At 37.5% G+C, this 288,358-nt stretch overlaps 2 protein-coding genes and 1 pseudogene across 5 annotated transcripts in view; all 3 read right to left on the reverse strand.

Annotated features, from left to right (window-relative positions):
• The window catches only part of PACRGL (parkin coregulated like), a 56,246-nt gene extending 14,372 nt beyond the window's left edge, over positions 1-41,874 (reverse strand). For 2 of the 4 annotated variants that reach the window (XM_029234903.1, XM_029234904.1), the window contains exons 1-3: positions 41,845-41,874; positions 1,341-1,408; positions 1,070-1,224 (exon numbers count right to left, since the gene is read on the reverse strand). In XM_029234903.1, coding sequence (XP_029090736.1) covers positions 1,070-1,224; positions 1,341-1,408; positions 41,845-41,858 — 237 coding nt within the window. In that variant the 5' untranslated portion in view covers positions 41,859-41,874. Of the gene's footprint in view, positions 1-1,069; positions 1,225-1,340; positions 1,409-4,368; positions 5,275-41,844 lie in introns of those variants that run through there. The other 2 variants (XM_029234906.1, XM_029234905.1) reach the window with 2 other exon arrangements.
• A 15,318-nt stretch (positions 41,875-57,192) lies between these two features.
• On the reverse strand, positions 57,193-200,428 carry SLIT2 (slit guidance ligand 2). Its single transcript, XM_029234935.1, has 33 exons — positions 200,367-200,428; positions 188,427-188,498; positions 182,774-182,845; positions 180,096-180,259; positions 177,957-178,095; positions 159,518-159,589; positions 158,949-159,020; positions 151,129-151,200; positions 147,187-147,330; positions 146,911-147,074; positions 145,925-145,948; positions 142,257-142,407; positions 139,382-139,456; positions 137,657-137,800; positions 133,589-133,732; positions 131,868-132,034; positions 130,831-130,963; positions 127,622-127,690; positions 124,900-124,971; positions 124,133-124,204; positions 122,254-122,325; positions 119,357-119,520; positions 101,790-101,914; positions 101,558-101,655; positions 100,082-100,221; positions 83,921-84,014; positions 79,051-79,188; positions 78,701-78,941; positions 77,009-77,139; positions 65,888-66,042; positions 60,454-60,745; positions 60,032-60,243; positions 57,193-58,942 (listed from the first exon to the last, which is right to left on the reverse strand). Exons 3-33 carry the CDS (start codon positions 182,791-182,793, stop codon positions 58,701-58,703), a joined length of 4,002 nt encoding a protein of 1,333 aa, XP_029090768.1. The 5' UTR covers positions 182,794-182,845; positions 188,427-188,498; positions 200,367-200,428; the 3' UTR covers positions 57,193-58,700.
• Positions 200,429-278,971: 78,543 nt separating this feature from the next.
• Positions 278,972-281,731, reverse strand: LOC114902598 (annotated as a pseudogene).
• Between the last annotated feature and the right edge of the window lie 6,627 nt (positions 281,732-288,358).

Below are 288,358 nucleotides of genomic sequence, written 5' to 3' on the forward strand. Positions count from 1 at the left end.
ACTGATTTGCTTTGGATCAGGAGTTTTTACATATCTTAGACATGGTCTTTTCTAATATACCCTATTCTCAAGTCAAATCGTTAAATTATTTCCCAAAGCTTTTCTTAATTTTTAATAAAATTTAGACTAGGGCCACTAAATATTACTAAAGTTTTTCTTTAAAGAAAGGGAGAAAATTGAAGTGTCACCATAAACTCCCTCAACGAAATATGAGAAAAGGAAGCAAGAGCACAGAGATATCAGGGCATTTTTCACGTGTTTGATTTCCTTGACACTGCAAATTACAGAAAGAAGTGAAGGAACATAGAAGCTTAAACTATTTTCCATTTTCCTTTTATAAAGTCAGAAAATCTCCCTCTGCCCTTGGATAGTTCATTGTATCCTTACTTAAGTATCTGCCATATTTTACCTGCCATCAAAGTCCATGTCTCAGCCACTCTCATAATCCCCTTTAAAGGCTGAAACCATTATCATCTTACCCTATGTAAGGCTGGGCCAGACACCATCTGGTGTTGGAGCACAAATGTGTTCACTTTTTGGATAAACTGATCTAGAAACTTACAATTACCCACGTTTATGTACATGAATCTCATGTTTGCTAAATGTGATTAAATTGCTGTGAGAAGGCAAAAGAAAACTAGGGCTGTAGTTAAGAATTCTAGTGGAGCTCATTTACAGATGATAGACAAATGGTCAGAGACTTTATGCAACTATAGAAGCATGTAATTCATCCTATGGCAATTGAATACAAGTTTACTCATTGATATTAGGAAGTACAATAACCATAGTAAACTAAAAAAAAAGAAAACTGATAATGCAATTTATTTTGTACTCTACAATACTCATCCATGAATGTGATAGGATATACCAAAGCTGGTTTTTACTTTACACCGTCTCACTTCCACACTCACATCATTATCTCCATTCTTCATCATGATTACCATATGCCTTCCTTCACCACTAGCTTAAAACTAACAAACAAAAGAACTTGGGATGGCATTCAGAATGGCTCAATAAAATGTCTACTACTTTGGAAATCTACTGAGTCAGGAATCTCTTTGGTACCTACAGGGTTAACTGTTTTAGGGTTAAGTTTATCACTTGGTCGAGGATGAAGTTTTCTTGCAGATTCTGGAGAACTGGTTGATGAGGAGGATTTCCTTTGTTGAACTATAGTCCTTTGTTTTATTTGTGCACTTGATGATGTCCTTTGATCACAGTTATCTGGAAGAAACAGAATGTCAACAAGGAAGAGGTGAAAGCTCATCCTGCATCCATCAGTATAACAGAATGTGTCATTAACAAAATTTACCTCTTCATTTAAAAGCAACATTCTGTACCTGTCACTCTGTTTCTTAACTGTACGTCTCTATGGCACTCGGATTTCTGCATTGCTTCTCTTTTGCTCCTGCAGTCAAATGAAACTTGATTTCAACTTTTTTGGGGAGAAGGATTCATTAACAATATAAAGACCAAACAGAACAGAGTAGGAAATACAGTAAAAGAACCACAAAATAGATATGGTATGGAACAAAATACCTGAAAGACCAATAAGAAAATATGAAATTATATCAACTTCAATATCGATAACAGTAAACTAAAAACCATCTGTAAGAAAGTAAGATGTATAAAAATATGCATTTTTCCATTCAAACAGTCAAAATATACGTTTAGAAACTCAATTGTAATCCTCTGGCTATATTCAGAAAATGCAGACCAGATTTCTGGAAAAAGTGGTTGGCATGTCCCATATTGTCTTCACCTTCTCTGGCCTCCATATTTCCAAAGTTCCAAATGTTAACATCTGTATAACAAGTCCTACTCTTCCAGTGACAAAATGAACTCTCCTACTAAATGTACCATAAGTTCCCTAAATTGAACGTAACCAAAACTGAAGTTATCACACTGAAGTTATGAACCTCTTGTTAATTCAAGGTACAACCAGTTTTCTGGTCCCTCAGGCTGAAAAATTTAGGATCACTGTTGTCTCCTTTTCTTCCGTTTCCTACACTCAACCCTACAGATGTGATCAGTGTGGTGTGACAAGGTAGGAGCTTTGGGCTCAGATCTGGGTCTGCATCTCATCTCTACAAATTATATGTTTAAGAATTTAAGCAGATTATTTAATCTCTCTGAGCCTTGACTTCTTGACCTATGAAAATGGGGGAAATAATACAAACCTATCAAGGCTGCTATTGAAGGTTAAATAAGGTAATATATAAAGTTGCTTATCCAGTGAATGGTGGTTCACTTCTCCCTCTTTCACAATTCCCTCTTTTCTGCTAATGGGAGAGCTCTCATTCATAGCCCTTGATTCCCTGCCTAATCAAATTATTTCAAGGAATCTTCCACCACAACACTCAGACTCATACACTCAACTGCCTGCTGGTAATTCTAGGTCTAGCTCCAATCCCGAGTGCCATGCAGCCTTTCCTGATCTTCTGTTTCTCAAATGTCCACATACATAGCACTCTGATTTACGCACTGCTTCCTTCTTCTTATTTCTATCTGATTACTCCATTCCCTCACTTATACGACACTGCAATTATTCTTCCATTAGAGCACTTCCCACTTTAAGTCTTTAATTATTTTTCTAAAAGATCTGTAAGATCTTCTCTTAAGGCAACACAGGTGAAGTCTTCTTCCACTTCCAAATGACAGCTTTTCAAATATTTGAAGACATGGGTCATAACTCCTTAGTTTTCTCTTCTTCAGGATAAATGCTGATGCCTTCTTAAATGAGTACTAACATGAGATTATTTTAATTCACTTGACAAATTAGAAATCTTCACAAGGACAAAGCTCCATGTAATAACATTCAGCCCCCAAATATTTCAAATATGATGTGACCAAAGTACCTTGTAAAAATAAACTAAATGTTAAGATTATTTCTGTACACAGAATAATTTTAAATTTCAACGTTCTTGATTTAATACACTGATCTAATTTTCTCATCCTACTACCAGCAGATGAGTTACTTCCCAATATTACACTTCACATTCATCCCCAAGGCATTTTCTAGAAATATGGTAATTAGCTCATTAAATTTGTCAGATAATATTCTAAGATAAGCTAAGGCAGGCTTTAATTACGTCAACCTAATACTGCACTTCAGTGATTATTCAACAAGTATTTACTGTTGCACCTGGTCTCTGTTTTGAGAACTCCTGATGGGGAACTATATGATCTAAGTTTCTGTTTAATAAAAAAAAAAAATCTGTGTCAAGGAAACTCGAGTTTCCTCAAGTCTATAACGGGATAATTACAGTAACTAGCTACTCTAAAAGTAGATGAAGACTTTAGAAAAGTGGTTGGCACATAGTAAGTACTATATGAGTTTAGCTATTGTCATTTTCTTTATAATGGTACAAAATGTTTTTAGTATTACTAATAATAGTGGGGGTCAATGTAACTAAATTATGTCTTCTCCTTTTTGAAAAATTTGGCTTAATACTTGTGCTATCAATTTGAAGACCTGATTTAAATTCAGTTTTTTTTTTTTCTGGTTGTAAATTGTAATAGCTGTCATATCTGAAAAAGATGCATCACAAAGATACCTACTTACAAACAGAAAAATAGCATTGTTCACCACATCAAATCATGATGCACATTTTTCAATATTACCTTCCAATTCTGCAAAAGTTGTTGTTAGAATGACTCAATTTCTATCTATCTCCTTTTATGTCACATAGCTGTTTCTGTAAGGCACTAACACGAAAGTGCTACGTTATATTTTGAATACGTTCAAAAAGCCACTGAAACTCTTCACTTGAAAAACATGTTAGAAAGTTGAGCTTCCAAAGGCTTTAAGTATACAGGACAGTTTTTATGTGTAATACAATTATGTAATTTTCAGCAACAATATCAAAATATACACACACACAATGATGCAAACATTTCTCTGTCCACTTCCAAAACACCCTGTTAGTTTCTTTCCAAAACAATTAGTTTTTCAGTTACTGTTAAAAGTATCACCCTTTACTTTACAGACAAATGAAGTGTACTCAATTTTTAAAAATAATATCCACCTCGCAGCATACCACTGACAGCAAACCCAGAGCGTAAGTTGTTTGTAAAGGGAAAAAAGCTTAGTTCATCTTACACTAAATTCTTTTGAGTGCTTTTTGGTTAAATAACATGTGGGAGGTGATGTAAAGGGTTAATGGTGGGAGGAAGTGAAAAAGTAAGAACTATTTTGTGTTCTAAATATTGCAACAGACACCCCTCAGTCTTTTACAAAACAATATATAAATCCTAAATAGACACTAAAATCCATAAATCCACTTAACCCCATCACCTAAACTATGTCACAGTATCAGAGAGCAAACAAACCAAGGAGGGCCCCCACTGTGGACCCCTCATTTTTACCTTAGGTTTCCTTAGATGCTGCAGGTCATCTACAAGGGATTACAGGGATCTGGGTCAATGCCAGGAAAGCGTACTCTTTTTTCATTGTTTTGGACAGTTCATATATCCTACTTCTTTTCCCACATGCATTTTCTTCCCGCACTTGGCTTTGAGACCACTGCACTAAACAGACCACTGCACTAAACAGACCACTGCAAATTCTCAGAGGCAGAGGCCACTTTTTTTTCCCTACTCTCTAATCTGGTGTTTGGGAAGTTCCAAAAGTGTAATAGGAGCCCCACAAAAGAAGATGAGCTCCATCTCTAAAACTCCTTCAAATTCCAAAGAACAGCGACACAGCCCAATATTCACCTATCCCAATCCTTTTCACCACAAAGTACTGTAAATCCAAAGAGCCAGTATTAAGGGTCTTAATATCTTTCCATTTTCCTAGCCTCTCCGCCTCCAACACCACACATTTCCAAATACCTAAGACCAGTTCAGAGCCGGGATGTTGTCAAAGTTAGAAAATGAGAAGGACATGGAGAGAAAAAAATGGAGAGAAAGCTGTTTTTTTTTGTTTTTTTAAGAAGGTCGGGGAGAGGGAGAAAGGCGGCCAGTTTCAAATAAGGCCGACAAGGCAACTCTCGGTCAAAGCCCGACCAGGAAGGGCGAGCTCTTGCCGCTCAACATCTCCAGGCTCCTTAGCAACGTGGTCCGGCGGCCATAGCAACAGGCCAGAGAGGAAGTCTCCTGCTCCGAGAGAATGCGGGCGGCACCACGGATTCCCGCACCTGCGCCAGTCACGGCTCCAAAGACCCGTTCCTACCGCGCCTCTCTCCCGCCGCGGTCTGTACACCAGCCGCCACCCCACGTGGGGCTTTTGCCCAGCGCCCGCTGAGCCAACAGCCACAGGTCCCGCCACCGGCCGCTGGGGACCCGGAAATGAGGTTTCGCAGCATTCCCGGATCTCGCGGCGCCGTGCAGTGACATCAGACGCACGCCGCGTCCGCTAAGCCAATAGCAGGGAGATCGCAGAGGCTCGCCAGGCGGGAAAGGGTTGTCCTGGCAACGAGGCGCTGGGTGTTGAAAGGGAAGCTCGGGAGCTAGGAGCTCTGTCTCCGGGGACAAAGGGGCTCCTGGTGGAGGGTATTTTAGGAGCAATAGAGCCAAGGAGCGGAGGAGAGCACAGGTTCCTTGTACCTGCGCCGCACCCTCTCCGCAGTCCGTGTATTTAACTCGTACGTTTTTCTCGCACTCTTAACTCGATGCTCCAAGTATCTTGCCCTAAACCCTCTGAGAGCTGAGGACCACCGTGAACTCCCACCCCAGACTCTTCTGCGGAGAGAGCCATCTGCCTGCCCATCTGTGGAATTTCCTTCCTGTCATATCTTACTATATGCTGTTGCAGTCAACTACATAATACATCCATATATTTTTTTAAAGTGTGTTTTTGTACTCCAGATTATTTTAATAAAACGGATACTGCAGGAAAATGCGTGTACCCTGGCAATTGCAACCAAAAGCAGTTTGGGTTGTCACAGTAAAAAAGCCAAGCCCTTTCAGACCTGTCCACTGTGTTCCTTTCTAGTGTCCTCTTCTGTTGTCAAGGCATGGTCTTAACTTTTCGCTCAGGTAATAGCTAACTAGACAGTTGGCATTGTCTGAACACTGCAGGCAGTGTAATCCTTCCCTGCCCTTGTAGCGCCATTCTTTGTACCTGAATTGCTGCCTCAGAAGCATCTTCACTAGGCTGTGAGTTTCTTCAGGACAAGGACTTCCATTTCGTTTCTCCAGCTTCTAGCACAGAGTGGGGACTCAGGAAATACTCTTTAAATAAATGCAATGAACGAATGAATTCCACGTGTATCTAATTTCTCTAATGTTCTGTGAACCTTGCATACAAGTCTATCTTAACTTCTAAATTTCATTATATTGTATTTACCTATCTTCTCCACTAGACTGAAATTGTTTCCATTACTTTTCTATCTCCAATATCTAGCCCAGTGCATGTTTAAGTAATTTTTTAAGAAAAAAAAATCCTATTTCTTAGCTATTATCACCTTATAATCTCTCTTCTCCAGTTTCTCCAAGACTTATTGTATCACCTTCTCCCCTTCTTCACTCCTAGCCTCTACAATGGCAGACTTGGCAGCACCTAGCTCATGACCTTTTAGCCCCTCTGCCTGGGGAGTAAGAATAATCCGTGTTCAATACTGCAGAGAAGTGAAGAACACATGTTCTGAAGTTAGGCTGTGTAGGTTGGAAACCCAGCTCCTTTGCTTCTCAGCTGTGAGGTCTTCTGCAAGTCGTTTAACCCCTCTTAGCCTTAATTTCCTCATCATAACAGGGTTCTTGTAAGACTTTCTACTTCATTTTAGAAAAATTAAAAAACAACAACAGAAAAAACAGGTCCACTGGCTTTGTGACTTGGTCTGGATATTATGCAGTAAATGGTGGATACTTTCTTGGACATAGTAATTTGAGAAGGCTGTGAGACATCCAGGTGTAGTTGCCCAGAAGGCAAATATGCCCATCTAGAGTGGAGGGGCAAGAGCTGGGTGAGCTGTGGATTTTAAAGTCATCAGCACATATGTTACCGACCAGGGTTCTTGGCCTCCTTAATCAATAGAAATTGATAAGAGGCCAGACAAGAAATTCACACAAGTCTTTGCTGGGGTTCCTGCTGCAGCAGGAGGGAGGGAGAACAAGTAACAGTTTCCCTTGCTCACTCCCTGAGGGGAGTGAACTTGTGCCTTACACAGGATGAGGGTAAGGGGTGGGTCTGTTAGGGGCAGGGGTGGTTTAGATGGCCTGCCCATCCCCCCGCTTGGTGCTGTGTGGGTTTTTGGTCTTTTTGTATCCTGTTGTCCATAATTTGCCCCAACTGTGCACATGTGCAGTTATTTTTAGTCCCTTACAGTTTCTTTGTATTTTGTTGCTGGAGGAGATGTTTGTCCAGGTGCAAGCACTGCAGCAAAGGGTCCCAGGCACCAGGTCCCAGCCTATCTCATATACACAGTAAGTGAGGATATAGGAGTAGATGAGGTGCTCCAGGGAGAGCGTGCAGTGTGTGAGAAACAGAGAGCTGGTAGTGAACTTCTGTCTCCTAATTCTGTCCTGGTTCCAAGGTTTAATTTTTCAAGTTTCTTTTTTTGAAAAGAGAGAGGGAGAAGGGGAGGAAGGCTGACCTATGTGTTCAGCAATATGACAAATAATATAAAAAGACAGAATGTGCCATATATATCTCCCCTGTGTCCCTACAGATTTACTCTATACCTTTCTCCACCCTGCTGTATACTCTGGAAAGCCGATCTGTGTGGCCTGGCATCAGCAAAGCCCCCATGCCCTGTGGGTTGCATTTGGGACCGTATGGAGGGTGGGGAGGGCAAGTAATGATTGGGGATGATTAGTTGGTCTGTAATTTGTACAAAAATGAACAGAGTTTCTTTAAAGTAATTCAGACAAGCCAATAATACCTCTGATATTTTCTTTAAAATGCTTGGTGACTAAATACATGTAGTTAAGAAAAATTCACAGGCGAAATATGAATCAAAAGACACTGTCTCTTTGCACTCAGATCTGGACCTTGACTCTGAATTATGACTTATTCTTCCAAATCTTCCAAATAATGACTGATCACTGAACTTGGTTTTGGAAACTTCAAAGCCAAAAATTTGACTTTTGTCAGTTTCTTTTTATGATGACATCCCCCTTCCTGAGGCAATAAGCATAAAATACTATAGCTGAAGATATTACTTTTGCAGAAACATTTTTTATTATATTAGTTTATAACCCATTTTGGGATCTTTTATAGGATATTTTTTGTTCCAAGGTGCAAGTCAGGATAATATACCATGTAAAGAGTTTTTCATCCCACTTAGTTCAAATATAGCCTATTAAATTGAAGGCTAGAGATAGACAGGAAACAAATGGGTTTCTCATACGTCTATTAGAAAGTAGAAAATTAACCACAATTAAATCAGTTCATTAAGTCCTAGGTAATTAATTCTTGTTCTACTGATCTTGGGTTAATGATTCTTCTTTCATAAAATCATTTGCAACAGGGCTAAAAGAAATGGAAAGCCTCAGCTTTCTCTACCCTCTGACAGGTGTCTGTGGTGATGATGTCAGGTTATAATGGAAAACCTGTTCACACCACTTCATTCTCTATAACGTCAATGGTTAAGACTATCTGGTACAGTCTTTTGCTGAGGCAATTGTTTTGTTTGTTTGTTTTGGACTTTTGACTTAATTTCTGATCCGTGGCTTGTGGAGGTATCTTTATGTTCTTGCTACTCATGGTGTGGTTCTCAGATCATCATCACCACCATCATCGTCATCATCACCAACATCATCTAGGCGCTTGTTAGAAATAAAGAATCTCAGGCCCCACCCCAGGTCTGCTGAATCAGACTTTGCATTTCACCAAGATTCCCCAGATGAGGAAATGTACTTTACAGCTGAAACAGCATTGATTTAGGCACGGGTGAGGGAGAAGCAGAAACTGCCTCTTGATGCTTAAAAGTGTTTCCTCTTAAAGTATTATAAAACCCACAACACTGGAGTGAAGGAGAATGGAAATCTTCACTGAGGTACAATGCATAATAATTTTATAGTGATTTAGTCAAATATTACACTGAGGGTAAGAACATCTTATGAACATTCAGGCTGTTATGGGTTGAATTTTATCCCGTCAAAATTTATATGTTGAAATACTAACCCCCAGTACCTCAGAATGTGATCATATTTGGAAATAGGGTTGTTGAAGATGTAATTATTTAAGAGGGGGTCAGACTGGAGTAAGGTGGGCCCCTAATCCAATATGTCTGGTGTCCTTATAAAAAGAGGAAATTTGGACACAGATATACACACAAGGAGAACACCACGTGAAGATGAAGGTAGAGACTGGGTGGTTCAGCAGAAGCCAAGAAACACCAAAGATTTCTAGCAAACTACTAGAAGCTAGGAGAGAGGCATGGAACAGATTCTCCCTCAAGGCCTCAGAAAGACCCACCCTGCTGACACCTTGATTTCACACTTAGAGCCTCCAGAGCCATGAGACAATAAATTCCTATTGCTTTGAGCTAGCGAGTTTGTTATGGCAGTCCTACCAAGCTAATACAAGAGCATAGAAGAATCCTCAGAGCCCTCTAATTCATCCTGTAATGTGTGTATGATTGTCTTCTGCCAAAGAGTTATATTAAACCCGGAAACAAAATATTTCTTTTGGAAAAAATAAATCAATTTGTTGACAAGTATGCCAGTCTTTGCACATATGAACCTAAGTTGGCTTCTATGCAGACTGAGAGTAACACAATTGCTGAAAGATGTTTATATTGACAACATTTTGGAATTATATGTGTATAATTAACCCAGAAGGAGTTGAGACTCTCTTTTTGTTTTGTTAATTTTTTTTTGTACTCTGGTGTTGACCTAATTAAAAATCTGGAGATGCTAACTTTTTTCTTGTATCTTCCTTACTAACATGAGAAAGCAAACACTTGGTGTTGCCCAAAGCTGTCAAGAAAACCCCCAAATAGTTTAGGTATAGAAGACATACTAAGAGTTATATTTTGTCTGTGGGACCTGAATTCAGCAAAGATTTTTTTGTTTGTTTGTTTTTGCGGTGCACGGGCCTCTCACTGTTGTGGCCTCTCCCATTGCGGAGCACAGGCTCCGGACACGCAGGCTCAGCAGCCATGGCTCACGGGCCCAGCCGCTCCGCGGCATGTGGGATCTTCCCGGACCGGGGCACGAACCCGTGTCCCCTGCATCGGCAGCAGGACTCTCAACCACTGCGCCACCAGGGAAGCCAGAGCAAAGGAGATTTTTAAAAGAATTGTCAAAAGAGGCAAGATGCGAATAAAATTTATAAGAATGTAAATATAAAAAGTGACTGTAGGCTTGGATCAGAGTGATAACATTTAAAATCAACACAGCAGCAAATAATAATTAAGAAGTCTAAACTTTTCAAAAGTAAACCTTTACTGAAATAGATTACAGATCATGAAAAAAAAATGCATGAAAGACAACAGGCTCTTGAGTGAAAATATTATGTGATATAAAAATGTTATTATCCAGACAAAACACACAGAAAGCACAGAATAAATTTTGCTGTTTCTTCCTAAAAGCAGACTGTATGATCAAAGTGCACATTTATCTACCCAATAAATAATTGTTGGATTAAGTAACTAATAGTTTCATTGGGAAAGAAAATAAAAACACTGCTCACTTAACTGTAGGGCTGTTTCTTGAATCTGGTTGTAGTTTGAGAAAGGCTCTATTTGGTTGGTTGGTTGAAACATGCACCAAAAAGTGGCCTACAGTAGATGCAGTTGAAATGCCAGAACAGCCTTGTTATACTGCAGCAGAAAGTATCCAAAGGCTTAGGGATATTGGAACATTAGAGTGAATTTACCATGGGAGACCTGCTCACCTGGCCTTAAGAGGGTGGTGGAAGCCACTAGGCCAAGTGGAAGGTAGTTTTCACCATAACTTAGAGAAATAAATTTGTGAGGAGAGCCCAGCATCCTTGAAGAGTTCTGTGGTCACTCTTTGTAGGTCAGAAATTAGAGTGGAAACTGCTGCCACTAAAGTTGGGTCCCTAAATATAATGGGGATAAAATGGATGTCAGGGTGGCAGAGACTATGTGTCTACATTTAATCACCAAAGATAAGGTGGGTGTGGTTGCCATGTGGACATTCGAGTCAAAGCAGTAATGAGAATAGTCTGACTCACAGAGACCTATGGCACTGGCTGTTGACGATGGTGTCCCTAGCAGAACATATTCTTACAGCTCTGTACAAGTGGAAGTGTCTATAGGTCAAGTGAACAGAAACTTAACTTGAATCACCAGTACCGAGAGAGTAACAGCCCCTCAACAAATTCCCAAGCTTGAGGAAGTTTACAGACGCAGAACCCCTCGGATGAAAGGGTGGATGAATCCTCTTGCAAAAATCTAAACTGTTAGTCTCTCTCCAAGGCTTCTCCCAAACAGACCTGTGGCCTTTTACCAGGGTGACTGTAAAAGTCACTGGGGAAAAAGAAATAGTCATACTTCTCAAAGACTACTGGATGCTGGCTCTGAACTGAATTGATTCCAGGAGAGCCAAATGTCACTGTGTTCCACCAGGTCAGAATAAGGGCTTATAGAGGTCAGGTGATCAATGCAGTTTTAGCTCGGATCTGCCCACTGTGGCCCCAATGAATCTCCCAAACCATTATTGGTTATTTCTCCAATACGGGAATGCATGATTAGAATAGACATACTCAGACACTGCCAGAATTTTCACACTCATTCTCTGACCTATGGAGAGAGGGCTATTATAGTAGAAAAGGCCAAGTAGAAGCCACTAGAACAGCCTCTACCCAGGAAAATAGTAAAGCACAATCAGTACCACATTCCTGGAGGAATGACAGAGACTAATGCCACCATCGAGGACTTAAATTATGTAGCGGTGATGGTTCTCACCACATCCTCATTCAATTCACCTATGTGGCCTGTGCGGAAAACAGATGGATCTTGGAGAAACTGGGTTATCATATACTTAACCAGGTGGTGATTCCTATTGTCCTATTGTAGTTGCTAGACCAGAAATAGTTTCATTGCTTGAGGACATGAACACATCCCGGGGTTTGCAGCTTTTGATCTGGCAAATGCTCTTTTCTCCACATCTGTCCATAGGCCTGCCAGAAGCAGTTTGCTTTTAGCTGGCCAAGTCAGCAATACACCTTCACTGTCGTATACCAGGGATATATCAACTCTCCAGCCCTCTGTCATAATTTAGTCTACAAGAACCTTGATCACCTTTCCCTTCCACAAGGTATCACACTGATCTATTACATTGATATTATTATACTGATTGGACCTAATGAACAAAATGTAGCAACTACTTTAAGCTTATTGGGAAGGCATTTGCTTGTCAGAGTGCAGGAAATTAACCTAAATAAAATGCACGGGACTCCACGTCTGTGAAATTTCTAGGGATTCAGTAGCATGGGACATGTCGAGATATTCCTTCTAAGGTAAAGGGTAAGTTGTATCTAACCCCTCTTACAACCCCCAAATAGGCACAATGCCCACTGGGCCTCTTTGCATTTTGAAGGCAACTTATTTGTCATTTGCATGTATTACTCTAAACCATTTACTGAGTGAACTGAAAAGCTGCAAGTTTTGAGTGGGGCCCAGAACAAGAGAAGGCTCTGCAACTGGTCCAGCCTGCCTTGTAGGCCATTCTGCTACTTGGGCCACATGATCTCACAGATCCAATGTGCTTGAAGTTTTGGTGCCAAATAAAGATGCTGTTTAGAACCTCTGACCTAAAGCAATCATTTGATTGATGTGAATAATAAGCAGGTTTTAAAACTTTTCCAAATTCTCCCTTATTCTTTATTTTTCCCTCTGCACACTTCACCTGATGCGATGGTTCATCTTGTCTCTCCACTTGGCTGGGCCACAATATCTATGTGTATGGTCAACCAGTATTCTGGGTGTTTCTGTAAAGATGATTTTGGATGAGATTAACATTTATATTAGTGGACTTTGAGTAAAGCAGATTGCTCTCTATAATGTGGGTGGGCCTCGTCCAATCAGTTGAAGGCCCCAGTAGAATAGAAGAATGACCTCCCCTGAGCAAGAGGAAATTCTGTGGTCAACAGTCTTTGGACTTGAACTGCAACATGGATCTCTCCAGCCTGCTAGTCCATCCAGCAGATTTTAATCTTGCTAGTCTCCAAAACTGCGTCAGCCAAGTTCTTAAAATAAATATTTCTATATATTAACACATCCTGTGCGTTCTGTCTCTTTGGAGAATAATACAGTAGATTTCTCCATGCTGCAGAGTAATTTCTAGTTGCCCAACAGAGCAGCTTTGAAAAGCATTACCAAAGATCTGTAAAATAGTTACTCTGTGATCCAAATCTCTAGCTCTCAACTCCACAAACTCAAAAATACTTGCTGTGTGTTGAGAGGCACTGGTTGAATTTCGTCCCTAGATCCCACATTGGTTTAAAGAAAGAGATCAGTGCTGGAATAAACTGAGTAAGTTCAAAGAACAGAGTGAAGACAAATAACCAAGTTAGCTTCATCAGTGATGTCTATATATTTTCTAATTAACATCAAATACATTTAGGATGAAACTTTCTTGAATAGCTGTCTTGGCTGAGAAGATAACCAGATAATTGATAATTCTTGGGTTTACTGTTTGCTCCACATAATCTTACCTGACTTGCTATGGTTGAGCTATGAATAGTGGAGTTAAAATAAATTTAAATTTAATGTGTTTATTATACATTAGAACTTTTATTCAAATTTTTTAAAGAATCAAAATATTTTAAAATACTAGATGGGGGTGGTGGTGGGATGAATTGGGAGATTGGGATTGACATATATACACTAATATGTATAAAATGGATAACTAATAAGAACCTGCTGTATAAAAAGTAAATAAAATTTTAAAAATTTTAAATTTAAAAAATAAAATAAAGTACTAGATAAAATACCACCAGCATTTATTCATTTCTCTAGTATGCTGCAGGGAAAGGAAGATCCAAAAACTCTGATTAAATTTTAACTTTTAGACACTAGATGGTGCTGACTAACCATCTCTCTCTTTCTCTCTCTCATTTTTTTGCCTTCATAACCTTCAACCCCAGTTAATGTTTTCTATTGTCAGCTGGCAAACTGAAGAGAGGAAGAAATATAAAGGCTATTTACTGAAAATGTTGAACAAGATAGAGGTTTATTAATGGAGAACCAAACACATATTGTAATTTAGTTGCCAGCAAAATTATTTTCTTTATTGTCATATATCTGTATGGTTAAAAGCAGGAAATAAGACCAGCACTGAAAGGTGGACAAAAAATATGGTCTGGCTAAGTGCAATCAGCATTGACTGGGAGTGCTTATCTTGACCAAATAATGTGGAGGGAAATGACTGTAACATAATACATCTGCGGAGCAGCTTTGAAAAACTGTTTTTGACCACACATAATAGACCATTTGCCTTTTCATCATTCCTGCACCCAAGAACACTAGTAGGGCTTGCAAATGTTAGAAAAGATTCTTTCTCTGGAGAACTTAACCTGAAAGTAAAGAGAAAAGGTGCCTGTAAGAAATTTTCTTGGAGGCCTAGTATTTGACTTGTATCACTGCTTGGCCCTTTGGATTCTATTTACCACTAGACTTGTCTAGCCTGTATAAATCATTCAGTGTGGTTTATAATGTTCTTTCAGTGATGGTCTGATTGCAAAGTAGAGCTAAGATTAGAAATCAAGTGAGACATAAATAATACTACCTACTAGTTTTAAAAACATTTTCAGAGGCAAAATTCTGAATTTAAAATGCTCCAAGATCTTTGATAAGATAAATGGTGAAGATTTGGAGAATATCAATAATGAAGCAATCCAAAGAACATTGTAGGCCTTTCTCCCTGAAAGCCTAGACTAGGGAATATTAAAAATCACAAATGTTGAGCAAGGTATTTTTGGGCCTTAAAAACATGTTGAAGCAACAAGGGAAGAAAGTATTAACGTTCAATAGAGTGCTTCTCCAAAGGGAAAGAGGCAATAAACAAGGTTAAATTTAACAGCATCTGAAGTATTTATCAGTAATTTTAGAGACAGGCTAAGGAAGATCACCTTTAACAACCAAAGTTAGCATAATGGCCCTAATCAGGGCAGCCCCCAGCCCTTCAGCCTTCTTCCTGCTTCCTTTCAGTGCTGGAGTCAATCTATTACCAAGGTTGTTGCTCCAGAATCAAACCCATGTGCCTCCCTCAAATAGAAACCAACTACTCTTAGCAAAGTTTTGGGAGGAAGCTGCAAAGAGAAAAAAACAAGAACATGTTAGAACCAGCTGGGCCCAAGATGGCAGGAGATTCCACTTCCAGTAGATCTTGAGCCTCACTATACACTCATTGTAATACATTAGCATATGCTAAATGACACACCCACCAGCACCAGGACAGTTGACAATTGCCATGACAACAACCGGTACAGCCCATACTAGGACTGAAAAAGAGAGCTGCAACTATTCCAGGTCCAAACCACGCCCCAGTACTCAGATAACTCATGAATATTCTTCCCATTCTTTCCAAATCCCTCCCTTTTACTTCTACCCTCCTATATATTTGCTGTCTCCTCTCATATTGGGTTGAGAAGTTGATTTGCAAACTAGGTTCCAGCTCCTCCATTCTTTGGCCATTGAATAAAGCTCATGCTGTTCCAGTCTCAGTATTGGTTTCCTTATTGGCTGTGTAAGTTGGAAAAAGAACCTCCCTGGCCGAGACAGGGGGTATTGGGTCGGGCTAGGACCCTGGCACAGGTCTGGTCGACCAGTTTGGTAACAAATATTCAGGTTATCTGGGGAGCCAAACTTTCAAAATATGTTAGGGGACTATAATCCTCCAGGGCACAGCCCCATCCTATTTTTATTTATGAATAAGCATTTCGGAGGCTTCCTTCTCTTCAGAGTGATAAACTCATGGCCCTCTTTGAGGTCACGATGAAGGATATAAGTATATACGATGAAGGATATAAGTATATACACATTGGGTGCTGTTCTCCAGATGCCATGTCTCTCTCCAGGTAGTAATTAGGAGGGAGTTTGACAGAACAGTTAGTAATGGTGCCCTGGGAGTCTGAAAGAGTTAATTTCTCTCTTTAGACAAGTACTACCAAAGGGTTACTTCTGGGAGGAAATCTATTTTATTCTGTTCATAAAAGAGACGGAGCTGCAAGCTGAAGTGCGGTGGGGGCAGACGTGCATTGTTAATATCTTTAAAAACAGAAAAGAAGAGGATTCAAGGGACCTCAATAAATCAAAGAAAAGACCTTTTAAAAATAGTGATAAGCGCCAGATGGCACACATAGAGATCAATACTCTGAGTCCTTTAGGGACTGGTTTAATTGTTTCAGGTCCCATGTAGCATCTGACACAGAGATTTGCACTTAGTGGGTGCCTAGTTAATATTTTCTGAATTAGATTGAATTGGGCACAAGTACACACACACACACACACACACACACACACACAGGGCTGGTAATCAGAAGAACACAAGCTGAAAAGGCTGCTAATGCTACAATCTTATCTGGTGTGGACAAGTAATATTTCAGCTATAGTTGCTTAATTTCCAGGACATTTGTATTCAATTTTAAACGTAACAATTTAAAACTTGAGTCTGAGGTTAAATGAAGTAATTCAGAAAAATAACAATAGCATTATGTTAAAGGCATCATTGTATTCATTCATTCATTCACTTCATAAACATTTTGTGTTGAGATAGGTAACAGGCTGCCTCTGACTTGGAGAAGTTTACATTAGCACAGTGAATGATTCTTCTGAAGCACATCCATGTACAAGGCATTCTCTGAAGTGGGGTGGAGTAGGCTCCAAGGACCTCCTATGTAAAATAATAGCCTTCCTATGCAGGTTCCGTGGCTCTGACTCAACTTCAAACTTCCCTTCCACACCCTCCTGTGTAATGCTGGAGCTGGGCCTCTGTGGACTACATTTTCCCTGCGCCCCCTGGCTCCCTGTTAAAGTCTGCCAATAGAGGATGCTAGAGAGCAGCAGAAGTAAAGAGGAGACTCGCCCCTTTTGGTTGGTTTGCTGTTCATGTCAGTGTCAGGCCAGCTCAGCAGCTGGTTTCAGTGAACAGACTGCTTCCATATTTTCAGAAGCAGCCTCACCACATCCCTCAGAGACACTGTCCCCAGTGAGCCAGTCACCCCCAGCTGCCCCCAGACTTAATCCCAGCCCCTTAGGCACCAACAGCAGCCAGCGGTCCACCTCCTCAGTGGCCTGGATCCCACCTCCACTGGCATCTTTTCTAAGTTTCCAGGTTCTAGTCACTCCATCCTGTTCCCTTTGCTCCCCCAGCCCTGGGGGTAGCAGCAGCTTCCTAAAGTTCCATCTCTATGTGACCTCAGTATCCTCTCTTCATTTTTATAGCCTTTGTTGTTCTCCTACACTCTGTCAACCCATTCTCTGTATGACATTTTCCCTGTTAAAATTGCTGGTGTGTTTTCTGTTTTCCTAACCAGACCCAGACTAACATCCTCTTCTGATCATTTGTTAACACCTGATACATTAGTGATCTTCTTATTCATTGTCCCCTACATTCCATTTGAATATAAGTTCCTTCAGAGCAGAGAATTTGTATTTGCTTTCATACCGGATCCCCAGCTCTTCCACTTAGTAAGCCCTCAATACACATTTGTTGAATTAACAAATAAATGGATGAAGAATGCTGAATCCATGAATGCATGCGTGAATGAATGAAACAGCGATGGCTATTACCAGTCTACTGCTTACATCCCCCTACTCTCCACTACCTTATCCCATTCCCATCCCTGTCACTCTGTTACCTTTCCTAGACTAAATTCAGCTTTTACTGCCACCCCCCATGCTAGTTGGTCCAGAATAAAACTATCAATATTGGATAATTTAGGTCAGTGTTTCTCAACTGACCTCCCCAAGGGACATTTGGCAGTGTCTGGAGAGGTTTTAGGTCGTCATGACTGGGAGATGAGGGCCTTTTGGCATCTAATGGGTAGAGGCCAGGGATGCTGCTACACATTGAACAAGACAGCCCTCCCCCCAACAAAGAATTATCTGGGCCAAAATCTCATGGATACTGCTATTTAGAAACCCTGGTTTAGCATTAACCTGTTTAGAAGCAAGGGATTCTTCAGATAATCTTTTTAGGCACCTTTTGGTATTGTGAATTTATTTCTTCATCTATACAAGGCCAAGTGTTCTCAATGAAAAAAGATACAACTGGCTTGATCATGGTCAAAGACCCAGATTGTTTGTTTGTTTTTAATGACATCTGGAATTCTGTAGACAGAATATCCAGGTGACTGGCTCTTTGGCTGGGCTCTTTTTAGAGCTATAGAGACTGAACCTATGATTAAAAGGGGGTAATGATGTGATAACTGCGGAGGGGGGCAGCAGGTTGTTTATGAAAGTGCATAAGAAATGTTTAAAAGAATAGAGTGTCAGGCTTCCCTGGTGGCGCAGTGGTTGAGAGTCCGCCTGCCGGTGCAGGGGACATGGGTTCGTGCCCCGGTCCGGGAAGATCCCACATGCCACGGAGCAGCTAGGCCTGTGAGCCATGGCCGCTGAGCCTACGCGTCCGGAGCCTGTGCTCCGCAACGGGAGAGGCCACAACAGTGAGAGGCCCGCGTACCGCAAAGAAAAAAAAAAAAAAAAAAGAATAGAGTGTCTTATTTACATTAATTCAAATCCCATAATGATAATAATTATAAAAACCAGCTGTTTTTTCCCAAATGATCCAGAGAGTAGCCATTAACTGGAGACACAGAGTTTAAAAGTGACATAAATCACTTGGGTATTTGCATTTTGAAGGTCATTTTGGATAAACCAGGTGGTTTCCTCCTGGACTTCAATTATCAAAATCTATTTTCTTAAAAAAAAATTGACCCACTTGGGTAATTGCTATTCTGATGAACTCCAACCCTAAGCTTCTTCCTCGACTCCCACAGTTCCCTGAGCAATTTCACTCTATCATCTTAGCTACCAAAATATCCAAGAGGCATATTTCTCTTCTCCATGTATGGCAGTAATCCCATCTAATACATCAAATGGAATACAAAGTACTATGTGACTATCATAAATTTTTCCAGCACAATTCCCAGAGTCATTACTTAGTGTCATCCTCTTTCCAAACTAGACTTACTAACTTTTTAGTAAACACATTTGAGACTTCATCCTTATTTAACATCTTTAAATTATAACTCCACTAATCAGATAATTAAATATGGTCATTAAAAGGACATTTAGTTGGGTTCACATACATGCTGCTACAATTGCAGTTGTTTAAAGCCATTAAAGATAGCATATGCCAGAGAGTACCTGTGAAGCCTGCCAGATAAAATAGAGCTGTCCGGTTAAATATCAGATAAACAACACTTTTTTCCAATATAAGTATGTCCCACGCAATACGTGAGACTTACTTGTACTAAAAATTTTGTGGTTTATATGAAATGCAAGTTTAACTGGGTGTCCTCTATTTTAGTTTGCTAATCTGACAATCCTAGTGCTTGTTTGCCAAGGGCTTACATCTCTGTAAGTGCCTGTAATACAGAATTCATTCTAAGTGATATTAGTAAGAATACTTTCTTCTTTTTATGTGATTCATGGGCACTTCTTCTAATGAGGGGATACTCATAAATCCATAGGAATGTTTATGTCACTGAAAAGAATGCAGTCATAAATTCTACTTTCAAATTATGGAACCACAATATCCTGAAAACAGGATCTGTGATACCAAGAATTTGCAAAGAACATATTTGCTGTTTCCTTTATGCTTGACTGCAACTAAACTCAGTCCTCCTCTCCCTCCTTAATCACAATTCCGTGGAGAAAACCCAGTGATTCCCCTTTTGGTTGATGATCAGTGGACATGGCATGTGAAGAAAATAACTCCTTAGCCATGTCACATATGGTCATCGAACAGGACTCAGGCTCAGCTGACCTGATTACCTGAGTTTTCTCCTGATTAATTCTGAATGACATAGAGAAATCAATCATGAAGACAGCCAAAATAATCATCAAGTCAGTTGATTCAGTTATATAAACTTGACCTTAACCTCCTCCTCTCAACCTATGCTCATTTTCAAGAGATTTCAACAGATATGAGAAAAAAATAAAAGTTATGGAGGTAATGTTTTTCTCAGAACCTGCCATCTGACAAACGATAATTTTAACTGATTCCATTAAACACAATTTACTAGCTTTAGGAATCCTTTTGTTTTACCTTTTCCTTTCCTTTACACTAAGTGAGAACACACACTATAAAATCTTAATCATATAAGACGTCTGCTCTGAATTGAATACTATACACTAGGTAATGCAGCCCCAACTTTCCAACCCAAAATAAAAAGAATTACTTCTGACAATATACTGGTGATTTGTATTAGTGAAAAAAATATATCATTAAAAAAATAAAGTTAAATGGTTTGCCTTCCTATATCTCAGGGCATGCTGATAATAGAAGGTTCTTCTCTCCTAGGTGAAAATTCTGCCAGTCCTTCCTAATATAGACGTAAATATCTTCTTACTTTAAAATTTCAAAGGTTAAATTCCTAACTACCACATATTCATTAACTACTACATAATGATTGAAAGCCTTTTGTGTAAAAGATATTGTTACAGGACATGAGTTGTCGACACTAAAATGAGGGGAAAGAAAAGGAAGAAGCCAAGTTTTACTGTGAAAACCAAATGCATCAATAACCATAGTAAGGAAGTTTAAAAGAAAAGCCAAAGGGAAGATTTAAATACTTATATCTAAGAGTCAAAGAACTCTCCTGAAAGTACTGTATAATGTAAGTTTTGAAGGACAAATATCAGCTTGTCACCTGAACCAAGCGAACAAGTATATACCCATGACAAAGAAAAAAAAAAACAGAAAATGAAGACAAAACAAGAAACAGCATCTGCATCATAGAGGACGTGATACATTGGGAAAGTCCAGGTATTTTAAGAGGTTTGAGCACCAAGGTGAAGAAAAGAGTAGGAATGAAGCTATAGAAGTGAGAAAGGTGGTGACACTTCCTTTTGAAATGATGGATCATCTAAGAGAATCCAGGGACTGAGCTGTCAAAGGGAGCAGATTGGCTCATTGGAGTCCATGGAATGGTCCCCAACTGTTGTGAAAGTGAAAGGAGAACTAGAAGCATCTACAGAGAGGAACAAAGAACCCAGAGCATTCCAGGGGGATCAGAAACTTTGAAAGATAGGACGTTTGCTTTGTGACATTGGGACATCATTCATTCATTCACCCACCATTTATTAAGTAGCTGCTATGTGCCAGCACTGGGCTGAGTGTTCAAAGTGGAAGACAATTAAAATGCTTCTCCTATTATTTGTTTCCTATTGATGCTTTAACAAATTACCACGAACGTTGACTTAAAGCAACATAAATACATTAACTCACAGTTCTGGAGGTTGGAAGTCCATATGTGTCCCATAGGACTATAATCAAGGTGTTGGCAGGCTGCATTTCTCTCTGAAGTCTTGAAGGAAAAATACTTTCTTGCTTTTTCCATCTTCTAGAGGCCAACTGCTTTCCTTGGCTTCTGGTTTCCATATTCATCTTCAAAGCCAACAATGGCCAGTCAGATTTCTCTCATGTTACATCACTTTAAACAGAGAATCCTGCCTCCTTCTTTCATTTTTAAGGACCCCTGTAATTTCACTGGGCCCACCTGGATAATCCAGAATCCTCTTCCCATTTCAATGTCAGCTGATTAGCAAATTTAATTTTATCTGCAACCTTAATGCCCCCTTGCAATAAAACATAACATATTCACAGATCCCAGGAATTAGGACGTGAACATCTTTGAACGGGGAGGCATTATTCTGCTTACCACGCTCATCTTGGAAGTTTATGGTCTAGCACCAAAAGACTGTGGTGAGATGTACCACCAACAGAAGCCACAAGGCAGGCTTGGGGAAAGGAAAACACATTTTCCATCACCTGGTCTGTGATCAGGGCAGAATGCAAAGCCCAATCAACTCAAGGTCAAATGAGGTCAAAGCCAAGCACTGACACCTTGTAGATTTACTGGAATTGAGAAGCAGACATTTTGCTTATTTAGGATATCCCCTGTTAGAGATGGAATAGCCTGGTAAAACTACAGGAGAATATTCATCATTAAATAGAATAGGAATAAAAGACCAAGCAAGTGTGATGATCTTTTCCAGGTGGTATAAACAGTGAACTCTCAGTGGACAATGTTTTCCTATTGCTAGGCCGACTAGCTGTGGTGGCCGAGTTGTTTATCTTTAAGAAAACATACCTATATCTTTTTTCTTGACAACTACAATATAATCTGTCTGGGAGTTGTTCATCATTTAAGAAAGGGTAAAAAAAGTCCTCTCCCAGAAAGTGTTCGAATCCATGAGCCGAAATGATGATAACATCATGAGAGGCATCATAATTTATCTGGAGCATGTAAATCACCAGGGGCCCCCTCTGAGTATACTCACTAAAATGATGAATAGCTCTGTGAGCTGTAAGATCAACCCTGAGGAATTCACCAGCCAGCATTTGACAGGAGAGCTGCCTCCCAGTCTCTCCCTGTTGGGAAGAAGAAATGACTTAACAGATTCGAAAATCCAGTTTCTTAACCACTTGTTAAAATGTTCAATTTAAGATTTTACCCACAAAGGCAAAGTCTGGAAAGGGGTGAACAATTATCCCAGGAAACTGACCAAAATTTAAGATGGTATGGGTATTCCTGGCTTGCCAAACTTTTTTTTCAACTGATATTATTCTGATATGTCTCAGCTGGCTCTCACTTTGCCAGTGTAACTAGTCTTATAGCCAAAAGATCCTGTATTTTCCAAAACAGGAGGCTTCTAATGTGTTTTCTACTGCCGTTGCTGCCTCTGCTGCAAAGTAGAAGTGAAAATGTTGGAAAAAGGGAAATATCGTTTTGTGTGTTAGAAAACCTAACATTTATAGTAAAACATCAGTAGATAATAGTATATTGAAGTTTTCACTGTGTTACTCTGTATACATGTAGATGATATAATTCTTTTTAGTTTTGGTAGCTCTTATGGGCTGCATGTTTGTGTCTCTCTAAATTCCTATGTTGAAGCTCTAACCCCCAATGTGATGATATTTGCAGTAGAACCCTTGGGCTATAATTAGGATTAGATGAGGTCATGAGGATGGGGCCCTCATGATGGGATTAGTGCCCTTATAAAAACAGAAAGAAAGAGAACTATCTGTCTCTTTCTCTTAACACAAATGCACAGAGGAATGGCCATGTGAACACACAGCAAGAAGGTGGCTGTCTACAAGCCAGAAAATGAGCCCTCACCATGAACCAGATCTTCTGACACTTTGATCTTGGACTTTCTCAGTTCCAGAACAGTGAGAAATAAATGTCTGTTGTTTAAGCCACCCAGTCTATGGTATTTTTGTTATAGTAGTCCAAGCTGACCAAGACAGTAATTTAAGAGTAAGAAATATTAATTTTCACATTGCATGTATCATCTGTCAGAGTTCTTTGAATATTGAGAGCACTGAGTATTATTAAAAATAATGAATGATAATGGTGATCATAAGATACATGGTCTGGGTGCTTATTCTGTGTCAGGTACCAGGTTAAATACATTACATATTTTATCTCATTTAATTCTTACAGAAACCATGTGTGGTAGGTATTATTATCTATCCACATTATAGCTAAGGAATTAAAGTTTGAAGAATTAAAATTGACTTGTTCAAAGTCTCTCAGCTAGGAAACTGCAGACCTGGGATGTGAACCCTCATGTGCTTGACTCCACAGTGAGAATCTTAATCTGTGCTAACCTAACTGTATTAGTTTCCTAGGGTTTCCATAACAAATTATCTCAAACTGGTAGCTTAAAACAAGAGAAAGTTATTTTGCCACAGTTCTGGAGACTAGAATCAGGATGTCAGGAGGGCCACACTCCCTCTGAATGCTCTAAGGAAGAATATCTCCTTGCCTCTTTTTACCTTCTGGTGGGTCCCATCAATCCTCGGCTCTCCTTTCCTTGTAGACTGATGAGTCAATCTATGCCTCCATCTTCACATCGCCTACTTCCCTGCATCTTTCTGTTTGTCCCCTCCTGTTTACATAAGGACACCACTCATTGGATTAAAGGCCCACCCTAGTCTAGTATGATCTTATCTTAACTAATTAAGTCTGCAAAGACTCTATTTCTTAATAAGGTTACATTCTGAGGTCTGGGTGGACATGAATTTGGGGGAGAATATTATTCAATCTGCCACACTATTTTTTTCATCTCATCTTCTTCCACTCCCTGACCTGAGCATCCTCCTTTCTTGACAGGACTGTTAATGATCTTCCTTACTCACTATGCACATTTCTCTTCTTACCCTTTATTCACACTATTATCCCTGCTAAAATTGTGCCTTCTGCCCATTCATACAGACATACCTTCAAGCAGCGGCTTTAAATCTAACCCTATCATGAGATGCTTTTTTCTTATCTTATCTATGTCACTTAGTTGGTCCAAATCCTAAGTTGCTTCTAGAGATTTATGTATCTGATATTTTATTGCTGTTGAAGCCTCACATTGCTATTTAGAATTTCAAGTCTCCACCATGGGCTTGTTTGCTTCTTGGGATCTATGCCTGTTGGACATCACTCCTTGGTGTTTACCCTGTTCCTTAGCATGGTACCCAATTGAGCCAATAGTACATGTACAATGAACATTTGTTGGATGGCTAGATAGAGGGATGGGTGGATGGTTCTTGTGACCTCTCATCAATAGTACACCATCTCCAAGTTGCCTTTCTATTAACAAAGAAGAGTGAGTCACATGCATTAGGTTGGGCCCAGCATGTAAGAGGCATTGCAGACATGTGCATTCCCTTCCTTGGTAGGTTCTGGGACTATAAAGAAGAAAACAGCCTGCCAGGATGGAGTGCAAAATTCAAATGTTCTGGTTTGGGTGACCAAGGAAAGAGAGCTGAGTGAGAAAGAACAGTGTCTGAAGAGCCATGCCATGACCTCACTCATATATTTACTGACCGTATATCTAATGACAGCCCTTAGTTAGCTGACACCTTGCTCTCTCCTAAGACAACTCTTCAGAGCTTGTAACTCCTATCTTTAAGAGTCACACAAAAGAACAGGGTCACCTTTATTAAGACAAAACACAAGACTCTATAGCTTTTAGAAAAGTGGGACAAGTTAGGTTATGGTTGTTGAAAAAGCAAGCCCAGGATGTATGCTTTTGTGGGGGGACTCCTTATAGTCACCCTCCATAAGGAGGACCCTGGTCCTTGTATAGAACTCTGGATGTGACATCAGCACAGCTCCTGGACACGGTTTATCTTTGCAAAAGTAAAGGAGGCTGGCGTTTTCAACACTGTGTTCACTAAATTCTAAGGGATATAAGCAAGACAGAAATTTAAGGGAAAGGGGGAGGGATGAAGAAAGTAGAAAGAAGGTGGGGCAATGAGGAAAAGGAAAGGAAAGGGAAGAAGAGGAAAAGGAAAGGAAAGGGAAGAAGAAGGGATAAGCTGCTTAAAAGTTTCTACAACTGCAGCGCACAGCAGGTAGGGCCGCGTGGTAGGTGCCCCACAGGCTTTTGGGATGGGTCTGCCAGAATGCTGGGCTCTGCCATCCCCTCTACCTAGGCTCTGTCCACTGGACCAGGTCTTTTGCAGCCACCTTGCCTTATTTCTCCCTCAAGCTCCCTTTCTGCCCACATCCTGTGCATATCATCTTTGTTTCTACTCCCTGGGAGTCAAGTACCTGCATCAGCTCAAAATTCCTTCCAACAAGTTCAAAAGGCCACAGGCTCTTTAATTTTTGAACGTGGGTTGCTCCTTTCTGTTTCTGTTCCTAACTCCAGGAATCTCACCTGGAGCTTACTGACAGCACCATGGTACCTGTCAAGGTAATTGTGGTGGAGGGTGACCTCATTCAGGTGTGTCTGGCCTCATTCAGGTGTGAATGAATCAGTGGCTTCACTGATTCATTCAAATATCCTGAATAAAGCCTTTTTCTTGTTCTTGACAACATAAAGTCAAATAAGACAAATTTGGGATCTCAAGGTATTTACAGTGTAGGACGGAGAGTTAAGTTAGTAATTATAGAGAAGAGTGTAAATGTTGAGAAGAAGGCATGCACTAGGCGTTCAAGTACCAAAAAAGGGATTGATCTAAATTATTTTGGAGACATGGGGTTATGGAACACTTCTCAAAGGATGTAAACTCCTTATCCAGAGCCTTCCATACTATGATCAGAACTTCCCTATATAAGAACCAATATTCTGGGGTGGAGGACCTTCAAGATGGCGGAGGAGTAAGACGTGGAGATCACCTTCCTCCCCATAAATACATTCGAAATACATCTACATGTGGAACAACTCCTACAGAACACCTACTGAACTCTGGCAGAAGACCTCCAACTTCCCAGAGGCAAGAAACTCCCCATGTACTTGGGTAGGGCAAAAGAAAAAGGAAAAAACAGAGACAAAAGAATAGGGATGGGACCTGCACCAGTGGGAGGGAGCTGTGGAGGAGGAAATGTTTCCACACAGTAGAAAGCCCCTTCACTGGTGGAGACGGGGGGTGGGCAGGGGGAAAGTTTCAGGGACACGGAGGAGAGCGCAGCAATAGGGGTGCAGAGGGCAAAGCGGAGAGATTCCCGCACAAAGGATCGGTGCCAACCAGCACTCACCAGCCTGAGAGGCTTGTCTGCTCACCCACCAGGGTGGGTGGGGGCTGGGAGCTGAGGCTTGGGCTTCTGAGGTCAGATCCCAGGGAGAGGACTGGGGTTGGCTGCATGAACACAGCCTGAAGGGGGCTAGTGTGCCACAGCTAGCCGGAGAGAGTCCGGGAGAAAGTCTGGAACTGCCTAAGAGGCAAGAGACCATTGTTTCGGGATGCGCAAGCAGAGGGGATTCAGAGCACCACCTAAATGAGCTCCAGAGATGGGCGCAAGCCGTGGCTATCAGTGCGGGCACGAGAGATGGTCATGAAATGCTAAGGCTGCTGCTGCAGCCACCAAGAAGCCTGTGTGCAAGCACAGGTCACTATCCACACCTCCCCTCCCGGGAGCCTTGCAGCCAGCCACTGCCAGGGTCCCGTGATCTAGGGACAACTTCCCTGGGAAAACACACGGCACACCTCAGGCTGTTGCAATGTCACAACAGCCTCTGCCACCACAGGCTCGCCCCGCATTCCATACCTTTACCTCTCCTCTGGCCTGAGTGAGCCAGAGCCCCCTAATCAGTCACTCCTTTAACCCCCTCCTGTCTGGGTGATGAAAAGACACCAGAGGGCAACCTACAAGCAGAGGTGGGGCCACATCCAAAGCTGAACCCCAGGAGCTGTGTGAACACAGAAGAGAAAGGGAAATTTCTCCCAGAAGCCTCAGGAGCAGCAGATTAAATTCCACAATCAACTCGATGTACCCTGAATCTGTGGAATAATTGAATAGACAACAAATCATCCCAAAATTGAGGCGGTGGGCTTTGGGAGCAACTGTAGACTTAGGGTTTGCTTTCTGCATCTTATTTATTTATGGTGTTATGTTTATCTCAGTTTAGTATTTAGAGCTTATTATCATTGGTAGATTTGTTTATTGATTTGGTTGCTCTCTTCCTTTTATATATATATATATATTTTTTTTTCCTTTTTCTCTTTTTGTGAGTGAATATGTGTATGTTTCTTTGTGTGATTTTTGTCTGTATAGGTTTGCTTTTACCATTTACTCAAGGGTTCTGTCTGTCTGTTTTTTGTTTTGTTTTGTTTTTTAGCACAGTTTTTAGTTCTGGTTATCATTGGTGGATTTGTTTTTTGGTTTGCTTTCTCTCTTCTTTCTTTTTCTTTATTACTTTTAAATTTTAATAATTTTTTATTTTAATAACATACTTTTCTTTTCTTTCTTTCTTTCTTTTTTAAAAAATTTCTCCCTTCTATTCTGAGCCACATGGCTGACAGGACCTTGATGCTCTGGCCAGGTGTCAGGCCTGAGCCTCTGAGGTGGGAGAGCCAAATTCAGGACATTGGTCCACCAGAGACCTCCCGGCCCCACGTAATATCAATAGGCAAGAGCTCTCCCAGAGATCTCCGTCTCAATGCTAAAACCCAGCTCCACTCAATGACCAGCAAGCTCCAGTGCTGGAACCCCATGCCAAATAACTAGCAAGACAGGAACACATGCCACCCATTAGCAGAGAGGCTGCCTAAAATCATAATGAGTTCACAGATACCCCAAAACATACCAATGGACATGGTCCTGCCCAGCAGAAAGACAAGATCCAGCCTTGTCCACCAGAACACAGGCATCAGTCCCCTCTACCAGGAAGCTTACACAACACATTGAACCAACATTACCCACTGGGGGCAGACACCAAAAACAATGGGAATTATGAACCTGCAGCCTGTGAAAAGGAGAACCCAAAAACAGCAAGTTAAGCAAAATGAGAAGACAGAGAAATACACAACAGATGAAGGAGCAAGGTAAAAACCCAAGAGATCAAACAAATGAAGAGGAAATAGGCAGTCTACCTGAAAAAGAATTCAGAGTAATGATAGTAAAGATGATTCAAAATCTTGGAAATAGAATGGAGAAAATACAAGAAACATTTAACAAGGAACTAGAAGAACTAAAGAGAAAACAAACAATCATGAACAGCACAATAAATAAAATTAAAACTTATCTAGAAGGAATCAGTAGCAGGATAACTGTGGCACAAGAACGGATAAGTGACCTGGAAGATAAAATAATGGAAATAACTATTGCAGAGCAGAATAAAGAAAATAGAATGAAAAGAATTGAGGACAGCATCAGAGACCTCTGGGACAACATTAAATACACAACATTCGAATTATAGGGGTCACAGGAAAATAAGAGAAAAAGAAAGGGACTGAGAAAATATTTGAAGAGATTATAGTTGAAAATCTCCCTAATATGGGAAAGGAAATAGTCAATCAAGGCCAGGAAACACAGAGAGTCCCATACAGGATAAATCCAAGAGAAACACGCCAAGACACATATTAATCAAACTATCAAAAATTAAATACAAAGAAAAAATATTAAAAGCAGCAAGGGAAAAGCAACACATAGCATACAAGGGAATCCCCATAAGGTTAACAGCTGACCTTTCAGCAGAAACTCTGCAAGCCAGAAGGCTATGGCAGGACATATTTAGAGTGATGAAAAGGAAAAACCTACAACCATGATTACTCTACCCAGCAAGAATCTCATTCAGATTCGACACAGAAATTAAAACCTTTACAGACAAACAAAAGCTAAGAGAATTCAGCACCACGAAACCAGCTTTACAACAAATGCTAAAGGAACTTCTCTAGGCAGGAAACACAAGAGAAGGAAAAGCTGGTACAATAAAAAACCCCAAACAATTAAGAAAATGGTAATAGGAACATACATATCAATAACTACCTTAAATGTAAATGGATTAAATGCTCCAACCAAAAGACAGAGACTGGCTCAATGGATACAAAAACAAGACCTGTATATATGCTATCTACAAGAGACCCACTTCAGACCTAGGGACACATACAGTCTGAAAGTGAGGGGATAGGAAAAGATATTCCATGCAAATGGAAATCAAAAGAAAGCTGGAGTAGCAACCCTCATATCAGACAAAATAGACTTTAAAAGAAAGACTATTACAAGAGACAATGAAGGACACTACATAATGATCAAGGGATCAATCCAAGAAGAAGATATAACAATTGTAAATATTTATGCACCCAACAGAGGAGCACCTCAATACACAAGGCAAATACTAACAGCCATAAAAGGGGAAATCGACAGTAACAGATTCATAGTAGGGGACTTTAACACCCCACTTTCACCAATGGACAGATCATCTAAAATGAAAATAAATAAGGAAACACAAACTTTAAATATTACAATAAACAATATGGGCTTAATTGATATTTATAGGACATTCCATCCACAAAGAACAGAATACACATTCTTCTCAAGTGCTCATGGAACATTCTCCAGGATAGATCATATCTTGGGTCACAAATCAAGCTTTGGTAAATTTAAGAAAATTGAAATCATATCAAGTATCTTTTCTAACCACAACACTATGAGATTAGATATCAATTACAGGAAAAAATCTGTAAAAAATACAAACACATAGAGGCTAAACAATACACTACTAAATAACCAAGAGATCACTGAAGAAATCAAAGAGGAAATCAAAAAATACCTAGAAACAAATGACAATTAAAACAGGACGACGCAAAAACTTTGGGATGCAGCAAAAGTGGTTCTAAGAGGGAAGTTTACAGCAATAGACTCCTACCTCAAGAAACAAGAAAAATCTCAAATAAATAACCAAACCTTAAACCTAAAGCTATTAGAGAAAGAAGAACAAACCCCCCCCCAAACTTAGCAGAAGGAAAGAAATCATAAAGATCAGATCAGAAATAAATGAAAAAGAAATGAAGGAGGGGCTTCCCTGGTGGCGCAGTGGTTGGGAGTCCGCCTGCTGATGCAGGGGACACGGGTTCGTGCCCCAGTCCGGGAGGATCCCATGTGCTGCGGAGCAGCTGGGCCCGTGAGCCATGGCTGCTGAGCCTATGCGTCCGGAGCCTGTGCTCCGCAGTGGGAGAGGCCGCAGTGGTGAGAGGCCCATGTACCGCAAAAAGAAAAAAAAAAGAGAGAAACTGAGCTGGAGGAATCAGGGTCCCTGACTTCAGACTATACGACAAAGCTACATTAATCAAGACAGTATGGTACTGACACAAAAACAGACATATAAATCAATGGAACAGGATAGAAATACCAGAGATAAACCCACACATATATGGTCACCTTATCCTTGGTAAAGGAGGCAAGAATATACAATGGAGAAAAGACAGCCTCCTCAATAAGTGGTGCTGGGAAAACGGGACAGCTACATGTAAAAGAATGAAATTAGAACACTCCCTAACACCATACACAAAAAGAAACTCAAAATGGATTAAACACCCAAATGTAAGTCCAGACACTGTAAAATTCTTAGAGGAAAACATAGGCAGAACACTCTATGACATAAATCACAGCAAGGTCCTTATTGACCCGTTTCCTAGAGAAATGGAAATACAAACAAAAATAAACAAATGGGACCTAATGAAACTTAAAAGCTTTTGCACAGCAAAGGAAACATAAACAAGACGAAAAGACAACCTTCAGAATGGGAGAAAATATTTGCAAACGAAGCAACTGACAAAGGATTAATCTCCAAAATATACAAGCAGGTCATGCAGCTCAATATCTAAAAAACAAACAACTCAATCCAAATCGACATTTCTCCGAAGAAGATATAAAGATTTCCAACAAACACATGAAAGGATGTTCAACATCAGTAATCATTAGAGAAATGAAAATGAAAACTACAATGAGGTATGACCTCACATCAGTCAGAATAGCTATCATCAAAAATTCTACAAACAGGGCTTCCCTGGTGGCGCAGTGGTCGAGGGTCCGCCTGCCGATGCAGGGGACGCGGGTTCGTGCCCCAGTCCGGGAGGATCCCACGTGCCATGGAGCGGCTGGGCCTGTGAGCCATGGCCGCTGGGCCTGCGTGTCCGGAGCCTGTGCTCCGCAACAGGAGAGGCCACAACAGTGAGAGGCCCACGTACCGCAATAAATAAATAAATAAATAAATAAATTCTACAAACAATAAATGCTGGAGAGAGTGTGGAGAAAAAGGTACCCTCTTACACTGTTGGTGGGAATCTAAATTGATACAGCCACTATGGAGAACAGTATGGATGTTCCTTAAAAAATTAAAAATAGAACTACCATACCACCCAGCAATCTCTCTACTGGGCATATACTCTGAGAAAACCATAATTCAAAAAAGTCATGTACCACAATGTTCATTGCAGCTCTATTTACAATAGCCAGGACGTGGAAGCAACCTAAATGTCCTCGACAGATGAATGGATAAAGAAGATATGGCGCATATATACAATGGAGTATTACTCAGCCATGAAAGAAATGAAATTGAGTTATTTGTAGTGAGGTGGATGGACCTAGTGTTTGTCATACAGAGTGAAGTAAGTCAGAAAGAGAAAAACAAATACCATATGCTAACACATATATATGGAATGTAAAAAAAAAAAAGTGGTTCTGAAGAACCTAGGGCAGGACAGGAATAAAGACGCAGACGTAGAGAATGAACTTGAGGACACGGGGAGGAGGAAGGGTAAGCTGGGACGAAGTGAGAGAGTGGCATGGACATATATACACTACCAAAGGTAAAACAGATAGCTAGTGGGAAGCAGCCACATAGCACAGGGAGATCAGCTCGGTGCTCTGTGACCACCTAGAGGGGTGGGAGGGAGACGCCAAAGGGAGGGGATATGAGGATATGTATATGTATCACTGATTCACTTTGTTATACAGCAGAAACTAACACACCATTGTAAAGCAATTATACTCCAATAAAGAGTTAAAAAAAAAGAACCAATATTCTTTCAGCAGAAATTATACTCAAGTACCTTAAAAAGCAACTTTTTGATAAGTTCATTGTATGTGTCTCACACAGAGTAAGTTAGAGGGATGTGTCTCTAGTACCTGCGTCCCTGGGTTGTTCCTTTGGGAAATCAGACAAACTCTAGGAATACCTATTAATTTACCAGACTGCCATAACAAAGTATCTCAGACTGGGTGGCTTAACCAACAGCAATGTATTTTTTCACAGTTCTACAGGAGGCTGAAAATCCAAGATCAAGGGGTCAACAGGGTCAGTTTCTTCTGAGGCCTCTCTCCTTGGCTTGAAGATGGCCATCTTCTCCTGGTGTCTTCACATGGTCTTCCCTCTGTAACAGTCTGTGTCCAAATTTCCCCTTTATATAAGGAAACCAGCCATATTCGTTTAGGTCCCACCCAAATGAATTCATGTTGACTTATTGACCCCTTTAAAGGCCCTATCCCTTAGGACAGTCACATTCTGAGGCTAGGACTTCACCATGTGAATATCACGTGGTGGACACAATTCACCCCAACACAGGGGGATTGAGGAGGTGTGGACTTCAGAGTCAGATCAACGTGGGTTCAAATCTCAGCTCAAACTGTGTGATCTCAGGGAGTCACCTCCACACTCTGGCCTCCACAATGTCCATTAGGAAGGAGGATGAAAGACTTTGCAAGGGGTGAGTTGCACTTTGAGCTGGTGCCTGGCAAAGAGCAGCTCCTTGATAAATGGTAGCTATTCCATTGTTAAGGCTCCATGTCACCCAAGATAGTTGATGATGCTTCTCTGGACAGCAGATCCTTCTTCCTCCCCTGCCAAGTTTCCTGTAACTGGAGGACCTTGAGAAAAACGTCTGCCCAGCAGATTCCCGCCCCTCCTACCAGGACAGTTGGGACAATGGGAAATTTTCTGGTTTCTCTTTTGTCTTAGGTCCAGAGACTGACCCTGGACTTTGTGAACCTCTCCTTGACTCTCACTGGAAATAAGAAAAAAAGCGAGAGAAGACTGTGGTCTTTTCCTTCCCGTAATATAATGGAGTCTGTTTCCTTGGGGTTTGGCAGAAAGAAGTGCTGGTGGCAACATGACAGGGTCATGCCCTCTTGCCTATGGTTGCTGTTCCAATGAAAGCCCCCCTTAAACACAGACTGGGGCCGTGGGGAGCCCACAATACAACCTGTCACCAGGCAGCCCTGGGAAACACAAATCACGTTTTGGAATAAAACAAACAAACACCAGCCTTTGAATACTTTCACGCCCAAGGTCATCTGTGTCACCCACATGGCCTGCGGGACCCCAGAGAAATATAAAACCAGACATCAGCCCTTTGATCTTGCACCTTCTATGGAACGTTTTAATCATTTAACCATGAAGTCCCTCCACTTCACTTATGCAGGCCTATATATAAAATGACTTTGGTCTGGCTGACACTTTACTGCATCCGAGATCAAAGATTGAAGCAAATACCAAATTCAGCCAGGATAATTCTGAGGCTTTTCCCCAGCACATTCCTCCTCCACCTCTTAGAAGCACTTTTCTCTCAAGGACAGAAAGGGGAGAATTGGGATGCTGGTGGACACAAAAAAGGCTTCATGAGGCTTTAAGGAGCCCATTAGGATGAGAGGCAAAGTGGTGGCCAATGGAGGATGCCGGGATCGACATCTAGAACAGAATCCAATTTAAAAGTTAAAAATGTGGGTGGGAGGAAAAAAGAAAGAAATATGTTTTCAAAGGAATTTTGAGAGAGGCCTCCTGTTTAAGAAATCAGGACATAGCTGTGAGATTAATTAGATCTATGGGAGCCAGCACTGAACCTCCTAGACTCAGGCTTGCTGTCTAACCTAGTCACCTGCTACTCGTATGATATACGAGGCTGTCATTCTCATGAATAAATGCACACATTCCCAAGCATGTGTGCATTGGTGAGTGGATACGGGGATAAAACGGTGGTTCCCACTGTTTTACCATAAAGGAAGAGTTGAAAATGATCATTTGTGGGGAGTCTACTGTGTCTCGGGCCAGTGCTAGGCATTTTACATATTATCTCAATTTTCATCATCACTAACCCTGGGGAAGGCACAGTATATTATGAGCATTCTCAGAGGATGAACCCAAACTTCAGAGCCATTCAAAAGCTTGCTTATGGTCAGACAGAGACTCCAAAACCCCAGCTCTTTAATAGCACCCACTTGCCATGGCTCACTTGTGTAATTTTTCACCCTTGGGCTTCATTGTGTGAGAGATTTGCTCCACTCTACACCCACAAATAATTTATTTTCCTGATTTCAAATACAGACGTTTATAACTGCTGATCATAGCTTTTGGTCAGCATGAGCTAACCAGTGTCAGGACACTGAGCTCATAAATTCCCAATCAAAAGGGAAGAAAGTGCAGACTCATTGCCAGAAAATAAATTGTACTGTCCTGAAAGATTGAAAATAATCATAACTCTTTATTAAATACTTTTTATATGCCAGTCGTGGTGCTGGGCATCTTATTTATCTTATCATTAATTTTTTCCAGGTCCTGTGACATAGACATTTTTATCTCCGTTCTGCAGATTCAGAACCAAAGACTCAAAAAGGGGAAAAAAAACTTCCTCAGTCTTCCTCAGCTGGTAACTTGGATTTGAATCTCAAATCCCTTTCACACAGTTTCTGGATCTTTATTAATTATCTTGTTAGGATATTGGTGTTTGAGAATCCAGACTGGGAAGAGTTTGATGTAGGAAATACTATTAGAGCATTAAAGGAAAAGTCATATTTTTAAAAGGTCTTCCAAAATTTGCCAGATAAAGAGGCCTCTCTGAATACTGTGGTCTTGACCTGAATGTGTACGTCCAGTGGATTTCCGACTTGGGAGGCTCTAATGAAGCCAGCAGCAACACACTTAAAGCGCTGTTAGGTTTAATTCTTATTTCATCTTGAAAGTATTTCCTAATGCTGGTCCCAATAGAAAAAGACAATCGGTTACTTAGAAGCTTTTAAAAATAACTGGCTCTAAATACTGTCAAACTAAGCAAAAGAAAAATTACAAAAGAGCAAAGTAAAATAGGCTTTCAATCCAATTCTGAGATGAGTCGAGAAGCTGAGGATACACGTAGGGTCCAAATGGGCAGAGTTGAGCCACCATCATCATGTGAAGCAAAGTGGAAAGTTTGAGGTGAGGTCTGGAAAGGCAGAGACCGTGTCTGTGTGGCTTGGGGATTGTGGTCCAAAGAGCTGGAGAGAGGAAGAACACCCCCTGCACCATGTCATCCTTGATAGCACACATGTGGCTGGCACTAGGATTAAAAATACTGAATGGACTAAAAGATGATGTCTGTGCGGTCAGTGGGACAACTTATTTGACCAGGAATTCTGAAAAATAGGATGATGGTTTAGGGTTATGATTCAGGAGGAAACCAGTGAGCAGAGGTGGTTCCAGTACAGTAACCAAAGCATTAGGTGAGGATGCTCTCACATGTTCCGATTGGGTTTGGAATCTCCCTTCTGAGTAGCTATCTCCAAAAACATATCCGCTTTCAGCATAAACACCCCACAAGGGGAATGAGAGAGAATCACTGATAATAATAGTTAATATTTATTGAATGTTTAATAAGTGCTTACTTTAAGTACTCCATACAGTGTAAGTCATTTTACCCTTAAAACAATGCTTAAAGGTGGGTGCTATTCACAAGTGAGGCACTAGGGGTTGATTTGACTTGCCCAAGGTCGCACAGTGGATGTATGCAGGAGCTGGGGTTTTGAAAACCAGACACTGGACATCAGAGGTTACCCACCAACTGCCATATTACAATGGCTCCCACTGCATATTAAAGCAGGGATGCATTCAGATTGCTTCTGTTCAATTGCATTCCCTCCAACAGATGAGGGAATTTCACTCCAGGGTGAGGAAGGGAATTAAATATTCCCTTATCATAATGTTTAATTTTTCCCTGGTGTGGAGTCTCTTTTCTAAAACAAGAACTTCAGAGATATTAGCATAGTCCCGATATCATGACTACGTGATTGCCTTAAAGGAATAATGTTAGCTAAATTTGAGCAAACATTTGATCTCTCTGGCGAGAAGCTGCCCCAGGGATAAATAAACTGGAGGCCCAGCAGCCGGGACAAAGCAGTTGAGCCTTTAAGGAGAACCCTTAAGGAGAGGCAAGTAACCTTCTGAGAGCACCTACTGTGCATCAAGCACTCAGATTGGGGTACTACCCACATTAATAGAGATGCCATCTACTCCATCCATCCACCCCCTGAGGAAAACAGAACTGGGATGGCATCATCGTTCCCTATAACTCAGCTGTATTTGACCTTGGTGGTATTTGAACATGAACACTGTAATTTACTCAAGTATTGGCATCCTTTCCACTTATCATAGTGCCTCCCAAAGGCAAGGGAAACTTGGAAAATGAAAACCTTACAGGCTTTGGTCAGAGTACATAACCTTGGTAGCCTGCCCTGCAATTCTCATCAAAAGACGAACTGTGACAAAAAATAAATTCAGTATTCATGGATGATCAACTAAAACAGAGGATTTTTTATCATTTAAGTTAAAAAACATTTTGAGCCTATTTGACCAATATAGGTATATTCATTTATTAATAGATGATATGCATGTAGTACTAGGAAAATATATACTTTGTGAAACAAATAAAAACAGAATAGGATGGGTAAAAATAAATGTAGATGAAAGTTGCAATATTTTCTTCCCTTTGCCCCTTAGATTGTTTTTGCACACATCCTGGGGTGTTTGTACCCCCTTTGGGTGAACAAAGACATTAAGGATGTGTTCACTCATCCTGTGGATCTTTGACTGTTGTTCCCGGGTCAAGTTAAATAATTAGAATACTGCTTACTTGGATTTTATTTTGTTGATCCTGATAGAATTGGGTATTTTGGCTTTTTTTCCCCCAAATTTGGTTTTGGTAGTATGCCGCTGAGGGAAATTATGTCAATAAGAGATGGTTCTAGAATATTTGTTATTCATTTGAGGTCTTTGGTTGAGAATGTGACCCACTTCCTAAACCATTGTCCTTTCCCTAAAATTTCTCTCCAACTTCAGTGTCAGGAAATTCTGGGTTTCTCCAGACAGCTGATTCGTGTTCTGCACATGGGCTGTTATTATATTTCCCACTGTTTTGGCCACTAATTTTCTCAGAATTTAATGTGCCAGCCTCTAATTACCATTTTTCAAAGCTTTAAGACAGTCACGTATTAAATACTTTGACTTTCTCTTGCTAGCCAAACCTCATTTCACTGTACTCTCCTTTATTTTTCTTATTAGGAAAATCACATCAGACGAGCTACTATTCATTGAGCTTGTACTATTTACCAGGCATATTTGGGGGGGGAGGAGGGTGCTTTATGTGCATTATGTATCTGTAATAATTACACAGTAAAGTAAATACTATTCTACACAGTTTACAGATAAGGAAAACCAGATTTATTTGCTCCAAAACTAGTATTCTCTTCCCACTTTTGTCATAGGTATAATTAGGTAAACTACCTCGAGTCCATTTTTGAAACTGAGGCTTATAAGCCAACAAATCAATGAGGATAAGCTGAACAACTGCCAAATTCTAAACATATGTGTATAAACAGTCGTGTGGGATCTAGATAAACAAAAAAAATCTCTTTTCAAATCCCTCTTCTGATATTCTTAGATCAACTGCAATGACAATTGCCTGATGTTGGAGAGACTGGCAACCTGTTTCACAAACTCATTTCTTCTTTTTTTTCAGGAAACAGCGAGTCCTGTTCCCAGACCCACTGAAGTCAGGTGTGGCCACGATCTGTGTTCTGGCCAGTGGGATGCCATCAGAAGTGACAGGCAGTGCTTCCAAAGCAGGCACTTAAAACTCTCCCTGACAATGTTCGCTTCCCTCCTCCCAGGGAGATACAGATTATCACCACAGTCTCGTTGACCATGGCAGAGCCACAGGGTGGAAGGGATCTGGGTCCTTGACTGTCACTTGGAGGAGAACTCCATGCCCACGAAGAACACCTTTTTTCATTTTATTTGAGTGAGAAATTAACTTCTATTTTTGAAAGCTTTTGAGATTTGGGGTTATTTGTTATAGTTGCCAATTTCCTTTTCTATAAATCGGGGTATCGATAATATTTATTCCGCAAGCTTATTGTGGAGACTAAATGAGACAATGCATGTAAACATGATATCTGGGATATAGCAGGTGTTCCATTAGTTACTGTAATTATTGGGATGATTATCATGTAACCCAAGTGATGTCAAGTTATGGAGCCTTCTGAATAGCCCTCCACTTTTCAAGAATTCTAGCCTCCTCTCAAGATTGCTAAGTGTCCCTAGGAGAAATACAGTTTCCTGATAATTGTCTGTCCTAGATTTCTTCCTGATTACTTCTGGCCACACCCTTACTTCACTCTCTGGTGCCTTAGCCTCCTTAGTTTGCCTTGTTCCACATTTATTCAGAAATCAGTGCTAACACGGAGTTGATGGGTACTGCTGGAAACCTGAGGATAGAGTAAGTAAAGGGACCACAACACAAGAAAGCAAATTTAAGTCGGCTGCTGGACTTCATTTCTCTGAAAGTTTCTCAGCCAGGTTCCATCTCACAGGTTTCCTTTGGGCCATTTCTATCTCTAGAACCCTGTGAGCAGCCCACTCAAATCAGAGTCACCTCTCCTTCCAGTTCCTTCCCAGACCTCCACAGCAAAGTCTAGAAATATCTTAATAATCATCACAAATCTCTCAGAACAGAAAAGTCCACAACAACCAGAACCACTACTTCCCTGGTCCACCCTCCCAGCCTTTCAGATGATTCAATAATTAACACTGTCATTTGTAGTATTTGCATAACAGTTTATCATCAAAGTGCAGGGTTACGATTAAGTGAGACACTAGACCCCTGATGTACATGAGCATGACAGAAGGATTTGCCAAACTGACCCCTTCTAGGAAAAAAGGAAAGAAAAACTTGGCTTCTACTCTTAGAGTCATAAGCAAATTCCATGTACCTTCAGAATCTTCCTTTTGTCCTTCTGTCCAGCCTTCCTTGCATTCCTCCAGCTCTTCTGTTCTGCTTGACTCAGAGCTTTGGCGCAAACTACCAGCCTAAACAGTTCATCAGATTTTAACAGAACTCTTTGTCTTTCAAACCAAAGGCTGCTTCCTCCCTTAAGAAACCCAAAACAGCTTTCTCAATCTGTCCAGGTTCTGGGAATCCTCTATAGTTACCAGCCTGTTATTCACAGAATTTACCATTACCTAGAGCAGTGCTCTCCTATAGGATTTTCCCTAATGGGGGGGATGTTCTTCATCTGCACTGCCCAATGGCAGCCACAAGTCACATGTGGCTGTGAAGCACTTGAAACATGCAGTTTTTAATATCCTATATATTCCCTCATTAACTAATATGTTAAGTAAAATCTTTGTCTCATGTTCATTTTATATTTATAAGAAAGATTTGCATTTACCTTTTTGAAAATTATACTGTAGCTGTAATGAACGGTCTACAGTGAATTCATCAAAAATGCTCCTCCTTGGAAACTCATGTCACCCTTAAATCTGGACCATTGTAATAAATGCTTATAACATTCTGAAGTCAACAGAGACAGCAATGGAGACTTGAAGTGAATCCCAGGTATCACATTATCTAATTGAGCCAGCACTTGAATAGACATGGAGTGATAATTATCATTCTTTCTTTTTTCTTTTTAAGCAAAAGACTTCTATATGTATATGAAGCCCCAATAAAGGGATATAGATGGAAACAAGAGTGAGACTTCCCTCACTAAAGTTTCAAGGGTGGGGTGGTGTGTTGGAGGCCTACTTTTTCAGCCTCTTTCACGTTCCACCTCCACCCCCTTTGCCACCTTAAAGATTCTAACAGCCAATTCCATTGTGTGGGTATGGGCAGGGGCTGGGACAAAGAAGGGGGATGGTGGGGGGGAGAAGGATACCATACCACCAAGCAATTCTGCAACCTCAGCTGGGTGTCCAACAATTCAACTCAATTCTGACACTATCTTCGTAGAAATAGCATCAGACCCCACGGGCTAAGGGCTCAGTCTCACAAGACTGCCCCCACCCACCCACCCTGCTTCAGATTCCAGTTGCAAGTCCAGATTGTCACCAGTGCCTCTGATCAAATGGCTGTGAATCAGAGGTTCCCATGAGCCCCTCCTTGAGTTTGATTAACTTGCTAGAATGGCTCACAGAACCCAGGAAACCTATTTATTCACCAGATTACTGGTTTACTACAAAGGATATTAAAGGATGCAATCAACAGTCAGATGAAGAGAAGCAAAAGAGAAGGTATGGGGAAAGGGCACGTGTCTTCTACTCCCTCTCCCAGCTTGCCATTCTCTCCAGTCTCCACATATTCACCAACCCAGAAATTCTCCAAATGCCACCCCTGTGGGTTTTATGGAGGCTGCATTACATAAGCACGATTGATTCAATCACTGGCCTTGGCAATTGATTCAACCTCCAGCCCCTCTCCCCTCCCTGGATATCAGGGGGTGGGATTGAAAGTTGGACCTTCAGATCACATGGTTGGTTTTCCTGGGAACCAGCCTCCATCCTTAGGTGGGGTTCTAAAATGACATCATTAACATAACAAAAGACACATTTATGGCTCTCACCACTTAGGAAATTCCAAGGGTTTTAGGAGCTCTATGCTAGGAACAAATATGTATACATATTCACAATCACAGGCTCACACACTGCCATAGCCACAGTTTAAAAACTACTGACCTGTATCAACCTGTGGGTCCCTACTCAGTATCTCCTACCTACACTCCTAAACTTCTTTTACCTTTCCTTGTGTTCTCAAATCAGCCCAGATATTGTTATTGCCGCTTCCTTCATTTATCACACACCTTTGAAAGTCTACCATACGTAAAGCACTGAGCTAAATATTTTTGGCAATATAAATAGAAATCAGATGTAAAACCTGGCTTCACTACATTGATCCTCTAGAATGGGGGATGACGTTGTACATTAATAAGAGCACGGGAAAGAAGAAAGTGGTTGAAGCTGCTGGGAAATGACATATTATCCTTGTATTTCCCTTCTATATTTTTGGTTTCTGTGGAAGCTTTCTAGGCTAGGAACAGAAGAGTGATGGCAAGGGCATGTCGGAGGCTCTGTGTCTCTGATCTGGGAAAGTACAAGCATCTTAAATATAATCATAAAATAAAAGCCAACACTTGAAGAAAACTTACTTGGGTGCCAGGAACTGTTCTAAGCACTTCAGGTGTTTTAATCAATAATCTCACAATGACCCGCCGGGATGGCAGCTGATCTTTTTCTTCAGTTTACAAATGAGAAAACTGAAGCGCAGAGAGCTTGACACATGCCCAAGGTCACAATTTCAGCATGGGAAGGCCTGGGATTTGAACCCTGGCTGGGTAGCTTTTGACTTGCTTCACAGTTCCATTTCTTACTATGGAAATGATCCTCTGATTAAATTTCTATTTTTTATCAGATATGTTGATTATCACAATTGACAAATATTTTTATCACTTACCCCATGCCAGACATTGAGCATATCACAGAGAGAAAAATACCCTTGGCTCTCACAGAACTGGTCTGAAAAGGAGAAAGACAAACTTTCAGCTCTAATTAACTAATGCAGTATTACAAGTACTACAGTAAGAGTACATGAGAATTATGAGAAATAGCTAATTTTTATATCCATAGTGATTAAGTAGTTTGCAAAGTTCTTTCACATGCTAGATCCCTTTCAATATTTATATGGAAGAAAACAGCAATGAGGTAGGAAGGGCATGGATTAATATACCTATATAATGAGATGAAGAATCATTTATTCAACAGAATTCATCTTTTGAAGGACATTGGATTTTGGGAAGGAAAGAGGCTGATTTAGAAGATGAGTCAATGAAAGGGCCTGGATATGGGGGAAACAGTTTTGCTTCAAAGAAGCATTTGCATTCTCTTCTGGGGATGGAGCAAGAGAGGGAGAGGGAGGTAGGGAGGAAGAAGAGAAAATGGGTGGGAAATGCTGGGGGGAGTGGGGAGGGAGATCACTAAAGGCCAGTTCTGTAATGTAACCTTCTCTTTCGAGCCCTGGTATCCATGGCAAAGTGTCCTTCAAACAGAGTTTCCAACTACAGACTCCAGTTCATGTACTATTAACCCTTGTTTTGAATTATAAAACTATAAACAGTCAGTGAACAAAATATGGAAAATGCATGCTGGTATAAAATGGGCCCATTAGTCAAATGATCACTTTTTACATTTTACTGTTTTTTTCTTCCTATGTTTATCTTCTCATGTTATAGTTCAAAATTAGGGTATTACTGCTTATGTTATTCTGTTGCCTGATTTTTTCACTTAAGATGTTGTGAACTTTTCCCTAAATGTCTCAATATCATCTGAATATTTGTTTCCCTCCATAGTAAATCTTCCCTTTGTATACCTTGGCCTTTCACAAAGCATCCTCACTTCGTTTCCTCACTGAGCTTCAGGACAACCTCTTTGACTTGGGGGGGGCAGCTATTCTTCCCTAGCCTAAATGATGAAGACATCTAGACTGTGGCTGAGAGTTTAGCTCAGTACTCCATGGTATTTCTGTCTGGCCAAGCCAGCTTTGGGGGGCCTTAAGCTGACACTAGCCACCCCACGCAAGTGCATGCCCTAGATAGCAGCCCAGAGAGTCACAAGCAAATCAAAGTTCCTGATGTGACTTCTCCAACAGCCCTTGTGAGCAACAGTCTTCCCTTTGTCCATCCCTTAGATGGAACCCCCCCTGTGGAGTTTACCAAAATCTGCTCTTTTTGGTTTGAATCAACCAATCTGGCCTTAGCCCTGGAACCCCAGTGCACTTTACCCATGGACCCTAATAAAGGTATGTGCCCCAGGTCCTGCCCCTCTCTGCCTGCACCCTGCTTTGGCCACGTACCTTGTGGACACTTGTAGCATGCTGTATACTTCCTCCTGGACCTGTGAGTAATAAATTTCTCTCTTTCAGTTTCTCTTGTGATCTGTTGTTGAATGCTGAAAACATCTGCCACCCTGTGCCCCACTTAGCAAATATTAATTTAACAAAGTCATTACAACTATTCCGGTTGAACACTTGCCTAAGGGTAATAGAAGGTCAATAAGAGAAAACAAGCAAGCTGGGGTATCTCCTCAAGTTGTTTGAAAACTTGTGTATGAGTGTGTCCATCTAGGATACATATCTAGATAGTTTATACAGAATCCACAGCTCAGTATGGTGGCACACAGCACACAGAAATTTCCAGCCCTACTTGCTGGAAAAGGCTGTAAAAGAAAAGTTTTGCCTGGGCATTTGTTAAAAATGGCAAGGAAGACATTATTCAAGACTATTGCAATAGGGGAGAGAGATAGAATGCAACTCCAGATATAATAGGAGCAAGTGGGGATTTATACCCAATGGACAGAGTGAGGAATTGAATGGAAAATTACCAAGAGGAAATTTGTTAGTATTAGTGGAGGTGATGGTGGTGGTAAGAGTGACCTAATTAGAGATCAAGGATTTGGGAGGAGGAACTTAACTGACTATTAAGGGTGGGGGATTCTTTTTTTTTAGGATTTACCTTGGAATTTATTTAATATGTTAATATTTTATTTTTTATAATTTCTATTGGAGTGTAGTTGATTTACAATGCTGTGTTAGTTTCAGAAAAGTGAATCAGTTATATGTATACATATATCAACTCTTTTTAAGATTCTTTTTGCATATAGGCCATTACAGAGTATTGAGTAGAGTTCCCTTTGCTATACAGTAGGTCCTTATTCATTATCTATTTTATATATAGTAGTGTGTATATGTCAATCCCAATCTCCCAATTTATCCCTCCGCCATCCTTTTCCCACCTGGTGACCATAAGTTTGTTTTCTACATCTGTGATTCTATTTCTGTTTTGTGAATAAGTTCATTTGTACCATTTTTTAGATTCCACATATAAGCGATATCATATGATATTTGTCTTTCTCTGTCTGACTTACTTCACTGAGTATGACAATCTCTAGGCCCATCCGTGTTGCTGCAAATGGCATTATTTCGTTCTTTTTTGTGGCCGAGTAATATTCCATTGTATATATATACCACATCTTCTTTTTCTTTTCTTCTGTCGATGGACATTTAGGTTGCTTCCATGTGTTGGCTAGTGTAAATAGTGCTTCAATGAACATTGGGGTGCATGTATTTTTTTGAATTATGGTTTTTTTCCAGATATTTGCCCAGGAGTGGGATTGCTGGTAGCTCTATTTTTAGTTTTTTAAAGAACCTCCACAGTGTTCTCCATAGTGGCTGTACCAATTTACATTCCCACCAACAGTGTAGGAGGGTTCCCTTTTCTCCACGCCCTCTCCAGCATTTATTGTTTGTAGATTTTTTGATAATGGCCATTCTGACCAAGGGGTGTGTGTGGGGGGGGGACTCTTGATAAACTGGCTTTGCAGGATTCTTTGCTAAAACTGAGATCAGCTCAAAAAGGAAGCTAAGAAGAAGACTCAGAGGAGCCTGACTGAAGGTTGGTCAAAGAAGGAGTCTTTGTTATGGCCATTGCCATGAGGTCCTAATGGCTCCTGGACTCTCCTTGCTTTTCTCCACCTGAGATTGTGGCTTTTCTCCTTTTTCACATCCCTTTCTCTTGGAAACAGAGAAGTCTGCAACCTGGAATGATCACTTCCTTGCTAGCTCTTCCATTTGTCCTGGGCTGGTTGAAGGCCAGAGAAAAGAGGATTAGCAGAAGGAGAGAAGGGCTGGAGATGGTTGATGGTGGTCAGAGAGGGGAAGATTAACTGGAAATTTACTCATATGGTATAAATTTTTTCTGAGAAAATACTTCCTGAGTTCTAAATATCAGGGAATTTACTCCACAGAGTTCAGAGCTGCCTTCCTGCTCCCAGGATATCTCCTTAGTGAAAATGCAGAGTCTGTGCAGTGATTCTGTGAACCTTTTTCTATGCAAAGTCCTATTATGTTTGCATGAATATTTATACAAAGTCATAGCCCAGGAGAGAAAACTGTTAATGTCCTGTAGGTCTAGACACTTTGTGTAGGTAATGGTAAAAATCAGTATTCTGGTCTCATTTGGGGACCATTACCATGACTTTAAAATTCAAGATATATCACTTTCCCAGCAGCCTGAGTGTAGACATAAAGTCTTTGGGTGATTAATGATTAGGATCCCTTAAGAGTGAGCCGTGAAGGCGCCAGACAAAATAGAATTAAAATGTTGTATGTTACCTAACCTTCCCTCAGGTGGCTCAGAAACTCCCTGAACACTTGTCATTTGTTGCATCCTCTTAGAAGTCCGTTGCATTTTCAAATATCTGAAGGCTTAGTGAGAATCTTGATTGAGGTAGAGTTTGTTTTATTTCTTTTTCCCAAATGATGATTGCCTTTTAGATGATGCTCCATTATTTCCATGGGTTTTTGTTTCCCAACAGGAAAATATGGGTACGAATACTTATACCATAAAAATGCTGTAAGAATGAATAAAATTATATGAACCTCCTAGTAAAGAGCCTAGCGTATAGTAGGCCCTCCATAATGGTAGACGTTGTAATCATTATTATGTGTGAGGGACATTTATTTTGGTCTATCCAGAATCTAGTTCCTATAATTGGATCCAGTTCCTGTAGTTCTTACAACATCTCTAATTTTCTTTGGGGTTCCGTTCCTCCCCAACTTTAAGTGGTTCAGATCATGCCGAGAAGATCATACCTTAGCAAACAGAAATGATAATGACTATTCATTATTCACAAGAACTCTACTAGGTGCCAGTCACTGTTCTAAGCACTGTCATGGATTGTCTCATTTATTATCTGCAACCATCGCACGAAGGAATGCATGATGAAGACAAGGTGCTATTACCTAGGACCCCAGAATATTGTGGCTCAAAAGACACAGAAGCTGATTTTTCTCTCTCCTGTAATAGTTCTGATTAATGGGTCCAGGCTGGCTGGGTCAGCTCTGCTCTATGTGACCATTCAGAGACCCAGTTCCTTCCATCTGTATTTCTCAGTCATTCTCAGTGCACTCTTCTCATCTGCGTGGTCAAAGCTGGATCTCTGCCATGTTTGTATTTCAGCTGTCTAGATGGAAATAAAGAGCATGGAGAAGATATGCCCAATACCTTAATTCCCAGGTCTGAAAGAGGCTCACATCCTCTCACTACGTTCTGTTAGTCAGAACTTCTTCACATGGACACAGTTAAAACCAAGGGAAGCTGGGAAATGCAGTCTAGCTGGGAGCAAGTCTCTTCCATGAGTGAATAAAAGAGTTGACTTCAACAGGCACTAGGTATTATAAGCATTAGAGGAAATATAGATAATACAGGTAAATGGTTATTCACTCAGTTTTATGGAGTGGGACAGGCTAAGAGATATTAAATCACCACAGGGCATTCTGTCTGTATATCCATAGACATAAATCTACTCGACAGTTCCTGTACCACTTTCCTGGAATCTCTGAGAGAGATTTCCAGCCATGGGAATAGAGTTGGATAGCTCGTAGAGTCAAAGGTCCCAGAGTGAGCATCAATCAATTAGGGGCAAGGGTTAGTGGTTACCCAATACTCTCTATCCCTCCATGGCACTGTTCTGAGATGTGGTCCACAGAGTCAGAGGGGCTCCAGTGTGACTTTCAATTGTCCACAGCAGTAACCTGTGATGAACACATCCTTTATTATCTTTCTGGCATTCTTTCTCTCACTCCTCTCTTTTCTCATATGCTTCATGGGATTACCTCCTAAATAAACTGCTTGCATCTAAGTCTCTTCTCAACTTCTATGTTTGGGCACTGAAACTAAGAAATTCACACAGTTAATAAATGGGGAACCAGATGTGAACTTGGCTGGTTCTATCCAGACCTGCCCTCTTAACGACCTCTCAAAACTTTCCCAAAATCCTGAGCAGGAGACCTGTGTCTCACTCATCGTTTTATCTCCTGACAGTGGGTACAATGCCTGATACATACAGGGGCAGGGAAAGGAAGACAGATGGTTCAGCCAGGAATGTGAGCTTTCTGTGTGACAGGCATGGTGCTAGTTACTTTACCCACCTTATTTCATTTAATTTTTAAAATTATTTTATTATTTAATTTTTTTTTTATTATTATTATTTCATTTCATCTTGCTTTGTATCCACAGGTACATCTTTGGATCTCCAGAACTCAGCATAGTGCTTGGCCCAAAGTATATGCTCAGCAAATGAGCAGTGAAGGACTACATTGAATGGATTAATTAATTACTCCTAATGAAAAAAGTGCTATTATTACCTCAATTTTTTCAGATAAAGAAACTTACATTTAAAAAAATTAATAGCATTTCAAGATGACACCTAGAAAGGAGCACGTGGAGGAACAAATTGTGATGCTTTTTGTGTATTTGTTGTAACCTTGACTCTATGTTAAGATCTTCACTTACACTAACTTAGTTAATCCTCACACTGATTCTATGATGGAGGATGTAAGTATATTTTCCAGATGAGGAATTGCGGGTCAGAGAGCCTAAACAACAAACACAAGATCACTCAGCTAATAAGAGATAAAGCTTCAATTTGAAGCCAGATCTGTTCATCTCCAACTTCTCTGTCTTTTCCACTATAATAATCATAAGTAATAACTGCAAACATTTAATTACTTACTAATTGAATAATTATTTCACTGTGCTAAGTCCCTTCTTTTTTTTTCTCATACTCCTCCTAGTGGTCATGTGTTAAACCTCTAATGATTGTTAACTTTTTTTTTTTTTAACATCTTCATTGGAGTATAATTGCTTTACAATTGTGTGTTAGTTTCTGCTTTGTAAAAAAGTGAATCGGTTATACATATACATATGTTCCCATATGCCTTCCCTCTTGCGTCTCCCTCCCTCCCACCCTCCCTATCCCACCCTTCTAGGTGGTCACAAAGCACCGAGCTGGTCTCCCTGTGCTATGCGGCTGCTTCCCACTAGCTAACTATTTTACGTTTGGTAGTGTATATATGTCCATGCCTCTCACTTTGTCCCAGCTTGCCCTTCCCCCTCCCCGTATCCTCAAGTCCATTCTCTAGTAGGTCTGTGTCTTTATTCCTGTCTTACCCCTAGGTTTTCATGACTTTTTTTTTTTTTCTTAGATTCCATATATATGTGTTAGCATACGGTATTTGTTTTTCTCTTTCTGACTTACTTCACTCTGTATGACAGACTCTAGGTCCATCCACCTCACTACAAGTAACTCAATTTCGTTTCTTTCTATGGCTGAGTAATATTCCATTGTATATATGTGCCACATCTTCTTTATCCATTCATCTGTTGATGGACACTTAGGTTGCTTCCATGTCCTGGCTATTGTAAATAGAGCTGCAATGAACATTTTGGTACATGACTCTTTTTGAATTATGGTTTTCTCAGGGTATATGCCCAGTAGTGATATCATTGGGATGCTATCTCATTGTAGTTTTGATTTGTATTTCTCTAATGATTAATGATGTTGAGCATTCTTTCATGTGTTTGTTGGCAATCTGTATATCTTCTTTGGAGAAATGTCTATTTAGGTGTTCTGCCCATTTTTGGATTGGGTTGTTTGTTTTTTTGTTATTGAGCTGCATGAGCTGCTTGTAAATTTTGGAGATTAATCCTTTGTCAGTTGCTTCATTTGCAAATATTTTCTCCCATTCTGAGGGTTGTCTTTTCGTCTTGTATATGTTTTCCTTTGCTGTGCAAAAGCTTTTAAGTTTCATTAAGTCCCATTTGTTTATTTTTGTTTTTATTTCCATTTCTCTAGGAGGTGGGTCAGAAAGGATCTTGCTGTGATTTATGTCATAGAGTGTTCTGCCTATGTTTTCCTCTAGGAGTTTGATAGTGTCTGGCCTTACATTTAGGTCTTTAATCCATTTTTAGTTTATTTTTGTGTATGGTGTTAGGGAGTGTTCTAATTTCATACTTGTACATGTACCTGTCCAGTTTTCCCAGCACCAGCTACGTGCCCTTTTCATGCCTAACTCATTCAGTCCTTGTAACAATCCTACGAGGTAGGTACTATAATTACCCCCAATTTTCCATTGAGCCAACACACTACCTCTAGTTTACTAACATTGAACTGAACAATCTCACCCCTTGGACGATTCATTGCCACTGTCTTCTAACTTCCACTGCTGTCAATGAGAAGTATGCTTTCAATAAAATTGTGAATAATTAAGTACCTTGTAGATAACCTGTTTTCCTCTGGCTCACTGCTTTTAGGATCTTATTATCTTTGGTGTTCTGCAGTTTGGTTGTAATTATTAAGTTAATTTCTGCTTATTTATCTTGCCTCAGCTTTGCTGCATTTCCTGAATCAAAGGAATCATATTTTTGATCCATTCTGGAAAATCCTTAAACATTATCTCTTTTAATATTTGCTCTCATCAATTCATTCTATTTTATTTTTCCTGAAAACTTGAGTAGATATGTTAAACTTTCTCATACTATCATCATTTTATCATTACCTCCCCCCCTTCCCCATATTTCCATCTCTTTGTCCCTTTATATTGCATTATAGGAATTTTCTTCAAATCTATTTTCTGGTTCATCAATTCTCTTTTCAATTGTATCTGTTATGTTGTTTAATTCATATTGGTGCTTAATTTCAACAGCTATATTTTTCATACTTCTTTGGTTCTTTCTAAAACCTACCTTGTCTTATTCCTGGCACATATTTTAATTTTTGATTATTTCTTTAAATATTTTAGATATGCTTTTCCTATATTTTATATATGATAATTCAAGTATATGAATGCTAAGTGGATTTAATTCTCCTGATTCTTGTTCCTGTTAATCCTATCTATGGTGGCTTACTTCCTCTAGTGTTTTATATTCTATCACTTCGGGTTTTCAGCTAATGTTTAAGTTGTTGGTATTCATCTTATTATCAGTGGTCTGATAGCTAAAGGCTGTCCAAAAGCAGTGAGTCCAGCAGCTGGCAGGGTAAGTTCTTTGGTCCTGAAGTGTTTCTGGCAGATATGTCATGGTGTCCACATGAGATGGACTAAGGCATGCTGGTATATCCCGACAACAAGGGTTGGATACACACTTCCATTAACCTGGAATGTGAAAGGAGGAAGATCCAAGCTGAGGTGAGGAAAAGGAACTTGCAAAAGTAACCCCTTGATATTCTTAGGGCAAGGATGTCTTTCCAGATGTGCTTTTCTTACTATGAGCTCACCGGTCAGTTTCATATTGTACCATGACAGCCACAACTGAAATTGCTTCTTTGTGTATGGAGATTCTGCTCTTAAAAAGAATAGGATTCAGGTAAAGAAAATGTGAGTATGCAAAGCTGCAACTATTATTCTTTTAGATCTGGAGCTCAGGCAATTCTGTGAGTAACTTAATTTTTTCCCATGTGAGGGAAGATTAGATTTCTAGAATCCTGTTTTTCTCTCTCTCAGCTGATGAGCTCACACGGTCTCTGAGTTGGGCGCTCCAAAATTTCTGCAAATGTAGGTCCTTTAGCTGGGGCTAAAAGCTCAGGTGACCAGATATCATGGGGTTTTCCTTAATTTATTCTGACTTTGGAATTAGTGAGTTTATAGGTGAAATTTTGTTCTAGGAAACCACATGGTGTGTGTGCATGTGTGTGTGTGTGTGTGTGTGAGCATGTGTGCCCACGTATCAGGGCCAAGAAGGAGCCACTCTAGGTCTGACCAAATTGAACTGCCAGGGCCTCTTCCCTCTTTGTACGCTTGGCCTTTCAGTGTGCAGGGTTGTGATCACAGCTGTGATGAGATGTACACTCCCACTCTTCATTCTCAGACTATCCTTCCTAATGGTAAAGTCCTGTGTTAATGTTCTAAAATATGAAACCATTTAGAAGAAAGAGGGAAAAAGGAAAATCAGATTATATGAGACAGAATAGGGACTTCCACTTCATTCTCTGAGCTGTAAGACCACCATGCTTTTTTTGCCAAATGATAAGAGATTTATTTCCTAATCAAATGGAGTATTGTGCATGTCATTCAGAAATGTGTTCCTGCTCATTTCACAGCTCCAAAAAGGAGAGGACAGGCATCAGAAGGGAAGAATTGTAGCTAACGTAGGAATAATAGGAATGAAAAAATCAATGTAGAGATGTAATTGAAAGTAAGAACTGGTGGTCGAGGCAATTGAAAGGTGATATTGTGAGCAGAAACCAAGCAGCATCAAGTAACTGCAAGATCAGGCAATTCACAGATGTGCATCTTTCTCCTTTCTGGGATAATGCAGGCCTTTGAAATTGTGAACAGGGATGTTATCAGACATGCCTATTCAAAGAGAAGTTTCTCTCTAGTTCTTTTTCATGTCTTTTTTTTTCTTTTCTTACAGAGAATGCCTGAGACCTGGAATGAGTCCAAGCCTGCAACTTTGTGGCTGATATAACTGGACTAGGGCATGTCCCATTCTGTCCTTGAGACTATCTTAGCAACAGAATTCAATTGCTCCCGGCTGGCTCCCTCAGTCAAGGCACACCTGAGTGGAAGGATGACCAGGAATCCTTCAGCAGCCACATAAAACTCATTCCATCTCTCTGGGCTCAGTTTCTGAAAGAAAATTCCTGTAAAAAAGCACTATTTATTTTTCTTTACCAAATGAGAGATATAAAGAAGATTTTAATGTGTTTTTATTGGGCAAGCGAGTGCTATTCCTGGACATTTTTTAACAAAAAAAACAAGATAATTCCCCTTGAGAAATACTCATTTCTCTGGTATTACCTTATGAGGACATTCACAGACTTTGACCATCAATTCCAATAAAATCAATATCGCATTATGGTTGGAGTCAGGAAATCTGGACTGTGTGACCTTGGGCAAGTTACTTAATCTCTCTGCCACAATCTTATGAACAAACTGAAAATAATTCTAGCCACTTCAAGGAGGGAGAGTAAGATTAATGACAGCAAGTATTTTGGATGATTGTCTCTGTGGCTCTCTCTCCCACTCTCTCATTTTGTGTGTGTGCTTTTTTTACATTTGATTTTCTTTGGAATCCAAATTCAGCCACCTACATACTGACACAAAGGCAAAGGTAGTTTCAAATGCAAGATGGCAACGCCTCCACTGGGCTGAATTTTGTGTCTCTGGACACAGTTAGCACTTGCAATGTCCTCTATTTCCCTTCTGTGGGAGGAAGAGGCAACTGAGAAGTCCATTTGGAAAAGAACTGTTGCATATATATATATATATATATATATATATATATATATATATATATGCAATATATATATATATTACTCTCTCGACTCTGTTTCAATAATTTTGTGGCTTCTTGCTTTCAGGAATCCTGTTTCTTCAGCCCCAGTAAAACCTTCCAATGTTCAACTCGCTCATGTAAGAGATGAGCTGGTGTGGTCTTGCTCCTTCAGCTTAGACCTCTGTATTCCCTCCAGTATCTACCTCAAGTGTTTGCCCCACACCTTCACAAGCTGTCACTGCAGGGGATAAACCAGTCCTTACTGACCCACTGAATGAGTGCCATGTGACCTCACCAACTCTTCCAGCTGTCATCCCGACTCACCTCTTCTTTTGCTATCAGACTTATTGAGAGGGAAGTCTATTACTCATAACTTCTGTTCCTCTCCATGGCTATCCAGCTACTACTCCATCATTCTGTTAAAACTGCTCTTTCTTCACCTCCATTCTGGGACCACTTCATTCTAGAAATGTGAGCATTATCTAAAGTTGGGTCCTATTCTTCTGGTCAAGTTCATTCTATTGAGCATCTAAATTAGCTCATCCATTTTCTTGGCTTCAGCGACCACTTCTATGTGGATGAATCTTATACCTATGGTTTTAGACATCTCAGCTCATAATTTGTTTTAAAACATCCTTTCCTACAATTTGGCAATCTAAGAGCATAAGTTACAGGCTTGGGGAGGTCACTTTGTGACAAATCTGGAATACCACACTAAAGAGTTTGGATGTTATCCTACAAAGGAGTTCAGTAAAGGCATTTAATTAAAGATAGTAAAGACATGATATAGAAAAATGCATTATTTTCATTCAGTGGAGTGGAAGTCGGGTTGAGAGCATAAGGGTGGGGCTTCCCAGGTCAGCAACTCTGATCCTCAAGTTCTTTCCAGCCCTGTGCAGTCACTATGCTGCAGCGAAACCCACATTTCAATTCTTGTGCTTTAAGGAAAAGCAGAAACAAACAGACAAGCTCAAAAGAAGTCATACCTGATTTCCCCTTCTTCCCTGCCAAACACCCAATTCATCATGAATTATTAATTCTCCCACTGTAACAATACACTCTGTAGAGTCTCTTCTAATTCATTTGCCATTTCCCCCCCTTTTTAATTCCTGGTTCTTACCTTTTTATACACTTAAGAAATAGCTACCTGATCAGTTGATTTTACATTCTGCTACCCATCTAAAATTCCCATATTTCAGGTCTTGACAAATCATTCTCTTACTCAGACAATCTCAATAAACTTCTATTGCCAACAAGAATTCTGAACTTCTTAGCTCTCACCCCCAAATATGGCCTGTAATTTCCACCACCATGCTTTTGCTCAAACCATATTACTTTGCTTAATAGTGAGCCATCTAATGCAATTGTTCTCTGAATTGATGAAGTACTTCTCTCTCCCATCATTCTAAGCAAGCATTGCTACCATGGCTCTTCTAGGCTCAATCCATATCTACAATGGTTTATTATAGAGACATCTCTCAAGATTCAGTGTAACACTGTATAGTATTTTTTGCACTGTTTTGGTTTCTTTAATGAGAATTGGAGCATCCTAGCAGATGAAGAACAATTTTACCTCACTGGTTGGAGGAACAGCCCTTGGCATCCTCACAAAACGGTGCCCTTAATGCACAGGTATTTTTGTTTTTTCAGTTGACCCCTTTCCTGAGTCTCTGCCTTGGTGTCCAGAGCAAAGAATGCTCATGAGTTTCAAAGCATGGGTTGGCCAGCAGTTGTTTCTTTTAATCCAGCCTCATCAGCTTCTGAGTTCATGAAAACGCCTTTGAGATTCCAGAAATACTATTCTTAATCTTCAGTGCTATTGGAAGTGCTGATATTTTCTGTGTCTTCAGAGATATTTCATTTGGAACTGCGTTAAACACTACTAGCTAGTTGCTATTTTACAATGAAAATCCATTTTTGTTGGCACTTTAAAAGCTTACCGTAAACAGACGCTCAAAAAAATAGATGAATTGAGTTAATAAAGCCAGAAAATAGTCATTGTTGTATTACACACATGAAATAAATATATGCCTCACTCTGACCACACTGACTTCTTTTGTTCCCTTGACTACGCAAGAGTCTTTCCCTCCTCAGGCCTATACACAGGCTGTTCCCTCTGCACGGACTCCACCCCACTTGACCCTCACATACATTTCCCTCTGTTTCCATTGCACATCCTACTTTATCCTTCACAGCTTAGCTTCAGCGTCACTTCCTCACAGAGGCATTCCCTAACTCCCAATATGTATTTGATTGGATCCCTCTGCTCTACGTTTTTCTAGTACCTCATAATTTCTTTCAGGGAGATTATCACAATCTGAAATTATATATTAGTTCAGTCATTTGTATATTATCTATCAGCCATTTTAACCTCAACTCCAAAGGCATGGAGTGTGTGCTCTAAAACGGCAGAAGGAATATCTGTTTCGTTTGAAACTACATATCAGAAGTTTGGCATAACTCCTTGCACATAACAGGAGATAGGAAATAAAAATTTAAGTCACTTTTGAGTACCCAAGAGAGGATTAAGAATGAAAAATAGCTTATGTATTTTATATAGCTTTATATACTTTATATAAAGCTTCATATACTTTTATAGCTTATATACTTTTACAGCTTATATACCTTTACAAACATGACTTTTGAAATAATGGTCACTCTATGAGGCAGATGACACCATGACACTCAGGATCTTTAAGTCCTGAATCGATTTCCACAGTCTTTCAATCATTTCTCCAGAAAGAATTGCTGCTGACAAAGCAAGCCATCCAAAAAGAAAATGCTCAGAGCAATTCTAAACCCAGGGTTAGTCTATTAGTGCTTAGAAATAATTTCAGGAAATCTGTGGTGAACACAAATTCTGAAGATTGAGAGAGTTATTGTTCAATGAACACATCTTAAATTGAACACATGTCAAATCTCCATGGCATGTCCTTGACGGTACCGCCTCACTCATGTGAGACTTTATACACATTAGGGATGTTTAATTACTTTATCTTTTCCTATTAAAACTATACATTACTGGGCTTCCCTGGTGGCACAGTGGTTGAGAGTCCGCCTGCCGATGCAGGGGACACGGGTTCATGCCCTGGTCCGGGAGGATCCCACATGCCGCGGAGCGGCTGGGCCTGTGAGCCATGGCCGCTGAGCCTGTGCATCCGGAGCCTGTGCTCCGCAATGGGAGAGGCCACAACAGTGAGAGGCCCGCATACTGCAAAAAAAAAAAATCCAAAACTGTACATTACTCTGTGAAGCAGCCTTGACTCTGAGATATGCAAAATGCTTTTTGTTTTAATATATTGAATCTGTTGGAAATACTCCAAAATAGTTTCCTATTAAAGAAATCCTATGGTCTAGGCTTTGTAAGTAGGCAGCCTTTTGTAACATGAATAATGTCCTTGTCTCATTTACTAGTAATTATTTGACTATTGAATTTTCTCAAAGAAGGACTCTTGCAGAATGTAGCCCCATTACGAAGCAAATAATCCCCTAGGAAACTTGCTAAATCAGCCCAAATTCCAGGCAAACATAATTCTATTTTGTGTCTTTATAAGCAGGAAGGAGAAAGAATAACATTCTGTAAACTACTATATTTCACTTTTTTCCCCTTAAAAAACAAAAACAAAATAAAGTCTCTAATGTAGATAACTTAAATTGACATGATCAATAGAGAATAATTGTGCTGTGGAAATGAGTGCCAAGGCTTAAAAGTCCCTTAGTAGAGGGTAGTAATTACTGAGCTTCGGCCTTTACCTCTTGAACATAGACCATGTGATCTGAAGGGCCTGAGCTGGAATTCAGCTCCTCTGTTTTCGAGCTGTTTATGCCTGTGGAAAACAAGCAGCATAAAAATCCCACAGGTTTGTAGAGGGAGATGAATATTTCATATAAAGCCCATGGCATAGCACCTGCCATATAATAAGCCCTCGAAAAGCAATGACTATTAAGATAATGCAAACCCTTGAAGAAAAGAAGCAATCAATGGGAATAAATAAATGGTTTACAATGACTGCATAATATTTATATTATTAAAATGTAGACATTTTAAACAAGAGTGAATAAATGATTGGACATTTGTGTCTGTGAAACAGCAGTATATGTGTGTGTGTGTGTGCGCGTGCGCGTGCGCTTGCGCGGGTGTGCATGTGCACACGCGTGTCCACGTGAGTTCACGCACACATGATTTTCTTACAGGGAAATAAATGAAAAACTCTTAGCTGGTGGGTGAGGATTAATATCCCACCCAGTCAGTGTTATTTTCCTGTTCTGGATAGTATATCTAGATATTACCAACCCTTGCCTGGCAGTACCTTTGGAGAAAAGTTCTCTTTTTCTTGTGTTATTTTCCATCTGGATCTAATTGAGGGGAAAAGAACAGCATAAAGGAAAATACCATTTTGGTTGAGTTAGATTTCATCTTATAATATTTTTTGGGGAAAAATTAATTGAATATGCACTGTTTTTCTTAGCCAAGAATATGTTCTTTTCTCCATCTCTTTCATGTGGCCATCCCAAAGTACCCAGATGTGACAGTATGCTGATCTCAAACCAATTTCTGGCAACAAAAAGGTATAGGTTTCCTTCCCTGTTCTTTTGGTATCACCTTGATTAAGAAATTCTTAAGGAGGAGACTCTAAATACTGTGCAGTTTCTAAGAAAACCAACAAGCTGTTAATGAAGTAAATATCTGTTTAATTTACAAACATCAGTAGTGTAACTGATATTAGTCTGGAGAAAGACAAAGCACACTGAATTATACATGTACGTCTAGTTTTCTTTGTAAAAATGTTTTTGGAAAGAAACATCTGCATCTTTACAGGGTACCCTGGGATTTTAATGAGGGAAGAGCACAGTCCACTATAAATCCTTATCAATTCTACATTGTAATTTAGCAGCAAACATGTTAACATGGGAACATTAAGGTAATAAAGGAGCTTTATTGTTTGGGAAAAAAAAAAATCACAGTTCTTGACATTACAGCCTTTTCTCTCCCCGCCCCACCCTCGGTAAAAGGGCAAAAAAAGTCGAGGAAATAATTAACTTGTAAAAGATCTACTTTTCTAGTGTCGATTGCTACACACCATTTCTGTTCTGTGAGGACACGCTGCACAGGGGCGCTTCTTTCTGTACAATGACCGTCTCACGCATAGACTTTACATACCCTCTGCAGGTGTCCTGAATGAGGCCAGTAGGTCAGTGACACCAGTGGTCAGATGTCAAGGTAAACAAACAGATCAACACATATTTATCCCAAGATAACACCCTATGTTAGTACTATTGCCAAAAAAACCCACAAAAGAATCCTGATTTTTAAGTTTGAAAATGTACAAAAATATCAGGACAATTATAAATTAATATATATTAAAGCATTGAGAAACAGCAAAAGGATGGCCTAGAATGTTAAGTACAATGTACTTTGATACAATAAATATTTCATTGAAACCGAATACTGTATAGGGCTGTTTAGAACTCATAGAAACAAAAATTCATATTATTACTAATTTATTTATCAATAATCTATTGGTTCTTTATCATCTCCTTTGTCATTTATATTACAAAAAATTAATACTGGAAAACGGTAGATAAACACTTTTGTGTGCTTCTCCTGCTAACATGCTGACGTTTAAAAAGAAGATAAAATTTGTTTTAGCACTCTCATCTCCTCTGATGAATGGAACCCAGGTCTTCAGGATACTTTATGTTTTGCACAAAATATTTCTCATCCATTCATTCTGGCTGTGAATGCTGGAGTTCCATTCATCTGCCTTGCACCCTCACTCACACACATGTGCTTGGTCTGTCCTCATGAACTGCGTAGATGCAAACCAGGGCACAGGAGATTATGCTCTGGGCAACTTCACATCAGCAGAGAGAACCTCGTCTCTCCCCTGGGTATGTGCTTCTGCTGGTCTCCAGCAAGTTACGAAGATGAATCCAAGTTACCATGGTTTCCATCATTGCTCTAATGCCTTCAGGTGTATCATTCTTTATACTTCTCCAGTGTTGGGGAAGCTTTAGTTCAAGCATTTCTTTTTTTTTTCTAAATGCAGAAAAAAAGTCTTCATTCTCATAATAAAAATAAGTCTGTTCTGTATTTTACAATATATTTCAATTATTTCCAGTATGAAGCATTCGTGAGTCCAACAGGGTCAAGAAGTATACAACATTTTCCAAAGACCAAAGCTGCCAGGGACGTGGTTTAGGAGGCGCAGTGGGTACAGCCACACTTCACCACCTTCTCAACCTCGTCTACAAACGATGACCCATCAGTGCATTCGAAAGTGTATTTCCGTCGCTTGCTCCTCAGAGGTCCGCAGCACTGCCCGCCTGCACACCCCCCTCTGCATTCCAACCGGGAGACCTTCTTAGTTGTTTGGCAAGCGGCATAGCCCTGCTGCTTTTGGTAATAATCTCTTATCCGTTCCCCTCGACAAGAGATTTCTAGAAAAGAACAAAAAGCACAAGCAGTATAAGGGCAGTCGCTGTAAGTCGTGCGAAGTGGCCGTGAATCTACAACTCAGTTCAGGAGACACTGCTTTCGCTTCCTGTTTGTAACGGCTATTTTCAGTGTTATGCTGTTCCATATTACGGCCTGGTGGCACAGCCTTCAGTTCTTTGAAAAACACTTCTTTTCGGCCTTTATTTTGAGCAAAGTGAATACTTTATATGTGGACTGTAAATACTATGCTTTCGGGCTGACAAGAAAATTGGATTCCTAAATCTTTTCTTTTATAGCAAAAATATACATCTTCTGTTTTTACACTACTAACAGCTGGTTTTGTTTACCGAGGGCGCCGTTTCAGAGAGTACGCAATTTAATTTATTAGACCTGGAGTTTAATATCGTTCAATCTGTTACTTAATACAAGTAACATTCCACTAACTTCATAAATTACCCAAGTATGAACTAGTTCAAAAAGAGACATCTGCTAAAAGCCTCCATGGGCACGTTCCTCTCGTCTCATCCCTCCGATACACACAACAAAATCCCTGCCAGCTGGAGGCAAAGCACATTCTGATCACGCAGACACAGGAGAAGGAAATAGGTGGGCTGAAATGTCAGCCTGTTTCCATCCCTCTCACCTGCATAATTTACTGTGATAAATCAGTTGATTCTAAGGTCAAAGGCGATTTTATCCTAAAACTAGAGCAGAATTATTAGTGCCGTCTTCTCTGTGCCAGAAGATGAATCAGTAATCTGTACAGATGAGAACAGCAGGTAAAGGTAAGAAAGAAGGAAAGTAAATGTGCTCCCGCCTAAGGGAAAAGTAGTATTTCATAGCAAATCAAGTGTGAGAAGACTTGTGAAGGGTGTATAATATCTTGCAACGGAGGTTTAGGACATTTCACATCTGTGCCTTCCTGTAACACTGTTAAGTAAATCAACAACAGCAACTACAAATAGTGCAAAGACCTGGCGTTCCTCATATCACTCCCCCCGTGTGTCTTCCTTTCTCTTTCTCTCTGTTCAAAATGGGGGCCCCTCTTGCTTTGCCAAGATAGAGGTCGGTGCCCAGCTGGGTTGGCTTACCGCGATCACAGCTGTCCCCAGTGTATCCACTGCTGCACTCACAGTAGGGCTGTCCCAGTCCTGAGAGCCTGCATTTCCCATGCTTACACTTGATCGCCTGGCAGGGGTTAAACAGATCCTCCTCTTCATCACAGAGGACGCCCCCATGGCCCTCCAGGCACTTGCAGCTGTAGGAGAACGCGTTGATGGGCAGACAGGTGCCGTGGACGCATCTACAGTGGAGGACCGCAGAGATGGAAATGGGTCAGGCAGAGAGGATAAGAATGGAGGAGGGAGGATGATGGATGGAATATAAGGGAGACAATGCTAATGAACTGACTTCTTTCTCTCCCTTCCCCCTCCCCCTTTCCTTCTTTCCTCTCTGGGGTTTTGCTTTGAAGGTTGGAGTGTGTGGGTTTAACTACCAAGCAGCCCAGACTCACTTATTTCCAAGACAGGGGTCATTGGTCCTCTGGTCACAGAGGGGCCCCGTCCATCCTTCCTGGCACTCGCAGGTGAAGCCGGACTGGGTGCTAGGCTGGCACGTGCCGTGGGCACACACCTTCTTGTGGCACGGCTCACAGCCGGGCAGGATGCCGGTCTGCATGGGCACCTTCCGGAAGTCCTGCAGCTCGCTGTTGATGTAAAGGTTCCGGATGCAGCCGTGGAAGCTTGTGCCGTTCTGCCCGGGGGCCTGGCGCAGAGCTGCAGCCACGTTGTTCTTCCCGGGCATGCCTGCGGGGGAGCACCAAGTCAGAGGTCACGCCCTTCCGCGGCTCCCCAGCCAGTGGCCACCCGGACCCTCTTAGCTCTTCCAGCGGGGCAGGAGTCTGCGTGACTCTTATTCGGGAGAACCAGGCAGCACAAGCATCCCGTCCTGCGCTTCTCAACGGGGCTGCACATCAGAATCACATTGGATCTTTGAAGAAATACTGATGCTTGGGACCTCAGCCCAGACGGATTTGATCAGATTAACTGGGTGGAGTGGGGGAGGGAGAAGGGATGTGTGTTTCTTTGTTTTTGTTTTTTTGGAAGATGCTCCAGGCAATTCTAATGCACAACTAGAATAAAGAACCTAGTTCATTGGCGGTCAATCTTTAGTTTCTAACATCTGTTTTGTTTTTGGTTTTTGTTTTTTTAAATAAAAAAACCCTTATATGGAGGCGTGAATCTATAAAACCTAAAATCAGGGCCACTGTATTTAAAAGCAAGGTTGGGAATGGGGGAGGGATTCGTACTCCCTTCTACCTCCACACCCACCCCCTAACCTGGACACACAGCCCAGAAGCCTAGAGCCAGACTGATTCCCTGACCAATCCTGCCCTTTAAAGATGAAGGGGGCCCAGGGCCCAGAGAGCTCGGCGACATGCTCGGTGTCACCAGTAAGACTGGGTTAGAATTAAGACGATGACACAAACTTCCCCAATCTCAGGTCACGGTTCAGTCCCCTGATTTTCAGAGAGTGAGAGCAGAGCTGGGGTTCACAGGGACCATTCACCCCAGTCCTGCCAAATTCTAAGCTGGCAGCTAGTCCAGCTCACCACTGGCAATGTCCCAAACTCAGCCGTGGATGTCAGTGTCTGAAAAACTCACCCTGCTTCCAATCAGGACACCCTGCTTCATTCACATCCTTTTTATTCCCCTGCTAATTGAGAGTGAAACCTTCATATTCCAAGAAATCAGGACTATAAAAGAAATTCCTCCAAAACCAGAATTTGCAATCTTTGTGCATATATATATATATATATATATATATATATATATATACACATATATATATATATTCCACCAGTGACGGTCATCTGGTAACCCTTATCTGGCAAAACTGAGGAATCTTTCCATGGCCTAAGCCAGACCCTGAAATAGTTCCTGGATGGGATCCTACACGAGGCAACCATCCAGGTTGCTGCGGGGGAGGGGAGGGAACCAAGGCCTTTAGAGCAAATGACCTTCCCCCCAGTGCTCACACCATCCCTACACCTGGACTCTGAGCTACTGGTTGGACGGTCGAGGCTGGAAAAGGCCAGGGCTGTCACTCTCTAGAGGGTTTGTTGGTTATAAAGACCACGAGCCACAGTACTCTACTCTCTGGGTGCTGCCTTGTGGCAGCATCTCCTTTCCCATTTGAAGGAGCTCCATTCGAGGTCTAGCAGGCACCAAAGTCAGATAGCCGCTTATACAAAACCACTAGGCTAGAGGTCAAAGTCTGTATTTTTGGCCTGTGTGCACTTGGGCCAGTCATTTCCCGTCTCTGGTGCTTAGTTTTCTCATCTGTAACATGAGTGGATGGACCAGATCAGTTGTTTCCAAGCCCGTCATACACAAGAGCCACCAGAGGGGCGCTGTTGAGAAGGCAGCTTCCCAGGCCCCCATCTCTCCTCACCTGAGATTCTAACCCAGAATGAAGGTGTGGGCATAGAAATTGCAATGTTAACATGCAAGCTCAGGTGACTCTGGTGCAGGTGGTCCTGGTCACATTTTGACAGGTACTGAATTAGTGTCTAGGATTTGAAGGTCATGAGTTCAAGTTTTTAGTCTGTGTGTGTCTGGCCTTGGGAACTGGGTTGCTTTGTGGAGTGGGGTCAAAAGGATGGAATGTTCCATTTCCAGGAGAGGACTAGTACTGGGAATTCCTTGTTTGGGGGTAAGTTCTTCTACATAGTCATATGCATCCATCCAAAACATGTGGACTTTTTTTTTTGTGGCCTCTCCCGTTGTGGAGCACAGGCTCCGGATGCGCAAACTCGGCGGCCATGGCCCACGGGCCCAGCCGCTCCACGGCATGTGGGATCTTCCCAGACCGGGGCACGAACCCATGTCCCCTGCATCGGCAGGCGGACTCTCAACCACTGCACCACCAGGGAAGCCCAAACATGTGGACTTTAATGTCCACACATTTATGGTCCTTTCTTCAGAGGTTAAAAAAGAACTTCTTCCAAGACTATTTTCAATTAGTCACGCAACACACATATGTGCACATGTCAAGACTAACTACAGACCCATGAAGTTCCACAGCAGGGAGAAGCAATTAGTAAATGTGTTCCTTCTATTCCCAAACGAACAATGATAAAGGTCTAGCTTTGACTGTAGTAATTTTTAAATGAAAATGTTGATACATCACACATATAGTTACTTTCAGTAGGATATCATGAAGCCAAGAACTATCTTAACTCAACCTTTTCAGGTGCTTGGTAGACTTCTGACCAGGGAACTAAGTCTTAACTGAAAAACAGAAGTAGATCCATGTTTGTTTTCCTTTAGCCTTTCCTCTATGCCATGGACCATAGCTGGAATTCAATCTATCAAACAATAGGTAACTTAGTGGACAGTTTTTAGCCTTAACAAGCTCTACATATTTCAAAATGACAATAAGTGGACCAAGTGTCAACACTGATGTCTTCTGTACAATGGGGGCATTAGGAGAAGATTTGTGATGCACGGAGGGGTCTCTATGTGCAGGTCTTTACTTTTTTAAAAAAAAAAACCCTTTAAGTAATGTATGTTCTGGTTGGACAATTATACAGAAAAACATAAAGATTACATTGCTTTGCATTAAGTAAAGCCTATATCATGGGTAGTTGAAAACCCAAAGGTAGGGAAACCTGCCTCCCTGTTTTGCTAGAAAATACTCCTGCAAGGGCCTAAGGCATGGAATGTATCACCTTTGGGCCATCTTCCTTGGGGAGTGTTCCTGTTTGCAGACTTTGAGAAAAAGGAGAGCTTGTTTACCTTGCTCTCCTTTGCTAATTCAAGTTCTCCTGCTTTTACCATAAAGAATTCAGGGCTGCAGTCTTAGGACTGCATTGTATTTTTAAAATCCGAATTACCCTTGAGACTGTCCTCTGAGTGGGAAGGAAATGAGCCCAGTGTGTTCTCTGGCAGTGAGGCTGGTTGGAAGTGGAAAGAGGCACCATCTGGATTCTTCCAGGCCCTCTACCCTTAGAAGGATTAGCACTTCTCAGTACTAATTTAAAACATTTTTTTCCCCTTTTTGTAAAAATGTTCTGGCCCAAGCACTCCCATTCTGTACTTATTATTTTCTCCACATTCTAAAGGGGTCTTAAAAGATTTAATGAAATGATGTCTAATAAAACATAATAAAATCAAGTGAAGGACAAGTCCAGAAATAAATGAAAAGCCACAGAACTTAGACTGCTTCCTTTTCTGCTCCATGTTAAGAAGGTGAGTGGCAATGCAGGTGGCTTTGGGGTTAGACAGACCTGAACTCAAACGAGGTCTCTATCAACTTGGACATATTCCATGAAGTCCCTTAGGGATTATAAAACAAAAAATCATACCTACTTCCTAAAGTCTCTGAGGGTTAAGACTGTAAAAGCAGCATTGCATTGAGCACACAGCATGTGCTTAGTAAATATGATTTATTTTCTCTCCAACCACAGGTAACATCTGTGACTTCACCCATACCAAAGCAACTGCCGTTCATGGTAATGCAGGCAAGAATGGACGGCCTTTGCCTGTTAATGAATCCCACAGTGTGATTCCCATGAAGCAAATAGATCAGTCAACTTGCTGCATGGACTTAATATGAGATACTTTTATTACAAATGTATTATGGTTTCATGAAGATGTGACTGCCTTCCCCACTCCCCTGGCACAGAAGGGATATTTCTTTTTGTTTTGTATTCTTCATGCACCTATTAATTTAGTTCTCAGCTTATGGGAGGTGCTCAATAAATATTTACAGAAATGAACCAAAGACTTTCAACTGCTTTAAAAAAAATCAAAAGTCTATCAGTGTTCAGATTTTCTACTGCTGAAATTATTAAAAACAGAAGTGCTCTGGAATTTCAGGAAATTTCCCAAAATGCTTTTAGGGAAGGCTTTGAGGGGTTAAGAAACTTATGCAGCATCCCAAGGTCGTTACTGTGAAAATAATGATGTGAAGTTCATGAAAATACCTGTCATGGTGAAGAAACTGGTTACATTGACCTGTTCAGAAACTTTAGCTTATTTATCTGTAAAATGAGTTAATTTTATCAGTCAATTCAATGTAATTTAATTCAGTGCAACTCAATTCAAAATCATATGCTTTCTTGGTCCTTTGCCTGAAATTTGAAATTGTGTCTCCAGTATATATTTATTCCTCCAGATAGAGGTAAAAGTACAAGCTCTCTCCATCACAGGTCTTCTCCTCTGAGCTCCTTCAGAAGTTTGTTCAGACTCTATCCCTCATCTATTTACTCATCTGCCTTCATGCAGCTTAAAGATGAAGTCGAGTCTTCACTCTGTCATTCCAGGCCCTAATCCACCTTTCTGACCGTCTCCCTTGTCCATTCACCATAAGGTCTTAGCTAAAGAGAAGTACTTCCTGCTGCCCCAATACAAGTTGTACGTTTAATTTGTTCATTCATTCATTTGATTTTAGTAATAATTATCCTATCCTGTACATGAGTTCGCAGCTGACAGTAGAGGCATTCCAGCATAGCGACATTTAACTGAAGCTGGTAGTGTTCGCCTCCTTAATAGTGCTGGGGTGGGTAATGCGCTCCTCAGTTTGCATCACACTTGACTCCCCATCTTCTTCATTGTCTGTATTTGACCTCTAACCAGCTTTCTTTTTCCTATACACCAGAACAGTAAGATTAGATTATATGATGTTTAAATCACCTAGTATGTGACAGACACAAAAGAAACATTAATGTCCTTCTCCACTCCAACCACACATTTTGTTAGACCCAGAGCCAGGGTTACAACATGGTCTCTTATCACCCATTTAGGGCTCTTTCTTTTCTATCCTTGCTGTCCATCTTTCAATGACTGATCAATGACCATGGCACCAGCATCAACAACTTCAGGATCAGTCTGTGATGAGCATCACAGGGTTTGGGAATCCACGGAATTTGGAAAAGCGCTTACCTCCGACATAGAGTGGGGAGTCAAAATTCAAAGTGGACTGCTTTGACAAGTTGGTGATGATTTTGGGGCTCCCTCCATCCACAGAGAGGGAGAGACTTTGATCCAGGGCGAGTAGTTCCACAATGTGAAAATTTCCATCATTGATCGTCTCCACGCTATTAAAAAAAAAAGATAACTGATCCTCCAATTTTATATTTATTAAAGAAAAGGAGTTACAATTCAAACTCCAATAAGCTCTTTTTGGGAAAAGATACTCCTATTTAACATTAATAAAGATAAAGGCCAGTAGTTGATTTTAAAATAAAAGATATTTTCAAGGAGATATAATCATTTTTTATTTCTTGGGTAATACAAAATACAAGTTTGTTCTCCCATTGGGAGAAGTGGAAATGAATATATTTTATCATTATCCAATCACATTCTCCCAGTATGTAGAAATTCCAAAGCATAATTTATGCATTTGATTTTAAATGTCACTAAAGTTTCATTTGTTCAGATACTGTTACTCCAAATTGCATTCATAAGACAACTAACTGATACCTGTGCCAAATATACTTTTTAGACATTGATCTTAGGGGATCATGGGTCTCTGCACTCTGAAGCACTACACAGTAATACTTATTAGAACCAAACATACATAAAAATGCAGGAAGAACCAACTTGGCAGGATCACTGCACTTTTTGAAATTTGTTAATTGATAATATACTCTCATTTTCTTTGCATTTTTCAGAAGGATGTCCATCAAATGATATTACTGTGAAGGTGATTATGCTCAGTGGAGAGGTGGGAATAATGGATTAAATAGAATGCTTAACATAGTCATGTCTAGGGAGTCTAGTGATGACAATGGTTCTTCAATTTCTCTTCTATAACTTTAAAGGGACAGGTCCAACAATCATTACATCCGCCTTCTTAACAATTTGAGAGGGCTTATGGAAATTCATAAAATGGACAAAAACAAAGAGATTAAGAAACAGGTAAACGGAAAACGACAATTGAAAATGAAGTTGGGTGCAATTAGCAGGTAGGTGCTATAAGGTTTTAAAGGGTGTCTGTCAACCTAACACAAGTGTTACATCAGGCAAAGATGCAAACAGGACAAATTGAAACAGGAGCAACAAAGAAAATAGGATCAATAGTGAATATTAAAGAACTAATATACTGAGATGTTGACTTGAAAGACTGGAAAAAGGGCTCAAAAGGGGAAATATGGGAACATACTATAAGGAAGATCGTGAATACCTAATAGTCCCTATGCAAGAAGATTGCTTACATTTCCAGGCACTGATATTTAAATTTGCAAATACGTCAAGCCTGGAAAATAATAGAAAAATGTATAGATATTTCTTCATGGTTCTCACCACAGGAGTCTAATCTTATTCCATTGTTTGCCGACATGGAATAAAATGTTTTTGTGATTTGACAACAATATAAACCATTCTGCAGAGCTGTGAAAACACCTGAAGTTCTCTGGTGTTAAGTAGTTAAAAGTGTCCACGTGTGCAGGAATTTTTAATAACCTGTTTCAGATATCATCTTTAAAAAAATAAATGTTAGATGTGCCAATCAATATTTTTGCATTTTACACATTTAATTATCCCAACACTTGATACCACTAAAATCAACAGAGGAAACAATATACAAGGAAAATACTTTCTAAATAAAGTTGCATACCAGATGTTAGTGGTCTTAAATAATACCAACTACTGGTTAAACATACATATTTTAGAATCAGATAAGCCTGGATTTGAATGCTGGTCTTGCATTTATTAAATGTTTGACCTTAGATAAGTAACTTAATTGCTAATAAACTTCAATCTTCTCTTCAGTAAATGCTAACAAATATTCCCCCCTCCTATGGTTAATTTGAGGTCTATCCCTATGAAATGATTTTTTTAAATGCAGAACAAAACATATAGCCTATAGAAAGTGCAAAATTAAACACTAGATATTAGTATCATCACCGTCATCATTATTACCACCACCACCACTGTCATCATATAAATAATCCAATACTACTTCAGAATCTTCTTCAAGAAGAAATTAGTCAGGCTTTACTTTTAATATTAATTGTAAGATAATGCTAAAGACCGGCAGAAATATAATAACTTCTTTGGGGACATATCCAAATTATTAGAAGTTTTAAGTAAAACATTAATATAAAGATATACATAGAGAAGGTGGTAGTCAATTGCTTTTTCCTGTCATCATATACAACTCTTTAAGCGGTTTTATATGAATGCTCTGTGAACAATGATCTTATTTAATTTACAAATATTAATAATGGGCCCCCCTTTTCCCTTTACAGTTGCAAAGAAAAGGACTCATTTGTACTAGGGAACTGGTTCTTGGTCACACATCAGTCTTAGGCAATTGATCTAGGTATGTCATTGTTGATGATGATGTTTGGTGCAGTGTAACTGAAAGGTTTAATACCTTTAAAGTTCTGCACACTCTAAAGCAGTGTTTCAGCTGGGAAGCTGGAGGTAGGTAGCTTCATTATTAACTCATTTTACTTCCTACTCCTTTATTCCTTTCTTTCCTTTCTTTCTTCCTTTTTTTTTTTTTTTTGTTTCCTGAGTACATGTCTTTAACTCTCACTAATTGTAAGCTCCTTTAAATCAGGGGCCCTGTATTATTTATTTCTTCCTTAATGTATCCAGTAGTGTCTGATAAATAGTAGATGCTCAATAAATGTATGTTAAGTAAATTAAAGATAGGGGAGTTGTATTAAGAATAACATATAGGGCTTCCCTGGTGGCGCAGTGGTTGAGAGTCCGCCTGCCGATGCAGGGGACACAGGTTCGTGCCCCAGTCTGGGAAGATCCCACGTGCCACAGAGCGGCTGGGCCCGTGAGCCATGGCCGTGTACCGCAAGAAAAAAAAAAAAAAAAAAAAAGAATAACATATAGAGTTTATTTAGTAATACTAGTTGGATTACAGTTATAGATAGTCAAGATCCTCCAGGCATACTTAGGACAGGACATCCAAAAGATGCATTTTATTAAAAAATTTGGAATTTTCAGTGGTGATATCCTGAAAGATAATGTTGGGAGGTAAGTCTTGCTCAGCTTATCCTAGCTCCTGTCAGATGTGTGACACTGAGTTACTGTGACTTCAGGTAATTTTTCTCTGCTTTCTTTTCCTCACTAGGGAAATGCAAGTAATAAGATCAAAGAATTGCACAGCACCTACTATGGGGCAACTTCACATGCATTAACTCATTTAAGACTCACAACTCTAAATTTGGGCACTTAGGGTACCCAAGATGGCACAGCCAGTGGCTAAACAGATTTGAAGCCAGGTTGTCTGGTTCTAGAGTACGTGCTTTTAACTATTACCCATCACTTTTTTTTTTTTTTTTTTTTTTGCGGTACACTGGCCTCTCACTGTTGTGGCCTCTCCTGTTACGGAGCACAGGCTCCGGACGCGCAGGCTCAGCGGCCATGGCTCACGGGCCCAGCCGCTCCGCAGCATGTGGGATCTTCCCGGACCGGGGCACGAACCCGTGTCTCCTGCGTCGGCAGGTGGACTCTCAACCACTGCGCCACCAGGGAAGCCCTATCCATCACTTTTAAAATAAAAAACCTGAAGAGTATCTAGTACTGTACAAATGGCATGTGTTTGTTCTCACCAGTAGCCAGCCTTTAATAGATGATTTCTCTCCCAAACAGGCCAGGAATAAAGTTCTATGGAAAAACATCTTATATGATGGTTGCACAACTTGGTACATTTACTAAAAATCATTGAATGCATATGAGATATACAGATTTGAAACTTGTTTTTGGCTTCTCTTTTCCCAATTATAAGTGAAGTTCAGACTGACTACACTTTTCTCCTCCCAAAAGCTTTCAATGTCTAATCTGATGATTCCAGAACTTGGTAAGAGTTACCACTGAGCTTAATTCGGTTTATATTTCTCAGAATTAAGTGAGGCTTTGCCCAGGCTTTTAACAGATAAGTATTGTGAAATTAATATTTTTAGATTCTTTGGTTTTAAGATGGTATTGTGTGTATGGGGCCTGAAGAGAATATGGCAGAGCTAAGAGTATTCTAAATTGGTGTTTCATGCTGTCTCCTAAAGCCAGAGATCTGGGGGATGCCCAGGAGTCCTTTGTTTATATACCCTTTCAAAATAAAAGCAGTGGTTGACACACCAGTTGTTGCAGAATAAAACTAAGACATCATCGATTTTACAGTCTATCACGGTCATCTCCTACCTATCCACCTGCAATGTGTAACATCCTTCTGGGTCCTGACTAGTACTGACAAACACTCACTACTCCCTAGGGAACTATATACTCCATGACTCACAAAAGTCGCAAGTGAACCACTTAACAGTGAGCCTTTCCACTAGGAAGATAAATTGCATTTACTACCTTTATTATGTAATTCAGTTTTACTACACTCATCTATTACCTGAGATTTTGTTTTCTTGGATTTCTAAATGGATGTGTGAAAACAAAGCCGTTACTCAATTGTCTCTTGGTTTGCTATAGAAAAAGTTTAAAAACTTGGGGCTTAAAAGAAGAGTGGCTCTAAATTGTCTTTGATTGTCTTTATGTCTTCAGGACTCATTAACAATGATATTGTTATATTTCTATCTCAATTGTAAATCTTAGGTATTTCAGTGGAGTAAAGATAAATAGTTCACTTTGCTTATGTGAACTCCTGCTTTTTCGCCAAGTATTTGTTGGCATATTCTGTGCAATAGAATAGGAATAAAAAACTAGACAAATTCAACTGGCCACCTCATTTTGATATATCTGGTCTAAAGATGCTTCATTTGTGAGGTGTGGATGCTAATAAAAAATTTCCCTGCCCACTTCTTTGAGTGGAAGGAATGGGAAGCCAAGTGGGATTAAAGGTATTTATGTATTAGCATAAGAGTTTTCAGAAGAAGGTTTTATAAAATAATTTGTCAAGTAAAGTTGTATTTTGAAGCAAATTACAGATCTTCCTGAACTTACGATGGGCTTAAGTTCCAATTAACCCATTGTAAATTGAAAATATGGTAAGTCAAAAATGCACTTAAAAGAAATGCACTTAATACACTTAATCTACTGAACATAATAGCTTAGCCTAGCCTGCCTTAAGCATGCTCAGAACACTTACACTGGCTTACAGTTTGCCAAAATCATCTAACACAAAGCCTATTCTATAACAAAGTGTTGACTAGCTCATGTAATTTATTGAATACTGGACGGAAAGTGAAAAGCAGAATGGTTGTCTGGGTGCAAAACGGTTGTAAGTGTATGGGGTGCTTACCCTTGTGATCGTGTGGCTGACTGGGACCTGAGGCTACTACTGCCCAGCATCATGAGAGAGCATCCTACTGCATATAGTTAGCCCGGGAAAAAAATCAAAATTCAAAATTCTAAGTATAGTTTCTACTGAATGCATATTGCTTTTGTATCATCATAACGTTGAAAAATCGTAAGTGGAAACATCGTAAGTTGGGGACCTTATGTATGTAATTTAAATAAAAATGCACTAAAATAGACTTCACATTTGAACATATGGTAAGAGTCACATGTAGGGCAACAGTATTTGCACTTGGGTATTTATTCTTCAGTATCTGGGTATCCAAGCATGAAGAGTATCCTTAAACCCCAGCATTACCAATTATTATACTCTGTGCCTAGTACTCGACTAGGCACTTTACATTAGTTGCTTCCAAGTCTCCCCATGAAATGGAAGCATAAAGGGTGAGGTAAATTGCTCAAAGTTGTGAAGCTGATAAAAAGTGGTGCCTTCTCATACAGCATAGTCAAGAATGGCTGAGCGTTTATCATGGAAATGGTCTGTCTTTCCAATGAGACTAATTCTTTTTTTTTTCCTAACATAAGCTTGTAAGTTGCATAACCCAGACACTGTGTAGCCAACCAACCTAACAGTCTGCGGGGGAAAGTCCCCTGAAGTTGTGCAGGTTTCCTGAATACTGAAACTGAGGAAGGCATGGTACAGTACTGTACCTTTGTAACGTGTGCACCTGATTTCTTAATTTTTAAATAGTAGTCGACTATGTTTCCAAAGAAACTATCTGGTTTGGAAAATGACATTAAGTTGAACCTAAAGAAAGAAGCATACAATTGTCATTAACGATTTTTAAAAAAGTTTCTGCCCATCTAGATGAAAAGAAAGTCATTTTGAAGGGCAATCAGTGAACAGTTTAATTGAGAAAATAATGTGTTACTCTATGCCTGTCTGAGGGACTATCGCTGATGTTGGCTTCAAGTTTGGGCTGTCATTCATTCATTCATGGCACTACTACCACGTCCCTCTTTATGCTATTCTCCAAGCACTGTAACAATTAGGCATGTGTGCCCTATTCTACATTCGTATTCTAGATAGCTAGTGGGAAGCAGCCGCATAGCACAGGGAGATCAGCTCGGTGCTTTGTGACCACCTGGAGGGGTGGGATAGGGAGGGTGGGAGGGAGGGAGATGCAAGAGGGAAGAGATATGGGAACATATGTATATGTATAACTGATTCACTTTGTTATAAAGCAGAAACTAACACACCATTGTAAAGCAATTATACTCCAATAAAGATGTAAAAAAAAAACAAACCAAAAAACCCCACAAAATCCATTTCCATCAGTGTTGAAAATTAACCAGGCAATTGAAACGAGGCACCTGATATATGACATTACTCCCATATGTGATGCTCCAATAGCACATTAGATACTGCATAATTTGGGAAACAAAGTTTTACCAAGGTAAATCTTATATAACATAAAATCATGCAATTAACTGAACTCAAATTCTCTGATGTAAGGATATGTAAAAATATCCCCTTTTAAAAACATCAGTGTGATTTTTTCTGGCCACATCATGTGGCTTGTGGGATCTTAGTTCCCTGACCAGGGATTGAACCCAGGCCCTCAGCAGTGAAAGCACTGAGTCCTAACCACTGGACAACCAGGGAATTCCCTAGTGTGATGCGTTTTTAATAAAGTTATATAAAGTGGAAACACATCAAGATTTGAAAATTTAATTCAACCAAACAAAATATTTATTAAGCTACTTATGGGAAATCTGATGGCAACAATATTATTGATGGATTTTGTTGTAATGATGGAGAAGTAGTACTTTTCATTAGAGTACGTATTCTAATAAGGCCTGAGCAAGGATAGAGGCATTTAGATGAATGCCAGAAAATTAGTAAGAGCAGAATTAAGACTTGGACAAACTTCAAATTGAAGGTGAAAGAAAAAGGTTAAGAGTAACTTCATTTCACCTAAGATGACCAAGAAGATGGTGATACCTCTCAATGATATTAGGAATGCACCAGGGTGAAGCAAAGGAAATGAACTTAGTTTTGGACATTCTGAATTTATGATCCCAACAGCTAGTAGTACTGCTTACTATTTAGTATGCCTTATTCTAAATACTCCACAGGTATCAAATCATAACATTCTTACCACGATCCTGCAAAGATGGAACTATGATTTATTATTTCCATTTACCAGGTGAGGACCAGAGAGCTTATGCAATCTGCCCAAGACACACAGTTAATAGATGGCAGAGCTGGGACTTGAATCAAGGCAGACTGTCTTTAGAGCACCTGCTCTTTTCTATTACTTCAATTTTAGTGTTGAGTTGTAATGACATTCAAATGGTTCAAAAATCAGAATGATATAAAATGGTATTTATACACAAGTTGTGACTCAGCCCCACTCTTTCCTCTCTATCCCAAGTTTTTTCCTTATGCAAGTACATGGAAATAAAAACACATATACTTATTTACCCACCTTGGACACTGTTCTGCCTTACTTTTTTTTTTATATACTGAGCAATACACCTTGGAAATCTTTCAATATCATCGATAGAGAACTTTCTTGTTCCCTCTTTCCCTCTCTCACTCCCTCTTTCTTTTTAACACCACATTCCATTGTGTGGCTGCCCCGGAGTTATTTAGTTAGAAACTTGGGTTGTTTCCTAACTTTTGTTTTTACAACCTCTGCCACAGTGAATTACCTTGTGCATATGTCATTTCTATGTCACAGGTATAACTTTAGGGTAAATTCCCAGTAGTGGGAAAGATGTTTCCAAATTGCTCTCCATAGAAATTGTAAACAACATGTACTTCCAGTGTCAATGTATGAGAAGAGAGGATTCACTTTCAACTCTTGCTACACTCCAGAAAAAGACACCAAAAAGATTTTCCTCTCTTGCTAGAAGGGAGACAGGAATGAAGACAAAGTGAGTGAGGAGTGAGGACAGAGCTGAATGTAGAATTAAATCCTTGTAGTGAATTGATGGGGCAGGTGTTACATTATTATTTACAGATATGGATTCTGAAACACATAAAAATTAAAGACCTTGCTAAAGTTTATATATAGTAATTGCTAAGCCTAGATTTGCACATACATCTCAGCCACTATGATTATTACTTGTTAAAAACTAGATTCACCTGGTGTGTTGAAATAATTTAATGTTCTCAGTAGCCTCTATTTCACAAAAGCATTTAAAAATGTCAACTGGAATACTACTATATTCATATATTATATATATACATATATATATATAGTATCCATATATTATATCCACATCAATCAATTAATCAATTATCTCTCTATCTGAATTCTTGGTGATTGTTGCTTCTTTTCTTTAACTTAAAAATAATGCACTGGGACTTCCCTGGTGGCACGGTGGTTAAGAATCTGCCTGCCAATGCAGGGGACACGGGTTTGATCCCTGCTCTGGGAAGATCCCTCATGCCGCGGAGCAACTAAGCCCATGAGCCACAACTACTGAGCCTGCGAACCACAACTACTGAGCCCACATGCCACGACTACTGAAGCCCACGTGCCTAGAGCCCGTGCTCCGCAACAAGAGAAGCCACTACAATGAGAAGCCTGCGCACCGCAACGAAGAGTAGCCCCCACTCACCGCAACTAGAGAAAGCCCACGTGCAGTAACGACCCAACGCAGCCAAAAATAAATAAATTTCTTTAAAAAAATAAAAATAATGCACTAACTTTTGTTGATTGTTGGCCATAAACTAAAAAGCAATAAATAAATAAAAGTTATGTTTGCTCTGGACCTTATAACAGATGTCTCCATTAGATGGTCTGCAAGCAGAAACATCTACTTCTGGTTCATAACAAAAACTGTGTGATGTGATATTATCCTTTTTTATAGACGTTACAGGGTTTACTCTATTGTTAGGCAAAAATGGTAATGAACATAAACTCAAAATAAGCTCTTTAGAGTAAATCCTCATTTGGATATAATCACTTGGGTTTTTACAACTTATCTAGAAATATTTTAAGTACATTTTATGTGAACACTAGCTTTAGTAAGTCAACTCCAAGAACTTTCACTATGGTTCCTGACAGTTCTATGCTGTTTCATTGCATAAAACAAAACAAACACACAAAATACCAAAAATGAACCATAAGATCAATATTCTGAAATCTTTTCATGAGCTGAAACAAACTGAGGCTATAACATTTAAGGCCTAGCAACATTTAAAATATTGGCACTAATTCATCACCATTTAGAGATGAAGTAACTATTGTATTCTGCTTGGAAACCAATAATTATGTGTTTGTTTCCATGCTCTAAATATTCCCAAGTGGGTTAGCTTACCACCAAAAGGACTTACTGAATTCCATTCATGGCTACAATGGGCATCCAATTTCCCAGAACCGTTATGAAAGATTAAATAACATGTGAAGCACACTGAAAATATATAAGTATAATATCAAGATCATAAAGGTCAGTATCTCCATTTTATGTCTCCATCAATGGCCACAAACTTTTACCCAGCATGTTTGGGCTACAAACGTGTTTTGTTTGCCACATATGGTATTTTAAAAAAATGTGAATCCATACTGAAGAAGGGAAAACTTTATATTTAAAAAAGCCAAATTTCTGTCTTTTCTTGAAAAATCACAAGTTCTGGCAAAACCTGGGCCCACATTTTCACATGGCAGCATTCAGGGAGACCTGAGCAGATGTAGTCTAGTCCTGTTTTGACGAAGATTTGCTTTTAGTTCACTCCGGTCATAACCACTCCTATTATATTGCCAACACCAAGGCTATCTGTAACAGGGGAGTGCTTCTCTAAAAGCTTAAAATCTTTTCAAGAATAAAAGGATGAGAGAATATTCTTTTCTTGCAATTAGCCAGTTCAGTTCATTTAAGATATCTGCCTGGTAAAACAGACTGCCTATGACTTTGTGACCTTTCTCTAAATGGTAGCAGTTATTCCTACATGTGAAGAAATCAACTAGGTAACGTCTGCAGGGCGACTGGTGTTGAGATGCAACAGAGGGGCTCTGAAGGTTAGTCTTATGCAAAAAGCACACTTTCAGGAAAATCCCACCCCGTGAATCCCACCCCATTCACGTCTTCAATATATCATCAATACCATAATATTATTATAAAACTTCCAACAGAATGATCAGATAATACACATCTTGTAGCTGCCCATTGGCTTATTACATGTAAGCTTCCTAAGGGCAGGAGCTCTGTTGCTGAAAGCTTAGAACAGTGCCTGGCGCATAGTAGGTGCTCGATAAATACGTGTTGCATGAATAGTAACTTTAAATTTGTCCCTGTGCTGGGTATCCTGCAGCTGTTTCTCTAGGGCTACTCTCCACCTGTCTTCAGCCTGTTCTGAGCCCTGGGAGGCTCATGTGTGAGCTATATTACTGAGATCAGTGGGTTCCTTGTTTTCTGGCATCTGATTTGGCCAGAGGGAAGCAGGGGTACATGAGATTTTTAGGATCAGGTATTTAAAACCCTGGTTCCTTCCCTGAGCTCCTGTCATGCAGTCCTCTCCACAATTCCTTTTCTGAGCATCGATTTCCATAACTGCTGCCTCCCCTCTCTCTTTCAAGCCCATGGACACTAGCAGTATACCTAGTTACTAGCTCCAGATTACTATACTGTCCCAACCAATCTTTGTACAGTCCTCTTATAAATCTCTCCTTAATTATCCAACTTGAGTATGCTGTCCGTTACTGCCAGGCCTCTAACACACCTATCATAAAGTCTGCTGTAGCCAAATTATTCCCTCCCCTCCCCATGACACAATAAGAGAGGAGAAGCAGTTCTGCATTAAGCAATTATTTTCACCTTTACCAGTAACTGACAGATCTTCACCTGTAAATGGCAGAAGCTGGGTGGGAGCCGGTGTCATAGCTGGCACGAACACGTCCCCGGTAGAGCTCTACGGCGATATGGTCTTTGTCACCCTTATACAAGAGGATTCCACTATCTTCATCTGTGGCAATCTAGTGGGAAGTAACCTTGACATTAGTAGGACAAACAGTCATCCAGACATACTTCATTAAGAAGAAACAAGACTTCTTAGTAATGAGTTTTTTACTATGGTTTATTTCTTCTTTATGGCTCTGATAAAATACTAATGCACATTGAAATGATTACTTGAAAGATGACCTATTCCTGGATTACTCTGTTGCAAATAAATTCATAAAGAACTTCAAAAAGCTCTTTTTACATTCATGAACTTATATATTTATTCTCTTTCTGCATATTGGCAACGATAAAGCTTAAAGATTCATGTCCTATGAAATATGCAAAAACAAGGACATCACATAATTTATACTTCAGCAAATTAAAATTGAAAGATATTTTCCATATCATTAGAGTCCACAGTGTTTAAAGTAAATCAAGCTTTCCCCCTTAGATATCAAACTATATTGTCTAAGCAGAGAATGATAAAATCTAATCAGGAACAAAATGATCACATTTCCGTTCTGTTAAAAAGAACAATAAGAAGTACTTAAGTTAACATCACTGAGCGTGCTTAGAATTTCCTTTGCTGGAGATTTTCACTTACCTGCTTTTTGCTCCTGTTATGGGCTTTATTTATGGCATATGTGAAATGTGACTGCATTGAGCAAGATGGATTTTCATATTACATGTTAAATTATGGTGTGACCAGGGAAAAATCTCTGTTTTTATCCTTCTTTCTGACTTTTCCGGGCTTCTGAAGGACCAGCTCAGTAAAAGTTAGGACTTAAGCCCGAACACCACTGGGTAACAAGACAGGTGGCAAATGCTGGAAGTTAGGGGCCAGGCTTTTTTAAGGAAGGCTGGTCTGCCTTCCAGGGTCCCATTCCTCACGACTTCTCAAGAAGCCCCTGCCCCTCACTGAGGTGCCAGGGTAAACCAAATATGAAATGGGTTTTATAGGAAATTGGTTACACTTCTTTGAATTCAAAACAAAACAAACATGCAGCCCCAATTTGCCCCAGGTACCCTAAACTTATCACACTAATCTAGCCTAATCTTGTCTATAGGGGTTTGAATGGTTTGCTCAAAGGTACACGGTGACTTGGTGGAAAGACTTATGATAATACTTGAGTTTGTTAATTTCACGTCGAAGTTAAAAGACACCTGCTGACACTTCTGCCAAGGTGTGTTCTGTCTCACCTGTGCTGTTCTCAGCTGTAGGTTTCCTAACGAAAGCTTCCCCAGCGCCCGCCCCCCGCTACGGTGCAGAACCTGAACTGCAGAGCCATAAAGTAAATGAATAAAATGCCATTACATGAGCGCAAAACAAAGAGAGAGATTTTGTTGCTTTTTCTCTGTGTGTGTGTTTTATATGATCAAGTAATGAATAAAGATACCTAGTGCCCATTTAGTTTTGAAAGACACAAATGTTAGAGAGAAGAATAGAAGTTTTCATACAAGTAGCATTTTCTGTACATTGTGTATGTAACTGTCTATTTAAGAAATAATATCACTCACAAACCACCACGTACGTTTATATTTGGCAGCTGAATTGGTTTAAAATGAGATTAGCTCTTGGTAGTGGGGGAATCTTACCTGAAGAGTGATGTTTGTTTGAGGCCGAACCTTGGCAGAAGGGATCTGAAGATAAGACTCTTTGTTTACAAAGTTCACACTGACCAATTTTTCACACTTCTCTCCCTGGTAGCCAGGCAAACACTGGCATATTGGCTCATTTATCCTGATGATGCACTGAGCTCCATTCTGACAATCAAAATTATCACAGGGGCTGGTACGAGGGAGAACCATGGGTGGAGAAAACTCACAAAACAAGCCACTGAAGAGTAAACAGAGAAAATACTTAATTAGACGTTACTTAATTGCCAATATGAATTAAGCCCTGTTAGCACCTAGCTCTAAATACAGATGTGTACTTGCACTTTTACCTGTAACCTTCGGGGCAGATGCATGTATAACTGTTCACTGCATCAGTGCAGTGGGCTCCGTTTTTACACTTGTTATCTTGGCAGTCATCAAAGTCAATGTCACAGTGTTCGCCTATGTATCCTGGCGTGCAGTCACATCTGTTTGAACAAGCAGGTACATAGTTTCAAACCCAACTGAGCCAAAATAAGTAAAAGAGCTGCATTTCATCTAGGGAACAACTGGTGCTGTCTTTGCAAAAACATATTTAGAACAGGCTCATAAAGTTTAAAAATTAACAGATGCCTAGAAAATAGTACTGATCTGCAAAGCATGCCATGGTTTCTCACTGTGATCTCTCAGAGGAACAGCAATTTCCCCTCTCTGATGACAGTGGGCATCCACAATCCAAATAAGAATAGATTAATCACACCAGGGTTTGTCCCTCCCTTTTTCCCCCACTTTATCTGCCCGTGGTGTCCTCTATTTTCAGCTGTCTAATTCATTTGAGCTGCTGACACGGTAAAAGTGCTGTGTCGTAAAATTTATTAAGAATATTAAGCATATTTTAAGAACAATTAACATTTTAAATTTTCCAACAGAGACTGGGTGCATTACAGTAAAGTATAATTTTATGAAAAGCAAATATGTTAGCACTGGATACCCTAATTCACCATGAATCCAGATTATCGTTATGGCAGAATGGGGGCTGACCTAACTGGGTGGGGCAGGGGAACTGATACAAAATTCCTGGGGCCCATCCCCGGACAGCTTTTCAGCCTGTTCACTCTGGTGGTGTGGGACAGAAGGGGTCTCGGCTGCACTGATGGTGAAGAACCAGGGATAATAATACAGCTGATGTTCTTTGAGCACTTTGTTTCAGGCCCTGTTCTAATCATTTTGCATCATGGACTCATTGAATTCTCTCCACAGCCCTGTGACATCAGTGATACCATGACTCCACTCTACAGGTGAGGAAACAAGGCACAAATTGGTTAAATGTCTTGCCCAAGGACATCTAGCTTGTACACAGCCAGGAACTGAACCCAAGCAATCTGACAAAGTCTGAATATCTAACCACTGCTCTGTACCGTTAGATAATTGATTACTCAGGGTTCCCTTTAAAATCTCTCTCACCAGTGCTGACCATTGGAATGTCTAGCTATGACACCAAGGATGCGGGATTTTAAGGGTGCCCAAGGAAAAGCAATATGGCACATGCAGTGGTTATTAAACTCTGCTTTGTGGAGCAATAGGGGACCATGGAACCCCCAAAGATATGGCCATAGATGGGGAGGGGGCCTCTGTCAGCTTCCCTCTGCACTGCCCCCCCCAAACAATACTCTCATGCTGTGATTCATTAGTTTTACACATTGGGCTTCCATAAGTGTTTCTGTTTGAGGTTTAAGAAAGGGTTCACTGACTTCAAAAAAAAAACAAATAAACCAGGAAATTATGTTTTAGCCTTATAGAATTTGCACTTTGCAATTAGGCAGAAGAACTGTGTTCATATTCTGGTTTCATCCTTAAGTGTATGTAATCTTGACTACATTACTTCATCTCTCTAAGTGTTCCTTTCCTCATCTATAATATGTATATAATAATTTCCATCTCACAGGTTTGTTAAAAGATTAAATAAAAACACTATCTGTAAAATAATTACTATAGTAGTCAATATATAATGCATGATCAATAAATGGTAGGTTTAAAAAATAATTCTATGTAAGTTTTTATAATTCTAAAAAAGTATTTATGGTTTAGACTGTACTAATTATTCAGTTTTCTATTTCAAAGCCATTAGGATTTAAGTGAATGAGGATAATTAAAAACACCCTAGTGAATGTGGATATTATTGAATGCCAAGGGTTTTGCCTAAAAATGCAAAATCAGGATTTAAGAGTTACTGGAGAAACGATGAATTAATAAGATAAATGGGAGTATATACCCTCTAAGGGTAACACAGACTTTTAGCTCTGTGTGTATGAATTAAGAAATAAAATGAGCTCACTGCATCAGCATGCTTGCTCTAGAGCCAGTGGTTTTCATGCTAAATCGTAACAAAGCAAACAAGTCTGAAGTTAAATGGATTCTAAGCGGCCACAGACATTCTCAAAGAGATGGACAGGGCCTGAGAAAAGGGCTTCCATCAATGTTAATTTGACCAGAGCTGCTCAAGTACAGAGCATTAAAAGAAAGAAGAAATGCTTTGAAACACTCTGAATTATTTACCTGAGAAAAGAAATCAAAGTAAAAGATAAGAGAACCACGTATTCACCATAGTGGCTGTTTAAGAGCTATTTTATATTTTTTTCTCTACAGATACTGTTTTCCGAGCCCATTAGGACTTGGAGTCACATTATGAGACCAACATTTTTGTCTTTCTTTGGCTCCTTAGACCGAGTTTCAAAACAGGAAGAAAATATTTAATTAAGAATTCCTTAAAGCTTGTATTATCAGTAAAAGGTATCACATTCCCTGAACTCTGGCAAGGAGTGAGGAAGAAAGCAAAGAATATAAAATATACTGTTTAGAAGCCCCAAAGCTGACTAAGTAAGATGCATGCTTGAAAATACTGCTTATGGCATATCATGGTCTAAAAATATCTCAAAACAATTTAGGAGATTGATGAGGTATATAATAAAGCAAGAAAAGTAAAACCAGCTCTGTTAGCTTAGTAGTAAGAAAATGTAGCTGAAGTTAACAGTACATCTTGTCCAAACAATATTTGTCAGTAGAAATTTTCTTTAGCAGCTTCATATACTCCTGGTTTTTAAGTCCATTTATTTTTTGCAACTCCCTTTGTCACAGTGTGTGATTATTTATAATATGGGAGTAATAGCAAATGCTATGACTTAACCTGTTTCCTGCTAAACTACATAAAACTCACAAATTACTGCTGAAAACAATGGGTTCCCAAATCAGCTAATCCATAATCCAGTAAGATGCACTATAAAAAGTGTGCAATTTAACTGATAGTAATAGAAGATACTGAATTAATCGTTAGTCTTTTTGAAGATGAACTACTCAGTTTTTAATGGTTTCCGGTAAGTGTTACTAATACTTTATCTTGTAATTACAATGCACAAAGCTTATCCAGCAGATAGGCAGTTCTGGAAAACCATCTGCTTTACTGGCCAGTTTCTCTAAGAAATGATAACAGTTGTTACCTAAATGACTGACGTTCAATTTGCCAAATTCATTGTGTGCAGATCAAAGACAATATGAATTAAAATAATTTACATACAGTATTTGGATGAACAAAATGCAATATAGGATTTTGTATAAAATAAAGATTTCAATAAGACTTTTGTTTTTTCCACAGAGGGTTGTAAACTAAAATATAATGAAAAATAGAATCAAATATATTCTTTTCTTTCCCAAAAAGGCATCAAATGGTGCTGCAACTGAATCTGTATATTCTAAAATAATGAATTTTAAATCAAATTGAATCAAAAACTGTTCTCTAAATAAAACTTGAGAATAAATGTTTTATTCTGATTGGTCTTTGAAATCCAGGTGTGGTCAGGTGATACTGACCCCACCTCCCATTCAAGTAAGAATGTCTGATAATCTGTTGACAAGTATTAATATGTTAGAGTCCCATGGGAAAAGAATTTGAAAAAGAATAGATACAGGTATATGTATAACTGAATCACTTTGCTGTACACCTGAAACTAACACAACATTGGAAATCAACTACACTCCAATATAAAATAAAATTTAAAAAAATGTTAGAGTCCCAACTCTAATCCCATCTACTCTTATAAAACTGTTCCTGACTGGAGTAATTTTTAATTCTCTGAATCCTATGGCAACTAAGCCTGAGTCATTTCACTGAGAAGATAAAGAATGGGAGAGTGAGTAGCTATAAAGTGCCACAAAAACAGAAGATGGTAACATTACTCGTGCCCTGACCCATGGCAGGTGCTCAATAAATATTGGGTAAAGAAACCAGTAATGCTATTTGCTAGTTGTCTCTTGTAGGCACAACTCAACCTGAACACTACAGTGTCATTTCTGAGAACCCAGCTCACCTTCTGTAACAAACCAACAGTAATGGTCATAAAGTATAAAGCTTCTTAGAGATAACCTGCACTAGAACAGTCACCCAACTGGGAAGTATAAAACCCAGCTCCAGCTCTGCCAGTGAATAACACTGAGACCTCTGGACAGCCACCGATCTCTCTTGGTTGTGGTTTCCTCATGTTTAAAGTGAAGAATTTGGACCAGATGATTTCTAATCTACGGCCTAAGAAGAGAAGTTGCTGTTGATAGACGCTTAAAATATTTCAGAATTGTGGCAAAGGAATAATTTCATTTGATACCAAACGTACTTCAGGAAGATTGCTACCTGGTGTGACTGTGTGTTTTATCATCCCACACAACACACACGTGTGTGAAGGAGACACTATTAATAGTTACACTGAGACAACAGGCATAAACGGATATTGTACTGAGGCAACCTGGGACATATGGTCACTCTGTCTTCCTCCTCTTGGGTAAAGTATTGTTGCATAAGAAAACATTTTCAGTTACATTAAATGAAACTCCCTATTTTACCACAGACTTCAATTCAGATAATAAAGTTCCTAGTAGATATTATGAATTTATTTGGCCTCCAAATAACTTTAATTAAAAATAGCCAAAGGCTATTTTATTTCATACATGACTTCCCAGGAAAAGTCACAAAACAAAAGGAAACATTTTCTTTTCTTTGGTGTACTAAAAAAGGCCCATGCTGTAGATAAACATTTATAAAAATTCTATTGACACTGGAGAGTATGTCCTCTAAGTCCTGAGCAAAGGTGTGAAGCTAGGTCCTGAAAGAAGAGGGTTCCTTAAAGAAAGGCCCTCCTCCCCCGTTTGTGAGCCCCAAAGCAGCCTCAGACTTACTTGAATCCCTTTGGCGTCAGGATGCACTTGGAGTCGTGTTGGCAGGGGTTCAGGTCCTGCGCACAGAAGTCCAGCTTCTCCTCACACAACTCACCTGTTAACATGGCAAACGATGTTAGGTCATAGACAAAGGTTAACAGGTTTCCTGCCAGCAGGCTGTGTCATGGGTTTGAGAGGTAAGCATAGCTTGTGATTGGAAAAAATAAAAAATCACAAGACATGGAAGCAGAAGATCTGAAATGCTGGTTCTGCTGCTAAATATCTTATGATTTGGGAAAACACAGCTATTGTTATCTGTAACTAACAGGAGTCCCTTTAGAATGTACTATTGGAGAAGGAAATCTGAATGCTTTTCGTTTTTATTCTTTTATTATTATTATTTTAAAATTTTGGACTTTTTATTGAGGTATAACATATATCCATAAGATAAATGAATAGCTAATAAATAGTCACAAACTGAACTCACTCAGGTAACCAGCATCCATATCCAAAAACACACCATTGACCATCACTCCGGAGGCCCAACCTCAAGGGTAAGTAACCACTACCCTGACAGGACCACAGATTATTTGCACCTGTTTTTGAACTTGACATAAATAGAATCATTTGGTATGTACACCTTTATGTCTGGCTTATTCTGTTGTTTTATGTTTGAAAAGATAATCCTCAAATCTTCACAGTCTCCAAGGTTCTACAAGTCTAGAGGAAAAAGACTTTGTTTCCCTTTTATGACTTATTGCAACAGCTCAAAAGTATACCCCTCAGCTACATCCGTCACGACAGAAAAAAGCAAAAGGAGAATCAATCTAGATAAAGAGTGTACACTTCTTTCTATCAGCTAGCTTATAAAGAATAATTGTCATCCATAAATGAGAGCTACAAGCATAACCATGAAGATTCTAGACACACTTTGTTGAATTGCATGTCCAATTATCTGTTAGGAAATTTCTTCATTTATAAATAACATGGTTATATTTTATTTTCAGGTACATTAGGCCAAATATGATTTTCGGTGAGAACACTTTCCCAATCATTGTGTGAGATTTTAAGGTGACTGGAAAGATGTAAAATTAAAAAGTTCTCTCCTTTTCTACCTTACCTTTAAATTAGTTTTTAATTATTTTATATGTAATAAATGAATGAATAAAGTGATACATCTATATGCAGCTGTTGTTCATTTCCAAGAAACTATTAGAACTTTGTTCAAAGTGTGTGGATTTAAAGCAACAGAGGTTAAAACATCAGGAGTCTGCAGCAAATCTCTTTGTTATAAGACTGTCCTTTTAAGGTAATACTTTGCTAACTGGTAGAAATAGTTGCTTAACAACTAAATGTGACAAATCATTTACACTTCAAGGATCTTTTTCAGTGACTTAAATATATAAATGTACTAAGCTAGGTATTACATCAATATAGTGTATGATAAGTTAGGGTTTTTTCTGTCTCTTAAAGAGAGCTAATTGTACTAAAAGTCTCATATATTTCTTTTATAAGAAGCATTTCTGTGTCTGTAAATCTGTGATATAAAAAGTTTTTATCAAGATATACCTATACCTAATGAGCTATTTTTAAACAGGGTTTACTTAAAGCATCTTACATTCAATTATTATTACTTTAAGTAATACATCTTGATAGAATGTATTCGTTATAATTTCTCAGCCTATCATGATGAAATCACTTTCAGTTTTCTAATCAAATCTACCTGGTTGGATAAAGGCTGTTTATAGTAGTCTATATGCAAGGCAGTTTAAATATCATTCTATGTATTCTTCACTTTATACCCAAATAAGAAATCATTTTAAAAATGATATGAAAGGGGGGGATGCTTTACTTCTTATTCATTTTGATCTAATCCAATCCAATCCAATTAAGACAATCTAAACCATAGTTCATAAGGATTTACTATATGATGAGAGCAGTATGCTTAGAATATTTGTCTTTATATCTCTGTAGAGTATGGTATGGTGACATACTAAAATAATAGTTACTGAAAGAAAAATTTATGCTTTTTAAGGCAAGAACTCCATCTTGTTGACCTATATTCAACTTGTTTCATATTTGCCTCCTGAAATGATAAAGCGTGTGATGTGACAGGATGGACGGAAAGATGGAAATGTTCTTTATTCTATTACACATAGTGCTGTACTCTATTACCTTATAAGCAGGTATTTATATTTTTCATATGGCATCAGGAAAGGTAAGTCAGCCCATTGGAGTGGTTAAGGGCAATGTGGTTGAACACAGGTTAAACTTCAGTGCCCAAGAGCCCCTCAAGAGATGGGAGTCTAGACAAACATTGGCTTCATAATTTGGCTCCAACCCACTCCACAAAATCACAGGAAATCCTACTCATTGCTTTCAGCCTGGACCCTTAAAAGTCCCCAGTGATAAAGCAATAGCTTGGAACACAATGTTTGCCTGGCATTTGAGATTTCACTTTTGATCAGACAAGCAAATTAATTTTCCTTGTGCTTCAGTTTTCAGCTTTTTTTGTTGATGAGAAGTTAAATGTGTGTGTGTGTGTGTGTGTGTGTGTGTGTGTGTGTTGGTTGTTTCTGTTTTGGAGAAGAATTAGAGGGGTCAGCCAGGGAGCATACTGTTACCTCTTTAGGATAACAAGTTAGTGAATGATCGACTACAACTTGTGAAGAAAAAACACATGTCCTAAACAGAGGCATCTTTTTTTTTTTTTTTGTAAGGAAGTGATGTTTAGTTTTTAGATCACCTCTTCCTGATTGTGTCTGTCAGGTAAGTATGGCAGAGAGTGGGATGGAAATGGACAAGTTCTACAGTTACACTAGTAACAGCTGTGAGGGAGTAAGGCAGGAGTGATGCCCTCTTCCCTAAAAGGGCATGATTCCTCGGAGTCCAGAAGATGTAATCCATTGCTTACTGAACATCTGTAAATGTGGTCTTTCTGAAGAATCTGATGTAGTGGTAATATGACCATACATCCTGGCTTGCTCAGGTTTATACGTGCCATCCCAGGGTAATTTTCAATAGTGTCCCCACACACTCACACAGATGCCCTGATTTGGATGACAAATGCTACGGTCACCTTGTGGGTGGGGCAGTAAAAGCTGGATCAACAGAGTTAATGCTCTCTTTGGAGTGAACCAGCATAAAGAGATCCTAGGGAGAAACTACTCCTAACTGGGTGAAATGACATTTGGGTTGCTGAGTTATTACTTGGGATGGCCTTCCACAACTTATTCAATATAAAACAGTGGACTGGTTGCAGAAAAGTGAACTATTTTATTGTTCTGCTCCCCAATTCATGAGTAAAATGAGGTTCTGGAATTGAAGTTGTGCAAGGTCAACTGTGGCTATAAAAACCTTTTTTTTTTTTTTAAAAAAAGGCAAAATGCTTCTTAAGAGATGAATAATGCAGATAAGCAAGTTAGTAGAGAGAGCATTATGCTTTAACTCAACAGAACATCATCATTGTATTCAGTGGTAAAAACAGTGTCAGCATGTGCCCCAATCCCACTGAGGTACCAATACTGTGAATATTATTGTAATGAGGCAGAAATCTCAGTGCACTTGATGGTTCTTATGGGAAACAGTACCTGGAGTTGGCCTTGCTTCCTGCTTCATTTTAGATCCGTGCACCTAACTTTAATGTTCTTTCCTTATTATACACAAGGGGTCCTTCCTTAATCTTCATTTGTACTTCTGGTATCTAAAATTATCTTTTTGTTTGCATTCCTTATTACTGCACTTACTGAAATCGTTTTAGAACTATTCCACAAGCTTCTTCCCTGATACCCATGGCGAGATCTGCCTATGGATATTTTCAAATAATTCTGGTAGCAAACAACCAGATTTTTAACATTGCCATATATTTTGAGTGCAAACTGTGTAAGAGTACTTATGTTAACGCTAGGAGTATAATGGTGAATAACAAAAAACGATATCCTTGTTCTCATGGAGCTTATACATGAGGGGAGGAGGAGAAAGATATTGATCCATTAATTTCACAAGTAACTGTAAAATTGCCTGAGTGATGAATGCTAAAAAATGTCCTGACGCTCTAGAAGGGGGACTGATGGTGAGGGAATTTTTTTCTGAAGAAGTAGGACTTGGATTGCAGGTGAAGGGGGGCGATAAAGAGCATTGGCAGTGGCTCTGTGCAGGAGGTGATAGGGCAAATATGAGCTCTGGGAGACTGGGAGTGAGCCCAGGAGAGCGTGGTGACAGAGAAGGCCACAGAGGTTGGCAGGGGCCACATGGCAGAATGTCTTTATTTAATGAGCAGTGGGTACCATTGAAGGGTTTTAGGATAGAGGATGGCCAGATGACATGCACACTTTGAAAAGAGCATTTGGGCTCTAGAGGAGGATGGATAGCACCAAGACAAATACAAATGGATATGAGTCATGATTTAGCTTGTACTCAGGTGGTGGTAGAGGAGATATGGATGGCCTGGATGTTTAGAAGCAAAATAAATGGGAATTTGTCATGGATTGGGTTAGGGGAGGGGAGAGAGGAAGCTGTCTGGGGCTTCTAGTTTCTGGTATGAATATTTGGAAGTACCTTTCAGTGACATAGAGAACACTGAAAAGACCAGGTTTTCTGGGGCAAAAATCAAGAGTTTGTAAAATAAGGATGTGGTGTCACGGGTTGAACTGTGTCTCCCCACGCACCCCGCCCCCCTCAAAAAATATGTTGTAGCCCTCCAGTACCTCAGAATGTGACCTTATTTGGAGATAGTGTTTTTATAGAAGTAATCAAGTTAAAATGAGGTCCTTAGGGTGGGCCCTAAGCTGGTATGGCTAATGTTCTCACAGGACAAGGACATCTGGCATAGAGGGCAGCCCACGTGAAGAGACAGAGAGGGCAGATGACCACCAACAGGCCAGCTAGAGAAGTCTGCAACAGGTCCTTCTCTCACAGCCCTCAAAAGGAGCTAACACCGCTGACACCTTGATTTTGGACTTCTAACCTCCAGAACTGTGAGACGATACATTTCTATTATTTAAGCCACCCTGTTTGTGGTACTGGGTTATAATAACACTAGCGAACCCATAGAGGTGGTAAATTCTAAATTATTGGAGGTTTATAGTGGGGAATAAAACTTTCAAATTATGCTACTATTTCTTTTCTTCTCTTTTCTCTCTCTCTCTTTTTCTCCTTCCTTCTTTCCCTCCCTCCTTCCCTCTCTTCCTTCAGTCTCTTTCCTTTCCTACTTCCTTCCACGCGGCTGTCCTCACCCATGCCTGAAATTTTCTTTAAGCTTCTCCAACAGAGTCTTTAATAAGCGATGCACGAGGAGAGGAAGTGGCCCCTAACCATGACCTTTGCACTTCAAAAGAGTCAAGGCTTGAACAGAGCGTATCAGCATAGTTTAGCCCTACATTTGCTGCCAGGGCTGGATGCCTCTCTGCAAAGCACTGTGAGTCTTGGTTGACTTGGACCAATCAGCCCTTGGCCCTCTCTCCAAGAGGCGTTGGTGTTAACAGGTAAGTTTTGCAGGACAGGCTGCCCAAACAGCAACAAAGACCCTCCTCCTCTTATGGCACTGAAGGTGACAAAGGCAAGAGAATCACAAACTACTGTGTCTTGTAGAGGGGGAGAAAAGTGAGTCCAATGTCTGTTTCATCTACTTTACAATAAATCTGGAGACTGACTTGAACTTTGAATGATAGCTGCAAGTAAAAATAACTACCAACATCTCTATTATCACTAATTATAAAGTAATAATCTTGAAAGTGATTAATTTAAATTATGTCAAAGACATTCAAGCTCATGGTAAGTGGATGACACCTGAGTTGTCTTGTCACTAAAAATGATTTACATTTTCTACACAGACACTGAAAAATTTTAAACATGCTTTTCCTTAAAATATACTGGTTTAACTTATGGCGTTGTTGAAAATTCTTAGCTATAGTGATTCTTTGACAAATCAATGAATAATGAAGATATTATATAATCCACGAGCTAATATTAAATGTTTCCTGAAACTAATAAGAATAGTGTAAGAGGAAATTAACCACATATAGTAGGATTAATTTACATGTACTCTGGAGTGAGACTTTTTAATTTGACCAAAATTCAAACCTGCTTTAGTTTCATAATTTTCATTAAAAAATGTTGGGGGGAAGATATTTTGAGCTAGACTCAGCAAATGATAAAAGGATGTTCATGACGAAATCCTTACTCTGGAGAAGTTAAAATGTGGAAAAATTAGAGACATAAGATAGATGCTTAATTTTCCAGTATCGCTTAAGTTTCATTTAGTGACTGGAATATGGACAGCATCGTGGCCTACAAACTGGCTGAATGATATTTATTGTTATTTTATTTATTATTGAAAACTAGACTACACAGATGCAAAGTTCATTACTACCCTTAAAGAGATTTCTTCTCTTGGCAAGGTAAACTGTGCTATTTAGAGAGAAGACATTTTTGAAGAGTTATTGGATGGACAACTAGTTGTTTTCTATCTACCAAGAAATTTGGGCAACAGCATGTCTTGCTGAGGCTTATTCAGTTCTCAAAGCCTGCTTAGCAGAGAAAAGGTTGGTCATCTTGTCCCTAGATCAGGATTTCAGGAATTTTCCAACTCAAACTACTCTGTTTAAAATATTCACTTTTTTCACTAATAGAGCAATAAGAAAGGGTGGGTTTGAATTAATAAGTATCTCATTTATATTTTTCCCAAAGTTAGCCCTGTAAATTCAGGTTGGCCATATTTACAAACACAAACAATTTTAGATATAGGTTCATGGCATTGTTGGAACACTTAACTCTCACTAGATTTTGCTAATGTAACCAGATTAGTTTCTTTTTTCTCTGAAACATAAATAATCTCAGAGTCCATTCTGGAGACCACGGATGTATGAAGGGGGTGGGGAGGATTCCAGGGCTGACACTGCAGCCTGTTCTTGTTCCTATTCATAAACTGTATCAAACTAGTTTCTTTTTTAATATGAAAGGATCATTACTATTGATAATAATGGAAAGGGAACTCATGACAGCAATCTGAATAACTGAACCAGCATTCTAGCATTATATTTAATCTGTTATGACATTTTCTAATATACTTATAACAAGGGAGGAAGTCTGGTTGAATTCCTGACAGCATCCCCAGGACACAGAGTTTTGGAGGGTCAAATGCATCATTCTTCAAATATTTGCATTTTGAGCTCTTGCTTCGCTCAAGAAAAACCTGGAAAAATGGTACTAATTTTACTCTGTTTGAACTGGCACAGAGAGGGAAGGTATCAAAAAAAGCAACCTATTGGAAATAAATTGAGATTTAATTTCTTAAAAGTACACTACTTGAGGACAAGGGATAGACACCTTTATTTATAGTTTTGTATCTCTTCATTGCCCTTGCATTTGCTAGCAAATTATCTGGCACAAATTAGATACTCGATGGCTGTTGAAAAATGTGAAAACACTTATTTGATTGCTTTTCAAAGGAAAATACTTCACAAATTGTTAATGAAGGAGACCCAGATGGCATAAGGGGTAATTTAAGGAAGAAGAGAGAATAAGGAATACTGGTAGCAGATTTGTGTTTTGAGATCCCACCCTCACGTATGGCCTTGTAGGCCGAACTTGAGGGGTAGCCTATTGACTCAGATATCTTGACAATCTTGTCTGCCAAATGATGACTATCCCAATCAGAAACGGAGAGGATGAACTCGGGAATCAAGAGGAAGTGTGAGTGTAAATGGCTTGTCTGAGAAAGATTAAGATAAATGGACCTGAATGTTTCTCATTACATAATTTGAAAAATTCCATACATACAATTCCTAAAAAAAATTGTACATTTCCCATTTGTTCTTTATTCATGTAAAGAATAGCATTCTCTCTCCTCTCACAGACCTTGCAATGTAGCAGGGAGATGGGTGAACTGTATTAGAGGGTGGACACAGCTGATGGGATTATGGGAGTCATTCCAGAACAGGTTAACTGAATTGGACCTGAAGGAAACATATTTCTGTTTTCTCCTCTTTTGCTGAACCAGACTAGCCCTATCTGTTGCCTACTCTGCTCAACATTATCATCCCAGGCACCAGAGCACATCAACGTGAGCAGATGCCCATTCTCCAATCTGAATATTTAGTATCCTTATCAGTAGTGATAGTAATAATTGAATTTATTTCATCAGTAAGTAAAGGATTACTTATGAACAGTGTGTTTCTGCTTCCTATTTTTATAAAAGAGCTAACTCTTCCTAAAGGTTCCTTTTAATAATAATCTGATGTTTTCTTATTTGTGTTTATTATCCTGAAACTTGTTCTATCAATCAGCAATAGTTAATTGTTTCATAATATGATCAATAAACTATCCAGATAATACCCACTTCTCTAAGCTTAATTAAATCCAATTGTTAGTAGAGAAATATTGGGACTTGATCTTGAGGAGCCAAGAATTTTTGAAGATATATTAGCCACTGATAAATGTCCTCTTGGTGCAAAGGGTGTGCAAAATGGGACACAAGCATAAGCGGACAAAGCCAAAGTATAACCTCATGAGATAAAGTTTATCATAATTCAAAACAGGAAGGCTCAAGGAAATATGCTATAAATGTGGATACTGATGTTTCAGAAAAGAAAATCATTTTATAATCTCACTTTTGTTCTAATGACATGAAATGGGTTGCTCCATAATGCTTGTCTGCCTGAAAGTTTGATTAGTCTTTGTGTTCAGAAACAATTCTTTCTCTTTATTTAAAAACTAGTCAAGTAGCTATACTTTGCTGTTAACTTTCTTGGAATATGAGAAGTGATGGCTTTGTACTGGTGAAATAACTGACCTAATCTGAACTTGCAATGAAGAATCAAACCAAAGAGTCTGCGTGGTAGACAAGGGTAATGTTTTATGTATTTTCATATCACTTTCAATTCTGAGCATAGTATTCTGAATAAGGTATTTTCTCAATAAATATCTTTTGAATTTTTAAAATGGAAAAACTTACCTCTCCAAATAAATAAACAAAAAAGGAAGTGTTTTTCAGTACTTCCTCATTGGAACATTATGGCTAAATAATGTAGCCAATTCCAACAGCTACTGAAACTATAAAAATATTTAACTTCGTTTCAAAATAAATAAATCCAAATTAGATTGAATAAGCCTTGGTTAAGCTAAGTTCTGAACTCAATGGGCCCTGCCTATTAACTAAAGAGCAAATCGGATCTTTAAAATGTTTTCTGAGATTCAAATGCATTTAAGAAGGCTTTGAGAGGTTGGAACATGAATGCAAACCACAAAATATAATTAGGCTGCCAAAGTCCTCTCTCTAGTTAAAAACGACTGCAAGTATGAATGCAGCTATATTGACTTTGACAAAAAAGACCTTACACAGCTTGAGGCACAATTAATGAGAGAAGGAGTCACTGTTATTAAGAGATCATGACAATCTAAAAATATACAAAAAACCTAAAAAAATACAGCCAAATTCAAGAGTTCTTCAGTATTCAGTGTTTCCTTACACTTCAATGTAGAATAAGAGGGTAAAGAGAACCAAAGATTTATTCTCAAATAAAGCCTTTCCATTGGACGTGAGCATGGCAAATAAAATGACAAAATAATAATTATTAAAAAGACAGTAAAACTGTCTTTTTACTGAAAAAAGACTGAAGACCATGAGGGGGAGGAATTTCCTTCACACATATAACTTACTTTAGGTAGAATTTTCTTTATCAAAATTCTGTAAGAATTCTTCCGTCATTAGGAATGACATCAAACCATCTACACCATGTCACTGTAGTGATGATGGTTGGAACTAAATGATCCAAAACTTAAATTTGTCCTCTCTGACAGCCCTTGATACTTCTGGAGTATAGACATCTAACATTTTCAAGTGTTTTCTTATACATTCTTCCATGTTATTCTCAAACATCTAAACGAGGTGGGACAGATGTCATTAGACTGTGACAGGCCCCACAGTTGATAAATTTTGGTGCCCAGATGAGAAATTTTAGCTTTTCCCGTTAGCTTCATAAATTCATCAGTATCCCACCTGCCCTATGTGATGGAAGGTAGGATAGTCATCAGGGGAATTAATTAATTAATTGTACAGACACTGATTAGACACTTTCTTTTTTTCACGTGTAGATAAAGTAGACTGCCTGTCTGCACCTGAATTTTGTTTTCTTTTCAAATACACCTAAGGGTCAATTACTTACAGCCAGCTGAAGAGACAGCAGAAGGAAAGCTTATTTGGCACAAAGGATTAGTCAGAGCCACTGTGGATGTGAAAAGATGCCAAGTCTGGAAGATGGCAGCAAATAAGAAGGGACTGGTTCCAGGGGAAGGTCTCCAAATTACAGTGCAGGCCTTGGGGCCAGTTAGACACTGGTTTGCATCTAGATCCCTACTTACAAGGTATGTATCCTTGGGTAAGTACTTTGTCACTGTTTTACACAAGGTATTGCTCAAGTCCTTATTGCTCATATCTACAGAGTTCTTTTTAAATTAACAATATGTCAGCTAATAACAGAGTTTCTTTTTATTTAAGAAAATTATGCTGGGTGCTGTAAAGAAGTTGAAATTTCATTTCTAGTTATGTTTTGGATTCAAATAATAGAAAATGGTTTGACTGCTTTTTAAAGCAAATTCAGTCAGCAGCAGATTACTGAAAATAAGAGACATCTTTTATAAAGATAAGCATGAGGTTTAGTCAACACATGAAACCATATGGTGATGTAAAACAATATCATACTGCCAAGCTTGCTCCCGAGAGTATATATAACTATTTAAGGACACTTTCCTGTGACAGAATAATTGCCATCGTGTTTTCTGAGATAGAATCGGACCTTAGACATCTCTGCCCCAGACCACCAACTGTTTTAGTACTTGTAAAAAAGAAAAGATGACATTTTACCAAGGATGGTATTGGATGCATTAATCCACAGAGAATGTACAGGCTATATTTTTTACATTCCCAAATAGGAAACAACTTTTTTTTCATGTTTTTTAACTTAACTCTGCACATAGTAAGTGTAAGTGACTAAACACAGTAAATCATCTGAACAATGCAACAGAAAAAAAAAAAAATGAAGTCCTTAGCAAGAGGAGACAGAGGTGCTATACAATATAGTCCATGTTAGCCCTATAATCATACTGCTAATGCCTTACATACAACTGCAACTGTCAAGACAAGCACCCTTTTAGGATGCTGTGCCTGTACTTGGCACTTAAAGACTCTTGGTAAGCTGAGTGAAAATACAACGTTATTAGGTATAATTCTGAATCTTTAAGATAAAAATTTAACAAAGATTTCATGATGATTCCCCAGACATGCTGATCACCCTGAGCACTACAGGACTTCCTTTCCTGGGCCTTGAGATATTTGGAAAGCCATGCAGACCATAAAGTGTCAATGATTAGATATGGCTCTTTTTATGCTTTAAAAACACTGCCTAGTACTCGTGACATTCTATGAGTTTGACAATGTCATTTTATAAATCAACCTCTTGGGCTTTGTAATTTTTATTTTATAAAATGTTTTAATAAATGTATATATCTTTTAATGCTTTTCATGTTTCAAATTACTAAAGATATTAATTTAAAGTTATGGAAAAATTCTCACTATTTAAATTTTTTTCTAGCTACAGCCTATGTACTGTACTAAATGACATGTTTTTCATGATAAAAATAATAAATGTTTGGGATACCTTTAAAAAAGGAAAAGCATACAGACAAGTAGAAACTAGAAAGCATTAGTCTTTATTTTTAGCCACTTCTTCTGCCCATTCAGAGAATTTCTTTCACAGTCTTCCAGAAATTGGTAAAGTGCATTTCAGATACCCTCTTTATACTGTTTGGCATAGCTATCTACATATCAAGTATCTGAATGACTGATTTGACATATTGATCTCAGATTTCATTTTTGTCAACATTCCTTTTACCATGTCCACACCATGAAATCTATGTAGCTCTGAAAGAAAGAGGGAAACTAAAATAAAATAATAGACTTAAAAGGCAACTAACCTTTTTCCACCTCATTCAGATTAGCAGCTGGCAGCAACAAAGACAGAAGAGACAAAAGACGTTTTACATTGCAGTACACAGCGGAGCACAGGAAGCCAAAGCACAGCATTAACAACAGAGAAGCCCAGGGTGAGAGAGCAAACTGAAGCAAGGCTTAGATTTCTTACCTACAGCCGGGCCAAACGCACAAACAAGGAGAAAATGAGGTAAAAGGCAGATGCCATCACAGGCAGCAAGAGATCTGTGGCTAAACCGGTGATTTAACAACAGGCAACTTTACTTTGTAAGATGTGTACATAATGGTTTGTGTGCGGGCATTGGAGATTTGGAAAACAGAGAGATAATGGTACAAAATGGAAAAATTAAAATGTTCTGAATTTTTTTCCACAAAATACATTCTAAGCCTTTACACAACCAACTTGTATGGAAACTTCCATTTACTGAATGTATGCCATCCCATTAAGCAATACCCCATGGTTAAAATGTGATCAATTTTGTGTCATCTTTGTATGTGGTCCTGTGAGAAGAGGGTTAATTAAGAAACATAGTCTTGACACAGCAGATCCAGCGTTCTGGCTCTTAGGAAATATTCAAAACCACATTTTTCAATGCAATACCTGAATTCATACCAGAGCTTAAGAAAAGGTGTCAAGTTTTTCAACATTGCAGGGGTGCCATACTTACAATGTTCACTTTTATAAGTTTTGGGCTAGTGCAATTTGAGGAAGTTTTTAAAACTTTACTTTTAAGAAATGCCTTATTTTTAGAAAGGATATAATATTGATTTTAAAAGAATGACCAATCATCACCAAAAACACAATCTCTCAATCCACTATTAAAACCCTGGAGTGAATTTTTAAATTATTTGTTTAGCAATTTCAGTGTCTTATTAATCCTTAGCATAGTGATTTTAATTTAGAATCACAGTGAATGAAACTTCTCAAAAATCTTGTCTGAAGAATACTAGCAATCAACAGTCATATGTTATACATAGGACAGATGATGGATTGAATTAGGTAGAAAATAACAGTTTGGATGCTTTCGGTGGGGAGGGGATAATAACGGTTACATAACAGAAAAACAATACTGACCCTTAAAATTTATGTTGTCAATCCCTGCAGCAGGAAAGGACAGAGTTTTGTCCTATAATAAATCAATAACTATTTACTGTGAAGTTTTGGTTACATGGGCTTAAATCAATTTAATAAATTTCCCAACAGTGGTTCATTTTATTTTGAACACATGTAGCCATGTTTTACAGCCTGCCCGTCATATCATGACCTCTCTGTCAGACTGCTTTCAGATCTTTGAATTTTCTCTATTAATATATCATATCCATTCTGATTCTTAACGTGGGTGCCAAATGTAAAAATTTCACCATATTAATTTACAAGTTTTTCCTATGAAGTCTTATTTGTTCCTACTAGAGAGTTAATTTTCTCACTGAATGCCTCAGAGATACAGAGTAAAAAAAAAATCTCCAAACAGAAAAGCAGCTTATAACTTGAATGATTTTTAAGCAGTGACAACATTATTATATTCTCTGAGCACAGTAGGGGTTCTGTTCCAAGATCTCACGCTCATTAATCAGATTCCAAACTTAAATCAAAAACAATACAGCCACAATATAAGAAAATGCCTCCCTAACTGCAGACTTGGATGAAGCAGGATATAAAGCTCTGGAGTACAATTTATAACCTCCTATAATTAAAGGCCATTTATGTGCCACTGATTTCAAAATCTGCAGATGGTTGTTTGATACTTTGTAAATGAGCTCATTTCACATATGGACAAAAATGCTACAGCTAATAGATAATTTACAAATATGTCTGATTTAGGTATCTGCTCTAATGCCAATTTGCAAAACTCTTCACTTCCCACAAAACCCAACCCAAAGTTATAGTGATAGTATCTTCATGTTTTGTATGCTATGAACTTTCTATAGAGTGCAATGTTTATCCTTAGCCCGAATTAAGGCAAACTGATACCTGCAATAGATATGACTGAAAAAACCAGAGGAGTCTCAATTCTCGTTGAGCACCAAATGGCCCTTGACAAATAGTCATGGCAGGTTCCCACATGATAGCTTTTATAGATGTCACGTTTTGGCTCTAAAGTGGTTGTGCTAATAAGCTTTGGAGTTTTTTGGATGTGTTTCAAAGAAAGAGATCTGACACAGGGAAATGAAGCTTCGTAATACTTTTCAGAGGAAGTTGCACTGAACTGAATCACTTTAGGATGCAGAAAACGTGTTTAAGAAGATCAGGTGTAGGGAGGGAGCTTGGAAAACAAAGGGAGAGAAGGTAAAACAAAGACTCAAAGAGATGGATAAGGAATGAAGTAGAGCACATCTAAAGCCAAAGGCGGACCCAACCAAACCAACTCAGAAGAGACTGCCACTTTATGTAAACTATCATGGAAAAGGTATTAAGCATCTGAATACAGCAGTGCTGTCAGGTCTAGGTTTTCATTGGTAAGGGGATATAGAAAAATTCCTGGTTTCTGTGCTCAAGAACACATTGGCTAATCAAACTGTGCTGGAAATACTCGGATCCAATTTGTCCTGGTCAGAGTAGGTTAGTTTAAAGAGGTCTCTGACATTAAGTGAATTAAGTTCTTCCTATAATTATCAGAACAATGACAGGATAGAGAACTATCTCTAAGAAGGTACTAGCTACAGATTTTGGTGCAAGCGTTGGGCTGCTTGTGTAAGTCTAAATTAGCCCATCCAGAAAAACTCAGATTCTCAGGGTAGCTCCAAGGGCTTGAGAATCAGTGCACTCGGGCTAATGGCATGTATGTGAGGTGTGACACAAGTAAAACTCGTGTGAATGTCAAAGCTACGTAACACCTAAACTCTTCCTAGCTATGTTAGAATGGGTGCATATTAGACATACTTGCTATCCTTAATTAATGCAAAATAACAAAGAATTCAAATTCTGGCCACTAAGGAGTCCAAGTGCTATATATATATAATAGAGTAACTGGTGATACATGTTAAAATTTCTACTGGAAACTCAGTATATTACTTCGTATGGCATCAGGTACTTCACTGCTGTGAAAAAAAAAATCATACCATAGAAAAGGCAGCTGCAGAATCTCTCAAACAGACCCGGGATATCAAAACAAAAACTCATTATTCTATTTAGCATCTTCCCATCAAGAAAGTACTTCTTAAAATGCAAAGTTTGAGTATTCCATAAAAGCTTAAATTTCAGTGCTTTTCTAACAAATCCCTGGGAAAATTAATCATACAGATGTGCTTCCATTTTTCATGTCTAGGGATGTTAACCTCAGTCATCCAAGTAGCTATTTTACCCTCTGATATTCTTAACTATGTATATGGAAATAAATACAATTAATGAAAAATACCCAGCCGAATGAAAATGGTAACTTTGAATAGAGTGACAGAATCTACTTCTCCATTTTTTCTTACAAATAAAATATGTAACATTCTCCTTTTCTCTACCAATTTTAAAACTAAATGGTTTATTAAGAATGTAACTATGAAGTTTCTTATTCATAGCCACAGAAATTGATCAAAATAGATATTCTGACATAATAAGTAAGTTGTAAACTTGATGTTGACTTTATAGCAAATTTGTTTATCCAGGGCAGAAGTTTAGCAGTTTGGATAGTCTCATGAGAGTTACCACCTTTATTCCTGACATTTTGTATCAAGATAGAAAAAAAAAGGTGGGGTGGGGGGAGAATGGTCTGATAAGATTACCCAAAGCGATCAGTATCTTCCTAATATGATCTATTTTGAAGGACCTGAGTTGCTACATGCAAATACTCACTGATGAATAAACAAGTATGGACACGAAGAATCTCAAATGCTTGGTTATTTTTTGCCTATGTAAAGAAATGCTCCCTTTTCACATATGTATCGGTGGGTTGGTCTGCATAGGAAAAGTGCTTTGCATGAAAATGTCATTCAGTTGTGGGACTAAAAGCTTCAGTATGATAACTTCCTTTGTGCTGGAAAGTATTACTTTATGATGGATGCTTATGTTCTAACTGAGCTCCCCAGGACTTTTATTTGGTTGGCTGAAACCATCTTTAACTCTGTTATTACATTACACCTAATTTCCAAAACACCTATCAGTTATTGAATAATACAATGGTCTACTAAACACATGCAGCATAGTGCCAGTGGTGCTTTCAAACAGATACACAGATTGATGGAATAGCATTTCCTAGTCTTCCTACCTGTGTACTCAGGTGGGCAAAGGCATGTGTAGTTATTAATTCCATCGACGCATGTAGAGTTATTTTCACAGTCATTATCTTCACAGTCATCAACATTGATTTCACAATTTTCTCCTTCAAATCCATCAGCACAAATACACCTGAACGCCAGGGGAAGAAAAGACAAAAGACACCTTCCTATATTTCCAAACCATATGGTCTAAATATTGAAAAAAACTAAATACACTCATCAATTACAGAGCTTTTAATGACAAGAAATTGATTTTTTAAATGCTTTTAAATGACACATTGTAAGCATCAATTTAAGGTAATATCCCCCAAATCAGAAACAATTTGAGAAAGAAAATTTATGCTGGCTGCAAGATGGCAAATGGCCCCATGGTCCTATAAGTCAATAAATCCAATACATTTGCAGGTTTAAAGGATGAGAAAAGTTTACTCTACAGCCCTAGATATCTTAATCTCTAGTTGTGTTCTAATAAAATAATTCATGCTTCTTTGCTCATAAATGAGGAGGAATGATTCTGATTTTTTAAAAATTACACTTACTAACCTATGTGTAATGTTCTTGATATGTCAAAGCAAAAAAGAAATCTGAGAATAAAACTTTGTCTTCCTTGCAATTATAAAATATGAATATTCTCTTTAACTCTCAACAAATACAATTTTTCACTGGCATAATACGTTGTACCTTTCATCTTGCTAGGCATCAGAATAATCTTTGAGTAAAGGCTTGATGAAAAAGAGACAACTTCATAACAGAATGAAGAAATGAAGTATATGTATTATAAAAAGTGGTATTTCTAACAAGATTTAGTAGTAGATTAGCATTCTTATGCGAAGTTATTAGTTTTCATTGTAAGAACTCTGTTTCATGATTCATGAAGTAGATCTGAAGTAACTGTACTGTATGATTAAATAACTCCTGATTAAAAATGTTCACAGCATGTTTTTCTACACATATTGTGGCTTGGAAATGAGTCATTACTTTTCTGTTTCAATGGGACCCACATCTTATCATTACACACAGTCTGTTAAAGCAACACACAAGACAACAGATGGATATATGCCTTGCAGTAGGGGACTATTTGACTATTAATTAGCTTAACAGAGCCACTAATTTGTCTTGACCTAATCTGACTTGATTAGTTCCAATGTACGCATGTGAGGGTTTTTAAATTGCTTGGCTTTGTAGCATCCTGAGCTGAGAATACTGTAATGTCTCAATTTGTTTTTATATCGAAATATCTCTGCAAGGGACTAATACATATTTTCCTTATGAACAGAATTTCTGGTACTCTTTTTAAAATAAAGCCCTTGGATTTAAAAAGGAAAAATGCATCTTTGCTTTCTTATGAACAGAATTTCTGGTACTCTTTTTAAAATAAAGCCCTTGGATTTAAAAAGGAAAAATGCATCTTTGCTTATGCTTGCTCCAATACGTCAGACACAGAAGATCACAGACCAATGACCTACCAGAAGCCATCTTTTTCTCCTTCTTTTAAGTGGCAAGTTCCTCCATGTTTACATGGGTTACTGATGCATGCATGAATTGGAACATCACAGTCCTGCCCCTGGACAAGGAATGGTCAAGTTGAGTGTAAATAAAGTAGTTCTCAGCACATAGAGAAAGCACAACAGAATAATAAAGACCCATCAAGAAAAGCTACGTTTTCAGATCTTGGTTCCCACAACAGCTTCTACTTACTTTGAAACCATATGGACAGGTGCAGCGATAAAAGTCAACTGGATCATTGTTACAGGTGCCATCATTTTTACATGGATTTGATAAGCAGGGATTACATTTAGCTAGAATATTGACATCTACAGGACCTAAAAATTGATTGAAAAATATGAGAAGTGGATGCTTTCTGTTTTCAGTTCACTTAAAATTATTTCAATGTCTTAATGTAACAGTACATTTTGTATAAAATTATTATTGGTCACATATCCATATATGCTTCTCCTCCATGACAAAACCAGAAATCAGCATCATCATAATTATCTTTAAGAACGCAACAGGAGGCCATCTCATTGGGAGTTAATAGTGAAACTCTCTCACGTCAGAGTAGGGCTCTGAGTTGTGAGCTTAGGTAGTTAAGATCTGACATTAGTGATGCCAGCATCAAAGGGTCAGTCCCCTCATTAGCTGACTAGCTAATGCAGATGCTTTCCATGGCCAGTGCCTGCAACTTAACTCAGGCGGCTGGTATGGAAAGCCATGGATCCCAAAGAGGACTGTGGGTGTGTGTGCTAGGGGATGGGTGGGCAAGGTTTTGAATAAGTGCAAATTCAGGAGACCTTCAAGATGGTGGAGGAGTAAGACGTGGAGCTCACCTTCCTCCCCACAAATACATCAGAAATACATCTACATGTGGAACAACTCCTACAAAACCTACTGAATGCTGGCAGAAGACCTCAGACTTCCCAAAAGATATATATATATTTTCTTCCTTTTTACTTTTTGTGAGTGTGTATGTGTATGCTTCTTTGTGTTATTAAGTCTGTATAACTTTGCTTTACTGTTTGTCCTAGAGTTCTGTCTGTCCATTTTATTTTTTAGTATAGCTTATAGCGCTTGTTACCATTGGTGGATTTGTTACTTGGTTTCGTTGCTCTCTTCTTTCTTTCTTTCTTTTATTACTTTTAATTTTTTTATTTTTAATAATTTTTCATTTTTTATTTTAATAACTATTTCCTCCCTTCCTTCCTTCCTTCCTTCCATCCATCCATCCATCCTTTTTTCTCCCTTATCTTCTGAGCCATGTGGCTGACAGGGTCTTGGTGCTCCAGGTGGGTGTCAGCCTTGTGCCTCTGAGGTGGGAGAGCCAAGTTCAGGACACTGGTCCATCAGAGACCTCCTGGCTCCATGTAATATCAAATGGTGAAAGCTCTCCCAGAGATGTCCGTCTCAGTGGAAAGACCCAGTTCCACTCAATGACCAGCAAGCTACAGTGCTGGACACCCCATGCCAAACAACTAGCAAGACAGGGACACAGCCCCACCCATTACCAGAGAGGCTGCCTAAAATAATAATAAGGTCACAGACACCACAAAACATACCACTGGATGCAGTCCTGCCCACCAGAAAGACAAGATCCAGCCTCACCCACCACAACACAGGCACTAGTCCCCTCCACCAGGAAGCCTATACAACCCACTGAACCAACCTTAGCCACCGGGGGGCAGACACCAAAAACAATGGGACTATGAATCTGCACCCTGTGAAAAGGAGACCCCAAACACAGTAAGTTAAGCAAAATAAGAAGATAGAGAAACACAGAGCAGATGAAAGAGCAAGGTTAAAACCTACCAGTAGAAACAAATGAAGGGGAAATAGGCAGTCTACCTGAAAAAGAATTCAGAGTAATGACACTAAAGATGATCCAAAATCTTGGAAATAGAAGGAAAAAATACAAGAAACATTTAACAAGGACAGAGAAGAACTAAAGGGCAAAAAACAATGATGAACAACACAATAAATGAAATTAAAAATTCTCTAGAAGGAATCAATGGCAGAATAACTGAGGCAGAAGAACAGAAAACTGACCTGGAAGATAAAATAGGGGATATAACTACCACAGAGCAGAATAAAGAAAAAAGAATGAAAAGAATTGAGGACAGTCTCAGAGACATCTGGGACAAAATTAAAAACACCAACATTCGAATTATAGGGGTCCCAGAAGAAGAAGAGAAAAAGAAAGGGACTGAGAAAATATTTGAAAAGATTATACTTAAAAACTTCCCTAATATGGGAAAGGAAATACTCAATCAAGTCCAGGAAGTACAGAGAGTCCCATACAGGATAAATCCAAGGAGAAACACACAAAGACACATATTAATCAAACTATTAAAAATTAAATACAAAGAAAAAATATTAAAAGCAGCAAGGGAAAAGCAACAAATAACATACAAGGGAATCCACATAAGGTTAACAGCTGACCTTTCAGCAGAAACTCCGCAAACCAGAAGGGTATGGCAGGACATATTTAAAGTGATGAAAGGGAAAAACCCATAACCAAGATTACTCTATACCAGCAAGGCTGTCATTCAGATTCAACGGAGAAATTAAAACCTTTACAGACAAGAAAAGTTAAGAGAATTCAGCACCACCAAACCAGCTTTACAACAAATGCTAAAGGAACTTCTCTAGACAGGCAACAGAAGGGAAGGAAAAGACCTACAATAACAAACCCAAAACAATTTAGAAAATGATAATAGGAACATACATATCGATAACTACCTTAAATGTAAATGGATTAAATGCTCCAACCAAAAGACAGAGACTGGCTCAATGGATACAAAAACAAGACCCATATACAGGCTGTCTACAAGACACCCACTTGAGACCTAGGAACACATACAGACTGAAAGTGAGGGGATAGAAAAAGATATTCCATGCAAATGGAAATCAAAAGAAGCTGGAGTAGCAATTCTCATATCAGACAAAGTAGACTTTAAAATAAAGACTATTACAAGAGACAATGAAGGACACTACATAATGATCAAGGGATCAATCCAAGAAGAAGATATAACAATTGTAAATACACATGCACCCAACATAGGAACACCTCAATACTTAAAGCAAATGCTAACAGCTATAAAACAGGAAATCGACAGTAACACAGTAATAGTGGGGGACTTTAACACCTCACTTACACCAAGGCACAGATCATCCAAAATGAAAATAAATAAGGAAACACAAGCCTTAAATGACACAATAGACCAGATAGATTTAATTGACATTTATAGGACATTCCATCCCAAAACAACAGAATACACTTTCTTCTCAAGTGCTCATGGAACATTCTCCAGGATAGATCATATCTTGGGTCACAAATCAAGCCTTGGTAAATCTAAGAAAATTGAAATTGTATCAAGTATCTGTTCTGACCACAACGCTATGAGACTAGATATCAATTACAGGAAAAAAAATCTGTAAAAAATACAAACACATGGAGGCTAAACAATACACTACTAAATAATCAAGAGATCATTGAAGAAATCAAAGAGGAAATCAAAAAACCTAGAAACAAATGACAATTAAAACAGGACGATGCAAAAACTTTGGGATGCAGCAAAAGCAGTTCTAAGAGGGCAGTTTATAGCAATGCAATCCTACCTTAAGAAACAAGAAACATCTCAAATAAACAACCTAACCTTACTCCTAAAGCAATTAGAGAAAGAAGAACAAAAAAACTCCAGAGTTAGCAGAAGGAAAGAAATCATAAAGATCAGATCAGAAATAAATGAAAAAGAAATGAAGGAAATGATAGTAAAGATCAATAAAACTAAAAGCTGGTTCTTTGAGAAGATAAACAAAATTGATAAACCATTAGCCACTTTCATCAAGAAAAAAAGGGAGAAAACTCAAATCAGTAGAGTTACAAATGAAAAAGGAGAAGTAACAACTGACACTGCAGAAATACAAAGGATCATGAGAGATTATTGCAAGCAACTATATGCCAATAAAATGGACAACCTAGAAGAAATGGACAAATTCTTAGAAAAACACAACCTTGTGAGACTGAACCAGGAAGAAATAGAAAATATAAACAGACCAATCACAAGCACTGAAATTGAGACTGGGATTAAAAATCTTTCAACAAACAAAAGCCCAGGACCAGATGGCTTCACAGGAGAATTCTATGAAACATTTAGAGAAGAGCTAACAGCTACCCTTCTCAAACTCTTCCAAAATATAGCAGAGGGAGGAACACTCCAAAACTCATTCTACAAGGCCACCATCACCCTGATACCAAAACCAGACAAGGATGTCACAAAGAAAGAAAACTACTGGCCAATATCACTGATTAACAGTGATGCAAAAATCCTCAACAAAATACTAGCAAACAGAATTCACCAGCACATTAAAAGGATCATACACCATGATCAAGTGGGGTTTATCACAGGAATGCAAGGATTCTTCAATCTACGCAAATCAATCAATGTGATACACCATATTAACAAATTGAAGGAGAAAAACCATATGATCACCTCAATAGATGATCAAAAGCTTTCGACATATTCAACACCCATTTATGATAAAAACCCTCCAGAAAGTAGGTGTAGAGGGAACTTACCTCAACATAATAAAGGCCATACATGACAAACCCACAGCCAACATCATTCTCAAGGGTGAAAAACTGAAACCATTTCCTCTAAGATCAGGAACTCTTGTTCCACTCTCACCACTATTATTGGTTGTCCATGCTCACCACTATTATTCAACATAGTTTTGGAATTTTTAGCCACAGCAATCAGAGAAGAAAAAGAAATAAAAGGAATCCAAATCGGAAAAGAAGAAGTAAAACTGTCACTTTGTAGATGACATGATACTATACATAGAGAATCCTAAAGATGCTACCAGAAAACTACTAGAGCTAATCAATGAATTTGATAAAGTAGCAGGATACAACATTAATGTACAGAAATCTCTTGCTTTCCTACACACTAATGATGAAAAATCTGAAAGAGAAATTAGGGGAACACTCTCATTTACCACTGCCATGAAAAGAATAAGTTTCCTAGGAATAAACCTACGTAAGGAGACAAAAGACCTGTATGCAGAAAACTATAAGACACTTATAAAAGAAGTTAAAGATGATACAAACAGATGGAGAGATATACCATGCTCTTGGATTGGAAGAATCAACATTGTGAAAATGACTCTACTATCCAAAGCAATTTACATATTCAGTGCAATCCCTATCAAACTATCAATGGCATTTTTCACAGAACTAGAACAAAAAATTTCACAATATGCATGGAAAAACAAAGACCCTAATAGCCAATGCAATCTTGAGAAAGAAAAATGGAGCTAGAGGAATCAGGCTCCCTGACTTCAGGCTATATTACAAAGTTACAGTAATCAAGACAGTATGGTATTGACACAAAAACAGAACTAGAGATAAATGGAACAGGATAGAAAGCCCAGAGATAAACCCACACACCTATGGTCACCTTATCTTTGATAAAGGAGGTAAGAATATACAATGGAGAAAAGAAAGCCTCTTCAGTAAGTGGTGCTGGGAAAGCAGGACAGCTACATGTAAAAGAATGTAATTAGAACACTCCTAACACTATACACAAAAATAAACTCAAAATGGATGAAATACCTAAATGTAAGGCCAGACACTATTAAACTCTTAGAGGAAAACATAGGCAGAACACTCTACGACATAAATCAGAGCAAGATCCTTTTTGACCCATCTCCTAGAGAAATGGAAATAAAAACAAAAATAAGCAAATGGGACCTAATGAAACTTAAAAGCTTTTGCACAGCAAAAGAAAAAATAAACAAGACAAAAAGACAACCCTCAGAATGGGAGAAAATATTTGCAAATGAAGCAACTGACAAAGGATTAATCTCCAAAATTTACAAGCAGCACATGTAGCTCAATATCAAAAAAACAAACAACCCAATCCAAAAACAGGCAGAAGACCTAAATAGACATTTCTTAAAAGAAGGTATACAGATTGCCAACAAACACATGAAAGGATGCTCAACATCACTAATCATTAGACAAATGCAAATCAAAACTACAATGAGGTATCACCTCATACCAGTCAGAATGGCCATCATCAAAAAATCTACAAACAATAAATGCTGGAGAGGGTGTGGAGAAAAGGGAACCCTCTTGCACGGTTGGTTGGAATGTAAATTGATACAGCCACTATGGAGAACAGTGTGGAGGTTCCTTAAAAAACTAAAAATAGAACTACCATATGACCCAGCAATCTCACTACTGGGCTTATACTCTGAGAAAACCATAATTCAAAAAGAGTCATGTACCACAATGTTCATTGCAGTTCTATTTACAATAGCCAGGATATGGAAGCAACCTAAGTGTCCATCGACAGATGAATGGATAAAGAAGATGTGACACATATATACAATGGAATATCACTCAGCCATAAAAAGAAACGAAATTGATTTATTTGTAGTGAGGTGGATGGACATAGAGACTGTCATACAGAGTGAAGCAAGTTAGAAAGAGAAAAACAAATACCGTATGCTAACACATAGATGTGGAATCTAAAAAAAAAAAAAGGTTCTGAAGAACCTAGGGGCAGGACAGGAATAAAGATGCAGACGTAGAGAATGGACTTGAGGACACCTGAAGGGGAAGGGTAAGCTGGGACGAAGTGAGACAGTGGCATGGACATATATACACTACCAAATGTAAAACAGATAGCCAGTGGGAAGCAGCCACATAGCATAGGGAGATCAGCTCAGTGCTTTTTGACCACCTAGAGGGGTGGGATAGGGAGGGTGGGAGGGAGGGAGATGCAAGAGGGAGGAGATATGGGGATATATGTATATATATAGCTGATTCACTTTGATATAAAGCAGAAACTAACTCACCATTGTAAAGCAATTATACTCCAATAAAGATGTTAAAAATATATAAAACAAATAAAAAAAAAAAAAAAATTATCAGTGCAAATAAAAATGCAATAATATGCACCTGCCCTGATAATATTAGTCCAGTACTGTTATTTTCATACAGGAGATAGAGAACACTGCCACTTTTATGCTTAGGACAAGAAACCAAAAATGAAATCTTCATTATATCCTCCCTCATGTCCCTTCAGTTCAGTTTGTTAGCACATTAACACAGGCACAAGATGAGTGAGATTTCTTTGTCTTCCTTGTCGAGAAGAAAATACTGCTGAAGCGGTCTCTACTTGCAATCTCACCTTTTGTGATACACATTAAAAAAATGTCATAATCCATGAAAGGTCTAGATTAAATGCAGATTCAGTTGAAGATACATTCCTTTGGCCACACATATTTGTTCCACAAGTGGCATAAAATGTAGATATTGTACCATCCTCAATAAAATTATGTTCCATTGATGCTACTCTTTGCACTGTTTGTGAGAGCGCACTAGACTGCCTTTTGGCAACTGTCTGATGGGTACACTCTGTCAGAGTGACACTTTTATATTTAAAATACAAATATTTTATAACATAAACATTAATTATATTTTTGCTTTCACCATCAATCTCTCTGTAGTTCCTTATCCTCACTGGAATTACCAGTGACAATTCTAAGTGTATGTCTCACCACACATAATTTCTAGCAAGGTTATCTGAGGCAGCTGTATAGCATCCCTCCCCTGCCCCTACTCTTCTACCACTGCTCTAAGCTTCAAGGTACCTCCACCCAAAAAGCTGTATGACTTCTGCTAATATAAACCACCTTTAATCAAAATTTTCTACAGATTAGAGACCAACAGTAAGCTGTTGGTCTACTTACAGAAACTCACATATGAAAGAAAATGTGAAGTAACATGGTGGCCATTAAAACTCTTTATACCTAAATATTCCCTTACCCTAGGAAATATATATTCATATAATGGTTTTGGAGTACAATCCAAAAAAGGACAGCGTTCTATACTGTTCAGTTTTCCTATTAACAAAAACCCTGAAATATGTTTACATAGAGATTCCTGTTTCTTTTTCAACTATTTGGAAATAAATGACAGTTCTGGGGATCACTATTAATGGGAAGGGTTGGTGTTTGCTCCCAGTGACACCTCAATCGCTAGGGGAGGCCTTGCCTGTATCTCCTCTGCTTTTTCTTGGTACCAGAAAAACGAATGCAGTTGTTGTATCAAATTACAGTTGGGAAATTGCTGGGATGAATACTGAAGTGAGCCATGTAGAAATTTAATTTCTCACCCTCCTCCAATGTATTTATCAAATAAATTTAGCTATTCAGTACATTGGGGAAGTAAATGTAGCAGTTAATTAGAGCAGTATGTTAAATTAATGTCATACCCCACAATAAATGGCTTTGTGTTTGCTAAAATGATCACACTTAGAATCAGCACTAGGAAAGGAAATATCTAAATGGTAATGGATTCCTGAGCTAGGCTAGAAGAAAGAAGACTCTTAGAACAAAGGCATAGGGTGAAGCAGCTAAGAATGTACGCCAGCAAAACAGCACGTCCGCAAATGCAAGGACTGTAAACATTCATCTGGCTACTTCCCAAGACCTTGAGGAAAATTGTCTTTTAGTCTAATTCTGTGCTTTCAACCTCAAAAGACTATAGTTTGAATGGAGGGGTTCAGGGCTGGCAGTTTCTAAGTTTATTCTGTGGAATGTGACATTTTTCAAAAATTATGTTTGATTATTTAGATGAGAAGCTCGAGATTGTTTTAGAAAAAAAACTGGGTATGTTTTGAAGAATTATTTTAATAGAGTATGCAGATAATGAAATTGCCAGGCTGAAGCAGCCTCTGTCCAGTTTTTAGCACAGTCGAGATTTATTGAATAAATATCCACTGAACCATATTTGATTAATAAGCACTATCTAATTTCTCCACTTTTTTTTCCAGGACCAAGTTTCATTTTTAATATAGCACGTCTGCTCAACTATTTTCAGTATCTGCAATTCCTTATTGCAGATATATGGAGGGAGTATATGGAGGTATATGGGGTATATGGAGGGAGATTGTTGCTCTCCCATACATATTCAGTTTAGCTACAAGAATCAAAATAACAAGATTTCTCATGTGCACAGGCTTCTTCTGATAAGTTCCTAAACCCACAAACTGTTCTGGCGGCATCAGGTTGAGGAATATATAAAATATTGAATTCTAATTTCTTCAGCTTGGTAAAGTTGACTACTAATAGCTACCATTCTATTTGCTTCTCCTTTTCTCAAATCCCTCTTTTAAAATCAATTTTTCAAAGATAATTTCTTATTTCTAGCACTTGAGCTTGAGTGAAAGGTAATTCAAAAGATGTTTATGAATTATAGAAATTCCAAATAGCAGCATTCTCTGATATGTCCAAATGTCTTAAAATGGTATGATTCCTTTTCCTATTTAGATTATAATTCCACCTCACTAAATGTTCTTCTTATAATGTGATTTTTACATCCACTTGGTTTATCTAAATCCATTTATTTTTACATTCTAACCCCTTGGAACTATATCCTTTGTATCTGGTTCTCTTCTCTCATTCATCTTCCCACCCATATTTTGCTTCTCTTCTAAGTCTACCTTCTATCTTGTCTTTGCCTTCAATCTGTGGTTCATTTTCCATCCGGGACAACTTCTCTGAGACCCTTTCTTGCAAAGTTCTTATTCAAGGGTAATCACATCTTTAATCTGTTTCTATAACAAGGAGATAATATCAGAGCCAAAGGGATATGCTAAAGTCAAAATAAAATGGTAGAAGGGTTAGCATAGTTCTCTAAGAGAAAACCAACACGTAGAATCTTGCACACTTGATTGGTCCCAGATGAAAAGAAGACGTCCAGGAACAAGAAATAGACAAGCTCTTATCATAATGTGTAGTAATCTTAGGAAGAGAATCAGAAGTCAACCAGGCCAAGTTAGTGATCTAGATGTGTTACTTAACTATGGAATTAGGAGAGTAATGGCAGTCATCTCAATGGGTTGCTTTAAGCTTTAAATGAGATGCTAATGAATTCTGAGCACAGAATATAGTGAGAACAAGCACAGAAGCCACAGAAAGTTCTGACACTCTTTAAAGCCTAGACATCCAAAGAAGGCAGGGGCTGGGAGGGACATAAGTGGTTTACTTAAAAGGAGAAAAGAGAGTAAGTCTTCCTCTGTATGTTTGTTCAAATTTTAGCACAAAGGCAAATTAGAGCTTGCTGTTTATTCATTCATTGCAAGTTCACTGAGTACCTTCAGTCTATGCCAGGAGCTTTTGAAATCTGGAAAAACTGTAGGGGCTATTACTAACTAAAACAAGGGAGAGTGGAAATGGGCACCGAGAGATAATTTCCCATTGGGTAACGACACCTAGAGTTAATGATTTTATGTTTTTAAGGACTGCAACTGTGATTTGTAAATCTGGCGTGGATAACCACGAGGAATAACAGCACACAATTAAGAAGGAGAGGTTCTTTTTGTTCTTGCATTGATGCTTGGCAAGGAACTACAACTTGCTTGCTGATACAACTTCACCAATCTTCAAACTTTCTTTCTTCCAAAAGCCAGTTCCAAGAAGTGTTAAATTATTGCCAACACATTAGCCCTCAGAAGATGTGTGCCACAGAGGAGAAAGATGTCGCAGAGGAGAAAACAAATCTAGCTTCCTGAATACAAATGTTTACTAATGTCACTGAAATGAAGGCCAGTCTAGGATATCTAGATTGATTTAAGATTAGGTCTTGACTTAAGAGTGTTCTCTAGCATCAGCTTTATGGAGTGGAGTTGTGTTTAGCTTAATAATTCAAAGGGAAAACGAGCAGAAAGTTTGGTTAACAATTTGTCTTTGTCAGTTACTTTAACTTTGATGGAAGAACTGCTGGACTGCAAATCCACTAAAGCTTGTAGGCTGACTTGCTTACTTGACTCAAATCACTAGCTATGCACCTGACACTAATATTGCCACCCACTGAGAATTGTATCTCACTTTGACTTATGACTAAAAGCTCCAAACACAAATTTCTAACTATATCCCAGAGTCTGCCTTCATTCTGGTGTCCCTTGGACACATGAGTCAAATAGTAGAACCCTCTAGTACTGCCCTTGTATAAAGTCAGATGTACATCAAAGACAACTCAGAAAAAACAAAGGGGGATATTTGATATTGGGCATAACTAACTAATAGTTCAGTAATAGAGACATCTATGGATCAACTACAGGACAGTTGCAAGAGAATGTGGAAAATGGGAAAGCATATTTTGGAATATGTGTTTTAAGTTTCTGCAAGCCAGCAAGGGGGAGGAATTCACTAGGTGAATGGAAATATGAATCTGAAGTTCATAAGAAAAGTCATGGCTAGATACTTGAAGCCACAGGACCAAAATCAATTAAATTAACAGGGCTAAGGAGAGAACCCCACATATGTCAATATTCAAGAGTGGGTAAGAAAGAGATGTCAGCAAAGGAATGAAGAGGCAATGGGAATGTACAAGAGGGAGCAGTGGCCACTACTGTCTAAGATGAAGAGGGCAAATAAAGAAGCTAAAAAGAAGCTATTGAAATGGGCAAGAGGGAAGTCACTGGTATCCCTATAGCTTCAGTGGAGGGGTAGAGATGGTCCCTAGGTGATAGGGGGGTTAAAATCCTACAAATTTGCATTTTATAAATGGTTAAACAAAAACATGAAGATGGGTATTACACCTCTGGGATTCCCTGGCTTGGCCATTTGCTACACACACATATGATCTTAAGCCAGTAAATAAACTTCTTGAAGCACACTTAAAAGAAAAAGAGCAATAATTACTTCATGGAATTATTGTACCAGAGATGATATAGATCTATGATATTTAAGAATGGAACACAAATCATTAATTCTCATCGCCTATTAAAATAAATGTCTGTTAAAAATTGTCTAATGTTTTAAGTTTTTTAAAAAGTATAATGAAGGGCTTCCCTGATGGCGCAGTGGTTAAGAATCCGCCTGCCAATGCAGGAGACATGGGTTCGAACCCTGGTCTGGGAAGATCCCACATGCCGCGGAGCAACGAAGCCCGTGTGCCACAACTACTGAGCCTGTGCTTTAGAGCTCACGAGCCACAACTACTGAGCCTGCGCGCCCAGAGCGCGTGCTCCGCAACAAAAGAAGCCACTGCAATGAGAAGCCTGCGCACCACAACGAAGAGTAGCCCCAGTAGCCCCCACTCGCCGCAACTAGAGAAAGCCAGCGCGCAGCAAGGAAGACCCGACGCAGCCAATACATACATACATACATATGTACATAAATAAAATTTATTTAAAAAAAAAAGTATAATGAAAAACAGCCCTTGTTTGTTTTTTAAAGATGGTGCTTTTGGCAAATAACTATGTAGAAACCTGAATATTTTCTTTAGTCAGCGAGCAAATCATAGTCCCCCAAAGCTAAGGTTATTTCAAATTTATAACTATGTTCTAGTGATACTAAATCTGAAAATGTAAAAAGGATTTGACAAAGTTTTAAATACTATTTCAAAACAGATCTAACTAGTAAAGTTTTCACTACTTTAGGTTAAATTATTTAATCACCTTCATACTTTAATTAAATGATTAAGGACAATATTAACTAATAATTTTGAGGAAAAAAGAACCAAAAGACCTTGAACTTGTCAAGAACACCCCCCAAAAGGAAATGTTGATCTCACTGGGAAAAAAAAAACGGACAATATTACAATGTTATTATTGAGAGATGTGGAATTTTTCCCAGAAATTCCAGAATCTAGAGGATTCTTCACCTATAAAAATAGCAGAAGAGATCAACCATGTGGTGGTGGAATGTTGATCATTCTGGGATGTGAAAAGGTCCCAGGTTTCCCAACCCCTTAGCTGATCTTTACAGATAACGAATGAGGTATGTTGAGCACCATACCCCTGCCTCTTCACTGGGTTCCTGGCTACCAGACACCTGACCACTGGGGGCTGCTTTCCCTGATTCGTGCTCCATTCTCAGTTCCACTTGACTCACTATAAGAGTCTCCTGATGCCCTGATGGACCTGGTGGTATCGGTTACAATTCCACAGTTGTTTGGTTTGGATATACATTATTAATATTGTATATATATTTCTATCACCAAACTTCCATATCGTTTTGCAATTATCCATTTAAATGTTATCTATCAGTAGAATATAAGCTCCATAAAGGCAGGGGTTTTTCTGTCCTATTTATTATTGTATTCTTAGTACCTTGGATCTGTGCCTGGTGCATAACAGGAACTCATAATATTTGTTGAATGAAAGAGGCAATATACCACTTGTTTCCTTTAGACTGTTCACTCCTTACCACATTTAAGTGCTTAATAAATGTCTGTAAAATTAAAAGTGAACAATTTAGTAGCCTGCATAGCTAAAGCTTCCTGAACCAAGAGCAATAAAGGGAATATTAGAAATTAACAGTATTCTACATTCCACGCTGACGTTTTCAAGGAAAACCTGGAGAGGGAAAAACCCTTCATTTTCTGCTTGAGCATTCTAATATCATCTGATATTTAAAAGAGGAAGACAGGACATTTGGGTTATAAGAACAAGTCATGACCATCTGCTTCCCATTCAAGAATGCCCTAATCTGGGTATTAATTAAACATGCTCTGATAATCTATTTCATTCATTTCATTTATTTCTGTTGTGCGCTGAAACTATGAGATTATACTACAAAGAAAATACTCTGAAAAATGTAAGATAAAAATTGTATTGAAAGAATTAATTACTCAAAATAATATTATTGTCTTTTCTAGCAGAGAAAATATTTAAGTTATATTTAAATATAGCTATATAAACATGCTTTCAAATAAAGAATGTTCATCTTCCTGCTGCAATTTGAAATTACATATTTACAAACTTTAATATTAGGAGTATGTACTTACATGATTTTCATGAATAAATAAAACACATTAAAACTGGCACAAAAGTTAAAATATAAAAACCTCAAATTATAAGATATTTAAAGAAGCGTAATTTTACTGCTTTCAAGCTCATAAAGCATGTAAACTCAAAAACACAGTACTCGGTAGATTTCCCAGAGTTAATTATTTTAATGAATGGATTAGAATACTTTGTCTTTACCAATCCATTTTTTATGAGTAAATATTTCTCGCAAAGAATATGAGAGTGGTTCACAATATTCTGACAAATATCGAGAAATGCTGGCAAAGATCATTATGAGTTTCAATGTCTGCTATCTCTCTAAAATTATGTTAAGTTATAGAGGAACTGAGTAAATCTTGAAGTTTGCTAAGTGCAATTACACTAAATTTGTTGAGTTCTGAATGTCTACACTTCTTGCCAACTGGCCTACACCTATGCTGTCTGCTTTGTAGTTTAGGATGTACCTTGAAATATGTGTGATTTGTTAATTCGATGAGTCAGTGAATATTAAATAAACTGTCAAAGTTCCAGCATTTTCCTATATCACAGCTGGGCTCCTGCAGTTCCACCCACCTGTAGCTCAAGTCCTCACACTTGCCTGCTTATCCAAACAACTGGCTTAGACACTCTTGTAAGAAACCTTTCACAGCCGCTCTCTGACAGGATTTCTTCATCTGAGTCCTGTAGCAACAGCACTATGCAATATGGTAGCCACTAGCTACATATGACTATTTAAGTTTAAATTTAAATACAATTTAAAAAATCATTTCCACAGTTGCCTTAGCTACATTTCAACAACCACATGTGGCTAGTGGCTACCATATTGGATAGCACAGGTATGGAACATTTCTATCACTGCAGAAAGGTCTATTAGGCTACACTGATCCAGACCAAAGCATATTTCCATTCATGCTATACTAAGAACAAAAGATACTATTAATGAAGAAAAGGTCAAATCAATTAGACAAATCTTGAGTTAAACAGACATTTATGCATGTATGTATGTATGTTTGTATTCACTGGCCTTCTGGGAACATTTAACAAATTAATGTGGGGACTTCCCTGGTAGCACAGTGGTTAAGAATCCACCTGTCAATTCAGGGGACATGGGTTCAAGCCCTGGTCCAGGGAGATCCCACATGCCGCAGAGCAACTAAGCCTGTGCGCCACAACTACTGAGCCCATGTGCCACAACTACTGAAGCCTGTGCACCTAGAGTCCGTGCTCCACAACAAGAGAAGCCCATGCACTGCACCTAAGAGTAGCCCCCGCTCGCCGCAACTAGAGAAAAGCCCGTTCGCAGCAACGAAGACCCAACACAGCCCAAAATAAATAAATAAATTAATTAATTTTAAAAAAATTAAAAAAAAATATCTTCACAGAACTCTAAGCTTTAAGAATTGAAGATAAACACCAGCAGTTTTCAAAGTGGAGTGTGAGTATCCCTGGGTACAGAGAGTGTAACAGAATCAGTCTGCAGTTGCTCAACTTGTCTATATACTCTTTCTAGAATCAATCTGCCCAATAATATGCCTACAAGTAAGTTTTTATGCCAGTTTCTCCTCCCCTATCTCCCCTTTGACAATCTTCTCCACCTTACAAAAAAATGATATACTTCTCAGCCCACCAGAAATTTACCATGGGGCACTGCCCCAAGGAAGCATCTGAGGTTACAAAAGAATAATTTAAAACACTGGTTATTTGCAAAGGCTCTTGCAATCAATGCACATAATCCCAGAGAGGCATTTCCAATAAAATTTTAATTTCAATTTTGAATAAATATTAGCATATTGATAAATAATTATGCTGTTGCAATCAGCGTTGCATTAAGCATTATTGACAATTAATTCTAATAAAAATTTTAAAACTCATAGATCTTTAGTGGTAGGAAATTTTAAATATTCAAATTATATACATATTTTTGGTAGTGAAGAATGATACATTTCTCTGAGGTACTGGAAATAGAAATTCAAGGAGAAAAATCGAAGTTCGAGGAAAAAGAGCAACATAAAATATTGAGAATCTTGTTTTTGTTTCTTTTAAAATTGGCTGTGATATTTAGATTCCACAAAATACATTTAAAAGAATAATAGAAGAGTGTTGTTTTAAGATATCAATATTTACAATGCACTGTGAATTACATCTCCTGTTACCATTTATAACTATGAAATAACATCAGATGACCACTTAAAAATGTTTGGAGGAGGGAATACAGTTTTTGAAAATTCCTTCTTTCACCAACAGAACATAGCATGCCATCCCACATCATATTTTTGCTAGTGTTTTGAAATGTTATAATAATAAAAATGGCAGCTAACCTATACTGAGAGCTGTTGTGCGGAAGGCAGTAAGCACGTTTTATATATATTAAATAAATGAATCCTTTTCCCCCAACTTTATTGAAAAATATTTTACAAATATAATTGTATGTACTTAAAATGTATAACCTGATGATTTGATATACATATACACTGTGTAGTGATTAACAAGAGCAAGATAATATACATCCATCACCTCACATAGTTAACTTTTGTGTGTGTAGGGGGAGAATGCTTAAGATTTACTCCCAGAAACTTTTAAGTATCCAATACCATATTATTAACTATTGTCACCATGCTGTACATTAGATCCTCAGAACTTATTGTCCTTATAACTGAAAGTTTGTACCCTTTCACCAACATCTCCCCATTTTCCCTCTCCCCCGGCCCCTGGAAACTACCCTGCTATTCTCTGTTTCTGTGAAAACGACATTTTCTTTTCTTTATTTTTTTTTTTAAGATTCCACTTATAATATCTCATCTTAAAAAACCCTTTCTGGTATGTATTATCATCACCTCTGCCTACAGACGAGGAATCTGAGCCACAGGCTGGTTAAGCTAGTAAACTAAAGTCACATAGCTATTGAAAATTGAAGCTGGGATTTAGCCCAGGTGAAACCAGGCTGGTCTTCATTCTGTGATTCACTGCACACTATTACCTACTTAAATATGTTTTCCCACCTACATGATCAAGTGTTGAAAGCTTATCTTTTCAGGTAGGTCTGCAACTTTCTCTATGCTCCACAATACCCAAGGTTTAGTTTTACCCATAAAACAAGTTTAATAAGCATTTGCTGCTTACACATTTAGAATTTTTAAGAATCTCTCTCCTCCCTCTAATAATTAAAAGTGGCCCTCTTGAAACATCGAAAATTAAGGATTATAGTAACCTTCTACCCTATTTTTGGTAAGAAACTTAAATCCATATATTTGACTAGAAAAAGTGGAAAGATATACAAAACAAGTCTAATAGTGATTATCTTTTGGTATTGTCATTAACTGTTAGATTTAGATCTTTAGTTTCTTATCGTTTACATTTTCCTATTCTTTAGATTTTCTATGTTGGGCATAGATTACTTTTGTAATAAGAGAAGAAAATATTTGTTACTAAGCCACTGTGTAGAATTCACAAGTACATAAAACAAAGGGAAAAGAAAAGGATCCAAACAAGCAAGAAACAGCACCATCAACATAGGAAGAGTGAAGCACAGGAGGTGAGTCGGAAGGTCTGGCCTGAACACTGGGGAGGGCTCATTTCTCCTTACCCGGAATCAGGAAGCCACAGGGCCCTGGCAGGCCTAGGAGCAGGGTACACATTCAGACAAAGCAAAAGCAAAATATTTCACTTGTTAGAGGCTATGAGAGGAATTTCCAGAAATTGTGTACTCTTCATTTCTCCATACATTTTAAAGAAAACTTAGTCATTTCCAATGGGTTATTTCTGTGATTTATTTCAAAATAAATTCTTTCCTTGGGCTCCTCATGTAACTGCTCTGTCTTCTCCAAGTATGGGAAGAAACAGTAATTATTTATTGGAGTTTTTCAGCTATACCCATAAAATCTAGCAGCCCATGGTTTTCTTTTTTCTTTTAAATTAATACGGTGAAGTTTTATTTACAGAAGTACAACTGGTTAAGAACTATACCTTGACATGTAAATTTTTTGGAGGGAGTTGTGAGTAATAGTTTATCTGCCATTTCTCCAGGACCAGCACAGCGAGCAATTCCTGGTTCTTTGTATTCCGACTTTACCCAGTCGGATAACCACTGCATGTTACAATCACAGTAAAGAGGGTTGGCTCCAATTGCTCTGTAAAACAACACAACAAAAGCACACACAAGTATGGAAGCACCGTTATTATTTCCTAAGGGACCATAATTTATGGTGATGTTCAGTAGAAAATCCCTATCGATCGATTGATAAAAATTTAGAAGAAAATGGAGGCATTGGGGATTCCCCATTTTCCTGAATTATGTGCAACTGCGATTTAGTGAGTTGTCACCAGTGTTAACACTTACCTGGCTTTACAAAGTCTCCTTGTATTTGCAGACAGGTTTATACTGTGTGCAAGCACACGCCAAATGCACATTAACACTTCCTTCATTCACCAATGATTTACTTAGAACCCAATCATTATGCCAGGTTCTGGGGACCCAAATATGAATAATACATTATTTTTAACCCCAAAAAACTCCTTCTGCAAAGGAGATTAACATAGACTCATACATACAAGTAATTTTCATTAGAAGTGGTATAGCAGAAGAATTTACAAGATAACTATGAACAGAGGGTAACTCTTCTGGGAGACTGGAGGTTTAAGAAGTCTGAGCTTTTAGATATTTAGTTTCAAGTACGTGGAAAAGGTTGGAAAGGATGCTTCAGGGTAAAGGACCAGTAAAACGCAAGAAGATAAGGAAGGGCATAAAATACTAAAGGCGTATAAAGTTAGTTCCCCAGAGCTGATTTGGAATTCCATTGGACGTTTGTCCCTTTAAAGTTTTTCATTTTAGAACTTTGGTTCCTACTCACATAAGCAGTTGTAGTGATAGGAAAAGTAATCAAGATAATGCTTGATTATAAATGCTAGCTATTTATTGTATCATTATGATATACAGGAATTGTGCTAAGCCATTTATATGAATTACCTCATTTTATCCTAAATAGAAACTCCATGAGATCAACATTATTAACCCATTTTACAGATTAAAAAACTGAGGCCACAGATGTTAACCAATGGATTCACAAATTTGCCAATCTTGGGCACAAGTAGTGTGTGCATAAAGTAGCATTTAAAAACTGATTAATGCTGATTTATAATTAACTTCAGATTACTAATGTTTCTAGGTATATAGTCTAAGCAAAATTATTCTTTTATGAAGAGACTTTCAAAATATACTTACAAAACCGTAATACTTTATATTGCAGCTGTCTTAATGCCAAACTCTAGCCAAGAATTGAAGTAAATGTTATGCTCATATGCTCAAACCTTTCTTTTAAATTAAAAATGAGGAAAATGATGTTTTTGAGTCATTTGATCTCATCTCTACTGACATTTGCTAATCCTTACTATGCCAGGAGAAACAGTAAAAACTGTGAATGGAGCATAGCTCTCTCTGGTCTGGGGTGTAAAAGACAATTGCATAAAATGAAATACATGACAAATAGGATGCATGACAAAGAAGATTCAAATTGCTCTCCCTGTTGGGGAGGAGGGTCACATAAAGGACAATCCTACTTAGCTCAAGCAGCACCTTTCCCACGTAGCCTTTTCTGATTCATCACCCTAACACTAGCTGAACAGCCACTTCCTCCTCTAGACGGCGTTCCCTGCCGCAGTGCTGCAGTCCTGCACCCCTGAGCCAGGGGTCTCATTTACATGGGATCTCAGGCAAGTGACTTCCATGGAGTTTGTAGAGAAGTGGCCCTGATGTCAACTTTGAGGTCGGAGCAGGGGCTCACACATGAAAAAATGGAGGTCTTGCCTCCAGGGACCTAGTAGTTTAATGTAATGGAAGGGATATTGACAGCAGCAGTCCCATTGACAAAAACCTACACTGATAACACAGCCCCTATAAGGGAAATTGAGATGTAGCATGATTGACTAATGGCTCCTGTTCTCTGCCCATCCCCTTCTCTCAATTTTCTAAACTTCTTATCTTCTTGGGGTTTGGTAGACTTTGAAGAGGAGGGCAAATCCAAAAAAAAAAAATCCAAGTAACCTCTTCTGGAGAACCAAGGGCCAACTGATATTGATATTTAAGCTGAAGTAGATAACTGTCACCAGGTGATGCCAAACTCAGCCTGACCTAAGAAGGCTTTGGATTCTAGGGCTGTTCTCTGAACTTCCTTCCAATTTGCCAAGGCCTTAACACTACAGCTAAAAATAATGGAACAATGGAATTTAACCCAGTTGTGTGCTTTGGACCTCATTATTAAATTGTTTTATTGTACTTCCAAGAAATATGGAGGTACAAACAGCCTGCTATGAGAGAGAATGCAAAGGAAACAAATTTCAGCCAATATGAGGATTTGGCTGTTTCCCTCTCCCACACCATAATGTCTTAAATTTTGTCTAATTTATTTCTGCATGGTGCCACAGTCAGTGCTGAGTAATATTTGCTAAATAAATGAATCCAGTTTGAGCAAATCAGGATAGGCTTCCTTGAGGAGGTGATATTTGGGATATGACTTGGAAAAGCAGGGTTTGGGCAGACTGAATTGAAGGGGAGCTGATATTTAGAATCAGAGAACATTAAAGAAAAGGCATAGGCTAGGAAGTTGGGGAGCCATGTTTGTAAGAAGAGACATTTTTGAAAGCAAAGAGAGCTCAACTAATGGGGAGTTAGGGCCAAAAGGATAAATTAAGGCTATTTTGTAGAAGGCACCATATCTAGATTGAAAATCTTTACATCTTCTTTAAAGATGGAACCAATCACATTTTATGATGTGACAATAAAAATGGTGGCAGAGGACCATTTGTTCCAAACTCACTTGCCAGGGAGAGTTTGACCCTAAACCCACATTCATGAACTAGATACTCACAGGTGTGATAATGCAGAAAGATCGTTGAAAGCACCTTCAGGCACAACTGAAATGTCATTTCCATGTAAAGAACTAAAAGCAAGAAAAAGCAAAATTAAATTTCCTATTATTTCAGGGAGTTCAGAAAAATCCCCATGCATATATGAGACTTTAGTTTATAACAAGCTTTTAAAGTTAGTGTAGAAAAGATGGTGTATTCAATAAATAGTCTTTACACAACTGGGTATCTATTTGGGGATGCAAAATGTTAGTTCCTTCTTCACATCATATGCATAAAGTAAATTCTAGATCGAAGAGTTAAATGTAAAAATAAAACTGAAAGTGTATTAAAATATAGACGAGCTCCTTTTTATAAACATGGGATATGGAAGGCCTTTTTAAAGCCCTATATTCTAAAACTCAGAAATCATAATGGAAAAGAGTGATAAATTTTTGACAATGTAAAATATATCCATAATATAAAAGATTACAAAACAATAAGGTCCTACTGCATAGCACAGGGAACTATATTCAGTATCTTGTAATAAACTATAAGGGAAAAGAGTATGAAAAAATATATACATATATGTATATATGTGTGTGTGTGTATATATATATATATATACACACACACACATATATAACCAAATCACTTTGCTGCAACCAGAAACTAACACAACATTGTAAATCAACTATATTTCAATTAAAAAAAAAGATTACATATAAAAAACAGAATGGGAAATATCTCCAACATATGTAAGCTATAAGGATTAATTCCTTTGTAAAAAGACCTGCAAACTTAGAGTCAAGTGCATAAAGGCAGGTATATTAATAAGGAAAAGACAAAGTAACCACAGAAAATGGGAACTGATACAATCAGGCTCATAGAATAAGAAATACAAATGCTCAATAAACAAAATATACTCAAATGTTCTAGTAATTGGAATTGCAAATTAAAAGAGGAATGGAAAATAATGTTCCATCTGTCATATGACAAAAATGAAAGGATTAATAATACTCAATATTTACAAGAGTGCTTTGAAATAGGTACTCTGTTAAAATAGCATTGGTGGAAAATAAATTTGTAAATTGTTTGGGGGACAACAGGATGACTACTTTTGGTATTCTCCTAATATGCTTGACAGTAAGATGGATGTATAGGATGTTCATTCCAGCACTGTATAGAATAACTAAAATTTGGAATCAAACCAAATGATAGTAAAGATGAGGATGCTTAAATAATATATGGTCCCTTCATTCTATGGAACCCTCTTTACCAGTTAAACAGTTGAGGGATATTACATATGATGGAATGGAAAGTGTAAAGTCTAAAGCATATTGTTAAATAAAAATAGTCAATGACAGGCTAAGAAAAACCCTATTTATGGTTTTTAAATTATACAGCTGTAGGCATACATATATCAATACATAAAAACAAACATAAAAAAGGACCAGAAGAGAACATTGAAGTGTTTAAGTGTCAATTCTGGGGAGAGGATTGGGATTGAGGAGCACATTTTATTTCATGTACTTTAAGATAAATTTTGTATAGTAAAAATATGTTGTGTTGCATTATATAACTTTTAATGAAATTAAAATTTCCTATATTTCTTGCAAAATTAGTTAGATCTATATAAAACTACATCTTAATATCATATATTATCAAATAAGTCACCCTAGCAACAACATGTTACAAAAGAGAAAATTATGTTGTCCAAGTTAAAGCTGTTGAGAATTGATACCGTAAGATAGAATTTTCCCATTTCCAAATTTTTAGTAAATCCGAATTTATATAACCCAAAATACCCCAAAATAAACAAAGCAGTTAAATCATTAAAAAGACAACCCCAAATCCAGATGCCTGAGAAAAGAAGTATTTTGTTAAACATAAGATGCTTACAGTAATCGAAGGGACTTCAATCCATCGAAGGTTCGAGGAGGAATGCATCTCAAACGGTTGTAACTAAGAATTCTGAAAGCAACACGTAAGCCAATTTATTTTACTCAAGTATCCCCAAATGGCCAAATGTCATTTTTAAAAATAAAGCAGTTAAGCAAAGGGTTACTTTAGCATCTTATAAATTGAGAATATTAACGCATAATATCCTTTCAATCTTTGTGCTATTTCGCCAATACAACATATTTATTTCTAAAATACAGTCTAGAATGCTTCCTACCACTGCTGTTGCTGTTGCCTCAACCGTGTCCTTCCTAAGGTGACTTCCTCTGAAAGTCTGTCTTAAGGATCTCTCCCAAACCTGCCACAAATGCAAATTATTCTTTGTTTCTTTTATAGAACCCAACACTTTTTTTTTTTTTTTGCGGTACGCGGGCCTCTCACCGTTGTGGCCTCTCAGGTTGCGGAGCACAGGCTCCGGACGCGCAGGCTCACATGGCTCACGGGCCCAGCCGCTCCACGGCATGTGGGATCTTCCCGGACCGGGGCATGAACCTGCATCCCCTGCATCGGCAGGCAGACTCTCAACCACTGCGCCACCAGGGAAGCCCCCCAGCACTTTTTATACTATCTGTATTTGTTTACTGAGGTTTTTATTTGTCTGTTTCTCCCAACAGTATTAACATTCCTTGAGGGCAGAAACTCTGTCTTGTTTACCAGGAATGTCCAGTGAATTAAGGAATTAACTTAGTACCATACTTCCTACTCACAAGGTGAGGAGCTGGGTCATGTTGCTGAAGCTCTGATTAGAAAGGGTGCTTATTCGGTTGTTACTTAAGTCTCTAAAAGAGAAAAAGAAAGAAATGGAGTCTACTGTTACCATAGAAATTGACATATTAGTGATTCTTAGAAAGAAAAAGTTCTTCTTGCTCACAGTTATAGCAGCATTGTTAGGACTCAGCTTTTATCTGAAAATAACAAAACATTGGGTAATCCTCTGGGGTAGACTGTAATGTTATTCATAATTATTCATGCCCAAGCCTGCTGAAATTAGAAGTGACCATGTGCCTTGCTTTGGCCAGTGAAGTGTGGGCACCAGCACTGGTTTCACTTCAGAGCAGAAGCTTTAGAGCTGAGACTCTTCTCATATTCCTTTGCTCCCACCTCTGCAAGGCTCCTATGTTCCACAGAGAGGCCGTACCCATTGCCTGGTCCCAGGGCAAAGACACGTGGAGGCCATTCACAACAGACACATTTGATAGGTGAGAAATAAACCTTTGTTCTTGAAAGTTCCATCAGTTACACATACTTTATCTTCACTGTCACAGACAAATATTCAAACTGGATAACTGAAAGAATCCCTCATTTAGTTACATTACAATGCCATCATTAAAAACAACACCATAATTAAAAACTTTGCCTGGCAAAGTCACTGGCCCCTAGATGGTCCTTAGTAAATGTCTGTTTAATAAATGATAAGTAAATGAGAGAGATGTGGATTTTTTATCAATGCTAAATGGGTATTTATAAGTGTAATTTGTACTACAGGTTGTAATTTATATTCAGTGAACTTGATCTTATTTTTATTATATATAATATATACATGATATATATAATATAATGACATATAATACATATTATAAATATAATATTGTAATGTATAATGTATTTTAATATATAATAACATCTATATAATGACATATTATATATATTTAGCATTTTGCTTTAGAAAAAATTAGTAAATATATACATACATTCACTCACATATATACGACAATGTGATACACATATTAGTGAATATTCACTAATTTTTATCTAAAGCGAAATGCCAAATATATGACTAAAGGAAGATTCATGAATAAATGGAAGATTATGGGTCATAATTTATGTTCATCTATGTCTCTGTGTGTACTTATGTTCACTATATTTTTCTGAAGCGAAATATGTGAAGAAATGCAAGGTTCAGAAAAGCTGCTGAAGATTATCCACATTCCCTTATTAAAATACCAAAGTATCAGTAAAATGGACCAATGAAATTGTGAAAATGGTAGGAATGTTATAGGAGCTTTATAATCCATCTTCTTAGTTGCTGAAGTACTATGGCTAAATTTAAAAAAATAAATAAATACATCGATACTAGCAGAAGTTACTTGCCTAGAGTTGTATAATGAGTCACTGGTAAAACCATTTCTGGATCTATAAATTCTCATTTTTCATTTCCAAACTGGTTTTAAATAATCACATGCTGTCTCACAAATGACCCAATTCTGCTGAAGTGACCCTTTGTAAATTGCAACAATTTAATGGTTTATTTAACAGAACAAATGTATGTAATCAGTTCTTGCTGCTATTAAATAAATAACTAGAGGCAGAACAAGGTATCTTAGAGGATGTTCTTTTTGCTTAATTTAATCATTTGTCATTTAAGCAGTTCTATACACTTCCTACAAAGTGTTTGGTTTTCACATACATTTAAGGAAAGCTGAAAAGGATCAACAGCCTCCACGTGCTTAGGGTAAACTTCACAATGAGAAACAACATTTTCTGCTACCTAGGTTTCTAGAATTCACTAGTTAGGAACAAACCCCCTCTTTTCTAGGAACCCTGGAAATATAAGACAGCATATTTACTCTAAAATCAGATAGATGTAAAAAAGTATTTCCCTTTATATCCACTATCATTGCTGATTTTTTTGTTTTGTGACAAGTTTTATCAATTACCAACAAGGCTACTCTAAGTGTGACATTATATATAGTAAGATTGTATCTTTTTAAAAATATAGTGTGCATAACTAGATTGAAATGAAATGTTTGTATGTTTACATATAATCTTGTATTTACAACTTAAAGATTGTAAAAAATTGTTTACATAATGAAAGAGAGATGCTACTTTAGGAGGACATCAAACCAAACTGGTAAAAACAATTCAATGTTTTGACGTTTATACTCAGAATGTCAGTATCTTTGTCAAGTTTACTTAAATACTATATGAGTAAATATGGATTTTATAAAATAAATTTTAATACTGGAAGCCCATATGTTAATTCATAGTGTATTTAATAAGAAAATCAAGCCTAATAAACTATATTTATAATATATTCTCAGTAAAGCTATTACTATCTACTCTTTTATTTAAAGTCGAGAATAAAAACATTGTTTTCCATTTTTCTCTCCTTGGATTGTCATAAAATAGCTCATATTCATCTTCAATAGAAGTATGCAACTTACTGCCTTTCTGTAATTCTCTGATACTTAGACTTCATTGTACTTGTACTTTGAATAGAGGAGGACCTTTTTCTAAGACGCACCATTGCCTGATTGATATTCAATGAAAATGTGGCTAGTGATCCAGAACCACAGTGAGCAAGAAGGGAAGCATCTAACTGAAGATGATTTATATAATCTGAAAGGTTCACTAAATCTTCTGCCCCTTGCTATCCCCATTTTCATGAAATAAAATAAGAAGTCAAAGACAGAAAAATACATTACTCACATAAGTGTTAAATGCTTGTAGTTAGAGAGTTCCTTAGGAACCAGTGTAAACTGGTTTCCATCCAGATACCTGAAAACAAAGAAACAATATTATTTTTTTAAAAAGTAACAATAGTGAATCCTCAAATAGTTGAACAATATTTCACTCTCAGTTGAAGAAAGGAAACACTTGGAAATTTCAGCTTTAAGATGTCATGTTCCCAGCTAGGACTGCTATTTAAGAGAAGTAAAAAACCACAGTTGTCCAATCCAGCAGAATTCTTTTGTGGATTGCTTAGGCTAAATTATAAAACCAAGGAGAGACTGGTGAGTCCGGTTCCTTGTGGTTTATCTAAGAAGGCAAGGCATGTATCCAACCATTTGTGTGTCAGCAAGAAGGGTCATTCAATCGCCTATATTTTAAGTCAGTCTTCAGTTCACTTGTGTTTATGTGGAAACAGCACCATGAAATGCATTCACTACTGGCAGGAAGTTGCTACCACCAGCAAGACCAATCTTTGCTGCCTTACTTTGTATTAACACACTTAGTAAATAACAACGGATGATTCAAAGGATATATTTGGGAATTTGAATGTAATTAGATTTCAGTTAAAAAAAAATCTTAGAAACAGTTCTACCCTTGTACATCTGCTTGGTGATATTAATTTTAGAAGGTTTCATAGAAAATCACAACATTTATCAAGTGTACAAGTACAGCACAGTAACGATACAGTAATAAGAAAATAACCACATGTAAGTCAAATTTCCTTTTCTGATTAGAGTCAGAAGAATGATCAGAAAATAAACAGTCTTTGGGCTAACAGTCAAGACACAGAAGTAAATGAATGCTTAAAGGTATATCCATGATGTCACAAAGAGAAAAATAATTTCATCTCCTCCCAAGGCTGTTCTTTCCCAGAATGTAGACGGTGATGGGTAAAAATGTCTTTCAGCAACTTGGGCCATCTGGTTATAGATGTGCCCACAAACAATTCTGCCACATTGGGCATGTTGCCCACCCTGCCCCAGGGCTGTGGCCTATCTCCAGATCCAAGGTTGAGGTTTGTATTTTTGCTGGATATAGAAGTAGCTGAGAAACTGCCTAAGAGAGCTATCTATTTCAAATCCTTAAAAATGAAAAAAGTTATATAAAAGGCACAAGTTATCAAAATATGTAATGAATATGTGATTAAGAGTCAGGCTTTTTATGACTTCTTATGCCTATTCAAATTTTCTGACTTCATGTTTCAACTCCTCTCCCCTCTTTCTTTTCTCTAGCTAAGCGTTTCTTGGTACCACTAGAGGGAAGCATAATCCCATGTACTTCAGCACTTTTCCTTTACTCTAAAAAGCATCCTAACACAAAGCTAAAAAGGTTCAGAATGTGCACTATGAATGCTTACAAGTAAAACAATCTAAGAGGGAAACTATATGGAACTGATTAAAAATAATGAATACCATTTGTTCAAAACTGTCCACCACTACATACTTATATTTGCCAAATTCTTTAATAATTTAATATAATATGCACATGGAAATTTTCTAATACATGGATATATGTTACTGGAGAGAGGGATCCTGCTGACTTGGTATGCTTCTAAGAATAAGCTCTTGGGGAGGCAAAGCTAGAATTCACAGGAGATGAGTTAATGTCTTCCTCATCTCTAAAACGTATTTTCTTTAAAAAAAGAATTACTTTTTAATAATTTGTAGAGGAATAGATTGAAGACTCAACTATCTGACAGAAGAAACACATAGATGGCATAGACAAATGAATCAAGCAGGTTCTCAGAAGTAATTTAACAAGGAAATTAAAAGACATTTAAAATTATTTGATGGGAATCAGGTAAAAGGACAAAGGCATGGGTCAGTTAAAATGGTAGAAGGAGGGATTTAGCATCAAAGGTGATCTAAATGTTATGCTGGGTATTATGTCCTTGGCTGGGGTGTTGTTATAATCAGTATTTTGCATATAGAATACTCTATAGCATCTATCTTCCCAACACTGGATGGAGGGTAATCTTCTGAAATAAATATATATCAAAATAAGAATTAAGAATTTAATCACACATACACATAAAGCAGTGCTTACAGTTAACTAACAACTGTGATTGGTAACAAAAGAGAGAAACTGAGCCCTTTACAACAGTTCAACTTCAAGAGGGAAGGTCACACACTTTTTCTCAAAGTATCAATTCAGGACCAAATTAGAATTCATAGAACTGCACATGATTTGAATATAAGTTCCTTGATAACTGAAGTGGCATCTTCTTGAACCTCATTGCCTATGTTCCAGGTTGCCAAAAGTTTATCAAATCTGCTCCTTTGCAATACTTGTACATTTGTGCATGAATTACAGGTAAACATCTGCATGAATTACATTTTTGATACATGGTTTCACACAGAAAAAGATAAACAGAGGCAGAATGATTCAATCACATATCAAGCATTTGTCCATGGTTCTTCGTATACAGATAAAGGAATGAAATGGAGCCTGCATACACCATTGTTAAGCAGCTAATGCTTAGGCTTATTCCATTCCACATATAAAGCATAAGGCAGCTGAGGAAGTGTGCGTGGTGCTTAGCATCTTTATATGTCTATATTGGCTATGTAATTTGTAAATATCAGTTCTGAAAATATTAGGGATAATTGGCCCCATGCCCTTTATGATCTAAGGGACTCTGATTCAAGTCCAAAGGGCAGTATCTCCTTTTAAGGGTAAAGATTATGTCAGCTCCTTCCACACCCCACGTATTTATGTATCCCTTGTGTGAGATATTCTCCAAGGGGACACACGGTAAAGAATAATCAATCATATGAAACATCCCAGCCACCATAGATAAACTAAATACATAGCATTTCTTAAGGTGCATTTGATGGAACATGAGCATTGCAAGATACTCCGTGAGAAAAGGGCTATGGAGACAAGTATGGGAACTACCTTAGAGTTTACATCCTCTCTCGGAGCTCACGCTGCACACTAGCATAATAAAGGCTCTGAGAAATCCTACAGTGAGAAACAAAGAGAAACACACAACCAGCCTTTCCCAAGGGGACCTGAACTAGCTTTTATATTATTTGCTTAGGGTTTTCCATGATACTAATTAATGGCCCACAAAATGAATGTTATTTGCAAACAAGACTCAAAAAGATTTTTGTTTGGTCTCCATTTCCCTTGGTGTGTGAAATATTAATCCTTCAGGAAAGGGAAAGACAAGCTCTACTTACAATTCAGTGACATCTCTTGGAATACCTTTGGGCAAGACCTTCAAGGCTTTGTTGCTACATCGGACCACCGTGTCCAAGCAGGTACACTCCGTAGGACAGCGAGAGAGTGGGGAACAACTATTGTCATCATTTCCTAAATTGCCAAAAGAAATACAGGAAAACCCAGATTCGTGGCTTTGAAGATGATAGGAGGGATTTTATGCCTTTAACTTAACAAACACAAGAGTCTTCAGTGATATGATGACTTATGTATAGGACATTAAGTATTTACAAATCGACACCATACATTCTGTGCAGGTCTCTTTTCAGACTGCCTAGGGCAGAATTCCAGAAAACAATTCACAGTTTGTATTATCAATACGATTATAATGTGTTCTTTGTTCAGTTGTTTATACAAATTATACTTTTAATTAGAATATGTAAACTGAATTATGGAGAAATTGAAAAGAGACAGACATGAAGAGACATAAAGGGACAGATTAGTTTTACACGGTTAGCAAAGTGTATATGGGCCCCTCATTTGAAACTATACGGCTCAAATGAGCTCTTCATTTATTGCCAACAATTATAGAACCTATGTTCTACCTACATTACAGGGCTATTATGAGAATTAAATGTGATGATATACAGAGAGTACTAAAAAGTGAAAACTATTATTCTTGTTAGGTTTACTAGAATTTCTATTTTATGAGTCAATTGCTTTTATCATTGGTAGTTAAATGGCAATTACTAAAGGAGACGCTTAGAATAGTAAAGAAAAACAAAAATGAAGCTATTTAAATAGTATCAACCACAAGCTGGAAATTAGAAAATCTTCTAAAACATTCAGAAACACAAACCAAGTAGAGCTAGATATGAGAGTACAGTCTGAGCAAGTAAGTGCCCTGTTGCTAAAACAAAACAGCAAAAACAAAGCAAAAAATGCATAATAACTATTCATTGCCTGAACTATGACATACTGTCTAATTATGTCCCACAGCATCAGAACAATCACCACAGAGTGTCTGGTAGTCAAAGACCTGGCCAGGCTTTCTTACCATCATCACAAGTGAAGTCTTGAATGGCAACATCCTGGATGGGGATTTCTTTGAGGAAGTAGGGTTTCTGACATCGAGGATTTCCCGTTACAATTCTTTTCTTCCTGAGCCATTCTCCCAACCAAGCCAGGTAGCAGTTACAATTAAAAGGATTGGCCAAGAGGTTTCTAAGCGCCACATGCAAACAATGCAGAGCTCAGTTTAGAGGTTCGCTTTCTGACTTCTCAAAACCCCATGCTACCATTTTCCCATACTGTATCTGTTGGAATGATTCCTTCTTAGTCTTTGTATTCACTCCACCCCCAATTCATGCTCAATCACACACAACATATGGGATGCGTTCTTTGACTGAAATATCTATGTTTGGAACTTAAAAAATAAGAACAATATTTTCATATAAGAATTCTTCAAATAATTTCATATGAAAAATAAAGTGAAGGTGGCAATTCAGGGTTTAGGCAGTGAATCCTGATAGATATCTCATTTAGAGATAATTTAAACTTGTCAGAGATCTGACTTACTGTCAAACTTCCCTACACTGATAATGCAGTAATTTAATATAAAGATGAAGGCTGATTACCTTATATTATTGAGTTTAACCTGACAACAGCTATTTCATTAATTTGTCATTTCAAGATTTCCATCTCTTATTTGCTCCAGAGAATAGGTTTCCCATCTGAACTGACAGCTGAGTTGATTAAATGCCAGTTATAAAAATGAACTTACTTCTACAAATCTCAATACTTTTGGCATCTCACCATTTCAGCACAAACCTATTGACAATCCCATTATTTATAAACATGCCATCTTTAATATGCACAAATTAGTCACTTGATGGAAAATGTCACATTTTATGTGGAAAGAGGATTAAGTACCTTACTGATGGATGGATGCTTCTCTCAAATTATTTCTTCAGGGACTTGAGCTATGTTGAACATGATTTTTTTCCTTCTAACTACCTTTTCAGTTAAATTAGTATTTTTAGATGCCACCATTACCAGGAAGCCATGTCAGTTATAAGGTTTATCATTTCAAACACTGCTTTTTAAATACTGACATACAAGGGGCCTGAAACACTTGGAAAGTTTGTTTGTTTTCTGACACTTTCTGAATTCTATCTGTAGACCTACAAATATTCTTTATTCTCCAACCGTCTACATAAAATGTGCTCTTGGATAGGCTCAGCCTATTTCTTTAATATCTTCTTAATATCACAGTAAATGCCCTCTGGTGAGCTTTTATTGTTGGTCTGGTCATCCTAATATATCTCCTGTCATTGTGAATGATCCTTTTGAGTACAGTCTGTTGGCAATAACCCTATCAACTCTGTTTTTATAATACTTATATTGTGAAGACTCCAATGTGAGAGCACTGGGAAAAACAAATCTACATTGCTTTTATTTGTAAAAGAATAAAATAATTCTCAATCAAATTATAAGATTACCATTTATAAATTAAGCCACATCACATTGTTATAAAAACAAATGACTGAAAAATACCATGATTTTTGTTAAATTTTAATATAGGATAGTAGGCAATGTTTTTAGAAAAATTAAAATAAGTTTAACATGAACAAATTTGTCCTTTTTAAAAAAAGTCTAAGTCTTTGATCTCATTTTTATGAAATGCTTAGTAATACATTAAAATCTTATCAATAAAAGTAATAAATATAATACACTGGCTCAATTAATACATAAATGAAGACTATTTGTCATACTTACAGAGTAGATAAAGAATGGAGAGTATCAAAAGCCCCTGGTGCGATTGTAGTAATTTGATTATCATATAAAGAAAGCAAACGCACAGAACTGAGTCCTGTGAAACTGTCGTTCCCTACGCAGCTTATACGATTACTTCTCAACATCCTGAGGGAAAAAAATACAACATCATTATGGAGATAAAATATCAGGCAATCAATTTTGCCTATCTTAAGACCGAAACAACCCCTCTTTGCAAATGTGTAGCATTCATTCCTGCTTTCTGAATGTTCTCCTGTCACTAGGATTTGCTGTAGATATGTACAAGTCATCCCTTGGCATCCCTGGGAGATTCATTTCAGGACCTCCTGCGTATACCAAAATCTGTGGCCCTCCATATCCACGGGTTCTGCATTAACCGCGGATGCTTGAATCTGCAGATGCACAACACGTGGATATGGAGAGCCGACTATATTAAGAACCTTGTGCTAGAATAAAATGCTTAGAGTTGTCAGTGATAACATTCAGTTACAAAAACTCATGAGGCTCAGCACCAGCTTACAACCCCATCTAGTGAGGGCAGAATGTTTTCCTTTAATGATACAATTATGTTTGCCCTATTACGTAATGTCCTAATTCACCTACAGCTCTCTAAGCCCTTGAAGCCCCATGATTTATATATTCTAAGAAGCATTACATTTGCTGCTGAAGAGAAAGGAGGCAAAAAAGAATCAATAGCCACAGAAAATGAAGAATTGAGGGCATCTCAGGGACTCACAGCCAAGTCAATGTCAACACGGGCTGGAGGAGGCAAACCTGACTGAGCTTCCACAAAGCCTGAACAAATTATTTGTTTTGAGTTTAGACTTAAAAGGAGGCAATACTTAAGAGATCCCAGTTGTTCACAATAAAATTCCTCTTGAAAAAAATTCTGGCCATTTTTTCTTTAGTCATTGCCATTAACAGGATTAACACTTTTGTCATTTCTTCATCACTGCTAAAATTTTAGCTGTTTCTCGATTCTTTTCCCAAAATGTTTATTTGTGGGGCTTAGAAAAGGAATGAAAAGCTTCTTAAACTCCCATGTAAAGATGAACAGTTGCCATAAGCTTTATTCAGAATTTCTGAAAAGTTAATATTTTCCTTAATGCTTCTAGACATGGGTTGATCACCCTGATAGAAGACTGCAAAAAGAACAACAAAGCATTCCTTTAAAATTCTAGATTGTCCTATAATAAATAAGAAATATCAGCTGTTGCATTCTGCTAAGTCGCAGACAACAAGAAAGGATAATGCCCTCCTTATCAAGGCATCGTTTTATGTTAGGAAACAAATGCACAACAGAAAAGTAGTCCTATCAGTACTATCCTTTGTCATAAATAGTAAAGAACATTTGGTCTTAATCTTGTTGGAGTCACGGACTCCTGGGAAAAGTCGAAAAAAGCTTTGTTTCCGTCACTAGAAAAATCCACAAGCCCACATATGTACCACATTTTGCCTGCAACGTCGGGGGTTCAAAGACCCACTGAAATATGTACATGTACGAACTAAGAGGTTTACTAGTCCTAAAGGGTTGAGAAGTCTACAGGCTGTGAGGAGGGTCTTGTCAAAATCTTTATAGCTCCAAGCTGAAAGAGACCACTTAAAGCAATAGCTATGTCCCAATAAACCCACAGAAGAACTGTTAATACTCCTAGCTTGGTCTAAATGATCTGTTTTGCTGCTTGAGGTACAGTGGGATTAAGTAGAGAGTCAGTGGGTGTCTGTCTCAGGTGCCAAAACACAAGAGGCACAAAAACATTGCTAGAAATATAACAAAGGAGAAGGCTGAATTTAGAGAACTTGTCTCACAGAGAGTCCTGTGACTGGACCTAGCCAGAAAAAAATACTTTGATAAACTCTTTGGAGTGGTGCTATGGACAGAACTGTGTCCCCCTAAAATTCATATCCTTAAGCCCTAACCCCCAGTATGACTGTATTTGGAGACAGGGCCTTTAGGGAGGTAGTTAAGGTGAAATGAGGCCCTAAGGGTGGGGCCCTAATCTGATAGGACTGGTGTCCTTAGAGGAAGGGGCACCAGAGCTCTCTTTTCCCACACAGAGAGGAAAGGCCACGCAAGGTCACAGAGAGAAAGTAGCCATCTACAAGCCAAGAAAAGAGTCCTCACCAGAAACCAACCCTCTCAGCACCTTGATCTTGGACTTCCAGCCTCCAGAACAATGACAAAACAAATTCCTGTTGCTTAAGTCACTTATCTTGTTACAGCAGCCCAAGGCTGTCTAATGTAGGTAGTTACAGGCTCACCCCTCAACCTCCCCTCCCCATCCCGACTCACACTGCCCCCTTAAGGAGAAGGCTCTAGTTACAACAGTCACTTGGCTACTATTTAAGAAGGGAGACTTTTGCCTGCTGCAGGATTTATGTTTTGCTGAGTTACCTGAGGCAGCTTGGGGGAGGGGAATAGGGGCAGGAGTAGATATAACCACTGCTTATAGTATATATCTTCTCTGTCCGCGTTCTACACTCCCAGGATCTCCTCCATAAAAAGACCAAAGGGATATTTGCATTACATTTTGCATTTCGAAGGGACTCCTAGTTAGCCCATGGGAGCGGTCAGCAGGTGGCAGGCTGTGTTGGATGGTTCGGCTCCAGGCTACCCCAGGAAGCTCTCCTTTCATGAGCAGGGGCTTTTTTGAGTAGGATATGAATTGGGGATGCTGCTGGCTAGGGAAATGCCTTCTCCCTCTACATCTGATAAAGGGCAGGCAATGAACTTCCTTGGTTCTCAGTTACCCTGGGCACGAGGGCTCTTGGTGGCTGCATGGGGCAGGGTGAGGGTTTGGGGGAGACAGTAGAGCTTGCAATTCCCAAGGGCGTGTCTTGGTTACAAATAATTTCCTTCGTGTCTTCCAAAGACTTCAGAGTTTCGTTGGTGTCTCTTCCAATGTTTAGGCCACCACTTTTGTCAAACATAATTTTATGCTTTAGAGATTATGAAAAATACGCATACACACAGAAGAAAATTCAAGTAACTCAAAGTGTTGTCCTTACTCGTCAATTCAAGCCCCATCTTCCTTGGCCAACAACCTTCTGGAAACACATAGGATTTCTTTTTCCCAACCTCCCTACCACTGAGTAAGTAGACATACACTTAGCATGTTTTCTTTGAAATAGACAGTAAAAGATATACCACCAGCCAGTTTCTCTCTTTTTCACTAAGACCTTGCAGGGGCAGATGAAGGCAGTCTCCAGCTAGGCTTATTCTGCTGCAGGTGTTGGAGTGGGTTCTGAAGCTAGCGACCTTGGGCCAAGAGAGAGTATTAGGTGGAGGTATTTGAGGAAAAGGAAAGAGAATGATTGTTCTAAGGAAGAACAGAGGAGCCAGATCTGTACAAGCACTGGAGCAAAAAAATCTTTTTTGTTGAAGATTCAACAGCCAGGAGAGGTTCTTTTGATTATTTGCAAGTGGCATACTGAAGTCAGAGGTATCAGAGTCAAGGACTGTTTGTTTTTTTTTAATAAATTAATTTATTTTATTTATTTATTTTTGGCTGCGTTGGGTCTTTGTAGCTGCGTGGGCTTTCTCTGGCTGCAGTAAGCAGGGCCTACTCTTGGTTGCAGTGTGCAGTCTTCTCATTGTGGTGGCTTCTCTTGTTGCAGAGCTTGTGCTCTAGGCGTGTGGGCTTCCGTAGTTGTAGCACGCAGGCTCAGTAGTTGTGGCGCACGGGCTTAGTTGCTCCGTGCATGGCCTGTGGGATCTTCCAGGACCAGGGCTCAAACCCATGTCCCCTGCATTGACAGGCGGATTCTTAACCACTGTGCCACCAGGGAAGCCCCAAGGACGTTTGCCTCTACAAAATGTGCATGTGTGTGTGTGTGTGTGTGTGTGTGTGTGTGATAGACAGAAAGAGAGAGAGAGAGAGATACAGACAGGGAGAGAGACAGATACAGAGACAGATATAGAGAGACAGAGACAGAGCAGAGATCGGGGGTATGAGGAAAAGCAAGAGCTATTCCCCCTCCCAGGAATATAATGACCTGGGAATTACAATCCTGTGGTAGAAGAATCACAATGCAAATACGAATACTTACAAAGTTTTGAGGCTTTCCAATCCCTTGAACATCTTATGCTGAACATTTTCCAAACGATTACTCGTGAGAAGTATTTCGTTTACACCAGCTGCGCCTTCAAATGCTCCCTCTTCAATGTCTGTGATCTTATTGTTGCTAAAATTTCTAAATGAAAATGGTTGAAACAAATATTTGAAACAAGTTCTTTCTAACAACGAGGGCACTGAGACAACATGTCTGATCATTTTCTTCTACTGAATGAACGTCTTCCACAAAAACTCTAAGCTCTTCACTGCCTGGCATTCCCAAGGCTCTGAAAAGTCACCACTTCCTGATTCCATCACGCCAAAGTGATAATAATACAAAGGAGAAATATCTATGCTGAAAAGTACCAGCCTGATCAATGATCTGCCAGGGCCCCCAGGGATATAAAACTCTTGAGGTCAGGTACTGAGTTGTGTAAACTTTTATGTTTGCCACCACACTTACTAAGAAACTTTTCAAAGAAGTGCCCGATTAAAACTGTTGAATGAATTAATGACTCAAAGAAGACAACTGGATAGAGAAAAGAAGGAAAGACTATGTTTGCATTTAGATAGCATCAGAAATGTATCTGAATCTGAGATTGTTCCCAGTTAAACTTCTCATGTAATAATATGTCAAAACAACCAACTTAACTGCCAGTATTTTGTATCATACAAAATACTAAGGCTTGCCCAGAGGGCAAGAACATCCAGTTGAGGTAACATCTTCCTATAGGTTCTCTCTCTTTCTCAAGGCTCACTCCAAGACCAGGGATGCCCACAGAACAAGGATCATTTTTAGGTACCATTTTATTCCTTTCAGAACACTGCACATAGCAGCTGCTGAATAAATATGTATTGAATTGAAAAGCATCTTAGAGCTAAAAAGAAAAAGCAGTTAACGTCAGTGAAAAAGGAGGACAGTTAAGAACTTAGAAACTCTTTGGGAGGCAGTATAATATGTGGGTCAAGTGCACAGGAAATGCTTTCAGTCTGCTCTGCCACTTATAGCCTATGTGGCTGTGGACCAGTTACATATATGAAAGCACAGATATCACAGGACTATGCTTCTTTCCTTCTCCTGATGTTTCCTGTTATGTGGAGGGTGCTCCATGGACCCTCATTCTTGGCCTCTGTCCTGTCCCTCTTTCCATCCACCTTGGGTGGGGGAGGGTTACTGTCAGAGTGTTGCTGAAACTGCTGAGCTTATAAACTTATTTTAAAATCTGAGTTGCGGACATGTAGTAACACAAATGAGCTATCAAGTCAGTTTACCAATCATTAATTTTGACTTTCTTCTAATGAAAGTTTAATGAAGCAAAAAGTCAAACAGTTGACATGAACGTGCTGAAAGAGAAATAACAGCATGGTTTGGGGAACAGTAAAGGAAGTTACGAAACATTACTGAACTCATCTCTAATTCACTTAGTTTGCTGGATTCCTGCTGTGGCCACATAACAAACTAGCTGTCTGAGTTAAGGTAAGATGCTAGGGTTCTGCTACAGAAAACATGGTTGCCATCACTGGAATACATAGGAAAGAGCCAATTACTTAGGTTCCTCTCAGAGTTTACCCTAAATTCATGTCACAGGTAGTCACTGTATAGACATGTCTCTGAATCTTTTGTATTTTCCAATTTCCTACGAAATCTAAATAAAACTGCAAAGGTATAAGAAAACACAGCACTACAGATATTTAAAAAGATGGTTAATATACGGCTTACATTTTACGTAATTGAGGAAGTTTCTTGAAGATGCCCGTAGCTTCCAACACTGTAAATTCATTATTATTGAGGCGTCTAGGGAAAACAGAAACAGAAAAGTTTCATTCCCAACAGTCAGGAAGAGATTAAATTTTATTTCTTGTACAGAATTATAACATTATTTAATGAATATCCTAAAGCAAAATATAGGACACATATCACAGAAAATTTGTGGGAAGTACAGATCTTTTCCAATTTATCCTATATTTTAATGACCAAAATAAAACATATTAAGAAGCACGTAGTGAAGAAAACCAATCATCGAAATTCAAAACCAACTCTCATTCAGTAATCTGTAGAACAAAGTTTCTCAAACTTTTTTTTCCACTATTACCCCTGCCTCCAAAAGCACTTTAGGATATTTTATTTCTAGTCACTTCTCCATAAATATGTATCAACAGCTTTACTGATAGACAGTTTACACACCACACAATGTACCCTTTTAAAGTGTACAATTCGGTGGTTTTTAAAATATTCACCAGCTTGTGCAACCGTCTTTGCTTCCTAATTCCAGAACATACTCATCATCCAAAAAAGAAACCCCATACCCATTAGTGGTCATTCTCAGTCTGCTGCCCCCCACTGCCTCAATCCCTGGCAACCACTAATTTACCTGCTGTCTCTGTGGATTTTCCTATTCTGAATATTTCTTATAAATGGGATCACACAAAATGTGGCCTTTTGTGTCTGTTTTTTTCACGAGGCATAATATTTACAAGGTTCTTGCATGTTTAGCATAGATTAGTACTTCATTCTGTTTTATGGCCAAATTACATTCCATTGTGTGGACATACCACATGTGTTTATCCATGCATCAGCTGATGGATATTTGAGTTGCTTTCACTTCTTAATCATTATAAATAATGCCGCTAGGACACCGGCATACAAGATTTTGTATGGCTGTATGTTTTCAATTCTCTTGGTTACATACATTGATGTGAAATTGCTGTGTCACGTGGTCCAGCAATGTATGAGGGGCCCAATTTCTCTCACCTGTTACTGTCTTTTTAAAAAGCCATTCCACTGGATGTGAAGTGCTTTCTTATTATGTTTTTTTGTTTTTCCTCATTACGGTTTTGATTTGCGCTTTCTTCATGCCTAATGATACTGAGTATTTTTTGTGTGTGTGTGTGGTACGCGGGCCTCTCACTGTTGTGGCCCCTTCCGCTGCGAAGCACAGGCTCTGGACACACAGGCTCAGCGGCCATGGCTCATGGGCCCAGCCGCTCCGCGGCGCGGCATGTGGGATCTTCCTGGACCGGGGCACGAACCCACGTCCCCTGCATCGGCAGGCGGACTCTCAACCACTGCGCCACCAGGGAAGCCCGATACTGGGTATTTTTTCATGTGCTTATTGCTCATTTGTATATCTCTTTGGACAAATGTCCATACCAATAATTTGACCACTTTTTAACCGGGTAAGGTACATTTTAATTGTTGGGTTGTAAGAGCTCCTTATGTATTCTGGATATGAGTCCCTGAGCAGATATATATATATATTTAGATATATGTTTTACAAATATTTTCTTCCCAGTACTGATTTTTAAAGGTATAATTTTAAAAAAATCTTAATGTCTTAAAACACACACAACTTTTGCTGAAAGATGAATTAGATATGAATTTCTAAATTCTTGAGTGACAAGTAAACTTATTTAAAGTGTTATCATGCTGGAAGATAAAATTTGAATTATTGTTTGTGGTATTATTGGAAATATATGTAACTCCCTACATGATAGTAAATAGAGAGTTCATGGCTTTTACTGCATGGTCTCCATGCATTTCTAAAGTCCTGGACCTATGAAATAGCTTCATGAACTAACAGAAATTTTAAAAGCATCATTATAACCACTAGGTAGTGAGTTTCTGCCATCTTTTTGAAAGCATTATATGATTTTTAATTATTCAAATTGCTTAAAATTCATTAAGTAACAGGCATGAGTATAGGCACTGTGGGAGATAAACTATAAAACACAATCTCTGTCATCAAGGGGCTATAATCTAGTTGAAGACAAGAGAATTATACATGCACAAAAAGACAACCAACTTTGCAAAGCAGTTAATGAAAAATACCAGATGGTGCTAGACATAAACATTACTAAGATGTTCTAAAAATGATGAGGTTTCACTAGGTTTTTCTTGGATTTTTAGAAACACTAACATTAAATGTCATACTTTTATAAATAAAGTCAGTGAAGGCCAACATACATGGGCACAGAATCTATAAATGATTCAAACATATTTTAGACCCTCGTATGTGTTAGGCCCTATGTTAGTGTTATAAATATAGATCTGATTACACTCTGTCTTTTTAGCTTTTCCTGCTATGATATCCATTTTTCAGAAAAAAACCATCCTTTGTGCTTCATACTTGGTAAACATTGAATCCTTCCACTTGTGAGTCAGTGAAGTAGCACAGCTGATAAAAAAATGACTCTGATTGAATTCATAATTAACACAGATTCAAAATGGTGACTCCAAACTATTTTATTTGGTTGCTGAAAAGACTACATTAAAAATCTATTAAGTGCTTAGAAATGGGTTTGGACATAAGTAATATCCAAGAAATAAATATCAAATGAATGTATTATTATTAGCACTGCTAATGCTAACTGAATTTTTTGAGAGGTGAGTTAATTTCTGTAGTTGTATCTTGGGCCAGAAAGATGAAGTAAGAAAACCTCTAATACATATACTTGTACAAAGAAGAGTTATGCCAATGTGTGTCAATTAAAATTAATGTAATTATTGAGAATGAAAGGGCAAGACAAAAATCCCAATGCTTTGATGCTTTCATTCCTTCCCTCCCAAACAGGATTTTGTTGGGAGATGAACTTACAGCTCTGCAGTGTACTGGGGAATGTGGTCCGGGATTTTGGTGAGTTTTTGATTGGAGCAGTCTACTGTGGTCCCTTCACAGCGGCACTTTTCAGGGCAAGCCAGATCGGCAAAGCAGTCCCCACTTAATTTTGATCGATAATCTTCTGTACCTATTGAGGATTCAAGCCAGAAAAGAAGATGCTGAGTCTGAAGGTTAGAATATTTGTTTATTTGTAGGAAGAAAAAAGTAAGATAACTACAGATTATGCAGCAGGGAGACAACTTGGGGAATTTTGGTCAATGGATGTCAGGAGAGGGTTAAAACAAGGGCTTGGAATTTGCTGGAAAAAAGAGTAACCAGATTCACAGGACAGGAAAACATTAACAGAGTTGAGCTTTTCACAGCTGTACTTTCTGCTGATCCAGTTATGAGCCATTCTAGACTATTTGACAGCTAATCACACAATGGCTACTAGTCGTGAAAAAGTTTATTTTTTCTCTGAGTCAAGAATTTAAAATGTATCCAGTAATAAACATATGCCTAGATATCATTTTCAATTAGGGCTTTCAAGGCAAATAGATGGACTCAGGTTTTTAAATTTTCTATGGTCTTTTATTATTCTCTCCCTCTCACATAATCTTCAGAAATGCTTAAAAAGCCCTCTTTTGTTCATTTTGATTTTATAAAAAGAAACAAGTAAATCCTGATTTAAGCCTCAGCAGCTTGTCATGCTGTAGAAAGCTGCGTGACGTTCCATGGTGCTTGACGGAACCATGTTTTACTCATACCTGGCAACCACATGGTTAGATCAAGCACAACAGAAAATCTCGCTACATAACCACTACACCATCCACTAGGCCAAAGGTAAGACCAAGAGGAAAGATGAAGGGAAGCAGGAGAAAAGCTACAGACGTTCTGGAAACGTAATACTGTTTACATGACATGCATTCTCCCCGCAGAATGTTTATGACCATAGTAAGAGTATTACTACCGAAGATTCCCTGGAAACACAAAGAAGGGGCTATACTGAAAGGTGCCTCCAACGTTCCTCAGAACTGCAGAATGGAAACAACAGCTTTCGGGAAAAAACATCCAGGAAGAAGTTGAAGGTGCGCTACAAGGACAACAGAGAGGCTCAAAAGATCTGTGGTTTCTTCTTGGAAAAAAAAAAAAGGGTGCAAAAGAGTGAGACTAAAAGAAGATACATCAGGATTGAAAAGGGAGGATATCATGTTTCAGATCAGACACTTTTACTTACAGCCAAAATGGTGAATTCCTGCAAAAGTAAAGATCACCGAGAAGGAAAGAAAGACAGTAAACCCAGTTAAGATTCACATACACGTATATAAAACTCACTCAGGTCTCTTCCTTCCTCCCTTACTGTGGCAATTATCGGGGAATGGCCTGGTGTGACAAGAATCGTCATGCTTTGTAAACTTTCATAATCATTTTTTGAAGCACAGCAGTACAGGAAAAGCAATGGCATACAAGATGCACAGCACAAATAAAGTTCTTATCAATTCCTCTAAAAAAATGAAGTCTCCACAAGATAAATTTTCTTTGAGTGCTCACTGTAATCTCTAGATGCTATCCAGAATGGTGGTAGGCAAGTAGACATGTAAAATGAAGTGAAAAACTAATCGTGAGATCTTCAAGGACTATCACCGGAACACTTGGATTAAACCTTAGGTTGTGGCTTACATGCTTCATAATAATCTTTCCAACTTATAAATAATGTCACTTAATTGAACTGGAATCAGGATCTCGGAAGAAGTTTGCAAAGCTGAATATAACAGTTTCATTACATTTGCCAATTAATGTTGTGGCATTTATTGAGGATCTGTTGTATTGTAGTTTAAGCTTTCATTTAAAAAGGGAAATAAGGAAATACAGGGAACAAAGTCTAAGTGACAGATACACGAGGTATTTTACATTGAAAATAATCTGCATTCAATGCAATGGCAATGCTTATTTTATGGTTGCTCTTTAGGCAAGCTCATATTTTAATTAAAATCTGGAAAAAAAAAGGGAGGAGAGGCCCAAAGAATTCTTCTGAGTCCTGACTTCTATAATTATTTGTTTAAATCATGTAAATTGAATGACCAGAAATTGACAATTAAGCCATGATATCTGATATAAAAATTTTGGGTTTTTTTTTTTCCCCAAACCTATTTTGGCTGCTGTTAATAAGAGGACAAAACTGTATCAGAATTTATGAAAACAACCTGACTTTTGTTCCTTATTTGGTGAATTTGAAATATTAATTTCTAAATTATTGATAAAGCATATTTAAATGTGACAGATTGAATAATTTGATAATTATATTCACTTCTCTAATTTGGGGATTTAAGTAATATCGATGTTTTATCCTATAGGGGTTCTGTTTTTCAAAATGGCTTTTTCTGGGTAATAGCTATCAGATGACTTTCTACTTAATAATTGGGTAAAAACACTGAATTTCAAAGATTGCCAATGAAGGCCAATCAACTGTTCTTTTCAACATGTTACTTCTTATGCAGCCAGTGTAATATATATATTACTGATCATTCAAGTCAAAATGTGTAATGAAACAAAATCTGTTAAATGCATACAATTATTCATATTATAATTCAACAATGGCAAGCAACGCATATCTCCTTAAAATAGAGACCAAACCCAGAGTTCTTCTTAAGAAAATAAGTATGTTTTTTCATACTAACACCTTATATTTTTTAAATTTATAACTATTAAGATATATTATAGTCTAGAATATACCCAGGATATTGTAAATGTAGCCAATGAACCACTAACATGTATTTTTATATAATGGTTTAAAACAAACAAGTCAAGAGGCATTTTACACAATTGGCAGGCAAGGAAAAAATAAGTAAAGAAACATATTTCAAAGAGCTAGTTCTACAATCATCAGCCTTGATAGTGTTAAGACTGCAGTGGTAAAACATTTCAATTATTTTTCTAAGAAACATTCCATTCATCTGCCTAAGTTATCCAAGGCACTTGGTGCCCATGAACTTCTGATGCTTTCAGGATGGATGTCAATATTGTTTTCGTGGAGTTATTATACTGTGACTCCAGGGATGTAAGAATTTTAAATCACAAGCAAAGTCCAACTGCACATAAATCAGCAGGAAGTTACTGCTTTGGTATAAAAAGTGAAGCAACAGCAAGCAAAGTAAAGCAAAAAGTAAGGGATACTTTTTTAGTATAAAAAATCTCTATAAAAGAGTAAATCTCATGATGGAAAACACAGTTCTGTGTGTTTGAGACTGATTTCATGTAGAACTAGTTCTTTGACAACAGAAAGGTCTCTGTCTTTAAAACCAGCTTAAGATGCTATATTTTAAAAACAGGTTGAAAGGGCAGATATACAACATAAGGAGAGAAAATTATTTAAGTAGAAAGCCATAGATTGAAACATTTTAGCTACTGTGAGAAATTTCAGGTAATGTGCCAAAGTGAGAGAGAGAAAAAAAGGTGGGAGTTTAATAGTAATATGTTTAACATCAGAGCTGCATGCAAAGGTCAGGTTTTCAGGAAACAGCTACAAGTGATCTATGCAGAAGGAAATATAGCTACAGAGTACCCACTGGATTTTCCAAAGCATGCATATCAAAGTTTTAGAAGCTACATTTTATAAGGTGAGGAAAAGGTGTCTGCAGTTAGTCCTACTACCGAGCAAAACCTACCTGGAATGAAATACTGTTCTTTAGCTAAATAAAAAAAGAGAAAAAAAATAGAAGATGCACCTGAATGTCAGCAAGCAGAGATATGAGTTATATTAGATTAAGAATGGACTAAAGTTACTATAGATAATTAAGTGAAAATGTATATTCACAGCAGTGGCTGAAGTATAATCATGTACAGTGAGTAGGAAATGCATCTGGAACCATGGACAATAAAGGGCTTTGTTTTGATATTAGCTTCTTAGTATAAATTAACTGCCGAATGTGAAATAACTCCTGGAATAGTTAGGTAGCATACTACCCAAAACATATAGAATGCACTTTATTATGAGAAAATAGAAAAGATTATACCTAAGCAAACAGTAAATTTCAACGAAGTTTTCCCTTTAATATTAATAAAATGCATCTATATTTCACTTTTTATAAGTAAATGTAATATTACCAAAGTGTTAAAAGATGGCCTTTTGGAAAAAGAATGTACCCTCACAGTCCTATTCAAAATGTGAGAATGCAAAACAAGAAAACAGCATTCGGTGTGAGAAGCAAGGAATCCGGAGCTTTTTTTCCCCCTACTTCTGAGCCTGAGCAAATCAAGTAACCAAATCTCAGTCCACTTTCTTAAAGAAATGGAAACATGATTAATTACTTTACTGTTGCTCAGTGAAAAACAATACAACAAACTTGAGACTTACAGCCTTTTAAAGGCACTGAGTTAGATAAAAGGCCCCTGTTAAATTCAAACCCTGGGATTATAGTATGAAGTATCCAGGCGTCTTTTTTTCTTTATTTCTTCTGCTGGATATTGTGTTAAAAAGGTTACATGTAGGAGTGCTACATGAATTGTGACTACAGTTCTTTTCCTTCATGGGCAGAAGAAAAAGAAATACGATTCTGCAATGTTTGGTAATTCAGCTCAAGGCCAGCTGTCTGTACATCTCACTACTGTTTTGGGTAACGCTGGGGAAATGTTACACAAAGTAAGAAATTACCTGAACAACGGAATTTCTTGCTTTTGATCTGTCCGATTCTTTTATTTGCCAGACGCCGGGGGCTGGTGCAGCGGGCACCACTGGTCTCGATTGGGTTGGTATGAAGATAATCCGCCAGCCACTTGAGATGGCAGTCACAAATAAAGGGGTTCTGGGCCAAATGCCTTTCAGAAACACATACGGAACACTTTTACACATGACTTGCAATGAATTCAACTCTCCAATTCAGAGTGAATACAATGGTCATCACGTTTGATCCAAATCCTATATACATACATGGTTTGAATGGCACGGAGAGGTGAAAAGGTCCCCTTGGCGATGGTCTGAAGCTTGTTGTCATATAAGGAGAGAAGGTTCAGGTTGTGCAGATCCTGAAAAGCATCTACCCGAAGGCAGTTTATCTTGTTGGCATTCAATAATCTGTTTGATTAAATAGTCGTAGAATTAAAGTGTAGTATCTCATTAACCCATCTTCAAGACTCTGTTGTTCTTGAAAAAACCCAATCAAGAAATCCATTTCTTTTACCCTTAACATTAAGTAATCATTGAGGTATCACAGGCTGAAGATTTGGGGTCATGGCAGATAAAGCATGGGTCATGTCTAATGATTGGATTGCCTAAATCTAGTGGTACTTATACATTTATTCAACAAAAATTATTAAATATATTCTCTGGAATGTGTAGAAGTACAGCAATAGACAAAGGTGGGTGAGAGCCAGTTTCTCCTGTCAAGGGCACCATAAAGTTCTTATAAAACATTAGTTCCTGGAGCTGCTCTGTGAAAAAGAAGTTCAGTCCATTCTCAAAACAGTAGCCAGAGTGAGACTTCTAAACATAGACCAGAATACATCACTCCTCTCTCAAAACCATGCAACAACTCCCAGTTTGCTCTGAATAAAACCTAAGACTTGACAATAGCCCATAATGCCCAATGGGATCTTTGGTTCCTTTTTTGAACTTTACAACCTCCAAGTTTTCTATTCCTGGCTGTTTCAGCTCCAGCCACACAGGTCTCCTTGCCAGACTCTCTTCTCTGCTTGGAAGGCTCTTCTCCCAGATGTCTGCCTGGTTAACTATGTTGCTTCTTCGAGTCGGCTGCAATGTCACCTTTTCCATTCAGCCTCCCCCCGCCACTCCCTCCAATACCATCAGCCTGTCTTTGCCCCTCCCCTATCCTTAGCATCTCAATTCCTTTACTTTAATCTACTTTTTCTATTTTCTTAAATACACATTTCTTTCTGTTATGTGTGATTTGCTTATTTATTATGTTCTTGCTGACTGCCATCTGCATGAACCCTCTCCCAAGGGTATAAGGTCCAGACAACAGGGATATTAGTCTATTTTGTTCTCTGTTGTTTCCCACATGCCTGGCATGTGCTAGGTGCTCAATAAATATTTGTTGTTGAACGACTACTTTATAACCCTCTTGGAGAGTGGCATTATCACAGGAAGACCCTCATTCTGCAGTATACATATCCATTTCACTTGGTTTAACATAATATCCCACAAACTTGTTTTTTCTCATATATACCAGTGGTATTCTGCATCAATATTCTGTGGAACTGTGGTTTACAGATCACACTTGGGCAAACATCATTCTTGTAGGTTATATGTCCCTGTGTCTGCCCGACTCTCCACCTGCCTCAACCTTCTGGCCTATCAAGGTCTCACAGAAGGCCCACCTTCTCCAGAACAAGACTTTTCCAGAATACAACTGCCACGCAACTAATGTATTCCTTCCTCTAGGAAGTCAGTCAGTGCTACCTAGCCTTGTCAACTATTTTATAGAGGCCCTCATGTTTGCCCAAAGACAGTTTAGCCCTCCAGGGGCAGAGAATTTTCTTTGATACTTCTTTTTCTCTGTCACCATTCAGTTCAGAGCTTTGATACTTCGGACTTTAACAAATATTTAGTAGCTCAAAAAATATGTGCTATGTGGTTTGGGTATGATGCTTTCTTATCTAACACACTGAAAACTGTTTTCCCATTTGCCCACCAGAATCTCTGTAATTCAGGGTATTCCAGTTTTACTTGCCTTTTTAAGACCTCAATTCCCTGCACATGCAAAGCCAGGACTTTCTAGTGGTGGTTCTCCCTGCTGTACTCTTTTTTTTAATCTTCCTTCAGAAACTGCAGTTTTGGCTTTCTCTGTGATCTATATAGTACTTTCTTAAGAGCTTAGAGGCATGGTTTGAGGTTTGGACTGATTAATCCTATACCTCCCCACTTGGGGCCACAACACACGGCCCACTGGCCATGTTCCCTAACTAGTGAGCTAAGAAAGGAGCTGGAAAGCACAATGCTAAGGACAAGGAAAAGATGCGGAGCCTGGAAGACACAACTAACGAAAGTGCCGTTCTGAGCACTTTGTACTTAGTTTACATTCAGGTGGTCCAGAAATTAGGGGGAAAGTACTGAACACTACTTTCTTTTGTTCCTTCCATTTACCTACTTCTTCTCAATATCTCATCTGTTCAAGCAGATCTAAGACGTTTAACCTAACCAAATTCTCAACTAACCATAAAGAGTCAATTGTGCCACATTAGCTGTGGCAGGCTTAGTCTAGAGATACAACTTAAGGCAGAGGGAGAAAGCTGGCTTTTTTAGTAAGGTTTATCTACATACAGATTCCCAGTGTTTATCAACCCACTTGTTACAACAACTACCAATAAGTGTGTGTGGAAAGAAAAAGGTGCCATTTTTAGTGTTGATACTAGGCAGGACAGTGGTAGCAAGAGAATGTAAGTGAATGGTGAGGAGAATAATGCTAAGAAGATGTGAAAGAATGACACAAAAGTAAATAACAAATAGGCAACACTTGGCTATAGTACCTAGCTATGCCTATAATGTGTATAGAGTCATCCTATTCAAGATCAGAAACAATATTTGCTAACTCACTGCAAATTAAGGGTTAAAAAATAATTTGATGCCCAAATAAAGTCACTAGGTGACAAAGGTCAGTATTTATCATGACGGATTGGTCTGTTGTAAAATCAATTTATTGAGTTATGTAGCATTAAGAAGAGAGAGAGAATGGAACAGAATTGACAGTACTATACATAGTGAGGTTAAACAGTTTTGTTAATGATTTGCTTCATTTGTGTGTCTGTATGAACAGACACATATGTGTTTGTGTACATATGTATACACGTATATGTGTACATATGTGTATATGTATGACACACATATGTGTATATGTATGAACTGTGTTGTGATATAAAATATGTTTCTGCATAATAATGAAAGGTTTAAAATGTGGATAATAGGATGTAATTATAAACATACATTTATCAAGTAAGGAAAAAAATCAACCTTTGGGCTGTTTGTGAGACCAGGAATAAATTTTTACCAAGTAAGTGGTTCAAACCCCAACTCCAACAAATACACACATCCAAAAGAGAAAATAGCATTCTAAACTTAAGAATTTTAAAGTAGACTGACTGTGGGCTAGTTGAGAGAAAAAATTATATCATACTCATCTTTCTATCCACAGTAGCTAGGTCAGTGTGTACCCCAAATGAGATACCCTATAAGTGTTTGGTGATTTGAATAGACGTTGATGGTCCAACACTAACAATCTTAGTATTATCATATTTTTTCAATCTCATTTTCATATGAGCATTAATTAAGACATCTGGGGTCAAGTCTTATTCTTATAAATATGTATCATGAATACTTCTTTCGAGACAAATAAGTTGTAGCTATTCTCTAAGCAGAGTTGTCTTTAAAGACAAAATCCAGGAAATTGACAGATAATTCTCTCACTAAAGATTAGTTTGAGTGTTACCACTCTGTCCTAGGCTACTAAACACCATCTTTGTGTTGGGGGATGTTATTCTAGTATTGTCACTGTTGCAGATTCTTTGGACAAAGGTGGATAAACATATTACCAGGTCTTTCTCCTTTCCAATTATTGGTAAATCAAACCAGAGAAATTTCATAAAGGTCAAGGATTCCACAAACTATAAATGACAGAACAGCCAGGATGCCCACATTTATGACAATGTGGAAAGAAAGGTTTGGGAACAATTTCAAAGTGTTGTGTCTTCAAATAAATAACCATCATCAATGTTAGCTCCACTAGACTAATCTTTTCCATTTCATTAAGCTATCTCATTTTGGGTCAAATTTTTCTGAAGCCTCCATGAAAATATGAGATGATACACTGGCTAAAATATATATTTGGGTTCAACAGATCAGAAAAAATCAAATACTTACAGTAGCTGTAAGGAAAACAGTCCTTCAAATAAACTTTTTGGGAGTTCTGTGATTTTATTTCCATAGAGGACACTGGAAAAACATGATTTGAACAAACAAAAAAATTAGACATCAACCAGCAAAACAAATTCAGCCAAACATATATTCAGGCATATAGGAGGTCAGTAAGCTCCATACGTCATAAAAGCCATAGTTGAGTAAACAAACTTCAATTTGCAAATGTTTTTTCCCTGATTATAGATTAGACGTAGCTTATGGTAGAAAGTTTGGAAAACATAGAAAAACAAAAAAATTAACATAATTTATAATTTTATTCCCCTTTCATAGAAATGTCCACTGTTAAATTGTCATGTGTTTCTACACACACACACACACACGCACACACAGTTCATATGTAATGAGAGCACACAGTATATAACAAAGGAGAACAGCAAATGTGGAACCTACTGTTCTTTAAAGGGATGAGGTTTAGGATTATCATAATGGAAAACAGTGAAAGGAATCCACATAAGTGTAAAATTTTCATTTTAAACATATAATGTATATGCATAAGAAATGTAAGATTTGTGAAGACAGTGATCATTAATATTGATACAGGAGAATTTTTAAAATGTATGTTCCCCAAAGAAATATGAATAGGAATGTATTGTCATGTCTCTACCTCTGATTAGCCACTAAGTGTAGCCACAAAGTGCAGGGACCATGACTTAATTACTTCAGCATACCTGGTGCCTAGGTTTTGACACACAGTGATGTTCTAACATTGGATTGATGAGTGAATATTGTTTGAAGAGTAAAATGAGTAATAAATTAGCACAAGAACAAATTAAGGAATAAATTAATGTATTCACAGAAAGGGTGAAATGAGGGGATCTCAACAGCAAATAAATGAAAATGATTGACTTATCATGTTGGCTATTGACCACAGATCTGCAATGATGCCCCTCTATTCTCAGGCCTCAAAAGCGGAGGACCACAATTATGTGTAGGAAAAGACAGAAATTATATTTTTAGAGGAACAATTTGACAACATGTATCAAGAGTCATAAAGATGTTTATATAAATTTTAACTTAGTAGTTTCTCTCAAGAGTTTAAGAAAAAAATCAGAGACAAACACAATATTTTATCTGGCAAATGTTCATGGAATAATTTATAACAGTGAAAAATTAAATACAAATAAAGTGTATCCAAGTTCCAAAGAAGGGGATTGGCTAAATATATATTTCACATTGATAAAAATCATGTTCTGAAGAATATTTAGTGAAATGAAAGTATTCATGATACAACACTAAGTTTAAAAGAGCATAATACAAAAGAATATATTATAGTATAATTTTAACTTTGTTTAGAAGAATATATACATATATACATAGAAAAAAAAAGTGGAAAATCTCTAGATGGTAAGTGACTTACTGTCCAGAGGTCATTTGAATTTGAATCTATATATACTGTCTTTATTTTTAAAATATTCTCTAGGATGGGCATAAATTACTTTAAAAAGTCAGAAGTATTCTTTTGGAAGAGAAATAAATGATGTCATAAATGTGGAGGAAGGTGGGAGGGAGGGAGACGCAAGAGGGAAGAGATATGGGAACATATGTATATGTATAACTGATTCACTTTGTTATAAAGCAGAAACTAACACACCATTGTAAAGCAATTATACTCCAATAAAGATGTAAAAAAAATGTGGAGGAAAAAGCCAAAATGAGAATCAAAATAATTAATATGTTTGGCAGCTGTACATGATTTCTGTTTGGAAAGGAGGAAAATAATGCAAGAGAGATGAATCAGAGTGAGGAAAAAGCTGTTCCCTTTTAAGATGTCAGTGAGAGGTGGGATATATTACAAAATATGAAGAAAATTCTTAAGGGAACAAATAAAGCTGGGTGCTATACTGTACAATGTGACATTTCATTTGTATAGATTCCAGTGGTATAGTTATACAGTATAACATAAAAATTCATTTGTGTAGAATATAGATTTTTTAAAAAACTTAACACAATTAGAGAAGAAACAATTTTAAAAATACCAGAACAAAAGAGAGAATTCTACATTGTCAGGCTCAAGGAGATAAGGGCGTTAAGAAAGGGTAGAGCAATAATAATATATATCTTAAGGTCAAGAATAAGAGAACAGAGGGCTTTAGGGAACAAATGATCAGATCAAGGTGGCACCAATTCGGGATATTCAACTGAATATCATTCAAGTAATGCACTCAGCAATAGGTATCGTACACTCATTATGTGCCAGGAACTTTGCCAGGTTCTAGGCTTCGTGCCCAATTAAACTGAATCCAGCTGTTACTTGTTCAATGTTCACCATTGGCCCGTGTGCCAGCCGCTGATACAACTGAGATGAATAAAAGGTATGGCTTCGAAGAGACACCCAAAAGGGCTATTTTGAATATTGAAGGAGTTTCACATTTTGAACCCATCGAGATCTAAAAAGGAAACAGGATGTGTAAGAACTGTGGGGAACCCACATTAGAATCAAATTTAGTAGGTTGTTCACTTGGGTCTTTTGTTTCAAATGTTGGTTCAAATAACACAAAAGGAGGACTAGCTAGACAGTGTGCCATACTTACACTGTGAACATTTTCTTTTCCAACAAATCATTCTGTTTTCTTTAAGATCATGATGAGAAAATAGATGTTTACTATTAATGAGACAATTTGGGTACAGGGGAGAAAAAGACGAAAATCACAAAAGGATGTAGGAAATCTGTAAGTGTAGGTATAATTGGGTATATGGACTATCATAAAAATATTATAATAAATACTTGATATGATGGGGATGAGATTTCTCTACAAAACGGTATAGCAATACTAGGGCTGAATAGTTTTTTTTACACACAGTGAGATCGAAATGGTAGGAAGGAAAAAGGGATTTAAAAATATCAAAAGTCCAAAGACCAGGACAGAACAATTGGATGGCAGCCAAGAAAATAGGGCCAAAGTCTATAAAAATGAGGGAAAGGAGTATCATCACATAAAGATACAAACTGCAAGAGGGCCAATGAGAATCTTGCTACACTCATAAGAGGGAATGAAAATTTTTAAAAATCAAGATAAAAATAATTCAGGTGAAAAGAAAATAAATACATGAGTAATATGCACAATTTCCAAATACCAAGAAGGACAAATTGGGTAGCTTTTCTACAGTTTTCTTATACATGGCTTATATTTGCCATTCTATATACAGTACAGTTATGCTGATAGAGAATTTTTTATAGTCGTTTGAAACAACAGGGAAATCTTATGGCAGCTTTTGTACCTGCTACAAGAAGGAAGGCTAAAAATACTAAACCCAGTTTCACTCTGGTGTTTCAATACTGGGACAGTAAGATACAGCAACCACTGCTGGCCAGTCTTTGACTTCTCCTGCCCTTGCTGAAAGCAGAAGACAGAACTCCTACTAAAGAGAAAAAATGTCCAAAATAGAAATCTACATGATGGCTATCATGAAAAAGGTGCAATGGGCAGACTTACTATCCAAATAAATGTTAAAGAGCTATACTTACTTATAAATGAAAAACCATGTGTACTTGAGAATTAAAACACTAAGCAAATTTAAAGAGAGTACAGTAAAGAGAAAGCAGAGGTCGCTACATTTTCACTGAAAACCAGTGGTAAATGCAAGGTACTGTGCTGGACAGTTAACATCAGTCCAAGAAAAGCCTGTAGGAAATGCAAATACAGCAATCAAGCCTTACACTATAGACCCCTGTGGAATTTGTGAGCTGGTTAGTGAAGAGAGGAAATAAGAATTAGTGAACTACAACAGTTTGTAAAAGGTTAATGAAAAAGTAAGAAGAGGGGAAAATCATATTCTGAGGATCTTGGGCATAAAAATTCCCTGGGATAATTAAAATCCAAAATCATACACATTAATAAGTATCAGGAGAAGAATTTGCCATGGTCTTATTGTAATATCTCTTGAAAGTTTACTCTGTGTTTTTAACAAAGCCAGGAGAGGAATAATCTCATCCCCATCTTAGAGATGAGATAACTGAAGAACAGCGAAATTAGTAACTAGCTCTGTGTACCAGTGAGTTAGAGCCAGTATTCGAATACAAGCCATCCAGCATTCTAAAGGAGATATGCTTAGCCACTATGCTGCACTGCTATAACACTTAATATAAAGTTATTTTGTTAATATAAATATATATAATTATAATATAATATAAATCCAACCAGTAAATGAAAAATAAAAAATGTTTAGAGGCAATGCTAAATGTACTTGTACGCCAAGTTCTTAAGAAATGATTATTAAATATTATAGAAATTTTGTTGATGTCACAGTGAAAGTAATAAAAAGCCCTGAGGATAAAATGATTTCATAGATGCATGTATTTTGAATGATATTTTGTTAATAATATGTAATACATTGTTATATAATAAAATATGTTAATATATAATAGTGGTATATAATATATATAATAGTGATATATAATAATATGTAACAAAATAAATGTTAATAAAAATAAATAAATGTTAATGAATTTAATAGGAGGGACCTTAAAAAACACTCAACAGATGAAATCCAGTTTTCTCTAAGATATACTATTTTGGTAATTGAATAAAAAATCAATTTATTAAATAAAATGCATTAGAGGTATTTGGCAACATACCACCTTTAAATATTTCGCTTCTTTAGCAAATGTAGTGATTAAATTAAGCTGGCTATATAATTGAGTACAGCTGCAGTAAGACATATAAAAGCAACTTGTACAAGTAAACACTTCATTTAAAGAAAGAAATGTGGCCTATTTGCATCCCTCTTGCAGTTAATCTACATACACCTAAGTCACTTCACCCCTTTCTGGAAGACTTAAACTCCTGGCTCACTATTTCAGTCTCCAACATGACTCTTTTCCAGCAACCTTTCACCATATTTATCCCTCTATCCTCGTGGCTGTACCCGAGACCTTGCCATTACCAACAACTGCAACCTTTTCATTATTTGAATTTCAAGCATCTGCTCCCCTTAAGTCATACTGACATTTTCTTGCTCTGTCTTGAAACACTCTGCACACTCCTACCTCAGAGCCTCAGTATTTAGCTGTTCCCTCTGTTTTTTTAATACTTTTATTTTATTTATTTATTCATTTTTGGCTGCATTGGGTCTTTGTTGCTGCATGTGGGGCTTTCTCTAGCTGCGGCGAGCGGGGGCTACTCTTCGTCGCGGTGCACGGGCTTCTCATTGCAGTGGCTTCTCTTGTTGCAGAGCACAGGCTCTAGGCGCACGGGCTTCAGTAGTTGTGGCATGTGGGCTCAGCAGTTGTGGGTCACGGGCTCTAGAGCGCAGGCTCAGCAGTTGTGGTGCACAGGCTTAGTTGCTCCACGGCATGTGGGATCTTCCCGTACCAGGGCTCGAACCCGGGTCCCCTGCATTGGCAGGCGGATTCTCAACCACCGCTTCACCAGGGAAGCCCTGTTCCCTCTGTCTTGAATGCTCTTTCTCCATATCTCTGCAGAGCTCACTCCTACAATCCCAATCTTCAGATCTTTGCCCAACATCACTTTCCTGGGGGGCCTTTGTTAATTGTTCTATTTAAAATTTTAGCTCTCCCCTCCTCTAGCATTCCTTATCCCCTTTCCTTTCTTAGTTTTCCTTCATAGCACCTGTATCATCAGATATACTATATTTCTGTCCATAGTTTACTTTATCATTGGTCACCTCCATGAGGGAGGGATTTTGGTGTTTCGTTCACTCACGTGGGGACTAGTACACAAGAGGGGCCCAAATACATTTCTGTTGAATTTATGATTGTGTTTAAATGAAGAAAAGGGTGATTGCAAATCCGGGTAGTTATATATTTTATGGAGGGGGTAAATAATTTAATCTTCGGAAGGCCAATTCAGAACATGAACACAAAGAGGAAAATGATATTAGTTATAATATATGGACTTTCTCTGTGATATCATAGCTATTTGATTTTCTCCTAGCTTTTCTGTTTTATAATGTTATAAGGCATTCCAGAAGTGGGTATTCCACTTCTGGAAAAAGGTTCCTACTTTTCCATATACTGCTATGATTTGAACTAGAAATTCCTCAGTGACTTAGCGTCCTGACTGAAATGCAGTTCTCCAAGGAAAGATAATGCTTTTCTATAGCTTTCCAAAAGAGCTATGTACATGAGAGCTATGATCTTGAAGACTAAGATCCCAATTCAGCAAGCAAGTTATTTTGCATGTGTTGTCATTTCTTTTCCAATTTGCCATTAGTTTATTATATATGTAGATTAGTACATAAGTTATAATCATTAATTATAATAAATATATATTTAATAAATATAATGTAATTTACTGTGATGAATGATTAATTAACAAAATTAAAATGATTACTCTTTTATTTATCTTATTATTTCTTTTTACCATTTAATTCTCACAACCACAAGTGTCAACATCATTAAGGCAGTAGAACTTAACAGTAAACTCTGCAAGCAAGCAGATATAAATCAGAATTCTCCATCCATTTCTCTCTTTTTTTGACATTTAATGGTTATCTTTGAGGCACAGATACTTGAAGGACCAAGACTTTGTACACTGACTTGACTTTTGTTCTGTCCTTTTGTATGGCTGGAAGGTTGTCTATGTTTACTTTGGATAGTATTACTGTCCAGGATGGTATGTACTTTACGGACAATTTGGGTGATTTAATAGAGTTTTGCACTGCGCTTTGCAATTTTAGAATCTGACAGCCCACCCTGAGAACAGTGCATGACTGTACTTTACACTTTCTGCCAATAGTTGTTTCCCTGGTCTTGGACTTCATCTATTAAAATAAAAATCCAAAACAAAAACCAAACAGAAATGAACCTAGGCAGACACTGCAGGTGAAGTGATAGTTTTCCATTTTTTTCTTCAAAGAAAACTGCAGTTTTCTGAGCAGACCAGCATAGCAACTTGAACATCCATGTGCCCAGAAGAGCTGGTTCATCTCCTCCCCTTGGTATGAGTGTAAACTGTTATATAAACCAAAGGTGTTTATCTGAGTATCACACATGTGTATCCTAAAATTCTCACTGGCTACCATTGACTTCTGAAGTTTCTAAGTGTCCTGCAGTAATTTACAACAATAAGAACCCTTCACTAAGCATCATCTCTTAAAAAAATACCAGATTTCATTTCCAAACTTTAAAATTAAAATTTGAAATAAAAGCTAACTCTACTCGGTGGACTTCTGAAGATTTTGTACAAGTTTGAAGGAATAATGGCCTTTATAAATTCACTTCAGAACCACTTTAATTTACATAGCTATCTCCCTGGAAGTCCTTTTGACATTAAAAAGCTGTCATACTTTCTTATCTTTGTTCTTTGAGAGATTAAAGCTGGTCTGTCAGGGAAGTCTTTAGGTGGTGAAGCAGGGGGTTGGGGGGCCCTCTCGATGGTCGTCTTTCATTGTTCTCTGCAAGACTTCGCCCAACATCATTCTAAAGGGGACTGTAATTGTCCCCAGATACAGCAGCTATGGGCTTAAGGATTATCAACACAACACTGACCAGAGCACTCCAAAATAAACATTTTCCCTTTACTTCAGAAAGAAAACATTGTCAAAAAAGGGGCTCATACTCTTGCTCTCTAAACAGCAGAACTGTCAAACCTTAAAATATATACCCCTAAAAATTGGCTAATTTTAGTGGCAGGTAGCAGTTCTCCATAAAAATGATGAAATTCACTAAAGATTCATACTAATTATTATTAATAATTCATAACAAAAAACTGAAAGAGTATATCCCTTAAATCCAAATTTAAAACTAGTGCCACTATTCCTTGTGCATGCTGCTTTCCTTCAGTGATGTGGTCAATACTTACAGTGAATTCAGAGAGCGTAGTCCTTGGAAAGCATCTGGTGCTAGCTCAGAGATCTGATTATTGCTCAGGTCGCTAAGATTAAAAATAGGTTAGGTTAAACTAAATAGAATATCAGTGAGATTTACTGCAGGAGAAAGCTATTTATTGCCTTTGCATGTCAGTTTTGCACCTATCAATACATATATAAAATTTGCAACATGAAACATCTGAAGCATCCTAAATTAAAAGAAAAATCACACTTTTAAATCAATTATTGGCTATTTTCCTAAATTATTATTAAAGATGGCATGTGTTATTTTTGAAAATAGAATATTTAAGAATTTGATTGCATAATATATTGACCACGTACATTCACACTAGTGTGAATTAATATGCTAAATTACAGAGAACTTAAAAAATTAAGAGTTTAGCTTTTAACATTACAATATTATAGAACTAGCAACAGATAGTCACATCATTTAATATTTAATCTGTCGAGTACTTATTCATACTTAAATGGATGTCTTCGCATGGTCATGACTTGTATAATTTTTAAAAATTACACTGATTTCAGAATATTATTCACTCACATTCTTCTAAGCTTTTTATATGGTGAGAAAGCTCCAGGAGGAATGACCTTGATTGAGTTCTGTTCCAAACGTCTGCAATGAAAAAAAAATTAAGTTTTAAATAGAAATGTGAGCTCCCAGATATGTTTAATTCAAGCCATGTCAAGAGCAAAGGTGATATGCTTTATAAGTGATATTTTCTTTTTTTTCTCAAAAAAGACTACTAAAATTAATTGTGCTCTGCCCTAAATGTGGTACAAGATTGGGAATAAAAACAAAGCAACTCTAAAAACAATAAAAATATTCTGATTTTTTAGGCATTACAAGTTCATTAATATTTAAGTCTGGAGTTTGTATAAAAGAAAGAACACCTGTAAGAAGCTAAGTTGGGAATACGTTTTGCTAACTTCAATATCAGGAAGAAATACGTTGTAACACTGAAAAGATGTAGAACATGTTTTAGAGATAACCATAACTCTTCCACAAAAGACATTATGGTTGAATACTAAATTTTATAAACCATTTCCTCTACAGAAAGCATATTATAGCTTGAAAGAATTGTTATATGCAGAAAATTAATTTTGAAGCTTCTTCTGAGGCAAAAATCCTATATTTTAAATTTATAAGTGCTACAGATATTTTCAGTAAAACTGTCTGGACTCTGTCAATCCATTATGTGAATACTTCATGTGAAAACCACTGCAGCAAAGTGCATTTAAACACAACTGCCATGTTTTTATGATGCACTAAAATCTGAGAGGTGAAAGTAACCCTCTAACATTAACTATTCCATGGTTCTGCTATCAAAGAAAGACAAGATTTTACCCATCTAGTTATGAAAGACACAAGACAGTATATTTCACAGGGTGTTTTGGTAAATATTTTAGTCCATCAAAAAATGCTGTCTCTCAGCCTCATTTCTACCCATGTAAATATGCTAATACACATTTCCCATCCCTTCTCCTCGCTTCTGCTCTGTATCCCAGAGAGCTGACTCCTGTGAACCATTTAGTCCAGGCTCAGTTGCTAACTGGCTTTTGTGAGACTTCATCAGTGAGAGGAACTGGTGGGAGACCCAAGGTGGGACGAAGGGAGAAGCCAGGGTATTCTCCCCTTTTCTGACTCAGGATATGTCCTCAGCAGTGGTCTCATCTCCTCCTTAATTTTAGCTCCTGCTAAGGGCCAGCTCCTAACTTTGTATATCATCAACTTCTTAGTTCTTTGTAGCCCTGGGGGTGGAAGCAGCTTTCTAATTTGTGTCACTTTCTAGAGCTGTTTAACTCATTTGTCATATTAAATCCCTCTGTTGAAATACCTGGCATGAGCTCCATTTTCTTGCCCAATTTAAAATATATATATATATAAAATACACATATATGTATATACACTTATATTGGTATATTTATATATAAATATTATATATATAGAGAGGCCATATATAGGCTATATATGTGTCATATACAGTGATTCATTTTTATTGAATGTTGGTAATACTTTGACATTATATGTATTACAAGCATTTAATGGACATCAGATCAACATAAATAAAATATCACTAGGAGGTTAAGTCAAATTGCTTAAATTACGGTCTTTTCTGATTCAAAGGCCTTATATTACAATGTAATGTTTTCTTCAACAGTCTCAGGGTTCACCCTCTGACCTCCTTGTCTCTAAAGGCAATGGGTTTCCCCAGTCTTCACTGCTCTTGAACTCACTGTAGCATATGATATTGTGAACAATCCTTCCTCCCTTGGATGTGACACTATATGTTCCTGATTCTCGCTCTGCTTTTCTCTTTCTATTTATGGCTTCATTTTCTAGTCCTCCAAATTGAGTTATTCCCCAAGTTTCTGTACCTTGCTTTCTCACAAAAAGGTAAAATCTTTTCTGTAACTTGCAATATTAGTCCAGAAAGCAGAAGTTATTTTGTTCACATTAAAGAAAAACTTAAACTTAAGCTATTTACGAAATATGTTAAGGAAGCAAATTAAAATCACTCATATTACAGTACTCAGATCTGTGAATCTTACTTTAGTTTTTCTGCACGCATATTTGTTTTATATAATTAAAATCTTACTGTATAGAGAATTTTGAGTTGACTCCTTTACACTAAACATCATATCATCCATGTTTTCCTATATCATTAAAATTTTCGCAAGACATTATTCTTAATGTTTTCATGACAATTCAATTGTGAAAATGTGCCATATTTCCTTAATCATTCCTTATTGTTAGCCGTTGAAGTTAATAATAATTTCACATCAATATTAGTAATATTGTTTAGTTATTTTAAGATGACTAGAGCACAGCCTCCTTTTGAAGCTTTCCTTTACTTTCTTAGGTATAGTTAATTGTATCTTTCTCTCTGCTCAAGGGCATTTTCTTCTAAACTCCTCTGTTCTTATCTGACTGCATTCTATTTATTTTTCACATATCCCTCCTCCACCAAGTTGTTGGCCCCTAAGGGGCAGACTTACCCTAGAAGACAAGAAATAAACTCATGAAGCAAATATGTATTTCCTTCATATGGATTATTTATCTAGGTCTTAAAAAAGGGTTACTTTTTTCAAAAGCTCTAAGTATAGCAAAGGATATTTTAATCATTTCACTGTTACATTATTGATTAGAACATTATGAATTGATGGATTAGAGACACATTTTTTTTTGCTGTGATCCATTCTTGTAGTTGGATTTTAAGAAGTTTAAAATGTAATCGACGAAAATATAGTAAAAACAAGCTATAGATGGAATACTCTTGATTAAAGGACTTTCTTCAAATCCAGGCCAATGAAACATCATTTCATTTTGTTAAAGATTTTCTCAAAATAATATAATGCGATATGAGAAAAAATAAAAATTCTTAGTGTCTAGCAGGTTTCTTTCAACAGTCATGCAAAACTAGATCATACAATTACTTTTCGTAAATATAATTTCAGTTTCTTGAAAATAAGGAATCAGCAATTATTCATTCATTCATTCAATCTGCAAATATTTAATGACGGTCCTGTGCAACATATTGTATTACATAATTGGAATTCAATGGTGATCAAAAGCAGATATGTTTATACCCTCATGGATGTTTTATTGATAAAGTGTCCAGTTTTACAGTTACATTTCCAACTAATTTGTTCAATATAAGTTTTTTTAAAAATGAGATATTTAGTACTGAGACTTCTGAAATGTCAATAACATTAACTTACAAATGTGGTCAAACTAATTCTATCGCTTAATATAATTAAAAAGCTTCTTTAGAAATTTTAAAATTCATTTATTATTTTAAAGTCTCAGAACCTAGAATACTTATAATGATCACTAATAGTTCTAATGGCTTTTAAATATATATATATATATATTTTTTTTTTTTTTTTTTTTTGCGGTACGCGGGCCTCTCACTGTTGTGGCCTCTCCCATTGCGGAGCACAGGCTCCGGACGCGCAGGCTCAGTGGCCATCGCTCACGGGCCTAGCTGCTCCACGGCATGTGGGATCTTCCCGGACCGGGGCACGAACCCGTGTCCCCTGCATCGGCAGGCAGACTCTCAACCACTGCGCCACCAGGGAAGCCCTTAAATATATTTTATTGTAACTTAGTTTGTGTTGAATCTGCAGTTAATTTCATTGATAACTATTCCTGCTAAAGCAAACAAAACAAAAAGATATAAGTGGGCCATCTATTTTTTTAGGAAATGCATGCTCAAAAAGTTACAAAACAAAGAGAATTCGTGATGAAAACATATTTAATTTTATATGCAAAAATAACTCAAACATAATATAGCAATACTGGAGGTATTATTCCTTATTGGAATGTCCCATGACTTAATCTACATATGGCAAACCATATCATTTACAACATATGCAACAGAAAGCTGAACAATGACATGTACAATGGATTTGCTTGCTTTTCTTTATTTATCTATTTACTTCCAACCTTGTTCCAAAAAAAGAGTATTTGAAACGAAGCTTAAATGGTTATTTACATTGACTCAGCAGCTAATTGGTTTTTATGGCACTGTCTAGCAGTCCATTAAGGCACAACATAATTGCCTCCTTCATTCAAAGAGACAGATTCTCACGCAGGGAAATATTCTACCACTGATAGATGTCAAACCATAAGTTTTAAAACGTTTAAAATTGGCCATTTTCTTGTTTTCAGTGGACAAACAATAAACTAATGTGTACTTCCTGTAAACTTCTAGGTCTCTAGGATAAATAATTTCTGTGTTTCATTACAAGAGCCTCATAATATATTTGACAAACTACAAACAACACACATCTCAAATGTTGCCCTTCCTCCTAAAACAAGAGGGGGGACTATTAAAACCAGATTATAAAAAGTAAGGAGGAAAAATATTAGAGTTTTCAGGTGAAGGTTAAAATAAAAAGGAAGGGTAAGCTGGGACAAAGTGAGAGAGTAGCATTGACATATATACACTACCAAATGTAAAATAGATAGCAAATGGGAAGCAGCCGCATAGCACAGGGAGATCAGCTTGGTGCTTTGTGACCACCTAGAGGGGTGGGATAGGGAGGGTGGGAGGGAGATGCGAGAGGGAGGGGATATGGGGATATACGTATAGCTGATTCACTTTGTTATACAGCAGAAACTAACACACCATTGTAAAGCAATTATACTCCAATAAAGATGTTAAAAAAAATTATATACCTAATAACACAGCTTCAAAATATAAGAAGCAAACATTGGAAAAAAGTATAAGAAACAGACATCCACAATCATAAAAAAAACAAAAACAAACAAACAAAAAATTCCAGGGTTACAAAAAGAGATAGTGTAATGGCTGAGATATATTTGCTTGCTGTAGATAAAATCCACCATAGTTAAGAGCCTTCCAAATGCTAGCCCTTCATAAAAAAAAAATTCATATTTAAAATTTCAAAGTAAAAATAGATTTAGAAAACTGAGTAAGAGAGGGAGAAAATTTTATAAACCCCATATGATAAAGGAAGACTTTTTCATATAAAAGGAGCCAGAACCTTTTCTCCACGGAATGTATGTGAACAATTACAAAACATTTCATCGCTGTGTGTACGTATATCTCAAAGCAATCTGCTGCTACACTTCATCAAAACAAGAAGGAAATTTTAGTTAGAAGTTCAATTTTAGTTAGAAGACAGTTTTCTAACTGTTCCAATCAAAAAATTCACAAGTATGTTTAACCAATAAAAAGAACTTTTTCCTCCCACTCCCATATATCTTTTTCTCTTGTTCTCTACTGCTTTTTTTTTAAAAAGAAATATATGTCTTCACACTTTTAGAGTTCCTAAAGAATGAACAGCTACCAATATACGTCACTTTTCTGGTGCCTATTTCAAAGATGGTAGAAAACGGGAAATTATCAGTAAATCTCTCTGCTGTAATACTGTGGACACTTAAAACCTGGAAATTATGTGCAGGTATAGCTGGGCTCTGTGGCATATAAATACTTTACCATGGTTATCAATTAGCAGATCTTACATCAGGAAAGTATACAACATACAGTGTAATTGGGTAGTTAAATATTCCAACTAGTTCTGAAGATATTTACACTATATTAAACAACATTAGTTTATTTTAAATGACACTTTCGACTCACTAGCTTTCAATACTCAGGCATTCGTTTCAATATTTTTCAAATTAAATTATCTTGATAAACTATAAAAAATAACATCCACATGCCAAAGCTGAAATAGCTCTCCCAAGAGGTATTTATGTTTTGTATATGTATCGACATAAAGATAAAAAGTGGAGTTTAGTGATTAAAAGTATGAGCTTTATACAGACTTGGATTAAATTCAGAATCTGCCACTGATTAGCTCTGCGGACCTTGCAAAAGTTACTGTTTGTTTCTCTGTGTCTCAGTTTCTCTTTCTGAAAAATGAGAAAATAAAACCTACTATAAATGTTTTGGTAAAAATTATGAGATGTAAAGAAACATATATGGTATGTTTTTTCCTGCTCAAAAAATAGTGGAAAAAATTAAAATGAGGATATATATGTGTATATGTGTAACATATAATATATGGCATTATATAATATAATGTCTATAGCATGTATTAGTCACACATATACACACAGATTATAGAAAGGAATAAATCTGACACATGACTTGATCTCTAATGTGAAATAAACATTTATGGTTCCAAAACACATTTTAAAACAAATTAGCAAAACAGTTTTGCAGATAACTCCCAACTGTCTATTAAACACATATACTCAAGCATCATTCACATACATGGAGGGTGAAAAAAAAATACAAATGGTTGCTATTTCCATGATCAACATGATTAAAATAGAGCACTTACTCTAATTTGAAAACTGAGAAACTCAAAAAAAGTTTTTACACCACCAGTAAAGTATGAGTTTGGATTGAGTGTTCCTGTAACATACAGCCCAGATGCTGATTATACATGGCAATAAAACTGACAGTTCTTTGCATTCTCCCCATCTGCTTTTAGCGTAAATGGCAAAAACAGCTGCCAAAGAACAGAACAGATTTAATGGGGTGAAGGCTGGAGCTGCAGAATGACTTTAGTTTTTGAGTCATGGACTGCTGAGTGTAGCCAAATATTCTCATCATAGGTAACACCAGTCCTGCATTTGTAAAGGAGGAAGCAGCGATATTACTTTGACATCAGGGATCCTCTTGCCTATTACATAATAATTCTAAAGTAAGTACTTTATATTTTTGGAATATTACTTCTAACTTGAGCAGTAAATGCATGCCATTGAAATCCTTCAGATGTCTCTACATAAAATGACCCAAGATTATCTTAGACTAGAATATTATTGCTGTTATGTAATTGCGATTTCCAGGACTTTTTAAGTTTAACAAATATTTTTAACAGCTGAGTGAATATTGGCCTCTAGAGAGACATACTTTGCATATAGCTAGCATTTTTGCCTTAAGACTCTGTCCATCCTAATTGATTATCAGCGATCCCTATGTTGGGGTGACTTGTTCCTGAAAATTGTCCACTTCCTTAATCTTATTTTATTTCTTGTGATGTCATTCTGGGGACTTTTCCCTCAGTGCAAATTCAATTGATGTTTTCATAATAAAAATAATTCTTTTTCCATTTGGTCTTTAAGCATTTAAAGTAAAACAAAAATGTGTGTGTGTGAGTTCCTATTGACCTCATATTTCAGGCAATGAACTTCTGAATGAGTGTTAAAATTTTTATGTATATATTTATATGGACACACTCAAATGCAAAAACAAGTACATTCAATACACAGAATCACATAATTTAGATTTAGAGGAAAAAATGGGCTAAGACACATGGCTCGCCGATTTCAGGGGCACAGAGTACAGATTCATAATGTCAGTAACACTCAGTTTTCATAATTTTTCTTTTGCAATCCAAGAAAGACAAATGGAAGTTTTGCTGCTTTGTTTTTCATTATAACTAAAACCTCTTGGACGCTTAATATGAGTTAGGCACTGAGCTAAGTCCCCCATTTGGTAATAATTTTAGTTTTAAAAACATTATGCAAATTACCTTTATACATCATTTGTTTAACAGTATTACTCAGTGAATAGATAGCAACTAGCCTTCTCCCCGATGCCTGTACTGAGTTATTGTCCAAGTCATCCGTCATTTCCCCCCTAAAGTTCAGATAACACTGTGATCACTAGTAGAATTTGAACCAAACAAATTTTCAACTTACTCTTTCTGGCTGATTTTACAACCATAAATCAATAACTTAATTCTTTAAAAAAGTGACAATTTCATTCACATGAGAATGAATACTACTTTGTGCCCCAGCTGTCTTCATTTCTATGTTAAAGTCTACATAGGTCTTATTTACATCTGATGGGTCTCCATTTCTTTCCTGTAGAAGTTTTTAGTGACTCAACCACAACAGCACTTGGGTCATTTCTTGGAATAACTTCTCACTAGTATCTGCTGCTAAGCCTGTCTTTATCATGCCTTACGTAACTGTTTGTATCACAAGTGGATTCTCTATTCCATGTTAGAGTGATTTTTCTAACTAACAAATCAAATCATACTACTACACTGCTGAAAATTTCCCCTTGTATCCTGTTAACATCAGGACAGTGATTCTTCAAGATTAGGCTTGTACTTTAGGCTCTAACAACTAAAACTGTTTTAATTTCTCAAAGACACATAACTCTTTCACTTTTCTCGGGCTTTGCACATGCTCTTTCCACTGTCTAGAAAGCCCACAATTTCTCTGCCTTCAAAACACATCCTCATACCCCAAGATTCTTTTAGTCTCCCAGGGAAATCAAGATATTCCCTTCTCTGTGCATATGTATTTCTCCATGCATATGTATTTTATTACTTATCATATAGCTTTTAAAATTTCTGTGTGTGTAAAGCTTCAATTCTCTGCATTGTAAACATTTTCAAAGCTGGAACTGTGACCTCTCATCCATAATGCCTGATGCAGAGTAGGCACTCAAAAATATTTGTTGACTATGTAGTACATGAAAAAAATGTTACTTTTCCACATGCCATTGTCTGCTGCAATAACGTTCACCAGACTCCTTGGGATTTTTAAGAGAAACCAGTTGGAGCATCTGCTTTGCCTTACCACTCTAGTCATTTTAAAATTTCTTTTTCACCAATTTATTTATAATTTTACCATACTTATTTTCACATCTTAACTAATATTACAAAAGTTTGACTCATTCTTCTATATGTTTCTCTTATGAAAGGCACTGTGGTTTTCTCCTGAAATGATCAAACAACAACAAAAGCATATAAAGGGTGCGTGTGTGTATACGTATATATAACATACACATTATACATATAAATTTTTGTGAAATTAGGTACAAATAAGAAAAAAAATCAATATATTGAAAAGGCAACCAAGAGAATGGGAGAAAATATTTGCAAATCATATATCTGATAGAGGGTTAATAACCTAAATATGTAGAGAACTCATACAACTCAATAGCAAAAAAGAAAATAATCCAAATAATAAATGAAGAAAGGAACTAAATAGATATTTTCCCAAAGAAAACATACAAATCAAGAGTAGGTACAGGAAGAGGTGCTCGACATCACTAATCATCGGAGAAATGCAAATGAAGAACACAATGAGATATCACACCAATCAGGATGGTTATTATCAGAAAGATAAGAGATAAATGCTGGCAAATATGTGGAGAGAAGGGACTCTTTATACACTGTTGGCAGGAATGTAAATTGGTACAACCATTATGGAAAACAGTATGTGGTTCCAATAAAACTGATATTGAACTACCATATGCTCTAGCAATCCCACTCCTGGGTTTATACCTGAAGGAATTGAAATCACTATCTTGAAGAGATATCTGAATCTCCATGTTTACTGCAGCTTTATTCACAATAGTCAAGGTATGGAAACAATCTAAATGTCCTACAACAGATGAATGGATAAAGAAATTGTGGTATATATACAATGGAATATTATACAGCCATAAAAGTAAGGAAATCCTGTCATTTGTGACAACATGGGTGAACCTGGAAGGCATATGCTAAGTGAAATAAGCCAAACAGGTAAATACAAATAATGTATGCTATCATTTACATGCAGAATCGAAAAAAAAAATCTGATTTCATAAAAACAGAATAGAATAGTGGTCGCAGAGGTTGGTGGCTGGGAAGATGAAGGTCAAAAGGTATAAATTTTTAGTTATAAGAAGAATAAGTTCTGAGGGTCAAATGTACGGCACAGTGACTACAGTTAATAATATATTTCAAATATTATATACTTGAAAATTGTGGAGAGTAGAACTTAAGCATTCTTACCACACACAAAAAAAGAGTTAACTATTTGAGGTGATGAATGTGTTAATTATCTTGATCTTGGTAATCATTTCACAATGAGTAAGTATATCAAATCATCATGTTGTAGCCTTTAAATATATACAACTGTATTTGTCAATTATTCCTCAGTAAATTTGGAAAAAAGGAAGTAAATTGAGGGAAATAAGAGCAAATAATTTTCTTTTCATGAACCCACACTCTTAATAAAGATGAATTCTCTTTACAAAGATGATTATCCTACTATTTCATTCAATAGGAATTAAAGATTGTTCAAGATATGCATATAAAATTGAGAATTTTGCCAAAATAAAGATGAAAACGCTCTAATGATTATTAGTGAACTCAATAATGGTCTATGGAACTACAGGTTTAGTTTAGTTTTAAATGTATTTTACCTAATTTATCTTATACTATTTTGCTGTGGAACTATCAAAATTGCTGTAGGGATTACACTAAGCACGGCTACTGACGACTAAGAATTAAGTGAGATGTTTGTTGTGAGGAAACTCAGTGGTGATCTTAGTTTGTATACTGAACAATGAATTGGCTTTCTGCATTCTGTAAGAAGCTAAATTATTATGTCTTTTTCTAAGCTCCTAACTTATGATGAAATCATGATGTGAAAACTTCAGAGATATTTTATCGATATTGTCTAAATAGTAAAGTCAAGGTAATTTACATGTGCTATAAAAATTAGTCAAACTGTTATGTTATATTTATTTTTAAAATTTATTTTCAAAATTTGGGCATAATTAAAAGAAAATGAACCAATTACACAGCATGACAGCTGTGCTATTAGCTGAGATATTCCTGAGTGCATGTTAAATAGTCAAAAAGTCATGCTTGATATCATGAGTACTTGTAACTTTCCTAATAAGCTAGTATAGAATAGGTTATTTAACAACAAGTTGATCAAATCTAATTTACATATCCCTACCAACAGAAACTTTGAAATATGCAGATTCAAAATTTGGCAAGTATTATTTAATAGAAATAAGGATGCCCCTTTTGGAAGGGGCAAATGCAGAAATAGCATGCAAAAGGGTTAAACACAGGAAGAGTGCCTAAACAGAAATGGAGGACAAAGATGTATTTTTTAAATTATATTCAGTGTCATAAATGCAGTTTGTAATCAGAGCATTCAAGAATCATTCTCACTTTCATTTCTTTATAATTATGCATGCAAATGATCCAGAGTAAACAAAAGGGAAAAAAATGTACTCCTAACTTCATATCCAACCTCTAATACTGTGAATCTCTTTGAAATAGGCTTCTTTACTACTAGCAGAGTAAAAGCAGTCCAATAAGTTTATACAACAAAGTGAGTTCCCTTTCCATTTTACCTATTTGAATAGCACATCCAAAACAAATACTATAACTTCTGAAAATTTGCAATACATCTTAGAAAACAGAGACAGCCCTCATAAGACCTGGCCTAAGAACTTTGCTACCATACTTTCCTTTCCCGAAATTTGAACGCTTCCTTATCTTCTCTCAGACAAATAAAAGGAAGAATTGTATGGCTCCCAGCTTTGGAGCCCTGAAAAATGCAACCAAGATTAAAAGCAGTAAGACCCAAGAGTGAACAAGACATACTAAATTGTTCAACCTATGTTTTTACTAACTGTTCTCCGTGATTTATGGAATTTCTGTATAATGGTTTGGACAGGTGCTATGCCACAGAAAATCTATAACTGGATTGAAGAGAACTAAATGTCTACTTTACAGCAATCTATCACATCACATTCAAAGTATTACACCTCAAGACAAGATTTAAGAAATTAATTCTGAGGATTTGATATATAGAGAATCAATTTGCTATTAATGACTTTGTTGCCATGGGTCAGGCCTTGTATAGACTTGCCTAAGGCATTCCATGTGTATGAAAACAAGGTACCCAACCAACAATGTTCAAAGCAGCCAAGTGCTGGAAAGATTCCATGGCAGCAACAACTTCTTTCTTCTAAACCTAATTTTACCTGATATTACACATTCTATTTCCCCCCATCTATCTTCATTAGTCCATACTCCTTTGTCACATTTTCTTTTACTAGGAAGAATGGAGGCTTGGAGGCTCTCCTGATTGTATGTCCCAGACCCCCCACCCCAGTACTGTTCTTCTCCCCGCCCACACTGTGCTAAGTTTTGGGACAAAAATGGTGAGGAAAAAAGACATGATCCTGCCCTCATTAAGCTTGCAGTCTAATAGGGTAGTTTGACATTAACCAGAATATCAAATTAAGCTGTGATAACTTCTATGTAGACAAAATCTAGGGAGATATGAAATTACTTAATAGAGACTAGGAAAGAAGACAACAGTTGTAGATATAAAGTCATATGAAACAGTTCTTAGTTTTGTAAACATTCCTATACCTTCATGCCTTGTCTTTCTCTGTGCTCCTTCTATGTTCCCTTCACATGTAAGTTTCTTAAAGTGTCCTGTTTTTCTGATATCTACCTCTCTTCATTTTTTTCAATCATCCCTTTTATAATATCCCAACAAGCTAAGCCACATCTATCTTTCTTTTGCAGCTGGATGGAGGATGGAAAACAGACTTTGGAGTCAAATAAATCTAAGACTGAGGCCAGTTTAGTCACTTCATAATTGGAAAGTTGTTTTTTTATAAGATTTCTTAACTTTTTTGAGCCTGGTCTTTTTTTAAATAGCAAAATGAAGTTGTCAACTTTTGAGGGATTTGAGGTAAACGTCTATAGGCTTTGTTACAGAGAAAATGTGACCTTAGAGAAAGATGTCTAAGATGTCTATAAAAAGATTGAATTAATTATTACATCTAAAGAAGGAGGGTACCTATTAGATACTGGCTTGGTCAACCTAGAGCAGAAAAAAGTTGCTCTCAGATGCATGTAGAGAGTAGAATCCAAGCCAGGACAGGAAGCAGGGAATTTAACAAAGGAATTTTTAGTTAGCCCATTTTAGCTCCTTTCATTAAGCATTCTATTCATAACTTTTTTTCATTAAAATTTCTCTTATTGATTTTATGCTTAAAAAGCATCATTTCATTTTTCTATGGGAAGAGAATGGACTGCTCCTTCAGATTTTTTTTTTAATCGTGCTTAATATAACTCCACCCTTTCAGAGATAAATCTGCTTTAAATGTTTAATTTTTACATTATCCATTCATTCAATAAATATTTATCTTATATTTATCAAGGGCCTACTATGTGCCAGGAACTAGATTTGTTGCTGGGTGTTCAGTGGTGATTAGAACAGAAGCAGTTCCTGTCTTCATAGAGCTGCTTTAGTAGTGAAGACAAACACACAACACAAATATATATATATATACATATACGTATATGGATATATAGTTACAAAATGTAATAATTAAGTGCAGTCAAAATCAGATTGATAGTCTGCAAATGGGAGGACAGATCCTGGACCATGGTAAAATCATCAGGATAATGAGGCCTCTTGGAGAAATAAAACCAACCTTTATCTAACACATGCCTCTGCATTAGTTTTCCTATTTTATTTAAATTGCACATATACATCCATCAAAGGTCAATGAGAAGATCAAATGCTACAATATGTGCATAGTATCCAACACTGCAGGCATTAGATAAATGCTAGTCTCTTTTCTATTCCTTCTTCTCCAATTATTTCAATTCTGACTTTAAAGGAATAGTTCCCTTCTATATCTTAACAAATTTAAGCACATACCACAAGTGTGAAGTTATAGTTGCAAGCACAAATCAGATAAAAGGAAAGGGTGAGGCAAGTTTTTCTACCCAGATTTACAGGCAGTTGATCACTGCTACACATCATACATACATACTTTCTTTTTGTCACAATATGAGATAGTTACAGGAATAAAGACACACTAAACAGTAGGAAGTCAACTCAACATTACTGAATGAAATGTCTGATAATTTTCAATAAAGAAATTCTACTAATAATTTACTGGTAAAATCCAATTTTAAAACATTATATGAAAAATATGAAGGGAGTTTAAAATGTTCAGTTCATCATGTATTAAAAATATAGAATGTATAAAAATTTTTAAAGATGTTGCTAACTTTATTTCTACACTTTATGAATCTTACTGATTCTTTTTTTTTTTTTTTTTGCGGTATGCGGGCCTCTCACTGCTGTGGCCTCTCCTGTTGTAGAGCACAGGCTCCGGACGCGCAGGCCCAGAAGCCATGGCTCACGGGCCCAGCTGCTCCGTGGCATGTGGGATCCTCCCAGACCGGGGCACAAACCCATGTCCCATGCATCGGCAGGCTGACTCTCAACCACTGCGCCACCAGGGAAGCCCCTTACTGATTCTTTAATAAAAAAGTAGAAGAGTAATAAAAGAAGTGAGTCACTAAGCTAGTAAGTTGTGCCACTATAATGAATGGTAATGGGTGTATTTTGTTGGAGTTGAAGATCAATATGATTTTTTACCAGATGCTCTACTGATAAAGCTGATAATGTAATAATCAGAGAAGTAAAATTCACCTAGAGCTTCACATATGTTTTCATCTCTACTTATGAATTTATTATAGCTTTGCCTGATAAACCACCACCTCAACACAGACAAACTCGTTGGGACATATTAGTTAGTCTAACTTTTATGCTACTAAATTCCACCATCATACAAAATCTATAGAGCATACAAAATGTAAGAAAAGCTCTGTGACAAAACATAAAATAGACTACATGAGCTAAACCATTTGAAATGTTTCATATTCCTTTCAGTCTGTTATGTCTACAACTCACTCCTCTTTTGTCAACCAGCAACAGCATTTTTGTCTCCTTTTCTATCGTCAGGATTTGATCAATCCCCTCCTGGGCCCAGAACAATCTTGCTTCCACATATATCTTATCTAACTCTCACACTCTCATGTCTCTCTAAACCAATTCTTCCTCTCTGACTTTCTAATGACTGCAGGTTTCTGCACCTTAAAATAAACCCGTCTGTCCTTTATCATTGCAATTGTCTTCTTTAAAAAATCCTTTCTCAGCTAAACTCTTCAAACTACTCCATATCTGCTCTCTCCAATATTCATCACCTCTGACCTTTCTTAACACTCTGAAGAGCAGCTTACTTACCTATCACTCTATCTTGAATCCTTCAAGAACAATATGCTGGTCAAATTGTAAGACCTGTTCTCAGATCTCCTCTTGGTTCATCGCCTGGAGTTATCTGACTCAGGAGCATCATTTTTCCCAGAAGCTCCTTCCTCCCTTACCTATTGTGGCCCTCTGCTGTTTTTGTTTAGTCCCCTCGGGTTTCTCTTCTGTTTTTCTCCTTTCCATTGGCCATCTGATGGTGTTAACCATCTACTTTTTATTTTTTTAAATAATATTAATTACTCCAAAATCTTTGCCTCAAATCCTGTCTTCTTCCAAATTATCATAGTCTGTATTATTTTAGTGTCTCTAAATATCTTACTGGAACTTCGGTATCTCACAAATTTTGCTCACCATCATCTTCCTTCCTAGTTTTGGTCCTGTTCCTCAACTTCTTATATACAACGCCATAACCACCATCTCCCCAGCCCTCATACTTGAAATTTTGGCATCATCTTTGAGTCCTTTTTCTCATCTCATCAAAGGCCAAATCCTATTAATTTTGCTTCTGTATTAGCTATCATAGCTGCTTCCACATCATCATTCCTACTATTACTTACTAGCTCCTGATCTCATGACAACTCCCCTCGACCAACATAATAGTCTCCTAAGAAGCCTTAAGCCTGGTTTTCTCTCCTTTTGCCAAACCACTGGTGCACAGCTGTCATATTAATTCTTCTTAGAGATTCAAACTCCTGTGTTCAAATGCATTCCAAAGAAAGATTTAGATCCTTATACTATCAAAGTCCTCCATGAATTAGCTCCAACCTACCTTTTCAACTTTGTTTCCTTAACTCTCTCAGGTACCAAATACCAATCAAATTGAGTTCCTGTGTGGCAGTATCTTGGATTTCCATTCTTATTGCCTATGCTCATAAGGTTCATTACTGCTGAAAGCTCTTTTCTCATCTTTGCAGCTCCATTCACTAATTATCCTTCAAGGCCTACCGCACACGTTACCTCCTACATGAAGGCTTGAGATCGAGGTATCATTCAATGAGTACTATCGTCTAAGCACATGAAGCTCTACATGTGTTAATTCTTTCACTACAAACTGACGACAGTTAGTTCAGATGAGAAGATAACCCCATAGAGGATAAGTAACTTGCATACGGTCTTACAGTTAGTAAATGATAGGTAGACCTCAGGTTCTAACTAAAGCTTTCTGACTCTAGTTAACCACTGCAACTTGTTCTCCACTTTACGCCCTCTGTAATAAATACCTTAAACTTACATTTAGGTCTTTAATCCATTTGAGCTTATTTTTGTGTCTGGTGTTAGGGAGTGTTCTAATTTCATTCTTTTACATGTAGCTGTCCAGTTTTCCCAGCACCACTTATTGAAGAGACCGTCTTTTCTCCATTGTATATTCTTGCCTCCTTTGTCATAGATTAGGAGACCATAGGTGCATGGGTTTATCTCTGGGCTTTCTATCCTGTTCCATTGATCTATATTTCTGTTTTTGTGCCAGTACCATACTGTCTTGGTTACCGTAGCTTTGTAGTATAGTCTGAAGTCAGGGAGCCTGATTCCTCCAGCTCTGTTTTTCTTTCTCAAGACTGCTTTGGCTATTCGGGGTCTTTTGTTTTTCCATAAAAATTGTAAAATTTTTTGTTCTAATTCTGTAAAAACTGCCATTGGTAATTTGATAGGCAAAGCAGAAATAGAGTCACTGATGTAGAGAACAAACTTACAGTTACCAAGGGGGGAAAGGGGGATGGGATGAATTGGGAGATTGGGATTGACATATATACACTACTATGTATAACTAATGAGAACCTACTGTTTAGCACAGGGAACCCTACTCAATGATCTGTGGTGACCTAAGTGGGAAGGAAATCTAAAAAAGAGTGGGTATATGTATATGTATAACTGATTCACTTTGCTGTACAGCAGAAACTGACACAACATTGTAAAGCAGATATACTCCAATAAAAATTAATGAAAAAAATAAAAACCTTGACCTTTAGTTTTTCCTCTCTTACAACATGTATTACTTTGTACCTCATTTTATAGCTTTTAACTTGCATGTCACTTGATGGAGATCAGTGGAGAATTCATGCTGCCTTTATGTAATAATAAGTGTTTACTTAATAAATGCTTGTGCCTGGAGAGATGGATATACTATTTCTCTGTGTGAACAGTTACTATGTCTTTCTACTATCTACTTCATCATATATTACAACTTCTAAGATGAGAGGCCTTATGCAATCTGTGGCTTTAGAATTAGATGGAGATGTTGTTTTTGAAGCATTATTTTCCATGATGCCTCAACATGCACCTCTTACTCTAATTAGGCTCAACTGTGCAATCCCTAAAACAAAATGTTCACTGCCACCTCTACCCTTTGTCCCCAATGTTTCTCTTTCACAGAATGCCTCTTCCCAAGACATATATTGTTCTTCTTTCAAGGTTCAGCTAAAAATACAAATGTCTTTTATGGCCAAGGTAGTGTTTCATCAATTAAAATTTGATGAGAATAATATTATTATGTGCATACATATATTCTTTGTCTGTGTCAAGTACTGCATCTCTCTAAGTACACTTTTAAGCACATATTAAATACTTTAAAATAATGTTAGTGGGTCTTATGAATTAAGATTATTCTCATATAAGATAAATTAGGGCAGTTAACAGTCAAAAAAATAATGAATAGTTCTTGAAAATAACTTATTTTTTTTGGTGCCTACTATGAAGGCCTATCTAAAGAAGTTGATCGTACTTTATTATTTCAACCAAATATGTCCCAAAATATTTATTTAATTCAAATTTAGAATTAACTTCTAAAACAATATATGGTAGGCTGGGTGGTTAAGAGGTGCTTTCTTCGTTAATAGATATTAAGGTAAAGATTTTTCCTAATGCTTACTTCCCAAGATGGTAAACGTAGTCCACTTTACATCTTATGTGACATTGTTTTAGCCACATGACTTATATTTGGCTAGGACACAGAAATGAATCCAGCAGCTGCATACAAAATAGGCATGAAATATTTTGTTGAGAGAATTTAATTTTTGATGGAGGTAGCCATTGGCTCAAATAAGCTAAAATGCTCACTAATTTAAAAATCTTATACATTTTGACTTGATAATATTATCTTTTTTATCCTTTGTGGTGGACTATACAACGGTTCAAACAAAACAGTGAAACTGTGTTTTAAAACGTGTTGTCTTGAGAAGGCAGACATCGTCTAGTTATCTTGTTTCTATGATTTATTACCCCAGCTTTGTTTTTCTTTTATTTTCCACCACTCCAAGCTAGAAATGGGCAGAAGCAGATCTCCAGAACCAATTGGATAAATGAGGTACTCATACTCTTATTTTTCCTAAAGCGCCTAACACCTTCTGAAGAAAACTGAAAGTATTATTTTTCCTTGAAATGCATTCCTTTTAATTCTACCTGTGTTGAAAAAAAGAGAAAGAAAAATCCTAGCCACTTCAATAAGATATTTAGTTAAACAGAGTCAAGGTCAATACAATTCTGAAAGAAACATTTGTCTAAGCTAATGGATCAGTTTGGCCTTTGATAAACCCAGAATCTCCTAAAGAAAGTCATGGCTTGGGTTATTGAGGAGGTGGGGGTATATGAGGGAATTCAGGGAACATACATTTCCGTGATAGTCTCTGGCAGATTTGTGGGGATCTCAGTGAGACCTTTCCCACGGCAGTCTACGATATTGTTGCTACAGGTACAAGCAGCTGGACAATGCAAAACACTGCAAGACGGCGCCATAAATGATTGGTGACCTGAAAAAGAAACAAACGGAAGTTATAGTTTTTCCTCCTCAATCTCATCATTGTGAAACACACAAACTTAGCTAAAATAACAAAGCACGTTATTAAACAGAAATGCATTTCTCTAAATACCTGATTATAAAACGATACTATATTTCTACAATATATTTTAGGAAGCATGCATGTATGTTTTGGGGTCAGTACCGATAAAGCAAATGAGATTTTTAAAACTAATTACAAAAATGATAATTTTTAAAATTTGAAAGATTTGTGAGAGAGGTTAAATTCTGATTTGAAACTAGAATTCTATTCAAATTTATTATGAGTTCCAAAAAAAGCAGCAACTTCAGACTAATCTATATTTCATTTCTAATAAGCTTAGATAGAGCACGGTCTTTATTGAATTTAAGTAGCTTAACTTACTTTAACTCAAAGAAGGAAAGGAAAACAGTAAAACTTCCCTCTCGGTAGACATAGCTGTCTAAATAAGTAATCATGTGCCAATAAGTGTGGGGGAAATAGATGATGCTAAGTTTGATTTCTGGGTAGGTTCAAAATTACCGCTTTTTTTGAAGTTGTAATAATTTGTATCAGGTCATTCTGTTAGTTGTAATCTAGATGATTCTTTTTTTGACTTTGTATGGCTTAAAATTTTAGGCTAAGTAGTTACCCAGAGGTATATATTTTACTACTCAGTATTGAAATTTTACTGTTCAAATGGTGAACAACAGGCTGTCAGGCATTTTGTACCAAATAGGCATCTGCAAACGCTGGGTTTGTCCCTGCAGCAGGGCCAGACCTCTCTGCCCTGCAGAGAAAGGGCCCGAGTGGTGGTGATACCCAGGGAGGAAGCTACAGGCTAATTACTAACCAGGTCCCTCTCAACAAGTTCTCACACTTTACAAAAATAGTCTCAGTCTAAACAAGAAACGTGAACTTGCCTTCTTCCTCATCTAGAAAACAGGAAGGAAAAAAGTGAAAAGAGAAAAAAGTGGTTAGGAACAAATTGTTAGTCATTTCCTTACTTAATTTTTTATAAAGCAATCAGACCTACTGAGCACATTCCATGACATTATAAGAAAATTTTGTTTGGGTTACAAAAAGCATGAGAAAATACATAAAAAGGTCTAAAGGACAGCAATAAAATAGAATCCTGAACTAGTATGTCTTCTCACTCTTCCTTTAGGAAACTGGTATTTATGATGCATTACAAATATTTAAAATTTCTGTTTTATTGTTATTTTGAACAGACACTTCTGAAACAGAAATAATTTATATGGATTGGGAATCAGACTGCCTAGGTTGAGATCCTTGGACTTAACTCTACAACCTTCGACAAGGTTACTTACCATTTCTTTTTCTCAGCATTTTAAACTTTAATGTAATGTTACATTTCTCGACAGATGTTATGAGGGAGGTAAAAATGAGGTAAATATTTCTGAAATACTTAGACTGATGCTTAAGCACAAAGAAAGAACTAACTGAATGTCACCTGTCGATACTTTACATAACCGGTGTCTTATTTTTGTTTTCAGATTTTTGTTACTAAAGTTAGTCATTTATCTCTTTTAGGTAGGATTGCATCACATGAAAAGTATTTTGTCACTTTGCAACTACAGTTCTGTTACTTTTTCAATTTCCCAGCCGGGATCCAAGATTAGTTCATCATTTTTGCAATTGTTAACATCAAAATAGAAATAAATTCTTACCTAAAGGTAAAATCATGAGTAGCAAACAGAACTGTAATTTAGGAATTTCTTATCTTTCCCTTGGACTGAAAACTGAAAAATCCTTCATCATAACTTAGGTGAAAGTAATCAGTAATTGCCAACCATGCACAAATGTCTTAGAGCCTATGACATCATCCCTAACACAGAGGATTTCCACAGAGTGATTAGTGCATAACTGCACATTAGTGAGGAACAGTGAAACCTCTGAAGCATGCACCTTACACAGTTCCTTACATCATAGCATACGGGAATATGAAAACAGAAAGGTTCTTTCTCCCTTACCACTGCAGACAAATTCTCGTTTTTGAACCTCAGCTACGTTATGGCCCCTTAGGTGGGATGGCCCCATACATTGAGTGTAGAGGCCCACCCGAGGCCTTTGGCGTAGCCAGTCCGAGAGCCAGGCCAGGTGGCAGTCACAATACAGGTTGTTCGAATGGAGTCGACTAAATGAGAGCCAAGAAGTTTAAAGCAAGAAAACAGAAAAGAGTCATTTCAAAACTTGGAAAATTCATTCATAATAACATATAACTTCGTCTCTACCTATAAATAGGTTAAAGCTTAATAAATGCCAATCTAATTATTTTCCTAAAAATTAAACTGGTTTATAACCACAGACTCAAGTCCCTCTTCATCTACCTCTGAGCTAAGTAAGTATACAGAAGCTTGAACATGACCATGAAAATCTTTTGCCTATGTCTATTCAAAGGGACAAAGAGACACAAAGAAGTCCAAGGCAAATTGCTCTGCAGTCCCAACATACCGGCAGCCAGTGGGGGTGGGGTGGAGGAATGGGGAAGTCTGGGCTCAGGCAGGGGTAGGAGGCATGTTAAGAAAAGTTGTGGCTCCCAGTTTGAAATACCAGTTAGTCTTGTCATTATTAGTCTCTGTGGCAACTGCTGGCAAAACTTTTTTAGCAGGTCACTTTCATTTTTTGCTGAACCCGACAGAATAATAATTCAATATAAACCATTTCTTTTCACATCCCTATTCTGATTTCCTTCTTTTTGTTTAATCGCAGTAAAAGGGATTAGCTGCTTTTGGCTCTTGGGGACATAGCCTCAAAGAGCAGGAACTGAAATTAAAAGACATAAATGGCTGGGAGTGAAGGAATTATGCCAGCCCCCTCTACGCTGGCAGGGATCCACACCAGATCATGGATCCCTTCCAAGTGGTAAATAGCACTTCTCCATTAATAAAATATCAGACAAATGTATCCACTAAATTAGGTAAATGACTTCAAACTGGCTTTTATGTTTTTTCAAACTAAAGAAAAGGACATCCAAAGCTATAAATCAAAGCATCATTCCCAGAATCATCTATGCCATGGTAATACCATTTTAGCCCTTTTTAGCTGATGTGCTCGATTATAACCCAATAACAGTAATGGATATTAAAACATGAAACCCAGTCCAGAAAGCTAATTGGACCATAAAAATGGAATTTTTAAGTAGCAATGATAATACAGAATAATGAAACAACCAAAGCAAGGGAATTTAAAGTCAGATGACTGTTTTATATTCTCCTTGAGCCTCGAGGTATGGAATAGACTGTCTTGCATCCAAACTAGACAGCATGCCACAGGACAGAAAGGCACATTTTGGGAACGCTGGGTGACCTCTGGTGAAGTTTGCTTGGAGGTCAAAGTGGCATCTTTTGGAAGCCACAAGGCACGTTCCACATCATTGCTCTTTAAATATTTCCATTGAAACCAAGTACATTACGATGATTCAATTAGATGTGCACACATTTGAAACGAGAAAAGAATATAAAAATTTAAAAACCTGATTAGTAAGACAAACTGTAGTGGATTTCCACAAGAAAATAAGACTCACTATACTATTTAATTTGTTTTTAAAAACTTAGCTAAAACTAATGAGAAACCAACTTCATTAAATATAGTTTGAGTGACCTGGGCTCTTCATTTTGCCAGTTAGTCTCAATCTGATAGCCCCAAGAAAACAAAACTTAGTTATGCCTGCTTACTTTTAGAATGATTTTATTTTGCTTAATTATATTCCAAGGAAATTATAGCCCATGAAGAGCTCAGTTTTAGTGAGGAAAAAATGACATTAGTATTGGTATTATCTAATTCATTAAAAAGTGGCAATTCAACTGATTTTTGACTAAAGAGAGAAAATAAATGTAATGTTTTCAGTTATAAATTATTGTAAAACGAAAATATTTTGAAAACCCTATCAAAATATATTTACTCTACTTAAAAACGCATATTTTTTCAAAAAGTCCAATGCTTGGTTTTGTTTCTCACCATTTCTCACATGTTGTATATAATATATATTTTTAGGTCAAGGTGATTCTGAAACCCAGTTCAAATGCTATTTATCTCTGAAAATGCTTTAACTAAATACCCCACCCTGGGCTTTGAGGATTAATTTTTCTCTAAGAGAAAAAAATAGCTGTATCAAACACTTTTATTAGAGAATCATTTTTATCCATCTAAAATATTTTAATGTCCATCTGTAACTCCTGAAAAGATATTTTAAAATATAAATGCTGACACAACCTTGATTACAGAAGCACTAAAGGGTGATGCTATAATTTTACGTCACAAAGAATGCTGGAGAGCCAGTTTAGCTTTATTAGGATTGCTTGCCATACAGTAATAAAATCATAAAGATTTACCATTTATCATTTCTGACAGCCAATCAAGGAGTCTTCCATTTCTTAATGAAATGTGATCTCCACAATAGCTCAAAGTAAATGTTTTTCTCCCTCCCCCAAACTTCCCATAACGCACATCATTTAAAAGGAAGCTTTCAAGTTTTCAGAATAATAGTTCATTTATTCAAATATCATATCCAGAACTTTTTAAAAAGTGGTGTTTCCCTTGTCTACCCCATGATGATCTAGTGGTCATATTCTTTACTTACTAAAAACAGTACTTAAGGGGAATCATTAATTGATTAAATTGACTTTATATATATATTGTGGCTACTTACAAAGTCCTAAGTTTAGGCATATGGTTGAAACTTGCCACAGAAAGTCTAGTAATGTTGTTATTGTTGAGAGTGCTGTAGAACAAAAAAAGGTTAGAAATTTTAGATATGAAAATTTATTGATCACTCCATATGTTAACACAGAAAAAACCTCTTGTGATTATGTTTATGCAGAACGATTACCTGGTAAAGATGGCATCAAGAATGAACTGTATTATACACAAGATGATAAATAAATTTCATACTTTAACATATTACTATGCATTCATCAAATATGTATTACTAATTTGTGACTTGAGTCATAGTATCTTTGACCATGTAGCTTTATGCACTGTGTACATACATGTCGATTTACGATACTGGCTAAGAAATGAACGAGAGATAGTCACAGTTGGAAAAATTAAACAGTTATATTTCCTTTAAGGGTATTATGTATAATTAGTGTCCACGAGTAAATGAACCCATTTGAATTCTCCAATTGAAATCTCATAGCAATGGCACAGAATCAGTACTTTCAGGTCCTGGAACAGAGTCCTGTTAATTGTCCTTTACTGTGGACAGCAGCTGCTGTTGAAATTTGAGTAGGAAGAACAAAATCTATATTTGGTACTTGCATTGGGTAGGAAAGAAGTGACATGCTGTAGCAATATAGTAAAAGCTTAATATATTCTAGCGGTTTTTAGTTGCAGCCACATATCCTGTTCTTTGTTTAGTGCTGTGTAGTGATCATGGTTTCTTGAAGCCAGGGTCAAGAAGATGGGTGGTCAAGGGAGATACGATGAAAATAAGTATACTTCTCACTTGGTTCAAATGTTTCCTAATTTCCCTCTAACACAAGCATTGTTAGTTGTATTATTACTACTATTTCTACTACAACTACTACTCATTCATTCATCAAATATGTCCTGAATGGCTCTTATTTTTATGGCAACATGGAATTTCTAAAAATAAGTCAGGCATAAATCTTGTCCTAAAATAGCATACAGCCTAACTGCAGAGATGAATTACACAAATTACAAAAACTTAGAGTTAGTAAGGTTTAGAAGAGAGATATCTTTTTGTCTCCATTTGGAGAAGTCTGATTGTGACAAGACAGTGAGAAAGACAGTTATCCCAGGAATGGGTGAGCAGAGTGTGGAGATGACAAATGATTCCAGTATACAGAAGATATAGTAGGGTGATGACTAAACAGGGCAGTGGCTGAAGAAGGCAGGAAAGATGGATCTTGATACAGGTGGATGATGTTTAATATTCAAGAAGGGTTTGAATTAGAGGTTGCACATTCACTTGCCTACAGAGGCCATGCAGGAAACATACATGAGAGAAGCAGGCTGCTTGTAAAGAAATAAAATGGGGAAGAGAGACGGGGAAGAGCAGACCGATCCCTGGGGACAAAGAGGACCTTGGTGATAGTGATGATATTCTCTGTTGTAGCAACTAATATTCAGCTCTGATGGACTGCGGCTCTGCTGTAATGGAAAGCTGCCAAACAATCTGATTTTCTCAAGAGAAACTAAAAACGGAAGTTTTTAGATCAATCTTCCTAATTTTTAAATACTGGCAACTAACTCAAATATTTCAGAGCCCACGGGCCACGTCTGCTTGGGCTAAGCAAGATACATTGAGGCCACTTTAGGCCAGCTAGTGGCTATGGTTATCAATGGTGGGATACGGGGTGTTCAGGGGTAGAGGGATTTACTTAAACTTCTCAGTAAAGCAGGGCACGACAGCTACAGATCTAGAACATGCACTGACTCTCTTTACTATCCAGTTTAGCAATGTATTGAATGATATAAGAACTAATGCAAATGATCTGAACTAAGTCGTATAGAAAAAACCCCACTGAATGAAGGATCTATAAAGCACTGAATTGGTCGGCTCATGTTATCTGAAAGCCTCTAGTATTTTCCTGTACTCGAGTGAAATGAGACTTTTTTTCAAGCACCATTAAAACATATCCTGATGTCTGAACTAAAAGGTTTCACTTCTCAAAGGGATTTGCTTTAAATGACACCTTTTCCTACCCTCAAAATTTATGCTGATTTTATATGGCTTAAATCTTCAGAGTATACAGCATACTGAAATGTGATTTTGGGGACAACTTTTTTTTTTAAGCAATTCACACTAGGCAGACATGCGTTAATTTTGAACTATAGTTTCTTATAATTCCACACAAAAGAGCTATCATTGCATGCCGAAGCCAGTGGCTATCAATTTGAAGACTTTTCTCAAAATGTTAATTTGTTTAACGCAACTAAAAAAATAGATCATCTCATTATTTTTATTCAGTATTGATGCTGGCAAAGCAATATTGATATTAATACCTGGTAACTGAACAATATGTGGAATCAATGAAATTAAGTTATTTTGAAATTAACAATAAATATAATTTTTGATTAGGTATGATGACATGTATGTGTTATGGCCATGATCAATTCCTATTATGAAACAATGTGAAGTTATATGCTGTACTTCTTTATTTGTGAACACTTTTTCCTGCATGGAAGTCTATTTCTATGTTCAACCTCAAGATTTTCTCTATGTAATGAGAATATATTCTGGTACAAAGGACATCCTGGTGTGTAAATAAGAAATGTTAGTCTTGGTAATCACGTAGGCCCTCTTGGACTTAGATCTTGATTTATTCTTTCTTATTCCCTAGTGCTAAGCATAGGATTTGGCAGAAAGTCTGATATTGAATGGATCTGAACCACTATGTTTCAATTCAATTCAATTATGTCCATTCTATAGAAAAGAAAAATAAACCATATAAAACTGGCAACTCAAGCAGTGTATTTCATTTCTGAATCTAGGGTCCAAAGAAAAAGCAAATATTGATCTACATTTAGTTTCCAATGCTATTTTTGAGACATCATCTTCTTATTAAGAAAACAAAGTTAATTCTAAACCCTATCAATGAGAATTCCACAAAAAGTCAGTTCATTTTACATGCAAGCGATAAGCTGCCTCCTTGCTTTCATCTACCTTGGCTTTTCCTTCTTGAACTTTATTCATTCTCTCCCTTAATATATATTTTAATCTAACAAATTTCCATCAATGGTTCAGTATGATTACCCCCATCTTCTCCCGTTTGGCCTCAGTATATTCATATATTCACACATGATTCACAGAATCAAAATTTTAAAATATCTAAAACATTAGAAATCCAAAATTTAAGGTGATGTGCAAATTAATGCTCTTTCATTATTTCCTCATAATAAAAAGATATATCTTAAAGAGTCATGGATGATAAAAATAAGCAAAACAGGTAAATTTCTTTCTGGAACTCTATATAAAAAATGGTAACTCTATATTAAAAAAGCCCCAGACCAGACATTTGTAATGGGTAAACCTTTGATCTACTTGACAAGAGATTATGGCTTAACAAAGTCAGTCTTTCCAGCGTTCTAGCCAATTTAGCCTTAAATTCTTCATTAATTAATTTCTCTAAAGGCTGCATAAATTATGAGCATTAAAAATTAATATATATTAAAAGAATGTCTGCTTGACTTTATATTTAATATAAACTATTAAAATTATTTTGAAAAAATTCACATTTTCTCGTATTGTGCTAATTTTAATTCTTTTCTTTAGCAAACAAACTCTATCCATTAGATACTCTTTGAGACCTATCTATTGAGGTCCTCAAAAGAGTTCCCAACATTTTAGATTCTGATTTTAATTCCATGAACCACGAGATGTTTATCACACTTTGGTGTGTTTCATGATAGTGGGTCTTGCAAAAGTCACCTTTTAGATATGTTGCTAACCTGACAAAATATAGGAGGTGACTGTGTTTTCTTGAACTTCCTGCTTCTAAAAACAATGATACTAGTTTAGAACTAAAAAAGCAAATGAATAGTTATTGTATTTGTGGGTAAAGTGTTTTCAATGTCTAGCACAGAGCTTGACACATAGCAGGAACTTTCTCTCTCTTCCTCTCTCTCTCTCTCTCAATATATACGGAGCACTCAATACCTCCTCAGTATATTAAACATATATTAGTTATTCTATAGCTAATAAGTATTTAAGTTCTTTTACTTAATAATAAAGTACTTTATGGGATTTAATTCATTCAAAACATTTAGCAAATTTTTCATTAAATGTTTGGTATCATTCATATTCTCAGTTAGGTGCACTGACTTAATAACAAATTCTTTGACTTATTCTGCTCTGTTCAACTAAGTAACACTTGTGGTAGTCTCCTCACATATAAAGTTTAGTGACACTGACTATGGTTTTGACGTCAGACCACTATCATGAAATCATAGTTGTATCGCAATTATTCTCACTCTGAAATAGCATTAGTGAGCTTCCTATATTAAAAATGGCTCTGGAACACAATTTTAAAAGTGGCCTTATAACTACAATGTGTACGACAAGCACTTTGATTTTTTTTTTCCTTTAGAATAAGTTAGATTGTTATCAACAGAAACAAAGGTGATCTCTCAAGTGGTTAGAGAACAGTATATACTCTCAGAGCAATTTACCTCAATCAACTCATTCTTACATAATTCTTTAAAAATAATTAATAACTTAGCAGCACATGACACACTGAGAAATTCGATTCATTTACTTGCAAATAAAACCAAAATCATATAGAAAATATTGGAAAAATAAGCCATTCTAGTTGAAACAATCAACTTTTTTCAGAATTACATTCTGCTCTTCAAACTCAATTTATAAAGCAATGGGATCTTTTTCTCAGGAGGATTTCTGGATAACATTTAACACATGGACTGAAAATTCAAAACCTCTTCACATTTAATTCAGTTTCAGATTTCTGAACAAACTGAGTCAGGGGAGAATTATAGCATAGAAATATATTTTATTGGGGGGAGAAATCTGTAAGTATACTTAAAAAGTTAGAAAGGTGAATCTTTGGGGAAATTTTTCAGAAATGTACAGGTGGCTTAAGTGGCTTTAGTAACTCTAGTTTTCATTGAAATTATTTTTCATTATAATTAACAATGCCATTAAAATTATTTTACAGTGTCAAAGGTCTGTAGAGATTACTCAGTTACCTCTAACCAATTTTGTCAGCCATGTCTGTCCAGCAAGGAAAGACAGAAAATGTCAATTATAATTCAAATCTGTGTGTAGTGCTTTACAAAGTCAGTAGTGAAGACTTTAAAATGGACCTAGTGGGCGGCTTATTAAATTTAGACAGTACATTTCAAAGTAACCTTACAGAGATGGTAAGTTATCTAGTTAAAATGACATTTTAAAATGAGAAAATGTCTTTCCATTGCACAGCAACTAAAACATACCAACATATCAGCTATTAAGGTTTATTTTTTGTTGTAATGTTTCCTACGCAACTGATGTTATCTTAATATATAGCAATTCTGGGAATTCTCACAAATCCTGTGTATGAGACTATTTTATCATAAGGAGAAACACTTAAAAGACAATACGTGTGAACATTTGAGTGTCGTTCCTAAATCAGACAATTTTACCTAAGCATATAGATATGCTATGCAAGGTTTTGCACAGACACATTTCAACTCTTCTCTGTATTCGCTGTGAGTTATTTAAGGGCTCTGTTTGGGAAACCATTTTGACACAAGGTTTCAAGCTAACAGATAAGCATCCACCTTAGCACTCCCCAGACACAAAGCTCCCGTTAAAAGAGTAAGAAATAAGCGGTACTTACAGCACCTCCAGGTCCCGGAGAGCCCTAAATGCCCCATCTTCAATACAGCTGATCTGGTTGTAATCCAGTTGCCTGTTAAACAGATTAGAAGAATATATGTAAGAGATTGGACACTAGCAGGGTTAGGTGAAAGGGAGTCTCCTGAAGGGTCTCTGAAGCCTTGGCTGCACTAACTGAAATGCTCTCACAAATACACTCATCTGCTTAAGAATGTCACAAGCCATTCTGGCGTCGGTGCCATCACTGAAACCTCTTTTTGTTCTGAACTGTGTGTGCAAATAGCAGCCCTTGGAAAGCTCCAGTAAATAATAACTGCACCTTATATTAAATGCCATAGGAATGCAATTTCATTACATCAAGAAAAGCTATCCATTAAGAGCTTTCAGCGTCATCTTGCTGAAACAATTTCATTAAGGTAAAGGACTGTAAATCACTTAATGTCACATGCACCCCCTCAGTGACCTAACAGAATCCATTTATCAGAGACACCCAGCTGCATGTTAATTTCACTATCCTTGGCAAGAAAGAGCAAGAATACTTTTAGGTTTTCTTCTTTTAAAAGCAGTTTTCTTTCAAGAACTCCAAATCAGGAAAGAGAAATGACGTCCCACCTATCTCCTTGCTATTTCCCAACTAGACATACACCTTACAAAGCTACCAGTTGTTTTATATTAAGCTTCACTATATGCAAGCATTGTTATCATTAAATGCGACTTCTTGGCACTGTAAATATTAGACTTTTCAGTTAAGGAACTTCCCAAATTACACCACTCTCCAGAAAACAAGTTTTTTAAAAGTATTAAGAAATTTTAAAAAATTTGCTTTTCTCAAAGCTGCTAATTTCGGCCCAAAACACTATGAAACACATATAGCAGCAAGATTGTTAAAACACCACACATCTCTACAGTCAAACATTTAAAAGCTGTATCAGCTCATTCTAAATAATACAGAATTCAAATAAATGAATGTTCTCCAGAAGTTTAAGTACTCATTTGCTAAAATTCAAAGATTGAAAAAAATGGCTGCTCCAAACTTATTTGCTTTTTCCTGCCGCTTGTCTGGGGAATTAAAATTTCCTTCTTCATACTAAGAAATTTACTTGGTTGAAATGGACAACTAAGTACTAAATCCCACAGCACTCTCCTTTTTGTTTAACAAATAAGCAGTTTTTATTTAAATCTAGTAGCTTGATGCTTAGCGATATTATTATTCCTGTAAAGAAAAAGTATTTTAATGCTTCACTTGAGATAGAAACAAAATGTTTAATGAAATAGTCAGGTGAGTTGTCAGCTCTGCATGCGTTGGGAAGGGAGGTACATGTACAGGGTAAGACTATGATCCTAATACAAATGAATCTTGTCCTTGTTTCAAGTGCAGAATTCACCAAAAGGGCTAATTCAAATCTGAGGTCGGTTTTTAAGGGAAATGTTGCAATAGCTGTTTCTCTCACAAGACGACTGAATAAAGGTGAAGTGATTTAAACCAGTGACTTTCAGAGGGGCCTTTTCAAAGTCCTTACTTTAGAAATTATTTACATAGAGAATGTCTCATGAAATATACATCTCATTTTTAAGAAGGTCTCTGGAGGACATAATCATATAAGAGGCTACCTTGATGCCGTGCAAATGGTGCGTACTAAGATGTGCAATATAAAAAACGTGAGCCCTTGAGAAGATACAATTTTATTGCTTGTATAAACTAAGGCTTTCCCCAAACAACAGCTACCACTCATGCTACCGTAACAGCTGAAAGCATTTCTGCTTATTAGGAAGTATGCAGAGGTATAATTTTATTTTCTAAGAAGACTTTTTAAAGACTCATGATGTAATATGGTTGCTGCAGTTCAAAGAAAACACTTAACATTCTTGAGCACTTTTGATTTTTACAGATTAAATTCATTTAACAATTAAGTTAATAGCCATTTTTTATTTTTAAAGTGCTAAATATATATCTACACTACTATTCTCTAACCTCTTGAACAATTTATCAAAGCCATTTAAATTAGCACAATGGCATGAAGTGTTACCCTTGACACACTACAAAAGAGAAATTGTTTCCAGACAAATTGGCAAAATCTTTTAATGCTATCAAATTTGCCTAATGCAGTCTCCAGGTTAATCTGTAAAAGGGTGAGCTGTATGTTTGCCCATATCTTATTATCCTTAGCTGTCAATGTATAAATCAGTGCTGACACAGCTTCTTTTAAATCATGCATACTATACACAAAGGGGAAGCCCTAGTTTGACAGAAAGCACTCAAGCAAATCTTGTCCTACAAGTACTGAAAGACAGATTACTTTTTGTATACCACTAGAAGTTGAGACGCTGCTGGAAACTTTTCTAATTTTACCCCTCTTTAACGTTGCTCATGGTTATATGCTTCTTCTGATTCTTAACAGAAATCTAAGCCCTTACTGGCACTAAACCATTAAGAATATTCAGCTCTCATAGGACCAAAGTCGTCCCTAAAAGTTTCCTGAATGCCATCATATCCCAGTTCAAATATCTTCTGAGAAGGAAGGTATTTTGTGAAAACATTACTCATTTGAAAGGACAATGAAAATCGAAGTAAATAATATTTTCATCAGTGGGTAGATTTTGTAGTATTCAAAGGTATGTTTATGGAAAGTGTTGTACCCGCATGACTGCTCATGGGAAAAATCTCTCTGCACAAACCTCTATTTGTCTGCATATGGTTCAAGATAAACAGTGTCAAAACTACGCAAAAGTGTAATTTATTTCAGTTTCTGGACTAATTTTCTTCACCTTGTTTCCTCTCATGCTACTCACTTCCTTCTCTACCACCTCTCAAACCCTGGGCACTCCTGCTTTCTGTAAACAGGAAAGGATCTGTTCAGCCAAGAGTTTAGTGACGTGTTTAGATGTGATTATAAATTGTGCCGTAAAATTGTTCCGAATTAAGGAATTAGTAAGAAGAGAATTTTTTCACTTCTCCAAAAAGTAATGTTACAGCTATTTACCCAGACATAAGGTAAATGTGTTGATCTTTAGATGATAAGAGCACTAGGTGCATCAGAGACGGCTTGAGGATCCTTTCCTGACACAGGAGCTACTTCCCAGGGGGAAGCAAGCTAGTGCTTTTCTTATTTTCCCAGGAGAAAGAACGGTATGGATAGTACCACTGGTGGTTTCTTTCAGACATTTAGCCTACATGTTCTTGCCCAGACTGCTGTGTCTTCTCCTCATTTCCTACCCCTAGCCCTCCTCTCTTGTTTCTGTTCAAATTCCGACCCATCCTCTCTGATCCTCCACCGTCCTAGTTTGTAAGAGTGTGACTTGAAGCAACTGCTTTATCTTTAATTTCATGAAAATAATGTTGTTAAAAAATATATTCTCTTTAAGATTTCTCTCAGCATTAACATTCTATGATTCTCTTTTCAGTGGTAGGTGATCCTCTTCTGATGCTCTAGAATAACTCTAGACTGCCTATTTTATTTTTTCCTAGCACTGGTAAATTTAGTCTTAGAGAATGCAGTATGCTTTTATTAAGAGAGATCACTCTGTGCCTCACTCACATAAAATTTCGGAAGTTGATCTGATTGTCTTTAAGACTAAAAATAATTTAGCCTAGCTTCAGATTTTGATTAATTCTCAGAATGAGAGACAATATATAATGTTGCTAAGTATAAATTTTACAAAAGAGGTATATTAAATGACAAAAACGGTTGGACATTTGCTTACTTGGCATCCTGAAATATAACTGGAGACACTGCACTCTGTTGCTTTTTTTTTTAACATCTTTATTGGAGTATAATTGCTTTGCAATGTTGTGTTAGTTTCTGCTGTATAACAAAGTGAATCAGCTATCTGTATACATATATCCCCATATCCCCTCCCCATTCTGTTACTTTTAAGTAAGTCTTTTTCAGGATTTCCTGTTGTCATTTTTAGAAATCTAGATACCATACTGTTTGAATTACATACAAAACATACCTTCCTGCATTAACTTTAGTTGGTTTTGTCCTTACTCATAGAAAATTCATATTTCAGTGCAGTGTCCAAGTAATAAAATCTTATTACTAATTTTCTTTTTGTAAAAATCAGAACTCCATAAAATATACTTAACTCTGAAACAATAGTGAACATAAAAATTCTTTAATAATTTCTAAGCCAGGCAGAGTTTCTCAATGTCTCAACAAAATTATTATCACTATGCTCCACTTTCCCAGGGTTTTTTAGGTATGAGAAATAGAAGTTTCGTTCATATTTATCTCACCACTGTAAGATGACAAACTCCAAGAATCTAGTTGACTTAAAACACATCAAAGTGACTACAGTCAATATGAGGGAAAAACAACATTTCACTATTTTACAAGCAACCTGATAAAACATAAATATAATGGGAGAAAAAGAAAAAAAAATGCTGGTAAGGATATGGGCAGGATCTGTTCTATTTCTTCCCTGTGTGTATAAAATTCAGGTGAATATGAGTGCCTAAATATACAAATCTTATGCTAATAATGATTGTTTAAGAAGCAGTTCAAGATTTAAATTATAATACATAGAGGGAACAAAAAAATTTAAATTAATCCATATAAATGAACATCCTAGAGAGAAGTATCAGCAAACATTTACCTTGGCATGAAAGCTCATCTGTTAGCCTGGACATTAATGAAGAACATAACCAAGGAAAGGACTCTTCTTAGGAACCCAAAATAATTTATGTTATTTGAGAATTTAACCCTTTTGCAATCTTTCAAGTAACATTTTGTTTTTCTCATAGGAATAAAGAATCTCAGTTTTTTGGGAATAAGCTGTGGTATAAAGTTATATCCATTTGATAATTTATTAGAAGGAAGCTAAAGGTAGTTCTAACAGAGATGGTAATAGACACTGGAGGAAAGACAACTAAGTTGACCTTCACGTTCTGGTAAGTCTAAGTAGACTAATCAAGGGAGGTAGAAATTGAAACTGACAATGATAATTGCTAGCATTTATTGAATGCATAGCAAATGGCAGGGTCTGTAGATATACCCGTCTCATTATTTCTCACAATTACTTGAAAAGGTAGGTATTATCATTATTCTGATTTTATAGATAAGAAAATGAGGCTCACAGAAGTTCAATAAATTATGCAAAATAGGTAGTAAATATTTAGTGAAACCTTGATTCAAATTTAAATCTATGTATTGCTGAAGCCCTCACTAGATACACAGGTGGCTAGGAAAAGAGATTCAGGAGCTATTCATTCTGCGAGTGGAGGTTTCTGCTGAATTTCTAATGGCCAAGTTTCAAGGAAGAAGCCAGTAGACGAAGAATGTTACAGAATTTCAGAAAAGGAAGAGATTACCCTAGGCAAAAATAATTGTGTGAGGAAGAGAAAAAAAATCCCCCGATCCCTAAAAGATGGATAGAATCCAGTAAGACAGAAATAAAAGTGGGCATTCCCTATGGAGGAGACTGGTTCAAAGAACACTTGTGAGCAGAGGTTCTACAATGTTCACAGTAAATGTCTGCAAGAGAGGGGCCATTCTGATGTGAGCGAAGAACTTGTGTGCAGATTCGGGGGGAGAGAGGGCTGGGAGCCTGCATGGGTGTCAGAACATTGGGACTAGTCAGAATATCTAAAGAGACTAGATGGCATGCCATTTGATAAAAGTCGCTGCTCTCTCAGGGAAGAGCCTATATTCCTACAGACCCTGCAGAACTACTGTAGACAATACTCTGCTAAATCCCCAAGGCTTTGCCATAATGCCTATAGCAAAATGTTTTTGTTTTTAATAATCTGTATGATTTTGAACCAGGTAGTGATGGGATGAAAAACAATGCTTTATGAAAACAAATCTGGCTGCAATGTTACAACTATCTAATGAGAATATAAACTGGAGATCAAAACTCAGTTAGCAGGTTATTGTAACTGCTCAGAGATAGAAAAGAGTGGCTCTCCAGGGTTGGGGAAGTAAGAAACCTAAAGATCTGTTCTGTCTCAAGGACAACACGCAGCCACAGAAAGATCATGACAATTACTATTTTATACTGATACATATGTGAATTAGATTCCCAACTACTCAATCAAAATGTCTTGTGTTTTTTTCTTTTTAGTTTTATTGTTTTGGAAAATGTTGATGAAGATACGTTATTTAGACTCATTTTTTACATGAGAGAAAGCTATCAGTAATAAAGAGTGCTAAGGCATCCAGGAGAAACAGCAAAATGCGATGTTGGAGAGGTTATTGGTAGCAAACTTGACCATAGTTGTTGCAGATTATCACAATTCAGTGTGGTTTTTTAGACTGAGTTTAAACCAGGCAAATTCTAGGACCATGGACAGTTCCCATGGTACTGACTGTGGCAACTGCTGAGTTCCTAATACATTTTACGTCTAAGAACCCAAACAACTGCTGGTTGCTGGTTGTCCCCTATGTCCACAGGCAGCATTCTGGATGTTAAGAGACGCTCTGGTCCTTATACCATAAAACTCAACTTCATTTGCTATTCATCTAAATGAAGAGCCATTGTTACAGGTTTGTTCAGAAGGTTCTACCTCCCACTAAAGACCTGTATGCGGTATTTAATCTAACGCTAAAGATAGCAAGCCCCTTGAGTGAGAAACCAACCTCCCCTTCAAAGTCTCTTCAGCCTCAGGCTTACTGAAAACACTTTTGGGAGGAGCTAGGGGCACTAAAAGTTACAATTTCAATTTGATATACATGGATTTTATTTTTATGATAATTATGTAAAAAGTATGTAATTAAGTATGACAAGAAATGTAGTAAACTAAACATGAAAAGTAGCTGATTATGGTAGTCATTCTGTAAATATGACTTAATTTATAGGACAAAGCTAAAGTAAGTCTTGCATTTGAATGGTTAAATATATAATACACTCTTCTGGTTGTTACATATTTATTCTATATTACGTGAGCAACCTTGTTCCCTTATCATCATGAAGAATGCAGATGACAGAGGAAAAGAAACCAGTAGATTGATATTTTAAAATAGAGAAGTGTGAAAAAATAGCAAAATATATGTCTTTCTGTGTACCTAGTATAGAACTGTGAATTTTCCTCCTATGGGTTTTAATTGATCCATTAATAAAATAAATTGAAGATGACAGAGTTCCAGAAAAAAATTAAATTTCTAAATAACATAAATAGCTGTGTAGCAACATACAGATTAACCTTCTCTTTCCTATTTGCCAAATCTTATCACCAAGAATCAGTGCATCCCAAATTGGGTTATCTGTTTCCTAAAAAGTCATGGCCATGCATTCTTGTTTCCCAAATGATACCATGACTTACTCAAAGAGAACCAAGCTAAATCATCTTATAACTTAAATTATCTTATAACCCTTGTCTGTAAACTAATGTATGTTATAAAAGAATGAATATAAATATTTTCCTTAACCTATTTGTTAATGACAGGTAGTTTTATTGGAAAAGGAGGGTAAGATTCATAACGGATGAAAATTTAATGGAATTGGTATAATGCAAGCAAATAGAAAAGGAATGTATTTATTAATGAACAGTAAATAGTAAAGTTTGGAACATAGAGTACATTTTGAGGATACACCGCAACATGAAAGAAGAATAAAAACCAGGTATGACGTACTTTAAAAAGTCTACCTAAAATAATGCTTGTTGGAATTTAGTTATTTTAAGTATTCAGGTTCAACTCATTAAAGAAACTAATGTAAGGTATGATAGAGTTTGCTTTTGTAGCGTGAGTAACTCTTGGCAATCCATTTGATTTTTAAGTTCATATATTTGCACTTCTTTGCTTAAATCCTAAGATAACATGACTAGAAATGATTTCTCATAAAAACAAGAGACTCTTGGAAAAATTTTATATTCATAAAATACCTACTTAGAGAATAATTTTGCAAGTCTCAGCAATAAGGCAAGATTTATTATAATTTGAATATTCTCTTAAATTATTCAATTAAATAGAAATGCCTCATACATACTTGTAAACAAAACTGGCACAATGTAACATGTCTTTGTTCAGAAACTGATCAGGAGGCAGCCAAGGCTTTATTAGTCAGTGTTAAATATATTAAATACATATACAAAGTTTATCAAGGAAAATCATATAAACATTGATTATCATTTTGGTGAGGCATCATTTGGTAATGATATGGTATCAGTACTTGAATTCATACTTGGAGAGTTCAAGCACACAGATGTAAATCCTATGTAAAAGTGCTGCCAGTGACTTTTATAAACACTATTATTTAGTTGATATTTTAATACGATCTTGTTATTCTCAGATCTCACTGTGTACAATCCCAGAAAAAAGAAACTGGTTTAAGTAGCAGGTAGAGAAAATTGGGTAACAAAATAAAATAGAAAGAGTTTTAATCCAGTTTGGAAATTAATAGGGGTAAGCAAAAAAGTTATGGGAAGTTCTCCCTGGAGATGTTTAACAGCAAGATAAATGTCCAGCTGTCTAGAATAGTTTTACCGTGGCTTGCCTGGAGGAAGAGGAATAAAATCTGCTAATTTGCAAAATTTCCACAGCATCAATTTCATATTGTCAGGATACTGCCTTAAGCATATTTAGCCAATCCACAAGATTAAAGCAAGTGCTTCCAGTGAAAATCTTCTGATAACTGGAATTTGTTCTGAATAAGGCCTGAATATGTGGTAAATCCAATAAACTCGGTACAGTGCACTAGACTAGTCTTTTAGACGGCGCTATACAAAATATCGGCTTGATGCAACTAAAGCACGTATTCCTTCTGTGCAGCCTTACTTCTCTTTTACTCCCTGAATGACTCGAAACACTAGCCATTATGGCACCATGCAGGGTTGTCCAAACTGTAAACGTACACACTGGAATAATAAATAAGACAAAGCACTATGCCTCTCCTTCCCACACTGAATGTTAATAATATTAATAATGTCAATATTTATGGACTTTTACTGAGTCATTACTTGATGACATACAGTACCATTTTAACAATAATACAAATTAAAATTTACTCTCAGTTCTAACATATTTTACAAAATATCCTTCTTAATTTTTAATGATAAAACTAAACTTCACACAAAGTCCCATGAAATTGAAATTTTTTTGAATAATGTAGTTTGAACTATTTTTTAATTATAGCAAAATGCTTTTTAAACGTGAAATTTTAGAAAATTGTAACTATGATCTTATTTAATTCAATAAACCTGTAAATGCATTGTGGTGTTTCAATGTTCTCATGGTCTTTCTCACTGTTACATGGAAGGCATTGAGAGTAGCAGGAATAAATTGTTCTTTTGATCATCACATCATCATTTAGCACTCACATAGTTTCTTAAGCCCCCTTTCCTCCATAAGAACAGAAACCTCCAAAGTTAAAATCATTTGGATGCCACTCTACTTGGCTTCCTCCATATGCAGATTGCTATGCTTCTTACCACTGCTGCTACTCCGAATTAGTATTCGTTCACCTTGAAACGGAGGTAATATTCCTTATATCATACACACGCGCACGCACACACACACACACACACACAATAAACACACACACACATTCCACTGCACTTTAATTTTAATCCTCCAAACCAATCGAAACCCAGAAATCAGGCCTTGCGTAGGTCTTAATAAATTCTTACTTTCTCAGTCTGCTTTTACCGGCCACTACTCACCAGTATACAGTATGAGCCAACCTCCTTGAAGATTCCTTTATATTTTCTTTCAGTAACTCTTTTCTAAAGTATTCCCTGATAACTTCAAGCAATATCAATACTTTTATCTCTTTCTTTCCTCAGTACCTGTTGCATTTAATTTGTTTATAAATCAGAGTCTTGTGTATATTCATTTAGTACTTTCTGATAGATTTTTTTCCCCATTATTGCAGCTCCATGTCTAATTGACCCATGATAGACATGGGTCTATCTGATTGATTACTAATATTGCAAACTAGTTTATGCTCTCCTTTCCTCTCTCCTTAGTATAAATTTTTCAGTGCTAAATTCTAGCAGTTGCTGAATGAATACTGTACTATATTTTGTAGCATATTACTGTTTTAAGGTTTTTCACATATGGTTTTTCTCTAATAACCACAGCAAATGTAAGAAATTATTATACTGATTTCATAAAAGTAAAAATTAAGGCTCAATGAAGTTTACTGATTTGTTACGTCTACAAAACAAAAAAATGGCAAGAGATTCTGAGACAGTCCTAAACTCATCTCACAGTATACATAATAACTGCCTTTAAAATGGTAGAGGGGGGGATGATGTCGTGGGGAGAAATATTTCAAAAATCCTGCTAAATCAATATTGCTTTCTTCAAAGTATAAGGGCTAGCATTTTACTTTTCTTTTTATCTCTAAACTTTTAAAATCACATTTTTAAAGAATAAATGAAGAGGAATTAAGGAAGAATCCCACTATGACCGGTATCTCACTCCCAAATGCATCCTTAAATATGGGAGAAGGATTACTTAATAGACTTGGATTCCCTAAATATCTTTGCTAAGATTAAAAGCCACCTGTTTTAAGGCTTTAGAAAAAATACTATTGTAAGATTGCAAGTGGCATTCTCAAAGGGTGGTCACCTTTGGCCATTACTGTCCTTTTACAGAGACATATAGGCAACTCGGGTAGGTGCTACATTGGGATCTTTATGTTGTTCTGCTCAGACGTAATATACAGAGGCGGTTCTGAACACCCTACATCTCTGAATCTATCTGAAGGCTTCCCTAAGTTTTCATTAGAGATTAAAAACAAAGCAAATAAAATCTCTTTAACATGTAAACGCTCATAAAAACCTAGGGCCAGGATTTTGACGGCTCTACACATTTATACCTAGAAGTCTATATTTTTCTGTCTTTACCTATACACTTAAAAAAAGTACAAATTAAAGTACAAATTTTAAAAAAGTACAAATTAAAAAAAAAGTTACATTGAGGAGAGGATGTAGAGGCCATAAATTGTAGCTTTATAAACAGTCCTCTTTGACGAAGGAAAACATCTGTCTCACTTTCGCTACTGGAGAAATATTGTTGGATCCCACCACGGAGAATTCGGAATATAAGTTAATTCTTAAAGTGCCTGCCCTGTTTATTACTAGCTAAGAAATACTGAATTCCTGATAGTTAATCTCAGCACACAGGGGCCTTTTCCCCCCACATTCCAAACTAATGGAAAAGCTACAGAAAATGTTTTACATTTTAGATTCACGGTGAGTCAAAAACCATCATTTTAAAAGGCTAACAAGGTATTTTTAAATTTATTAAGATATATATCAATGATATTAGGATTGCCACTGTGATCTTAAACCTGGTATGTAAAGAGCTCTCCACACTTACAAAAAACACATCTACATAAGACACTAGATTAAAGATTTATCAAGGGATAATACAGAAACATAGTTTTCTTTTTCTTTCTTTTTTTTTTTTGCTTTTTAAAGAAGGCTATACATATATTTTTTCATAAAGATATAAGAGGGAAAAGATGCAAGAAAAGTATTCACACAAAGGGAAAGACAATTTTCTCATTCTCACACTGTTGGCATTTAATGAAAATGGTGATCTAAAAGCTATTTTAAAAAGCTGTAGCTCTAGGCCACAGGTATCTCTAACAAGAAAATATTATCTACTCTTTCCAGAAAAAAAATATTCTGCATTTCCAATAAACACCGATAACAAGTGAAAAAGGAGCTATTGAAATTAGCTCACAGTAAGGGGAAGAAAATACATTGTAAATACCTTATAATCAAATAATTTCTTTAGATTTCACAAGATTAATCACAAGGTTTGAAGAATGAATTTGATAACAACTTCAGTTTCTAGACATCTTCTAAACGAGAATCTCTTCAGATAGCTTGTGAAAACAATTTAAAACTTATTGTTACAAGCTCTCCTAAGGAAGCATAAAGATGTATATAGGCTTTCACCATTTTTTTCTGACACTTTATTTAATATAAATTAAACTTGGAAAATGGGTAATTAAAAGAAAAACAGTATCAATTAGGAAAAATACTTACAGATTTTTAATATCAACTGCCCCACGGAAAGCTTTCCTTGGAACTGCCTGAATTTGGTTTTCACTGAGGTCACTAAAAATAACAAAAAAAGAAAAAAGATCAAGTTATAAATGTTATTTAAGAATTATTTTAATCAATGTGTTTGAAAAGTGATAGGACACTTCCAAAAAAAAAAAAAGAAAGCTAAAATAATACGAAAGGAGCATAATTAAATCCATAGCATTAGATGCAATTTCTAATACAAATATTTTACATATCTAATATAAATTAAAAAGTTGGACTAAATGGTTTCTTGAAGTAATTTTTCAGATATTTAATTTCATAATAAATTATTAAATATGGTTCTCTTAAATTTAAGAGTTGATTCACTTCTGTGTAATAAAATGTACTTTTTAAAACAAATAGTAAATCGTTCATAACTCAATTTCAAGGGGTTCTAAAGTTTTAGTACTTCATATTTCTCCAATATCACTAACATAACTTAAGACGTATATAGGAAAGCAGTCCCTTTTAACATCCTAGAGAAGACTGGGCAAAAACTGATAAAACCTGGGCAGTGTGATTAAGTTTTCATAGCACTTTAAGTAATCTTGAAAATGGAACACGGCAGTACTGGCCCAACAATAAAACCCACAGTTCTTGCATGAAATATTAGCAGCAGGTTGATTTAGAACCTTCTTTAAATAATTCTATTATAACCATAAACACAGACTGTCTATATTTGCATTTTAATTTAATCGAGAAATACATTTTAATCAAGGGAAAAAAAGCACTCTTTGAGTTGAAATGAGAGTTTGTAAAAATCACTCATCTCGTGAAATGGATCATTATTTTTCCTTCAGAGTTCAGATGCAATTCTATAAGCTCACATAGTATTACTAGCTTTAACAAGTAGGATATAAATACACATGCAAGAAATGTCACTGAAAAGAGGAAATTTTAAATAACACTACCACATAGCAGAAAGCTGAAATATCAAATAAAGTATTAAAGTAACAATGAAGGTACTAAAATTATCTTTAAATTCAAGATAACTGACGCTCACAAAGAAAGATGAAGCTACTGACCACGGGTACATGCCTGCCAAAACGGAGTCATTTTCCAATTTTGTGGAGGCATATTGGACGAATTCACCAGCATTCTCTCCCCCAATGCTTCTTATGACCAGAGCTGGTTGCTCACACACTTCTCGCCACACAATAGAGATAACTGGCAGACACAGAGATTTACTGTGTGGTTTTGACCTCATTAGCACTAAGTTTTAAACAAGTGAGATTTGCATTTATATCTCAATATCTGCAATGTTCAAATAAAAAGAAGTTTGCTAAGCAATTTGTAGAGAAATAATGTTAGTCTAAAGAGTAAAGGTCTTTAGCAAAAAAGCAAAGAAAAACACATACATATTTTATTCCAAACAGTAAGTTTGTAATATGTGCTTACGTAGGAGTTAAGGCAGCCATTCATGTCCTAAGTGAACTGTTATCAATAGCTTCAGTATATCCCTAAGAGTAATAAAACTTCATTTCCTTAAAAATTGCTTATTTCTCCAGCTTGTCGTTGATCTCAGACTGACTTCCCTCCTTTGTTTAATTACATCGAGTTAAGAAATGTTTAATAGCATATATTTTAAAAGCCTAATGTCAGAAACAGTGCTCAAAGGAGGCTACTGAGCTAGGAGAAGGTAAAGAGAGATACTGGAGAAAGAAAATTCAGGAAGTAATAAGAAATGAGGAGGGAAAAAACTGAATTCAAGCAAATTTAATTCTAGAGCACTCCGTGAAAACAGATAGTGTTTTAATTGTTGTGCCCCTTTCAGTTCAATGTTTTCTCACCACTTATTTTTTTTTCCCACTTCCCCTAGAACAAAGACTGCTTTAGAGACTGTGTAGGTGAATAAAAATGGCAGAGATGTTGGCTTCAGACCTTGCCTGCTTCCCAGGCTCTGCAGTCTTCCCCTCCCACCAGCTGGGGCCACTTCATGCGCCACCTCGGGCACAGCTTTTCTAGGGTCATGGTCTCAAAGAGGGTGAGGGTGTGGTGGGAGGCTAGTCAGGAGGATGACTTCAGGCGGCTCATAGAGACATGGCTGAAGAGCACTGAAACACAGGCAGAACACCATTCCTTCTGAATGTGATTTTAGTCCTTTTGACTGCCTCAGGCAGAAGTCTAGGGCATTAGAAGGGTTTTATTCTGCTAACACCTACTATCTTATCTTTTATAGAAGGGTGAGGGACAGTCAGCCTCAGAGCCTCCCTATGGTCAGTGGCTTATGTGTCTCTGCCCCCCGAGTAGACTATTCTATGGGGTCTCTGCTCTTGTGCTCCGCTTACTCTGGTAGCCAAATTCAGTTGTGGATCTCAGGTCCCTTCAGTTAAGTGGGCAATAATATTCACCCATGACAGGAGGAAGAAACTTAACAAGTTTTCAGTACCTGCTATGTGCAATACTTAAATTTTTAGAGATAATATAATATCAAATTTATGTTTTTTAACCCACATGGCCATCTTGTGAAGTAGATATTATTATTACCATTATTATTGCTATTTGTTATGATTAAAGAAACCAAGCTTCAATGATATCAGGTGCTAAACAATGACAGAAAGTGTTGAAGTGTCAAAAGATGTAGAGGAAATCCAGATAAATATTGAGTCAGGATGTGGGGATTTCTAAAGATGACACTGAGGGCTACTTAATCCATCTCAATATGTCCTTCCTGTGGCCTAAAACTTAGGAGATTTTTTTCTTAACTCATCCTAGCCTCTGACTTATGTCATTTGCATTTTTGTGTGAAATACATAGCACAAGCAAGAGTATGGAGGTAGAAAAATAGAACTTCTATGGGAGTAGATTTTGGTCTGGTTTGCTTAGAAGGTATAACATGCAGTGCAGTAATAGGAGATGAGGTTGGAAGGAAAAGTGAGGGGTGTGAGGAGTAGACATTCTGATACCGATTGAAGAGTGAGTTCTTATTTCAGCAGACAGTGGTAGCGAGGGAAGAGTGATGTATGGGAGCAGGACAGATACTCTTCCTTAGATTAAACTGGCAGTAGAATTTAGGAGAATACCAGGGGTCAAAGACTCAAATCTGGATAACCAGGTACAAGATTTTTATGATAGTTAGGGAAAAAGTAATGAGAATTATGAAGCAACATAATAACCATCAATACATTGCTTGTTTACCCTGGCCTTGTTAATGGATGGGCTCCCACCCTTTAGACAGAAAAGGTACAAGAGATTAAGAGTGGTATCAGGGATGCATGAAGAACCAAAACTTAGAAGTGAATTGTATGTGGATATGGATTAGGCAAAGAAGAGAGAGAAGATAGAAGTCATTTTGAACTTTGATAGAGGAACCATTAACAAAATTGGGAAATCAAAATTCACAGTGTCTATTATGAGTTTGGTTGTGGAAATTTTTCAGTCTCATTGGAGAGATGTGATTTATATCTCACAGTTGGATGATAACAAAGGTAGTATAGAAGAAGTAAAGCATGAGTGGAATCTTAGAAAAGTGATCCAGGAGATCAGAGAAGTAACAGTCATTGGAGGCTTGGTTGATTCAGGCCACTTTCAAAATAGAAAGGGAATTTTTTGAAATTTGATGAAAATTACTGAGCTCAATATTTCTCATCTTCCAGTGTTGGTATGGGTGAGTAGGAGAAATCCAGGGAGAGAGGAGGTATGCCAGAGGAATTAAGAGCATAGGCTGCAGACTGAGAAGTGAAGTAGGTATTATTATTATCATTATTATTACTGTTTGTTACTATTAAAGAAACCAAGCTTCAGCGATATCAGGTATCAGTGCTAAACATTTATTAACCATGTGACCTTGCGAAAATTGCTTACATTTTCTGTATGTCAGTTTCTTCATCTGTAAAATGAAACAATAACAGTGTCTATATCACAGGACTATTAAGTGGATTCAATGAAATACTCTTTAAAGTGCTCACAAAGTGACTGGCGCACAGTAACTACTGTAGAGGCATTGGTTACATACATATTACAATTATGCTACTAGGAGAATTTGCTCTGTGCCCCTAAGTGTATCTGCTCTGTTCCTTGAAGACCATTGTAGGCAATGTGATACATTACTGATGGGAGTCCATTGTTCTGTGAAATATGTGTATGAGAAAAATGAGTCAGAACTACTGAGCTAGCAGGATAGTGCTGCCAAGGGAAGAGTCTGTAATTATATCACTAGGCAATAGAGTGTAAAAATGTGCTTCCGAGTAGGAAAATGGCTTGATTGGAGTTGATTTTTAGGAAGATTGATCTGGAAATTGAAATTCGGAGCAGGCAAGGACAATGGGCAGAGAGTGGCACTGGGCAGTAGTGTGGAGAAATGGTGGGTCTCCAGTGAACTAGGTAATTCTTTTTGGAGAGCATTAAATAATAAAGTTGAGAGTTGGAGTTAGGTCCAAATATAAGGTCTTTGATGCAAGTTAAGGTGCTTGTCATCTTGGGGAGAGTTTGGAACCACTCAACTTTTCTGAGGAATGGAATAGCAAAATGCAAAAAGCATTTGGGGAAAACAAGTGTGATAATTGGGGAGCTGGGATGGAAGACAAGGAGACTAAATTAGCTTTGTAAACTTTTGGACACAAGTAAATGGAAAGATATTACATGCTTATGGACCAGAAGAACTAATAACGTTAAAACGTTCAAAGTCATCTACAGATTCAGTGCAATCCTTATCAAAATTCCAATGGCATTTTTCACAGAAATAAACAAACAACGCTAAAATTTATTTGGTCCCACAAAAGAACCTGAAGAGCCAAAGCAACCTTAAGAAAGAATAACAAAGCTGGTGGTATCACATTTCTTGATTTCAAGCTATGCTACAAAGTATAGTAATAAAAACAGCATGGTATTGGCAGAAAAACAGAGAGATCAATGGAATAGAGTTGAGAGCCCAGAAATAAATCCACACATATGTGGAAACTTAATTTATGACAAAGGAGTGAAGAATGTACAATGGAGAAAGGACAGTCTCTTCAGTAAATGGTTTTGGAAAAACTGGACTTCCACATGCAAAAGAATGGAACTGGACCACTGTATAACATCATACATAGACACTCAAATTGAATTAAAGACTTCGACATAAGACCTGAACCATAAAACTCCTAGAAGAATATGTAGGCAGTAAGCACCTTGACACTGGTCTTAGCAATGACTGTTTTATACCTGTTACCAAAAGCAAAGGCAACAAAAGCAAAATTAAACAAGTGGGACTATCTCAAACTAAAAGCTCCTGCATAGCAAAGAAAACCATCAAAAAATGAAAAGGCAGCCTATAGAACCGAGAAAATATTTGCAAAATATTTATCTGATAAGGGATTAATATCTATAATGTGCAAAGAACTCATGCAACTAAACATCAAAATTCAAACAACCCAATTAAATGGGCAGAGGATTTGAATAGATGTTTTCCAAAGAATACATATAGATGCATGAAAAGATTCTCAGCATCACTAATCATTAGAAAAATGCAAATCAAAACCACAATGAGATATCACCTCACACCTGTCAGAATGGCCATCATCAAAAAGACAACACATAACAAGTGTTGGCAAGGATGTGGAGAAAAGGGAATACTTTTGCACTGTTGATGGGAATGTAAAATGGTGCAACCACTATGGAAAACAGTACAGCAGGTCTTCAAAAGATTAAAAATGGAACTACCATACGATCCAGCAATCCTACTCCTGATTATATATGCAGAGAAACAAAATCTCTCTCTTATAAGAATATCTGCACCCCTATGCAGCATTATTTACAATAGCCAAGACATAGAAACAACCTAAGTCTCCATCAGCAGATGAATGGATAAAGATGTTATATATATATGTGTGTGTGTGTGTGTGTGTGTATATATACATGCATATATATATATACACACACACATACATGCACAATGGAATATTATTCAGTCACGATAAAGAAGGAAATCTTGCTATTTGCCACAACATGGATAGACCCTGAGGGCACATGCTAAGTGCAGTAAGTCAAGCACAGAAAGACAAATACTGCATGATCTCTCTTACATGTGGAATCAAATAAAAGTGGAACTCATAGAAAGAGAGAACAGATTGGTGGTTGCCGGAAAAGGAAGGTGGAGGATGGGAGAAATGGGTGAAGGTGGTCAAAAAGTACAAACTTCCAGTTGTAAGATTAATATGTTCTGGGGATGTAATGTACAGCAAGGTGACCGTACTTAACAATAATGCATTGTATATTTGAAGATGCTAAGATGGTAAATCTGAATAGTTCTTATCACAAAAGAACCTCTAACTATGTGAGGTAATGAATGTTAACAAAACTCATTGCAGTGATCATTTTGTAGTATAGCAAATATAATGTTATATGTCAATCAACCTGGAAAAATACAAACAAAAAAGTTACTGCAAATGCTCAGGCATAATTTGGAATTTTCCATATGAATTAAAATACTGAACATCTTAAATCTGAAAGCCTGGTTTATTCATTTTCTGAAATGACAAGGAAGTGAGAAGAGCTGGAAAGACTGTCCCATTCTGAAGCTAATCTTGATATGAAGGATATGAACGAGGGTGAATATAAGTGGTTTCAAACAGGAAAGGTTCTACGTTCTTGGTATTTGCACAACTGGAAAGATATAGGCCTCCCAGAGCTAGGCCTGAGAAGTGGCCCTAGTGGTCATCACCCTGGAGTTTCCCATTTTAGATCCTTCTCCTTCTGCTACATACAACCCATTCACAAAACCACTTCAGCAGTGTCTTCAACCAAGCCTCTTCCTCCCATTCTCTATTGCCATGGTCCTTGTTAGAATATCATCACCATTTCACACATGACTGAGATTCCAAACCGATATCTTTGCCTCAACTTATGATCCCTTCCAAGGCATCCGCCACATTGGCACCACACTTATATTTCCAAAATTGACATCATGTCAAATAACCGCCTCCTGAATTCTTCTCCATCTCAGTTAAGAGGACACCATTCTTACAGTTGTTCAGACCAAAAACTCTGGAGTCCTCACTGACATCTCATATTCTTCCACACCCAACATCCAGCCCACCAGCAAATTCCCCTGATTCTTCAAAATATATTCAGAATTTGATTTACCTACACCTCTGCTCCCCTGACAAAGCCACCATCCCCCCTTCTGTGGATTGTCTTAATAACTTCCCAACTCTCTCTCTGCTCCTCCCTTTGCCTTCCTATAATCATATCTTGCCACAACTCCAATCAAAATTCTTCATTGGACTTATAAATTCTACCAAATGTAAAACAGACAGCTAGTGGGAAGCATCCGCATAGCACAGGGAGATCAGCTCGGTGCTTTGTGATGACCTAGAGGGGAGGGATAGGGACGGTGGGAGGGAGACACAAGAGGGAGGAGATATGGGAACATATGTATATGTATAGCTGATTCACTTTGTTATACAGCAGAAACTAACACACCACTGTAAAGCAATTATACTCCAATAAAGATGTTAAAAAAAAATTCTTCGCTGATGTCCCATATCATAAGGAGGGAAAAACTCAAAGCATTACAAGGTCTACAAGTCCCCCAAATCAACTGATTGACACCTTTGACCTCATCTCTTTCTCCTCCCCACATCACACACTCTTCTCCAGTCACACTGGTTTTCTTGGCATTTCTTGAAACCTTCAGATTGTGTCTCACTTGTGGGCCTTCTTTGATACTTTCTGTGCTTCTATTTCCACCTCAGATACTTTCTGTGCCTTCTATTTCATTCATTAATTATATTCTCTTAATTCACCTTTTATAAAATCATTCTTCCAAATCTTCAGATTATCCACATTTTATTTTGTCTTACGCACCTAGTTCCTATCGCCATGAAATGCAGGGTTAAATATTGTTCAAGACACAGAGCAAATAGTACCTCTTTCAGCATAGTTCTTCTCCAATCCCCCAGCTGAGCCACGTGCTAAGATCTCTGTAACCTATTAGTAGCTATGTTATGCTGTGCAAGTCACCTATCCTCTTTCTCCATTTGTTCATCTGTAAAATAGCTAAGATAAATGGCTCTTAGGGTCATTTTGCCTGGTCCAAACAACAATATTATTTGTAATGTAAATTAATATTCAAATAACTAAATATCAATAAAATTATTACATAATTACAAATTAAGTATAAAACGTTCTTATTGATTATTGGGAAGTCAGTTGTTCCTATCTTCTGTGCTCTTAAGGTGACCTGCACACATATTTACTGTAACACTCCAAAATTTTTAGTTGAATTCTTTTCTTAGATAACTGTCTCTCCTGTTAGACAATATGATAAATGAAGTTAAGAGATTTTAGTTTATCTTGCTTGTATAGAATTCCTGGCATATGAAAGGCCTTTAATAAGCAAAGTTTTATGGAAAGGAGGTAGGGAAAGAAAAATAAATTCTGAAGAAAAATCTTACAAAACATGACAACACGCTGGATGAGTGTGAATAAGGAAGAGAGGCGATAAGTATAAGCCTGTGGTTGGAGCCCTGATAAGCAGCAAAATCTAGTATGATAGACACAACGAGGCAACACAGGAGAGGTAAGTGTCACTGTTTCACAAAACCTTGGAGATATTAAACTAGAGCTCAATAAAGAGATTAGAGGGAAAAATACAGACTAATGAGTCTTTGTACCATAGTGAGAATCGAGTTATGCACGGTACATATAAATCTCCTTTCAGATGATATGCATTGATGAATTTTACATTTGCAGGTTAGTGTCCCCAAGAACCAAGATTTAGTGTACTCAAGATTTCAATCTCTGAAGGTGGGAAAGTCAGCTGTGTTCTTTTCTCTCTCTCACTTCTATTCTCTCATTCATGCATTCAAAAGCATTTATTAACAGCATAAAATCTGATGTAATCATTGCTTTGTGATAATTGTTTCTTTTATGATACATTTTTAACCAACAACTTGACCGCCGATTCTTCATAAATAGGGCTGTCTCTTCTACACATATCCTGTCTCTTCCACATCTTAAATATAATCCTATGTAGAGCAGTTTTCTTTTTAAATCATTCTTTGTCAGATGTATGAACGGTCTCTTCTTTAGGGATTGTCAGTGCTGTTCGTCCACTGAAAACTGTTTTGTCACTCAGGATCAGCAACTTCTCATACTCAGCAACCAAAACTTTATTGAACATAGTAGTAATAATACACATCTATTTTTCTTCTAATCTCTAATATGCGTTGATAACAGTGCAGATTTAGGTATATGACAGTGATTCAATATGTGTGTATATTGTGAAATGATGGAGTTTCTTAAGTTTACATATGGACTCATGGAATATACAGTTAACCCTTGAACAACATGGGTTTGAACGGCACGGGTCCACTTATATTCAGATTTTTTTCAGTAAATATACAGTCAGCCCTCCATATCCATGGATGTGGAACCTGTGGATACAGAGGGCTGACTGTAACACACTCACAATGTAATATGCATGCATGTATTCCTGTCAAGTCTTTGTATATCCATTTCCCTCTGCCTGGAATATTCACAAGTAGTCCTTCACTTGGTTAATCCTCCCACTCAACCTTTGGAGCAGAGTTTAAATAGTCTCTCTTCTAAAAATTGTCTCAGAAATATCCTAATACTGGAGTAGGCTCTCTTCCTCATGCTCCTGTAACATGTCATACTTAACTGATATACTGGATTATAATTGCTAGTTTACTTGTTGACACATCCCACGAGAGCCAAAAGTTCCCGAGAACAGGTACTGAATAATTCATCATTGTGTCCCCAATGCCGAATACAGTGCCTGGCTGTGGTCAATAAAGTGTAAATAAAAATGTCCAGAACTGATTAGCAAATTAGTAGTATACTTATTGACATTTAGGTTCTCAAGCAGATTACTGATTTAATAGGTACTCGACGTCTTTCTTAGGATATATTACATGAAAATGTCATCATCTACTCTGGTATATTAAGATCATGATATACTTATTATTTTCTTCCCAAAGATATGGTAAAAAATATTCTTTTTGTGATCCAAATATTTTTACTGAGATCAGTAAGATAAAGGTAACAGCAAAGTTAGAATGATGGTGTTAGTACAAATGTCACACATTTCAAGTGGAAAACCGTCATTGAAAACCATTATTCAGCCTAAACAACAGTATCAGTTTCAGCTGATGGAAATAAAAACTCTAATTTTCTCAATATTAGGCTCAGGGATATATGTGACTTTCATAATTTAGTCAATAAAACATGGATGCCAACCAAGAAATAACAGTTTCCTGAATATAACTCCATGTATTTGTGTCAGGAATTGCACTATTCATGTATCGAGACATATCAAAGATGTGATGCTATTTTTTCATCAAAAAATTGTCATATAGCCAGCAAGACCAGGCATATATATATGAATAAAAAGCAAACACACTCATGGTAACATGCATGAGAAAATTAAATAGTGAGAGATAACAGAATGATGTGACATATAAATCAAGAGATGCTTTTGCAAGGGGAAGGCATTTGTGTCTTAGGAAAAGCAATGGGGATAGTTTGTTAAGAAGAAATTGGAAGTTGTTTCTAAAGAGACCAGTATGGGAAGACCAGAGACATACAGGTATATTAGGGGTGACATATTTGGGGAGTGAATGGTAAGAAGACAGAATTTTGTTGCATTTAACAATTAATTCGAAGGAAAGAGAGTTTGTATTGGGATTCCAGAACATTCAAATAAGATGACTATGGAGTTTTCAGTTAATCTTATTAGCAGTAAGAAACAAGATGAGCAAGTAATAAAATAAGACAAAACAAAAGTTTCAGAAATCTTCATGCAAGAATGACTAGAGAACAACACTTCACCACTTCAGAACAGAAAGTTTTGTTGTTTTCTCTTCCTCAATTGTTCTTAAAGGTACACTTGTCAATGAAGAGCCTTCATCAATATGTATACTCAATTCTGACTTTATAAAAACTCTTGGTCTATAAAGATAGCCAACCATCAGGTTTTCCTTCCAGAATTTACAGATTTCAACTAAAAAGTGATTCTTGATAATTATGAAAACATTTTCAGTGGAAGACAAGCTTCAGTTGAAAAAAACTCTAAATCAATGATTAATAAATAAAATTGGCAAACATCAAATCTCAACAAATTATGACCCCCACCAACAGAAAACTTTTGCAAATAGACTTTACTGAGATAAAACTTACATACCTACAAGTCTATTAGTTTATATTACACAATTTAATGGTTTTTAGATTATTTAGAGTTGTGTAACAATCATAACAATCTAAATTTAAAACATTTTCATTACTCCTGAAAGAAACTTTGGACTTATGAACAGTCACTTCCCTTTCCCTCCCCCATGTTGTAGTGTGTATCCACAGTTCATTTTTATTGTCAAATAATATTCCATTGTATGGATATAGCACACTTGTTTATCTACTCTTCAGTTGATACATGCAATAGGCTTTGTAAGGCAATTTAAAAATCAATAACTGGGCTTCCCTGGTGGCGCAGTGGTTGAGAGTCCACCTGCCGATGCAGGGGACATGGGTTCGTGCCCCGGTCCGGGAGGATCCCACATGCCGCGGAGCGGCTGGGCCTGTAAGCCATGGCCGCTGAGCCTGCGCTTCTGGAGCCTGTGCTCCGCAATGGGAGAGGCCACAACAGTGAGAGGCCTGCATATGGCAAAAAATTAAAAAAAAAAAAAAAATCAATAACTACTTGTGCTGGGGACAAGTCTATTTAATATGCTCTTTGAATCCTTTGTGATAGTTTTGTACTGGTTTAATATTCTTTTTAATATAACAGAAGCCCAATTATTGAGCCATGGCCATCAAGGAGTGGTCACTACTTTAGACCAGCCTGAACCCATTTTACATACCATCCTCTCTTAGAAGGTTTGTTTGTTTCTGTTCAACTCTGTACACTGAGCTATAGTCTTCTTCCCCTAATTTTACCTCCATATACCCACAACAGCTCTACAATATATGATATATTCTTTTGATCACGCTCACAGAATTTGTATAGGCTATAAAAACAGCTCTTGATGTGTTTCGCTTTGAATTTGGGATAAAACTGTATTCAAAAATGGAAATAGATGTATTTTCCTATCCCTGCTTTTTATCTACATATGCATATCCATACTGATATTGATCTGAATATTAAATTATATATATACGTGTTTTTTCTAAATCTATGTACATGTGTGTACAGACAAAGACAGAGACACAAGAAAGAGAAAGAGAAATACTGGAGAAAAAGGAAAGATACAGAGAGATAAAAACTCACTGTGAAAATATGGGTATATGGAGAGATATATATTAGTTATGTAGATATCTTATTAATATATCTCACTATCTGTAATTTAGGTAGAAAAAATGTAAAACATTATGACATAAGGAAGTTTTTCTGTCCAGAGTTAAACAGATCTCAATCATTTTCAATTTTTTTGACAGTTTTTTAAATTTTTTTTTTCATTTATTTTTGGCTACATTGGTTCTTCATTGCTGCCTGCAGGCTTTCTCTAGTTGCAGCAAGCAGGGGCTACTCTTCGTTGCGGTGCGCGGGCTTCTCATTGCGGTACCTTCTCTTGTTGTGGAGCATGGGCTCTAGGCACGCGGGCTTCAGTAGTTGTTGTACACAGGCTCAGTAGTTGTGGCTCACGGGCTCTAGAGCGCAGCCTCAGTAGTTGTGGTGCACGGGCTTAGCTGCTCCATGACATGTGGGATCTTCCCAGACCAGGGCTCGAACCCATGTCCCCTGCACTGGCAGGCGGTTTCTTAACCTCTGCACCACCAGGGATGTCCCTCATTTTCGATTTAAAACAATCCTATATCATAACTCCTGATGATAATTTTAGAAACCTCACTTGAAGCATTCTCTGGAATATTCTCCAGAAAATTTATTTTCAATAGGAGGTAGAATGAAAACAACTGGCAAATAACATTTATCCTAAGCACTCTTTATAGATCCTCATTTAATCCTTCTGTTCCTAAAAAATAAAAGCAACTTTCAAGAATATGTTCTTTTTAATCACCATATCTCTCTTACTTGTTCTAAAGATTTTTAAAAGGTAGAATGTAATCTAATTGTGCTGAAATACTGCATCAGCTTTTAACAAAAGAGCCAATACTGCAAAGCTGCTATTTTATTGCTCACGACATATGGTTTCCAGTTGGGTATCCCATTAACCTCAGAGTGCAATGATATCATTTTAATTATATAAATTGAAACAGCAGTGTATAATGCTTATATCATGTAAAAATGGATCCGCTTTATGTGAAAGTGTCTAAACTATCTTTCACTATGAAGCCATAAATTTGCTTTAGATGGCAAACTTGCTGGTAAATTTAATTACTGGTAATTTTATTTTCCTCCACAGTTTAACCTCTCTTAGAGTCTGACCGGGAATATCATAAATTTGTACTTCCATGGACTACTTTGGAAACTACTGAGTAATGATAAATTAGTATTTGCTCAGATTTTAACTTAGAAAAGCAAATAAATATAAATGTAGGTAGAAAATAAGTATGCCAACCTGTAAAAGTCATCACGGCCTAAATTCCTAATTTGTTAAAAAGCATGGTTTATTTAGTGAAACTTTAAAGTTATAATATATAATCAAATAATACATTGCACAGAAGATGACTATTTTTATGCATCTGAAGATCTAAATAGCTGTGAGTGGATAAGAAAAAAAATGAGTTTCACGTAAGAGAGAGATGTTTGCATTAGTTGAAGAGAAAGACTATATGTAGTAAAGTCTCGTATTACATACTCATAGAATTATCTGGTATCATTAGAGTATTTCAGGGGTCACATCCCAAGGAACTCATGCAAGTTTGGGGAGAGGATGGGGGTGCAAGAGAAGTGTTCCCCGTCAATGTTTCTCTCCTTCCTCAGAATTCCCCACAGGGTAGCTATCCTAATGGGAGAAGAAAGGAAGCTTGGTTGTGATGGGCCAAAGTTAGTACATTTCAATCTTAATTAAATGTGACACACCAGGTGAGAACAATTCTGTCTTCCTGTGAACAGAGAGAAGAGTACAGCACATGTTAAAGAGCCCCATCACTCAAACCAGAGGGTCTGGACCCACATCTGGGCTCTGCCACTTACTGGCTTTGTTACATGGGCAAGCTATTCCACCTCTCTAAACCTTCACCCCCTCATCTGTAAAATGAGGATAATAAAACCACCTACTTCATAAGGTTATTGTTTGGAAGAGCTGGGATAAAGCTTGTGCAATGCTTAGTGGGGTGCTCAGCACAGAGCAAGCACCGGATAATGGTAGATTTGCCACAGCTGCATACAAGTTTCTGTCTGTTCCCTCCCCTTCAGGGTGAACTTGAGGGCTTGGTCTCCACCTTAATCATCTAAAAGTTCCATCCTGGATGTGCTGGATGTGCCCTTCATTAGCTCTATGACCTTGTGCCAGTTTTTTTTTTAACTTCTCCAAGCTTTCATTTCCTAATCTTTAAATTAAGACTAACATTTAGAACATATTTCATAGGGTTGTTGGGAAGATTATATGAAATATTTAACACAGGACCTCACAAGTATTAACAATATTCAGTAAATGTTACATATGATCATTTTAACGTGGAAATATATACCAATAAACAGGATTTTGGAAGACGTCCTATAATTTAGGTAGAATTTTAGCTTACCAATTTTATCTATAAAAGTACAATTTAGCAGAAGACAGAAAAGGCTTTTTCACAGTTAAACATAGTATAGTATCTGTGAATTATATTGCTGTCATTATCAATAAATACTTAAAACAATCCCAGTAAGCTCTTAGCTATTCTAAGATACATTTTAAATTCAGGGAATTTAAATTCATCATATACAGTTGCTGGATTACAAGGAAGGATAAGAGTATACGGATATGTTGTAATGTTCTGAACGTAACAAAGCCATTTTATAATTTTTAAAAGGCAATCTTAAACTAATGTTTCCACTCAATGCACAATCCACTCTTGATTATGCAGCTAGCAGACATTTTAAAGAGATCCAGAGCCCACTTTTTCTGATACCATGATTTCTGAACTATATCTAAAAAAGAACTAACTACAGATATAAAACCTGAAAAGCAACTTCTGGTTCTGAATTTAGTGGGCTACCCTGGGTGGGGCCTCCTAGGTGGAGGAAGTGGGGGTGAGTATCTCCATCACCAGGTATCTGGTCACCTGCTCTGCCAGGAGAAAGGCTTCGATTCAGGAGCAGCAGGCAGGTGCTTCTCACTGTAAGCCGTCTGCTTTCCCAAGCGAACCATGTTGATGGGGCAGAAAGGAAACTGCCATAGTGCAGAGAATTAAACAAGATTTGGAAAATCAAAGAAACAACTCAGAGCTGTGTTGAAGTAAGAAAGAGGGAGAAAAGAAAGGGGCAGAGAGAGAGAAGGGGTGACGGGGGGGTGCAAAATAAGAGAGGATGAGATTAAGAGGAAAAAACGATGAATGGTGTTAAGGCGAAACAAATAGCAAGACAACAGCAACTAGTGCAAAAGAAAAATCAGGGCTGAATAGTTTAAACTGCACAGTTCATTCCTTTTATACGCTTCATAGAAATGCATTTCTACTCAGCCATCGTTCTATTGTTTTAAACATATCACGCATTTAATATCCACAAACCTAAGAAGCGGGTATTGGTATCACCCACACATAGACGAGGAAACGGAGCCTGAGAAATTACAGGAACTTACCCTCAGCATTTAAGAGGTATTGGGGGAATTTAGAAGTGAATAGAAAGTTCCTGCCCTCAGGAAGCTAAACCTAAAATGACCCAGGATGGATTTTTTCTGGGTTTGGAAATATGTCAGGGGAAAGTACAAAGGCATCCTCCACATATATCCACTTTGTAACGTTGTTTCTTTATCTTGTGCTGCAGGGTTTTGCAGTTAGAACGACTCAACAATTCTACTTTGACCATGTCAGATTATACCTCTACAAGGAGATAAAATTAGATAAAATTTACTTTAAAATGTCTAATGCAACTCAAATATTTTGTTTTGTCGTTGCCAGCCGTCAATGGGTATTGTAACCCATGGTACTTTACTGACTCTCTTTTAATAACAAGTGTCACAGCATTTCACAGACTAAGTTGACGGAGAACTTACTCTATAGCACTACTGACCGTTCCATTTGCTTAAAACACTATTTAAACGCCAGGATCAATCCAGCCACAATTGTGCTGTATAAGTCAATCTAGCAGCCACAGAATCAATTCTGCCCAACAACTGTTCCAAAAGGGCACTTAAATCAATTTGCCACAAAAGTACTGCATAAAATGGTATATGCACAAACTCTACTTAGTTATTATACATACAAAATTAGCTGCTGCAGATTCAGGGCTCACATTTAAGTGCAGTTCTTAGCCTCAGTATATCTGTGTGAGGAATATTCACTGATAAAATAATTCCAACACACATATCATTTGTGTGTGTATTAGTAGGAAATTAACCTACCAAGTAGGAGTAGTTTTCTATTTACAAGATCTTAGAAATTTTATATGTCTTAACAAAATTTGATATATTCTTTTCTAATTGTAGTATTTCTTTCTTTTTGCTGTTTAGGGAACAAAGGGACCATTTACAAAGGAAGCATTGTCTGCACTACCTAAGATTTTTTTTTTTTACATCTTTATTGGAATATAATTGCTTTACAATGGTGTGTTAGTTTCTGCTTTATAACAAAGTTAATCAGTTATACATATACCTCCATATCTCTTCCCTCTTGCGTCTCCCTCACTCCCACCCCTCTAGGTGGTCAAAAAGCACTGAGCTGATCTCCCTGTGCTATGTGGCTGCTTCCCACTAGCTATCTATTTTACATTTGGTAGTGTATATATGTCCATGCCACTCTCTCACTTTGTCCCAGACTACCCTTCCCCCTCCCCGTGTCCTCAAGTCCATTCTCTAGTAGGTCTGCGTCTTTATTCCCATCCTGCCCCTGGGCTCTTCATGACCATTTTTTTTTGTTTTGTTTTTTAGATTCCATATATATGTGTTAGCATATGGTATTTGTTTTTCTCTTTCTGACTTACTTCACTCTGTATAACGGACTCTAGGTCCATCCACCTCACTACAAATAACTCAGTTTCGTTTCTTTCTATGGCTGAGTAATATTCCATTGTATATATGTGCCACATCTTCTTTATCTATTCATCTGTTGATGGTTACTTAGGTTGCTTCCACGTCCTGGCTATTGTAAATAGAGCTGCAATGAACACTGTGGTACATGACTCTTTTTGAATTATGGTTTTCTCAGGGTGTATGCCCAGTAGTGGGATTGCTGGGTCATATGGTAGTTCTATTTTTAGTTTTTTAAGGAACCTCCATACTGTTCTCCATAGTAGCTGTATCAATTTACGTTCCTACCAATAGTGCAAGAGGGTTCCCTTTTGTCCACACCCTCTCCAGCATTTATGTTTGTAGACTTTTTTGATGATGGCCATTCTGACCGGTGTGAGATGATATCTCATTGTAGTTTTGATTTGCATAAGATTTTTTTTAATGGATTAATTCCAAAGAAATCATAATCTTAACATTGAGGGAGAAATGTGAAGTTTTTGTTTTATCCCACACAGAAAAAGTCATATCAGAAAGTGGGACTGAGTGACAGCTCCTGACAGCGCACTGAACTTCAGGACTGTAAGGGAGGTGCAGGGCCTCCAGGACTGGTAAGTGAGCAGAAAAGCTGGGAATGTGACCTATGGCGCACCAGTGACCTACGTCCAGGCTAAGGCTGCTAGGTGACTTAGAATTGAAGAAAAAAAACTTCTGTGGAGGTTTAAAAAATATGTGTATTTGTAAACACACCCACAAACTTGCATTCTTTTAATACTCTTTTTTTGGAAGTATAGTTGATTTACACTATATTAGTTTCAGGTGTACAGCATAATGATTCATTATTACTACAGATTATACTCCACTTAAAGTTATTACAAGATAATGGCTATAATTCCCTGTGCTATACAATATATCCTCATTGCTAATCTATTTTATATATAGTAGTTTGCATCTCTTAATCCCACACCCCTAATTTTTTCCTCTCCCCTTCGGTAACCACTAGTTTCTTTTCTATGTCTGTGAGTCTGTTTCTGTTTTGCATATACACTCTTTTGTATTATTTTTTAGATTCCACATATAAGTGATATTATACAGTATTTTTTTCTCTGTCTGACTTACTTCACTAAGCATAATATTCTCTAGGTCTATCCACATTGCTGTAAGTGGCAGAATTCCATTCTTTTATATGGCTGAGTAATATTTTAACATTTTAATATTCTTATTCTTCTGTTTTGGCTGAATTTGAATATTTTACTTTTTTGTGAGCATAGATTATTCTGACACAAATACTGGGGTCGCTCTTTTTCTTTTTCTTTGGTTACTCAAGTTACTTCACCCCAAATATGGATTCAGGTGCTGTAATTGACTTGGTCATAATTTGTGAAATACACAACATAACTTTCACTGTTGTATAGGAAGGAGTATAATTCCAAATGAAATATTAGATTTAGAATATGGCTTTTCCAAATATACTTAATGAGCAAGTATCTTAGTGGAATTCTTCATAACATTTTGACTCAGCAGAGGAGGTTGCTAAAATTGGAAGAGAGTAAAAAAAAAATCCTATTTGTAGTATTTGCATAATTAATAAAATCATCAAACCTAGCTGGATCAAAGTTTTCCTTCTTCGATAATATAGGTATATGTTTTTCTGTAGAGCAGATCTTTGAAAATAGGATATGGTCTCCTCTATCTGGAGTGATTTACATGTTCTCTGACAGTAAGTGAGGAGATGGGATGAAATGACACTTCCAGATTCCTTCTATTGTAATACTTATCATTTGTTCTTTCTAATTAATTAGAGTGATGTACCATAAGAAATTCAGATAGGATAAAATGGAATAGAACTGTAAATATCTAAAATGTGGCTTAAAATATAAAATTCCAATATAAAATTAATAAAATTAATTTGTGATGCTGTTTTTAATATCCCTTTGAATGAAATGTAGCCCAACACTACAGAGTATCCACATGGCTCAGTCAATTTGATGGGATTTTATATTCATTCTTGTAGCATCACCTAGAGAAGGAAAGTGATATTGCTTTCATTTTATGTATGGAGAGACCGAAGTGGCATGATTCTCTAATGGTCTGCTAGAGTTAAAAGAAGTAGCATCAACATATGATGAAGATTCAGTTGCCCAATTCTAATTTGATCAAGTTCAGAATTTATCAAAAGTACTTTTCCTCAACCAAGGAAACTAAAGTTGATGACTCTGAAAAAAAGGTTACAGGTTCTCAGTTATTGACTATACTCTTGACAGGTTAGACATTTCAAATCATATTTTCAGGAATTCAGACACAAACACTGAGCTGTCAATCCTGAAATAAATCATAGCACTGGGTTCCAGATTGTATTTTAATTTTTTAGCATTAGTTATTAATTAAATAGCTTCAATAATTTTATTTTTAAATTTAAATGTTGTCATACCTCTTTTGTTTTTCCTTATACTTCTAGTTTTTAATTATCAGTCATTTTTAATTCCTTATAGTCTAGCTAATACTTGTATTATTGATGTTCTGTTTTCTTCTTTTTAAGCACATCAAAATAAAAAAAATAGGTTTCCTCTCTGTAAACTAGAAAACAGTGCAACAGAATGAAATTTATACATTGTCTCTACTTTTCAAATGATTTGACTGAATGAAAATATTTAACAATTCCCCATGGACGAAGTTTCCCCATAAGTAAAAAATAGTACGAATAAGTCAAAAACTAAGCTGTTTCCAAATGCTCCTACCTAGATTTCTTCCAGTCCCTGAGTATATAGACTATCACTATTTTCATAGTTACTAATAATAACAATTGAAAACAACTGAAGTAATTTTCAAGAAAAGCAATGAATCTTTCACAGTTCAAACTGAAAGCCCTTCTAGGGATGACTGGAATATTCTTTTCCTGTTCCTCTCAAAGAAAAAGTAATTCTTAAAAATCATACTCTGGGTTGCTTAAACAACAATGGCCATTGGATCATATAAAAGTGCAGACTATTAAATACACAATCAGGGTATTTAGTACTGTTAAAGTAGTGCGTTACCAGCACATCGATATCAGTGAATATTCATGAAAGGTTAGGAAATACGCAGATTTCTTAAGTCTCTCGGAAAGACAATAGATGTCAAGTTAGGTAGATAGACATAGATTTACTCATGTTACTTTCTGGGCTCCAAATGTGACTGTCTGGGTATAGGCTTGGTAAAATTCCAGCCTATCCAATTTCCATTGGCTTTTGACCAGTCATTTCTCTTTCTTCAAATTATTCTGAACATCTTTTCATTGAGAAAGATCTGTGGATTCTTCTAATACTATTTCCCATTCTCTTCTTTTATCTAGTGAGTCAAGTGGCCAAAAAATGCAATGATTCTCACTTTATTGCTACTGTGAACTAGTTGCTTCTGAATTCACTCCCTGCTTTATTTATCGTGAGTATGTGAGAGAGAGAGTGTGTGCGTGTGTGAGAGAGACAGAGGTGTTTTTAGGTTTTACTCTTTTCTGAAGAACTTTTCTTTCCAACTAGCCATGGCTTGGCAAACAAAGATGCTCATCCTTCCTCTGTATCCCCCCTCCCACAGAAAGGGCACATACTTGTTGGCTTTCATAGCAGTTTGCAACCCACTTCTTTCCATGACACACAGGATATGGCATTCTCCCATGAGAATGTCTTACCAATTAGCTCCATCTTTTCTCCCCAAATCAAGAAAGGATGTTGGGATTCAAATGAGAGCCATGTTATAATATGGATAACCTTGAACAGACTTTAAAAATGGAATCATTTGAATTAAAGTTACTGCAGCTGCTTTAACTCATGTTATGCATGATGCACCTCACAACTGGTCACCACAGCACCCAGCGCAAACCTCTGGCTCTTTCTTGGACAGTTGCACTGGCCTGGCCCCTTCTCCCTTGCTCACTAGATGCGCAGATCTCTCACTGTAGGCTCTGGCTCCTCATAGAAAGTGCTGCCTTTCCATCTGACAAGTCAAACTGCTGGGCTTAAAAGTTGTCGCCAAGAAACCTAAGGGTTTTTATTAATACGCATAGGAAGTCAGAATCTTACAGATAATGTGTGACTAACAGGAAAGGAGAATCAATATTGTGTGTCCAATGGATGGCCTTCTGAAGAATATCATTTCCTTCTGCAAAGTTACCTCCTTAAAACAAGCATTCATCAGGGCCACCTCTCTTTCTGTCCTGCTCCCAATTCCCATATATCAGGGACTCCTAGGTTCTGCCTCGAAGTTTTCTCCTGCTTTTGTTCTAGGAAAAATATTAGCAACAAATCAGACCAAAAACTAAAAACGTAAAAGATATTTTCATCTTTCTCATTTTACACAATAAAGAGGAACTGGGTGTATATTGGATTTTCTGAACATCACTTACTTGATGGAGTTACCTATTCACTCTCTGTACATACAGTTTTAATAATATGAATAGCTGGTCTTAAATTCAGGATTGTAATATTTTGCATCTAGAATTCAGTTAATATTTGAATAGATAAACATGTCGAGGGGGCTTTTTGAGGCAGTGATTCATTTATATAATGCATATTTTCTTTTATATGGTCTTAATTTGAAATTTGAAATTGTAAAGTCCTTGCTTTTAAAAGCTGCCTGATTCATTTCTGACAGTAAGGAAAGAGCTATTTGAACGGTTTGTTTTGCATACTGACTTTTTTGGCTTTTCTTGGCTCCAGACTGGCTGGAAATCCTGGAAACAATTTCTAACACTTTTTCCAGACTTCTCCCACTATTGCTGCTTCATTCTTTCTTCTTCATTACCCATCCCTTAAGAATTAGCACTTCCTCATACTCACTTCCCATTTCTAGGCAGAAGTGGTGTTCAGGGCTGATGGGAACCATGTAACAACCTATTGGGTTGATCACTCCTTTACTGATAAACAGAGACAACCAGGGCAGAAACACAAGAACCCAAGCCCACACTTGGCTCTGCTGTTAACAATACCTGCTTCCCCCTTTCAAGCGCTTGCCTCCAGAGACATACTGCCTTAAGTGGGCAAACCACTGAGAAAATTCCCATCTGACAACTGGCTTCGAAGAAGGGTCAAAGGAATTAACCTGTGGTTAAGAAGGCAAGGGTTGGCTTAAGTACTTTAAGCACACAGACAGTTGTCGTGCACAAAGACTGGAGCAGCTGGATTCTATCTCTGATGATGAATGAATCAGAGCAACATTACAGTGGGAATGATGACTTTTAGACAAGAAGGACGAAGTCTCCATCGCATTTAGGAAGCAACCACTGTGGGCTAGGGCTTTGCATATTTTGTTTCATTTAGCCCACTTGACATCTTCAGGGAACTCTAAAGGAAACCAAGTTTAGAGAGTCGCTTACTTCCTTCAAGGCTGCAAAACAAGTTCAGTGGTAGAACTTGTGTTTGAAGCTAATTTTATAGAAGTGAGAAGTCCTTTCCACTATAGCAGTGATTCTTATATTTATGAGGGAAAAGGGAACTTAGAACTCTTGGAAACTCTCACAAAATCGGTGGACCTGACCCTGGAAAAATACACATGGACACACCCACAGGTCATACACATGTTTGTAGCTGGTGCATGAAATACAGACCCCAATAAATGCTCTGTGGTAAAGTGTGCTGCTGCTAACAGAATAACAGCAAAAACCGGGCCCAGTTACAGGATGAAAACAATAACTTGGAGAAGAAATGGCAATATCGAAAAGAGAGGAGATGGCATAAGTCCCTTTCAGTCTTCTGATTCTACGTAAATCCTTCTCAATATGTTCAACAAACATCCCTACAATTCTTACCTGTGGAAAATTCACTTAATTTTAAGACATTCTCTAAAATATCTTTTTTAAAGGATCCAAATTAATAATAGAAATAAAGGGTAAAGTCTTGAAAATATGATGTTCAGGTAAGAAATATCGCCTTTTAAAGTAACACATTCATATAAAAGCAAGACTCTGGAAAGAGCAGTCTTCAAGCACATTGAATTACTGAAGCAGAAACCAATTTATCATTTTAATAGCAGATAATTTAATAACAGTGTTAGGTGCAGAGCTCTCTAACAGACAGATGGAGAGGGGCAAGGAGAATGGAGGAAACTGACATGGCGCTTAGTAGGCTGGGGCTCACAGGTACGGCCAGCGCTCTACTGAATCACCCCTCCGCAGCTCCCTTTGATGTACTGGATACAGAGAGGACACTTATGTTGTGCCCATGTAACAGGGCTGACACTATTGCAAAGGTAAAGAAAGTATGGGTTAGGATATCTGGACAGAGTGCAATTAAATCTTAAAGAATATTACAGAGACATAGGCATTAGGAAGCAAGTGCAGAGATGAGTGGCCCTACAGTATCAGAGAAAGCTTCATGGAAGAGGTGGACTTTACAATTAAAAAGGTTCAGTGCTCTGTGACCACCTAGAGGGGTGGGATAGGGAGGGTGGGAGGGAGACGCAAGAGGGAGGAGATATGGGGATATATGTACATGTATAGCTGATTCACTTTGTTATACAGCAGAAACTAACACACCATTCTAAAGCAATTGTGCTCCAATAAAGATGTTAAAAAAATGTTAATAAATAAATAAAAGGTGTTGAACGCAGTAGAAGGCAGACATAGAACTGAGAACCTGGCAGGCTAAGAGACTTTAAAGTTTTCTCTTAAAAAAGAAATTAATAAGCAAGTTCTATGTTATTAAAAGATAGTGATAAAAATGACAATGGCAATAGTAAACGTGTATCACACTCACTCTGTACTGGGCTATCCACTGTTACATTATTGCTAATTCTAAAAAAAAAATACACAGTGATTCTGTGTATAAAAATGTTCTCCATTTATAGCTGATGAAGGCTCCTGAGTTACAGCTTATGCCAGGATTCTAACATAGGTGTGTCTGATCCAGAGACTAGAGACAAGGAACCCCCCTATGAGAAAGGCTACGACGACTGCAGTAAAACCTACACGACAGTTACATTTAAATATCAGTTGAGTTGAATTTTTTTCTGAAGGCAACTTTTAGGGAAAACAGTAGAATAAAAATAAAACAAGATAATAATATTATTGCACATTTATGGTTTTCACTTTCAATGGGCCCCCCACCATCCTCCTGACTTGAGCCCATCTTGTTCTTTTCCATTTGCCACAATGGCAGCTGGTGGGAGCGGATCGCTTGATCATTCTCTTCAAGTTTCCCACCCTAGGCTTAGCCTCCTGAGTCTAGGAAAATAAGTATGTCTTCTAATTCACTGAGAACATGGAAGCCCTCTGGAGAATGTTCTTTTCCTTCCCTTTCTACACTGACCCAGGAACCTGTAACCATGTTGGCCCCTGCCCACTTTGAGGATAACATCCTGTGTCTCACATCAACACAGACCTCTCTCAGCAAGTGTTAAACTAGTATTCCTTTTATCCTCCAGAGTCAAATGGTGTTGTCACTGCCAAACCAACAGATGCTTCAGGCCAGCATCTGCCACTTTCGACTTCTTTGTCTTCCTTTGTCTTTGTCTCCTGGTTCTTTTCTTGCCACACTGAGTACCCCATATCTCAATCTCACGTTTTATTCCTCTTCTCCAGGAAAACCATTACATAATGATGATCTGCATGGGTTATTAAGTCACCTACCTTCAAGGCTTCAGCTATCCTCAAATATTTCAGGATGACTTCTAGAATGGAATACTTCCACCACCAAGTCTGCCTAGTGCCTAGCAAGTGTTCAACAGATACTTGGTAATCATGGTTATAAAGCCATTCATGGTCTAGTTCCAAAATACATTTTTAATTTCTTTTTTAGGCTATTCTACTTCAATAGCTGATATTTTAGCCACGGTTCAATCAGCTTGTGAGGAATGAATGAGTGACCGATCCATGCAAGCGCCTTGAGCTAAAAGTTGTCTGCTTGGGCCAAAATGCATTTAAACTTTATGAGAAAATGTATCATTTCCATGTCTTGTCCCCTGAGGCACTGGTCTCTTGAAACTTTAGTCTTCCAGGATCTGTCCTTGAGAAATATTTTAGGCCTTTTCCGAGAAGGCAGCTATGTCTCATGAGGAAAGAAATTAAATCCCATCTGTTTGTGTCTGCACACAGTAAAATGTAAGTCAAAATTTCAATAGTCCTTTTAAAAAGACCAAAGTGAATCCTCTGTGCCCTACTCGATACTTCACCTTTTAATAAAGGACTTTCTAATCACTAAAGCTGTGTGTGCATGCACAAATAATGTGAACAGTATACAGGAAAAATGTCACTGCATTCCCTGATATATTGCTATAAAGAACTTGGAGATTTCCCAGGCACGATATGACCTACGAGAAATAGAATTCTATTCAATTCTAATACTCCTATTCATGTGACTTATTCTAGTCACTTCTAAACTACTGGAGCAAGGAAAAGTAGACTTTTTCTATTTTAAATACATTATTAGCAAAATTTTCATTTATTTTCCTCAGTCTTCTTTCACATCTCAAAAAGTCTTCATCTGTAACCTGTTTAAGCATTCCCTAGAAAAGTATTAAGCAGACATGAAACTTCAGCCATCATTTCAATTGAAGGGAAAATTCCATGGAGTTCTCTGGCAATACAGCAAAGCCTCCTAATATTTCTTCTTCACTCTCAAGATAAATCTCACAGTGAACATGAAGACCCTGTTTCCGGCCTATGCCCTCTCCCATTTAGCCTCCAGAGCTCTGAGGAACTTTTTAAAACACAAATATAGTCACCTCTTCCTACCCTGCCGAGCTTTCGAAGTTTGCAGGGTGTGATTTTGCTGCTTTTCCAGTTTCACATTGTAGCCTCATCCGTGTTCCATACCCTTCATGAAACTGGTCCCCTTTCCTAACACACACCACGTCTCCCGACTTGGCTGGGTGCTCTGTACAGACCACCTGTCTACCTGCCCCTCATCCCACACGCACCTCCTTTCTCCACTGAGGAGCCTGAGCTCAGTAAGACCCCCACCTAAACCCAGTTTGCCTTTCCCCAAACATTCTCCTCCCCACTCACAACTATCAGGTCTGTATTTTTCTAAGTTCTCACACAGTGATTTGTGCACACCTCGATGGAACCATTTGCGTGGTTGTAAGATTATTATATTCTTACTTTATTAAAATGATCTTAAAAATATGAGTTGGGTTCTCTGACTAGGCTAAATTATGACTGGGACATAATAATTACACAGAAAATGTTCTTCTGGATAAAGTCCTTTAAGGTCCTCATAGCATGGAAATAAACGGGTTAACAAGTAAAATTCTCAGCTGAGGTACAGTAGGCAGAATGCTTGTAGATGCTCTACAAGGGAATTATCAGAGTCAGCGACACATGGGCAGGCAAGACACACTTTTAAGAAGCTTTTCTTGCACCTTGGAAGTTATGCTCTTCTAAACAACCTTCAAGGGCTATAACATCTTTAACTCAGAGAGACATAAAGGACACAGATTATGGGTATGTGTGTGCATATTGTGTATTTGTGTGAGTGCCCGTTTGTGTGTGTGAGAGAGAAAGGGGAAGAGAAAGAGAAGGAGAGAATGAATGAATGAATGAATGAATGAGTATGTTTGGATGAGGAAGCATGGTTCTCAGTTACCAGTACCTCTATTATTTTGCAGCAAATCCATATAGGAAGCAAGCAAAATAACCTAGACATGCTGTTGACTGTATTAAAACTGCATTTGAGCCAAATTTAAATGAAAGATTGGAAATTTTTTGCAAGAATTATAAAGACCTGATGTAAAGAAATGGTCACCTGTGCATGGGGCACACAACATGTCAGTGAAAAGGGCATCAGTGAATGATGTTAAATCTAGGTTGTAAAAGAAGAGGGTCGGGCTTCCCTGGTGGCACAGTGGTTGAGAATCTGCCTGCTAATGCAGGGGACATGGGTTCGAGCCCTGGTCTGGGAGGATCCCACATGCCACGGAGCAACTAAGCCCGCAAGCCACAACTACTGAGCCTGCACGTCTGGAGCCTGTGCTCCGCGACAAGAGAGGCCGCGATAGTGAGAGGCCCGCGCACCGCGATGAAGACTGGCCCCCGCTTGCCACAACTAGAGAAAGCCCTCACACAGAAACAAAGACCCAATGCAGCAAAAATAAATTAATTAATAAACTCCTACCCCCAACATCTTCTTTAAAAAAAAAAAACAACAGAAGACGGTCTACGCTGGACCAGAACACAGCCGCCCCCCTTTGCCACACTGACCACCATAGGTTTTCATCAGTTCCTCGTGGACAGGGGATTTAAAGTCCATATTAACATCACATTGTCTAAACATTTGTTGTTTAGGAAGAGAATATTTTTTCATATGGAAGCTTTGCCATTTCCAATTAATCCTGTTGTGGCCCTAGGTAAAAAGTCTTATTAACCCAAAGTTAGATATTTCAGTCAGGGGTAGAGTACAATTTTAATTCTACAGGGAAAAATCTGTACTCAGAAGTGCAGAGAAACTAAAATGCTTGGTAAGGGCCTGGTTTCACAGGGTCATTCTAACTCCTTCACTGGTGAATTTGCTAATAATTATGCCTACCCACTTTCCCAAACATTAGAGTACAATCAAATGCATTTTAGTTGGACTTTGAAGAAACTAAAGATATCTAAATATAGGCGTACATTACTTTACAAATATATCCAATTCATTCCAAATAATAAGGGCCACAAAATACTTCTGGAATTTAAAAGTCACAAAGATTCTGCATCAATCTGAGAAAATGGTAAGTTCAAGTTCAGTGGTAATATTATTTAAAGGGCGTCGTTAAACAGATGAGATCATTTCAGTGAATTTTGTGCAGTCCCTGGTTTATTCTTTGTGTTGTTTTCTATTGCCCCATATTTCAGCGTTTTCTTAGGCTGTCCACATCAGCTGAAGTTCACAATATACTATGCTATTTACAAACCTGCAGCAGTCAACATCTGTAGAAAGGTCTCAGAAATTTATTTAAAGACTGCAACATAAGCATATCCAATCCTAATAGTACACAAGACTATATATCTTCTTTGGGAGACTGACACATGGTTCGCACTCTAACTAGTGCTAACGCATCTTTGCCAAGCCCAGAAGTAGTTTCAACTCCAAGGAGATGCAACCTAATGATGGCTCGGTATAAACCAATCATGCTAACATTTGTATTTGGAAACCCTACCGTGTAGTACTGACAATATCTTTTTTACTTCCCCTACCATGTTTCTTCAAGTATATCAAGATGTTCTGCCAGGATGACAAGCATATGATTGAATTTAATGGTATATAAAGATAGGCCAGACTGCTTTCCAAAGCGAAATTTCATAGTTGGGACTTGTACCAATTAATTGCACTTCTGGCAACCCCACTGAAAATTAAATTAAATGGTGGAACAATTTCATTAGAAGGCTTTGGCAAAATAAACCTAATAGATGGAAAGCTCTACATAATTAAAAATGGCAGGTGAGTTGCTTTCTGGACGCTTTTAACTCATAGGTCTTAACTTTATGTCTTTCTTTCCTGCTTCGTAGTGAGTTCCTCAAGGGCAATGGCTGAACCCTATCTATAGTTTCCTAGCAGAGTCCATAGCACAAAGTAGGCACTTAATAAATATAACTAAATTCTCAAAGATGGATGCGAATATTAGTACACTGTGAGCTTTGTAATCCAAGTTTGAATCAAAGCCCCTCCACTAATGAAATGAATGGCTATTATGGGTTGAATTGTGTTCCCCTCAAATTCATATCTGAATTCTTAACCCCCAGTACCTCATAATGTGCCCTTATTTGGAGATAGGGTTTTTTCAGAGGTGATCAACTTAAAATGAGGTCATTATGATGGGACCTAATCCAACATGGCTGGCATCCTTATAAAAAGGGTAAATTTGGACACCAAGAGAGATGCACACGAAGGGAGAATGTCACATGGAGAGGACATGACTCTTCTATAAGCTAGAGAACATTAGGGATTGCCAGCACCAGAAACTAGGATGAAAGCCATGGAACTGATTCTCCTTCATGGCCCTCAGAAGGAACCAGCCATGATGACACCTATGACTTCAGGCCTGCAGAACTGGAATACAACACATTTCTGTGGTTTAAGTCACCCAGTTTGTCACCCTTTGTCATAGCAGTTCTAGCAAACTAAAACACGGGCTTCAAAAAAGTCATTTTAGCCTCTGTGAGCCTCATTCATAAGATGGAAATAATACCTCAGCACTGTGCCTGACACATGGTTAGTACACAGTAAATGGTAGGCTTGAAAATGATGAGGAAAATAATAATCCATTCAACAAATACATAGTAGGCACCTTTTATGTGCAGAGACCTGATTTACTTTCTGGGTAATAGCTGTTAATAAGACTTAACGCTCACAGAGCTAACATCCTAATGAAAGAAGACAAATAGCAGATAAGTAAACAATACAGTATGTCAGATGATAAGAAACTCTAGAGAAAAACAGAGCAGGGAAGGAGAATATGAAGTAAAGGGTTGAAGGAATAAAATTTTATATAGTCTTGCCTGCATTGATAAAAATCTGAAAAAAAGATTTATAAAGGATATGAAGGAGGTAACAAACTGTGTGGTGAACTGGGGGAAGAACACACCAGGCAGAGAAAGCAGCAAATGCAAAGGCCCTGAGGTGGAAATATTCCTGACATACTGTGGTAACAACAAGGTGGCAAGCGTTGCTGAGCAGAGCAGAGCAGAGAGAGCAGGGTGAGAGCTGTCGGAGATGAGGTCTCGGAGGGAGTGTGGGAGTCAAGATAAGATTGGGACTAGTAGACCTAGGACAAAGCCACTAGGCTTCTTGAAGGCCACTGCAGCACTGGCCACTGCAGAGGAGATGACACAGTCTAACTTATATTTTAACAAGATCACTCAGCCTGCTCTTTGGAGAATCATAGGAAAGGTGTTAAAGTGGAAGCTGAAAAACCAGTTAAGAGGTTATTCTGATAACTGAGTGCGTGTTGTAGGCAGCTTGGACTAAGTAGTGGAGATGATGGGAAGTGGTAAGATGCTGCATATTTTGAAGGCAGAGCTAACAGGATTTGCTTTAGGACTGAATGTGGAGTCTGTGCTCAAGAGGGAAGTCAAGGATGACCCTAGCTGTTTGACTGGAACAGGTAGAAGATGCCATTAATGAGAAGAGAAAATAAGCAGGAGAAGCTGGTTTGGGAAGCAGGACCAGGAACTCAGTTTTGCACAAGATAAGATGGAGATTTTGCCGATCAGACATCCAAATGGAGATGGAGGATAGGCTGTGGGATACAAGTCTGGATTTTGGAGATCAGACACTGGCTAGAGATGTAAATTTGGGACTCCTTAGAGGATTTAAGTTCAAGAAACTGCATGAGATCACTAAGTAAATTCGACAAAAAACGCTAACGTTTATTAAGTGCTTACAGCATTCCTGACGATTTTCTAAATGTTTTACATATGTTATCTCATTAATCCTTGTAGCTAACCCTAAGGTGATTCAATAGCTTGCATTTTACATTCTAATTTTTCGACTTTGCCCACTTTTACAGAGAAAGCTGTTTTTCATCATTTTAAGTACTGCTGATCACAGCAACAGAGAGCAACACAATCATTTTGCATCTAAATCAAGGGTCAGCAAACTTCTTCCGTAAAGGGCCAGATAGTAAATATTTTAGGCTGTGCAAGCCATATGGTCCCTGTTACAATTCTATGATTGCAGTGAGAAAGCAGCCATAGACTATACATAACACGGTGGGCGTGGCTGTGGGCCAACGAAATTTTATTTATAAAACCTGGCAAAGGGCAGGATTTGTCTTGTAGGCTATAGTTTGCAGATCCCTGATCTAAACAAATGACTTGAATTAATTTGACTTCGTGTTGATAACATCAGAAAACAAATATTCAGAAAAGGAGGGCAAAATATCCCAGTGGGCAAGGCACTCTCAATATTAAATTAGACGCTTTCAGATTTCATATTATGTTGCTCTTAAGATTCAGAGTATCCCAGAATCCAGGAAATTCCATTAAAAAATGTGACTTGGTGGGCCTCACCTGAGAGGACTCCAGATTTTCCATAAGAAGGGTTCCAGAGATGGAAATATGATGGAAGGAAGAAGGACAGGTACATGTATTGAGGTATCGATTGCCTTAGCAATCACACAGTTGTTACCTAGATTGTTTAAGAGGCGGTATGACTTTGGGGAAGCTAATGGACATTTCATGCAGGGAGATCATTTTGTGTATTGGAGTACTTAATCCTTTACTCTGGAAAATGGTTGTTTCCTAGTAGGAAGTCTCACAACTTCAGAAGGACTTTTATAATTTGAATGCTTAATATGAGATGATATATATGACAGGATATATAAATTATAGCTCATACTATCAGACAATAATTAAAGTTAACAATTCCAAGGATAATTAATAATATAAAGATATGTTCATTTTGCTATGGTAAGTGAATATGTAGGAGACAATATTCCATATGCGATAAGTTCTCAATTTTTATAATTTAGGTAACTTCAAAATATTAATGCATATATGTGGAATCTAGAAAAATGGTACAGATGAACCTATTTGCAGGGCAGGAATAGAGAAGCAGATGTAGAGAATGGACAAGTGGACATGGGTGGCGGGGGGAAGGGAAGGGTGGGATGAATTGGGAGATTAGGTTTGATATATATACACTAGCATGTGTAAAATAGCTAAGGCAACCTGCTGTATAGCACAGGGAGCTCAGCTCAGCGCTCTGTGATGACCTAGATGGGTAGGATTTGTGGGGGGCAGTGGGAAGGAGGTCCAAGCGGGACGGGATATATGTATACATATAGATGATGCACTTCATTGTACAGCAGAAACTAACACAACATTGCAAAGCAATTATACTCCAATAAAAAAAAATGTTCCTTGCATCTGTAATCTTCTTTCCATTTCTACACTCTTGGTCAGGCCTTATCATTTTTCACCTAAACTGTAATATTAGCTTCCTAAACAAGCTTTTACATACCAACTTACTCCTTTAAATCTCTAGCCCTCAGCCCCCCAATCAAAACGTCTAGTAGATGTGCCATCACTTTTTTTTTTAACGTGGACCTCATAATAATCACTTCTTTCTCCAAATCTGTTAAATGGTTCTTTAATGCAAATAGAGTAACATCCTGATGATAAAGTTCCTGCTCTAACTATTCCATCCTACCTTTTCACTTACATCCGTGATCCAGTCCAACCATTTATTGAACACGCTTTCCCCCTTCCCACCCCTCAACATTTCCCAAGGTTCCTACTCATCCATCCTAAACTGCAAGTCTCTTTTCTTATTTTAGTGGTGAAGTCCAATGATCTGAAATCCCACCTCTTACAAGAACAATTCCTTCCCCCATTTTCCCACTCCACTTCCTCCCATCTCTCTACTTGCATCCCAGTCTGCTCCGTGCTATTCTTTTTAAGAGTCAGTATCTGCCTCTTCCAGATGGCCATCCTCTGGAGTTCAGAAACCCTGTTATTTTTCATATTGGTATCTCTCCAAGTCTAAAACACAGAGCAGTATACTACAAGAGAGTCTGTAACTCTTTTAATTTAATTTAAAATTTAGAAAGGTATTTGATATCCTTACTAAGCGATGTTTAAGAGAACTTTTGTCTGAAACTATCTGGTAATATAATGATTTTTGGTTAGAATTAGTTATTCAAGGAACTTTACCCTCCAAACATATGCATCACTCACAGAAATTAACGATGAGCACTAGGGCTTCCCTGGTGGCGCAGTGGTTGAGAGTCCGCCTGCCGATGCAGGGGACACGGGTTTGTGCCCCGGTCCCGGAAGATCCCACATGCCGCGGAGCGGCTGGGCCCGTGAGCCATGGCCGCTGAGCCTGCGCATCCGGAGCCTGTGCTCCGCAACGGGAGAGGCCACAACAGTGAGAGGCCCGCGTACCGCAAAAAAAAAAAAAAAAAAAAGATGAGCACTAATCATTTAAAATCCATCATAGTGTACAAAGCATCTTTGAATAAATTAGAATGACGCAGATAAATTATAAATTATCACGAAGGCACTCCTTCTGCCAGGAAAGCGGGAGTTAAAAACCCACTAGCCAGTTGGGTATCCTTGTTCAGAAAGAAACTTGCCCAACCATACAAAATGGCCCTGCATTACTACTCTCTTTTTCTAGGAGATTAATTTCACATTGCATCCTAAAACTAAACTAAGAACTGAGGATACAATGGCTAAAACAGTTTCATATACTGAGGCGGGGTGGGGGCGACATGACAGTTTTATTGTGACATGAAAAGAATATACAATGTATTTTATCTAAACAGGAGGAGAAAGGAACATAAACAAACCAGTCTCTGGGAATATAAAAACACACATTTGGGCTTCTTTATTTAAGTTAATTATGCCATATTTTAACAAGGTGTCATTAGGGGGATTTAATTGGTTTTCCTTGTCCAATAAGTTCTTTTGTCAATTAGCCTTCTTTCACCTCTGGATAGATAATGTAAGCTCCACTTCTATGGAGCCACTAGGCACTTCATTCAACAGAAATGCCTGCTGTTTCCTCTTCTGGTCTTAAGTCAAGGCTATGCCAAAGGCAGGCCAAAAGGCTTTCTAACAACTACTGATGGTTTTGACCTGGTTGGTGGTTGCTGTATGATTCAGAAGCTAACTTAATAAAGTACATGGTGTCCACATACATAGATACTCTGAAGACTTTTTTTCCTAGTATTATTTTGGAAGTATTCTTTAATTCACAGACAATAATAGTACAGTTGATAACAGGTTTTTTTTTTTTTTTTTTTGGCGGTACGTGGGCCTCTCACTGCTGTGGCTTCTCCCGTTGCGGAGCACAGGCTCCGGATGCGCAGGCTCAGCGGCCATGGCTCACGGGCCCAGCCGCTCCGTGACATGTGGGATCATCCCGGACCGGGGCACGAACCCGTGTCCCCTGCATCGGCAGGCGGACTCTCAACCACTGCGCCACCAGGGAAGCCCGATAACAGGTTTTTAAGAGGATGGGGAGGAGATGAGAGGATACAATGTGGTTAAAAAGATAAAAATTTACTTTTTGTAATTTAAAAAGAAATTCAAATGGTTCTCTTCTTAAGTGTATTTTAATCACAGTGAAAACTGTCCATATTAAAGCACAAATACTTAAATAAGTACTTTAAGCATAGAACACGCCCCCTCACATTTCTGTTTGCAACATTTTTCTTTGCAATAATTAATCTATTCAAGAACATCAGGGATTTTTTTTAACGAGTTCTCCTAACTGCATAATTTTTTCCAGCTTGTAAAATGCCTGATAAGAGCTCTTCAGATTTTCCAAAACATACCCTTTATATCACGTTGTGAGAAATCCTTTGAAGGCAGCATTTATGCACTTACAACAGAATACTCTGGGTCCAGGAAAAACAGCAGTTAACTCTAACATTGAGTAAGTCACTTTTCTTCACACCTCTGGTGGCCCAAGTTGAGGGAAAAAAAAAAAAAAAAAGGCAAACAGTCTGCAGCAATGAATGAAGGCTCTGGAGTCCTTTCATAACATTCAAGTTGATCAGGGTCCTCGTTGAGGGTCTTACCTCATTTCCCACACATTTTTCTGACCTATTTTGTCTGCCTTTTCTCAGAAGGATTTTGCTTGTTCCACTGTCAACTAAGCGGTAAACTAATTATCTTGTTCAAATCCCTTTGTAACGCCCCTAATCCTATTAGTTATAAGAATGTCTGAATACTGATTGCAAACCTTTTTTTTCCCCCTTTCTTTTTAGAGAGAGCGAAAGGTCCATGGGTTTGGTCCTGGAGAGTGGGAGTCTAGCCAGTTGATTGGACCGAGGCAAAGACAATTCTGGCCATCCAAAATCCCAGGCCACTGAAGCATACAGAAAAAATACTCTCCTATACTCATTCATTGCTTCCTATTCTGTCTTTTACACACACACACACACACACACACACACACACACACACTGGATTTAGTAATCATCTTCTGAACACTCCTACTCACACAGTAGAGCATGGTGAACGCTGGGCCCAGCTAGGCGCTCAACTTCACTTTCCTTCTTTTAACTGGAACATTTTAATGAAGAGGGTGACGCTATTACAGGAAGTCAAAGCAGCCATACGAAACAGAGGAAATGAACAAATGTTACGACAGACCTCTACCAGCTCAGGGAGTCTTAACTTCTTTTCTTCAAAGCACTCTCACAAGTCTTGTTAAAGGACTCTCTCTGCCTCTGTAGAAGATGCCAAGACCACTGCCTCCTGCTATCTATTACTGAGGGAACTTTAATCACTTTTCCTTTTTTGTTCCCACTGGGGAAGGAGCCAGACCGCTGTGAAAGGCCTGCAGTCAGAAGCAATGTTAAGGAGCATGAAATTTATCTGACTTCCACAAAAGATGTGTTATGCCCTTCCCATTCTGCTTTTGCCAGGCAGGCTGCTCTGGGTTGGCTACATTGTCTTAGAAAAAACAAACATTTGCTTTAAACATAGAGGCACGATTCTACCTGTGAGGATCCGGTCTTCCTAGGCCACCTCTTCTCTACCTACAAAGGATATCTCTGTCCTTGGCACAGAAAGTCAACTTTTTTACTTTAATAAAATAGCATCTCACCCCACGCGTTATTTTTTCTTGGTAGCACAGGAAAGGATTGTTTAAGAGATGACCTTGAAGACATTACGGTATGTGTTAGAGGAGAGTCCCCTCTTTAACATCTTTCTGGCGTCTGAGAAAAATATTACAAATAAGAGAAAAGTGCAGATTCCTCAGGTAAGAATACAAGACTGCCAACTTTACAAATTTCAAGTACTAAGAGCTTATATTTGATTTATCATCACCTTTAGTGGCCAACAGAGTCTGTTAACACACAGAAGGCTGGGTTTCTCCTGGACAGACTCCTGGCATACAAGAAAGAGTTAGTGTGTGTCGGTGTGTGTGCCCATGGTAGGTGCGTGTGGATGTCAGTGTACAGAGAAGGAGGTGCAGGCTGTGATGAAAGGGAGGGGTATACACTCCTAGCCATGGCCTGCTGCTCTAGGGAAATTCAAGCCCTAATGAAAGTGCTAAGTACCTGTTAGCAGCAGTTTGAAAATAGTGAGAATACAGGCCTGGGGGTGGTGGAGAGAGTGGTGAGCAGTTTTATGGTATCTATGTATTCTATTATCTGATGCAGAAAGGATTCTAGGCAGTTTACAGAAATGTGTTTGATGCAAGAAGATGCAGAAATAGATAAGTAACTTTTGATGAAGGGTGAGTTAAGAGTTGTTCACTCATGGAAACCCTTGTCCCAAGTAAGAAGCAGACTTAGTTCTGTGTTCCTGGCAAGAGCAAAGACACCCTATGTTTGAGATTAAAAGCATTCCAGCTCTCCAGGAAAAGCACATTTACTTTCCCTGATGCTACAGCAGGGAGCACACCTACCTGAGAGGTCACATGATGAGATGGTGCATAATGTCCTTAAAAACATTTCTACATAAATACAAGAGTAAATATAGCAGCAGCTTCTCATAATATCCCTCAAGAAAGTCAGGGGCATAATAGCAAGTACGTATGCTGGGACCAAATACAACTAAGCATAGGCATGTGACTTGGCAGCAGTTTAGCTTGTGAGATACTATCTAAATCTCGAAAACTGAGTATGTGTCAGTAAATAAAAAGTGAAAGAAACAAGAAAAAAAAGAGAGCTTTGAGAAATTGTAAACTAATCTGAAAACAATAATTCCTACATTGTGTTTCCTCAGTTGTTTGGTTTGTGTCTGCTTCATTATGATATAACCAACATCCTACATCCTATATACAATTTTAAAAGCTCATAAATCTCCCATTGATTTTAGTTTTTCTTAAAAAAAAATCTACATGCAAATGTAATTTGTTATCAACCATTTCCAGCGATGGCCACTGTCTACAGATAAAATCCACACATGGCCCAAAGGGACTGGACCTGGCCCCTCTTCACTGCCCTACTTCATTCTTACTACTCTCTTCTTCTCTCACTGATCACCTTTCTGTTTCTCAGATGCATTGAAAAACATTTATGCTGCTCGTATTCTGCATTTTTTGGTCTCTCTGTCTCAAATGCTGTCCAGTTCTTGATTCACTCTGCATTGACAGCTAAGCTCAAAGATCCTATTCTAAGAGAAGCGTTCCCTGACTCTTACATCTAAAGTAACTCTTCTCTCTTCCAAGCATTCTCCAACCAAAGAACCTCTTTTCTTTTCTTCATATTTCTTGCTGTCATCTGAAATTACCTCATTTATTTTTAAAATTTATTCACTTATTTAATCATTCCTTCCAGTTCTTTGCTATAGAACATCTGTCATGAAAATAGAAACCTTTTCACCTTATTTATGCCAATAATTTTGGCATATACTTGTTCCCTCCATAAATATTGGCTTAATATGTGAATAAACCAAATTTTCCACTAGAAAAGACTGTCAAAATATAGATAGTGATTTAAATTAATGTCCATTTTTTCAAGCTTTAGAAAATTTAGGGTTGCCTATGGGACTTCATGGAGAAACATGAAAAAAGAATTTCTGCCTTGATTATGAAACAGAGGAACCAATAAATTCCCTCTAAGGTTAAGTCTTAAGAACATTCTTAAGTTATCATCTTTTCTTTACTAAAAGTATCTCCCCACGCCCAGTAAATGCCCACAAATTCACGTGTTCAGTGGCAGGCTGCTCCCCATGAAGCACCTTCAAAAGAGAGTAAAAATCAAAAGTCCGCCATTAAGCGACCTGACAAAAACAGCAAATGGACCTGTTTCTAAGTCATGAACGCCATGAACAGGAAGGAGAAGCGAGGCATATCTGAGCACCAGCAGGTCTGCGACCACAGCTCCCACCTAGTCCCAAACTGATAGGACTGCAGTGATGAGGGCTAATGGGGAGTCCCAAGGGGGGGAGCAGGACAGACGGCCACCTCTGCTGTCAGCGATTTCCCACTTAATATTAACGCTGCACAAAGGCCCTCCGTAAGCAGTCAAATTAAAGTACCTGGAGCCCTCGTTTAACAAAAAGAGGACGAAGAACACAGGAGGAGCATGGCCAGGAGCCCAAAGGAAAGTCTATAGCTGTTAGTTGGCAGGATAGTCTCTGAGTTGTCAAATGCTGTATTTTCTGTTATGGCCACTTAGGGGCGCTGGAAGCCTGAGAAATGGCCGCCTGAGCCCAAATTTCAAGACTCCTGTGAGAAAGGCAAACAATGCAACAGAGGCATATTCCTGCATACCTTCCTACTGCATAGCTGTGCTTCTCACCTGGATATGACTGTGTTTTCTTGGGTAATGATAACGAAAAAACTTCTGAAGAGGTTTCGAGGAAAAGAAAAGCAAGGAAGTGATTACCATGAATTAGGATAGTATTTTCTCTAGGTGGGCAAGAGGCAGGTGTGAGAGGAAAAGACAGGAGGGGACACGTGTGGTGTGATGGCAAGGTTTCATCTCTGCTCTGAGTGGCAGGTATTTAGGCACTTGCTTTAAAGTTTTCTGTGTTTCTGTATGATCCTCTGTGTGTGCATGTGTGTGTGTGTGTTTCACAAGACACTGTTTGCTTCTGATAACAGTCACCTTTCACAATAGAACTGCACAAATACATACTAAAAGTGAATTTGAATGCAAGAGTCTTTAAGGACAGAGATAAGAAGCACGGCATTAGGTGCCAAACATCGGTTTCGATCTCCCTCCCTTACTCCCTGTGAGACTCTGCACAATTCATTTCATTTTTCTAGCTTTGGTTTTCTTTTCAGTATAAGTAGGTATAAAAATACCGACTTTGCAGGGCTGTGGTGTGGACAGATGAGCGTGAAGGCAATTAGCACAGTAGGGACCATGAAAGGGCCTCAAAACGGTTTTCTTTCCTTCTCCCCCCACCCACGCACTGCCCTCTTTAACCCCTTCAAGTTAGTAATTGCAGTCAGAAGCCTTAGAAATGAATGGAAACGAGGTTAAAAATGGTAGAGAACACGTGCTTCAGGGAAGTGATTTTAGATAACATTCTACATGTGGCTGGGGGGTGGGGAAGACCTGGAGAGAAAAAGCAACAATAATCTGCTGATCATATCTAATCATTATTGGTAAATTTTTAGAGGCCACTGTTACTACCTGACGTTGTAAGGCTTCATTTAAAAAGAAAAATGCAGGCTTCCCTGGTGGCGCAGTGGTTGAGAGTCTGCCTGCCGATGCAGGGGACACGGGTTCGTGCCCCGGTCCGGGAAGATCCCACATGCCGCAGAGCGGCTGGGCCCGTGAACCATGGCCGCTGAGCCTGCGCTTCTGGAGCCTGTGCTCCGCAGCGGGGGAGGCCACAGCAGTGAGAGGCCCGCGTACCGCAAAAAAACCAAAAAGAATGCAAACTCATAGTTTTCCCCACACAGCTTCGCTTCACTTGTTCAAAGACATCAGCAGTATTGAAACACACCAGCAGCTTGTAGAAGAACTCTGGCCTGCAGCTGTTATTAACTAACTCAGGACACAAATACCACGTAAGTACCTTATGTAGACAAGTTTTTAAAATGCAGCCGTATGCTTTCAACCTTAATTTTATTTATTTATTTATTTTTAACATCTTTATTGGAGTATAACTGCTTTACAATGGCGTGTTAGTTTCTGCTTTATAACAAAGTGAATCAGCTGTACATATACATACATCCCCATATCTCTTGCGTCTCCCTCCCTCGCACCCTCCCTATCCCACCCCTTTAGGTGGTCACAAAGCACTGAGCTGATCTCCCTGTGCCATGTGGCTGCTTCCCACTAGCTATCTATTTTACATTTGGTAGGGTATATATGTCCATGCCACTCTCTCACTTTGTCCTTTAGAATCCACGATGATAAAGCATTCACAAAATACCTTTTGCTTCTCTAAATGTACAGACCCATTCTGTAAGAATACAGTTTTCCCTATGACCTTTGGCCTTGGTGAAATGGTATCCAACAGGTTCTAGCATAAGTACGTGTGCGTACAGACACACGACACTTAACTATATTATAATAAAAATATGGACTTGAAGACTCTTTCTCTAATGGAGCAACCCTCTGTGGAGGAAGAGTGGTTTAGTGGAAACTGTGGTGTTATTAGAACTAAAAGCTATTGGTTTAGGTTTGACCACTACTATTCACAGGTTGTACAGACCTGGGCACCTCTCCAGCTTCCCTTTAAGCCTGTTTCTTTGCCTTTCAGTTGAGGATGGTAACACCTTCTTGCTTATCTTGTAGATTTTCCAAGGATCAAATGAGATAAAATAAACATAATTCTTAAACCCTGGACAGCTATATCACAACCGTTGCATAGAGTTTGGTTAAAACTTAGACTACAGCGTAGAAAGTAAAACGTTCTAAATGGGTTCCCTTCCCAACTCTAAAGTTACTAGGTTTGGGGACCCTGGGCAAGTCACCTGCCTCTCAGTCACTATTGACTTCTTTGGGGATAACAATGAAATCTTCCCCGGATGGTTGTTCTGAGGTTTAAATGAAATAATGAAAGCCTGGCCCCTGCTACACACTATTTACAATTATATATATATAAATTAATATATAAATTATTATCATTGTTACACACCAGGTAATGTTTTTATTCTGCACCAGTGGCTTTTCAGCCAAGTCTCATGTCCTGCTTTCTAAGCTCAGTTCTTCTTTCTTAAGTTATGGTTTAAGGTTATCCCTTTTTTTTTCCTTTGCAATACATTTGCAAAAATTAAAGCTACGATATGTATCTATTCCTATCTATCACCAGCATACAAATAACCCTACCTGTCAAACTCTGGAGTCCTTCCCATTAATAAAATATTCAAAATGAATTTTCTCCATGTCATCTCTTATCAGATAATCCACTGCCAAATCAAGTGAAATATGATTATTTAGAAAACTAGTTTTCTTCTACCACCTTTCCTTATGCCTACCTCCTTATTCTCTGAAGAATTTGATTCCCTGTCTCCATGTTTCATTCTTTTCCTAGCTTCAAATTTCTGTCCATATATAGCATTCTGCTAATTTTCCCCTTCTATTCAGCTTCCTACACAGTGAACGTTTTAGTTAATGAATGCTCATCTTTTAGTCAATGAATGCTGTGCTCCATCTGTCAACAGTCCTGGTGATGTCCTTTCTTCCGTATCACCTCCTCATTCCAGGCTCAGAGCTCCTTCTTCCAATGCAGGTGTTGGTTGAGCGGCAGTCAGCTGGCATGAGTTAGTTACCACATTAGGCACTGAGAATGCAATGATGAAGCCGGCAGCATCCCTGCCCTCAAGAAGCTCACAGTCTGGAAAGGAGCACTGACCAAGAATACTCATTCACACATTAATGTGAGAGGGAAAAAATTGCAGCAACAAAGGTGACATCAAAGCTCAACTGAGGGTTCGGGGATGTTACAGAAGAGTGCTGAAAAACACATGTTGGTGAAAAAGACTGAGGTCTGAGGGAACGGCAGGCAAAGGAAGCTATGTATGAAAAAGTGTGGAAGCCAGCTGGGGAATGCAAATAGCTTAATGAAGCTGGAAATCAACCCAAACTTGAGTTTTCTCCATGTACAACTTTAAGCTTTCCACTAAAGAGCTACTTTCCAACATGAAGTATCCATTATTATCTTTTCTGATTTTTTAAAGACTCTATGCATTTCCTAGGAACTTAAAATTGAACTTACTAAAGGAATTTCTACTGCTTGAAAGTAGTTTTTTTTTTCCATCAAACTGATTTATGTACAGGAAGATTTAGAAAACATATCTTTAGAAAACAAAACAATTTTTGGTAAGTTTTGATTGTAGCTAATTTTTAAATGGGAACTTACTCTCTACAATAGATATACACCACACACACACACACACACACACACACACACACATTTATGGACTTTTTTCCCCCGAGACTATTTCATTTATACAAATAAAAGCCATCAGAAGCTTGGGCAATATTTATTAAAAAAAAGAAAAGAAAAAAAACTTGAAAGTTCAGAAACAAATGAGCCACAGGTTTAAAAAAAATGACATTAAAGAAACCTCAAAGCAATAATAAAAAACCTTCAAAAATACAATAAAATGAACAAAGCACAAAACTTTGTGACAAAATAAAAAATCCTTTTCCATAAAAAGAAAAGCCATCTATTAAAGTTTTCCCAAGCCATAAAGTCTGAAGGTCAAAAACAATCTAGAAATAACTAGAGCTAAAACAAAACTTCATGGAACACTTACGATGAACTTCAAACAGTGTTTAAAATGCACAGAAAATTCAGGGAAAATAAACAGTACAATTTCTTAGGAAATGGACAAAGGTTTTCCTAAGTCAAATCACGCCTTATTGATCAACTAAAGTACTGGGCAAGAACAAAGAAGTATGTGAACAAAGGAAATACACAGACCTAATTTATTTGAACTCACAAATCTGATGTTAGTTAAGTCTCACTCACTGTTACTTTAAAATTGGAGTTACTGTGGAACTGGGGCAAATGAGGGCTGATGGATATGAAACTAACGGCTAAGGGATCGGAGATGGGAAACAAAGAGCAATGCCCACCTGGTAAATCTCTCAAAGCAGGAGGGCATCTCACAGCATCCTAACCAATGTTTCTATGACTGTTTATAAAAACATAAAAAATGCTCAGAAAGGGGATGTATACATTAACTTCAAATGTTCCTTAGTGACAAATACTGCATTAAAACCATGTCAACTAGAAAACTGAGTTCTACAGAATCGTATTGGGCTACTGTATTTTTGTTGCTAATCCTAAATATTTTAATAAATTTAACCAATAATATGAAATGAAGTTTGAAATAGGAAACTGTTATAAAATATTAAACATTGTTATTTAAATTATTTGGATATTTTAAATACTGAAATACACTGTATGAAACCGCAATAATAAAATGTACAAATCTTTAAGTAGAACAAAGCAGGCCACTGATAATTTTAAAATATCAATTTATAACATAACATACATGTGGATAGTAGCTAACTTTTCAAGCTTTATTTGTGAAAAATGGTCACTACAGTATTTGAAAAAATGCATATATGTGAAATTTTATTACATAAGATGCTGTAATGTGGTTGGTATTTTTAAAGCTATGACAAATTTCATGAGCCTTTTGCATCTTTTTAACTTCATGACTTACTTTCTCAAATTATTTTTCAATATTTTTCTTTACTAGAATTTTATTCTGGAATTCCATAGATATCATAATGGGTAAGTAATGTAATTCAAAAGCAAGAACTGTCAGAAAACAATGAGACTTTGTCATTTTTGTGAAGTTAAGGTGCTCTGAAATTGATAAGCAGATAAAAATGTTTCATGGATAGGTTTTACTTTCTTTTTTTTTTTTTTTTTTTTTTTGCGGTACGTGGGCCTCTCACTGTTGTGGCCTCTCCCATTGCAGAGCACAGGCTCTGGACGCACAGGTTCAGTGGCCATGGCTCACGGGCCTAGCAGCTCCGCGGCATGTGGGATCTTCCCGGACCGGGGCACGAACCCATGTCCCCTGCGTCGGCAGGCGGACTCTCAACCACTGCGCCACCAGGGAAGACCCAGTTTGTACTTTCTTGATTCAATTTAACATTCCTGGAAAGTGTCAGTAGTCAATGGAAAAAGTGCCAATAAAAACATTAGTCTCATGCATCTTACTTCTATGTGAACTATGGGTAACTTGGCAATAAGCAAATTGTTTCATTTGTACATTTAATTTACAAACTCTATGAAACAACGTGAAATATTACCTTTGCCTGATAAATCAATCTAAAAAGGTAACCAATAAAGAGAGAGACAGATCCTTTAACCATACAAGGGGTATAATAAAATGATCACATGAGCCAAGATTACATTCCTTTAAGAAAAGACATGTAATGGAAATCTATACTTAAAACTCAAATATTTAAATGAACACATAATCACTATTTGTTAGTGGTGTAAATAAATACATATCAGGCTTACCACTTTCCTTACTTATGAAAATAATGTTAACACATAGCATGATGACTAAACATTTATTTTGCATTATGTTTATACATTATATTTTCCCTATTTCATTCTTTTATTTAGTAAACACATGTTTACTGTATGTACGTTAAATGCCAACCACAGTACTAAAGGCTTAAAAGAGACGTCCTCTGTGAAATTGTAAGCAGTGAGAATCAAATACAGACTCCTGGGCAAGTGAGAATTCTACCATTAACCATTTATAATCAGAAAAATGCTCTATTTTTCTACCTTGAAATACAGTTTAAATTCCAAATCTGTATAAACATGTTAAACACTATATTTATCAAATTCTGGTTTAGTTACACTAAAATAATAAATTTAAAAATATCTAGTTTGTAGGTTCTTTGCTTTGGCAAATAGTCGGGTATTGCAAAAAATGCAGAGAATGAGCACTTGTGGTATGTTCACTAAAGGCGTTTATAATCTTTCCATTGCCTCAAGCCTTTTTTCTTGGTTTTTAAATATCCCTCCTCCATCCCAATTAAGTTGGTTTTGGGGGAAATTTAACGAAATAAAGATCCCACCAATCTCAATGTGTCCTATTATGTCTACATGTGAATGTACTTTGGATGTACTTAAAAAATTTGGTTGTACCTATATGGGAAAAGAATCTAAAAAAGAGTGGATATATGTATATCTATAACAGATTCACTTTGCTGTACAGCAGAAACTGACACAACATTGTAAATCAACTATACTCCAATAAAAATTAATTAAAAAAATTTAAAAACATAAAAAGTTTGGTTGTTTTACATGCAAATTGTGAGTCACTCCTATGATGGAGCCTGGGGGGTGGGAGAGACACAAAAGGAATACAGGGTAAACTAAATGGCTGAGCAGTGGTAAAGAATGGTTAATAATATCTTAGAAAGCATAAGGAAACTTAAGGGAAAGGAAACAAAAGCAAGGTGAGTAGGTTATATACACATTATCTAAAGTCCTCCAAATAATTTTAAACAGAATTGCTGGAGTTAATAGTTCCAAATGATAACAAAAAAAGGTATTGAATATTCTGTACACCCACTTTACTCTGAAGTTTCTTACAGCTGATTATTTGTAATTCACAATGGAAACAAAGCATCCAATTTGTGAGATCTTTGTGTGATATAGATATATTGATATATAAATTTAGGCCATCTCAGTAAAATGACAATTCAAAATGTATTAGGGGCTATGAAGTAGGATAAGGTAGATAAAAAAATGAGCCAAGGGACTTCCCTGGTGGTGCAGTGGTTAAGGATCCACCTGTCAATGCAGGGGACACGGGTTTGATCCCTGGTCCAGGAAGATCCCACATGTCATGGAACAACTAAGCCCGTGCACCACAACTACTGAGGCTGCGCTCTAGAGCCCGTGAGCCACAACTACTAAGCCCGTGTGCCACAACTACTGAAGCCCATGTGCTTAGAGCCCGTGCCCTGCAACAAGAGAAGCCACCTCAGTGAGAAGCACACGCATTGCAATGAAGGGTAGCCCCCGCTCGCCGCAACTAGAGAAAGCCCGCGCACAACAACAAAGACCCAACGCAGCCAAAAAAGAAAAAAGAAAGAAAAAACAGCTGGAAGAAGCCTTCAAAACAGGATGAGCCAAGAAATGACCTTTGAAATATGACTATCTCCTCATGACAAAGTGCAGGGGCAGCAGAAACACATTGTGATGTTATTCCATCCATGTATCCATTAGTACCATTCTGAAACAATTTCTGTAGATCTCTGATAAGTGTAGGCTGAATAATCTAACAAAAATGAACGTGAAAGCAAAGCACAGATGTGCCAAATATCTTGCATGGGCGTGCGTTAAGTACTGTCAAATGGAGAACACGGAGGAGGAAGGCAAAGGAAACATTCCGTCAGGAATTATAAAATGCTTACAGCCTCTTGACATCGAGCTGGATTTGATAGGCTGTGTATTACTGAATCATAAGACTCTTATCAGCTTCTCACAGGATCCCCCTCCTCTCATTACATTGTAGAAGTAAATCTATTTACGATACTTTTCTTAGCCTTTTGGGGAAAAGGGAATATTGAGACTTCCAATACAATAAGCTTCTGCAAAATATGAACAAAGTGGTTCACAATACATTTTAAATGGATTTATAAGAAAATGTGACCCATGCTTTTAAAAAGTTCGTCATTAAATTCAAAGCATTCATGCTAACTCCTTAATACATGTTTCTCCTTTTAATGTCAACAGGAAATCAACACTAAGGAGGAGACATATGGTGAAGGGAAGGACAGAGGAACTCATCATGAATCAGCTTTCTTCACTGAAGGAGAAAATAAGATGTTTATATTTTTAAATGTTACTACAAAATGTTCCACCAGCAAGGCTGGGAATTCTAAGTGGCATGTAACCATCAGACTTAACTCGCTTTCAAAACATACTCTGGATTTGAAAGTTATGCACGACTTCTTGGAAAAGGCAAAATGACTATTTCTGTATAATGGCATTCATGAGATTCTTTATCAAATTTAGGGACCTGATCTCCATTTTAATATCTGAACTAAGCTCTGGCGATGCTGATTAATATTTAATTTCCTCTATTCTAGTTCCAAGGACTAGTTCCAGAAGAGCAAAAATAGTGTCCTAATCTACTTGGACTGCCATAATAAAATACCATAGAATGGGTGGCTTAAAAACAGAAAAATTTCCTCTCTCACTTCTAGAGCTGAGAAGTCCAAGATCAAGGTGTCAGCATGGTTGGTTTCCAGTGAGAGCTCTATTTCTGACTTGCAAACAACCACCTTCTCACTGTGTCTTCACATGCCAGAGAAAGAAGGAAAGCTAGATTTCTGGTGTCTGTTCTAATCCCATCCTAAGGGTCTCACCCTTACAACCTCGTCTAAACCTAATTACCCTCAAGACCCCATCTCCAAATCTGTCACCTTGGGTGTTAGGGCTTCAATACATGAATTTAGGGGGAGGGGCACAATTCAGTCCATAGCAAATGTAGAAAGACTGAATGAAACAATGAAGATCATACATTTTAGGAAAGACAGAAGTGAAAAAAGGATAGTACAAAATAAAGATATGGTAAGGTTTGTGGAAAACACACCTTAAGTTCACTCCTGGTTGGTTGAGAAAAGTTACTGCTAAATCTAAGCGCTGACATTGCTACTGAGTGATTGGTTTCTGGCTGAATCTTGGCTTTTGTCAATTGCCTAATGGGGGTGGACTATTAGAGTCGAAGCTAAAAACTCTTATTAACATTCTCCTTCTCATCAACAATCAAAATATATAGATTTCTCTAGCAGGCTTGAACCTCCTGGGAAAACAAAATTTGTCTAGTACCTGAAGAGTTACATAAATGACACCAAATGTTTTGGGAGAGGGAATACTGGTAAAGAATCAGATCTTATCCCATTTACTATATATGCAACATAACAAACAGTATCTATTCTATGATCATTAATGTGTAATGCTGATAATCATAATTATTGTGACTAAGCATTTTCAAACTGTCTACACCTGTCTTTCATTTGTAAGTCTGTGTAAGTTGCTGGACAAGGAAGGACATTTTTCTGGGTTTAATTTGTGACTCAGATGTCATCCAGCAATATAAGTACTTTGTCTCAGGAATGAGGGTAAGGTTTCATGTTTTCTCCTACTTACAGAGTTGTTCAGGAAGGAAATATGCATGCAAGTATTCTAGATACTATACATATCTAAAGGATCTCTATGATTCATATTTTTAGTTACTAATACAAAACCTTGGAATGACATACTTTAAGCACTGGAAGAATACATAATGAGGTAGGAATACAAACAGCATCACAAAAGTTGCCAAAGTCAGTTTTTAACAAGGTAAATGCAACAGCAATGGACTGCTTAGTACTTTCCAGCATTTCTTCTTCAACTTAGACATAAATTGCCACTCCTTCTGTAGCAGAAGCTATTAGTGCTCTGCCATGTCTCCTTGGATGGATTCCTTTCCTATTTTTGTTTATGCCAGTCCTCAATATGATTTCACTCTCCATAACTGACAGGCTCATTTCCAGCAGGGTACTCTCAAGAATGCCAGAACGTGTTTTACCTGTGCACACAGTGAACAGAGAGGACCTGGGAACTGGTTCCCCTGACCCCTAAACAGCTGGCCTTTAACCAACGACCGTCTCGGAGCTGCAACTCCCTAGTTTCTGATCAGAACAAGTCTTGGTTTGAACTATGATGTCCTCAGCACTTGCTCATCTTTGGAATTGAACTAATGTGATCCTCTGCTAAACTTTGCTTGACATCTCATCCTTTCTGTTCCCAGTTTCTCCTCCCCTCTTAGAAACACTTCCTGCAAATTATTTCACATAAATCTTTGTGTCAGAGCCTGCTTCTGAGGAACCCAATCTAAAACGTCCCTGCGACCTTCATATCTCAACACGTAACCTCTAAGCTGGTCCTGGCATCTGGCCATTCTTTATAATAGCAAATGGTGATTCTTTGAAACAGTGACTCAGCAACAAATGGTGACCTGTTCAGCAGCTTTCTGCTTTAACTGACATTATCCTCAACCTCGAACAATGCTGCGTTATTTCCTTTTTGTCTTTGTCCAGTGAGTGGCCACCTTGCTCCTCCCTAGGGCTAAATAAAATCTTTATGCTAATGCTATTCTAGCCTGGAATCTCATTCAACTTGGTGTCTGTTGGTCAAGCATATTTTAAATATCTGGCTTATAGGAATTTTATAATAGCATTATATAATATATAAATGTATGATAACCAGTACTTTGAAATGTCTGAATACATATATGAATGACAAAGATTGTTACTGTGTTCCAGCAAGATTTTTTAAGAGAAGCAATAAAATAAACCACCGTTAGAAGATAAAAAAAAAGAAAAGAATAATAATGGTTAACCTTCTTATAATGCTAACCATGTGCTATACTAAGCAAATTACTTTTTGCTCATCACAACCCTCACAGGTATATCCTATTATATTGCCTATATTCCAGACCACGAAACTGAGGAATAGTGCCTTTCAGTAACTTGCTGAAGGTCACGTGGTTAGCAAATGCACAGCTGGGCTCCATACACAGGGAGTTTGGCATTAGACTCTATACTGTAAACCACTCTGCTATATAGACTCTGCAAAAAAGCAAAGAAAATAGCAACTCATGCAAAACATTCAACTCAGGTTGAAGAGGGAAAAGGGAACTTCTTAGATTTATGATTTTCAATGTTTGTTCAAGATATAATTACTATTTGCACTGCTCTTAAAACTTTACTTAAGTGTTACCCCAATAGACAGACCTATTAATATGGTTAGGCTCTAAGAATTCAGATTTACAAGTAGTCCAGAGCATAAAGATAATGTGATGAAGGCACTGACTTTATAAATACCACCAACAAAAACACCAAGAACAAGATGAAGCGCTTCTGTCGGAGCGTAGGGAGAGGACTGGCGGCGCGAACACAGCCTGAAGGGGTTAGTGCACCACGGTTACCCGGGAGGGAGTCTGGAGCAAGAGAATTCTTCTTCCCTCTTTGTTTCCTGCTGGGCGAGGAGAGGGGATTAAGAGCGTTGCTTGAAGGAGCTCCAGAGACGGGCTGGAGCCGTGGCTAACAGCGCGGACCCCAGAGACGGGCATGAGACGCTAAGGCTGCTGCTGCTGCCACCAAGAAGCCTGTGTGTGAGCACAGGTCACTCTCCACATCTCCCTTCCGGGAGCCTGTGCAGCCCGCCACTGCCAGGGTCCCGGGATTTAGGGACAACTTCCCCGGGAAAACGCACGGTGCACCTCAGGCTGGTGCAAGGTCACGCCAGCCTCTGCCGCCGCAGGCTCGCCCCGCACTCCGTGCCCCTCCCTTCCCCCCGGCCTGAGTGAGCCAGAGCCCCCGTATCAGTGGCTCCTTTAACCCCGTCCTGTCTGAGCGAAGAACAGATGCCCTCAGGCGACTTACATGCAGAGGCGGGGCCAAATCCAAAGCTGAACACCGGGAGCTGTGCGAACAAAGAGAAAGGGAAATCTGTCCCAGCAGCCTCAGGAGCAGTGGATTAAATCTCAACAATCAACTTGATGTACCCTGCATCTGTGGAATACCTGAATAGACAATGAATCATCCCAAATTGAGGAGGTGGACTTTGAGGGCAAGATTTATTATTTTTTCCCCTTTTCTGCTTATTGTGAGTGTGTATGTGTATGCTTCTGTGTGAGATTTTGTCTGTATAGCTTTGCTTTCACCATATGTCCTAGGATTCTATCCGTCCGTTTTTTTTTTACTTAAAAAAATTTCTATAAATTATTTTTTTATTTTAATAACTTTATTTTATTTTACCTTGCTTTATTTTATTTTCTTTTATCTTCTTTCTTTCTTTCTTTCTACATTTTCTCCCTTCTACTCTGAGCCGTGTGGATGAAAGGCTCTTGGTGCTGCAGCCAGGAGTCAGTACTGTGCCTCTGAGGTGGGAGAGCCAACTTCAGGACACTGGTCCACAAGGGACCTCCCAGCTCCATGTAATATCAAATGGCGAAAATCTCCCAGAGATCTCCATCTCAACACTAATACCCAGCTTCACTCAACGACCAGCAAGCTACAGTGCTGGAAACCCTATGCCAAACAACTAGCAAGACAGGAACACAACCCCACTAACACAATGCTAAGCCATTAGCAGAGAGGCTGCCTAAAATCATAATAAGTCCACAGACACCCCAAAGCACACCACCAGACATGGACCTGCCCACTAGAAAGACAAGATCCAGCCTCATCCACCAGAACACAGGCACTAGTCCCCTCCACCAGGAAGTCTACACAACCCACTGAACCAACTTTAGCCAGTGGGGACAGACACAAAAAACAATGGGAGCTACGAACCTGCAGGCTGCAAAAAGGAAACCCCAAACACAGTAAGATAAGCAAAATGAGAAGACACAAAAACACACAGCAGATAAAGGAGCAAGATAAAAACCCACCAGACCTAACAAATGAAGAGGAAATAGGCAGTCTACCTGAAAAACAATTCAGAATAATGATAGTAAAGATGATCCAAAATCTTGGAAAAAGAATAGAGAAAATGCAAGAAACATTTAACAAGGACGTAGAAGAACTAAAGATGAAACAAGCAACAATGAACAACACAATAAATGAAATTAAAAATACTCTAGAAGGGATCAATAGCAGAATAACTGAGGCAGAAGAATGGATAAGTGACCTGGAAGATAAAATAGTGGAAATAACTACTGCAGAGCAGAATAAAGAAAAAAGAATGAGAAGAACTGAGGACAGTCTCAGAGACCTCTGGGACAATATTAAACGCACCAACATTCGAATTATAGGGGTTCCAGAAGAAGAAGAGAAAAAGAAAGGGACTGAGAAAATATTTGAAGAGATTATAGTTGAAAACTTCCCTAATATGGGAAAGGAAACAGTTAATCAAGTCCAGGAAGCACAGAGAGTCCCATACAGGATAAATCCAAGGAGAAACAAGCTAAGACACATATTCATCAAACTGTCAAAAATTAAATACAAAGAACACATATTAAAAGCAGCAAGGGAAAAACAACAAATAACACACAAGGGAATCCCCATAAAGTTAACAGCTGATCTTTTAGCAGAAACTGAAGGGACTGGCAAGACATATTTAAAGTGATGAAGGAGAAAAACCTACAACCAAGATTACTCTACCCAGCAAGGATCTCACTCAGATTTGATGGAGAAATTAAAACCTTTACAGAAAAGCAAAAGCTGAGAGAGTTCAGCACCACCAAACCAGCTTTACAACAAATGCTAAAGGATCTTCTCTAGGCAAGAAACACAAGAGAAGGAAAAGACCTATAATAACAAACCCAAAACAATTAAGAAAATGGGAATAGTAACATCCATATCGATAATTACCTTAAATGTAAATGGATTAAATGCTCCCATCAAAAGACAGAGACTAGCTGAATGGATACAAAAACAAGACCCATATATATGCTGTCTACAAGAGACCCACTTCAGACCTAGAGACACATACAGACTAAAAGTGAGGGGATGGAAAAAGATATTCCATGCAAATGGAAACCAAAAGAAAGCTGGAGTAGCAATTCTCATATCAGACAAAATAGACTTTAAAATAAAGACTATTACAAGAGACAAAGAAGGCCGCTACATAATGATCAAGGGATTGATCCAAGAAGAAGATATAACAATTGTAAATATTTATGCACCCAACATAGGAGCACCTCACTACATAAGGCAAATGCCAACAGCCATAAAAGGGTAAACTGACAGTAACACATTCATAGTCAGGGACTTTAACACCCCACTTTCACCATTGGACAGATCATCCAAAATGAAAATAAATAAGGAAACACAAGCTTTACATGATAAACTGAACAAGATGGACTTAATTGATATTTATAGGACATTCCATCCAAAAACAACAGAATACACATTTTTCTCAAGTGCTCATGGAACATTCTCCAGGATAGATCATATCTTGGGTCACAAATCAAGCCTTGGTAAATTTAAGAAAATTGAAATTGTATCAAGTATCTTTTTCGATCACAATGCTATGAGACTAGATATCAATTACAGGAAAAGATCTGTAAAAAATACAAACACATGGAGGCTAAACAATACATTACTTACTAACGAAGTGATCACTGAAGAAATCAAAGAGGAAACAAAAAAATACCTAGACACAAATGACAATGGAGACACGATGACCCAAAACCTATGGGATGCAGCAAAAGCAGTTCTAAGAGGGAAGTTTATAGCAATACAATCCTACCTTAAGAAATAGGAAACATCTCAAATAAACAACCTAAACTTGCACCTAAAGCAATTAGAGAAAGAAGAACAAAAAATCCCCAAAGTTAGCAGAAGGAAAGAAATCATAAAGATCAGATCAGAAATAAATGCAAAAGAAATGAATGAAATGATAGCAAAGATCAATAAAACTAAAATCTGGTTCTTTGAGAAGATAAACAAAATTGATAAACCATTAGCCAGACTCATCAAGATAAAAAGGGAGAAGACTTAAATGAATAGAATTAGAAATGAAAAAGGAGAAGTAACAACTGACACTGCAGAAATACAAAAGATCATGAGAGATTACTACAAGCAACTCTATGCCAATAAAATGGACAACCTGGAAGAAATGGACAAATTCTTAGAAATGCACAACCTGCCAAGACTGAATCAGGAAGAAATAGAAAATATGAACAAACCAATCACAAGCACTGAAATTGAAACTGTGATTAAAAATCTTCCAAAAAACAAAAGCCCAGGACCACATGGCTTCACAGGCAAATTCCATCAACCATTTAGAGAAGAGCTAACACCAATCCTTCTCAAACTCTCCCAATCTACAGCAGAGGGAGGAACACTCCCAAACTCATTCTACGAGGCCACCATCACCCTGATACCAAAACCAGGCAAGGATGTCACAAAGAAAGAAAACTACAGGCCAATATCACTGATGAACATAGATGCAAAAATCCTCAACAAAATACTAGCAAACAGAATCCAACAGCACATTAAAAGGATCATACACCATGATCAAGTGGGGTTTATTCCAGGAATGCAAGGATTCTTCAATATACGCAAATCAATCAATGTGATATACCATATTAAAAAATTGAAGGAGAAAAACCATATGGTCATCTCAATAAATGCAGAGAAAGCTTTCAACAAAATTCAACACCCATTTATGATAAAAACCCTCCAGAAAGTAGGCACAGAGGGAACTTTCCTCAACATAATAAAGGCCATATATGACAAACCCACATCTAACATCATCCTCAATGGTGAAAAACTGAAAGCATTTCCACTAAGATCAGGAACAAAACAAGGTTGCCTACTCTCACCACTCTTATTCAACATAGTTTTGGAAGTTTTAGTCACAGCAGTCAGAGAAGAAAAGGAAATAAAAGGAATCCAAATCGGAAAAGAAGAAGTAAAGCTGTCACTGTTTGCAGATGACATGATACTATATATAGAGAATCCTTAAGATGCTACCAGAAAACTACTAGAGGTAATCAATGAATATGGTAAAGTAGCAGGATACAAAATTAATGCACAGAAATCTCTGGCACTGCTATAAACTAATGATGGAAAATTTGAAAGTGAAATCAAGAAAACACTCCCATTTACAATTGCAACAAAAAGAATAAGATATCTAGGAATAAACCTACCTAAGGAGACAAAAGACCTGTATGCAGAAAATTATAAGACACTGATGAAAGAAATTAAAGATGATACAAATAGATGGAGAGATATACCTTGTTCTTGGATTGGAAGAATCCACATTGTGAAAATGAATATACTACCCAAAGCAATCAACAGATTCAATGCAATCCCTATCAAACTACCACTGGCATTTTTCACAGAACTAGAACAAAAACTTTCACAATTTGTATGGAAACACAAAAGACCCCGAATAGCCAAAGCAATCTTGAGAACGAAAAACGGAGCTGGAGGAATCAGGCTCCCTGACTTCAGACTATACTACAAAGTTACAGTAATCAAGACAGTATGGTACTGGCACAAAAACAGAAATATAGATCAATGGAACAGGATAGAAAGCCCAGAGATAAACCCACACACATATGGTCACCTTATCTTTGATAAAGGAGGCAGGAATGTACGGTGGAGAAAGGACAGTCTCTTCAATAAGTGGTGCTGAGAAAACTGGACAGGTACATGTAAAAGTATGAGATTAGATCATTCCCTAACACCGTACACAAAAATAAGCTCAAAATGGATTAAAGACCTAAATGTAAGGGCTGAAACTACCAAACTCTTAGAGGAAAACATAGGCAGAACATTCTATGACATAAATCACAGTAAGATCCATTTTGACCCACCTCCTAGAGAAATGGAAATAAAAACAAAAATAAACAAATGGGACCTAATGAAGCTTCAAAGCTTTTGCACAGCAAAGGAAACCATAAACAAGACCAAAAGACAACCCTCAGAATGGGAGAAAATATTTGCAAATGAAGCATCTGACAAAGTATTAACCTACAAAATTTACAAACAGCTCATGCAGCTCAATAACAAAAAACAAACAACCCAATCCAAAAATGGGCAGAAGACCTAAATAGACATTTCTCCAAAGAAGATATACAGACTGCCAACAAACACATGAAAGAATGCTCAACATCATTAATCACTAGAGAAATGCAAATCAAAACTACAATGAGATATCATCTCACACCGGTCAGAATGGCCATCATCAAAAAATCTAGAAACAATAAATGCTGGAAAGGGTGTGGAGAAAAGGTAACACTCTTGCACTGCTGGTGGGAATGTGAATTGGTACAGCCACTATGAAGAACACTATGGAGGCTACTTAAAAAACTACAAGTGGAACTACCATATGACCCAGCAATCCCACTACTGGGCATATACCCTAAGAAAACCATAATTCAAAAAGTCATGTACCGAAATGTTCATTGCAGCTCTATTTACAATAGCCAGGACATGGAAACAACCTAACTATCCATCATCGGATGAATGGATAAAGAAGATGTGGCACATGTATACAATGGAATATTACTCAGCCATAAAAAGAAACAAAATTGAGCTATTTGTAGTGAGGTGGATGGACCTAGAGTCTGTCATACAGAGTGAAGTAAGTCAGAGAGAGAAAGACAAATACCATATGCTAACACATATATATGGAATTTAAGGGAAAAAAAATGTCAAGAAGAACCTAGGGGTAAGACAGGAATAAAGACACAGACCTAGTAGAGAATGGACTTGAGGATATGGGGAGGGGGAAGGTTAAGCTGTGAGAAAGTGAGAGAGTGGCATGGACATATATACACTACCAAACGTAAAATAGATAGCTAGTGGGAAGCAGCCGCATAGCACAGGGAGATCAGCTCGGTGCTTTGTGACCACCTAGAGGGGTGGGATAGGGAGGGTGGGAGGGAGGGAGATGCAAGAGGGAAGAGATATGGGAACATATGTATATGTATAACTGATTCACTTTGTTATAAAGCAGAAACTAACACAACATTGTAAAGCAATTATACTCCAATAAAGATGTAAAAAAAAAAAAAATATAATTACTTTAGTGACTATACTATAAAAAAAAAGAATGAAGCTATTTATGGAGTAATTACCATGAATCAAATATATAACCAACAAAAACCTACTGTATAGCACATGGAACTCTGCTCAATATTCTGTAATAACCTAAATGGGAAAAGAGCTTGCAAAAGAATAGATACATGTATTTGTATAACTGAATCACTTTGCTCTACACCTGAAACTAACACAACATTGTTAATCAACTATACTTCAATATAAAATAAAAATTAAAACAAAACAAACAAACAAATTTACCATGATTCAGGTACTATGTTACAGCAGTACCAAGATTATTCTACGAAAACTCCACAAACATTCTGTGAAGTAAAACTTTTATTTACCCCATTCTAGAGATGAGAAAACTGAGGCCCTGGGAGTTTAAGATTTGTTTGAAGTCAAATAAATAAAGTAAAATATGTAATCTGATATATTATCCAGTAAGGAGTTGGGCAGTAATACTAGTAAATAAATGGCCTTCACATCTTTATAGGGTCATATTTTGTCAATGCTAAGTATTTACTTATTTTATGATTTATGATTGCTTGGTAAGTCTCATGGAGTAGCCACTAGATGGAAGCCATGCAGCGTGGTTAGAGGTCAGAATCAGAGCTCTGGTTTAGAATGTGCTGGTGAGATCTGCTAAGTGCCAAAGATGGACAGTAAATCAATAAGTTTCACGGTAATTGTCTTTTATCACAGTTTTCTTGACCATCATTTCATAACTTCCCAAAAATGCCCTACTGAAATTCATATATACATTAAAAATGACAACTATCTACAGATACGAAGTTTTTTCTTTTTCTTTCCTTAAAAGCTATTCAGAAATTTCTTTCTTCTTGAAATTCAGATTCATCAGGACAGTGAGAAGAGCCAACATATTTATTAAAGTAGTAATCTAATACAAGGACTCCAGCTAAGCAAAAAACAAACAAACAAACAAAAAAACCCTGAAAATTCATAGTTAACTTGAGCAATTCAGTGACTTTTCCAAATCTTATTTAATGCTGTCTCACCTTCAAGCCAAAAAAACCTTAAACTTGAAATGTTGAGAATTATTTTGGCTGATTAAAAATGAGATACTCTCATTAGGTTACAACTTCCGACAGTTGTTTACAAATGTAACTGTAAAATAACTTCCTCTCTTCCTTCCTCCCTCCCTTCCTCCCTTCCTTCCTTCCTTCCTTCCTTCCCTCCCTCCGTCCCTCCCTTCTTTCTCTTGCTCTCTGTCTTTCTTTCTTTATGCATTTGCTCATTGATCCCTATTCACTACTTCATCCTAACCGCAAGGGGACAAAAATTACTTTCAAAACCTCTTGTAACTTTCCCAACCACATGCAAGCCTATATATTTAATAAACTTGGCTCAGTTATGCCTTTGTGGCTATCTATGTATGCACATAGTGTAACATATTGAATCATTATTTAATATAGCTTTATCCTTCCTACCTAACATTAGAAGGCCTCTCTTGCCAGCACCTGGCGGTGCACCCAAGCATGCAGAGCATTCAGCTTTGGAATCAGAGGAGCCTCTACTGGAATGGTAGTTCTGCTACTTACTCTTTTGTATTTTACTTCCCCTTCCTCCTTCCCTCTCTCCCTCCCTCTCTTCCTTTCTCCTTTTTTCCTTCATTTTTTGGGTAACCTTCTTATCCTCTACATCTTAGTTTCCAATTCTGTAATCTATGACCCTTCGTTCACAGTGTTCTACAAGGATGAAATTAGGCAATGTTTGTAAAACACTTGACACCTAGGATGTGTTCAGTAAATGATGGACAATATTTTTAGACAAAGTTGAAGGACCACAAGGGCAAACATAGTGCCTGATGTAGTAACTGGCATACTAAGTGCTCCATCAATATTTGTTGAATGAATTAATGAATAAAAGACTGGTCATTTGGAGAGAGGAATATACGAGAGCTTCCAGAAGCACAGTGTGGTTCCCAAAGGCCACTCAGAACTACATATCTGCTTTAACCCTATGGGGCCAAGTTAGAATTCAGGTTAGTCATCTGCCCACAGTTTTTGCAGCACATGGACAGAGAGACCCTCACCAAAGCCTGTTGCTAAACCGACATGAATGGGATGGGGAGAAGTGGGGTTTTGTCTTGGGTAATTATTTAGGGAGATGGTGCAATGAATTGTGAGCCTGGTGGAGAAAGATGGGCAGTAATGACTTGGATATTAGAGGCAGTGGTTATTGCTTATTGTTGGAATGATCTGTTCAAAGTGCCTGGGCTGGCTCTATTTTATTCAAAGGATCCATACAGACCCTTAACAGAACCTCCATGAGCCATGTTTACGTGTTATATTGAGTTACTTTAAAGCTTTGGAGTTTACCAGGACTAAAAATTTTAAAAAGCAGAGACACAGCCCAGAGGAAGTCTCTGAAAGCTTATACTTATTCTAAGATGGAGAAAACTGTGTGAGGTCATAAAACATAATCAATCTCCTGCTTTTAGTACTTAACTTCAATACAGGTAGTATAGTAATGCAGCTGCATGTATACATTGGTGGTATATATACATACATGTGTGTGTATACACGCATGTATATACAAATATGTATCTTATATTTATACACACATACACAAACACACACAACAAATCTTGTTTAATCCTTATCCTTACAGTAACACTGCCAGGTAGGGCCATCTTTCTCATTTTGAAGACAGGAAAACTGAGTCTCGAGAGGTTATGTTACCTGCTTTGGGTTATACAGGTAGAAAGGAGAAGAGCTGGGGTTGGTGACCAGTGGCTTAGGATCTGGAATCACTATCCCCCATCCCTTTCTCATAGGAACAACTGAAGCCCATGGGAATTTCCAGTTTCTCTGAGTAACTCGCCAAAATATATCCAGATAGTAATAATTAGCAAGAGTAGGAAGTAAATAATATAAGTAAATAGGTACAAATAGTGAGTTAATAACTAACTGGGAAGGTACTGAAATCCACTGATGTTTATTTGACACCAGTCCTTTTCTTTAACCACTATGCTCTATCGTCTCAAAGTCACAGAGAATTTACCAGATCACAGATTAAAATGTCATTATGGATTACCCAGACAACCTAACAATCATTAAAATACCGTTCCTAGGGCTTCCCTGGTGGCGCAGTGGTTGAGAATCTGCCTGCCAATGCAGGGGACACGGGTTTGAGCCCTGGTCTGGGAAGATCCCACATGCCGCGGAGCATCTGGGCCCGTGAGCCATAATTACTGAGCCTGCGCGTCTGGAGCCTGTGCTCTGAAACAACAGAGGCTGCGATAGTGAGAGGCCCGCGCACCGCGATGAAGAGTGGCCCGTGCTTGCCACAACTACAGAAAGCCCACGTACAGAAACAAAGACCCAACACAGGCATAAATAAATAAATAAATAAATAAATAAAAATTAAAAAAAAATACCGTTCCTAGAGAAAAATGTGTTCCCAATTTTACATAGGCAACTTGCACATAAATCTTTAAGACACAAATGTGGGAATTGCTTTTTAGTTACTAGCAAAGTTAGATTGGATATTACTCTGGGAATTGAGAGCATGGAAAACCAAATATAAATTCTTGTAACTGTTAGAGATTCATAGATTTGTACATTTAGAAGCCTCCTTTAGCCTAGGTAATGCACACAGGTAGAAGTCCAGCTGTCTAGATATAAAGTGTTACCTTTAGTGACCCTCATATTCTTGCCCCACTCATGGCTATAGTATGTGCAGAAAATGGGCAAGAATGTGAGGGGTTAACAGAAATCCTCGTGAAAGGTTTCAGAATTTATAAGAGGAGAGAGAGATTAAATATGCATATGTGTCTGTGTTTGTATTCACATTCTTTATAAAAAATAATTTCAATAGTTTAAATTTAAAATTACAAAAATCATTAGATACAAAAAGTTATATATACACGGTGGGAGTTCTTGTGACATTTATTGGTTTCAACAGTTGACTTATTTTCTAGATATTGTAGGAGTATTTGTTTTCTAAGGCAACTGCAAGTGTTACTATATCTCACTATTTACAGATGCTTTGAAATTGCAAGTGTTTCATGACACTTCCCTATCAAGATGAAGCAACACTGAGTCTCAATGGTGCCATCTACTGGGAAGCTACTAAACTCTGAAAATAGACAGTACCCTTGTATGCATTTAATGGAAACAGAAAGTAATCTGATATTCTTTTAATGAAGAAATGCCATGAATTAGTATTTTTTTTAATTTTGGGGGGCATTAATGGGTATAGTTAGTGTCCTGGGAAGCAGAAAGTTCCCACCACAGTTCTCTCACACTTGTTTTCTCCCTTTTAATTTGATGTAATTCCTGTGTGTGTATGTGTGTATGTGTGTGTGTGTGTGTGTGTGTGTGTGTGTGTGAGAGAGAGAGAGAGAGAGAGAGCCAGAAACAAGAGAAAGTGACTTCTCAATTAATATTTAATTGCTAATGTTTAATAGTGAATAAATTAACAATTAAACACAAATTTCAGTATGTGACAAGTTAGAGGAGTTGTTCTTAAGGCTAATATGCAGTTACTTCTCCCAGGAATTTCACCGGTATTTAAAAAGTCTTTGATGTCTTCGTTTGTGCAACAGATAATATCAGGTTTGAGTCAGTGAAATCACCCTCAAGCTTTCACTACTGCTTGTCAAAGGATCATCTGACTCTTGTATCAAAAGGAAACTAAATATTCAATATATCCCATGGCAGATCTAACTGTTACCCTGAACCTATAACGAGACTTTTGGAATGAAAATGACACCAATATGCTGCATTATCAAATTTTCAGCAAAACCTAACAGAGACAAATAATTTGTTACACGAATATATCCATAAGGTGGCAGATAACAAGTCTTAACTAACCATGTGTGTTTTACATACATTGTAAATTTACAACAATACATCTTGATTCCTTGTCTCAGTTTCCATCATCACTTGGAACTTTTTGGGACCACTTTATCTACCATGTGTGACTTCAGAGAATTCCATCTAATAACTACCCAAGGGATAAAATATGCTGCTAAGTCAGATAAAAGATGTTTAAATTGTTATTTACTTAGTTTTAATGTGTAGATTCTTCTATTCATATATAATTCGATAGATATTTATTGTCAAACCCTCATATGCTCAGAATATTGAGTTAAGACAGAAAATGTCTCTGTCCCTCCCAGTCATATATTCTAGTGTAGAAGAGAGCCAGCAAACACTTAAGATCATTTCATATAGTAAAAAGTGCTGGAAACTTAACAAGGTGAAGGATAAAGAGTTAATGTGTCTAGGGCTGGAGGCTGAAGGAAGGTATGTGTTCTTTTTTTTTTTAATTTTTATTGGTTTTTTTTTTTTGGCTGCATTGGGTCTTCGTTGCTGTGTGTGGGCTTTCTCTAGCTGCGGCGAGTGGGGGCTACTCTTCATTGTGGTGCACGGGCTTCTCATTGTTGTGGCTTCTCTTGTGGAGCACGGGCTCTAGGCACACAGGCTTCAGTGGTTGTGCCTCACGGGATCAGTTGCTGTGGCTCACGGGCTCTAGAGAGCAGGTTCAGTAGTTGTGGCGCACGGGCTTAGTTGGTCCGTGGCATGTGGGATCTTCTCGGACCAGGGCTCGAACCCGGGTCCCCTGCATTGGCAGATGGATTCTTAACCACTGCACCACCAGGGAAGTCCATGTGTTCTTAGAACAAGTGAATCTGAGGCCACTAGAAGAGGTAGTTTTTGTGCAGGCCAAAGGGATAAGAAGGCCGCTCTGTAAAAATCTGGAGCAACAAGAGTCAAGATAGAAGGAAAAGCACATACAGTCTTGAAGTGGGAGTGAGCTGGGCAGGAAAGAAGACAGCTCTCATGTTATTGACAGAGGATGAGAGTGGTAGGAAATAAGTTAGAAGAGGAAGTGGGAGCCTAGCTCCAAAGCAGGAGGACAAAGATATAAATAGATCAACAAATAAGAACATAGTGAGTAGGTATGAAGGGAATTAGGATGAGTCCAGCAATGCAACAGGCTCTCATAAATGTCACCTTTTTTTAATCTCCACATTCACCACATGTGGTGGATATTACTATCTTGATTCCAAAGCCAAGGCAGTGAAGGACAAGATGAAGTAATTTGTTCAAGGTCTCACTGATCAGTATAAAGGAAAGCCCAGATTTGAACCCAAGGCTTCATTCTGTTTCCACTTGCTCATGTAGCTATACTCAAACTTATCACACTTGAGTGAAGAAAAGAGTCTATAAAAGCTTAATGATAGGCAGGAGGAAGCTTCTGTGGCTGCAAGAACATTGAAGGCAAGTCAGATACATTTAAGATCAGACTTAACTTGTTTAACTGAACGAAGAAAGTTTTCCAAACAAGTCTTATGTAAACCAAATGAAGAGCTGAATGGAAAACATACTAAGCGGAAATCATATTTTTCTAATTGTTTTCAGAACAATTTGCTCATTCTAAAATTTCTCAGTTGCTTTAACGCTTGTGTTCAACTCAATTAACGGGATTTATAGTCTTTTAAAACACATGCCAGAATAAGCATTATTAAAACAAATAACACTTTAATATTAATTTTAACTTTAAAAGTTAAATGGGGAAGGGAGGTGATATGATTTTTTTCTCCATTTGTAGATATTTTCAAAAAACATTTTCCTCAGTATCTAGAATCATTATGTAAGAGAAAGTATTATACACTGAATTGTGCACCCCTCCATTCATATGTTGAAGCTCTAACTCTCATTTGACTATATTTGGTGATAAGGCCTTTAAGGAAGTAACTGAAGTTAAATGAAGTCATAGGGTGTGGCCCTAATCCTATAGGACTGGTTTCTTATGAGAAGTGTCTTCCATGAGAGAGATGTCTCTCTCTCTCTCTCTCCCCTGCCCCCCATGGATGCATAGAGGAAAGGCTATATGAGGATACAGTAAGAAGGTGGCTGTCTGCAAGTCAAGGAGAGAGACCTTATAAGAAACCAACCGCTGCTGACATCGTTATCCTGGACTTCCAGCCTCCAGAACAGTGAGAAAGTAAGTTTGTGTTTTTTCAGCCACCCCAGTCTGTGGTATTCTGTTATGGTAGCCTTGGCAGACTAATACAGAGAAATGACAACAATACATTCAAGACTTACATTTTTAATACATAAACCATCATGTTTCTTTCTTTTTCTAATGATTTAGAAATATAAAGTGAGAACTCAGAGAACACATGCCTAAACAACAGGTCCTGGATAGAATAAAAAGTTGACTGATTTTAATACTATATCTTCATTAACTGAGTGTCTACTATGTTTCTATAATGGAAAAAAAGAATTGAATAAGTAAGACCACTGGTGACAAAGTATAATCAACCCTTCTTGAACTTAATTTCAACTATCTTTGATACATACAAATATAACAAAAGATAGTGTTGAGTAAAATGGAAATAAAGAATCATTCTACATATGAACTACAGAGGTTCAAAATTTCCATACTTCATGGGAAGAGTGCATTGACCCTGCTCTCCACCAAGAGGTAGTGACAGCTGTAACTATAATAAAGTTAACTTGGGACTTTCAGATAAATAGGCTTAAATTGCTTCAGAGATTTTAACCTATTCTTAAAGCTTCTATAATTATATTATGTAAATTATTAAATGTGGTAATATTTGAAAAAGACTAAAGCTTAGTAAGTGATCAAAAAATGATAACCTGCTACTATTATAATAGCTGAAACACTCCTAGAATCAAATACTTCTTCCAGTCAGTTGCACTTCCTAGCACTTTAAATATTTACAGACTTTTCATGTGCTCAAATGAGATATCTCGTTCTCTCACAGCATACTTGTAGACATTCCTTCCCTGAAAGTATCCAAACTTTATTTTATCTTTATTATCATAATTACACAAAATATGAGAATACTTAAATAGAATGTTACGTCTCATCTAGGTCATCAAGAAGAGATTCTTCAGATGCCATAAATATGTTAGTTGTTCAAAGACAAAAACATCTAGTCAAAATTAATCAGTCTCTGCAACCTGTGGAATACCACTAATGTACTAAAATCTGCATTAAGGGATTACAATAGGTAGAGGAGAGAAAAAGAGGGGGCAGAAGGAATATTTAAAGAAATAATGGCTGATAATTCCAAAATTTTATGAAAACATGATACACACCCAAGAAGCTCCAACAAACTCCAAGTGAGATAAAATCAAAGAGGTCCAAAATACATGGGAAAAAAAGAAACAGACAAAATTGAAGGGAGAAAGACAATTCATAAATAATAGTTGAAGACTTCAATACCTAATTTTCAGTTATGGATAGAAAACTTAAACAGAAGATCAGTAAAGAAATAAAGACTCAACAACACTATAAACTGACTAGATATTACAGACATGTATGGAATATTCCACCTAGCTATATAGTAGAGTACACATTCATTTTATATGCACCTGGAACATTCTCCAGGATAGACTATATGTTACTCCTTAAAACACATCTCAGTACATTTAAAAGCATTGAAATCATACATAAGTATGTTCTCTTACCAAAAAAGAATGAGATTAGAAATCAATAACAAAAGAAAATTTGGGAAATTCCCAAATATGTGTTAATTAAACAACATACTCCTAAATAGCAATGGCTCAAAGGAAAAATACTAAGGGGAATTACAAAATATTTTAGGGTGAATGGAAATGAAATAACAACACAGTAAAGAAAACTTACTTGATGCAACTAAAGCAGCACTTAGAAGGAAATAAATAAATGAGAAAAATATCCCATGTTCATGCATTGGAAGATACTCTCCAAATTGACCTATAGTTTCAAAACAATTGCTATTGAAATACTAGCTGGATTTTTTTGTTTGTTTGTTTTGCAGCAATCGATAAGCTGGTACTAAAACTCATACATAAATTCAAGGGACACAGAATTATAAAAAAAAAATCTTGAAAATAAAGAACAAAATTGGAGGACTCACACTTCCCAATTTCAAAACTTACTACCAAACTACAGTAATCACTGTGTGTTATCGACATAGGCATAGACATAGATCAGAGGAGCATAAATAATTGTATAGAAATAAGCCCTTACATTCATTGTCAATTGGTTTTCAACAAGCTCTCAAGACAATTAAAAACTATAGTCTTTTCAACCAATGTTGCCAGGACAACTGAATATCCACATGCAAGAGAATGAAACTGCACCTCTACCTCACACCATATACATAAAAATAATTAGCTCAAATGAAGTCAGACCTGAATGTAAGACCTAAAACTAAAGAAATCCTAGAATAAAAGACAGAAGTAAGTCTTTGTGACCTTGCATTAGGCAGTGTGCTTTAGATATGACACCAAAAGCACAATTGACAAAAGCTAAACAAACTGGACTTCGTCAGTATTAAAAATGTGTCATGCTTCAAAAGACACCTTCAAAAATGTGAAAAGGCAACTTACGGAATGGGAGAACATATTTGCTAATCAAATATCTAATAAGGAGCTTGTAGCAAGAGTATATAAAGAACTCTTACAACTCAGCAATTAAAAGACAAATAACCCAATTTAAAAGCTAAACATAGAGTTACCATATGACCCAGCAATTTCACTCTTGAGTATACAACCAAGAGAATTGAAAACATATCTCCACATAAAATTTGTTCATAAATCTTCATAGCAAGGTTATTAAAAAATAGCTAAAAACTGGAAACAATTCAAATGCCCATTAACTAAAAAATAAATAAAATGTGTTAAGTCCATATAATGGAATATTATTTGGACACAAAAAGGAATAAGTACTGATACATGCTACAACATGGCTAAACATTGAACATCATGCTCAGTGAAAGAAGGCAGACACAAAAGACCACACTTTGTATGATTCCATTTATATGAAATGTCCAGAACATGCAAATTCATATGCAGAAAGTAGATTAGCAGTTGCTAGGGGCAAACACAACTAAGGTGAGGGAAGCAAGAATGGGGAGTGAGCGGTAATGGGTCCAAGGTTTCTTTTTGGGGTGATAAAACTGTTCTGAAGTTAGACAGTGGTGATGACTGCACAACTCTAAGAATAAACCAAAAAACACTGAATTGTATGCATTAAAAGCATGAATTTTACATTATGTGAATTCTGTCTCTAAAAAAGCATTTATTTAAAAAAAAAATCATTTGTAATAAAGCAACTTACCAGATCTCGTCTGTGAAATAAAATGATTCTTGCAAGCCAAAAAGTATTTGTTTATTTACTCTTATAGTTTACAGCATAAATGTAAAAGATTTCATCATAGCATGGGAAAAAATTAATTTGGATTTTCTTTCCTATTAAGTTAATAGCTCTGATACAAGCTGAGGCTAATAATAACAATAATATGCAGGGAAGTACTGTCAAAATTTTTTCTCTATATAAAATGATTAATTTATATTAAATCACATCTAATGGGCTAAGAGCATAAATTAATCCTATATTAATTGTGTTTTATTCAGCCGTAGAAAAAATCTAACGTACAATAGAAGACTCAAAGTGAGTAAATTTGTTTTGCATAAACTTTTTAAACATAAAATGTGCATTTATTAGTTTTTATTAACCAAGGAATCTAAGTTGAATAATGATCACCTTTGAAGAGTTAAATATAAATGAATATATATGCATATATAAATACATACGTGTGTGTATACAAATATTTTACCATGAGAAAAATAATTGAACCTGAGTCAAAATAAGTCTGAAAATATTATCTTCCCAAGCTCACATCCAAAATAATATAAAATGAGAGATCATTAATGACGGCTTTTCATAACTCTCATTTTGAAGTAGGGTAGCTCTGCCCTCTCATGCTCTCCTCTTTGGCTCTGCCCTCCCTTCCCAACTTTCTTGCACAAATTTACAAGTCCACATATTAAAGAACTTTCTAATTCTTTGTCTCAACACTATATACAAAAGCCAAACAGCTTAAAACACAGTGCCTCAAACAACCCTACAGTGGCTCAAACAACCCTACATTGGCATTTTCCCATCTTTGTCCTTTCCCCTGAAAGGACCTACCATGTGCCAGGTGCTTTGAAGTCAGGTGTCGTGTAAAGGCCATGGTTTTTGGAGTAAGATCCATCTGGGTTCATATGCAAGACCTACCACAAACTAATAGGTAAATGACCTAAAATAATTTATTCTACCATGCTGCACTTAAGTTTCTTGGACTATAAAATGGGTATAAGCATTCTTACTTCCTGGTAAGACGCTGAGATGATGTAATGCACCAAGATTCTAGAGAATCAGATCCATGGGATCCTAGGAATTATATACAAACATGTATGAGCACAGGTGCATTTGAAAGGTGGGAATGGAAGAGGGTCAACACATTTCATCTGATTTTTCCAATGCGACACAGACCAAATTTAAGAAGCCCCAGGAGCTCAAAGTTTAAAAGTGGATAATATTCTTTCTTCATTAGGTATTGTGTAGGACACAAAAAACTATATAAGAAAACTGTCACTTAGAACAATGCCATGAGCTACAGTGACACAAGCTGTTTCTTCCCCATGTTTCTGTGGTTCTACCAGGTAGATTGCATCATCATGTCCCCTAGGCTTCTCAGACTGAGACTCACTTACTATTGACTCAATGAGTATAAATTAAGTTCCAGAGTCAGAAGCTGGGTTTCCACACTGAATGAAATAAGAATGGCCTTGCTCCTAAAGGAATTTATAATCTGGTAGGAGTAGAAAGATGGTAAAAGTCAAGTGCAATATCATGAACAAAAGGGAGGTTGGCTGAGCACAGAGCAGGGTCAGCAAACTGAAATTTTACCCTGTAGGGGAAAAGGGAATCAGGGTCAGCTTTGGGGCAAAGTGATGCTTAAGCTACGATATGAGCATAAATAGTAGAGAAGGGAGCTGGTCTCACACATTCTGCCCTAGAATAAAAAACTGGATGTGTAAAAGTCCTGAAGTTCAAACAGAGGAAGTAATACAAAATTGAAGCCTGAAAAGGGTTTCTGTCATGCATGAGCTTGGAGTTGGGGATTACGTTCTCCTGGTGGATTTACTCTATTTTTGTATATTTCTTTTTATTACATTATAGTGTAGTAACTTGTTTCTATCCAACTTATTTCTCCTATAATTTGTCTGTGAGCCCCTTGAGCTAGGTGCCAGGTCATATGAATACTGCATCCCAAGCTAATCACTGAGATTGAAAAGCTGTTTAACAAGCCTTTGTTGAACAAATGAGTTTTTAAAAAAACGCTAACATCACAGACTGTTTTGATGCAGGTGGAGATAAGGAACAATTGCTGATCACCACCATTCTCAGATTTCCTCTGCTTTTCTTTATCTGTAGCCCCATCTCAGCATCTGTCTCAAGAGACTTGTCCATCATAAGCACTGCCAATCAAAGTGCTTTGTTTTGCTTTTGCTTCTGACCACAGAACAGGCCTTTCACAGTGCAGTAGATATAATCTTTGGTGTTTGGCTCTTCTCCACTATGCTAATTTTCCATTGGATATGGAGGAGCTTGAACTTTGCAAAGAAATATTTAGTTTTTCCCAGCTATGTCCATATACAGAACTCAGTCAAAAGCTTGAGAATAAGGGGCACCTCATATTCTGCTGAAATCATGCTCATTGAACTTTGCTCAAATAAGGTGGACAAACAGAAGTTTCACGTGACATCACTTGGCCTTCTGAAGATACTTCCATGCTTCTGCCAACTGAGAGTCCTAATGTTTTGCTGGCTTGTTTGGGACTAAGCTGTTGAGACTGTGAAGTCAAGTTCTCCACTACTGCCTGCCAACTAGGAATGCTGAATTAGAATAGTTGAGGGGATGGCAGGGCCAGTGAAAGGGTAGACATTATTTGGTTAAAACTGAAAAGAAATAACAAGAGGCAGACATTTCTAGATAGTTTTTAGTCCAGTTTTGTTATTCACAACTTGAAAAACATATTTTGACCCGGATTACACTACTGGTGATTTTGTTACCATATTTAAGTATGTATGTCCATTGATTTTCTTCCATACCGGTCCCTTCACTTGTTTTCCCTAAAGACAAAACTCTAACCTAAAATAACTATTAAAGGGGAGGAGCAGGCACTGGGGAATTAAATTTCAGTATCTGGAAGACAGTCTAACAGTCTGTGCTTTAAAATCCTTTCTCATCACAAAACAAGCTGCTAGCATTTTTGTAATACGTTGCATCCCTTTGAAAATCTCAGGGCAGCAATCCTATATGTTTACAGACAGCGGCATCCTGGGAATATGAGCAGTGCACATGTGGACCAAAGTTAGACCGCACAAAAGTCTGACTTTAAAAGTAATAAGATTTGGCTGATTTGAAAGGAGAGGAGATGTTCCTAGTGTAATTATCAACGTAGCCTTTTTGTAATAAGTTGCTTACAGATTCAGTGTTGAATTTTTTAGCAATATAACATATATAACTAAAAGTGCACAAGTCCTAAGAACACAGCTTGATGAAGTTTAACAAAATAAACACACCCATGTAAGAAGAGCAAGGAAACAAAACACTACCAGTAAATCCCTTCCCCATGACTCTTCTCATTTAGTTCCCTAAAGGAAAGCACAATTCTGATTCTTACTATAGCAGATTAGTTTTGTCTATTTTTAGACTTATTTATAAGTAAGATTTATGGACAAGAAATCATGCAGTCTGGACCTTATTCACCTGGCATTTTTTTCTCAACATTATGTTTGTAAGAGTATATGTTGTTGTATGTAGCCATAGTTTATTTTCATCGCATACTGTATTCATACCCAAAGTTTGAATATTCTCCAATTTATTTTTTATGTCCCATTGTTGATGAAAATTTAGGTTGTTTCCACTGGAGGTTTTAATAATACTCCTGTTACGAATATTCTGGAACACATCTTTTAAAACACAAATCTACATATTTCTGTTGAGCATCTACCTAGAAGTGGAATTGTTAGACCATAAGGAATGAGTAAGTAATTGTTGTACCATAAGGAATGAGTAAGTTCAGTTTTAGAGGATATTACAAAACAGTTTTCTAAACAGGTTATGCCAATTTACACCCCAAATGGCAATTTTTGAGAGTTTTAGTAGGTCTACGGTCCTTGTCAGCCCTCGGTGTTATCAGTTTTTTGATTTTTGTTTCTAATGGTTGTATTAATGGGTAAGTAATGGTGTCTTACTGTGGCTTTAATTAGCATTGTCCTAATAAATAATGATGTTGAACATATTTTAATGTGTTTATTGTCCATTTGCATATTCTCATTTTGAAGCGCCTGTCCAAGACTTTTGTCCCCCTTTCTTTTTTTAAATTTTTATTTTCTATTGAAGTATAGTTGATTAACAATGTTGTGTTAGTTTCAGGTGTACAGCAAAGTGATTCAGTTATACATATACAGGTATATATTCTTTTTCCCATTTAGGTTATTAAAGAATTTTGAGCAGAGGTCCCTGTGCTATACAGTAGGTCCTTGTTGGTTATCTATTTAAAATATAGCAGTGTGTACATGTCAATCCCAGCCTCCCAATCTATCCCTCCCTCCACCCTTCCCCCCTGATAACCATAAAGTCGTTCTCTAAGTCTGTGAGTCTGTTTCTGTTTTGTAAGTAAGTTCACTTGTATTATTATTTTTCTTTTAGATTCCGCATATAAGCGGTAATAATATGATATTTGTCTGACTCTCTTTCGTTTATTTTCTTGGGCTATCTGCTCTTTCTTATTGATTTATAGAAGTTTAAAATATAATTATAATTTGTATAAGAATCCTTTTGTGGTTACATTTACATATATTACAAATACTCCTCTATTCTTATTTATGAAGTGGTGTCTCTGATAAAGGTTTTAAAAATTTTAATAGAGTTCAAATTCTCATTCTTTTCATTTAAGGTTTGTGCTTTATGTGTCTCATTTTTTTAAAATGTGCCTAACCAAAGATTTTGAGAATATTCTATGACATTTTCAAGAAATATTATTGTTGGGCATTTCCTATTTCAATCTTCAATCTACCTGAAATTAATGTTTGTGTATATCTGAGATAAGATGCAGTTGTTTTTCTTTGTAAATCCAGTTAACCTAGGACTATTTATTGAAAAGACTCATTTCCTTATGGCAAGTGAAGAAAGACTACACTATCACACAAGGGCTGAGTCAATCCAGAAGCGACACACATCACATGCTATTGTCCAGATCTAGTCACAGGGCCCAACTAGCTGCAAGAGCACCAAGAACAGAAAATGAAGTATCTGAATATTATTGTTGTTGTAGTATTTGCCAAGATAATCACACTTCTATCATATGAAAACATACTTTCTGAATTACTTTACTACTCATGCACTGGAGAGAGTAAACAATAACACATTCCTTTATAACAGAGAGCCCAAATGGAGACCAATTTTTAAGAATCAACTAAAGGCAGGAATTAACTTGCTAAATTGTTTTCCAAATGGAAATCACATGGAAAGTTTGATTACGGCCACCACGTATTACTTAGTACATCAATACCATCTTCCATTTTCGCTGAATTTAGTAACAGTAGTCTCAATGTTTTCTTGTTGATAATCACAGATTAATTAAAAAAGAGTGAAGAAAGCCCAAACAGACAGACAGATAAAAAAGAGTGAAGAAAGCCCAAACAATGAAAATAATATGCCAGGCATGCTGCTTTGCATTCCCACACATGGGAACAATCATGGGGGAAAAAAACCCCTCCAACACTACCATAAATTACTGTGATTGCAAAATAAAAGTACATACATCATTAACAATGATGTCTCTATCTTACTCATATTTCTTAGTATAGTACAAAATAACTAACTCCCATAATGAAAATTTTATATTTTCACCTTTTTCCTAGACCAGAACTTTCTGAGAGTTCTAAAAAATGATTAAGATGATTCCCTTACTTCAGCAGTTCCCCATAAATCTGTTTCAAAGGGAAGCAGAACATTCTTAGTAGTGGAAGGAAACTTCCTTATTTTCTTAAACTCCTAGGACACAGACTTGGAGTAATAATACTTTATTTAGAGCAATGATACTGTATTACTTTATTAGTAATAAAGTAATAATTACTTTATTAGTAATAATTACTTTATTACTAAGTACTTGAATTTACACGTATATATGTATGTGTGTATAATATATATATACTACCTATTACATATATCTTATGTATATAAAATAATAGTATATATACAATATATATAATTTGATTTATCATGTGTTACAACTATCTACACAAGTAGATTAATTACACCTTCCTTAGGAGTAGGAACAATGACTTAGTTATTTTTGTTTCGTTTTTGAATATTCATCATATCTGGCAAAGAACATGAGGAACTCAGTCCATGAAGTGACTCCCCCAGTCCTCTCCCCTTACCTGTTCAATTCAGACATCAGGGAACCGTATACAAACAAGCTCTTCTTCTTAAGGGTTATAAGGCATATTTTTTAAAAATCTTTGCAAGTTTTTCACAGTATTTTATTAAGATGAATTTTTAAATTCTATTTCTAGTCATCCAGACTCATAGAATGTTACAAATTAATGTTCAAAATTTTGAGAGACTATATATATATATATATATATATATATATATAGTAATGGCTTAGGGATAATAAGGATCTATTATCTAAATATAGATTTTAAGTTCTGAGCCTCTCCCACATTTGGCTGTAATTTTATAACTACAGAGAAATGTGCTGTTTTGTTTAAAAGTATAGGGCAGAGACGGATTTATAATGATTCTAAGTTTTATGGACAACACTTCCTCTTGTCCATTCACTCATTAAATAATGCATTTATGAATTCTTTATTGCACACATGACTGGCACCAGGTTTGTGCTGGATTATCAAGAAATATATAAAATAACTGCTAACACCCACTGAGCAATTCTTATGTGGTAGGCAGTCTGCCAAGAGCTCTTCGAAGAGCTTGCCTTGTATTAACTCTCACTATCCCTATTAAGTTAACCTTATGCGATTCAGGGAATTCAGTTGTTTGCCCAGGGTCACAAAGCTAGTGAGCGACAGAGCAGTGACTGGGATCAAGGCTGTCTTGTTCTAGAGCCAGAGTATCTCTAATCATTACATTATTCTGCCTCTACTCTCAGGATAAGCAGTTATTAAACTGGTGTTCTAGAAAACATCTGAGGTTTTAATTTAGAGGATATTTAAATCACATCTTAGGAAACTTCCTTATTACACTTAAGAGTTTGATAAGGTACAGTAGAAACTAGTCCTCAATTCTAAAAGAAAAAGATGTAAAATATATTATCCGACTTTGTTCATCATGATGTTTAGGTCTCATAAACTCTGTTTTTGCCTGAGAGTGGATGCAGCATTAAATAATGATGCAACTGACAAACTGTGAAGGTTTTAAAACTTAAGGATACACTGTTCAAGCCCACATCTGGACACTGTTATGGACCAACAATATTTATTGGAGAAAAATTAAAGTTTGTGTGGTCCAAAGAATAAATCTTCTAAACTTCACAACTGGGTTTTTTTTTTTTTTTAAAGAACATCATTGACTTGTCTTCAACTTCTGCATTGGATGACTAACACTTACCAAAACGGCAAACAGCTCTAGCACTGCAAATTAAAATTTCACATAAGCTTTGTACCTGCAAAACACCCTGACTTTGAGAAGGCTCTGTGAATCAAACGCTTTGCTAACAGCACCTATCTGTATCAAAACCACAGCACTCTCTTACCTAATAAAGTCCTTCTTTCTTTGCTAATTAAGACAGTACCAAAGAAATAAATAGATAAATAAAGTTACTTATTCAGTCAAGAGTACTGAATGTTCCCAGTAGGCAGTCTTTTCACAATTCAATTTCCCCAGTGGGACTAGAAGAGGAAATGAAACAACAAATTGTACTCCTGATGAACTAAGCAGAAGCCGCTATTCTAAAGGGAGTCCTGCTAGGCCAATTAGCTCATCATGTTAACAGAGGAGCAATCCAGAAACCAATGCCCCAACAGCAAAGGTTCAAAAACGCAAAGCTCAATGGCCTCTTGGAACACTGTCTCCAGTGGACACTCCTGGAAATTGTTGAGTGGTTTGCCAATGGTATTTTAATATATGATACAAAGCAAAGATTCATGTTAAGTCAAAATAGGAGCATTATTGCATCATTGCATATCTACATTAATATACTTAACCATTTATACATATTTTTCATTAAGTGGCACTTACTTGTATTTCCTGAGTCAACTTAAGCAAAAATGGCACAGAATAGCAATATTTTAAATTACTGTGGTTTCCCCAGTTTTCCAGGTGTATATTGTTTAACTCCCAAAGATAAAATATAGCTAGCCTTCAATTTAACAAGTTCAACTATCTAAAAACTGTATATGTGTACAAAAACATACTTTAGAATTAAATGGAATTTAGTGTGAACAATTATTAAATACATTATTATAATTAAAATAACATAGATACATCTCTTAAGAAATTTGGGAATTTTATATGAATGGTTTTGTAATATCAATATCATCTTACATTTATAGACTACAGCTTACAGAGTACTTCTACTTGTATTACCTTTTTCAGTATCTCAATATTTTGTTGTTTTAAAACTAAAAAAAAGGACCTCTAAGTCAAATCCTTCACCACTTTATGTTCTCTTACAATTTTTCCACATTTAAATCTTTATTTAAAAAACATATTAACATCTTTTCATGCAGGCGTTTAATTTTTTTTTATCAAGACTGTGAAAATGGATCAGTGCTACTGTCCTTATTTTACCTAAAGGAACTGAGGAACTGTGATGAGAAATGGTATTTATTGACAATCGGCAAATCCTGAGTAAAACTTCAACCTCTCAGTTCCAGAATCCTAACTGCACTTGAGGTATATTAACCCAGTAATGGATAAACCAGCATGTGCTGAATGGATGCTCAAGATGAAGTGTATAGGGTAGAAAGTATGGAAGTATGAGGTGAAAATAATCAGGCGGGCAATGAATTTGCTAAAACTAACAACCACATTATTAACTGTAAACAGTTTTTTCCTCAGTATAACAATAATGCTAACTTACTTTTATTTCTTTATTAGATATGTAGTACATACTCAGTGTATAAACTGAATACCAATAACTAAAAACGTACTATATAACAACAATAAAAACCAATGAATAAATATGAAATATATCATATGAGTTTTTAAATGAGAAACAGAATTAGTATTGTTTTCATATCTTTGGCCTTTATTTTATTTATTTATTTATTTATTTTTTTGCGGTACGCGGGCCTCTCACTGTTGTGGCCTCTCCCGTTGTGGAGCACAGCCTCCGGACGCACAGGCTCAGCGGCCATGGCTCACGGACTCAGCCGCTCCGCGGCACGTGGGATCTTCCCAGACCAGGGCACGAACCCGCGTCCCCTGCATCGGCAAGCGGACTCTCAACCACTGCGCCACCAGGGAAGCCCCATATCTTTGCTCTTATTCCAACTAACAAATATAGCTAGTTATATTGTGATACATTACATATACAACAAATAATTCAAGTTTTACACAGATAATTTAACTCTAGTTTTCACTTCTGACTTAAGCAATAACTCAGTTTTCTTAGGTGCAGTGCAAACAACTTGGTAATAGTGTTGGGGGCAGATTTAAGCCTTGGGAGCCTTATGAGTCTCTGATTTGAATTTTAGGTTCCACATCTTCCCAGCCATGTGAGTCTAAGCATTTTATTTATTTATGGTACCCGTCCTTCAAGGCCCATCTTCCTGTTTTTCCCTTTTATCCTCTCAGTTACCTCCAGGAGCTCTGCTGTTTCTCTGTCGTTCAGGACTCAGTGTTCCCCAGCTTCCCACTTCTCCCTCTTTCCCTCCAGAGTAAAAATGAGGTACATACTCTCTAAGATCACCAATCAAATGAGAAAAGAGTAAAACATTATAAAATAAAAAATTTTTTAAGTTAAAATAAATCTAAGCACATTCTGGACAGAGAGATACACATGTAACCGAGCAAGAAGTCATGTGCCCGTGGTGCAGAAAGCCGAACTCTGACAGCAGGCATTTGCAGCAAAGTAAGGATTTATTTGCAGGGCATCAAGCAAAGGAGTGGGAGACAAGTCTCAGATACACTTCATCTTGGTCTTTGAGTTAGGAATGTTTTAAGGGGGAAGAACAAAGGAACTAGAATTAATCGTTGCCTCGTGACATTTCTTAATCATGGTTTCAGGAATCAGGATGTCTCCTTTTTATAATTCTCTGTCCAGGTAGTCCATGGCTTGGGGATCTGTGGGCTCATCTTGCCCTGGAGAAACACCTGAGTTTGTAAGTTAATGATGATGTAGTACAATGTAATGATGATGTAGCAATTTTAATACATTGATGATGTTATCAACAATAGCCGACTCTGGTTGATAAGTGTTCAGTTAGCATAGGATTGAGGCCAGAGGGGACAAGAAAGGGATTGAGGTCAGAGGAGACAAGCAAGGGAATAAAGTTTTGGATAGAGAGATTAATCATAAACTCAGTAAGGGAACTCGGTTTTAGGGGGACTTGGTTTCACACATAAACAAACACATAAATAAATGACATGTGACGGACCTGGGAGCAAGTGTGACCTTCCCGGGGAACAGGCCAAAAGTTAGAAATAGGGGTAGGACAGGCCCAGCAGAACCTGGACAGTGGGGAGTGGGGGGAGACTGTGCCCTGGAGGGCCCCTGCACTTGAGCTAATGGCAGGTTATAAGACCGACTTCATACCCATTCAACTCAGCAAGTGCAGGCCATGCAACAGGCACCAGGCCCTAGCGGGCCACATAGCTTCCAGTAATGGACCTGTGACTCCTTGGTCCTCATGCCAGAGAAACCCACATCCTCACCGAGGTCCAGCCCCAACACAGAGGTAGACTGGAAGTCCCCCTCCACTGGAAAAGAAAGATCCACGTCCAATCTCAGAATATCCTGTTGGCTCTACCCTCAAAATATATCCAGAACAACACCACTTCTCACCATCTTCACTGCTGTCACTCTGACTCAGTTCACCATCATCTCTTGCCTGGATTTTTGCAGTAGCCTCCAGTGGTAGTCAGAATATTGGCCCTCCAAAGATGTCCACATTCTATAGAATGTCACCTTAAGTGGCAAAATGGGCTTTGCAAAAGAATTAAGAATCTTGAGATGGGGAGATTATCCTGGTGGGCCCAATGTAATCACAAGAAGAAAGCAGGAGAGTCAGAGTCAGAGAGAGACTGGAAGATGCTACCTTTCTGGCTTTGAAGCCAGAAAGGGGCCACAAGCCAAGGAACGCAGGTGGCTTCTAGAAACTGGAAAAGGCGTGGGAATGGATTCTCCCCAAGAGCCTCCAAAAGGAACATACCCTGCCAACAACTTGATCTCAGTCCATTGAGAACCACACCAGACCCCTGACCTCCAACACTGAAAGATAATAAACTTGTGTTGTTTTAATACAAAAAAAAAACAAACAAAACTAATCACCTTCTAAAATAACATTAAGAGCCCACTGGTAACTTAATAATTCATTTTTAAAAACTAATATTTATTAAGTATGATACTTTAGGTATTGGATAAGTGTTTTACATGCATTAACTTGTTCGGTCTTCATTACCAACCTGTGAGATGGGTATTATTAGTGTTCCACTTTTAGATGAAAAATCGGGAGCTTAAATAACCTGGTCAAAGACCCATAGCTAGAGATCAAATGCAGACAACAAAACCCCATTCATAACCTCTCCATTATACCAGATGGGAGAACAAAGTTTAGGCTTGAGGCTAAAAGGGATCTTTTGCCTTCCACTCTAACCTAGATCTTGGAACAGCGCCCCCAGGTACGCCTGCAGAGATATCACAGAGCTGGCTGTGAAGGGAACCCACACCTCCAGCCGCATGGATGAGGACGCAGGTCTGCTGGATGGAATGGGTTAGAGTCAGCAGGCAGAGAGAAGGTCTTCCTAGCTGACGTGCTTTCCCTTTCAGCTCCGCCCTTCCCCCAGAAACATGATGTGTGAGAGCGTTCACCCAACAGGAGGGCAAGCAAATGGAGGAGAAAGCCAGAAAGCGGGTGGTCACAAAGGAATCAGCCAGATTGGCTCTGGCTCTTGAGGTACAAAGTTCTGGCTTGCCAGCAAAACTTGTTCCAACAAATGTCTAGCTCTGACCACCAAGATTAACTAACTAACTAATTCCCAAGAATTGGATGGAGAGACAATGTTCTTTCGACACAGTGTCTTTGTGGTGATAGAGGCATGATGAGATGGGAGAATCCTTCATCCGTTACCAACCACTCTGTCTACTTTCTTCCTTTTTTTCAGGCATTTCTGACTTCAATTCCATCCTTATTCAGAAGATGATAATGGATGAAGATAATGATGACAAAGATGAAGCCCATCCAGCTTGGATTCAGTGGTTCATCTTTGCAGTCATATCCTCACCAATAACCTAAGCTCACTTGCGTTTTGGGGCTTTTATTGCACCTGCCCTAAAATCCCCAACCCTGAATGAATCCAACTGCTCATCTTCTCTGTACAAGCATCTTAGTTGCTGAGTGCTCATGGAACAATCTCAGAGTTGGCTAACATCCATATAAAATATATGGTCACCACCTCTGAGAAGAATTTACCAGCACATGGCAATCCACGTGTTTGGTCAGCTCTCATTCTCTCATTCTCCTGTTCTGAAAATCTCAACTGTTCTCCAACCCCTGGTCCCCACTCTACTGGCCTTCCCCTCACACTTTATGGAAGCTACTGCCTTCTATTCACCAAGGAAATGGAGAAGTGTTAAACAGAAACTCCCTTGATGTCCAACATCTGAATGTATGAACCAACCTGCTTCTGCATGGCACCTTTTCCTTTCCTTCTGTGTTCTGCATCCCTCTTACCTTCCCAGGACCCTGGAGGTGTCTATTACAAACTTTCTTCCCCATCTTTAGTCATTCTCTCCATACTGACTCCTGCCCTAAATGGGCAAATCTTACTTCCCTTCTTATAACAAAAACAAAAACAAATAAATGCTCTCTCAATTCCATTTCCTCTTCTGGACAATCACATTTGCTCTTTTTTTCCAAACTCAAATATCCAACAAGACATTTACCCTTTATTTCCTCACTTCCTGCTTATTCTAATATTTCTTCCACTCTCACTACTGTACCTAATGTGTTCTCACTACAGTTGTTTTGGCCTCAATAACCACTTTACTAAACCTAATGAAACACTCTTAGCTCTCATTTTATTTAACTTAACATTATTCTACCCTGTGGGCCCATTCTCTCCTTTTTCAAAACTCTCTTTCCTAGATATCTAATGTACCACATTCCCATTTTTTTCTCTAGCTTCCTTTCATAAGTAGTTCCTCCTTCTTTAACTGATCATTAAATGCTGGCTTTTTTTCAGGCTCTAGTTGCTCCAAGGTGCTCCTCTTTGTTATTCTATATTCTTTCCTCCATTATAACATGATTTACTTCCATACCTTCAATTTCCATCTCTGTGTCTATGACTTGTAGATTTATATTGCAATTGAGAGCTTTCTTCTGCACTCCAGACCATATACTCATCTCAACATTGCATTTGCCCCACAGTAGTACAGACCTAATTCGAAAAGAAAAAAATACTACTTTAATGCTAAACTTATAAACTTCCCCATATCCAAACCTGTACCTCGTCCTATATTCCACACCTCATACACTCAAACCAGAAATATGGGAACCATAGTACACTCATCTCTTTTCCTATCCATCAACTGCCAAGTTTTACAAATTGTCTCTTCTAAAGATTCTAAAATTATCCACTTTTCTTCATTCCAAGAGCCATCCTTCCAGGCCGAGATGCAATAATCTCTCTCCTGCATTACTAAATTGCCTCCTATCTGCTCTCTCCACATCTTCCATTCAATTAATCTTCCCATAGTAGTCAGAGTCATCATCAAAACAAGATTTATAGGATTTATAGGTATGCTTATTAAATGCATACAGTTCAAAGGTACAGAACATTAAAGTGAACCCCTTCATTAAAAATATAACCTTAGTAATTTCACGTTCATGCTAGTAAGGAAACAAAAACACAAACAAAAAGACTTAGGGTCCATCAAGTCACTATCTTTTTTCTTTTTTTCTAGGTCCCAGGCTTCTTTAAGAACAAAGTGATGAGTGATGCAGGGATTAAAATCAAGAGCATCACTGAACTTCACCTTCCCTCCAACCAGTTCCCCCAAACTCCCTGCCCCCACACCCTGTGTGCTCCCAATTCCTTTCTAAGTGAATGAAGAACTTAATCCCAAAGCCCTGGTATGAATCCCAGGGTTTTCTCCCTAGCTGTCCCCCTTCCTCTGTCCTCATTCCTGGGAAGGGCTGACACCTCTGTTGGAATGCATGGGGGAGCCCCAGAGTGGTGACAGACACCGAGGGAAAGGCCTCAGCCTCAGGAAATGGGACCAAGGAGTACAGCGTAGTGAAATGAGGACCCCCATAGCCTGGGGTGCCAAAATGGGGCCCTGGCGCCAGAGGAAAGGATACTGGTCCCCCTGAGAAAGGAGATCCAGCAGCCTCAAAATCCTCTCGCTGCGAAAAGTCACTGCTTGATTGTTTGCCCTTCTGGCGATGGTTGCAGGATCACACTCGGACCACATCCTTCTCAAGCCCGAGGTGCTGAGCCATGTGGCTAATCTGCTGCAGGATGGGCTTTGGGCACTGCAGGAACATGCTCTCCAGGTCGCCTCTCACTCGGTTCTCAATACTGGTCTGCTTTCTCTTCCGGGCCTGCATGACGGTCTCTGCCTTGCATATCCCCTGCAGATTCTCGTTGTTGTCAGCTTCCTCCACCCACTTCTGCAGCAGGGTCTGCAGCTTACACATGTTCTTGAAACTGAGCTGCAAAGCCTCAAAACGGCAGATGGTTGCTTGGCTGAACACCTTTCCAAAGAGAACCCCCAGGGTGAGCCCCACATCGGCCTGGGTGTATCCCAGGGGGATCCTCTTCTGCTTTAGGAGCTTGGCAAATTGTTCGAGGTCTTTCTGAAGAGCTTTGATGGCCTGGGACTCCTCGGGGGTCGGCCAAGTCACTATTTTTTTTTTTTTGCGGTACGCGGGCCTCTCACTGTTCTGGCCTCTCCCGTTGCAGAGCACAGGCTCCAGACGCACAGGCTCAGCGTCCATGGCTCACGGGCCCAGCCACTCCGCGGCATGTGGGATCTTCCCAGACCAGGGAACGAACCCGTGTCCCCTGCATCGGCAGGCGGACTCTCAACCACTGCGCCACCAGGGAAGCCCCAAGTCACTATCTTTAACAGGAACTCTGAGTTCTAGGAGTTCTGGCTTCTCTTTCCGTCCCCAGCATCACATCACACCTGTATTTCTCTACAGTCAGTACACATGTCATGTAAACTCCCATACCCCATGCTTTCTACTTGGTACTTTTCCTCCTCAGGTAGCTAAAGTTTTCATTCTTTGATCTCAGGTTATTATAGCACTTCAGTTAGGGTGGCTTTTGCACCCAGCACCAGGAGAGATGTCCTCTTTTAGTATAATATTACTGTAACTTTTTCTTTGTAGTACCAATACTTATTTGTTTGATGTAACTCTTGCCCTCCAGTGTATAAGCTGCCTCAAGGCAATAACTTCACCTGTCTTAAGCATTAAAATCATAGTATAGGGACTTCCCTGGTGGCGCAGTGGTTAAGAATCTGCCTGCCAATGCAGGGGACATGGGTTCGATCCCCGGTCCAGGAAGACCCCACATGCCGCGGAGCAACTAAGTCCATGTGCCACAACTACTGAGCCTGTGCTCTAGAGCCCACGAGCCACAACTACTGAGCCCGTGTGCCACAACTACTGAAGGCCGTGTGCCTAGAGCCCATGCTCCATAACAAGAGAAGCCAACGCAATGAGATGTCCGTGCACCGCAACGAAGAGTAGCCCCAGCTCGCCGCAACTAAGAGAAAGCCTGAGCCCAGCAACAAAGACCCAACGCAGGGAAGAATAAATTAATTAACTAATTATTTTAAAAAATCATAGTATAATATTTGATACATATTAGATACTCAAGGAACACTGATTAACTGAGTCCCTAGAAAGAAGAGTAGGGAAAAGATTAAATTCAAGTAACGGTAACTGTCAACATACTGTGTGAGACACATTTCGTATAGGTTTTAAATAGGATCTAATCTACCCTTAACTCTATCATCAATTTAACTATTTCATTTGGTAGAACAGTTCTATCATCTACACCTAAGTCTGAGCTACCTATCATGAGAATAGTACTATGTAAGGATAAAATGTCATTCCCAGTGATATTCATATAATTGCATGCACACTGAAAAGAGCTGTGTATAGATGCAAATGAATTATGATGCTAGCAAACAATTGCAGGACACTTAATATGTTCAATTACTGTTCTGATCATTTTACATATATTAATCTAATCAAAACTCACAACTTCCTGTGATGTACACACCACTATTAACCCCTTTTAGATATGCAAAAATTGAGGGTCAGAGGGTTTAGTAATTTGCCTAGGGTCACTCAGTTCTTAAATGGCAAAACCAGGATTTAAACTCAGACTGTCCTATCAGGCTTCAGATTTAAAGACTATGGTGTGGGCACCCTCATTATAATATTAAAAGAATTAATATTACTCTATAATTTGAAGAGAATATTTTTCTTAAACCAAATAGTATAGTATTGAAAACTTATATTCTGCTACTGACTTCTGTACTTTTAAAATTCAGCCACAGTATAAAAAGAATAAAGTTTAACTTCCCCATTAATGAAACACTGGATATAGAGAACACATTTCTTTTAATTTTTTACCATGCTGAATATTTTTCATGCTAGTCAGCTTAACAATAAGCTGCTTATTATTTTTTACAAGATTGTACATATGCCAGGAAGTATATTTGTGTTATCCCAAAATTAATCTTTAATTTAATAGTATATATTTTGATTCAATGATAATCTTATGTATTTACCATGGGTAAAATTTTCAATTAATTTAAAATATAGCTAAATCAATTTATAATAACATTAGCCAAAGGATGGATATTACTGATTGAGCTAAATATAAATAGAATTGAAATATATCCCAGATGTTATACTGAATATAATGAAATATACTTGGTTTCAGGATTTCTGGAAATAATAATTGATAATTGACAAAGGAATCCACAGACTACCAGAATGGAATATACGTATAAACAGCAAAACTGAAACCTAAAATCAATATACAAATGAATAGCATGTTATTTATATTAGGAACTGAAAAACAAAGAAACAGTACATGCTTGGATAAAACAAAATCAGAGAATATTGTATGGCAACAACATAATAAAGTCCCCTGAGGAACAGATGATAAAAGATCGCCCAACTTAAAGTACACAAAGCATCTCCAAAAATTCTGGCCATAATGCTACTTCTACCTCCTTGATTCTCCATGGTATTTTCAAATACTGAATTCTCTGTTCTCCTTTTCAAACTCCAAATTCTGGAACCATTTGTACGTACCATCTGCCTCTCCTTCTTTATGTCCCATAACTCTTTTTTTTTTAAACATCTTTATTGGGGTATAATTGCTTTACAATGTTATGTTAGTTTCTGCTATATAACAAAGTGAATCAGCTATATGTATACATATATCCCCATATCCCCTCCCTCTTGCGTCTCCCTCCCATCCTCCCTATCCCACCCCTCTAGGTGGTCACAAAGCAACAAGCTGATCTCCCTGTGCTATGCAGCTGCTTCCCACTAGCTATCTATTTTACATTTGGTAGTGTATATATGTCCATGTCACTCTCCTACTTCATCCAAGCTTACCCCTCCCCCTCCTTGTGTGCTCAAGTCCATTCTCTACATCTGCGTTTTTATTCCTCTCCTGCCCCTAGATTCTTCAGAACCATTTATATATTTTTTTAAGATTCCATATATGCGTTAGCATACGGTATTTGTTTTTTTTCTTTCTGACATACTTCACTCTTGTATGACAGCCTCTAGGTCCATCCCCCTCACTACAAAAAATTCAATTTTGTTTCTTTATATGGCTGAGTAATATTCCATTGTATATATGTGCCACATCTTCTTTATCCATTCATCCGATGATGGATAGTTAGGTTGTTTCCATGTCCTGGCTATTGTAAATAGTGCTGCAATTAACATTGTGGTACATGACTCTTCGAATTATGGTTTTCTCAGGGTTTATGCCCAGTAGCAGGATTGCTGGGTCGTATGGTGGTTCTATTTTTAGTTTTGTAAGGAACCTCCATACTGTTCTCCATAGTGGCTGTACCAATTTACATTCCCACCAATAGTGCAAGAGGGTTCCCTTTGCTCCAAACCCTCTCCAGCATTTATTGTTTGTAGATTTTTTTAATGTTATATGATTTTTATATTAATACAACTGTACTACATTTATGTTTAGATAACTGTTTATCTCAGTTATTTAATACATTTTTAAACAACTTTATTGGAGTATAATTGCTTTACAATGGTGTGTTACTTTCTGCTTTATAACAAAGTGAATAAGCCATACATACACATATATCCCCATATCTACACCCTCTCGCGTCTCCCTCTCACCCTCTCTATCCCACCCCTCTAGGTGGTCACAAAGCACTGAGCTGATCTCTCTGTGCTATGTGGCTGCTTCCCACTAGCTATCTATTTTACATTTGGTACTGTATATAAGTCCATGACACTCTCTCACTTCGTCCCAGCTTACCCTTCCCCCTCCCCACGTCAAGTCCATTCTCTACGCCTGCGTCTTTACTCCTGTCCTGCCCTTAGGTTCTTCAGACCTTTTTTTTTTTTCAGATTCCATATATATGTGTTAGCATACAGCACCTCTTTCTGACTTACTTCACTCTGTATGACAGACTCTAGGTCCATCCACCTCACTACAAATAACTCAATTTCATTTCTTTTTATGGCTGAGTAATATTCCATTGTATATATGTGCCACATCTTCTTTATCCATTCTTCTGTTGATGAACACTTAGATTGATTCCATGCCCTGGCTATTGTAAATACAGCTGCAATGAACATTGCTGTTCATGACTTTTTTGAATTATGGTTTTCTCAGGGTATATCCCAGTAGTGGGATTGCTGGGTCATATGGTAGTTCTATTTGTAGTTTTTTAAGGAACGTCCATACTGTTCTCCATAGTGGCTGTATCAATTTACATTCCCACCAACCGTGCAAGAGGGTTCCCTTTTCTCCACACACTCTCCAGCATTTATTGTTTCTAGATTTTTTGATGATGGCCATTCTGACTGGTGTGAGGTGATACCTCATTGTAGTTATGATTTGCATTTGTCTAATGATTAGTGATGTTGAGCATTCTTTCATGTATTTGTTGGCAACCTATATATCTTCTTTGGAGGAATGTCGCTTTAGGTCTTCTGCCCATTTTTGGATTGGGTTTTTTCATTTTTTGATACTGAGCTGCATGAGCTGCTTACAAATTTTGGAGATAAATCCTTTGTCAGTTGCTTCATTTGCAAATATTTTCTCCCATTCTAAGGGTTGTCTTTTCATCTTGTTTATGGTTTCCTTTGCTGTGCAAAAGCTTTGAAGTTTCATTAGGTCCCATTTGTTTATTATTGTTTTTATTTCCATTTCTCTAGGAGGTGGGCCAAAATGGATCTTGCTGTGATTTATGTCATAGAGGGTTATGCCTATGTTTTCCTCTAAGTGTTTTATAGTGTCTGGCTGTACATTTAGGTCTTTAATCCATTTTTAGTTTATTTTTGAGTATGGTGTTAGGGAGTGTTCTAATTTAATTCTTTTACATGTAGTTGTCTAGTTTTCCAAGCACAACTTTTTGAAGATGCTGTCTTTTCTCCATTGTATATTCTTGTCTCCTTTATCAAAAATAAGGTGACCATATGTGCATGGGTTTATCTCTGGCCTTTCTATCCTGTTCCATTGATCTATATTTCTGTTTCTGTGCCAGTACCATACTGTCTTGATTACTGTAGCTTTGTAGTATAGTCTGAAGTCAGGGAGTCTGATTCCTCCAGTTCTGCTTTTCTTTCTCAAGGCTGCTTTGGCTCTTCAGAGTCTTTTGTATTTCCATACAAATTGTGAAATTTTTTGTTCTAGTTTTGTGAAAAATGCCATTGGTAGTTTGCTAGGGATTGCATTGAATCTGGAAATTGCTCTGGGTAGTATATTCATTTTCACAATGTTGATTCTTCCAATCCAAGGTCATGGTAGGTCTCTCCATCTGTTTGTATCTTCTTTAATTTCTTTCATCAGTGTCTTATAGTTTTCTGCATACAAGCCTTTTGTCTTCTTAGGTAGGTTTATTCCTAGGTATTTTATTCTTTTTTTGCAATGCTGAATGGGAGCATTTCCTTAATTTCTCTTTCAGATTTTTCATCATTAGTGTATAGGAATGCAAGAGATTTCTATGCATTAATTTTGTATCCTGCTACTTTATCAAATTCACTGATTAGCTCCAGTAGTTTTCTGGTAGCATCTTTAGGATTCTCTATGTATACTATCATGTCATCTGCAAACAATGACAGCTTTACTTCTTCTTTTCCAATTTGGATTCTTTTTATCTCTTTTACTTCTCTGACTGCCTTGGCTAAAACTTCGAAAACTATGTTGAATAATAGTGCTGAGAGTGGGCAACCTTGTCTCTTTCCTGATCTTAGTGGAAATGGTTTCAGTTTTTCATCATTGAGGACGATGTTGGCTGTGGGTTTGTCATATATGGCCTTTATTCTGTTGAGGTAATCCCCTCTATGCCTATTTTCTGGAGGGTTTTTATCATAAATGGGTGTTGAATTTTGTCGAAAGCTTTTTCTGCATCTATTAAGATGATCATATAGTTTTTCTCCTTCAGTTTGTTAATATGGTGTATCACATTGATCGATTTGCTTAGATTGAAGAATCCTTGCATTCCTGGAATAAACCCCACTTGATCATGGTGTATGATCCTTTTAATGTGCTGTTGGATTCTGTTTGCTAGTATTTTGTTGAGGATTTTTGCATCTATGTTCATCAGTGATATTGGCCTGGAGTTTTCTTTCTTTGTGACATCTTTGTCTGGTTTTGTTATCAGAGTGACGGTGGCCTTGCAGAATGAGTTTGGGAGTATTCCTCCCTCTGCTATATTTTGGAAGAGTTTGAGAAGGATAGGTGTTAGCTCTTCTCTAAATGTTTGATATAATTCGCGTGTGAAGCCATATGGTCCTGGGCTTTTGTTTGTTGGAAGATGTTTAATCACAGTTTCAATTTCAGTGCTTGTGATTGATCTGTTCATATTTTCTATTTCTTCCTGGTTCAGTCTCGGAAGGTTGTGCATTTCTAAGAATTCGTCCATTTTATTGCTATGTAGTTGCTTGTAGCAATCTCTCATGATCCTTTGTATTTCTGCAGTGTCAGTTGTTACTTCTACTTTCTCATTTCTAATTCTATTGATTTGAGTCTTCTCCCTTGTTTTCTTGATGAGTCTGGCTAATGGTTTATTAATTTTGTTTATCTTCACAAAGAACCAGCTTTTGATTTTATTGATCTTTGCTATTGCTTCCTTCATTTCTTTTTCATTTATTTCTGATCTGATCTTTATGATTTCTTTCCTTCTGCTAATTTTGGGGGTTTTCTGTTCTTCTTTCTCTAATTGATTTAGGTGTAAGGTTAGGTTGTTTATTTGAGCTGTTATCTTGTTTCTTGAGGTAGGATTGTATTGCTATACCCTTCTCTCATAGAACTGGTTTTGCTGCAATCCATAGGTTTTGGGTTGTAGGGCTTTCATTGTCATTTGTTTCTAGGTATTTTTTGAGTTCCTCTTTGATTTCTTCAGTGATCTCTTGGTTATTTAGTAGGGAATTGTTTAGCCTCCATGTGTTTATATGTTTTACAGATTTTTTCCTGTAATTGATATCTAGTCTAGGCATTGTGGTCAAAAAAGATACTTGATATGATTTCAATTTTCTTAAATTTACCAAGGCTCGATTTGTGACCCAAGATATGATCTACCCTGGAGAATGTTCCATGAGCTATTGAGAAGAAAGTGTATTCTGTTGTTTTTGGATGGAATGTGCTTTAAATATCAATTAATTCCATCTTCTTTTATGTATCAATGAAAGCTTGTGTTTCCTTATTTATTTTCATTTTGGATGATCTGTCCATTAGTGAGAGTGGGGTGTTAAAGTCCCCTACTATGATTGTGTTAATGTTGATTTCCCCTTTTATGGCTGTTAGCATTTGCCTTATGTACTGAGGTGCTCC

This window comes from Monodon monoceros, unplaced genomic scaffold (genome assembly GCF_005190385.1).
Source record: "Monodon monoceros isolate NGI ecotype Baffin Bay Population unplaced genomic scaffold, NGI_Narwhal_1 Super_Scaffold_20, whole genome shotgun sequence".
Classification (NCBI taxonomy): Eukaryota; Metazoa; Chordata; class Mammalia; order Artiodactyla; family Monodontidae; genus Monodon; species Monodon monoceros.

What these genes read in the sequence shown, in the direction of transcription:
- SLIT2 (XM_029234935.1), bottom strand. Translation starts at nt 182,793, where the DNA reads ATGCCTAAACTTAGGACTTT. An exon ending in TTGGAAAGCCTCAAAACTTT is followed by an intron (nt 133,733 to 137,656) that starts GTAAGTATTCGT and finishes TTTTTCCCTCAG; the next exon opens with GATGTTGAGAAGTAATCGTA. An exon ending in ATGACCCAGCTCCTCACCTT is followed by an intron (nt 124,205 to 124,899) that starts GTGAGTAGGAAG and finishes TGTTGCTTTCAG; the next exon opens with AATTCTTAGTTACAACCGTT.